This window comes from Panthera pardus, unplaced genomic scaffold (assembly GCF_024362965.1).
Source record: "Panthera pardus isolate Hobbes unplaced genomic scaffold, ASM2436296v1 HiC_scaffold_21, whole genome shotgun sequence".
In the NCBI taxonomy this organism is placed as follows: Eukaryota; Metazoa; Chordata; class Mammalia; order Carnivora; family Felidae; genus Panthera; species Panthera pardus.
In genome coordinates, this window is record NW_026526777.1 from 69,242,455 (window position 1) to 69,495,786 (window position 253,332).

The 253,332-nt window shown below is 49.6% G+C and overlaps 4 protein-coding genes and 2 long non-coding RNA genes across 12 annotated transcripts; 3 read left to right on the plus strand and 3 right to left on the minus strand.

Moving 5' to 3' along the window:
• Positions 1–415: 415 nt before the first annotated feature.
• Positions 416–15,102, minus strand: CNIH4 (cornichon family AMPA receptor auxiliary protein 4). Its single transcript, XM_019436133.2, has 5 exons — positions 14,970–15,102; positions 11,482–11,550; positions 8,302–8,414; positions 2,727–2,867; positions 416–612 (listed from the first exon to the last, which is right to left on the minus strand). Exons 1-5 carry the CDS (start codon positions 15,036–15,038, stop codon positions 585–587), a joined length of 420 nt encoding a protein of 139 aa, XP_019291678.1. The 5' UTR covers positions 15,039–15,102; the 3' UTR covers positions 416–584.
• A 14,995-nt stretch (positions 15,103–30,097) lies between these two features.
• Positions 30,098–119,627, plus strand: NVL (nuclear VCP like). 6 transcript variants are annotated; one of them, XR_002076480.2, is made up of 25 exons: positions 30,098–30,408; positions 34,651–34,724; positions 36,462–36,514; positions 36,596–36,695; positions 39,736–39,793; positions 41,200–41,457; positions 44,442–44,571; positions 44,773–44,849; positions 45,414–45,548; positions 47,313–47,414; positions 49,221–49,338; positions 51,883–52,027; positions 59,746–60,049; positions 61,301–61,519; positions 62,276–62,380; positions 66,543–66,605; positions 72,332–72,451; positions 76,510–76,609; positions 89,208–89,314; positions 106,524–106,600; positions 108,033–108,121; positions 110,698–110,768; positions 111,286–112,377; positions 119,380–119,464; positions 119,499–119,627. XR_002076480.2 is itself a non-coding variant. In XM_053909461.1 (24 exons), the coding sequence occupies exons 1-23, from the start codon at positions 30,352–30,354 to the stop codon at positions 119,422–119,424; spliced, it is 2,607 nt and encodes an 868-aa protein (XP_053765436.1). In that variant the 5' UTR covers positions 30,100–30,351; the 3' UTR covers positions 119,425–119,464; positions 119,499–119,627. The 6 variants fall into 6 exon arrangements, 5 of the variants coding, with proteins under 5 accessions (XP_053765437.1, XP_053765438.1, XP_053765436.1 ...); XM_053909461.1 differs by lacking the exon at positions 111,286–112,377 and having other exon boundaries at positions 30,100–30,408; XM_053909462.1 differs by lacking the exons at positions 62,276–62,380; positions 111,286–112,377 and having other exon boundaries at positions 30,099–30,408.
• Positions 119,628–137,031: 17,404 nt separating this feature from the next.
• Positions 137,032–145,717, minus strand: DEGS1 (delta 4-desaturase, sphingolipid 1). Its single transcript, XM_019436136.2, has 3 exons — positions 145,520–145,717; positions 140,091–140,833; positions 137,032–137,537 (listed from the first exon to the last, which is right to left on the minus strand). The coding sequence occupies exons 1-3, from the start codon at positions 145,599–145,601 to the stop codon at positions 137,391–137,393; spliced, it is 972 nt and encodes a 323-aa protein (XP_019291681.1). The 5' UTR covers positions 145,602–145,717; the 3' UTR covers positions 137,032–137,390.
• An 11,176-nt stretch (positions 145,718–156,893) lies between these two features.
• Positions 156,894–186,346, minus strand: FBXO28 (F-box protein 28). Of its 2 annotated transcripts, none has more exons than XM_053909467.1 (5): positions 186,053–186,346; positions 174,832–174,941; positions 171,294–171,432; positions 163,769–163,964; positions 156,894–161,515 (listed from the first exon to the last, which is right to left on the minus strand). In XM_053909467.1, the coding sequence occupies exons 1-5, from the start codon at positions 186,317–186,319 to the stop codon at positions 161,121–161,123; spliced, it is 1,107 nt and encodes a 368-aa protein (XP_053765442.1). In that variant the 5' UTR covers positions 186,320–186,346; the 3' UTR covers positions 156,894–161,120. The 2 variants fall into 2 exon arrangements, with proteins under 2 accessions (XP_053765442.1, XP_053765443.1); XM_053909468.1 differs by lacking the exon at positions 156,894–161,515 and adding an exon at positions 161,522–162,993.
• On the plus strand, positions 182,289–184,582 carry LOC109258907 (uncharacterized). The gene is made up of 3 exons (XR_008424728.1): positions 182,289–182,480; positions 182,854–182,944; positions 183,340–184,582. It is a non-coding gene; the product is annotated as an uncharacterized LOC109258907 (long non-coding RNA).
• Positions 186,347–205,280: 18,934 nt separating the features above from the next.
• On the plus strand, positions 205,281–205,853 carry LOC109258919 (uncharacterized). Its single transcript, XR_002076510.2, has 2 exons — positions 205,281–205,661; positions 205,780–205,853. It is a non-coding gene; the product is annotated as an uncharacterized LOC109258919 (long non-coding RNA).
• Positions 205,854–253,332: the final 47,479 nt, after the last annotated feature.

Genomic DNA, 253,332 nt, shown 5'->3' on the forward strand with positions numbered 1-253,332 from the left:
TTTATTTTCCTTTCTAGAAGCGGGAATTACACCGTACCTGGGCAAATGGCTTATAAGGTTTCACAGATTCTGCAAAGAAATACGTATTTTTTGAAATGTCACTTTCTGTTAACGTTCTTGTGAGAAAACTCAGCCAACAGTCCCATAAACCTTTAAACCATACTGAACGTAGCGAAGCTGCCTCGACAGAGGCCAAAGGGCAACGCTTTCCTCCTCTGCCTAGGTGGCCAGCGGCGCTCTGCACTCTGCCTTTTCTGCTGTCCACAGGCTTCCCTGTGTTTCTGCAGCGGGCAAGGCTGGGGCGGCCGTGCCGTCACTACGTACAAATGCCAGTCCTCGACATACAGACGATGAAAACCACACGTCGGGGTTCAGGCTGACGTGGAGAACCAGAAATCTACAAAAACTCAATTCGTGTTTTTTAAATACTTTATATGGTAAAAATACAGCAAAAATATTTTATTTTGTTCAAAGAGGAAAAAATATACTGCTATGGTCACGGTTCTCAGGATGATCCACGTGGTCTCTGGCTCCCCGACGACGCGCGGTGGCGTGGGCCGGCTCCGGACGCGGCGCCCGCAGCCTCAGTCGTTTATCAGAGCCAAGATCATACTGCGGGGAGAAGAGATCGGTGTTACCGACGTCTCCTCAGCGGTGTTCCTGCACAGCCCGGCCCGGCCACGCTGCTGTCTGGGGCTCAGCAAGGAACAGACCATCGTTTACACGTAAAAGAAAGAATGTCCGGGGGCGCCTGGGGAGCTCAGTCAGCCGAGCGTCTGACTCTTGATTTCTGCTCAGGTCGTGAGGTCACGGTCGTGAGATCGAGCCCCGAGTGGGGCTCTGTGCCGACAGTGCGAGCCTGCTTAGGATTCTCTCTCTCCCTCTCTCCCCTCCCCTGCCCGTGCTTGCTCTCTCTCTGAATAAACTTTTAAAAAATGTGTAATTAGGGCCTCTCAAAGCCTTAATTTTTTTCACTTAGAAAACAAATAACTGGGGTGGGGGTGGGAGTACAACCTAAAACCAACGTTGGGCTACAGTTTGGAGCAAACACAGAAAACCAAACAAGACTTTAATTCTCTGCACATGCAAACTGCAGCCCGGCAGTGCACCGGGCAGGACCCTCGCTTCCACGCGGGATTCCGGGCTGTTCCTGGGTGCCGCCCGCGCGGCCCGACGGCGTCTGACACTCAGCGGTCGCTCAGTAAACACTCTGCTAAAACCACCACAGTTAACAGCAGCAACGAAACTACCATCATTTTCTTTCCCTGCTTAGATGACCAAACTTCACAGAAACCCTCTTACACGTTACTAATGCAGTGATTCGTTGCCCAAATTTAACCAAACCAGGTGTAGCCCACGTGCAGCACAGATTCACGGGAGCGGCTGATCCCCGTGAAAGATTCTGAGAGTTTACCGCCAGTCAGCACAAACCTACATGCTTTACATGCATTATCTCATTTAGTCCAGATCATAACATTTTCAGACAAAGAAACTGAGGCATAGAGAGGTTAAGAAGCAGCCCTGGGTCACACGGTAAGCGGTCGCCACCAGACCGCACGAGCCCAGCACCCAAGCAGAACACCAAGAGCATCGACCCCATCACTATCTGAAGAATACAGGCATTTCTCCCTTTCACTCTGTGTAAGAAACACGGACGGATGTGAGTGTCCGCCACGCGGCAGGCGATTCCAGACAGAAGCTGCGTGAAATCCCCGCATTAGAAACCTGACAAGGGGCACGTCGGGCTCTGTGCTGTCGGCCTCCGTCCCCCCTCTCTGCCCCTCCCTTGCTCACACGCTCGCTCTCTCTCTCAAAAATAAGTAAACATTAAAAACAAATTATTAAAGGGGCGCCTGGGTGGCTCAGTCTATTAAGCATCTGAGTCTTAATTCTGGCTCATGTCATGATCTCCTGGTTCACGGGTTCGAGCCCCACGTTGGGCTCTGTGCCGGCAGCATGGACCCTGCTTGGGATTCTCTCTACCCCTCCCCTGCTCACCCTCAGTCTCTGAAAATAAACTTAAAGAAAAAAACCTGCCATCTCTATGCAGTTTCTAAATATCGGAACCCTTTGAGTGACGAAAATTTAGGCCAACACAAGTTCTTTCTAACAGTCCTCATGCTTGTGTGAAAAATTAAAATTTACCTGGGAAGAGAAATAGGAATGATCTCGTTAAGGCTGCATAAAAAAGGTTAAGCCTGACTTCTAGTCTCCTAAAGGTTTAATCGAATCATACACACAATTTTTTTCTCTTCTTTGCTCGACTCCTTGGCCTGGGGACAGATAAGGGAAAAGGTGGCATGTTTCTCCCTAAAACACAATTTAAGGTTCAGACAGGACCGCACGAGGCTTCCCGCGTCTGGGGGCCAGTCCTTGCTGGTAGCCCTCACTCCCCATCCGCTACGACTGGAAGGCAGACGCGGTTTTACGGGGACGGGCTGCCCGGCACGTGGCGAGGCGGCGCACACCTACGTCCTCACCACATCCTCCGGAGACCCGAGGCGGCCGGTCCCTGGGAGCCGGGGACAGCCTCCGCAGCCACGGAGCAACTAACATCCCGAGTACCTACGGCAGGTCACGCAGATCGCCGATCCGATGACACAGAAGTCTAGGCCGGGAGAATTCCACAGGGTCCCCCAAGGCTCCGCAGCGTTGCCGCAGAACCCACAGCCCCCCACCGCGAGCAGGCGTCCGTGCAGGACAACGCCAGGGGGCCGTGAACTCACCTGTAAAGATACATGAAGAAACAGAGCAAGTGGAAACCAAGCTTGATCATGGCTTCCTTCATGTGCGACTTCAGCTGACCCCGATTGTGGATCTCTGTCGGGTCGAACACTCCCATGTTACCACTCGGCACCATAATGAACCTGAGGCACACGCGATAAAAGGAAATCCAGTCATCAGCACAAACATTCAAAGTAAGCACCCAACAACAACCAGCCTTTATTTTTATTTTTTTTAATTTTTTTTTTCAACGTTTTTTATTTATTTTTGGGACAGAGAGAGACAGAGCATGAACGGGGGAGGGGCAGAGAGAGAGGGAGACACAGAATCGGAAACAGGCTCCAGGCTCCGAGCCATCAGCCCAGAGCCCGACGCGGGGCTCGAACTCACGGACCGCGAGATTGTGACCTGGCTGAAGTCAGACGCTTAACCGACTGCGCCACCCAGGCGCCCCAACAACCAGCCTTTAAAAGTGACCAATCACAGGGGCGCCTGGGTGGCTCACTCGGTTAAGCTTCAGCTCAGGCCATGATCTCGCAGTTCACGAGTTCAAGCCCCACGTCAGGCCCTGTGCTGACAGCTCAGAGCCCAGAACCTGCTTTGAATTCTGTGTCTCCCTCTCTCTCCCTGCCTCTCCCATGCTCGTGCATGCTCGCTCTCTCTCGCGCTCTCTCTCAAAAACATAAAAAAATAAAAGTGACCAATCACAGCAACCTACAATTCAGACCAGACACGGACGGACTGAGTCTGATGTCGTCATTGGCCACCATGTGGTTTTCCTCTGAAAGATACAACGCTTGTTAATTTTCTGCCCTCTAAACAAATCTGGTAACACTCTAGAGAAGGGTATTTTATGCTTTGAGACCCTTTTACCCACCTGTAGAAAACTTCTAAATCGGTCATACCTACGGCCGTTTTCCAGCAGACACAGCCAAGGGGACTCCAAAACCAAACCAATTTTATCAAGTTCTTAGAAACTTCTTTATCTAGAAAGTTCTGAAATAATTAATACAATTCGTCCCACAACACCTTTACGGGGAGGAGCAGTCTCAGTTATTCCCATGTCACAAAGGAGGGAGGCTCCTGACCCGAGGATGACACTCCTCCATCCGCACGGTCTGTGAATGGTGCCGGTTTACAGACCCAATTTGGAGGAGACAGAAGGGAAATGATCTAGAGTAAGCGCTACCCCGATAAAACAAAACCCCTCTTCGGTTCAGACAGTAGACAGTTCAGACACGGCACGTAACGTCTAACTTTACGGAACTGTTAAAAACGCAGGCTGAGTGCACGGTATTATTAAGCGATCATACCCCGACGAGTCAGAGATGCCCTCTGCGGAGCGGTGGAGGCGCAGCAGTCGTGGGGACGGGAGCAAGGGCCACAAGGCAAAGCAAGGGAGGGCACAGCGAGCCCGCGCCGCGTTCTGACGCCAGACCAGTTCGACCCAATGTTCCCAGACTCGGGAGGGACTCCCAACTTTTTAAAAAAGTCTGAAGACCCCGGTTTAACACGCCGGGGAAGCCCTCAGGCTTTCCCGCTTCCTTCCCATCGCTGCACGTGCACCAGGTGCTCCCCCACACGACCCCCTTTACGGCCGAGGAGCCGGCTCACTCGGGAAGCGTCCACCCGCTTCGACACCTCTCGGGACTACATGTGCAAGGACGTGCCCTAACCTCGCACGGGCCGGTCCCTTCCTACCATGCGCAGTTCTCACATGGACGTCTGTGAGATGCAAATGCCCCCGAGTTCCACAAACTTAACCCCCCCCCCCGCTCCCCCAATCCTGCCGCCCCCGAGTAACCGAGAGCCGAGCGACTCCGCTCCGTCTCAGAGCCCTCTCCCGCGGGTCCTGACCGCCCCGGCCCTCATCTGTCACCGACAGGCGGTCAGACTCCAGCTCCGTCCGCCCTCCCCTCCGAGTCCCGCTCACACGGGGGTGTCCTCTGCACGCCCGCGTCACAGCCCTGCCCCGGCCCTCCGGTCCCACCCCTGCCTCCTGGCTCTTCCCCACCAGCCGGTCCTTACCACCCGATGTTCCCAGGAAATCTTCCCAAAAACCGCTTCCTTCATCAGCTCAGCTGCTCAAAAGCATACAGAGCGAACAAGATGCACAAATGGCTGCGAAGCACATTCGAAGGCACCCAGGTCGTTAGTCCCCAGAGAAATGGGGTCAGAACCACAGCGAAACACGACGCCCAATGGGATGGCTCAAACGAAAGGTCACAGGGGCGCCGGGTGGGCTCAGTCGGAAGGGCGTGCGGTTCATGATCCGCTGGTCACGACCGCGGGGGGAGACGCTACTTAAATTAAAAAAAAGAAAGACACACAACAAGAGGTGTTGGCGAGGATGTGGAGAAACGGGAACCCACACACACAGCTGATGGGAACACAAAATGGTGCGGCTGCTTTCGAAGCCCAGGCGGCTCCTCAAAAAGTTCAGTGTAAAGTTACCACATGAGCCAGCAAATCCACTCCTAGGAAAAGAAAACGTGTGTCCGCACAAAAACACGCACGTGAATGTTCACAGGGCAATTGTTCGTAACGGCCGGAAAGTACAAACAACGGAAATGCCCATCCGCTGCATAAACAAAATGCAGGCCGTCCACACGGTGGAACGGGATTCGGCAACTAAAGGGAATGAACACGGTACCCGCCACACGGATGAGCCTGGAAAACGTGCCGAGTGACAAAACCAGTCACGAAAGAGCACATATTGATCGCTCCTGTCTGACAGGTCTGCACAGAATAGGTTATCTTATGAGAGACAGAAGGTAAACTCATTGCTCGGGGCCAGGGGAGGGGAGGGGAGGGGAGGGGAGGGGAGGGGAGGGGAGAGGAGGGGAGGGGAGCGGAGGGGAGAAGAGGGAAGGGAAAGGAGAGGCAAGGGGGAGGAAAGTGGAGGGGAGAGGAGAGGAGGAGAGGGGAGGGGGAGGGGAAGGGGAGGGGAAGGGTAGCGGAGGGGAGGGGAGGGGAGGAGAGACTGCTAATGGGTATAGGGCTTCCTTCTGGGGTGAGGAGCATGTTCTAGAACAGACTGGTGCCGGCTGCTTACACGTATGAACATACTAGAAAGATCCTGAACAGAGAACCCGCAGTGGGTGAACGTCCTGCCACCAGGGCGCGTGCCGACACACGGGCTCCGTGGGCCGGTGCGCGCGGTTCTGGGTGGCATGTCCTGACCGCATCAGCAGCTGTTCCGGCTCCCTCGTCGGCGCCTGCAGCCTGCCGGCCCTCACGCCTGGTGCGTCTGCCTCCAGCCCCCCAGCGCTCCCTTGTCCGCACACCCTGGAGAAGTCCTTCCCCCTCCCGTCTGTCAGACCTTCCCCTTCCCCGTGTAGGCTCTGCGCAGACACCCCTCCTGGGAAGGTCCCAGCGCGAGGCCTCCCCGCCACCCGTCGGGTGCCCCAGCCAGCCTCGTACTGAAGCCAGCTGCCTATAGAGCCCGTCTCACACAGGTGCGCGCCCCCAAAAGCAGGAAGTGCAGATGTCTGAAAAGAGGAAAGGGTCCGTCTGTTGACTTTTTTTTTAAACCTTTTTAAGTAGCAGGTAAATCTGGGAACAGCCAGCCAATCTGTCACTGGGGGAATAAATTATCAGGGCAATAAACCCACGTGATCTTTGTGATGGCGGGAAACAGAATCTATAGAACTTTTCTGTCCCCCCCAGTAAACCCGCTAGAACCATCCATCATACTTGGTACCACGCACGAAGAAGCCGCATGGAGCTAGCCTCCCTTCCTCTGGCACACTCTGCTGTCACAGACGAATGACGGTGAGGGCTCGGGGAGTCACTGAGATACAGTCTCAGGATTCCCGCTCTCCCTCCCAAATTCCCGTTCCTGATCACAGGGATACTGAGCCATGCTCAAAGTCTGCGTGGGACGGCACCTTGCCAACTGGGGCAGGGGCCCGTGCTCTGGCTGAGCTCAGGTCAGGGTGCTGGTCTCCGGGATGACCATGCAAGGACACTGAGAAACTTAAAAAGTAATGGTTTCCCTCTGGAAAAGGGGTCCAGAGATTTAAAATCCCTTCCGTGGCTCAGGTCGTAGTCTCACGATCTTTTTAAATTCATCCCCCAAATCTGCTCACTTCCTCCTCCTCACAGGAGGAGTGTGCTTCTGTGTGCTATCACCTCCTCCCACCCTCCCTTATTCTTTTCTTTATCCTTCTTCTTTTTTTTTGGGTCTTATTTATTTAAGTAATCTCTATACCCAACACAGGACTCGAACTAAGGACCTTAAGAGTCACATGCGCTTCTGAGCTGGCGGTACCCCATCCTTCTGATTCTAACTACACTTTATTTTTCATATTTATTTATTTACTGTTTTTAATGTTTATTTTTGAGAGAGAGAGAGAGAGACAGAATGTGAGCAGGAGAGGAGCAGAGAGAGACAGGAGACACAGAATCCAAAGCAGGCTCCAGGCTCCAAGCTGTCAGGACAGAGCCCAGTGTGGGGCTCGAACCCATAAACCTCGAGATCATGACCTGAGCTGAAGTCAGACGCCCAACCCACTGAACCACCCAAGCGCCTCTCTAACTGCACTTTAAAATCACATTTATGGGACTCCTGGCGGCCTCTATCAGAAAAGCACGTGACTCATGATCTCGAGGTCCTGAGTTCGAGCCTCACATTGGGTATGGAGATTACTAAAAATAAATAAACTTTTAAAAAATTAATCAACTTTAAAAAATAAAAATAAAAACTCGCATGTAAAAATATGATGAATGATTACACCTCAAAAAACTAGATAAAAATAAAACCAAAACCTAAAAATTTAGCAGAGCAGCAAGGCACAATGAAAGCAATCCCATCCCCCCCCAGACCTTCACAAGAAAATGCGTCCCGTATAACTGCCCCACTGCAGTAACAGCACATCCAGTGTGTGTCCGCTGAGCGGGGCCTGAAACACTTCCCGAATGCGTTAAGTTAGAGTTCTGACGTGATCTACTCTGCAGGCTTTAAAGTGAAATCCTCGGGGCGCCTGAGCAGCTCAGCTGAGCGCGTCTGACTCTTGATTTCAGCTCAGGTCCTGATCTCACAGTTGGTGAGATCGAGCCCCATGTGGGGCTCTGCACTGACAGAGTGGAGCCTGCTTGGTATTCCCTCCCTCCCTCCCTCTCTCTCTCTCTTTCTCCCTCTCTCTCTCTCAAAATAAATAAACTTAAAACAAAATTAGAGTACAAAGATAAATTAAAAACTAAAGTGAAATTCTCTCTGAAGCATTCCCAGTATATTCTAATTAAAATCTATAATATAAGTAACAAGAATCTTATATTCTTAGACTAGTGACCACTCTTATGGAAAACACACGTCCTTAGACATCGCAACCGAACATTACAAATTGTTAAAATTTATGCGTGTAAATTCGTGTTCTGACTCTAAGGCTGGACGATGCAAACTGCTATTGCCAAAGTAAACAGGAATTTATGCTGACTCCACGTGGCATTCAGCTATCAGTTATTTCGTGACTGGCACGTATTTTATTGCAGAAAAAAAGCATTAAAACATTTTTTTAAATTTTCCTTTAAATGCCAGGACACGAAGCATCAGTAAACAAACTAAACTATACTCACCGATATATATTCCAAGTGGCAACGGGCAGGTTGAGAAGGAAGATGAACCAGTGCAATGAGATGAGCATTAACACGGTGACGACGGTGTGGCCGATCAGTTCGGGAATGACCCACTGCAAGGGAAGAACACGGCGTTACGTCGCCCTGCTGTGTTCTTCCCGGACGTCCGTGTTATCTGAAGCTAAGTCAGTGGATACGCAGCGTTTACAAGCTAGTGTTCCAAGATTTATTTTTACACTCGGATGACCCAGATGTGCATACGCTGCCAATGCTCACGCCGTGCAAACACGTCACACACAGCTTAAACATAATGCACTTAAATTGCAATTAAGTTTTATCCTCAGCAAAGGTTCAGATTCATTCACTAAGCGGGTATGAGTGACAACTGGGGAAGAAACGGAGCATCGTTTACCTGCTATTCCGAGGTCTGTGCCAAAGCCCCTCGCTCTAACCGGGGTGGTTTATATCCAAATATACACTGCCTTGCAAATCAGAATATCAATCTTAAACATTCTCCAATCTCCCAAACCATGAGGGAAATCCTTTCTCTCTCTCTCTCTCTCTCTCACACACACACACACACACACACACACACGTACTTTAACAGCTCACAGTAACAGCGAGGAGCTGACCAAATATGACAACGGACCCGGATCCGGGAATCCCAGCCTGCTGGCCCCACGGCACCCGGGCCCTTACCTACGCGTGCTGCCAACTGCGGGGTACTCTACTGCTCATGTGCCAACAGCTGTGGCAGCAGGCCCTCCTTCCACCAGTAATCCTCCTCCCCTGCGAACAGAGACTTTCCTTTCCGTGAAGTTAACAGTAACAGGCAGACACAAACTGCCTCTTGCAGAAAGGAGAAAGGCAAAACTCAGAGAGGTTAAGTAATTTGCCCAAGGTCACAAAGCTACTTAGTTGGCAGAATAAAATAGTCTAAGTCCAAACACACTGGGCCCAGGTCTCTCGCATTTCCATTTTAGATACTTTATTTTTGGAAACAAAGAAGGGATTTGCTAGGCCTTAAACCTAATTGGCAATCAACAAACTTTTAAAGACGCAAAAAGGAGTTTCTGAAGTGTAACCAATTGAGCACAACGCTTACAAGGGTAAGCTGCAGAAGTCAAACAAACCTGGAGCTGGATCCCTGCTCTCCCCTACTGATTGGCACCACAGGCTCAGGAAAGGTGGCTCTCCCTCTCGGAGCCATGGTTTTCGCATCTGTAAACCGTGGCTGAGGATGCCCGCACCTGCACCTCGCACCTCAGGACGCCGCTGCCCGGAAGGAGACCAGGCGTGGCCCCGCAGAGCTGGAAACGCTTTTACTGCTACCACCGGCCGCACCCTCGGCCCCCAGCCCCCAGCGTAGCTTCCAAACTGGATTTCTTACCTTGGGCGGCAGTCACTTTGTTTTACAGCCACAAACGAGAGGCAAGAGTCTTAGGAAGCGACACTTCGCTTTCCTCTGCTCGCTTTCCTTCCTTTCAGCCAAGCCCTGTGTTTTCGTGGTCGTCCCTCCTCAGCGAGGTGTCCTCCCCCTAACTTGCTCTCTGAAAGTCCTCCCGTGGAGTAACTGAACAGCACGCGACAGAACACGTGCGAACAGCTGCCCTTTCGGGTGCCCCAGCAAGAGTTCAGGGGGACGCCGATGACCCCGCGGTGAGGCGGCCTGTCTACGCGTCGGCCCACGGCCTGGCGCCTCCGTGAGTGCGTGCCTAGCCCTAAGCACGGATAGACGGCCGTGTACCAGAAATTGAGGAAGCCCCCCCGAGGGGAAAACAAAGGGAAAGGAGCTTGGAGGAAGCAGATATAATGTAGGAAGCAGACGGCAATTTCAAAACTATTCTAATCGAGATTCTCAGAGAGCCAGGACACTCACACCTGAGCAAGGGAACAAGGTCTCAGAAATGCAAACCTTGCCGTAAATGGCGTGTCTGTAGGAAATCAGAAGATGAAGCAGAAGGAATCTTAAGACCAAAAGGCAGAAAAAAAACCCAAAGGGACAAAAATTTTAAAAAAGAACGGGCAGAGAATCCAGCAGATGAATTATCCAGTGCGTGAAAGTTGGTGAGAGAGAAGAGAGAAAAAGAGGGGAGGGGCGCCCGGGTGGCTCAGTCCGTTGGGCGCCCCACTCTTGATTTCGGCTCAGGTCACGATCTCACAGCTTGTGAGATGGACCCCCGTGTCGGGCTCTGTGCTGAGCATGGACCTGCCTGGGATTCTCTCTCTCCCTGCCCCTCCCCCATGTGCACATGCACAGGCTCTTTCCCTCAAAATAAATAATCATTTAAAAAAAAATACAACCCAGCTGGTAAAATAACCATTCTCCTAAAGATGAGAAGGCTGAAAGTAATATAATGCTGATTACGCCTCGATTTTTTTAAAAAGTCTTGCAGTTTGGCAGATAAATACACACAAAATCTTTTATTTCGAAGACTAGGTCTATCACTGTATGAAACCACATTCTGGAAAATTCAAAATAAAGAAAAAAGAAGAGGAGGAATATAGTTTGCCAGAAATTTTAATTGTCCGAATGTCACGTTTCTCCCCCATGGACCAAAGAAATAGAAGCAGATGCAGAAGAGAAAAAACACACGGGAATGACTTCCGGGTGAAGCCGAGAGCACCTCGCAGGATTTAGTGAGCTGTGGCGTGAACTTTTATCCAGAAAGTCTTCTGTCTGCTCAGCTCGTAAAATGAATCAGGACTAACTGGTTTCCCTACATCCAGACGAACCCTGCGGTTCAGAGCATCCTTGCCAACACAGAGTTCTGACCATGCACTAAAGGTAAAATGGTCTCGAGACAAATCAACTAATTTATTCCATTTCTCAGCAAACCACGAAAAGAAGGTCATCTTTTATGCAACAAAACAGACTGGGCTTTTTAGTCACGAGCAGGGAGGACACAGAAGACACAGAAGACAAAAACGATTATCTTCATAACAAGCCTTTTCGTCCCAAAGTACCTACGGACACAGGGACAAGGTAGAAGCCGAGTAAAGCAACAAATTTCAAGTGGGGTCTCCCAGTAGTTTCACGATCTAAAATACTGCAGAAACACAGTAGCTCTACAAACATTCCAACGAGTAGGAAACAACATACACTTCAAAACCAAATATACATATGTTGGTTATCTATAATAACCTCAAACACAAAAAACGAGTAAGGAAATGTCTTACCTTGTTTAATTTGGAGCAACATGATCTAGCATTAATGTAATCACATTCTAAATCGGACAATGTAATTATCTGAGGATCAAGATAAGGAATTACAAGACTTTTTTTTTTTTAACTTTTTGTTTTATTTATTGTTTTTGAGAGAGAGCGTGCACGTGAGAGCATAGGCAGGGGAGGGACAGAGACAGAGAGGGAGACACAGACTCCTTAGCAGGCTCCAGGCTCCGAGCTGTCAGCACAGAGCCCGATGTGGGGCTCGAACTCGTGAACCGTGAGATCATGACCTGAGCCACCCTGGTGCCCCTACAAGACTTTTTTCTTTGTTATAGCTAAATGTTTTCAAGTTTCGGAAAAAAAACCCAACTGTAGTGCAGAATTAGATTTGCCTTGAAAAAATTTTAGTTATTTCCTTAAAGTTCACTCATTAGACAACTCAATTTTCTCATTTATGTTCCTTCAACAAATTATTTTCACAAAAGAATCTTAGTATGCTCAATTCTCAAGTGACCCATACCAGAACATCCAATCTGACTTCCTCAAAAGTGAAAATGACCATAAGAATCGGAAAATAAGACCTATAAAAACAACTTAAATGTGAAAAACCTGAATAGACCCCACTATCGATACAGTGGGGTCACAGGTGAGCAGTGGTTATGGCTCCCTCATGGAGGATTTGTTTTCCTCGTATTTTTCTCTCTTTCCCAAACTTTGCACAGTAAGCACACATTCTAGTAGAATTAAGCAAAAAACGAGTTTTAGCATAGAATATAAACTCACAAAAATGTGAGGACAGACACAGAAGGAAACGGCCTCAACTGAATGATACAAGGCCTGAAAACTACTGTCAAATAAATTCTCCACCCCCCACCCCCTGCCCCCCAATAGCTGGGACAAAGCAGAAAGGAAACAGCAAAATGCTGAAGATCACTGTCGGCAGGCGACAGAAACACGGGGTTTATTACACGACACTCTCTACTGTAATGTTTGGAAATGTCCAATAGCACAAGTGAAAGTAGGTGTTCTCACCCAAATCCTAAACATTTCTGTACGGATATTCCCCTATCACCTCAACACAATGAAAGTCAAACTCGTCACCGTCTCCACAAATTGTTCCACGTCCACGCGGGTTTCGTTTCTGTCGCCGACACAAGCATCACCTGTCCAGGCTCAAACCCCAGGGGGGGGGTCATCGCTGCCTTCGTGTTCACACCCCACAAGCAGCCTTCACCGGCCTGCTCTGCCCAAGAATCCTGCCTTCCGCCGGCCCACGGTTCGAACCCTATTTCAAACCCACACAGGCCCATTCCCCAATGGTTTCTTACCTTCCAGTCTTTCCTCTTTCCAACCCACTCTACAGACTCATCTTCCTAACACACCATTTGTTAATGTCAAGAACATTCCATGGCTCCCTACTGCCTCGAGGATAGAAGTGAAAGCTCAAGTTGTCCCCACCTTCACAGGCAAACCTTTCAAAGTCTGATCTCATCCAGCCTTTCCAACCTTGACCTTCTCCGGCCAAAATCAACCGTGTGCTCCAGATGCTCTATGCCTTGACCCCATCACCCAGGAATGCCATAAACATGCCTGTCTCTGCACCTTTGCTCTTGTCTGATTCTGAACACCCACCCCTCCCCTTCGGCACAGGCTTTCTTCGGGGTTCGAAGTCCAGGAAAACTCCCATCCCTACAGAACTTCTACCCTGACCGTTTCTACCTCCAGAAGGAAGCTCAGGCAACTATCCAAAATGACAGTAACGTGCTGAATCCCAGCGAAACACACCCTACACGCACCTTAATGTCTACCTAACACTTTCCTTTGTACACAATTTGCTATAAGCCAAGGCTATTTTAAATCGAGCCTAGCTTTCCAAACATCAAAACCAGAAACCCAGGTTTTATTTCTCTGTTAAGTCCCAGTTCTTTATGTCACAAGAGGGACATAGGTCACCAAAATTTAGGCCAGTAATTCTGCTTTTTCAGTCACTTCACCAAGCCTAATAAAACTGAAGGTTCTTGGGTGCCTGGCTGGCTCAGTCGGTGGAGCCTGCGACTCTCGATCCCGGGGTCATGAATTTGAGCCCCCTGTTGGGTGTAGAGATTACTTAAAAATAAAATCTTGAGGGCTGCTGGGGTGGCTCAGTCCGTTAAGCACCTGACTCCGGCTCAGTTTGTGTGTTCGAGCCTCGTGTCAGGCTCTGTGCTGACAGCTTGAGACTGGAGCCTGCTTTGGATTCTGTGTCTCCCTCTCCCTGCCCACCCCCCTCCGCACCACTTATGTTGTCTGAATAAACATTAAAAAAAATTTTTTTTTAATAAAAAATAAAAATCTTTAAAGCAAAAAACAAAACAACCTGAAGTTCTCGTTAGAATTCATCTGTTAAAGAAAAAACTGCAGCTGAACTGGGCTGGGGTGGGGCAGAGCCCAGGGGCCACGGGGCGGGCACTGTGCTGGGTGCCGAACGTGTGTTCTCACTACACACACACACACACACACACACACACACACACACACGCGCGCGCGCGCCCCTTCCTGGGAAGTAAACACTTCCCATTTCACCCAGAACAGAGGCAGGTGCAACACTGCGCACAGCGAGCCTCTGGCTGAGCACTGGGGTCCTCACTGCAAACTGTGTCCATTCCCTGCAGATCAGGCTGCCTGTCCCTAACAAAGTTCGAGGTCACACCGAAAACCCACGCCACGCCTATCCCCAAGCCAGGGTGCTCTGGAGAAAAGAAAGTTTGATTCGCTCAGAAAGCAACCCGAGGGGGCTTCCGACTCTCGATGGTGGCTCAGGCCACGATCTCACGGGTTGTGTGGGGTGGAGGCCCCGTAGGGCTCTGCGCTGACAGCAAGGAGCCTGCTTGGGGTCCTCTCTCTCCCTCTCTGCCCCTCCCCCCGCTCGCTCTCTCAAGAAATAAACATTAAAACAAAAAGCAAAAGGAAAACATGACAAAGGAAGCAGCCCCCGTGATCCCCGAGGAAGGACAAGGGGCAGCCTGGCACGGATTCTTCCCCGCTGTTTAAGGACCTCTGACTGGCCCGGGGCTGGACGCTCCCTGCGGGCGGGTGCGGGTCCCCCATCCACGCAGGGGCCCCGAAAACCGCGTGACGACAGCACACGACCACAAAGTGCGGGCGCGGCCGGGCACCGACGCCAAGGCGGCCGCCGCAGGGGCCCCGCAAGCCCGGACCGCACGACGCCCGCTTGCCGCCACGGCCCCCGCAGGGCTCCGCGGCGACCCGAGGGGACGCCCGCCGGCCCGCGCGCCCCCGGCAAGGGCGGGTGGAGAGGGGAAGGGCTCAGCGGCAGCGGCGAGGGGGACGGCGGGGGGGAAGGAGGGAGTGCGCGAGCGGCAGCGGGGCCGGCCTCCCGCCCGGCTCCGCGCTCGGGGCCCGGGCCCCCCACTCCCGCGCACCTGCCCGGCCCCGCCTCAGCCCCGTCCCTCGGGCGCCGGGCCCGGCCGGCCTGCGCCCGCCTCAGCCAAGGATACGAAGTACACCGAGAGGAAGATGAGCGCGCAACAGTCGAGGAGAGAGAAGACGAACACCACCGCCTCCATCCTCCTCCGCCGCCGCTCCTTCCGTCAAACCGGCCCCGGCGCCCGGCGCGCCCGCCCGCCCCTGATAGGCCCTCGCCGGGGCCGCTGGGGCGCGTAGTCCCGGCGCCGCGGCATGCCGGGACTTGTAGTCCGCCGCCGCCGTCCCGACGCAGGCTGGGAAGTGTAGTTCGCGAGCCCCGACGTGGACGCGAGGCGAGGGCCGAGTTCCACCTTCATCCTGACCGGTCCGGAAACGGTGACCAGAAGTAATCAGCGAGCATTCACAGAACGCTTGCGTCCCCCGGGCACCCGACTTGGCCACAGGAAGGGGTTCTCCTCGCAAAGCGCAAGTCCGACAGCGACAGCCCTGCTGGAGATTCACCCTCCTGATGCCGCGTTGTCAGCGGGCCTCACCGTTCCCTGCCTCAGCTGTTGCAGCGCCCACTCGCTCCGCTGCAGACGTTAGGATTTTTGAAGACGCAGTGTGTTGTCTTGTTCACTTAAGCAAGTATTCACGCACCCGCCCCCACTGCAGGCCGAGACCTGCTCTGACCCCAGGCACAAAAACCAGCCAGGCAGGCCGGGAGTCACAGGGAAAAGGCCATTTATTTCAAAGGCAAAGTCCATCAAACTCACACATCTGTTCAACCAATACTTTATTTTTATTTCATTTTTAAGTAGGCTGCACACGCAACCTGGGGCTTAAACTCACGATCTTGGGATCAAGAGTCACAAGCCCAAGCAACTCCCAGCCAGGTATCCCCCCACCAGTATTTTCTGGTGCCAGCTAATATGTGCCAGCTCCTGGGCCCTACGGATACATGAAGAATGACGGGGAAGGTCCTTACGTTCCGGTAGCTTCCATTACAATGGGGGAGACCGAGGGCAACAACAAAAATCTATTACTGACAGGCAGTTGTAAGTAACTGGAAGAAGACAGGGAGGTGAAACGTTGCAGACTGAACAAAGCCAGGCTGACCAGCTAACAACTAATTTGAACTCTGAACAAAAGCGTGTTTCAGAAGATGGGAATCAGGATTGCAAACGCCCCATTGCTCATAGAAACTTGACGTCTTTAAGGAACAGGAAAAAAGGACCATGTGGCCGTACTACAATGAACAAGGGGGTAGAATTTTGACCTGCCGCCAGAGGTGGCACGGAAAGGTCACACAGGCCTTGTGGACCCACCCCTCCCCCCCCAAGTTTCACCTTTATTCTCATATGATGATAAACCACAGGGCAGTTTTAAGTATAAAAGTACCTTGGTCTGATTTACAGTCTAAAAACATCCTTCCACGGGTGCCTGGGTGGCTCAGTCGGTTGAGCGTCCGACTTCAGCTCAGGTCATGATCTCACGGTCTGTGGGTTCGAATCCTGAGTCGGGCTCTGTGCTGACAGCTCGGAGCCTGCAGCCCACTTCAGATTCTGTGCCTCCCTCTCTCTCTGCCCCAACCCACTCACATTCTGTCTCTGTCTCTCTCAAAAATAAAAAAACATCAAAAAAAAATTTTTTTTAATAAAAAATAAATAAATAAATAAATAAAAACATCCTTCTGTGTGGTGCACTATAGGTATGGAAGGGGTCAGGTTTGTCTGCAAGGAAACCACGTAGTAGAGGATGAATAAGGGGACCCATGTGACCGCAAACCAACAGGATTTCCTGGACGGGGCATAAATCCACAAGATCACCAATGGTTCGTAGGTTAATGCCAGACAGGGAACAGATGACAGACCAGCTAGGACTATACTCCCCCACACCTTGCACACACCACTGTCAGAGCGTTCATCACATCAACTGCTCCACGTGCCCAGCCAGCCATGCCCTAGATTACACTGAAAGTAACAGATGTTATTAGTTTTTGTACACCCCCGTAGCTTCCATCCTGTGAATAGCTGGCGTTTAATAAATGTTTGCTAAATGAATGACCTATACGGACTCTAAGGAGAAATTTCATTAAAATTATTCCAGATTTTATTAAAAACGTAAACCTAATCTCACGTTCCTCTCAAGTTGGAGCAGAAAACAACAGGCTATCCCACATTCTTTATGTGCTGTTTAATTCTGAGTAAAAAAAAAAAAAAAAAATCCGGGACCAGAATCAAGAGTGAGAGTTGCAAGTTCTAATCAAGACAGTCTCTGCCTCATTCTACTTGAAAATTCAAAACATGGTTGCAATGGCAAAATTTGAGAGAACAATGTTGATCAGGATTCAAAAACAGTGTGTATGTGTGCGACATAGAGAGAGAAAGAGAGAGAGAGAGAGAAACAGAGAGATCAAGACTTTGGGTTTAAAATATAGCTTGGGGCACCTGGGTGGCTCAGTCGATCTCAGGTCATGACTTCAGCGTTCATGGGTCCAAGCCTCACAGTGGGTTCTGCACGGACAGTGCCAAGCCTGCTTGGGATTCTCTCTCTCAACCTCTCTCTCTGTCCCTCCCCTGCTCCTGCTCTCTCTCTCACTCGAAATAAACTTAAAAAAACTTTTTTAAATAAAATATGGGTTATGCTTTTAAAAGTACAAATTGAGGGGCCCCTGGGTGGCTTAATTGATTAAGCGTCTGACCCTTGATTTCGGCTCAGGTCATGATAACACAGTTAGTTCGAGCCCTGTGTCGGGCTCCACACCATCAGCCTGCTTGGGATTCTCTCTCTCTCTCTCTCTCTCTCTCTCTCTCTCTCTCTCTCTCTCTGTCCCTCTCCTGCTTGAGCACTCATGCTCTCTTACAAAATAAATAAATGACCTTAAAAAAAGTTAAAAGGATAAACTGAACTGTTAAAGTTTCCAGTCTGGCTTGTAAGGAGCTAGCAAATTACCCCTAGGTCCTAACAAATAAAAAGCCAAATAAACTGAAAAATCAACATTTCTTACATCTATCAGAGGAGTGAGGTCACTGCTTCAAATACACGAGAGAGAGACAGGCTGTCGCAATCATGACTTGTCGGGGCAGAAATCTCCACTGGGGCAGGAAACCCTCAACAGTGACACAAAGTCGGAGGCTCAGTGGGACAAGGCTGAATAGAAAACTCGAGCAGCCACACTAGCGTGAATCTTACATCCCGGAGTTCTCTCAGGTTTTCCTAGTGAAGACTGAAGAAAAATCTCCCAACAGGGGAAGGCAAAAGTGGCCATTTGTAAATGCCAGAGCGGGATCATATTATTTAAACGCAGACGTGGAGTCATCATAAATACGTATTGCAAACTCTAGGGCAACCACACACACACACACACAAAAGTGATATTGATATGCTAAGAAAGAAGAGAAAAAGGAATCATGTAACATGCTCTATTAAAATCCCAAACGGCAGAAAAGGAATAGAAGACAGAAACGCCAAGGCAATGAATAGAAAACAGTAACAAATAATGGTAGATGTGAATACAACTGTACCAATAATCACTCTAAATGTTAATGGTCTAAACGTACAAATTATGTGACAGAGATTATCATAGTGAATCAAAAAACAAGACCCAACTACATGCTGTCTAGAAGAAACTTTAAATATAAAGACACGTATAAATTAAATGTAAAGGGACGGTTGCTATGAGAGTAAAACTTTAATATTCTCGCCAGAACAACAAAATGGTAATTACGTGAGGCAAAGGAAGTATTCATTAATCTTACTTACATGCAGCGAATAATTATGCTGTACACCTTCAACTTAGGCAATGTTATACGCAATTAGATCTCAATAAAGCTGGAGGGAAAAAAAAGTAAAGGGATGCAGAAAGATATCCCATGCTAACACTAGTCAGAAGAAGGTGGGATAGGGGCACCTGGGGGGCTCAGTCGGCTAGACATCTGACTCTCAATTTCAGCTCAGGTCACGATCTCACCGTTTTTGAGTCCGAGCTCAGCATAGGGCTCCATGCTGACAGTGCAGAGTCTGCTCGGGATTCTCGGTCTCTTCCTCACTCTCTGCCCTTCCCCTGCTGGCACACTCTCTCTCAAAATAATAAACATTAAAAATAGAAAGTAGGAGAAGTTATATTAATTTCAGACCAAGCACACTTCAAAGTGAGAGAGATTATCAGGGATAGGAGGAGCACTGCATAATGATAAAAGGCCAAGCCTCCGAGAAGACACAACGATCCTTAATGTGTATGCGCCTAACAGCAGAGCATCAAAATATGTGAGGCAGAAATTGGCAGAACTACGAGGAGAAATAAATGAATCCGCCATTAGACTTGGCGACCTCAACAACTCTGTGACAGAAATGGACACACACAGCAGATGGAAGATCAGTAAGGACACAGCTGAACTCAACAACACCATCAATCATCGCTTCTCGGCCTTTTGGCTGAGATCAAGTGCAGCAACACCATCAATCAACAGGATGTAATTCACATCTATGGATGAATCAATGGATGACTCCACCCAACAGAATACATACTCTTCTCAAACTGAATGGATTCCTCACTTGCTGGGTGAGGATTCCAGATAAAAGATACATGGATATAAATCTTTGACACCTAGCATGTCTGGGGTTAGCTTTGTTCTAGTCCTATCTTGATCGGTAGTTTGAATTAGTGTAGAATTACAGGTTGGAAATTTTCTGGAATAATTTTCGCAGCATTGCTCCCTTGTCTTCTAGCTTGTATTAATGCCTAAGTTGAAATTTTTGTGCGTTCTAAAGTTCCTGATCCTACGGATGTATTCTGTCCGTTCTTCCGGGAAGACTTAGGACCTTCCCTTTTCTCTGATGTTCTGAAGTGTCATGACGACATGTCTTCTTCACTGTGTTAGGCACTCAGTGGACTTGTGGATGTGAAACACATGCCTTCCAGTTCTCATACGTTTGCAGGGTTGCTAAGGTTTTGTAAAACTTCTGTTTTGTACCTTGTTGCTTCATAAAACAACTTTTATTAATACACTGGGACTTCCTAGACACAGGATTGTTCCTCTATTTCCATCCCTGTATATTTTGTTTGTTTTACTTTCTGTGGGAATTCCTCAACTCTACCTGACAAACCTTCTGATGAAGCTTATTTACTGTTTTCTCTTTAATTTATAAGAGATCCCTTTTGTCTTGTTTTTTTTTTATACTATCCTCTTCTTGTTTCAGTGATACAGTATCTTCTCATATCCATGAGGATATAAATTTTGGTGTATCGGACATATTCTGCTCTGAGCATTACCTCTGTTACCTCTAATTTCTGTTTCCACTAATTTATTTTGGTCTGTGTTTCAATGTTGGAGATTAACTTTAATCCTTGATGGTCTGTCTGTTCATATGTTAAATTTAACAATGCAAACAAGGGGCACCTGGGCGGCTCAGTAGGTTAAGCCTCTGACTTAGGCTCAGGTCATGATCTCCCGTTCGTGAGTTCGAGCCCCACACTGGGCTCTGTGCTGACAGCTTGGAGCCCGGAGACTGTTTCAGATTCTGTGTCTTCCTCTCTCTCTGTCCCTCCCCAACTTGTGCTCTCTCTCTCAAAAATAAATAAACATTAAAAAATTTTTAAAAATAAGATAAAAAATAAAAATGCAAAAAAGGTGGTTGGGAGCTCAGTGTGGATGGGCAGGGCTGGTTGACTAGTAGGTTTCACTGTGTGTCGATCAGTGGTCAGCTACTCGGTAAGTGGTTGACCCTCGCCTCCTCAAATGTGTATCTGTTCCCTAGAGCCCTTCAGTTAGTCCAGAAAAGAATCCAAACTCTTGCTTGGAAGAGTATAAGCCAAACTTGCCAGATTTCTGAGAAGGAAAAATGGGGAAATGGAGCTGGGGTTTCATGTGAGGACACTCGCCTAATCTTGCTGTGTTCAGTTGTACATCTCTGCTGTCTGCTTAGCACAAAAGAAGAAAAAAATACATATGGACTAGAAAAGAGGAAATCAATTCAGTCCATATAGATTGTCTTTATAACCAGGTTGGAGGACACAAAATCAATACACAAAAATCAACTGCATTTTTCTATTATCTACTTAACAGAAATCAAAATTTTAAAATAGTACTACTTACAGTATCACCAAAAGGCATGAAATATTTAGGGATAAATCTGATCAAATATCTCCAGTATCTGTACGTGATAACTATTAAACACTGATGAAATATATCAAAGAAGACCTAAAATAGATATACCATGTTCATGGCTTAGAAGAGTCGAAGTTGTTAAAATGTCAGTTCTTCCAAAATGGATCTACAGATTCGATACAAAACCAATCAAGATCACAGTAGGATTTCTTCAAAGGAAATGTCAAGCTTATTATAAAAATTATATGGTAAGACAAAGAACTTATAATAGCTAAGATAATTCTGAAAGAAAAAAATCAAAGTTGAAGGACACACACTGATTTCAACAGAAGGAACCCAATAGAATTTAAGTAAGGAGTTAGAATGAAAAATTCACTAGAAGGTGTGATCAGGCAGAAAAACAATCAGCAAACTTAAAGATATATTAACTGAAATTACATAGCCTAAGAGGAAGAAAGGAAAAATAAAGAACAATCGTCAGACCACATGAAATCTGCAGGACACTATCAAAGTACCAGTATGTGTGCAATGAGAGTGCCAGAAAAGGACAGAGAGAAAGGAATAGGAAGAACATTTGAAAACATAATGACCAATATGTACATGAACCTACACATCCAAGGAGTTCAATGAATCCTGAGTATGATAAACTCAAAGAGGTCCACACCAAGACACATTATAATCAAACTATCTAAAGTCAAAGATGGAATTCTGAAAGCGGCAAGAGAGATTACTCACATATCTTGGTAAGATTAAAGCTGATTTCTTATCAGAAATCCTGGAGAACAGAAAACAATGAGATAACATAATCGAAGTGCTGAAAAAAGAAAACAAATAAAAATTCTAAACCGAGAATTCTATATGCAGAAAATTGTCCTTAAAATTAAAGGAAAATGTAGGGGCACCTAGTGGTTCAGTCGGTTAAGCATCTGACTCTTGATTTCAGCTCAGGTCATGATCTCATGGTTCCTGGGAAGGAACCCCTCCTTGGGCCCTATGCTGACAGCAAGGTGCCTGCGTGGGATTCTCTCTTTTCTCCTCCCCCGTACCTCCCCCACCTGCACTTTCTCTCTCTCTCTCTGGCTCTGCTCCTCCCCCACTCATGAACGCACTCTCTCAAAATAAACATTTTTTTTAAAAAGTAAAACAGGGGCGCCTGGGTGGTTCAGTTGGTTGAGCGTCTGACTTCAGCTCAGGTCACGATCTCATGGTTCATGGGTCTGAGCACCGCATTGGGCTCTGTGCTGACAGCTCAGAGCCTGGAGCCTGCTTCAGATTCTGTGGCTCCCTCTCTCTCTGCCCCACCCTACTCACACTCTGTCTGTCTCTCTCTCAAAAATAAATAAACATTAAAAAAAAATTTTTTTAAGTAAAAATAAATTATGTTAAAAAAAAGAAAAAAAGTAAAATGTAAAACTCCCAGAAGAAAACATACGGGGAAGCTTCATGACATTGGATTTGACAATGACTTCTTGTATATAACACCAAAAGCACAGACAACAAAAGCAAAAATGGATAGAACTACATCAAACTTAAAAAACTTCTGTGCATCATAAATTTAAAAAAAAAAAAAAAAACCACAAAAACTGTGCATCCATGGAAACTGCTGAGAGAGCAAAAAGGCAATCTACAGAGTGGGAGAATATTTGAAATCATGTATCTGATAAGGAGTTAACAAGAATAAAGAATTCCTACAACTCAACAACAACAAAAATAACCCCATTACAAAATTGGCAAGGATACAAACATATTTTTCCAAATATATACAAACAGCTAACAAACAGATGAAAAGTGTGCTCAACATCATTAATTATCAGACTCAGGAAATCAAAACCATAATGAGATATCACCTCATACCCCTAAGGTTGGCCACTATCAAAAAAACAGAAACAAAAACAAAAACAAAAAAAACACCCCACCAAAACCCAGAAAATAACAACTGTTGGTGACGATGTGAAGAAATTGGAACCCTTGTGTGTTGTTGATAGGAATTTAAATTGGTGCAGCCTCTATGAAAAACAGTATGGAGGTTCCTCAAAAACTTAAAAGTAGAATTACCATGTGATCCAGCAATCCCACTTCTGGGTATATATTCAAAAGAACTGAAAGCCAAGATCTTAAAGAAATATTTGCACACCCATGTTCACTGCAGTGTTGTTCACGATAGCAGAGAAGAGGAAACAATCCAAATGTCCACTGGTGGATTAATGGATTTACAACATGGTATGGGGCGTCTGGGTGGCTCAGTTGGTTAGGCATCTGACTTTGGCTCCGGTCATGATCTCACGGTTCGTAGTTCAAGCCCCGCGTCGGGCTCTGTGCTGACAGCTCGGAGCCTGGAGCCTGCTTCGGATTCTGTGTCTCCCTCTCTCTCTGCCCCTCCCCTGCTTGTGCTCTGTCTCTCTCAAAAATAAATAAACATTAAAAAATAATTTTTTTAATCACAATGAAATATCGTTTCATAAATGGCTCTCACTAAAAAACAAAAAAGACAGAAAACAAGTTTTGGGGAGGATTCAGAGAAACCAGAACCTCATGCAGTGCTGGTGGGAATGTAAAACAGTGCAGCTACCGTGGAGAACGGTTGTGTCACTGTTCAAAAAGGTACACATCGAATCAACAATGACCCACCAATCCCCATCAGGTATGTACCCGAAAGCACTAAAACGAGGTATTCACAGAAAAACCTGTACAGAAACGATCCAGCACATTATTCTTAAGAGCTAAAGAGAGGAACTAAACCTAATGTCAATCAACTGATGAACTGCTAAATCAAACGTGATCTGTCCACTCGGTGGGATATTATTCAACCGTAAGGAGCGAAGGACCAACATTCACTGCAACCCGGATAAGCCTTGGAAACACTGCTAAGTGGAAGAAGCCAGACACAAAAGGTCACGTATCGTGCGGCTCCGTTGAAATGAACGTCCAGGACAGGGAAATCCATAGAGACAGAGAGAAGCTCGGTGCTTTCCAGGGAGGGGAAAGGGAGGAATTGGGAGGGACACGGCGCGGGGCTTCTTTTGGGGTCGACGAAACCGTTCTTGAGCTACGTGGTGGTAATGTTGCACATCACTGCAAATGCCCTAAAGCCACTGAATCTCACAGTGTAAGATAGTTACAACGGAGAATTTTAGGTTATATAAATTTTACCTCCATTTTGAAAATAACGGAATTATGCACTTAAAACAGATGCATTCATCATACGTGACCCCTCCATAGAGTTTTTTAAAAAACAGCAGGCGGGGGTGCCTGGGGGGGCTCAGTCGGTTGAGTGCCCGACTTCGGCTCAGGTCATGATCTCACGGTTTGTGGGTTTGAGCCCCGCGTGGGGCTCGGTGCTGACAGCTCGGAGCCCGGAGCCTGCTTGGGATTCTGTGTCTCCCCCTCTCTGTGCCCCTCCCCCGCTCATGCTCTCTGTCTCTCTCTCAAAAATGAATAAACATTTTTTAAAAAATTAAAAAAAAAAAAAGAGAGAGCAGGTGCTGAGTTCTCCTTCAGGAAATGGGCTCTTCCTGGCCATTTGTCCCTCCATATTCATCTTGGACTCAACTTCGGAAACTCCTCCGAATAACCTACATTGGCTCAAATTCATGTTGATTCTGACAGAAACTTCAAGTAACGGTGCTTTAAGCAAGAAGTCAGTCTACTTTTTCTCTCCGTTCCTGGAACAGACAGAGGCGTTAGGACCTACGCTCACTCTCTCGACCAGAAACTTCCAACACAACCAGTCTCTGCCCTCCCAGAGGTCCTTAACTGTAACGTTCTCACAGTTTTCCCCTGGCCGCTTGGACAGAAGCAGGTTCCCTCTTACTGTGGACACCCGAGTACACTGTTAATTACTTCAGCCTGTTCATTCACTTTCCCGACAATCACCCATCCAACACCTTCTTCCAAAGGGACCATTCCAGGGGCTGTGAAAGCCTTGCTAGTTCTCATTATTTTTTTTTTTAATGTTTATTTCTTGAGAGAGAGAGAGAGCGAGCTTTTGCGTGAGCGTGAGCAGGGAAAGGGCAGAGAGACAGAGAGAGAATCCCAAGCAGGCTCCACGCTGTCAGCACAGAGCCCGACGTGGGGCTCGAACCCACGAACCGTGAGATCATGACCTGAGCCGAAATCAAGAATTAGACGCTTAACTGGCTGAGCCACCCAGGCGCCCCTATTTCTTATCGTTCTAACTATACATTTATTGTTTGCCAGTCTGGGGCCTGCCCCTCTCCCTGGAACATTAAGCTTCAGGACCATAATCTGTTTGACAGTCACTGTAGCCTCACTATAGCACAGACCCAGCAGAGAGTAGATGACAAACATTTGTGGATTTAATACATAAAATGTCAGCTCAAATTATTTTCATTTTACTTAAAATTAGGGACATGAAGGGTGCGTGGGTGGCTCAGTCGGTTGAGTGCCCAACTTTAGCTCAAGGCATGATATCTCAGTTCGTGGTTTCAAGCCCCACATCGGGCTCTGTGCTGACAGAGCCTGCTTCGGATTCTGTGTCTCCCTCTCATGCTCTGTCTCTCAAAAATAAATAAGTGTTAAAAAAATTAATTTTAAAAAACTTTTAAAATTAGAGTTAGATGATTAAAATTAAATGAAGTTAAAAAGTTTAAAGGTTAAAATTAGATGATGAGGCAATCATCTCAAAGGAGGGAAAATTTTATAAGTTAAAAGAATTACTAGCTTTTATCAGATAAAAGAAATCAAGGTTTTTTTCCTTTCGTTTTTATTTTTTTAAGTCTATTTATTTTGAGAAACAAAGCACACGAGCAGGAGAGAACAGAGGGAGAGGGAGAGATTGAGAATCCCAAGCAGGCTCTGTGCTGTCAGCTCAGAGCCTGATGCAGGGCTCCAACTCATGAACCATGAGATCATGACCTGAGCTGAAGACGTGACGCTCAGCAGACTGAGCCCCCCAGGGACCTCCAAAGTTTTTTCCTTAACCTGAGAAAGCAAGGATACAGACTCAGTCTCTAGCTTCCAGCAAGCAGGCAACATCCCTTGGGAACCTGGGTGAGAATCCAATGCCATGCATACTCTTGCCTTTTCTCCTTGTTCCTATCATACATGGGGTGACCACGTAATTTTCTGTACAAGCTGGAACTTTCTGAGATATAAGGTGAGCAACCCAATATACAAATGAACAATAGCCAGGCTATACATAAAAGCAAAACTCTGGGGGCACCTGGGTGGCTCAGACAGTTAAGCATCCACCTCTTGGTCATGATTTCAGTTTGTGAGTTTGAGCCCCACATCAAGCTCTGTGCTGACAGCGTGGAGTCTTCTTGGGACTCTCTTTCTTCTTCTCTGTCTGCCCTTCTCTCACTTGCACTCTCTAAATAAATATAAATCATCTCTAAATAAATATAAATCAATCAATCAATGAATCAATCAAACAGAACTCTGCCTTACAACCTGCAGCATCCAACCCAGGAAGCCAGTAGTCTGGCTGATCGAATGCCAGACCATTAATCTAACAAATAATCCAGGAGGCCAAACAATAAATCCTATTAACAACTGGCCCCAAATGGCCAGGACTCCATTAATAACTGACAGTTTCCCTGGTTTTCGTCCCCACTCCCAACTTTAGGACCAACCAGAAAAAGCCGAGTCCACTCCCCTAATCACATAGGATGCCCTGCTTCTATACACCCTCCTACAGCTTCCCCAGGCCAACAGCCTCCAACCAGGGCACCCCGGAAGCCGTCCCTGTTTCAGCCACAAAGCTTCCCCACTCCTCCGCGTCCCTTTGAGTCTCTGCCAGAATACAAGTGATGGTGATGGCCTCCCCTGCTATTGCCAAGTTCTGAATAGTCTTTGCCTGTTCTCATTTGGGAGATTTTCATGTATTTCCACCAATTGCTACACTATTAATAACCATGCTGGATCAAGAGGTAAAAATCGGGACTATCCTAAGTCAGGATATAGATCACCCAAATTATAAAGCACAATTAGGCTGCCAGTGAGATACAAAGTTTGGGAGGGCCAACGCGTGGAGCACAGAAGGTGAAATGTGCCAGTACCACTAGGTGGGGTTGGAGGACATTCCAATTACTGCAGGAAGTTCTTGAGATCGTATGCACTCAGGTTACTAGTCAGTCATCTTTTTGGTTTAGATGTATGATACTATTTAATCTGAACACTAGAATTGATGGAAGTTGTCTTCAGAGAAATAATTACTAGCAGAAAATCCACTGGAAAATGTTCAAGCATACCGTTATCAATACCTAGTATTAACTTATTTTCAATTACTGCCTGCTGCGCCTGATGTAGTAAAATGGTGAAAAACATAATGCTTGCCCTTAAGAAGTAGGCATTGTGGAAAAGTACTTCAGGTCTGTAGGGGTCACATAATTTGCAAATTTTCCCAGTGCAATATTTTTTTTTAATTTTTTAAATGTTTATTTATATTTGAGAAAGACAGAGCATGAGTGGGGGAAGGGCACAGAGAAAGGGAGACACAGAATCCGAAGCAGGCCCCAGGCACTGAGCTTTCAGCACAGAGCCCGATGCGGGGTTCAAACTCACAAACTGTTAGATCATGACCTGAGCCGTCGGATTCTTAGCCGACTGAGCCACCCAGGCACCCCTTTCCCAGTGCAATATTAAAATAAGGGGCTACTGGGGCGCCTGGGCGGCTTGGTCGGTTAAGCCTCCGACTTCGGCTCAGGTCATGATCTCACAGTCCGTGGGTTCGAGCCCCGCGTCGGGCTCTGTGCTGACAGCTCAGAGCCTGGAGCCTGTTTCAGATTCTATGTCTCCCTCTCTCTGTGACCCTCCCCCGTTCATGCTCTGTCTCTCTCTGTCTCAAAAATAAATAAACGTTAAAAAAAATAAAATAAAAAAATAAAATAAAATAAAATAAGGGGCTACTTGTTCAAAAAGTTTTAAGAATTCCAAGGTGGAAACACTGTGTATCAATTGTATTTCCAAGAAAAGAAGAAAGAAATCCTTTGATTAGGAACAATGAGAAATACTATATTTCTTAAAAGTAATACCTTCCTTTGACAGCCATACAAAAATTTTTAAAAAGCCTAAAATTCTAGTGTTTAGGGTATTAAATTTCTTAATTAAATTAGGGTTGACAAAAAGACGGTCAAAAAAATAATTATCAAAGATGGTGCATTTCATATCATATATTTTAAATGTTTAATGCTTTTAACAATGAAATACTGTGAATACTATTACATTAAGCAAAATACATTTTTTAAGTTCATTTATTTTTATTATTTTTTTTAATATGAACTTTATTGTCAAATTGGTTTCCACACAGCTTATTTATTTTGAGAGAGAGAGCGAGCAGGGAAGGGGCAGAGAGAGGGGGAGAGAGAGAATCCCAAGCAGGCTCCACACTGTCAACGCAGAGCCTGAACCGTGAGATCATGACCTAAACTGAAATCAAGAGTCAGACACTTAACCGACAGAGCCACCCAGGCACCCCTAAGCAAAATAGTTTTTTTAAATGTTTATTTATTTTTGAGAGAGACAGAGCACGAGGAGGGAAGGGGCGGAGAGAGAAGGAGACACAGACCCCGAAGCAGGCTCCAGGCTCTAACTTATCAGCACAGAGCCGGATGCAGGGCTCGAACCCATGAGCTGTGAGATCATAACCTGAGCTGAAGTCGGACACTTAACCGACTGGGCCACCCAGGCACCCCTAAGCAAAACATTAAAAAAAAAACACACACACACATATAGGGGCACCTGTGCATGCACAGGTCATGCACCCATGAAGCCAGCCCTAAATGTAGAATAGTATTCTATGACAAATTACAGACTACAAACCACGCTTCTTTGTATGCAGTGTGATGCTGCTGGGCCCTTTAGCCTGCTTTTTTCTGTGTGATACATTTCACATGCACAGAATTAAATTACGTTTAAAAAGTTACTGGGCGTTGACTGTATTTGTGTTATTTACTGTATGAAATCTTCCCTAAAGCTTAATATAATCAAGTACATAAGTAACCTAATCATAAAAAAAGATATTGTAAAAAGGTATAATCGTAATTCTTTTGCTTTTCCCCACAAGACTCAAGGGCAGGGCAGGGACCGGAACTGGGAGACACTCTAAATTTTTGTTCAGTGAGAGGAGGGTTCCCTGGGTGGAGATTGTAACGAAGGGAAGTATCTGGAAAGGCTGAAAGGGAGATGGTTAGTTAGGAATCTACAAGTCATAGACTGGCCAGGAATGGCATGATAGACCAGCGGAAATGTCGGTGAGAGCAAAGAGCTGCGTGTGATCAACGTGTCTATTGGCATTACCTTCCAGGACAACCGGAAGCCTCGGAGCAGCAGGAATCTCTTGTTTCTTCGTAGCTGAACCCAGTGCCTGGGACATTGCAGGTGCTCAGTACCGACGCGTAAACGCAGGCAATGCTGCTTAGCTGCAAGCAGGGTGCACACACAGTGAAGAAGTGAGGAATGAAGGCGGAGCCAAGTCAACCAAAGTTTTGAATACCGGCGTGAGCATCTATATGGATAAGGACCACCGAAAAGGGCAGCCACGTGATCTGCACTTCCGAGGGAAAAATTACCCTGGGTACCTTGAGTAAGAAGAGTCATGTGTTCACATCTCACAGCCTTCTGATTCCATCTCCCCCCGACCCCAGCCTCAACACGCGATTAAGCAAGCGAGCAAACGGAAACGAAAGCCGGTAACTGCGCGTGCGTGTGTGTGAACGCTAACTGTCCGTTTGTGTCTCCTTAAAACTTTACGGGCAAATACGGACGTTTACCAAAATTCTGGGCAGCTTCTAGGTCAAGCTGTAGTCCTGCACTGGACGTGCTGGACAAACCGGAGGCGGAAAATCGGGCAAGGCAGCCAGGTTTCCGAAGGCGGCGGACGCCGCCCACCCCCTCCCCCGCGCACACCCGCCGGGCCCGCAGGGGCCTCCCTGCGGGTTCATCCCGCCTTCACCGTCCCAGGCGCCCCAGGTTCGGGGTTTGCTAAGGTTGCAGCCAGGACCAAGGCGGCCTCGCGCAAGCTGCGGTCCGACCCCGACGAGCGAGCGGGAAGACGCAAGACGCTCGCCGGAAGCCCCAGCAGCCGCCACGCGCCCGTGTCCGCGCAGCGGGGAACAATAAAGTTGAGCGTGTTCAAAAGGGGTCCTTGGCATCCAGGGCCCGCCGGACAAGCCTGCAGGATAGGCCGCCCGGAAAGTCCCGGGTGTGGGCAGGTCTCCTCTCCTCGGTGGCGTTCTCCTCACTCGCGGTGGGACAGCGAAGGTACAGCGCCGGGGACACGGCCCGGGCGGCGGGCGGGCGGGAGAAGGCGGAGCGGCCTGCCCGGCGATCGCCGAGGGCAGCCCGGTGAGGATCCCGGTGCCCGTGGAGCCCAGCGTCCTGGCTGCGGCCTCCCGGACCCGCGATGAAGCCCCGGCCCGCGAGGTTCGTGGACAACAGGCTGAAGCAGCGAGTCGTGCAGGTGGGTATCGTGCGCGGCCCCTTCTCGGCGGCTCCCGGGCCAGCCTGGGCCAGCCGTCCGCCGCGGCCCGGGTCCTGGACGGGGTGCGGGCAGCCCTCCCGCCGCGGCGGGGCTGCAGGGGAACGGGGACGGGGCGGACCCTGAGGAGCCGGGGACCGGGCGGGTGTAGACCCCGAGGAGCCGGGGACCGGACGGGTGTAGACCCTGAGGAGCCGGGGACCAGGCGGGTGCGGACCCTGAGGAGCCAGGACAGGGGCGGGTGTTTGGAGTGGGTTTGCATCTGGTTTTCTTGTTTTAAGTTTGAATTCACCTATTTTGAGAGAGAGCGGGAGAGGGAGAGAATCCCACCAGGCTCTGCACTGTCAGCGCAGGGCCTAATGCGAGGCTGGATCCCACGAACCGTGAGATCGTGACCCCAGCCAAAGTCAGTCGCTTAGCGGCCTGAGCCCCCCAGGTGCCCTGCCTAGGGTTTGTCACTTTTGTAGCCCTGGGTAGACAGTCTGTGTGCTGAATGCCTTGCAGACGCACAGTCTGCAGACACTTTTTTAGGAGGAGAGGGCCCGTTCCTTCACTTTGCACTTGGGGGGGAGGGGGGATGTATACTTTGTTTTTCTTTAATTTCTGAGCGCTGCCTCCTCCTTTGCGGATCAGTTTCTTCCACTAAATTCTAAATGTTGGAAGTGGCTTGAGTCCCTGTGCTGTTTCTCTGTCCTCTTAAGAACCTACTTCCTGGGGGATTTCATCCAATCTAAAACCCAAAAACACTACCTATTCACTAAAAATACTATAAACACGAAGTCCAATACAAACGCAGTTATAAATTAAATGAAGACATATTCACTTCATTATTTTATTTATTATTGAGAGACAGCACGAGCATGGGAGGGGCAGAGAGGGAGACACAGAATCCGAAGCAGCTCCAGGTTCTGAGCTGTGAGCACAGAGCCCCACGCAGGGCTCGAACTCACGAACCGTGAGATCATGCTCTGAGCTGAAGTCGAGGCTCAACCGACTGAGCCCCCCAGGCGCCCCAAGACATTCATTTTAAATACTACCTATAGAGGTGCCTGGGGGGCTCAGTCGGTTGAGCCTCGACTTCAGCTCAGAGCATGATCTCACGGTTCGTGAGTTCGAGCCCTGCGTGGGGCTCTGTGCTCACAGCTCAGCTTGGGATCTGTGTCTCCCTCTCTTGCTGCCCCTCCCGCGTATGTGCACTCTCTCGCTCTCTGTCAAAGATAAATAACCATTAAATTTTTTTTTTTTTTTTAGAAAATACTATCTATATATTCCTAGAGTTATGTCTCCAGTGTGGATTTTATCTTGAACACCCAGCTGCCCACTAAACATTTCCTCCTGTCTGAGCAGTGCCTCCACCAACATATCCACACTGAATTTTTTTGTGTTCTCTCCAAACCTGTCCTTTCTTAATGTTCTCTATATCAGTAAATGACACATTGTCGGGGCCAAAAATCTTAACAACCATTATTACTCCTTTGTTTCACGTTCTTTTTTTTTTTTTTTTTTTTTTTTATTTTAGAAGGAGAGAAAAGAGTGCGTGAGCAGGGGGCAGGATGCAAAGAAGGAGAGAGAGAGAATATTAAGCAGGCTCCGTGCTCAGCCCCAGCCTGACCTGGGACTCCATCCCATGACCCTGGGATCATGACCTGAGCCGAAATCAAGAGTTGGACAGTCAACAGACTGAGCCACTCAGGTGTCCCTGTTTAGCTTCTATAACCAATTAATTAGCAATTTATTTGTATACTCCAAACCCAGCCACTCCTTTCCATCTCCACCTCCAACCATCTGTGCCCAAACCACCATCTCTCTTTCTGTCTCTCTTCTTTTTTTAGCATTTATTTTATTTAGTCTGAGAGGGAGAGAGCAGAAGAGGGGCAGAGAGAGGGAGAGAGAGAGAATCCCGTGCAGGTTCCACCGTCCACACAGAGCCTGACGTGGGGCTCGAGCTCACAGTTCCATGAGATCACGACGTGAGCCGAGATCAGGAGTCAGAGGCTTGGCCAACTGAGCCACCCAGGTGCCCCAAAACTGCCATCTCTTCATTAGACTATGACAGTAGCCCCCTAGGTGAGCTCTGTGATTCTGGTTTTATATAAGGTCTGTCCTTCATTAGGGCCTCCAGGGAGGTCCCTTTAAAGAGAGCTTGCAGGGCCGCACTCACAGAGCTCCGGTGGGCTCCCAGAGTGGCTGAAGAAAACCCCTCCTACAGAGCCTGCCACGTTCTGGCCCCCGTCTCCTCCTTGCCCTTGTGTCCCTTGCTGTCCTGCCCGCTTCCACTGTCCTGACCACACTGACCTTCGCTCTGGGAGCTCTCCTCCTTGCCCTTGTGTCCCTTGCTGTCCTGCCCGCTTCCACTGTCCTGACCACACTGACCTTCGCTCTGGGAGCTCTCAGCTGGCTTTGGATGTTCCACCACCTGCTGCATCACTTTATTCAGGAGGTGTCTCAGCGGTGACTCCTGATGGCTGGATCCAGTGGCCCTTCTCAGTCTTCACCACTTCACATTCTCAGTTTTCGCCTATTGTTATTACTTGGGTTCGTTATAAAAACACTAGGTTCTTGGGGCGCCTGGGTGGCTCGGTCGGTTAAGCGTCCGACTTCGGCTCAGGTCATGATCTCACGGTCCGTGAGTTCGAGCCCCGCATCGGGCTCTGTGCTGACAGCTCAGAGCCTGGAGCCTGCTTCAGATTCTGTGTCTCCCTCTCTCTCTGCCCCTCCCCTGTTCATGCTCTGTCTCTCTGTGTCTCAAAAATAAATAAACGTTAAAAAAAATTAAAAAAAAAAACAACACTAGGTTCTTGCGGTTTAAAATAGAAGGGACAGAGGGTGTAAAAGAAAATGACTTGCTTTCATCTTCATGTGTGTAGAGGTCAGCATGGAGAGTTTATACATACGCCTAGATTTTATTCACACGGACGGGCTCATCCGCGTTGGTTCTGCTTGCTCTGTTCACTTAGCGGTAGACTGTAGTCCTCTCCCCACACGTAGTACGTTTGTCTCCTATTAACAAGGGTGTTAGTTACATGTTGCTGCATAACCACCCCCAAAGTTAGCTGTTATTTCTGTTGCCGTCAAGGAACCGTTTGCTTGTGGAGATGAGATGTACACAAATATGTGTAATCCAACATTAATTGTAGCAAGTGACTACACGCGGTAGGAGTCCAGAGAAGGGGAAGGTTCGCGGGAACGGTCCTGCTTTGTGTGTCTAGTCTCTCGTCACTGGAGGCATTTGTGCCAAGACCATTAGGGGTTCTTGGGAAGAAGCTGCGGTATGAAGGCAGGCATCCCTTGACGGGATAACCAGCAAGCCTGGACACGAGGAAGCTGACACACATTCTGGTTTGAAATCTGGCCCTGTAATTTACGCGCTCCCAAGTAATTAGCCTTTTAAAGTCTCTTAAACTTTCCCATCTATAAACTGGGAAGACGAACATCCACCTCATAGGATTGTGAGTGCTGCCGAAAGACTGTGTGATGCAGCAGGTGCACGGCGCACCAAGTTTCTTGGGAGTTTTTCGTGGTGCCTCCAGGCCAAAAGTAACACCTGCTAGGTCTGCTTATTAGGTAGTTACATTCAAGCCACTTAGTGACTATATAGTCCAAATAAGTTAGTAGCTTTTTGAAAAAATAACATGTAAAAATGGAAGGAAAATTAACATAGTTGTGTTTCATTCTTAACTGATCACACGAATGGGATTTGTATGCCTATTGGATCAGATTGACCCTGCCATTCTCATTTCCTGTTCCACATTCATTTTTGCATGGGATTTACTTACAGCAACGGCTAAAAACCCAGTTTTGTAAAAATATGACACCATCAAAAAGTGATTTAATATTGAAACCATGAATTTTCTCGGGCTGGAAGTCCCTGCAGTATTGGACAGGTGGCAAATGTTATATGTTCCCTTAAATTCAAAATAGCCTTTGATGCCCTTGTGAGTTTAGTGCTTTGTTCTGTGGTATTTGGGAATTTAGGATACAGTAGGCACTCACTGCCTTACAGCTATTCTAATTGTTGCTGTTGTGTCATCATAGAGATTAATAATGTTAATTAAATTCTCTGGTTCCAGACTTGACAATTATTTAGTAATTTTTATTTATGTTTTTGATACGCTTAATAATGAATTTACATTATAGCATAACATGTTTGAGTAGCTCAATCTCTGATTAAAATCTGAGTTTGAAAGATTGAGTGTTGAATATTTGTTGTATTTTCTGTTTCAGTACCTCACCAGTAACAGATGTGGCAAATATGTGGACACTGGAGTTTTAGCATCTGATTTACAAAGAATGTACAGGTAAAGAGGTGTCGTCTCCAGATTCTTGCCTTTCTTTCCTACCATTTTGAGTTTCCGTCTCGCCCAAATTTTCAGTTGATATTATCGCTGCTGGCATTAGTTCACCAGTCCATAGGTTCAGAATTCAATTATACAAAGATTTATCAGGTACCTGTTACGTGCAACGCGCTGTCCTCGTTACTAAGGGCAATGGCTGCTGCTTCTCTTTCAGTACCTTCCAGACTGGTCAGCAGTATGGCCTCTTCTCGTATCTCATTAAAGGATTAAAACCAGTAGGCATGGTCTGCCTGAGCTTCCTGGCTACTTTGAAACATCTCTAGGCTTCCTACTAAAGATTCAGTTTTTCTCTCGTGTCTCTAATCCCACCCCTCCTGATAGGTCACTCCGTTAATTATTACCACTTTGTATATTTCAAAGTCTCCTGTTTTTTCTTCTCAGTATATTAGTTCACTAGGATTGCCATAAAAAAGTATCAGAGGCTGGGGAGCTTAAACAACAGAAGTTTAAGTCCTCACAGTTGTGAATGCTAGAAGTTAATGGTCACTGTCTCTCCTTGCATTGCAGATGGCTATCTTCTCCCTGTGTCCTAACATGGTCTTTCCTTTGTGTGTCTGTCTGTATTCTAATCTCTTCTTGTGTTATTATTTTTTTAAGATTTTATTTTTAGGGGCGCCTGGGTGGCTCAGTCGGTTAAATGTCCGACTTCGGCCCAGGTCATGATCTCACACTTTGTGAGTTCGAGCCCCGCGTCGGGCTCTGCACTGCCAGCTAGAAGCCTGGAGCCTGCTTCGGATTCTGTGTCTCCCTCTCTCTCTGTCCCTCCCCAGCTCATGCTCACAGTTTGTCTCTGTCAAAAATAAATAAACTTAAAAAAATAAAAATTTTAAAAACAAAAGGAAAAAAAAATATTTTTAAGTAATCTCCATACCCAAAGTGGGGTTCAGACTCACAACCCTGAGATCCAGAGTTAGGCGCCCCTCTTATTCTGGGGTGCCTGGGTGGCTCAGTCAGTTAAGTGTCCAACTCTTGATTTTGGCTCAGATCATGATCTCCTGGTTCATGGGATTGAGCCCCGCGTCAGTCTCTGTGCTGGTACTTTGGGGCCTGCTCGGGATTCTTTCTCCTCTTCTCTCTCTTCCCCTCTCCAGCTTGCACTTACTCTCTAAAAATAGAATAGAATAGGATAGAATAAGATAAAAGTCATGTACCCCTCTTATCCTGATTACAATACCAGTCGTATTGGATTAATTTGCTTCAGTGCTCTGTCCTGTGGGCCCACTAGGATGGCTGCCCTGCCCTGCCCTTTGGAACCGAGGAGACCGTGCAGCTCCCCGGGCCCGTGCCCCCTGGGCCGATGGTGGTGGTGGAAACCCTGCCAACCTCTGAGCTTCCTTCTGAGGCGTTCATCCCTTCTCTTGAAGGATAACACATGTCTACAGCTGGATGGCCCCTCTCCTGTAGAATCCCAGAAGTCCAGCCACCTTCCTTCATTTCATCCTCCCTATCTCCTCCAGTACAAGCTACCACGGTTTCTGATGCTGTAACCCTGTCTCTAACCAAAAAAAATTACAGTAGGAAAAATGTAAACTCAGAAGTTACTCAAAAATAAGCTTATGGTCGGTGTGAATTCAGTGACAGTTATATATTCATGCAAATTAATGGGATCAATTTAGATTGGTTTTAATGGGAAAATGTTGGTGGAGACCATTGTACTAAGCTTCTTGTTCTGTTTTTCAGTATAGACTATGGTCGAAGAAAAAGAAATGCTTTTAGGATTCAGGTAGAAAAAGGTGAGTCTTTTAGTACTAGAGCTGAATTATTAATGAAGTTAAAGAATTGTTTTAGCTCACAACTGTTTCTTTTTGTTTCAGTATTTAGCGTAATTACTAGTGAGAAAGAACCTAAGGATCTAACAGAATTAGAAGATGAGCATCTGGCCAAAAGAGCAAGACAAGGTGAAGAGGAAAACGAGTAAGGATTACAGAAAAGGGGGTGACTGAAAACCATGAACCTGATCACATACATTGCCAGTTGTGAAATTTTCCGTGGCTTTTCCTTGCCAGCGAGGCTGTGCAGAATACCTGATCTCTCCAGACCTTTGCTTTGGGCACACTGAGTGCTCACTATTGCCCAGAGAGGTTGGATTCTTTCTTTGTGCCTTTGTATGAGTGGTTTTCTGTAGCTGGAGGGTTCATTCCCATTAGGAACTACCACTCAGCTTTCAAGAGGCCACATTAGTGCCTTTGTGGGGCCTTGGCTTCCTGAGTATTTCCTTAGCTCCTGGTTACAGATGTTTGTTATGATGCTTATCATACGACTTGAGGTTGTTTGTATTGAGAGTTTTTATCATGGATCGATTTTACATTTGTTAAATACTTTTTATGCACTTAATGAAAGATTCTGTTATGGTTGTCTCCCTTTGTTCTGTTGGTGAATTACATTAATTTTTGAGTGCTAAGCCAGTCTTGTATCCTGGGATACACCCAACTTGGTCCAGGTATATTATCCTTTTTTATATATTATTAAATCATTTTGCTAATCATTTTTGGAGATGGTTATGTTTGTATTCATAATGATCTGAATTTTTTTTCTTTTTTGCAGTGTCTGTCAGGTTTTGGTGTTAGGGTTATGCTGGCTTCATATTGTTTGGAAAATGTTTTTTGTCTCTATTTGACAAAAAAATTAGTATAATGTTACTGTTACTTTTTTCTTAAATAGTTTGTTAGAATTCATCTCAGCCTGGAGGCTTCTTTTTGGAAAGGATTTAGATAACAGTTTTGTTAGACAAAGAACTCTTCCTATTTTTCTTCTTCTATCAGCATTGGTAAGTTGTACTTTTAAAGAAAGTTGCCCATTTCGTCTGAAGTGTGGAATTTGTTGGCTTAAAGTTTTCAAGATACCCTCTCGTTTTTCCTTTTTTTTAAATTTTTTTTTCAATGTTTATTTATTTTTGAGAGACAGAGCGTGAGTATGGAAGGGACAGAGAGAGGGAGACACAGAATCTGAAGCAGACTCCAGGCTCTGAGCTGTCAGCGCAGAGCCCGATGCGGGGCTCGAACCCGCGAACCATGAGATCATAACCTGAGCCGAAGTCAGACTCTTAACCGACTGAGCCACCCAGGCGCCCCTCGTTTTTCTTTTAATGTTTATAGGATCTGTGGGATCGCTCCTTTTCATCTTATAGCCGCATTGCTGCCTTTTCGTTTGGATTTACCATTATTTTCTTAACTAGTTCCACACTCGTGGACAGTTGGTTGTTTCCAGTTTTGCACTATCGTACACACAGCAAATAATCCTGCAGCACATATATCTTTGTATATATATATATATTTTTAATGTTAAATTCTTGAAGTGGTATTGCTGGGGTCAAAGATGTCTTTTTCAGATTTCTGGTACATTTGGAGTTCTTTTCCCAAAAAAGTTGCCTCAGTTTATATTCCCAGCAACTTTGTATAAAGAGTGTAAAGAGTTTATATTCCCAGCAACTTTGTATAAAGACTTCAGGGTGCCTGGGTGACTCTGTTGGTTGAGCGTCTGACTCTTGATTTAGGCTCAGGTCATGATCTCGCGGTTTGTGGGTTCAAGTCCTGCTGACAGTGTGGAGCCTGCTTGGGATTTTCTCTTCCTCCCTGTCTGCACTTCCCTTTGCTGTCTTTCTCTCTAAATAAATAAATAAATAAACTTTAAAAAAAAAATGGAGTGCGTTTCTCTGCACCTTTGCAATCCTAGTTACACTGTTATGTAATCTTTGCCGGCTTCCTAGGCAAAAATTGATGTTTTTATTTGTAGTTTTTTGATAACTAGTGAGATTAAAACTATTTGACTGTTTCATGTTTCCTTTGTTAGTTGCTTGCTTATGGGTTTTGTCTGTCATATGAGAGCCGACTCTTGGTTTGGGCTCAGGTCATGATCTTGCGGTTCTGAGTTCGAGTCCCGCTTTGGACTCTGCTCTGGTACTTGGGATTCTGTGTGTGTGTGCGTGTGTATGTCTCAAAAATAAATAAACAAACTTTAAAAAATAAAAAAGTGTCTTTTGGTTAGAGAAGTTCTGGATCTTTACCTAGTCAGATATGTCAGTCTTTTCCTGTATGGTTTGTGCTGAAATACTCAGAAAGACGTCTCACAACAATATGTGGAATCCTTGTTTCTTTACAGCATTCCATTTAACTCTTTAATCCACTTTGTAGGGTATAAATTGTAAGGCAAAATTATTTCTTTTCCAAATAGTTGAATAATCCACCTTCTTTACATTGATTAGAAACGCCCAAAAGTATATTAATAGAATTTAATGAATAGCAAAAGAATTCATGTCTTAATTATAAAGATGGTTCATGTCATGCATGTAAACCTTTTTACTTAGGAAGAGTCCTTTTTTTATTAATTATTTTCTAAAGAAACACCATTGAACAGTAGCAGGGTCCATCAACTCTGGGTTATAATGAGCTGAGCCTGCACTACAGTTTGTAGTTAATAGGATTTATCCCTGTTTCTCATGCATCATATGAAAATCTCTCCTACCTTCATTTCTCATGGGCAGACTTGGGAAAGCTACCCTGGTCACACAGATGGGTCATGTTGAATTTGTGAATTTGTTACTCGATTACTTACTGATGGCTTGCTGGAATATTTCCTTTTGTTGGCATCTGATGTTCCTAATGAGACCTTTGGGTCTGATAGGACTCTGCACTTCACTTTTATTTATTGCGTGCATTAAAATAACCACAGTTTTTAAGCATTTATGTGTATTCTAAGGACTTTGTCAGCTTGTTTAATCCTCTAATGACTCAGACGTGAACGTTACATGTTATCTTCTCTTTATAGATAAGGAAGCTGATGCTCAGAGAGGTTAAGTAGAAGCTAGTAACCAGTAACCAGAATTCTCAGATCGCAAAGCCTGGGCTCTTAAGCACCATAATACTTTGCCTTAGTAAATTTTTTGTTTGGGGTAGTAATTTTTTTTAGGATGTGGGAGCAAAGCCTTTAAAATGTTTCTTTTCCTCTTCTTACTGAGGTATACTGAAAGCTCTTCAGATCATGATTCAGATATGGAAGATTACCCAGATCCACAGGTAAGCCAAACATTTAATGGACCCACTTTTATTTTTTTTAGTCATTATGAACCCTCCTTAAAAAAAAAAAAAAAAAAAGTGTGGAATAGAATAAGAGATTTAAACATCATCATCAAGGGGCGCCTGGTAGATCAGTCCGTTAAGCGTCCCTAATTCAGCTCAGGTCATGATCTTGCGGTTTGTGAGTTTGAGCCCCGTATCGGGCTCTGTGCTGACAGCTTGGAGCCTGGAGCCTGCTTTAGATTCTGTGTCTCCCTCTCTGCTCCTCCCCTGCTCACCCTCTGTCTCTCTCTCTCTCTCTCAAAAATAAATAAAACATTTAAAAAAAAATTTTAAACATCTTCATCAATACTTCTGTGGACAGTGTTGAGGAATCCTTGGGAAGGCCATCCTTTCAGTATTTGTGTTTATGGCCTGTTTTATAGGAAGAAGAAGGGAAGAGAATGGCCTGAAATAAGGGTACACAGGAATAGAAAGGGGAATTAATAGTAAAAATTGAGAAAAGGGTACATTTTCTGCTAAAGGGCTGCGGTTGCCAATAAGTAAGGTTGCATTTAAGAGACATATTTAAGTGATGCCAGATAATTTATAACTTACTCTCTTTTGTTCCCATTGGTAATTCCATTTTTTTGATATATTGACAAAATCAGGATGATAATGACATGTGATCTGGTTTTGAGTTGATGAGATAATAGTGGCTCTTCTTGGCCAGCTCATTGTCAAGCCCAGTTCTGTTATATATTTTAATAGTTCATTATTTATTTTGAGAGAGAGAGAGTGAGCAGGGCAGGGGTGGAGAAAGAAAATCCCAAGCAGGTTCCACGCTCAGCGAGGAGCCAGATGCAGGGCACAAGCTCACAACCGCGAGATCATGACTTGAGCCAATATCATGTGTCAGAGGCTGAATCGACTGAACCACCCAGGGGCCCCCAATTCTGTTATATTTTTAATTTTTTTTTTTAACGTTTATTTATTTTTGAGACAGAGACAGAGCATGAGCAGGGGAGGGGCAGAGAGAGAGGGAGACTCAGAATCTGCAACAGGCTCCAGGCTCTGAGCTGGAGAGCTCTCAGCACAGAGCCCGACGCAGGGCCTGAACTCACGGACCGTGAGATCATGACCTGAGCCGAAGTCGGACGCTCAACCGACCAAGCCACCCAGGCGCCCCTATGTTATATTTTTAAAAAGCGAGCACGCTTCCTCGGTTTTCTTTAACTTTCATTTATTAAGTGGCGGTGAAGCGGGGGCACATCTGTTTGAACAGGAAATGTTGGTGAAGCATCTGTCAGCACCCGTGTTTTTTGACTGGAAGTGCTGTGAGGGAAGCTGCTGGTGGCTGCTCGTGCGGGTAGCCCGTGTCCGTGAGCGCCAGCGCGGTGACGTAGGCGATGTCGTGTTTCTGCCAGGCGGCAAATCACATGAACAGCTCCCTGCTCTCCTTATATCGGAAAGGACATCCTGACTCTGCTTCACGGACTCCCGAGATGGATCACAGAGAAGCCACCGTCTCGGCCCCACGGACACCTTCCGGAACAGACTCCATTCCTTCGAAGACCCCTGCCAGGGGTTCAGAGGGAGGGTGGTTTATTGATAGAACTCCCGGTGGAAGGATGGACCTGGCAGACGAGAAGAGCAATCACAAGAAGCCAGGATCCGAGAGAGAGGTATTTTTGTAGTGATGTGTTCACGGCCCCATTACCGCCACCGCTTCTTTCCAAGTGCCGGCCTTGTGACGGAGGTGACCTTCCTCCAGATCAGTCTCCACACGCAGATGTCTTTTTACGAGTTAAGTCGGGTGGTTCTTTCGCGTATTAAGAACGACTCCACTCAGTCTAGAATCAGAGTCCTCAACAAGTAATGGCCGGGAAAGCCCTGTGTGCGTGGCTGTCCTGCTGGCACTTCAGTCATCTGCTGCCCGCCTCAGCCACCGTGGCCTGGCGCTGTTTGCAGAACACCCACTCGCTCTCACCTGGGGCGTTTGCACTCATGCTTCTGTCTGAAACTCCCCCAGATTCCTGTGACTCACACCATCTTGCTTCCCTGTAATCTTCGCAGAGTCACATACTGACGTGTTCAATAGCACGTCGTGGGATGCTCTTTCCTGCCTCCTCTCCTTTTGGTCAAGCCCTTGTGACCACTTAGAACTCACTGTAGAATTGTTTAGTTGGGTTTCTTCTTTGTCTTCTGTCTTCAGCTTCGGAGAACAGGACCTTTGTTTTGCTTCATGGTGTCTCCCTGGCTAAAATGCACCCAGCACGTCGTTGTCAGGTGGTTGGTCGAATTCGTGCCTGATGAGCTTTCCGAGGTGCATTTACCAGCGCGAGTTAAAGAATAGGTACCTCGTGTGCGTGTTATGTTTGGAAGGCTGGTTGTTGTCAGAGGAAGGGAAGTCAGCTCGTGAAACAGCTGTGTGGTTCGTGTGGAGCCTCGGGTAATGCCTTCAGGGAGCCTGTACAAACGGGCACACCGTGAAAATGTACTGAATAAGGGACACCCTTTTTTTTTAACCTTTGTAAGTTGCAGTATACTGTACATAAAAGTGAAGCTGGATGAATTATCACAAAGTGAACACACTGGGCACCATCCTTAACTGATTTTTTTTTTTTTTTTTTTTGAGAGAGAGAGCGAGAGAGGCACGCGAACGAGTGCAAGAGGGGCAGAGAGAGACAGAGAGACAGAATCCCATGCAGGTTTCCATTGTCAGCACGGAGCCCAACGTGGGGCTCCCATCTCACCAACTGTGAGATCATGTCCTGAACCAAGATCAAGGGTGGGACATTTAACCCACTGAGCCATCCAGGTGCCCCCTTAACTGCTTCTAATGCCTGGCATTAGATCCCCTAGGAGATCCCCTAGGAGATCCCCTAGGAGAGGGGATTTACGGTGATCCGTCCCACGATAGGCCCTGAGTATGCCCCCGGGGCTCACTGTCCAGTGTGGTAAGTGCTAGCCACCCATGGCTCTTGAGCACTTGAAATGTGGCTAGTGAAAATGAGGAACTGAATTGTTCATTTAAATTTGTAAAATAATACTTCAGTTATTAGAAAACTTCTAATACGGGGCGCCTAGGTGGCTCAGTCTGTTAAGTGTCCGACTTCAGCTCAGGTCATGATCTCACAGTTCGTGAGTTCGAGCCCCACATCGGGCTCTGTGTTGACAGCTCGGAGCCTGGAGCCTGCTTCAGATTCTTGTCTCCCTCTCTCTCTCTGCCCCTCCCCCCCTCATGCTCTATCTCTGTCTCTCACAGGTAAATAAACATTTTTAAAAAATTAAAAAACAAAAAAACTTCTAAGTATGTTTGGAACAACTTGGGCATGTGAATGTACTCTTTCAGCTGTAAGTTTTATGAAGTCTAAATGCAAATTAAATATTTCCCACTAAAATTTAGTGTACGAGTTGAGATGTGCTATTAGCATAAAATACATGTTAGACTTTGGAGACTTACTATGAAAGATAATGTAAGACCTCTCAATTTTTTATACTGACTGTATGTTGAAACGATAATATTTTGAGTATATTTTCTTAAGTCAGGTACTAAATTTCACTTGTTGATTTCCCTCTTTTTTAAACGTGGCTACTAGAACATATTTAAAATTTTGTATGTGGCATTGTGTTTCTCTTGGACGACACAACTGTAAGTGGTTTTCGAGAACCACTTACTTGATGTGGCAAAACCGTTCTCCTTTTGAATTTTCACTAGACCTTTTTCAAACCTCTTTGTGTTAATCATGTTTTTAGAGGACATTATTGCAAGGTTAAGGAAATAGCTTGAGTCTTAAGTTGAATTATACTTTTTTATGGCTTTCGAAGCAGCTCTGTAGTCATATTTAATTCAGCTGTTCATCAGGCATCACATGAAGACCAACTGGTGAAAAGCTCAGTGAGAAATTAAAGGTGAACATGAGCATCTCACCTCCCGTGAAAGCAACAAGGAGAGTTGCTCAAACACAGGGCAGATTATGGCAGGCTATAATACAGTTGCAAATTCAGCGTTCTGGGAATATGGGCATGAGATTAACTCTAACGAGAAGAATCGTGTGTCAGGGCATAAACTGAGCTTTACAGCTGTGGAAGAGAAGGATGCTCTCCAGCAGCTACCATCCTGGAGCAGAGAGGTTGGGAATAGCCAAGGTAGGTGCAAGTGCCAGGGCAGAAATGGGGTATTTTAGGGCCACCTGGGTGGCTCAGTCGGTTAAGCATCCAACCATTGATTTCAGCTCACATCATGATCTCTCTGTTCATGAGTTCAAGCCCTGCGTCAAGCTCTGTGCTGACATCGCGGAGCCTGCTTGAGATTCTCTGTCTCCCTTTCCCTCTGCCCCTCCCTTACTTATACACACATTCTCTCTCTCTCTCTCTCTCTCAAAATAAATAAGAATACACTTAAAAGAAATGGGGTATTTTAAATAATGACCATCTTTTTGTTTTTGTTTAAAAAAAAAAAAAACCCAGGCGTCCCTGGTTTTTGTTTTTTTATTTACTTTTATTTACTTAAGTAATTTCTCCACCCAAACTCATGACCCCTAGATCAAGAGTTGAATGTTCTTCCGAATGAGCCAGCCAGGTGCGCCTAAATAACAGCCCTCTTTAAGAAAACCTTGCCATTGTGATTTCAAGCATGGCATATTTAAATTTGTTTTCTTTCCAGGATTCCAAAGACGCTTCTCTGCTGGAGAGTAATGAAAAAAGGAAAGGCAGGCTGAAGCGCAAGGGAAACAAGAGGAAGAAAGACCTTCAGGAAGTAGACGGAGAAATACAAGCCGTCCTGCAGAGGAAAGGTGAGCCACGGGTCTGGGGGGCTGAGCATGCTGTGAAAGAGGCTTCGCTAGTCCCAGCTGTCGTTCTGGGGGGCCTGCTGTGTGCGGTTCATGAGAAAACACTTCGGTGTCTCGTAGTCTCAGTTTACTTAAACATTATTAAATGCAGCGCTGAGTTACTACTGAATCACTAATCTTTTCGTCTCCTCGTTTGATTGCCAGCTAAAGCCAAGGGGCTGGAATTACAGATCTCCAAGGTGAAATTTGAAGATGTTGGAGGCAGCGATACGACATTAAAAGTTAGTTCACATTCAGAATTTTACTCAGATGGTATATTGCCAATCAGTTATTCACGGAAAGCAGCCTGGAAGGGGGGGGTGGTGGTGAAACTTGGCCTGTACCCCGCAGGGTGCTGAGGGATAAAAGAAACAGTACCTTCCGCTTTTCCACCACTAATTTTGGTGTACGTAAGGTTCGTGCTTTGTAAGTAATATTGTTGTACGTGAAAAATTCTAAGAGAATACTGTGCAAAATTATATGCCAACAAACTGGGCAATCTGGAAGAAATGGAGATTCCTAGAAACTCAAATGCACTACCCAAACTGTAAGTAACCCTGTTAGTTATTGTCCAGTGTCTACTCTGCCAGTTACCGTGGTGGTTACTTTCCATCATCAGTGCGAGGTAGCTGTTACCACAGCTGAGGACACGGAGGCTTAGGCAGGTTCCTGTGGAGTCCCACCGTGGGTCCCAGAGCCAGGGCTCAAACTCATGAGTCTGCTGCTTTGCAGAACAGGTTTCCTTCCACTTGGATTCCTTCTCTCTCGGGCCGCGAAAGACCTCTTTCCTGTTTATTCCCTGCTAGGAAGTCTGCAAGATGCTCATCCACATGCGTCACCCGGAGGTGTACCGCCACCTGGGCGCCACCCCGCCGCGTGGGGTTCTCCTTCACGGGCCGCCGGGCTGCGGGAAGACCTTGCTCGCGCACGCCATTGCAGGGGTGAGCTCTGCTGACACGCATTTGCTTCTGTTGCTTTTGTTCTGTTTGTCTTTATTTTCCTCTTTGGTCAGCTTGAACCAGACTTGACGTATTCCCAGGAGGACTGATCCTCTCTTCATTTTTCACCTCTTTCACGCAGCTCTTTGTGAGATGCTATTTTTTTAATACATCCAATTATTTATATGGCAAAGGTTGGGTGGGAAGCAAAATAATATGGCTGTAAATAACCTTTTTTTAACACAGTGTATATTTTAGTTCCCTTTTCCCCTTTAAGCCAGTGATTCTCAAAAGCAGTAAATAAGGAAACCAAGGACTATATTGTTTTTCACAGCTAAATATACTGAAAATCTCCATTCAGAGTCACGTTCTTATACTTTTTAGTGTTAAAATAACGTTTCTGAAATGGTAATAATACTTAGTTGGCAAAATAAAGTTAGCAATCTTATTTTCATCCCATGAGTTGTTTTTGGAAACTGTTGGGTGGTAAATGCAAAATGTCCCAGTGACTTCAGTTTGAAGAATAGCGTGTCATAGTAGCTACTAATAGGTTAGGATCTGCGGGATCGGTGCTCTTACGGGACAACAGGTTTACCTCACTTGCTCCTCTGTTGAACAAAGTGTCCTGTGACAGGTGCGTGCCAGATGCTGGAAAACAGCGATAAGTACAGAAAATCCAGGTTTACGTTCAAGGAGCTTTTCTAATAGGAGAGGCCGACATTAAGCAGCTATCATACAAGTAAACGCTGTGCACGGTCACAGCGGAAATGAGTGGGAGACAGGAAGTGTGGGATGCTAGCTGGTCCCAGGTTGCCCGTGGTTGAGGAAGTGATTTTCAGAATAGCCTGAGGATGAGTAGGGCTTAGGCAGGCTTGTTGCCCTCCGTGCTGGTGGGCCGCAGCGGCTGCTCCTCCTTTATGACAGGAACCTGTCCTCTGCCGACTAACTGGCTCCTCCTCTGGATGCAGGGGTGAGAAGTGCCTGTAGCGTGAGCAGGAAGGACTGTCACAACCCCTGCCCTTTCCTATTAAATTGTTCTGGCTCGGGGTGTCTGGGTGACTCGGTCAGTTGAGCGTCCAACTTCAGCTCAGGTCATGCGTCGGTCTCTGTGCTGACAGCTCAGAGCCTGGAGCCTGCTTCGGGTTCTGTGTGTCCTTCTCTCTCTGCACCTCCCCTGCTCACACTCTGTCTCTCTCTCAAAAATAAACATTAAAAAAAAGTTTTTTAAGGAAAAAAAATTGTTCTGGCTCAGCTATAAGTCGGGGGTAAACATGTCTCTGCAGATTCAAGACCCTTTATTCAGAAGATGTAACGACAATTTCATGGTGACTCCTATGAAGTAAAAACAGGTGGAAGTATCTAGTCGCTGTGTTTGAATTAAACTGTAGATTTTAAATAATGGTTTTCATCGGACCAACACAAAAGATGATGTTCCTCAGAAAAGAAGTCATTTTAAAAATTAAATTTTGAGGGGCGCCTAGGTAGGGCTCAGTCAGTTGAGCGTCCGACTTCAGCTCAGGTCATGATCTCACAGTTCGAGTTCTAACCCCCCGTCGGGCTCTGTGCTGATGGTGCAGAGACTGTTTGGGATTCTCTCTCTCTTTCTCCCTTTCTCTGTCCACCCCCTCCCCCATGCCCTTTCTCTCTCTCTCAAAAATAAATAAACTTTAAAAAAAATTCACTTTTGAGAGAGGGACTGAATAAGGAAAAGGGAGGGGGAAGATAAATTTTCAAAATGTGGTCATTCTTTCCTGTGTTTGTCCCCAGGAACTGGACCTCCCAATTCTGAAAGTAGCTGCCACGGAGATTGTATCCGGAGTGTCTGGGGAGTCTGAGCAGAAGCTGAGAGAATTGTTTGAGCAGGCAGTGGTGAGTCAGCTGGTGACCCACGTCGGGCCGTCTGCTCGTGCGGCGTTACCACGGAGAGCCTGTCCATCCAGGGCCAGTGTCTGTCAGCCTGGTCGCCTGCCATCCTCTTGTAAACTTGGTGATTTGTTATCCGTGATGACTAAATATTTAAAATAGATCCACTGATACAGACTGTTGGATAACATCGTCTGTTCAGTCTGAAATCAAGCGTAACTGTAATTGGTGAGAAGTTCTGGGCTGTCACACCCAGTGGGTGTTTGCTGAAAATAGATACCCTGGGGCACCTGGGTGGCTCACTAGGTTAAGCTTCAGTCGTTTAAGCTTCTGACTTCGGCTCAGGTCATGATCTCCCAGTTCATGGGTTCCAGCCCTACGTCAGGATCTCTGCTATCAGCTCAGAGCCTGCTTGGATCCTCTGCCCCTCCGCCACTAGCGTGTGTGCATGCGATCTCTCTCAAAAAGAAATATTTTTTAAAAAATTCTTTTATGTTATTTACTTTTGAGAGAAACAGAGAATGTGAGCGGAGAATGGGCAGAGAGAGATAGAAAGAGAATCCCAAGCAGGCTCTGCACTGTCAGCATAGAACCTGATGTGGGGCTCAAACTCATGAATCTTGAGTTCAAGACCTGAGCTGAAATCAAGAGTCAGACACTTAACCAACTGAGCCACCCAGACACCCCACAAAAATAAACAAACATTAAAAAAAAAAAAAGAAAATACATTATCCTTGTGAGATTTTCTGTCACTTTCACTTTGTACAAATTAAGTTACCAAACAACTTGTAAGTGGTATGAAAATTTTTAACATTTAGGATTATCACATTCTAAAAACAACCATAGAAATGCCAGGATAAACTCTTCTCCTTTTGCCTAATTGAACTTGTACAAAGAAAATCTTGTTAACCAGAGAAATTACGAGCCTGGATTTTATCCTAATTGTAATTCATTTCTGAATTACTATTAAATTCACTATTTAATTACTATTAAATTACTATTAATTACTATTAAATACTATTTAATGCACTATTAAAATGTGGGTGTTTAGGAACATCTGGGGAAGACGTTTACATTCTATTAGAACTTTATCCTGAGGATACGTGATAGTTACAGGCCTGTGCTTGCCAGTCAGAGTCATGGTCTCCAGTCATCGTGCCTCCATGCACTGACCGCCTGGTCGTGGACGGAAGAGGTTTAACCACTGTAACCCTTAGTTTCCTTGCCAGGAAGCTGGGTTAATAACATTAATCAAGGGGTGCCTGGCTGGCACAGTCAGCTAAGCGTCCAACTCTTGATTTTGGCTCAGGTCACAAAGTCATGGACTCATGGTCTTGGGATCGAGCTCCTCCTCGGGCTCTGCAGTGACTCTTTGAGGTTCTGTCTCTCTTAGCCCCTCTCCTGCTTGCACTTGCACTCCTCTCTCTTTCTCAAAATAAATACGCTTTAAAGAAAATAATAATGCTCAAATCTCATGGCAGTTTGGGGCATATTAAATGGGAGGATCCTTACAAACCCTCAGTGGCCTGCCCAGCTCATGGCAGATGCCTGGTAGATGCTGTGACATTGTGCACACTTGAGAGTCACTAGTTGTCACTGTAGTTAAAACTAAGAAAAAGTGAAAAGATCAATTTTATGTCATTATTTGCACCCAGAATATGTAAGGGTTGTTGAACGTGGCCAGTGTAGAAGCTGGTAAGAAATTAGAAGAGAACTTGTATTTTAGCAATAATTGAGAAAATATTTTTTTCTTTCTAAGTTTTTATTTAAATTCCAGTTTATGATGGCCTTTTGTGGTATTTTTATTTCCAGTCAAATGCACCCTGTGTCCTCTTTATTGATGAAATTGATGCCATTACCCCCAAAAGAGACGTTGCTTCAAAAGATATGGAACGAAGGATTGTGGCCCAGCTCCTAACCTGCATGGACGGTCAGTTTAAAAAATTACATTCATTTTAAGATGATAAATTGTGTTTCTTTTACCAGTGTAAGTAACGTGTGAGGACATGAGCCATTCAGGTAGAGTAAAGCTGAGAGTAAAAAATCCTTTTCATAAAGAATTAGATCATTAATTTTTTGGAGTGCATCTGACGGTTATTTTAATGCATTTATACACAGACAGAAATATACTGACATTGTTTTGCTTCTTACAATGCTGAGATTGCACCATACACCTTGTTATATATAACCTGTTGTTTGCATCTTTTTTGTTTATTTGTTTATTTTGAGAGAGAGAGAGCATGCAGGCGCATGAGTGGGGGAGGGGCAGACGGGGGGGGTGGGGGGGTGGGGGAGAGAATCCCCAGCAGGTTCACGAGCCGTGAGATCATGACCTGAGCTGAAATCAAGAGTTGGACACTCAACCGACTGAGCCCCCCAGGCGCCCCTGGTTGTTTGTATGTTAACAGTACATGTGGGAAATGTTGCTGTTTCAATGCCTTTGTGTTTGCTGCTTGACTGCTGCAGGGTTCTCTTCAGGACAGAGTTCTCCTGCTGCTCGTCCTCTTGGCTGCGGGCGTTAAAACCCACATGCCTCAGCAGTGGGATCAGCTTTGCTCCCATCCCGGTCGCAGCCCAGGGGCGTTCAGCGTGTGCAGAGCGTCATCACGTGAACATGCGTGTGCAGCTCATGATGCTGCCTGAAGTATTAGGTGCCACCTCCTGTACTTTCTTTTGCTTGTGCAGTAGTGACCTCGTAGCATGAACCTCTTCCTTGAGCTTTTATGCAGTTTTCATCAAGTATGTAAGAGCCTTCCTGTGTCACTGAAACCTCCCACCTTGTGTCTCTCGTCTCACCCTGAGGTTTGCCAAAGGCATAGTTGCTGTCAAGTAAACACGTTTGTATTCTGTTCTACCCTGCACCTCACCCATAACTCCACGTCCACCTCTGCCATTGTACTGAGGCGCATCGTGGAATGATCGTGGGGCATCCCAGCGCTGACCTCTCCAAACCTTTGTTCTTTAGTTTCCTCGTCTACAGACCTACCTCTTGCAGGTGTGGTGGGGCCTGGCCAAGGGCCACTGTGCCCTGGTGCCTGGCAGGCAGTGAGTGCCAGGTCAGCTCGGTAGTTCTCAACAGTGTTCGATGTGGCCAACCCCCTCGTCCTGGTTGTCGTAGGCACAGGTGGCTGGAGCATGACCGTTGTCTTTCTGGCGGCCCCCTGGCTCTCCGGCCCGTCCTCACCGGTCCTCTTCCATGCCTGCCTGCTTCCCCCCATCCTCTATACAGAGGTGCTCTGTAAGGTTTCCCACTCGGTCTTCTCCTTGCCTTCTGCCCATCTCCCAGCCGTCTCCTGTGTCTCTTCATGAGACACAAATTTCATCTGTAACCTCGGTATCTCAGAAGCCTCCAACACCTGTTCCCGGCTGCCTGCGAGATCCGTCACAGTTTGTGTGTCCCAGGCCGGACCCTCTCCCCCCATCACCCCTCTGCCTTTCCCTCCCATTTCTGTCCTCACCCAGCAGTACCCCCTCCATCCTTATGGTCCAGAGGAGGCCCTCGTGTCTCTCCCTTCTCCGTGCCCTCCACTGTGTCTGCAGCTGCCCTGCAATTGGGTGTTTCCTGTTTCTTCCCAACCTTCTCTCCTCTCGCCTGATGGCCGTGATCAGACCGCAATAAGCTCTTCCCTGTATTCCTCTTTACTCTGTTCAAATTACCATTAGAATTGTCTTCCTGAAACACAAACCTTATCAGAAAAACCCTTTCCTGGCTTCCTGTTGGCTAAGGGATATTCTACAAGTTTCTCGTGTCTTGGATGTCAGAGTACCTACTTAGCGTCTTACTCCCTTGTTACCCATGAGGAGTGTGACCTCAGACTCCCCGCCGGCCCACCTGGGTTCAGTTGAAGACAGTAATCCGAAGGAAGGGTACACGTGGGGCCGTGTGGTCCATCATTCCTAGAACTGTCTAGATTGGGCCAGAGCAGCGCAGACGGTAGCACACCCCGTCTCCACGCCACACGTCTGCTGTGAGACCGCCACCCCTCATTCCCGCCAGACCCGGCTGCTGGGCTGCTCCCCAGGCTGAGCACGCCACACGTGTTCGTGCCTCCGTGCTGTCGCTCACACCGTGTCGTCATGTGGATTTCGTCAACGTGTGTCCGCTTATTAGCGTCCTTCCTCATCCTTCAAGGCTTTCCCCAAACATTACCTCCTCTGTGAATCTCCCTCGGTCCTCCATCAGAATCCGTGCTCTCTTCCGTCGGATTCCTGCGTTGCTTTGTTTATACCTGTTACTGTGTCACGGAATTTGTCCCGTGGCTTTCTCCGTAGGTTGTGAACTTCTTGAGGACAAAGTGTGTCTGTTTTCTTTACAGCTTTCGCGTATTAGACAATTAGTAAATGATAGCTTTATGTCCATACTGCTGGCAAAATGTGAACTACTCTGTAGCCACTTAAACCACTTCTGTAAACGTGATCGTCCTCCGTCCCTGGGGCCTTATCCACCATTCATCCTGTGTCTGCTTCTTACTAGATCTGAATACCATGGCTGCCACCGCTCAGGTCCTAGTCATTGGAGCCACTAACCGCCCGGACTCATTAGACCCTGCTTTGAGACGTGCAGGAAGGTTCGACCGAGAAATATGCCTGGGTATCCCAGATGAAGCATCCAGGGAAAGGTACACTCTTCGTATGTCACGGGTCATCTGAACTGAATGTTTTGAAAACAAGAGGTGACAAAAACCACGTAGCCTTTTTTTTTCTCTTTGTTCTTGTCCCAGTAACCTTGACCTGGACAGGAAAAGGCCCTCTTTAAATTAGTACTTAAGAAACTGACATGCTCGTCAATAACAGGGCCATTGTTTCAGGCTGTTTTCCCAGTAGTGATGGTGGATGTATGTGTGTATACCCCTTGGTCTGGTCCTCCTGACGGTGGCTGGTGTCATGGAGTCTGCAGATCAACGTAGGGACAGTGTGGGCAGCTGGGGAACAGAGCGTGCTCACTGGCCCACTTGTCAGTTGCATTGACCACTAACCTGCCTAAGACCACAGGTTTCCTGACAAGGCAGCTGGAGAGTTGTAAGTGAAAGCTGTCTCTGTATTTTGCAGGACCAGCCTTTCCTAGTAATGGGGGTTGAATGTCCGGAGAGCAAAGAAATCGCTGCCAGTGTCTCAATAAGCAAGGAAGGTGTGGGAGGCACCATTGAGGCAGCGCATAGAGGTCTGATAAAGGGTTTTTCTGTGACGCCGTGTCTGTCGTGGCTTTGGGCTTAAGTTTGTGACGCTAAAATTGGTGTATGTGGTTCGAGGAGTAGGTGGCATGTAGTGAGAAGAAACAGTCACAGGACGGTGACGGAGGGAAGGGGTGACAGGCAGGAGGCTTCGTGGAAGTAAACGTGGTTGTAAGGCACGTGGTGGGAGAGAAGGTTAGAGAGAGTGAGACAGGAGCGCATCGACCTTCCTTCTTCCCCGTATGTGATGTGCTTCAGCTTCTGATTGTTTGGCAGTTCCTTCCTCGGTTACCGTATTCGGTCCGGCTCATGTGCTCCTTGTACTGCCACACGTATGATGTTTAAACAGTCATGCAGCTACTCAGGCTTGTTTAGTGTGTTTAACCTGCCGCAAAATGATAGTTAATGTCTGAGTTGTTCCTATTTACGCCACAAACATGTATTGAGTGTATGGGGTGTGCTGGTACGTTCTGGAAGGCGTTGTGAGGAATACGAAGAGTGACGAGTCCTTGCTTTGCAGAGGCCTGTGTCCTTTATCGAGCCTTTTTCATCCTGTGCCCACCTTCTGTAGAGAGAGGGGCACGTGGGGCCCGTCTTCGCTGCTAGACAGGACCCTTCGTTCATCCACCCAGCATTCCCTCATCGACAGAGTCAAAGGGCTTCTGCTGAGGGCCACGGTTTGAAAAATATAAGCCTACAGAAAAGTTAAAAGAATAGTACGATGAGTATGTGCACACCCTTCAGCTGGGGGCACCACTCACTCGCACATCCACACTCCCTTCCAGTCTCTGCAGAAAACCTACATATGTTTGTGTGCGTGTGTGTGTGTGTACCTTTTTTTTTTTCCCAAGCCATTTGAAGACGGAGGACAACAGGATGACGCTTCAGCCATAAGTACTTCCCCGGGTGACTGTCACTCCATTTCACACCATTTCAGGAAATTTAACACTGATGCGATAATACTGACATACGGTCTGTTCTGATTTTCCCGGTTGCCCCTAAAATGTCCATTTTAATTGCTTTCTTCTTGATCTTGTGTAGTTTTGTGTTTCGTGTGGCATCCATTCTGGGATCAAACCTGCTGTTTAGTCAATGTGACCCTTTAACCTTAACCTGCCTCTTCAGGGAGGAAGTGCTTTCATGACATTGACATTTCCCAGGTGCCTCATAGTTTAAACTTGCCTGACCGTCTCTTCCTGATGGGACTCAGCGTCGGCATTTTGGGCATAATACCGCCTGGGTGGTGAGGTGTCCTCAGCGTCCTCTCGGGAGGCTCCGAGTGTTCCTTTGTGTCATTATCGGTCCTGTTAAGTCCGGTCACTCAGTTGGGAAGTTTGTCAAGAGTTTTCTCCTCTAAAGGTACCTTTTTCCTTTATTCTTAACGCAATCCAGACATTTCTGGCACGAAAGGGTGTTTATGGCCGCCTGTTGTCAGTTTGTCCAAATTCCACGTGAGACTCCGCGTGAGGTCTGTTGGCGTTCACGTCGGTGTTTCATGCAGGCTGGGTGGCCTGGCTCGGTCACGGCGGCCAGCGCGGGGATTGTGTCTCAGAACGAAGGGGGTGTTAGGTGTTCGCTGTGTTTAAGGCCAGGTGGGTAGAATGGGGTCAAAGCCTGAAAGATGATAGCTCTTGAATATAATCATGAGTGAGAATTTTTTAAGTGAGTATATTTTTTAAAAAATTTTATTCTGGTAAAAATAAACACATAAAATTTACCACGCTGACCATTTTTAACAGTATGGTTTAGGAATATTAATTTTTATTTACTTTGGAACAAATTTCTAGTACTTTTCCATTTTGCAATTGAATCTTGCAAAATTAACATTTGGTACAGCGGTTGGCATTTCAGTCACTTGTGAGTGATCAGAAGAACGATGAATACAAAAAGAAACGGGGTCTTAGGGAGGATATATCAGGCAAAGCAGGCCTGGTCTGGGGGGTTCTTAAAGGATTCTCTGAGGAAGCTGAGACTTTAAGAACAATAGCAATTAACTGATCACGTGACGCTGAGAGTGTCCCTGGTAGGAGTAGCATGTGCAGAGAGGCCCTGAGGTGACTGAGCTCAGTGAGTCCAGGAACCTAGAAGAAGAAGACTATGGCTGTAGAAGAGATAAAGCGTGGAAAGGCTGGCAAGGGATGCAGAAGGCAGTTCACACACAGTTGGTAGATTCTGGACCTCTTTGTGAGTGGTGGGAAGGAATGAAAGCAATTACTGTAAGCAAGACAGTGATGGAAACAGACTTTTTATTTGGAAAGAGATCATTGTAGCTGCAGCATGAAGAATGAAGGGAAAAAGAGCAAGAGTAGGTTCTGGTGAACCCGCGATGGGGCTGTTACGATGTCTGGACGAGATGGTGATGGGCTTAAGGAGATGGGCAATAGGTGGAGATAAGCGGAGCGGTGCCCGGTGGGAGCACACAGGTAGGGCGCATCTGGAGTGATCAGTCGTTTAGCCAGTAGACCCAGTGGGTTGCGTTTCTTGGCAGAAGGTACATGTGGAAAGTGGGAGCTGTGATTGAGCAGGAAGGAATAGTCCCATTTCTATCTGTTTTTGTTTTTTGAGAGAGGGTGCAAATGAGCAAGGGGCCAGGAGAGAGGGAATCTCACAAGGGGCAGAGAGAGAGAGAGAAGCAGGGCTCACCCAGGGCAGGGCCTGTGCTCACGAACCGTGAGATCATGACCTGAGCTGAAGTCCAAAGCTTAACCAACTGAGCCACCTGGGCGCCCTTCAGGTTTCTGATTTGAGCCTCTGTGCTGCTGGTTTTCTCTGAGGGGACCTGGGGAGGGACGGAGGAAGTAGCGGCGGGTGCCCCACGTCCCTCTGCCTTTTCCCAGATTCCTAACTCATCCTAGCTTTTGTTTGGTTGCTCGTAACAAAGAAATAATAGTAACGTGCCTCGTTTTATCTTTACGATGGGAACAGTACCCCCGCTTTAAAAGGCTCCTCGTAAGGATCGCGTCAATACACCCAGCACAGCTTCTGACTCGTAGAAATTTTAAGGTTGCTCTTGGTGTTTTCCTGGACTTCGAAAGTATCTTGTTACGGAACGTTCCAACGTACACAAAAGCAGTCTGATATAATTCTTCTAGTTTCTGTTACTGCAGAACAAGCCACTGCAAAATGTAGTGGCTTTCGGCAACAGTCATTTTATTGTCTCTCACAAGCCCTGTGGGTAGAGAATTTCGAAAGGCCTCAGCTGGTCGGTTCTGTGCCCGGCCCGGCTCCCGTGTGGTTGTAGAGGTGGCGGCTGCAGCTTGGGGCAGCCAGGCCGTGCGCGTCTGCACACCTGCCTGTCTCACCTGGCTCGGCTGCGTCTCCGCATGTCTGTCCCCCTCCTCCCCTCTCCCTGTGGCTCCCTTCACGGGACAGTTTGGGCTTCTCAGGGCTGGGCGGTCTCATAGCGTCTGTCCCACTGCTCTGTGCTGTTGACCAGCCGCTGAGGTCAGCCCAGACTCCGGAAGAGGAGAGCCGAGAGCGTACAGACATGCCTTTCAAACCCTCACGATGGTGAAGCCCGGGTCTTATGACCCAGCCACAAACAGTCCTCACCGTTTCAGTCCTGTTCTGTCTGTCCCCCATGCTTTTTCCTGGAGTGTCTAAAGCAAAATTCGGGCACCATATTGTTTCCACAATAATACTTCAGAATCTAACGGGTGAAGACTTTTTATTTAACCTACGTGCTCACTAATAATTCTTTGATACATCCGATGTCCGAACCACATCCATAGGTTTGCGGTATAAAACCATTACGGATTTTCAGTATAACCACATGTAGCGTTTTCCTGTCTCATCTGCACAGGGATTGTTCGCTGCCAGCCCAAGTCACCTGTTAGGATCACCCATCTTTACCTTTCTTTACCTTTGTAACTTTTCTGGAATCCACGATTGCCACGTTTTTGTCATTTACTAACCTTCTTGCAACTTTTTTCACATTCTGTGTTTCCTCCAAGTGCCTGCGCGCGGGTGTGGGTCTGTCCCTTACCTTATGTGACGGTGAGAGGCAGTAGGAGATAGCGGATGTGAAGTCGGAACAGCAGTGTCTGGTGTGAATTCTGTTGTGTCCTGTTGCTGCTGTCCTCAAATGGGAGTCCTCTCTGAGGTTCTGTTCTAACAGCACGGCTGATAGGACATCTGCAACGTAAGCTGTTTTGTTGAAGCTCGGCCCCCCTGTAAAGCAGATGACCAGCTAACTTTTTACTCAGGAACCTCCAAGGGGCAATTGCTGAAGACGCGTCTTGTTGAGTCGATTCAGATCTTTCAGGAGAAGGTGTTGAGACCGTACCATGGGCTGTGGGTCTAGCTGCCGGTCTTCCAACACAGGCAGGTCGGAAGGATGCTGAGGAACCGTATACCCTGTTTTCCTGGTGGAGCGCGTGCCCGGATCTTCCCTCTCCTGCTGGCAGGCGGCATGGGGAGGATGTGGGGTCTTAGCACGTCTCACGCACGACTCCCAGCACTTGGGTTTTGGGCTCTGCTGTGGCCCAGTTTCCATGGTCCAGCACTTTGAGGCCTCCCGTTCCTGGTCTTTGGAGTTCGCCAGACAGATCCGCTTCCTTCCCGTTAGCGCGCCTCTCTGAAAAAGGTTGATTTTGACTCTGTGCCCTCTCCTGGACATTTACCATTCTCTACTTCTGTCCTTGATAAACGTGGTTGGAGAGTACAGGCAGTCAGATATCTCTTGGCCTGTGCTGGTATGGATAAATGATTGACTAAACGGGTGAGAAGAGGCAAGTCTCTGGTGCAGAAGAATTCCAAATAATATGTGTGTGGACGCACCGCCCTGAAGGAGGTGGACTCCCACTGCCTACCCCTAAAATGCGAGCTGGGCACGTTGACTTCTTTGCAGAGTGCGGTACGGAAAAGGGCGAAGGATTAAAACCCCACGGTGGAAACCCTTCCAGACACGGCGTAAGGCCTGGTGGTCGGTGTTCGCATCCCGGTGGTAAGGGGGCCGACAGTGTGTACCCTTGATGGGACCAGTGGGGCCAATGCTTCACCTCTGTCGTCTTCTTCCCCCAGATACATTGACTTAGTCTAATCACCATAAAAATATCAGACTAGTCCCCCATTGAGGGGTAATCTACAAAGTTCTGGGTCACTAATTCTCAAAACTGTCCTAATAGGAGAGGGGTGTGTGGTACATAGAACTCCCTGTACTGTCTTTGCAGTAAGTCTGTAAATCTTAAACTTCCAAAATAAAAGGTGTATTTTTTAAAGAATTTGTTAAAACTCATCCTATTTATAGCCAAATATAGCATTAATCTGGATCATTTATTCTGGGAACCCTTAACAGAATCTTTTTAAGGATTTACCGACCTTAGAGCATCAGCTAGAGCTGACACAGAGCCCCGTGTTGAGAGGCCTTTCTCTTCTTTGCTAGGAAGACGTGTAAACCTCAGAACCCCCCAAACACCTGTTCTTTCAGTATCCGAGCAGCATAAGTACCTCTCCCTGTGTAATTTTTTTTTTAACATTTATTTATTTTTGAGACAGAGACAGAGCATGAGCAGGGGAGGGGCAGAGAGAGAGGGAGACACAGAATCCAAAGCAGGCTCCAGGCACCGAGCTGTCAGCACAGAGCCCGACGTGGGGCTCAAACCCACAGACCGTGAGATCATGACCTGAGCGCAAGTCGGACGCTCAACCGACCGAGCCACCCAGGCGCCCCTACCTCTCTGTATAGAGCAGCACTCAAGCCTGTAGCCTAAGCCCAGTGCTGACAGCTGGTTAAAGTCCTTGTAAGAATACAGGCGGATCATGGGGGCGCCTGGGTGGCTCAGTCGGTAAGCGTCTGACTTCAGCTCAGGTCCTGATCTCGCGGTTTGTGGGTTCGAGCCCCACGTCGGGCTCTGTGCTGACAGTTCAGAGCCTGGAGCCTGCTTCAGATTCTGTCTCCCTGTCTCTCTGCTCCTCCCCCACTCACGCTCTGTCTCTCTCTCTCTCAAAAATAAATAAACATTGAAAAAAATTAAAAAAAAAAAAAAAGGCAGATCCTTGTATTGCAAGTTCCCTGCAGTTCCCTCCCAGAACGGGGGCAGGGGTGGGGGTGTCCAGGCAGCCTCCTAGTTACGTTCACTGTGGAGTTTGTGCCTCTTGGTGTGTTTTTTTTCCGGCAGAGGAAACGTTGCTGAAACATCTACCATCTTGAAACTGGAGCTCTCTCACTGGTTATTTTCTCCTCCTCTGGAGTTTCCAGAGTACGATGAATGGAAGTGTCCACACTTTTTCAGAAATACAAGTTGTAACTGGGAAACGGGTGACACTTACTTTGTGTGAGCTATTTTTCATAACATTGGAAGTTGCTTAGTATCCTTGTACAATGCGGTGAATAAGGTCTGAGTCTTCAGGAAATGGTTCTGTCATGGAGCCTTTTGTGGGTTGCTGGTGTGTAAAGTACCTGAGTAATTTTTCATTGGTCGGTAATGTTCACCTGCTTCCCTCTGGTTCACTGACATGATCTCAGATGCCTTTTCTGTAACTCACTGTCCATTGGCTTGGCACTTGAAAATACTCCTCTCTGCTACAAATTTGAAAATTGCAAAACATATTTCCTTGTCTGAGTTAATTTGGAATATCACAGTGTGTGAATGGTAATAATAATGAACACTTGGGCCCTCGCCGTAGGTCGGCCACTGTTCTGAAGGCCGTGTGTGTGTGTGTGTGTGTGTGTGCGTGCGTGTGTGTTCACCCTGCCTGCGGAGCGCTCCTGTAGCTCGCGCGTGAGGAAACTGAGGCGCGCAAGGACAGTCACTGTGTGGTAGAGCTGGCTTCAGAGCCTCCGCCCTAACCATTGTTCCCGTTTTCACACTTTCTTCACCGGGTCTTACACAGATTGTTAAGGGACTCCTTCATGATAATGACCTGGAGGCCCACGGGTCACTGGCCCGTGCCACGTTGTGGTTCAGGCGAGTGGACTCTGCATACGCACGATCCCGTGAAGTTGAAGAAGTAACCGTCCTAATATAAAATTGGATGCAAGGGGTGTATCACCACAGCTTTTTGTGATGGATGGAATTCATGGTTTACTCGGAGTCTGGTGGCTTTTATTTCCGGCAGGTGTCCATTTCATCTTTTCTAAAAGCAGACTTGACCTCAGATGTGTTCGGTGACTTGTTTTTCCTGGTGGGTAAGGAGGCTGAAGTTCTTCCCTGTCTTTCCTACAGAATACTTCGAACTTTGTGCAGAAAACTAAGACTTCCGGAAACTTTTCATTTCCACCACTTGGCACACCTCACTCCAGGCTTTGTTGGCGCTGACCTGATGGCGCTCTGCCGAGAGGCAGCCATGTGTGCGGTCAGTAGGGTCCTGATGAAGCTGCCCGAGCCGCGGGCCGACCCTGAGATGGAAGCTTTGCTCTCCAGAGGAGGCCGGGGAGACGGGATCGGAACGAAGCCCGCTTCCGAAGCACAGGAGCTTTCCCCGCAGGTGCCGAACCTGTCCTTCGTGTCGGCCGCCCAGCAAGCGTCGGTATGGTTGAGGTTTATGATTTATGTTTTATTGGCATTTTATCCACAGAATAATTATCAGTTACACCCAGAATGTCTGTAGCTTGAAAAGTACAAGTTGTTTTACTTTTTTAGCTGATCCCGAATAAATTCCTTTTACAATATTATGAGGCTCTGGACCAGGGGTTGGCAAGCTGTGGCCTCCCCGCCGCCTGCCTATCTTGTAAACTGAAGTCATAGCCGCACTCCTGTATTTACATGTGGCCTCCCTGCCACCACACTTCGTAGCGGTGCCCCCACAGGGGTCCCTGGCGTGAGACTGTGCGGCCCACAGGCCTGCGGTGCACACCCTCCAGACCTGGCCAGAGAGAGCTGGTCGGCTGCCGTAGGAGCGCCGGGCACTCGGTTGTATTTCCTGGTCACCTTCTGGTCAGGTGCGCCGGGACGATCCTCTGGCGCCCTGTGTCCGTGAGCCGGCGCCGCGCGGCTCTGGAGGACAGTACGTGCTTGAGGGGGACTCGTGTGTCCAAGGTCAATGCTGCAGCTGTGAGTTCTAGGAGTTCATACTTCGTGCGCGGGCTTCATACGGCCCTGTCATCGAAGGAACAAAGCGTAAGCGACCATGGCCTGCCGGGGCCACACAGCTGCTTCCCAGAGCAGGTCCCGGTCCGTGGTTGTCAGATGTCTTTTTCCTCCTCACTCACTTGGAGCCACAGTCCATCTGTTAAAAAGAATAGTAAGCATATTCCTGATATGAGACACACAGAAGTTAGGACTTGACAGACTGACTCCGGGTTACTTTTCTCCCACCTTTATAGTCTCCTCAGAACAAGGAGTCTGTTTGCCTCCGAAGCTCAAGGCTCCACGTAGTGCCCTTCGAGGAACCTTGTTTTGAATTCTACTGCCACCAGAGTAACTTTGTTTGAATTTCATCAAGATTCAGCTGCTTCGTGATTATTTGTAAATGAAAACTGGAAGAAATAGTTGCAGAAATGACTGTTACCAGCTGCCCATGTTTGCCACAGCTGGCCCTCGTTAGCACACGGACGTCCTTGTCCTGCATTTGGTTCTAGTCGGTGGACCTTTCCTCGGCCAAATCTTCATCCACACAGAGTAAAAGAAACGGCTTCTGTCAGTGGAGAAAATTATTAAAATCCACAGTAGTTCATTATAGCTTAAAGAAATATTGCGGTAATAATTTTTAAAAGCACAAAAATAAGTTTTCCAATCTATATGCAGTTTTTCACTTTTCCCTTCGATCGCTCCCTTTAAGGATGAATTGCAAAGGCTGCTGGTGTTGCTGCGAAACCAGGACCCCCTCTCAGAGGAGCGGCTGCAAGGGCTGCGCATTGAACTGAATGACTTCATTGTTGCTCTGTCCTCCGTCCAGCCCTCGGCCAAAAGGGAGGGCTTTGTCACTGTCCCCAATGTGACTTGGGCAGACATCGGTGCCCTGGAAGATGTCCGAGAGGAGCTCACCATGGCCATCCTGGTAGGTGTGTCCGCCGTGGAACGGCGCTGGCCCGTGTGACAGGTGCAGGTGGGCTGGACTGTACGTTTTCTCTCATGTGTTCTGCTCTACTATCGTTCAGCCTCCGGCAACCTGTTTTGTTCTTTCGAAGTCTGTTTTAGGCTCATTCTATGGTTGTGCTTGAATTCTGTGGCAGTGAATTAAAAAAAAAAAAAAAGTTGGGTTTCAACCAAGAGCCGACCATTTGAGAAATATTCTCTCAACTCGCTCCCACTCCTGTGGGTCAGAGAAGTTTCATAAAAGTCTGGATCGATTTTCGTTCACTCTTACTTTTCCACTTTACTGATCTTTAATGAGGAACGATCTACGTAGAGATGTGTAGCTGCTGGGAGAGGAGCAGGTGCAGGGGCTGGGCGTGCCTGGCTCCTGACCACGGACAGCACGGCCTCTCCTCCATCTCTAGGACACCTTCTGAAAGCTTCATAACCTGGAAGTTTAGGTAGTTTTTTTAAAAACGTTGATTTTAAGATGCTGAAGGTGTTGTGTCTTTATGTCTGAAGTGCTTTCAGAACTTACGTTTAGGTGTGATTTCCTCATGAGCAGGGACTTGATTTATCACCACGTACCCCATGCTTGGCGCGGAGGTAAGCGCCCTGCCGGCACTGTTCTTACCTCTGGACCCCGTGGTCACGGTGGCAGCTTGCATCTGGAGAGAACGTGGACGCGCGGTGTGAATGGACATTCGTAATGGATCAACTTTGGCGTTGTTCTTTACAGGCACCGGTACGTAACCCCGATCAGTTCAGAGCCCTCGGATTGGTGACCCCAGCTGGAGTCCTCCTGGCGGGCCCGCCCGGCTGCGGGAAAACGCTGCTGGCCAAGGTGCGCTGAGTGCAGCTGCGGGTTTTCTCCCCTGCTGTCTCGTCGGGTCCTGGGAATTTAGCCTACGTGTTAGAGTGGGCTAGTTTTACATAATTTCTCTCACAAGGTCATTTTAGTAAGACTGACAGTTTTCAGGAATGTGTCCCGCTTTTATTTTAATTACAGAAGGTACATCATTGGACATTTGTGAAATGAAAAAATTTTTTAATTTTTATTTAATGTTTATTTATGAGAGAGAGAGAGAGAGAGTGCAAACAGGGGAGGGGCTGAGAGGGAGGGAGACACAGAATCCCAAGCAGGATCCAGGCTCTGAGCTATCGGCACAGAGCCCGACTTGGGGCTCAAACCCACAAACCGCGAGATCATGACCTGAACCGAAGTCAGACGCTTAACCGACTGAACCACCCAGACACCCCCATGAAAGAAAAAATTTTTTACATGAGCCATGGCCCCATCAATTTTAATATAGCAAGTATCATATTCCTTGTAACTCTGGCATTTTAATGAGTACTATCGCATAGTTGTAGTAGCTGACCTTGTTTCCTGCTTTGCTGTAGTTATTTATAACCTAAGTATTTTCTTCGCTGTTCCCTACAATTGTTATTTTAAAAAATTGTTTTTTTCGGGTCACCTGGGTGGCTCAGTTGGTTGAGTGTCTGATTCTTGGGTTTAGCTCAGGTCATGATCTCACAGCTTTGTGAGATCGAGCCCCACATCAGGCTCTGCACTGTCAATGCAGAGCCTGCTTGGGATTCTGTCTCTCCCTGTCTCTGCTTCTCCCCTTCCTGGGTTGTCTCTCAAAATACATAAACTTTAAAAGAAAGAAAGTGAAAGCCAATAAGTATAGTTTTTAAAGCCCACTGGTAATTTTTAAAATGCCACTTAAGAAGCGTAAGAAACCATTTTTGCCTCCCAGACCGTCAAAGGTTAAAAGCAATGTTAATGGCTGTCACTCCTTCAGCGTGTACAAGATAGACACTGAGGCGACAGGGTAGAATCCGCACAGACGGTCTAGAAGGCACTTTGGTAAGGAAGCAGATGTGATCTGGTAAGGGGTCATTTTGATCCAGTGGAACAGGTCGAAAGCTTTAAAAACATTCCTTTTATTGAAAAATTACTTAGAAGTGCGTTCTAATAAAATGGTTGAGATACAAAAATTTAAGTACAGGACTATTCAATGTAGTGTTGTTTCAGTGGGGGTCATCTCCGTAAAGTACAGAATACCTTTACGATAGAATTCTACACAGACATTGAAAATACAGACGTGTGCATATATTGATATGGGAAGATGTTTAATATTGCTGTGTGAGAAAAGCACTTTTAAAAAGCTCGTATTTGTCAGAATTCATGTAAAAGTTATGGTACACGTTATCTTGACATCCGCGTCACGGAAGAACATCGAGAAGAGCTGACAACAAAATGAAGCAGTGGCTCGTAGTAGGTGGAGGGGAGAGGATTTAATGTGTCTCCCTTTTGCTTCAACAATTTTCTAAAAGTTTGTTTTGAGAGAGAGCGTGAATGGGGGAGGGGCAGAAAGAGAGGGGGAGAGAGAGAATCCCAAGCAGGCTCCATGCCACCAATGCTGAGCCCGTCATGGGGCTCGATCCCACGAATTGTGAGATCACGACCTGAGCCAAAATCAAGAGTCAGCGCTCAACCGACTGAGCCCCCCAGGCGCCCTGTGTTAGCTGTCGTTTTTAACATCTGTATGATGTTCCACCTATAACTTACTTAGCCTTTGTCAACTTTTTAAATTATTTGAATTACTCTTAAATTAGGAAATTAAAAGTAAAGACTTTTTAGGAAGTACTACAACAGCCAAATAATTTGTGAGTGCTCCGTAAATAATCAGATACCCACAGTGCCATTTGCTCACATATGTATTCATGTGGACATGTGTAATACATACATGAAGTTTTGCTAACTTATTTGTACTGATATTACTGAGTTTCCTTGCTTAACGCTTCCAGTACTCTTGCGAGGCATTGCTGTGAGGGGGGTGGGAACACCAGCAGAGGTAGTTCTCTGTTTTCTTGACAGCAGTTTGGAAAGAATGTAGCCCAAAAGAAGGTCCTGCACGTGAACATGTCAGTTCACCAGGTGGACGCAGTTCCCTGGCCCCGGTGCCTTGTATCGTTTGTTTTTTAATGAGTTACATTTGCCTTTGAGTAGCCCTGCTCCTGGCAGAAAGGAGACGGGTTATTTGAAATCCATGGATATCGTTAGATCCCAGAGCAGATTATCCTCCTGCCCCTGCTCCTGCCTCCCCTCACTGTCAGCAATTTGGCACCTGTCTGTGCAGTCAGCTTTCTGGCACCTTGCTCGTCCGGAGCAGGGAGTCTTACCCGGGACTCCAGGGGTGGGCCTCAAGCCCACTGGATGCGGGCGGTGTTTTTTCCAGGGAGAGGGCTCACCACTTTCTTCAGATGCTCCAAGAGGTTCATGCCCGGAAGAATAGAATAGTAGAAATAGTAGAAAATGCCCTCGAATGGCAGAAGCGAGATGTTACCTTGGGAAAGTTGTGGATCCGCGTGCTGGACAGAACCTGGTTAGAAGATGAGGGTTTGGGCTGGTCTTCCTGCTTTGGTTCACTCACCATCGCAGTGAGTTTCCTAAGCGCGAGGACATAGGACGTCCGTGACCAGCAGAAAGTGCAGGTGTGTGATTCCCGGAGCCAGCACGCTGTGGGTTGATGACTAATAAACGTCATCTGTCACCTGGGACGCTGGCGCGGACGCAGGCAGCTGCTGACGCCGCAGGTGAGGCTCATGGTGACGTCCGGGAAGAAAATGTACGGTAGGGTCACCGTGTCCCACGTAGGAGACGGGGAAGATCTCCGGCAATTTCAGGAAATGCCGACGGTCACGGTGGGTTAAATCTCACTTACGTGGCACGTGGAAGCCTGGAAGCTGATGCGGAGGAGTCAGACTTGAGTCGATGTGCCCTGACTCTCCGTCACGCGCGGTGTCGGGTGGCCGGGAGGAGGAAGCTGAGCGGTGCGGGCAGCCCACGCGCGTCCCTCTGCCAGCGGTGGCCGTGGTGCTTGGCGCCAGCCGCGTAGCGGCCTTGACCGCCTGTTTGTCCCTGAAGCGGGGAGGGACCCCGAGAAAGCCAGTGGCTGGACTAGGGGAACTGTCGTGTCCCAGACTACAGGCTGGTGAGCTGTGGTGAATATTTCAAGTTGTACTCAGGAATAAAGGCGAGTCCTAGGGAGACGATGTGATTGGCGTTCTTACAAGGGGACTCTGGTGAGTGGTAGAGGAGAGCGAGAGTGGAAGGGGACCCGTGAGGGTCGTCTCGTCCAGTCTCGGTTTGGTTTCTTTGCACATCCAGGTGGTCTGCGTGAGGGGTGGGTGGCGGAGGAGCAGAAAGCGTCGGACGCGGACATTTTGGCCTCAGGCTGACGGGACTTGGAGACGGATTGGATGATGTGACAAGGGTCAAGGGGGCCACCAGGGTCTGGGGCTAAAAGCTGTCGGAGTTGGGGACGTGGGGTGCAGAGGGAGCTGGGACAGAACCAGGCGTCCTGCTTTGGAAATGACGGATTTGAGACATCAGGTCCGGAAGGAGATGCCGAGCTTCCTGTCGGGTGTGGCTCTGGAGCTCCGAGGCCAGGCTCCGGGGAGAGAAGGGACTCTGTTCCCTGATCCTTGGTGACTTATTCACATTTCTTCTCGGCACTCAGGTGACCTCTCTCGGGTTCTTTTACACGTACGACCGTGTTGGCTTTGAGCCGTGCAGTTTAATCGTTACTAAAAGTAATCTGTAAGCGCTGACCCGTGGCCAAGACTAATACTGAGGTTTTTGAATTTTGGTTTATGAGTGAACGACTGCTTTCATTGGGCAAGGCACGCTTTGCTGCACAGACTGGGATTTCACTGGCACTGCAAGCCGGGCTACAGACACATGTGTGTGTAAGCGTGTTTGTGTAAGCAAGACCTTCACACAGATGGTCCACATCACCCTGTCTGGTTTCTCGTCTGAGTGATTCTTAGAAAGTTGTAGATGTTTCTTTGATTTTTTTTAACCCATTTCTCCTTTTCCTTTTCATCTCCTTCCTCCGATGAGAGAAACAGTATAAACTGCAAAAAGTCCTGTGTTGTCACAAATTACTGTTTACTGTAAATTTTTCTGATTTGTATCTTGGTTTTTTTCTCACTAGGCGGTTGCAAATGAGTCCGGACTGAACTTTATATCTGTCAAGGGCCCCGAATTGCTAAATATGGTAAGTTGTGGCGTTAGCCTTGGTCGTAGATGAGAAGTAACGGCTGCTCCAGTTATGAGCAGAGCGTCCCTGCGTCCTGGAAACACGGGACGTTTTGGTGAAGTCTCCACCGCAGGAGTGAAGACGTTGCTTTGCTCTGTTGTACGAAGTGTGTTAAGTGCTCTCTTAACTAAGTCTCTTCAGCTCTGAGCCTCCATTTTCCCTCCTGCAAAATGGAAATAATCAAAAAGTCGACATTTTAGGGGCTCCTGGATGGCTCATTCAGTCAAGCATCTGACTTCGGCTCAGGTTATGATCTCACGGTTTGTGGGTTTGAGCCCCGAGTCAGGCTCTGTGCTGACAGCGTGGAGCCTGCTTCTCTCTCTGCCCTGCCTGCCCGCCCTCCAACCCCCCAAATAAACTTTTTTTAAAAGTTGGCATTTTATTTTATTTTTAAAAATTTTTTAAAGATCATTTATTTATTTATTTTGAGAGAGAGCACAGGGAGGGGCAGAGAGAGAATCCTGACAGGATTCGCACTATCACAGCGTGGGCCTTGAATTCATGAACCACAAGATCATGACCTGAGCCAAAATCGAGTCAGTTGCTTAACTGACTCAGCCACCCAGGTGACATTTTAAAGTGTGTACTCTGAAAAAATAAATAAATAAATAAATAAATAAAGCGTATACTCTGTGCCGTGTATTCGTCAAGCACTCTACATATACAGCCGACCCTTGAACGACACGGGCTTGAGCTGCGCAGGCCCACCTATGTACGGAGACTTCTCAATAAGTACAGTCCTGTAAGTGTATTTTCCTTATGATTTTCCTACTGATATTTTCTTCTCTTTAGCTGACCTGACGCGGTAAGAATTCACAGTTTGATACATAGAACACACAGCCGACAAAAGTCAGTTGACTTCGTGTCGTAAGGCTTCCCAAGGTCAACAGCAGGCTATCACAAGTCGAGTTTCAGGGGAGTAAAAAGTTACAGGTGGATCTTCAACAGCAGGGTGGGTGGTCAGCCCCCAACCCCTGCCTCGTTCACGGTGACAGTCCCGTGAGATGCGGGTTATTGTTTCCTCTGATTCCTGATTTGCAAACGAGGAAACTCAAGTCTGGAGGTGTCACACACCTTGGCCAAAGTCCAGTGGCCCTGGGGGAGGAGAGCTGAGGTTTGAGCCTGGGCTACGTGACTCCCAGCGTGCTTGCCTCATCCTGATGTCGGGCAGCTCACACGACTTGTCTCAAAAAGTAAAAGTGCTCTGGGGGGAGATGCTACAATACTATACAGTAACTCCTCTCTGCCTTCAGTTTATATGATATCTCAGACTTCAGAGATTTTGAATATTGTATTATCCCTTCGTCCTTATGAGAAGTAAAAACACCGTTCCGTTCTGTAATGCGTTCAAAGAAGTAAAAGTAGTAGCGTTTGGGGGCTCCTGGCTGATTCAGTCAGTAGAAAATGTGACTCATCTCAAGGTTGTGAGTTCGAGCCCCACATTGAGTGCGGAACATACTTAAAAAAAAAAAAAAAGTATTGTTTGTTTCACAAGGCTTTTTAAATGTATCCCCCTTACCAGTTTGTATATGTTCCTATTGTATGTGTTAGTTTCCTCCTAAAATAAGGATTTATATTTAAGCATTTCCTGCGGGCTTTCTCCGTACGTCTTTACTTTCCCTGTGCTCCTTTTGCCTTCCTGGCAGAGGAGGTGTTAGAAAGGAACCTTGAAGGGAGAGGATTGTTGCGGGTGGAAGCCGGGAAGGACAGTTCTGCCTGACAGTGAGGGGCTCTCATCCCCAGCCAGAGCTGGGTGTTGTCTCCGGAATACCAGAGCCGACAGAGGCTGTAAGCAAGGGCACAACCTTGCTTCACATTCTGAGGATCTGTTCCAGGCACGTGAGAAATTAGGAAGAGTAACGTATCTGTCACCCAGCGAAGCCCCTGCAGATCTTCCCTAACCACGTCCCCTGTTCTCTCTCCCACAGAATTTACCGTAATCCTGAATTTGGTCTTTGTTCTGTGTACTTTCTGCTTTTATTACATATGTATATGTATCCCTAAACGACATGTAACATTACTGTCCGTGTTTCAAAAATGTTTAATGAGGCAGTTGGAAATTTGAACACTCCCTGGATACTCGATGTTAAGACAGTAATTTTTTTTTTTTTTAGTTTTTTTTTTTTAACGTTTATTTATTTTTGAGACAGAGAGAGAGAGAGCGTGAACAGGAGAGGGGCAGAGAGAGAGGGAGACACAGAATCTGAAACAGGCTCCAGGCTCTGAGCTGTCAGCACAGAGCCCGACGCGGGGCTCGAACTCACAGACCGTGAGATCATGACCTGAGCCGAAGTCGGACGCTGAACCGACTGAGCCACCCAGGCGCCCCAAGACAGTAATTTTTAAGGGACCGGTGAAACAGGTGACGGGGATGGGAGCACACTTACCTGGAGGAGCACAGACTAACTTGTGGAAGTACGTGGTCACCAGACCTCGAGCAGTCTGGACACCAGCAGGGTGTCTGAGAACCGACTCAGCTCAGCTCAGTTCTGATGCTACCAGGACACGACATCCGATTCCGCAGGCTGAGGACTCGGTCCTACAGGAGTGTCCCCCACCCCCCATGGCAGACACCAGTCACAGGCCCCAGGCTGTCACCTGTGCTTCTGACACACCGACTACAGATCAGAGGCTCCAACCAACTCCTCCTCAGTTTTGATTAATTTGCCAGAGCAGCTGGCAGAACTCCGAGAAACACTCGTGTTTACCAGGTTGTTGAAGGACATGATAAAGAAGAAGAATCAAGAGCAAAATGAAGAGGTACATAGGGCACAGTCCCAACCTGGAGTCTCATGGGCCTTGGGGCCTGGCTCCATGGTTCCCCAGGTCTGGAAGGACCAAAAACTGCCCTTGAGTTTCTGTGGAGCCATGATTGGCTGAGTCATTGACCTTTGTCTATTCAGTCTCCGGCCCCCTCCCCTGCCTGGAGGTGTGGGGGGGGGGGGGGGGACACTGAAAGTTCCACCCTGTAACCATGGGGTTGGCCCTCCTGGCAGCCAGCCCCACCCTCTAGTGGACCTCCATGCGCTTTTGTGGCTCTGACAGTTTTCAGAAACTTTTGGGGAAAACCAGATATGTCTGAGAAGTACATTTAGTCATCTGAGTGATCAAATGTATATTTCTTGTAAATCATTAGATCGCAGTAATACTTATCTCTGTTGATGTGTTTACCTCTAGTTCATCAGTTTTCCGTGTGGCATGCTGCTGAATGAACAGAACCACACTTCTAAAAAAAATCAGTTTCTTTCTTTCTTGATGTTCAGATCGAACATTACATACATACATCCTTACTTTCATCAGTGAGCTATTTCCCGTGAGGGTATGTTCTCCGAAGGAGAATTGCTGTATCTTCACTCCTGAAAGAGAAAGTTTTGCCAGCTTTTCCCCAAGATGGTCGTTGCTGTTACGCCTCCACCAGCGGTGAGTGGGGGTTCCCGCTGTCCCACATCTGCACCATTCCTGCCAATCTGAGGACTGAGCCTTGTTCTCATTGTGTTCTGACTTTTTTCCTAGGGAAAGGTGGGGAGGAGGTCTGTGGCAGAGTCTGGAATGACCGGGAGAGATGAGGTGATCTAATGAGGAAGATAAACTTCTTGGGATTAGATAATGAGTTTGCTGTAGGACGATTCAGAATCAAGGAGTCCAGAGACTTCCAGCAGACACAGGATGTGAGCCCGGAGTTCAGGAGATTCGGGGTGGCACTGGAAACCCTGGGGACAAACAGTGGGGTCCCTGACCCCAGTAAAACACTGCTGGGGATAGGGAAGGAGGAGACTGGTCTTGTAAGGGTGGAGGACGCCCAAGACTTTCTGAGCCTGAACATCCAGGAGGCTGTTTCTTCAACCTTGTCAGTAACCACAGCGTACGAGAAACCGAAAGTAGGGCTTTGGGTTTGGCAATTAGAAGGTCATTGGTGACTTCAGGGAGGGTGTTTTCAATAAGGGTGTTTGCAAAAGCCAGGTTATCACGGTTGAAAACTGAAAGGCAAATAAGAAGTTAGAAATGATAGCTATAGGATCCTTATTTGAAATATTTCGTAAAGGCCAAGATAGTGGGATTTTCTTCTGTTTGCTTATTTTTAATCACTGTCACCTTCGTTAAGATTGATTTTTAATCTGTCCTTTTGAAATTGTAGGTTTATCTTCCCCTAAATTAAGTTTCCCTTTGGCCATTTGGTTTGCTCTAGCCACAGTGCATTTTGCCAGCTGTGTTGATCGTTCCATCGACCCCTGTCTGATACTTGACCTCTCCCAGCTCACTGTTACTTTTTCTTTTAAAATATCTACTATTTTGGTCCAGCATTTCAAATATAATTTTTGCTGACTTGGATTCTTTAGGAAATTGAGCCAGTCTGCTGTATTTATATACCACACAAGATGTTATGATCAAGGCCACGACTTCTGCTTCCCAAGGACTATCTAGACCAGCCGGGAGTCTCAGTAGCAGGAGACTCTGTGAGGGCAGAGTGGGGAGAGCAATAGGAAGAAAGTCGGGGACCTTCTCGAATACCGGGAGGAGTGGAGGCAGGTTGGAAGACAGATCAAGTAAGGGAAGCACCTTGAGCAAAAGTACCAAGAAAAGACAGGACAGATGAGAAGACAGAAAACCCTCCCGTCACTGTCGTCCATGGCGTGTGCTTTCTGCCTGCATTACTTTATCACGGCCGTGTGGTCACGAGAGCGTAACAAACACTGGCGGTGGGGTCGGCACTGGAAACAGTTTGCAGACTCTGTCCTGTTTAGCAGTTTTATTAGGAGAAAACATGCTTGGTTCACTAGTTTGAAATTTTACGAGAACAGTCTCTTAGGCCTCATGAACAGTGAGACCATATTCTTACACGTAGCTCTCTGCATTAACTTGTCCTAATGTTATAGGACGTTATGAATTACTGTGTTTCTTGACTGATCTTACTGTTTCATGTTTTGACTTAGATTTTACGGTATGGTATGTCCAGTGAAACCTGTTGAAGGCCTCACTGGCTCACTTCGCCTTCTCTGATGCCAAGTGACCAAGTAGATCTTTCATTAGCAACTTGACCCACATGGAAATGATGGTCGAGCAGGAAATGGCAGTAAAGTAGTGTTGGATTAATGACAATTACTGCTGGGTGTTTTATATGCATACAGAGTAGGAGATCAGTTCTTTTTTTTTTTTTTAATGTTTATTGATTTATTTTGAAAGAGAGCAAGCAGGGGAGGGGAAGAGAGAGAGAGAGAGAGAGAGAGAGAGAGAGAATCCCAAGCAGACTCCGTGCTGTCAGCACAGAGCCTGACGTGGATCTCGACCTCACAGACCTTGAGATCATGACCTGAGCCGAGATCAACAGTTGGTCACTCAAACCTCCTGAGCCACCCAGGTGCCCCTCAGGAGATTAGTTCCAAAATCACAGTGTAGAATTATGGGATTGTGTCTGACCTAGAGAAGACCTCACATTTACTTTGTCTTTGTTTTAGAAACGAGGTAATCTATAGGCTTCAATAATAGCTGATTTTATTAAGTTGAACCATACACACTTGGCTGTGTTTCTGCATCAAAAATGGTTATATATCAGCAGCTCCATGCGGATCAGCCTAGTACTTTGTGGACTCTGATATTTAAATGTCTTTTAAAACTAGTTTTACTGTAATTTGGCCCAAAGCCCCAAAGTTGAACAGTCTCTGCATTTTATTTCTGTGCGTGTTCAGTACGTTGGTGAGAGTGAGCGTGCAGTACGACAGGTGTTCCAGCGAGCCAAGAACTCCGCGCCCTGTGTCATATTCTTCGACGAAGTGGACGCCCTGTGCCCTCGAAGGTCAGACCGAGAGGTAGGCGTATGCACCGTAAGCCTTTTGTAAGTTCTTATGAAGTCATTTCCTGAGAACACTGAGGTTCTTTAAGTGAAGAAACCTGGTAATTTGGAGTGAGGGCCTAGGCGTAACAGTTGTGTTGTTATCAGCCCTCGTATCCGTTTGTCTGTGTCATTTTGGTGGCACGCTTGTGACTCACAGGGGTGAGCAGCTGGGGGTTGCAGTGATGGTGGCTGTGAATAGCCCGCCTCGTAATCTTGATCCTCATCAGGTGAATGGGCTCTTGAGGCCCAAGAAAATGTGCCTCGCGGTTCCACGCACCCAGGATGGAGTCAGGCGGTGCGCTTTCTGACGCGGTACAGTTCGTGCCTGGGGAGGACGGGAAGTGGGCCTGCACCGCATTCCGCCTGCACGAGTCTGCAGCGTCGCTGGTCACGGGAACGTCAGCACAGCCGGGGCCTGGAAGCAGTCGTTATCAGAAGGACCTTGTCCCAGAGTCCACTGCTGTAAAGAGCACGTGGCCTTCTGGAAACCAGTATGAAGACTGTCTAGTGGGTACATTTGTGACACGATGACTAAGGAAGTGATTATGTTTCTCTTGTGATTCATCTTCAGATAGTTATCTTGTGTGTGCCCTTAGGCTGTAAAACATTTATTAAATTCATTTCACTTAGAATCTCCAGAAACATTCCAAAGTCTCAAGAACAAAACTTGACTAATGTGAGTGTGAGTCATGTCTCAGTGATTCTGTTTCCTCATCCAGTAGTCATCAGTAGCATCCCAGAAAATCCTTCTGGTCTTATCTCTGGGGGTGAGGTCAGTGGCCACGCAGAGGTCCTTCCCAGGTCACCCCGCCGGCTGGCAGATCCTGGAATCTGGTGGGGGATCCAGAGCAAAGCACTGCCCTTTCTGTCCGGCTGGTCAAGGCATGTTGTGCTCTGGAGTTGACTCCTATTTATCTCCTTGTCTTTGGTTCCGAATAAACCCTTCATTTGTCAACAGCCCCTATGTTGGTTTGCAGCCGCCTGTTAACGGCTGGTGATTTTGACTTTGGACAGGTGCAGTGAGTGGGTCGAGGCTGGTCGGCCATTGCCACAGAGAGGTCTGTGGCCACACGAACCGTGCTCTGATGTCTGGGTTCTCGCTCGTTCTTGGATGTTTACTAACACGTGTTTCCATTTTCCAGTACCTGTGTTCTTCTCTTTGGACATTTTCACCTGAAGGGGATTCTGAAGGAGAGAAATAGGGAGAAAAATGGGAATACATATTTCTTTTTTTAGCGCGTGAGTTATGCATGGACACACGCTTGTGACAAAACTCAAATTTAGTACACGTGTTAGTAGATCAAGAGTCCTTCTTCCCATTTCCCTCTGTTACTCTCCTTGGAGGTTTTCACTCAGTTTCGTATGTAGTATTTGTTATTCTACAACTTTCTCCATAAACTTAAAAACATGTATGGTTTAGAGTTTTATATGAATGTGGTCATGCATCTTGATGATTTTCCCATGTGCTTAATGACTTAATTTTTAAACGATTGCATAAATGTTCTACATTCTGGAAACAGAAGGATTTCTTTAATAATTCTGTTTTAGACATTCACATTGTTTCTAATTGTTTTTCTTACAAACAGAACTGAAATAACACTCTAATCACATGCTTTTGTGCACATGTATGTGGACCTATACATACTATGTTTTGGAGCTGACATTAAATCATCCTTCACAAAAAAATACCGGATACATATGCCTGCCAACAGTATTGTCAGCAATGGCTAATACCCATCTTTTAATCTTTCGTCAGTTTTATTGTCAAACGTGACATTAAATCTTAGTATTCACGTCCCTGATTATCAGTGAGGTTGCTTGTCTTCAGTGAATTTGTATTTCATCTTCTAGAAATTGCCTGATCGGATACTTTGATCCTTTTGCTATTAAAACTTCTTTTTTATCTATAGGAGCTTTTACGTGTGCTAGAAATTAATCCATTGTCTGATTGTGTGTGTTGGCACGTTTTTCCCAGTCTTCTCACTTACCTTTAATTTTTTTTATTACGTACAATGTTATAATTTTGTTATAGTAAAACGTGCCTTTCACATTCCTGTGCTGATTCTGAGGATTTTGTCTGGTTTAGGTAGGACCGTGTTTGGTTGGTGTCTGGGGCTGCTTTACTGTTCTGAGTCAGGATTGTCACTATGTGCATCTCCTGACATATTAGCTTTGTGTCCTCAAGGAGTGGTGACATGCACCGTTTCTTTTCTGGAGAAATTGTTACCGCCTCTGTGTTGAAGAAACGCAGTAATCCCACCGCCCCCCCTCCCCCCGCCACACATACACAGCACTACTTTTCTCATTTCTTCCATTGGGCACTTAAAACCTTTCTGTGTCAGAGTGAGTTCCCCTGTGTCCACCACCGCCCTGGACCTTTCCCTTAGGTATTGCCGTAGATCTGCTTGTGTGCCTCTGGGAAGAAGCCTCGTGGCCCAGTCCAAAGATCTGGAACATCTCACATCCCAGGGGCTCTCGTGAGGCTGAGTCTACATTTGCCCAGTAGGAAATCTGTTGCGACTCTGGATGTAGAGTTCTCTCTTGTCCAGCAAGAGACGGGGACACGGGATTGAAAATGCGAGAGAGGGGGCGCCTGGGTGGCGCAGTCGGTTAAGTGTCCGACTTCAGCCAGGTCACGATCTCGCGGTCCGTGAATTCGAGCCCCGCGTCAGGCTCTGGGCTGATGGCTCGGAGCCTGGAGCCTGTTTCCGATTCTGTGTCTCCCTCTCTCTCTGCCCCTCCCCCGTTCATGCTGTGTCTCTCTCTGTCCCAAAAATAAAATAAAAAACGTTGAAAAAAAAAATTTAAAAAAAAAAAGAAAATGCGAGAGAGGCTAATGTCCTGGAAGAGAGGAGAGCCCCGAGTAAGGGTCCTTGCTCCATCTTTGTTTGGATCAGAAGGCTTACAAGCGTGATGGACTGGACGTGCACAAAGAGACAGTGGAGTCTTGAACATTAACTCATGGGCGTGGGGGAAAGGGGTTTTGGAGATATGCTGTGTTAGGGTTCGTGTCAATACAAAACAAAATCCTGGCTGTGTGGAAGGTTGTTTACAGCAGACAGGAGGCCCCACCTCTGTTTACCTAAACTGGCCTAGGGGACTGAAAGGAGAAAGGAGCATGCTACCTCAGGGTCAGCAAGGCACCTTTGTTTTGCTAATTAGCTCCACTCTGGGCAACTTCACCCTGCGGTGGTCTTAAGTCCTGTTTACCCGTTTACCTATTTTATGGTTCCTCCTTCCTGTGAAAGCAGCTTTCTGCTATTGTACTAAGTTGGGGGGCATTTCCGCCCTGAATACCTAATCTTGTTTACCTCATCTTGGATGTTTTCATCTTGAGATTTCCTATTCCTATACCTTTGTCCTATACTGGGGGCCTTTGCCCCGTTTACCTAATCTCGTTTACCCAAACTTGGGTGTGTTCACCCTCTGACTTTCTAATTCTTTATGCCTTGTTAACCCATGGTGCAAGCTCAGGGAATTCCTAAACTTATTCCCCACAGCCATTAGATCTTTTCTTTTTTTTTTTTTTAAGTTTATTTATTTTGAGAGAGAATGCATGTGTGCTCGAGGAGGGGGGCAGAGAGGGAGGGAGAGAGAATCCCAAGCAACCTCTATGCTGTCAGTGCAGAGCCCAATGTAGGGCTCCATCCCACAACCATGAGATCATGACTTGAGCCGAAACCAACAGACGCTCAACTGACTGAGCCCCCCAGGTGCCCCGTAGCCATTGGATCTTTGAATAACTTGGAGGCACGAGATTTAGATCAGCCAGGCCTGCCCTTGTCTGGCTGTGAGGCCTGGACACGTGGCCTCTCCGAGCCTCAGCTTCCTCGTGGATAACATGATTCCGGGGACTTCCTGCCCCTGCGTTGCACAGTGCCGGGATGTAGCGACCACTCAGAAAATAATGGCCGTTACCTCTCGACAGAAGCTTTCTTGAAGTTAGCTGGTACGTTACTTTGTATGGAAAAGAATGACGATGCGGTTTTCTTTTTATCGGAAACTGATGGAGGTGTGTTCATTCCCTTTCAGACGGGGGCGAGCGTGCGCGTGGTGAACCAGCTGCTCACCGAGATGGACGGGCTGGAAGCGCGGCAGCAAGTTTTTATCATGGCGGCCACCAACCGGCCAGGTAGGGGGTGCTCCCCATGACTGTCAGCGCTCCACGACACCGGGATTTACATTCATGCCACTAGAGGAGGGTTAAGTTTAGGAAATCCCTTGTTGGCTCGTAAGTTGAAATAAAACCTTAGGAAGCTTTTATGCAAGTGATAGTAAAAAAGAGTTTTATTGCTTAGATTTGGGGGATTTTTCTGTGTTGGTCCTCGGAAGGTTGTCTTGTCAGAAAACCCAGTGTCCGCTTTTGACCACACAGATGTTATCAGAATTTGTGTCCTGCGGTTTCTCCCAAGCTTATAGGAAACAAGGACCAGGCTCTTCACTTCATGTGAAGGTTGAAGATAGAGTCACGAGGTTTTATACCGGGACCACGTCACCATCCCTGCAGTAACTGTTACTTAAAGTTGTTACGAGCTTCAGCGGAGCCGAGGGGCTTAGAAAAGGCCCATAATGTCAGCACCCGGCTCTTACTGAGGGTCCCAGAGTCTCTTCCTGTTGCTAACTACTCTGCCGTCCTCGTGAGCCGCTGTGTCGTAGCCACCCCGCGTGGACACTGGTGTTAACTGTCTGCCACCGTCAAGCTCACAGAATTTGTCTTTCGGGTCTTGTAAGTTACTTTGAAAGGTAAAACCTCCGTGAAATATATACGATTTCATTTTAAAATGGAAAACGGAAACATATGAAGGTTTGTACTTTGACGGCAGTAAAGTACCGTCTCTGGAATCCGGCGGACCTGGGTTTGAGTCCTGGCTACAACTCTTGTTCTCTTACCGGTTCTGTTTCCACCCCCACCCGTGTGACACCGGCCGAGCACCTGTGTCACCCGTGTGACACTGATCACACGGAGCTGGTGTCAGAGCCGGCGAGGCTGCCACCAGGACCCTCGCGCTGCTGACCGGCCAGCTACAGGTGAACCCTCAGGTTCAGTAATTCGCCACGACAGTTAAAGGAATGCAGGAAAGCACCGTACAGTTGACCCTTAAACAACACAGGTTTGAATTACGTGGGTCCACTTACACGCGGCTTTTTCTCGTGAACACGGTGCAGTCCTATAAACGTATTTTCCTTATGGCCTCCGTAATGTTTTTGTTCTCTGCTGTACTTTATGGTAAGAATACAGCATATAACACAGAGAACGTGCACACCGTGTGTTAATTTTTACGTTACCGGTAAGGCTTCCAGTCAACAGTAGCCACTAGTAGTGTTTTGGGGAATCAGAAGTTACACAAGACTTTTGAGCGTGCGGGGCTGGGGAGAGGGAGCAGTCGGTGCCCCTAACGCCCACGCTGTTCAAGGCTCACTGTACTTGAGTTAGTTGCTGTTTGTTGTGAAGGATGCACACAAGGCCAGGTGTGGGGGGCAGTGCAGACGTCGGGGGCCCTCTCCCCTTGGAGCCAGGGCACACGCCAGCCTGGGAGACCGGTGTGCTCGTCAGCAGGACGCTCCCAAACTCTGCCGCCCAGAGCTTCCCTTGGGGTTTTATGCCTTAGTCACTGTTGGTCGATGGCCGCGCGATTGAACCGTCTCCCCAGAGATGTGTCTCCCACTTCTACCCTCTAACCACGGGCTTGGTCTTTCTGACAACTGGCCCATCCTGAAGTTACTATCTTGGGCCGACCTTGAGTTGGTCATTAGCGTAGCAAAGACTCCCATCCCTGGGGAATGGCGAGGCTATTTGAAGCTTTCTGACAGGAACCGAGGACAAAGAGCAGAAGCCTTCTTGGTTACACCACCTCCGCTCTGGGCACACGTTACTTCCAGGATAATGACGCCAGTTGGCAGGATGGTCGTAAAGGGCAGTGTGTCTCCCACGGCGTGTGGCAAGGAGCTGTTCAGTAACTACTGCCTCTTGCCAAGAGCACGTTTGGTGACAGCCAGGGTGGCGGTCCCGCGGTCCTACACTCACAGCTGTCCCCAGGGGAATCTGGAAAACCTCACATATCTCTGTGCAGAATCACACCCTGCGTTTTCTGGTAGACGCAGAGTTTTTCTGAGAGATTTCGAGAAGACACCGTAGTCTGCGATAAGCCATCCTGTCTTCACCTGGCACTCGCCGTTTTCGTGTTTGGTGATCGTAAACACATATCTTTAGCTTAGTCTCTGTGGACTAGAACGTAACAGGTCCCTCCGTGTCCCTGGGTTTTACATGAATCCTCGCCTCAAACAGTGCAGGTGCGTGTCCTTTCCCGGTCTCTGTTCACCTCTGAATTCTCTGAATTCTCGACAGCTCTCCGGATTCTTAGCTGTGAAAGCCCGGGCTGAGTACAGTAGCCTGTGCTGACTTTAGCCATGGTGAGGGAGACAGGAACACGGTGGGCACCTGTGTCTTGTCCCTTCCGGTGTCCCTGAACCTGTTTCCTCCGCTCTGCCCCTCCCCCGTCCCCTTACCCGCGGAAGAGATCCTGCTGCCTTGCTGCCTACAGAAATCCAAGAACGGCCCCGTGGGTCATCCGTGTCACCCGTGCGCGTGCCTGTGGCGGTTCTCTTCCCTAGTGCGCTGTCCTGCAACATTCTGTTTGTGACTTGTTTTCTCCCCGCTTCCAGAAATCTCTTCCCACCTGATGGCTTTGGCCACATGACAAACTACCACCATACTCAGCGGCTTCAAATCACCATTTTTGCTCTGACCCACAATTTTGTGGGTCGGGGACTCCGGAAGGGCTTGTCCAGAGGTTCCTCTCCGATCCCGGTGCCATCAGCTGGAGTGGCAGGGCCAGAGGACCGTCTCCGTGGTGACGCTTCGGCATCTCCGTCCCCTCCTCACGGAGCGTCCCCTCTCCAGGCCTCTCCTGGTGGCGTGGGCTCCCGCTGGCGGGATCCCGCATCCTCGTTCTCACGTGACCGCAGGGTTCCAGGAGCCGAGGGTGGAGGCTGCCATTCCTGCTAGAGGCGGCGCCCAGGGGACAGCAGTGGGGAGGCTAAGGTTCCGGGGCAGGGACGCAGGGCACGAACACCTGCGGCCGCTCTGACTCTTCGCACACAGGCTTCTTTCCTGACACGCTCTGTGATCGCACAAGGTGTAGCTCCACCTTTCCGTTTGGTGTTGAAGACCCACCGGTCAGCGTAAGACTCTTTAATTTCTCAGCACGTCTTCTCTTCTCATCAAGTATTTATGGAGTTTTTACCGTGTGCCTGGTCCTGCTTGGCTTTGGGAATTCAAAGGCTAAGAGTTTGGAAAAATGCTTTGTGTGTACTGTGATTTGGGGCTGGGGAACTTGGGTACGTAAGAGACAGACTGGCTAAGAGGGTAGAGAATGACTTGGCGGGGGCGAGGGCGGGGGGGGGGGGGTGCGGGCTGACTTAGAGATGATGGTCCAGGAAGGCTGTTGCAGAGGTGCTATGTGAGCACATGTACCCAGGGCGTAAGGGGCGAGAGCACCTGGCTGCTGGGGCCCAGACACACCAGCTGCTGCCGCTGGCAACGCACAAAATCGAAGGCAGAGAAGGGAGTCCTGCTGACAGAGGAAAGGAATTTATTTCCGCGAGGCCAACGCCAGGGATGAGGAGGGAGCACGGGGCAGGCCGACTCCCCCAAGCCGCCCGCCCGGGTGGGATGTGTGTGACGTTCCTCAGGCCCTCCTGGCTGCCCAAGGACTGGGGACAGGATAAAAGACACACGGTTGACTGATAGAGTCTCCATCAGTTTATAAATATCTCAGTAACGTTACAAGGAAAAGGCAATTTTATCAATAGCCTAATCTCCAGGGACTCCCTACTGTCTTAGTGATAATACTCTGCTGGAGGGAAAAACAATCTTAGCTTGACAAGAGCTAGGTCTCCAGTATCCTTGAGTCTTCCTTAGCATATGGAAGTCCCACTGGAAACTTCCCCTGGGCTGCCCCCAACTCCACAGTAGAGAAGCTGTCACCTGCACTACCCCAGTGCAGCTCTTCCTCCCCATGGGTCCTGTCCCCATGCTTTACTAAAATCACCCTTTTGGTACCAAAGACGTCTTCAAGAATTCTTACTTGGCCATCAGCTCGGAACCCCCACCACCACTCCAAAACCCCATCAGGGAGATGGGAGGCTGGCATCCCAAAAGACTGTCTCCAAAGTGCTGAGCAAAGGTCCAGGTTCAGAAAGGAAAGCGTGGGACAAAGTTGGTGGGCACTGAAAGGTTGGTCATCGTCTTGGGGTCAGTCGTGGGTGGGGTCTTGCTGGGACAGGACAGTCCCCGTTGCTTCAAGGGGTAGTTTCGGTTCCCTCTGGGGATGCTTTGCCTGCTGGGTGTTTCCCTGAATTCAGAAATTTGGAAATAAGTACTTAATCAGAAAGTACAGACTGAGGGGCGTCTGGGTGGCTCAGTCAGTTGAGGGTCCGACTCTTGATTTTGGCTCGCGTCATGATCCTGGAGTCATGGGATCGAGGAGCCCGCTTGGGATTCTCTCTCTCTTTGCCCCTCCTCTGCTGACATGCACGTGCTTTTCCTCTCTGTCTCTGTCTCTCTCTCTCTCTCTCTCTCTCTCTCTCTCTCTCTCTGCCTTCCTGTGGGTCACTTGAACATTTCTTAGAATTTCATTTTGATTTACCTGTTATTTTTGAGTGTATCTCTTTGTAGAGTGTTTTTTGTGGATGAGGCGGTTGTAGAACTGCATACACGTAGCTTCTCACTGTTTACTGATGTCAGCATTTCTTTTGCCAGTTCCAGCAAGGAGTGCATGCACGGCCTGCCTTGGAGTTCCTGCGCCAGCCCCATTCGGGACTGTCCTCCGTGTCCCTTCTCCACTGTCTCAGAACCTCCTCAGCGTTCTTATTTTTGCCTCAGCTGTGGAATGAAATTTTTTTGAAGTTTGTTTGTTTGTTTGTTTGTTTGTTTATTTTGAGAGAGAGAGACAGTGTGAGTGGGGGGAGGGGCAGAGAGAGAGCGGGAGAGAGAGAATCCCAAGCAGGCTCCGAGCTGTTAATGCAGAGCCCGATGTAGGGCTGGAATTGATGACCCGTGAGGTCGTGACCTGAGCCGAAACCAAAGTCAGACGCTTAACTGACTGAGCCCCCCAGGCGCCCCCTGTCAAATAAAATTTTAAAACTTAAGTGGAAAAGGAGGCTTTGTTGTATTTCCAAATTTTTGCTCTTCCCATCGATTTTTCTTTTCTGATGTTCCTAATTTTTTTCCGACATTCCTTTTTGTTTCAGAAACTCCCTTTAGTTGTTCTTTTAGGTGTGTTTAGCTTGCGGCGAATTTTCTTGGTTTTCATTTATCCAAGAATGCCTTGATTTCCGGTTCTTTCTTTCTTGAAGCCTATATGGAGTTCTGGGTTGACAGAACTCTTTTCTTTCAATACCTGTAAATTGGGCCACTTCATGCCAGCCCTCGTGGTTTCTCCCTTCCTTCCTTCCTTCCCTCCTTCCTTCCTTCTTTCTTTCTCTCTTTCTCTCTCTCTCTTTCTTTCTTATTTCTTTTTTTAATGTTTATTTTTGAGAGAGAGTGGGAGACACAGAATCCAAAGCAGGCTCCAGGCTCCAAGCTGTCAGGACAGAGCCCGACGCAGGGCTCGAACTGACAAACCGTGAGATCAAGACTTAAGCCAAAGTCAGACGCTTAACTGATTGAGCCACCCAGGCACCCCCACCCTCATGGTTTCTGGACACAAACCTGCTTTCGTGTGAATGCCCTAACAGTACAGGTAGGGCGTCAGTTCCCTCTGCTTGGAAGACTTTTTCTCTCTTTTTTTAAGGTTATTCATTTAGAGAGGGAAAGCATGAGCGGGCAAGGGGCGGAGAGAATCCCAAGCAGGCTTCATGCCTGTCAGCACGGAACCTGATGAGGGGCTCGATCACACAGATGGTGGGATCATGACCTGAGCCGAAATGAAGAGTTGGATGGCTAAGCCAGCTGAGCCCCCCCAGACGCCCCTCTCCTATTTTCCATTTCTGTCATCACTTTTTCCCCTAACTTGTGAGGTGCTGCTTTCTACAAAACAAGGGAAAGAATTGTTCTGTCCCCATCCCCCCCACCTCGCTGCTCTCAAGACCTGTGATGTCCCTTGTGTGATGTGTGGCACACCAGAGTCCACCCCCTGTCCCGGAAATACTCCGCTTCCCTGTGCTCAGCCCCAGGAGATGAAGGTCCCTGGACAAAGTCCACTAAGACCACCGATGCCCTGATTGTCATCTCCTGTAAAGGACATTCTCAGAGAGGAACTGTCTGTCCCCACTGAATCCTCTGTGCCGCTGGTTAAAAACACTCCTGCAGACAGGTATACCCAGATAGCCACACCAACCGGGTAGGGTCTCTACTGCTCAGCGGGGGTCTGTTTCCTACAGTAGCAACACGGTATTCAGAAAGTTTCTGCTCTCCGCGCAGCTCTGTTGAAAAATCTGTAAATTATGACACAAAGAAGTGTAAACTTCTGGACAAGGATTAGGTCTGCGGTTTTATGTTTGAGAGAAAGTTCCTAGTTCAGAGTCTCTATCCATCGTGATAAGCCCTTAGTAGTTTTTTGTCAGGCGACTCGATGGCTGGCAACAAAGAAGAGATTTATTCCATTACACACAGTAAGATATTCAGCCACTTAAAGTTCCAAGTAAAACCTTCCCTTTTGTGTCCAGTCTGAATGGCCCTGGATCGTTGTTAAATTCTCCTTGAGTTGGTGCCGTGTTCCGACCTGTGTATCTCGCCCTTTGGCACAAGGCTTCCCTTGTAAAAGTAACCTAGGCCCTGGCATCATTTCTGCTGATTCTCAGGAACCCGCAAATAATAAAACTCAGTATTTGTTTTGTGAATTGTAAGAAGAGACCTGCTCCTGTTCCGTGAAGGTCGTCTGATCTTGCGGTAATTTTCATAGACATAGTATTGATGGTCTTGTTAGTCCGGTTTCTAAGTCTCGAAGAAAATGGCTTTATTGAGATCTATAATATGCCATAAATTTTACCCATTTTAAGTACACGATTCAGTGGTTTTGAGGATATTAACAGACTTGTACAGCCATCCCGACAGCCTGATCTGAGAACATTTCTGTCACCCTCAAGAGGATCTGTGCGTGTTAGCTGCCCCTCCCCATCCGTCCCCACCTGCAGCACTGTCTCCCGAGGCCTCCGCTTCCGTGTGTAAGTGGAGTCACACATGTGGGCTGCGGGGTGTGCCCTCTCCCGCTCGACGTCCTGTGTTCAAGGCACATCCGTGTGGCGGTGTCAGTACTCCGTTCCTCGTACTGCCGGATGACGTTCTGTCGTGTGGACGTAAACGTTCCACCCGTTCTCCGGCCGGTGGACATTTGGGTCGTGTCCACTTTAGGGCTGTTGTGAACCTCCGCATACAAGGTTTCGTGTGGCCGTATGTCATGATTTCTCAGGAGGTAGATACCTAGGAGTGGGGCCTGTGGGCCACATGGCGACTCTGTGTGTAACACTTCAGGAAGCAGCCAGACTTTTCCAGAGAGGCCCAGCGTTTTCTGTTCCTGCCGATAATTATAACAAAGCCAAGTGTGGGAGTTCGGATGTCTCCACACCCTCAACGCTTGTTACAACCTTTCTAGTTGGTTACAGCCATTCCAGTGGGTGTGAGGTAGTATCTTACTGTAGTGTCTTCTTTCGAGAAATACCTGTTTGAATCCTTCACCCATTTTTTTTAGTTGGGTCATGCCTTGTCATTGAGCAGTAAGAATGATTAATTCTAGGGGCGCCAGCGTGGCTCGGTCGGTTAAGTGGCCGACTCCGGCTCAGGTCATGATCTCACGGTTTGTGAGTTCCAGCCCCGAGTTGGGCTCTGCGCTGACAGCTCAGAGCCTGGAGCCTGCTTCCGATTCTGTGTGTGTGTCTCTCTCTCTCTGCCCCTTCCCCACTCGTGCTCGGTCTCTCTCTCCCTCAACAATAAACAAATACTAAAAAAAAATTTTTTTTTTAAAGAATGACTAATTCCAGATACAAATCCACAGCCAGGTGTATGATTTGCGTGTATTTTCTCCCAGCCTGTGGCTGTCTTTTCACTTTCTCGATGGTGTAATTTGAAGAACAAAAGTTTGAAATTTTGGTGAAGTCCAATTTATAGATTTTTAATCACATGCAATTTGTGTCCTGTCTCAAAAACTCATTGCCTGATTCAGGGTCACAAAGATTAACCCCCGTGTGTGGTGACGGTTTTACGCTTCCAGTGCTCACACTTCGATCTTAGACTCATTTTGAGTTAATGTTTGTGTGCTCTGAGGAAGGGGTCCCGATTCACCCTTTCGCACGTGGACGTCCACCGGCCTCGGCACATTTGTGGCATCTTCTCCCCATTGAATTGTTGGGGCACCTCTTGAAAATCGGGGGTCCGTCTGCAGCAAGGTGGAGTTTTTCCTGAAGTTGGAAGTCACTACCTTTAGCTCTTAAACGTCAGCTTTTTTTGGTACTCGGTGGGAGAGCGGTGCTTCCTCACCGGCGGATGGAAGGGAGGGCTCTTCACGCATCCTCCTTGTTTGCGAGTGAGCGGATTTTGTCTTTGCAGCGGTGGGATTTGGGCTGACTTCTTCGCTGCGGACGTGAGAATTATCTTGACTCTGAAGACTCCCATCTGTGCCACATCGAGGTGGGGAGCCACTTAGCAAGCTGTAGCAGTACTCCCAGGGCAAGAAGTTAGTGTTCTCAGCAGCTGATGGCTGGGGTGTGGAAGTGTCATCAGTTGACGGGACCTGTTAATGGATTGGCTGTGGACGTGAGTGAGTGGAGCCCGGCCGCGCCTCCAGGTCTCGGCCGGAAAGACTGGAAGGATGAGCTGGCCTCAACCAAGGCAGGAGAGAGCATGGTTGCCCCGTTCGGGGAGGACATGGGAGAAGATCGGGGCGTCTGTGAAGTGTGTCACGTCCCAGATGGCTCTCTGTCACAGGGAGGTGCCGGTGTGCGCCTGCTTCTCACTTTCTACAACGCCCATTCCTTGCCCTCTTTCCCTTTAGAGGACGCTAAGAGTGCTTTTCCCTTTATCGTCCTCTAAAGTGTAAGAAGCTGATTGGTACCTACGAGCTCTAGACACACAGCACTGGATTTTCTTTGAGAGATGGTGTAATGCATCGAATTTTGGAAAAGTTTTTGATAGAGCATAGTTTGCCATCCCATAGTAAGATCTGTATAAAGTGCTTGGTGGGGGTCCTGGCTGGCTCAGTCTGAGGGCCTGCGACTCGATCTCGAGGTCATGAGTTCAAGCCCCATATTGGGTATAGAGATTACTTAAAAAATAATAAAATCTTTAAAAAAATAATAAAGTGCTCAGGGTGCTTTTTACTCGAAATGAAGTAAGTAATTCCTTAAAATAAACTAATAAATAAATTTGTAATAAACTAAATATGGTGCTTGTCAGTTAGAGATATTAAATGATTATAAAATTCCTAAACTAAGTGCCTTCTAATTATGATTGGGATTGTTTACATCAGGCTTCATTTTTGAGCATGCAGCTCTGACTTTTAATATCTACTTGTATATTCAAGTTAAAAGATGTTTCCACCATTTGGTATTGGCATAGACACAGACTTACAGATCATTGAAACATGATAGGACCTACCTATAAAATACCTATAAAAATATTCCCCCACGTATCTGGATGATTAGTTTTTTGGGGTTTGTTGTTGTTGTTGTTGTTGTTTCCTGCTGCAAAAAGCTTTCCTGTTTCCATTTGGTCTGTGGCTTGGGAGCAGGCTCCAGGGTGTTGCAAAGCTGCCTGGTGGCCACAGAGAGAGGCTCGGGCACCAGCCCTGGCATCCGGGGGCTGCCGGAGAGGCCCCTCACGGGCTGCTGGGCTCCAGAGACCCCGAGTCATGCTGGGGGGTGAGCCTTTCCAAGAGATGCCGGCCTCGCCCAGCCTGGGGAGGGGGGCAGCCGGCCTGCGGAGGTGAGTCAGGGGGTCGCCCATCTTCCTGATGAGTTTCACCTCCGTCTAGGAAGTGCTTCTCCTGGAAGTCACGGCGCTGGGGGTCTGCGCGGGCCAGACCCAGGGCGTGTAGATCCAAACGGGCCTGGTCCAGACCAGGGCGGCTTCCGTGGCATCCAGGCTCTCACCCCCCCATCCTGGCACCTCTTCTGCACGTCTCAGAAGAGGGCGCGGCTGCTGTGCTGGTTTTGCACCTTCAAGAGACGCTCAGCACCCTCCCGCTTCTCCTTAGCCAACTCGTGGGAGAAGCGGTCCACACCCTCCAGAGCCACATCCTCCCGGTGGAAATAGGAGCCCAGAGAGAGGGAGGGGTAGGAGGCCCACGGGTGCTCGTGGACCAGGACGTTGACGGCGGCCTCCACCTCAGTGGGATAATTCTGACGAACCTGGGAGCTCATGGTTGATCGGTAATGAGGAGCTGAGTTCAGAATAGGGTGTCGTCCGGTCCCGGAGGCAGAAGGTCTGGATAATTGGGTTTTTATAGAACACGAAGGCCATGCAGTAGAGAAAGAATAACGTTTTAAACAAATAGTGCTGGGACAGTGAGATATGTGGGAAAAATAACCTTTAACCTGTTAGAAGCCACATGAAAAATTAACCCAAAATGAATCAAAGACCAATGAAAAGTCACATCTGTAAAACTCCTGGAAGGAGGCAGAGGAGAAGTGTTTTCTACCTTGGACTAAGCAAAGATCTTTTAGGTATGACATCAGAAGCACAGTGTTTTAGAGCAAAAGGATAAATTGAGCTGCTCTTCACAAGGACAAGCCGCGCAGACATGGAGGCAACATTTACAGAATGTGTCTCTGATGAAGGATCTATATCTGCAGCATGCGATGGATTCTCAAAACTTAGCAAAAGAAAAACATGAAAAATTGGCTAAGGACCGCACAGACGTTCACTGCAGTAGGGATCCCGGTGGCAGATAAATATGGGAATGTGCTCGGCATCTGGTCGTCAGGGAGATGCAGGTGAAGGCCGCCGTGAGAGACTACTACAAACCCTACGTTAACCAGGGCACCGGGGCGGGGGGGTGGGAGGGTGCTCGGTGTGTTGAGCATCTGACTCTTCATTTTGGCTCAAGTCGTGATCTCACGGTCATGGGGACTGAGCCCCACATCGGGCTCTGTGCTGGGCAGGAGCCTGCTCGGGAATATCTTCCTCTGTCCCTGCCCCACTCGTGCTCGCTCTCTGAAATAAAAAAAAGAACTAAAATTAGAAAGATTGTACAAGCAACTGTAGGGGATGTAACATGGCACAGCTAGTTTGGAAAACGCTCTGTCGGATTCTTTAAGACCAGCACATCCTACAGTGTGATGTTGCCACACACGGAGGGACTCACCGGAGAGAAAGAGAAACTCACGCAAACACATGTCCACGTGTGCTTCTGGTGGGCCAGAACTGGAAACCACATGTTCATCAACTGAAGAATGAATACTTCTTTCTGTCCTGAAATCGAGGCGTATCCATACAGTGGGATACTGCCCGCAACACAGGATAAGTACTGACACACACAGGAACTTAGGTGAATGTGGATAATTGTGTTAAGTAGAAGAAAGCAGAGCACACAGAACGTGCTTGCACTTTCTTGGGGTCAGGGAAGAGCAGGAGAGAAAGGTCACAGTGGGGTCCCGTGTAAGTTTTTAAACTGCAGAGGTCTCCTGGCCCCTGAATGTGTGGGGCCCTTTGCCCTGTAGAGTAAGATGGCGCCCAGGCGCGCGGGGCAGCGCTCCATCACGATGCCGCGAGTGTTGTGCAGTAATCGTTCTTTCCCCATTTCCGAGTAGTTTATCCTCGCATCTTGCAAGTCCAGTAGCTTGTTGAACATTGAAAAATCACTGAATGAAGTATTTAGCTTCCCCAAGGTAACTGAAGAACAAAACTAAACAAAATCAGAATTTCGGCTCTAAAGAACTCTGCTTCTTTATGGAAGAATAAATTAATGGTTAGGTCTCAATACGTGCATTAGAAAACACGAGTCCCATCATTTCTAGGTGTGTCTGTACACGAACAAAGGTCTTCTTATTGTGAGCTTTGGGAAGCTTCTCTGGAATGATTGAGGGACCATTAGAAGCGATTAGGCTTAAGAAATGGGCTCTTTGTTCCTAATGAACTTCAGTGTCAGGCAGTTTGGGGTTTGCTCTTTGCTACCGTTACCAAGAATATGGTGGCCACAAAGGAGGGTGGAACTTTCTTCTGGGGGACTCAGGGAAGGCTTCCTGGAGGAGACCTTGTTTGAAAATTCCAGTAGTGTAAATGAGGAAGAAAGTGTTTCAGAGGAAGGAACCACTGAGAGCAAAGAGGAGGAGGCTTGAGGCTTCAGGTTGTCTCAGGAACAGCAAGAGGTCTGGTCAGTGGGGTGTGGGAGTCAAGGAGAATATGAGAGAGGGCACCAGAAAGGGCGCGGTCAGGTCTTGAGGGCCTGCCTGCCATGGTGACAGATGTGGGCTAGTTCTGCAGGCACCACACAGGGTCCCAGAGCGGGGAAGTGGACACACGGGACCAGTGAGGAGCCCCCCTCAGCCCTGACTGAGGGCAGGGTCAGGAGAAGGCGCCCATTCAGAGGGGAGAGAGAGGCCTGGAGCCAAGCGGGTTCGGCCAGGAAGGTGGGTGGGCTTTTCTTAAGGATATACTTTGATGAGCAGGAGTTTTTAATAAGTCTAGTTTATCAGTTTTTTCTTTTCAAAAAAAGTGCTCTTTCCACCTCTCACGTTAATTGTATTATTTAAAAAGATTCTGTTTTATGAAGTCTTGACTCTCCGTTCTTCTCCAGATATCATTGACCCTGCAATCCTGCGCCCAGGACGCCTGGACAAAACACTTTTTGTGGGTTTGCCGCCCCCAGCGGATCGCCTGGCCATCCTGAAAACCATCACCCAAGTGAGTACAGGAAATGGCGTATTTTGGGTGTGTTTGTCTCGTTGCAGATACAGACTAGCATCTGTCGCTTTCAATATTTGCTCGGCTGTGTCTCCCAAAGACAGATTTTGATCATTGAAGAGACTGTGCATTCTTTGTTATTTGCTTAAAATGACAGGGATATTTGTTAAGTTTTGAGTTAAATGCTCAACTGATATAATTGAGATTTTACTCTGATCATATTGTTTTGTTCTTTTATTTTTTTAATTTTTTTATATAAAATTGTTTTTAATGTTTTTTTTTAAATTTTTTTTAAATGTTTATTCTTGAGAGAGAGACAAAGACAGAGTGTGAGTGGGGGAGCGTCAGAGAGAGAGGGAGACCCAGAATCCAAAGCAGGCTCCAGGTTCTGAGTTGTCAGCACAGAGCCCGACGCGGGGCTCGAACTCACAAACTGTGAGATCATGACCTGAGCCGAGGTCAGATGCTTAACTGACTGAACCACCCAGGCGCCCCCACCTTTTTTTTTTTGGTATTTTGTTTTGTTCTTTGAGATCTTTGATTGTTACTTTACAGAAATTTTCTTTAGAGGGATTTGAAATGGAATAGAAACTTTTGGACAATAAATACAGGCCCATTATAAATATCCAGAGAAAAACTGAGTTTTGAAACCACAGTGTTGAGTCTGTCCTCCATGCTGATGTGTACCGTCTTTTTTTTCTTCTTTTTTTTTTTTTAACGTTTATTTATTTTTGAGAGAGAGATAGAGTGTGAGCGGGAGAGGGGCAAAGGGAGAGGGAGACACAGAATCCGAGCTGTCAGCACAGAGCCTGACTCAAGGCTCAAACTCACAAACCATGAGATCATGACATGAGCCGAATTTGGACGCTTAACTGACTGAGCCACCCAGGTGTCCCTCTTTTCTTCTTTTTAAGTAAACTCTACATCTACAGTTAAGCGACCGACATCAGCTCAGGTCATGATCTCTCAGTTCATGAGTTCGAGCCCCGCATGTGCTGGGGCTCAGAGCCTGGACCCTGCTTCCGAATCTTTGTCTTCCTCTCTCTGTGCCCCTCCTCACTCACGCGATCTCTCTCTCTGTCTCTCTCTCTCTCAAATATAAACATTAAAAAAAATTTTTTTAATAGTTTATTCATTCTGCTATGTTCCTTGAGTTCTTTCTTTGATTAAGAATGCCTGGGGGCGCCTGGGTGGCGCAGTCGGTTAAGCGTCCGACTTCAGCCAGGTCACGATCTCGCGGTCCGTGAGTTCGAGCCCCCCGTCGGGCTCTGGGCTGATGGCTCGGAGCCTGGAGCCTGTTTCCGATTCTGTGTCTCCCTCTCTCTCTGCCCCTCCCCCCGTTCATGCTCTGTCTCTCTCTGTCCCAGAAATAAATAAAAAAGGTTGAAAAAAATAAAAAAAATAAAAAATAAAAAAAAAAAAGAATGCCTGCTGGTTGTTGGGGCACCTGGGTGGCTCAGTCGGTTAAGTGGCCGACTTCGGCTCAGGTCATGATCTCATGGTTCACGAGTTCAAGCCCCACATCGGGCTCTGTGCTGACAGCTCAGAACCTGGAGCCTGCTTCAGATTCTGTGTCTCCCTCTGTCTCTGCCTCTTCCCTGGTCACACTCTGTGTCTCTCTCTCAAAAATAAATAGACATTAAAAAAGTTTTTTTAAGTCTTTTAAAGAACGTCTGCTGGTTGTTACTATACTTATGACATAGTAGCCGGAATTGAGTTTTTCTTGGTCACACAGTCTTTCTTCCTGGTCCTTGTAGAAATTGCAAAATTATTTTTTGACTTTTATTTATACGCATATATATTTTTTATGTAATCTCCATGCCCAACGTGGGACTCAAATTTATGACCCAAGATTGAGAGTCACATGCTCCACCGACTGGGCCAGTGGGGCGCCCGTGTTATTTATCTATTTTTAACGGAGTTATAGTCGACACGCAATATTATTTTAGTTTCAGGTGTGTAGCATAGTGATTTGACATTTTAAATGTTTATTTATTTTGAGAGAGAGAGAGAAACGTGTGAGCAGGGGAGGGGCAGAGAGGAGGGAGAGAATCCCAAGCAGGCTCCGCACCGTCAGCACAGAGCCTGATGCAGGGCCGGAACCCACGAACGCTGAGATGAGGACCTGACCAGAAATCCAGAGTCGGACACTCGACCGACTGAGCCACCAGGCGCGTCCGTTTCTGCAAAATGCCTTTGGGACGTTGAATCTGTAAAGATGTCTGAGGCCGCTGTGCGCTTTCTCTTCCCCGCTGGGGGATGATCTGCTTTTTCTGCCTGGTCTGCATTTGGGAAGCTGGGTAAGGGCGGCGGGTGCCTCACTGCCGCTGGTGGTCTGCCGGCTGTGGGCGCACATTCTGGGTGTGGGGTGCCAAAGCTGCTGCAGGCAGGGGGCTGTGTGTCGGACGTCTGGATACCTCTGATTCCTGCGCTGGGCTTTCCTTCTCTCAGGCGCCCGATTTCTGCTCTGTCTCTCTTACCGTTGGTCCCGCGCTTTGGCTTCTGCCTTTTTCTCCGTGGTCACTGTGCCGGGTGGACACTGGGAGCGCTAGGAACACTGCGCCCGTGCTCCCGAACTCTCTCCGTCGTCCCTTCTCCCGTCCCTTCTCCCCGCCGTGCTTCCCTCCCTCTCTCCGCCCGCCACCCCCAGCCCTGCTGCCTCCTTGTCCCAGTGGGGAGGCCCGCTCCCGCCTCCGTCCCTTCCCGCTCTGCCGGGAGCCAGGTGCTGCTGCTGCCTTGCAGTCGTGTCCTTGATGCCTGGCGTGGGAGAGGGAGCCCAGCTGGCACAGGTTCACCCTCACGGGGACGCCCGAGTGGGCTCCGTCCTGGAGGACGCCCCGTGTGGTGACCTGGACCTGCCCTATCCACCCAGAGCGCGGCCCGTCCCCACGGCCGTGCCCCCGGTGCCGCAGGGCCGCCTGGGGGAAGGACGCCCCCCTTCTGTACTGGCAGAGGGAGACTCTGGGCCGTTGCTTCCAACTGCAGGGAGCAGCGTGTGCGGCCGCCTCCCGACAGAGGAGCGAGGGCCCGCTTTGTGGGCCGAGGCCCCCACTGACAGCAGTCTGGAAGACCGCTCGGAGGAAGGGGAGGCAGAGGTGGTGCGGTGAGGCTCACCGGAACCCGGGCCGTGTCGGGCGCAGCAAAGAGGACGTGGGTGTGAGCACCGTGTCCGGTTTTCGTAGGATGCTGGACTGACCGTAGAGTCGAGGGGCAGACACCGAGGAGGGTGAACTCTCTGCTCAGACCGCTGAATAGATGAGGGTCCGGGGACGAGGAGGCGATGCTGCTGGAGGTTCTGGTTCCCCGGGGGTTTTCCAGGCTGGAGTCGGCTCGGAGCTTGCGAGTTCTCGGGAGCCCTCTGGCTGCCACCAGCACGTGGCTGCAGGTCAGAGACATGAAGACGTGCCGCTTCGTCCCGGGGGCTCTCCGTCTACCCGGCCACCCCTGGGCAGCGTCTGGGGACATTTATGTAGGGCGGAGGCCAGGGGTGATGGTGCTGCCGGACCACCTACGGGGCACGACACGAGTTATCCGACCCAAAGCGTCAGTGACACCAGGGGACCCTGCCGCGGTTGTGTGTCCAGTGAGTATGGTGACGAGCGTGTGGCCTTTCTCCCCCGCCCCCGGCTCTGTCTGGGAGCCGCGTTCCCGAGGTTTTGTTTGCTTTGGTCAAAGCCTCTGTGTACGGATGTAAGCACCCCCGAGCATGTGCGTGCGCTCGCTGTTTGTGCCCACAGGTCCCTGCAGTGGCCATGATGTGATAACTCACACTGGCCCCTGGGATATCACTCATTAAGGGCGGAGACCGGAGTGCGTGTGCCAGACAAGACGCAGGTGGCGTTCAGGGCCTCGATCGACGGTGGTTTCAGGTGTGTTTCGTCCTCTGTGTGGCGCTTGGCACCGGGGGACAACTGGACACTTCTTCATCTAGAATTTTCAGTGCTGTTTGCCAAAATGATTAGTCCTCAGACTGAGGAGCGCATGCTCAAAGCCCCCCACTTTAAAGGTAAAATTACTAAGAAAGTAAGACAGTAGAGGATTAGCCTGCGTTATCGTAAACTACCTATATTCCCGATGGCGTGTGAACTCTGAGAACCCTAAAACCTAAGACGTAGGCCTCACCGCTGAGGGGCTTGTCTTCCAGACCAAAGGATAATATGATGTTTATAAAACAACAAGCATATTCATTCATTCCCGAGGAGGGAGGAAAACGAAGGGAAGATAGCCCGGCCGCGTCCGCGTATGAATGCAGAGGGCGCACCCCCAGGGGGCTTTGTCGGCGTCTCCCAGTGTGACCTCCGGCCGCACGCACACTGCCCGCCACGTGCACACCGTGACCGCCAGCCGCCCGCTGTCGCTGGACCAGCCACGTACTTTGACCGCCAGCAGCCGGGAGGGCTGTGAGCGGCTCACCTCAGTGAGGTCAGCGCTCTGCCTCGGCGGTAGGTTTGCAGAGATGGGAAGGGGCTTTGCCCCGAGTCACCTTGAAAAGGTGACATGTGAGGGGTTGTCTTCAGATGTCCCTGCAAGGGAGGGTGGACCGCGGGGACACTGAGGTCGGTAACAGAGCCACCGTCACGTGTTAGCCAGGACGGGGGAGTCTGACCATTTTGTGGCTTGGACCCTGTGTGCGCGTGTCTGCGTTCAGACACGGTGATGTCAGGGCTTGTTTGTGTCATTTTTGTCTTGGTCCGTCCTGGTCACGGGGCGGCCTTGTGTGATGTCCACGTTCTGTGACGTTCTGTCCAGCAGGAGAACAGCACCGGCTGGCCGTGAGTGTGGACATTGCCAGGCAGCAGTGAGGCCCGCCTGACGGTGTTGGGAGCCGCCCGGCGTCCAGGACTGCTTCTCTCCTCTGCCTTGTGTTTCCACACGTTCTGTCGTGAGCGTGTAGTATATTTGTGGCGGGGGGGGGGGGGGGGGGGGCGTGGTTTAAAGAATGGTTTTCTGGCATAAATGTAGAGGTTTAGGAGGAAGAGCGGAGAATCAGGCAGATGTCCTTTGGGCAACTTTCACGCACAAGGTTGTGAATGTGGAAAGGAAAAAAACAAAAAGACATTCGGATAGAAAAATGAGTTTGACTTTAAAAAGCAGCATTTTGTAGCATTGTGGTTTGAACTGTTACGTGCTCGGTCCTCAGCCTGTGTCAGCGGTGCAGGCAGAGGAGGCGTTCGTTCCGTGACTTCCTCTCTGACCTCAGTAGGTAGTTCCGCTCGAGTTAAGGGGGTGCTCTGCTCTCCCTCGGGAGCCTGGGCGCCCACCCTGCAGAGAGGTGCCCACACTGCAGTGTGCTCCACCCCTCCTGTCCCCCTCCGCCTCCCCCTCCTCTTCCCCCCTCCCCTCCCCTCCTCTCCTGTTCCCACCCTCTCCTTCCCTCCTGGCCCCTTCCTCCCTTCCTGCTCCCCTCCCCCTCCTCCTCCCCTGTCCCTCCTCCCCCCTCCGTTCCCCTCCTCCCCTTCCCCTTCTCCCTCTTCTCCCCTTTCCCCTCCCTACTCCCCCTTCTCCCCCCCCCCATCTCCCTCCTGGAATGTTCTTGTTCATAAAGAGCCAGAGTGGGCAGAGGGATAGGACTCAGGCCTCTGATTTCAGGGGAGAGTCCAGTCAGACACCCTGGCTGCACACACTGTATAAATCAGTCCCACCTGAGAAAAAGTGGCATTTTCAATGTTTACCCTTCCGGTTTCAAAGTTTGCTGGCATCTTACTTGAATCCCCCAGATTGTTATATATGCTGTTTCTTCTTATTAATGCATGAAATAATATGGAGAGATTACAATAAAATTCTTTCATCTTGGTCCTAAAAGTCTGAAAAGATCTGTAGGTCAGAGCAACTTCTCCGTATCTTTTAGAGTCTTTTAGAGTTTTCTCTTTAAGAGAAAAATTAGTGATGACAAACTACTTTTCTTTGGTGTTTCTGGTAATGATGTGGTAACTAGAGGCTTATCAGTAAAAACCCCCTTCGGCAAGGGGGATTTCTTCTTTTAACTTCCATTTCTTCCTTAAATAAACATCATTAGAACTTGCCCTCTATCAAAAAGCCAAAATGATCATTTGATAACTGCCAAGGGCTTCAAGATAATAATCTTTTCTTATATAATGCTTTTTAAAAAATGTTTATTTATTTTGAGAGAGAGAGTTAGAGAGTGGGCAGGGGAGGGGCAGAGAGAGAAGGGGAGAGAATACCAAGCAGGCTCCACACTGTCAGCCTAGAGCCCAACGTAGGGCTCAGACTCACCAACCATGAGATCATGACCTGAGCCGAAATCAAGAGGCCCTGCTTAACCGACTGAGCCACCTAGGCACCCCAGATAATGTGTGGTTTTTAAAGTTACAATAAAAATCCCACTAAAAGACCCCAAATTCCCCATTCATTTTTTAGATTGTGTCCCATGAAACTAAAATATATGTTAATATCTCACCTGGAAATGTTATCTGTCCAGTTTTCATGAGCCAAGAATATCAGATATAACAACAGGTAATATTTTTGAAGGTCATAACTGTGCATGTATGGATATGCTTAATCCTTCCAACTGCTTTTTGAACTGTTTGAAATGAGATATTTAAATATTCAACTATCGTTTCCATTTTAGTGATGAGCAAACCGTAGCTCACAAAAGTGGGGTATAGACATGTATATTTCTATACGTATATGTTTAGAGACTGGCAAGAAATTGTAAATTAATGGTGCTAAGATTATGTTAATTTTCTTTATTTTTTTCAATCAACTATATAAATAGATGTCATTCTGATTCCAGACGCTGTTATATGACAAAGAATAGATTTCTCTGACTAAAGGTAGATTAAGTTCTTGAAATAAAAGTAATAGTACGTCATGAGATATTTTTGAACCTGAGCTTTCCATACATCTAGTATTTAATCAGAATTCTAGGAAAAGTAGTGTAAATGGGTCATAACTTCCTTTTTTTTCTCTACTGTTCCAATTTTAGTATATGTGCTGCCGAAAGGAGCACATAACTTCCTTTCTCTTAATCGTGGTAATATGTTTAACTTAAATTTATCATTTTAACCGTCATTTTTTCATTTTTATTAGTTTCGGGTGTACAATACAGTGATCCAACGCCTCATACAACATGCTCGTCACAAGTGCGCCCCTTAATCCCCATCCCCGCCCCCCCACCTCCCCTCTGGTGATCAGCCGTATGTTGTCTAGAGTTAAGAGTCCGTTTCTTGGTTTCTCTCTTCCTCTTTGTTCATTAGTTTTCTCAAGTTGCACATATGAGTGAAATCATGTGATATTTGTCTTTCTCTGACTTCACTTAGCATAATGCTCTCCAGTTCCATCCACGATGTTGCAAATGCAAGATTTCATTCTATTTTATGGCTAAGTACTACTCCATTATGTATATATACCACATCTTCTTTATCCATTCATCAGTCGGTGGACACTTAGGTTCTTTCCATCGACTATCGCCGATAGTGCTGCTATAAACACTGGGGTACATGTGCCCCTTTGGATTAGTGTTTTTGCATTCTTTGGGTAAATACCTAGTAGTGCAATTGCTGGGTCGTAGGGTAAGTTCTATTTTTAACTTTTTGAGGAACCTCCACCCTGTTTTCCAGAGTGGCCTCACCAGTTTGCATTCCCATCAGCAGCGCAAGAGGGTCCCCTTTCTCCGCGTCCTTGCCAACATCTGTTGTTTCTTGTCTTTTTGATTTGAGCCATTCTGACAGGTGTGAGGTGATACCTCACTGTGGTTTTGATTTGTATTTCCCTGATATTTGGCGATGTTGAGCATCTTTTCTTGTGTCTATTAGCCTTTTGTTTGTCTTCCTCAGAATAATGTCTATTCAGGTTCTCTGTCCATTTTAATAGGGTTATTTGGGGCGGGGGGGGGGGTTGATGTTGAGTTCTTTATAGATTTTGGATACTAACCCTTTATTGGATATGTCGTCTGCGAATATCTTCTCCTGTTCCATAGGCTGCCTTTTAGTTTTGCTGATTATTTCCTCCACTGTGCAGAAGATTTTTATTTTGACGTAGTCCAAACAGTTTAATTTCACTTTGGTTTTCCCTTGCCCGAGGGGACCTATCTGGAAAAATGTTTCTATGGCCAAGGTCAGGGAAAATCACTGCCTACATTTTAACCATTGTTAAGTGTACCATTCTTTGGCATTGGTACATTGACGTTGTCAGACAACACACTTGAATTGAGTAATTTAAAGATCAAATTGGCTTTATTCAACAATTCATGAATGTGGGAACATTTCATTTCGTCCAGCAGGTAGAAGGAACTCCGAAGAGCTGTAGAAAAAGAAAGGCTTTTAAAGGCAGAAAGGAGGTGGGACAAGGAAGTGTGTTAGCAAGAAGTGTGTCGTTTCAGACCAGGACACCTTCCTGAGGGGTTGGAAGGGCCTTTTGCGGGGATTGTCTCACTAGTGCTGACCACTCTCCCTGGTGTCAGGAGGTCCCCTGGCTGGTGTGGACCGGGGGTTCCAAGCTGATGGCTGACGGTCCCCTCCCCGTGTCAGGAGGTCCCCTGGCTTGTGCGGACCGGGGGTTCCAAGCCGACGGCTGACGGTCCCCTCCCCGTGTCAGATGGTCCCCTCCCCGTGCCAGGTGGTCCCTTGGCTGGTGGGGATGGGGGCCCCAGGTCGACCGGCTGAAGGTCACCTTCTGGGAGAGGCCGAGACCGCAGTTGGGTTGGGTGTTAACGTCTCGGTTTGCCGACTGGGACTCGGCCCGAGTGAGTCCGTTTGGGGCCTTGTCTCCTTCCGAACAACTGCCCCCTCTTCTGACCCGCCCCTCGGCCTGCCTCAGGACGCCAGAAATGGGAGGCCTGGGCGCCACTCCCCGCTTGCGCTCTGCAGGCCCGGCAGCGTGTGCTGACGCCCCGCGGTCGCGACTTGAGGCTCACGCCTTTTAAGTGGCTCCTCGTCTTCGCTCCTCTCCTGGCGTTCCAGTCGCGGGGGGCCGATTCGCCCGGTGGTCAGCGCTGCGCACAGGCCTCCGCAGCTTCTGAGAGAGTCCAGCCGGCCGGCGAGACCGCGGTGGTCCCGCTCAGGGTGGCCCCGGCGTCGGGAGTGCGCTTCAGAGCCACGGCCCCCGAGACCCGAACCAACCGAAATCGAGCCGGAGAAAGACCGTGTTGAGGGAGTGACCTTTCTACGTGAAGTGGCTCGTTCGGTGATTTCAGGAGGCTGTTTCAGCTTCGGCAGAAACGTTAATACTGTGGTGGTGGCCGCAGCACGGACGCCTCCTTGTGCGACCAAGACACGATCAAGGCCTGTCCTGCCATTGGAAACAAGTTGGGCCAGAGTCTAAGGATTTTCATTAGATGAAATCTGCTTTAGTGGCAGATTTTCAAGAGTTAAGGAGAGGTTCCTCATCTTGGCTTCATTTACATTTATTCCTAACCAAATTCACGGAAGCTGGGACCTGCCAGAAGGAGCTAATTTTGAATCACGAGGGCCTTCTGGTACAGCCAGGGAGTCCAGCAAAGTTTAAGGGTCTGAGGACCACGCGGATGGTTTTATTCTGGTTACCTGTGCCTTGTGTCTTCTTTGTATAGAGCCTGGACGCGAGGTTCCCTGGGTTTGGGTTTGTTAGAGACAGGGAAATGGACCGTAGGCGCAGAGAGACAGGGGTGATGGAGAGGGGCTGAGTTTGTTCGAGAGAAACCGAGGCAGGAGGCTCGTGGCAAGTACAGCGGTCACGTGGAGGTTGGATTACCCCCTTGGTCTTGGCCTGGGCGATACGGATGATGACATTATCTTTTCAGGCCGATGCCAGGGGGCGGGGTTTGTGTTTAGTGACCGTGAGGAGGCCTCGTCTGGCGTGCTGGGAGGAAGCAGGCCACCTCGATGGTGATCGCTTCTCCCCCCAACTCGGGTCCCGCTGGCGCAGGCGGAACCTCTTGTGCCGTGTGACGTGTACCCAGAGGTGAAGCCCGAAGTTTGCTGCCCTCTGGGCAGTGAGGACCACCGGGCGTGGCCCCTTCAGAGATCCTCATCCACGAAGGGGGCCGAGGAAGTGGAATGTTATTTTGGAGAGTTGTAGCCAGATGTTTGAGGAAACTGGAATTCAGGACCGGTCTCGTGATAGGTGGGTAACAAAGCCTCAGAGGCACCTAACAGGATTAGAAGGGAGGATGACGGAGGTGCAGAGAAGTTTGTCTCCACAGTTACCTTCATTTTTCGGATGTTAGGGGATCAGGTAGGGAGATAGTACATGTTTCATCTTTGTTTCCGAAGGTGTACTTTACCCGACTGTTGTAGGTCACGTCTGGTTCCTCAAATCTGGAAAAATAAAACGTAAAGAACCAGTGCCTCAAGCAAGAGTGGTAAAATCTGTAACCTCAGTTCGTTCAGTCCCACGTTACTAATTCTTGTTCTGTTCGAATCAGGTTTTGCCATGAGTTCTGGAAATTCTTACCCAGTTCGTTTTTATGATCTTGAAGTCACCAGAAACCTGTGTTTGCCAGGGCGTTGCTGTGAACCTCCTTGATGACCCACTTTGGCAGGAACATTATTGCAAAAGCATCTGAGTAAAACAGTAACTCTCTATAAATGACAAACACCTTCAAACAAGGCCCATTGTTAAAGATCTGATTAGAGTGCATTGTGATAGAGTTGATGGGAGATTTGATTGGTTCTGTGACGCAGCATTTTTAAATGAAAACTGGTTTTATGATGATAACGTTATTCCAGGACGTGTCAGACTCTCTCTGCGATAGTTCTGTAACTGCACAAACACCACCCTGGTTGTACTTCTTACTTGATATGCTGGTTTTACATATCACGTGAGCCTTGCTTCAACATGTCCCTCTAGAAGGAGAGAAAAAAATCTTTTGAGATGTTTTAGGGGCCCTCTGGTCAATTTCAAGATTAATTCTAAGATACAAAAACAAAACAAAACATTTAGGATTTGAAATTGGGAAGTAATCCAAGGAAACTTGTCCTTGCTGCAGATGAGATCAAGTTCAGATTCAGTTGTGCATAAGCACACTTGGCATTAAAGCTTTTTTTTTTTTAACCCTTAAAATTCAATCTTACCGTGACCATGCATAAAATTATTTCTCAACTTTTAAAAACCTTAATTTATAATGAAAATTAAGAAGTGAACAATCGTGAACTGTCCCTTCACTAGCCTTCTGTGCCTTTGCAAATTTATAAATACTTCTTTTTTTTAATTTTTTTTTTTTTATGCCCAGCATGGAGCCCAGCGTAGGGCTTGAACTCACAATCGTGAGATCATGACCTGAGCTGAGATCAAGAGTCAGATGCTTCACCGACTAAGCCACCAGGCGCCCCTGTAAATACTTATAATTGCTAGAACTGTATGCTTTCCTCACAGTAAATGCTTTGGCAACACAAAACATGTTTCCTCCCAGACCCAAGGATCTCGTGTTCCTCTGCAAAGCCAAATGTAGAAGAACCTGGTTTTAGTAGTGTTTGGGTATTTCATTTGGGGATGGCCTAGGTATGCAGTGAATTTCATTTAACTCATCATTTAGCAAACCTTAGCTTTAAGGTTTTGAGTAACCAAAAGATTTTGGAAACTATTTGCTGAAAATTCCACCTAGAAATTGTTCCCATTTACATCTGTGTAAATCATTTGTTCTTAACAGGTATGTTTAGATTACTTTTTTTTTTTTTTTTTTTTTTTTTTTGGAAGACAGAGAACGAGCAGGGGAGGGGCAGAGTGAGAGAGAGAATCCCAAGCGGGCTCTGCAGCGTCAGCCCAGAACCGCACTCAAGTCTTGAACTCTCAAACCGTGAGATGATGGCCTGAAGTCGAGTCGGGTACTCAGTGAACTGAGCCACCCCAGTGCCTCTGGATTACTTACGAAAACTTCATTGACCTGGGACACGTAGTTTTCTGACCAGCCAGTTTTGTAACTGGTAACAGGAATGTATCTGGTTAGCAAGCCAGGTAGAATAACAGTTGCCTTATATTCAATGTTAGTTCAAAGACGTGTCTATTCTAATTACACCAACAAACCGAAAGTAGCGTTTAGTCACCAAAGATTATCCTAGATCATGTGAACTTGGGGGAAAGAAAGCTCCAAACGCCTGGGTTGGGTTTTGTATTTTTAAGAGTCTTAGGAATCCTTCCACAAAGCCTATGGAAGGCTTTTCTTTCCGTCTGGGTACATAGTTTAGGGGACAAGGCCGGGAAAAAGTTCCTAAGCAGGCTCTGAATATCAGCTTCTACTTTAGCCAAGTACTAAACAAATCTTTTTAAATATGCTGTCTGTTTTAGCTGGGACAAACAGCAAATGTTTCTGGCAATATCGAACCAGTCCTTGGACTTAAAGAGTCGTCACCAAATAGGGTGCAGAAAAATTTTTCTCTTTCTTTTTCTGCTGGATACACAGAGGTCTGGGAGGGCTGATTTGGGGGGAGCACGTTCACCCCCGGGTGGCTCTTGTTTGTTTCCAGGATCCCACGTGTAGTTTCCACGCAGGTGTGAGGACAGGGAGAGGCCCTGCACCTGCCAGACTTTGACAAGGTTTCCCGCTAAGTATCATCTCCGTTTGCCCCGGCTGTTCTGGGGGTGAGGCCGCGCCAGCCAGCGGGTCCCCCACAGCCTCAACCAGCTCGGGGATGGCCCGTGGGGCCCTCCTTACTGGGGAGATGGGGTGTCTCTGCTGGAGCCACTTAGGCCGATTTTGTTCACTCTTGTTCCAGAGTTCGTCCTTCAGAATCGGATCCGTGGCCTGTCATCCTGTTTCCTGCCTTCTATCAACCCATTAGTCTTTGGAGTGAACGCAAGTGTAGAAACCTTCAAGGATCCTCCTTGGGTTTAGGAAATTATTTAGCTGGGACCTTGAATTTGGCAGTTGGCCAAGGATTGAAAGCTGCCCCAAGAGGATTGCCGTGGCTGTGGCCTTGGGTAGTCTTATTTGGAAAGGCACCTATTTGATAGTCTCCTCAGAGTGAAAGGGGTTGAGGCTGAGGAGAACTAGAAGGAGGCGGGGAGCCAGTGATGTCTCACAGCCTCTCATTTCTCATTTCGCTTTAGCATTTGCCATAGATCTTTCTTTGTAGCAGTTTTGGAGTTTTGGAGCATTTTGGAGGCGTCTTCATGCCAATTTAGATAAGTATCCCATTCTCTTTGGTTTCGGAACCCTTTTTTTTTTTTATTATTATTTTTTTAACGTTTATTTATTTTTGAGAGAGAGAAACACAGAGTGTGAACAGGGGAGGGGCAGAGAGAGAGGGAGACACAGAATCCGAAGCAGGCTGCAGGCTCCGAGCTGTCAGCACAGAGCCCGACATGGGGCTGGAACTCATGAACCGTAAGATCATGACCTGAGCCGAAGCCGGACGCTTAACCGACTGAGCCACCCAGGCACCCCTGGAACCCTTGTTTTTAAGTGTATTTTTAAAATTATCAGGGACGGGGCACCTGGGTGGCTCACTCGGTTAAGTGGCCGACTTCGGCTCATGTCATGATCTCATGGTTCCTGAGTTCCAGCCCCTTGTCGGCCTCTGTGCTGACAGCTCGGGGACTGGAGCCTGCTTCGGATTCTGTCTCTCCCTCTCTCTCTGCCCCTCCCCTGTTCACACTCTGTTTCTCTTTCTTTCTCAAAAATAAATAAACATTAAAAAAAAAATTTTTTTTTTTTTTTAAATGATCTATCAGGGGCGCTTGGCTGGCTCAGTCAGTGGAGCAGGCGACTCTTGATCTTGAGGTCATGAGTTCAAGCCCCACATTGGGCATAGTGCCTACCTTTAAAAAAAAAAGTAATCGTATCTACTTGTAAGACTCCTCATGGTGGCCACTGTAATTTCCCAAAGGGCTGGCAGCAGTTGGTGGGATCCAAGCTGCAAGTGGAGTTTAACCCACATTTCTGTGTGGCCGTAGTTTTGAGCCTCCAACCTGACATTTCCAGACTCAGTTCTCAGGACATAAAAAGGCCTAGTAAGATTTTGCCATTTTTGCAGATATGTGCAGCTTCTGGGACTGTAGTTCTTAGACGTAAACTAAAAGCAAGTGTGCTGGATGGAGGTGGCCTACACCTGAGGGTTGGACGCTTAACCAACTGAGCCACCCAGGCGCCCCATCTCCAGTTTCTTCCATCGGCGTTTTACAGTTTTCAGAGTACTCGTCTCTCATCTCTTCGGTGAGGTTTATTCCTAGGTATTTTATTGTTTTTGGTGCAATTATAAATAGTGGTGTTTTCCTAATTTCTGTTTCTGCTACCTCATTATTGGTGTATAGAAATGCAACAGATTTCCGCACATTAATTTTGTATCCTGTGACTTTTACTGAATCCAGGTATCAGTTTTAGCAATTCTTTGGTGGAGTCTTTCAGATTTTCTATAGACTATAATGTGGTCTACAAATAGTGAAAGTTTGATTTCTTCCTTGCTGGTTTGGATGCCTTTGATTTGTTTCTTGTCTGATTCTGAAGCTGAGACTTCCAGTACTCTGGTAAATAACAGTGGTGAGAGTGGACACCCCTTGTCTTGTTCCTGACCATAAGGGGAAAAAAGTCTGTCAGTTTTTCCCCATCGAGGATGATGTTGGCTGTGAGTGTTTTATATACAGCATTTATGATATTGAGGTATGTTCCCTCTGTCCCTAGTTGTTGAGGGTTCTTATCGTGAACGGATGTTGTGCTTCGTCAAATGCTTTTTCGGTATCTATTGAAAGGATCATATGGTTTTATCCTTTTTATCCATTGCTGATGTAATGTATCATATTGATCTACAAAACCTTTTTAAAGTTTGTGTGTTTATTTTGAGAGAGAGAGAGAGAGAGCAGGGGAGGGGAAGAGAGAGGGGGAGACACAGAATCCCAAGCAGGCTCCAGGCTCTGAGCTGTCAGCGCAGAGCCTGTCACGGGGCTCATACTCAGGAACCACGAGATCATGACCTGAAGCGAAATGGAGAGTCGGATGCTTCACCCACTGAGCCACCCAGGCACCCCGGTTTGCGAGTGTTTTATTGAGAATTTTTGCGTCTATATTCATCAGGATATTGGCCTGTAGTTCTCTTTTGAGAACTTTATCTTTATCTGGCTTTTGAGAACTTTTGAGAACTTTATCTTTATCTGTCTTTGGTATCAGGATAATGCTGGCCTCATAGAATGAATTTGGAAGTTTTCCATCCTTTTCTGGTTTTTAGAATACATAGATACTAGTTTTTTTATTACCAAAATAAATAACAAAGATTTAGGAACTTCCAAAGCTTCATTCAGTTGCAGACTTGACCTGCAGAACTCAGATTTCTTAATTCCTGGTCCAAAGTTATTTCTTCTTCTTAGACCTTTTTAATGAAGTACAGTACACGTACAGAAAAGTGGACGTATCGTTTATATGCCCGCCGTAAGAGTCTTTGCAAACAAAACCTCCAGATCAAGAAAGAGAACGTTTAGGGACACCTGGCCGGTTCAGTCAGTGGAACATGTGGCACTTGATCTCAAGGTTGTGGGTTCACCTCCCACGGGTGTAGGGACTTCTTAAAAGTGAAGTCTTGGGGCACCTGGGTGGCTCCATCTGTTCATAATCTGACTTGATTTTAGCTCAGGTCATGGTCTCAAGGTTCATGCGATCGATCGCCACATTGGGCTCTGTGCTGACAGTGCAAAGCCTACTTGGGATTCTCTCTCCCCCTCTCTCTCTGCTCCTGCCCTGCTTGTGCGCTTTCTCTCCCTCCCCCTGCCTCTCAAAATAAATAAACATTAAAAAAAATTTTTTTTTAGAAAAAAATAATCTTATTTTCAGAGGTATAAGCAAGACATTACCCAGGTCAAGTTAGCCTTGCAAATTAACATTTGTATGATGAGACTGGTTTTGTCTGCTCAGAGAATTTTTTAAAAATTAAATACAATCTTTTTTTAAAAGTACATGAACATTAGCAGTTACATCCATAGAGTGGTGTTGCCGGGGCCGGAGAGGGGGTACGGGAGGGTCAGTGGTTAGTGCGTCCGACGTTTCATTTGGGGACGATGAAGAAAGCTGTAGGCACGGATGGCTGCACAGCACCACAGACGTACTCCCTACACTAAAAATGGTTAAAATGATCAATTTTGTTAAGTACATTTTACCACAGTGAGAGAAGAGGTGACCACCAGAGCCACAGAAGCTGTGCTCCCCCTGCTGCCACCACCTGTGCCCACCGTTAACCGACTAAATGGAAAACCTGTGCAATAGAAGAGATCTTGCCGTCTGGCCGTCTAGTTTACACACAACTGGAGGGAAAACAGAAAAAAGCACCAAGATTGTTTGCCTGAGGTCCCCTGGAGTTTATTCCCCGTGAGGACTTCCCGGATCAGAGTGCATCGAGCGGGAAACACAACTGTTTCTTGAACCTAGATGAGCATCTGTGTTTTATCAAACAATAGCAGCTCGCAGTTGTATAGTTTGTGAAATCCTTACGCAGGCCGAGCTGGGAAGAAGTGATAAGACACCGGACGTCTGCGTGCAGAGCCCGGCCGTCTGGCGGCAACCTCTGCTCTGGGCGCCTGCCGCGTCGATACCTAATACTCACCTTGAGGCTGAGTAGCGTGTTTACTCACTTATTTCCTGTGCGTTCTAACATAGCGTTTGCCACAACGGGAAGACCGCCTGCAGTGCATGTAAGTTGTGAATCAGAATAGTAAAGCAGATATCTACCCTCTGACCGGGTCATACATCTTAACTCACTAGAAACTGTTTCGTTTGCCTCTGCGGTTTCAGTCACTGAAATGTCACTAAATCCGCAGTGTGCGCACGCAAGGTGCCGTGGGGCGTATTCTGACGCTCGTCCTCTCCGGCTTCCCTCGGTGTGTGAGCCGGAGGGGCCTTGGCACCAAAGTCTGGATCGAGGTTCGGATAAGGCCTCCGAAAGCACACGCGGAGCCCAAAGGGCTGTGTCGTCGTCCCTGGTCAAGTTCTGAGCCGCTCCGCCTTCCCGGCCGGTCCCGCGTCACAGCGGAGCACTGCCCAAGTGTCCGCCACGTGTAACCTGCCAAGGGGAGGTGTTCCTCCCCTCTGGACAGCTTCGGGGGGCGGGTTTTGTCCCTGCTGTGGCTGCACGCTTTCTTTGGACGTCACAGGCATCAGTCGTTTGCTTTCGCTTCGTCAGTGTTGGCATCTGCTTCTTAACCTTCTTCTCGAAACTGAAATTTTTAAAATTCTTCCCATACTGGTCAGTGATACTCATTTAGTCAAGCGGCCGTTACTATTTACTAAGAGCCTAGAATGTGGAAAAGTACTGCTCTTGAAAGCCTCACTGGAAGCTGGTGTTTTCTCTCTTAGAACGGCACCAAACCCCCACTGGCCGCAGATGTCAGTTTGGAAGCCCTTGCTGGGGACCTTCGCTGTGACTGCTATTCGTGAGTACCCGGGTCTCGGGCCCGTTATGTCTCTCAGGCTCCACTTCCTCAGGGGCGCAATGAGGCAGAGTGGTCTTGCGGGGAGCACTGAGTCAGGGGTGAAACCCCTCTGTCGGCCTCTTCCTTCTTAGTGAAGGGACCACCCATTTTGAGGCCCCGAGGAACCCCGAGGTGCAGGGGTTGTCCGGACGACAGGACGTGATCAGAGCACTGTGGTGACAGCGTGTGAACGCCCCTCCCACCCTGTAAGGAGAGTGTCTCCACCTCACCCCGGCCCTCTTGGGAAGTTACTGTTAACGGGGCAAAGGCTTAAGTGAGTAGTTTACAGCTTCAGGTGCTAAAATCTGAAAAGATGTCCCGTTCACAACAAAGGCCGTGTCACGGCAGAGCTAAGCCCGGGCCACATCCTTGGGTTACACGGCGTAGGGTGTGCATTATAAAGGGTCAGGGTTAACGTTGAACGGTGTGTGCTTAGGGTTTATGCTCCTGTAATCACTTTGAGAGACCGATAATTGTAGGCTTCAGCTACTCGTTTGTGATAAAGACGCCTCCACACCTGTGTAAGGGGTTTCAGTGTTAAGGAGAGCAGTGAACACCCAAGCGTGTGTGTAATTATTAAATAGCATTGTAAACCAGCACCTAACCGCAGAAACATTGGATTCACTTCACAATGTAAGCTCTGTGGGCATTTAAATTTTATATATTATCGGGGTTATCAACTTCAGACATTAAATAGGTTTAATGGCTAGAAATGAGGTGTTTCCCCCAGATTCAAACTCTTTCCCGAAGGGCTGCAGGAATTCTGTTTAAGATGTAATGTGGTGAAGCACCAGTCAGCACCAGCATTTTCCGCTGAACTCAGGAACCATGTTGACACGGCATATTATTGCCCAGAGTAATTATGTGAAGGCTTGCTGGTTTTCCTGTTTTAGCTCATTTATGGTAGGTCCACTCAGCTCAGGCTTGAATCAAGGGTATTAAAGACTTTCTAGCCTTTGTGTTTCCCTGTTTTGAACTAGGTGCCATAAATGACTTCTTATCTGAGCTTACTCGAGATGTCAGGTAGCGTGTGGGCGGTCAGCTTGTCGGCAGCCTAGGCCTTGTGAATGAAGATTTTACGACAAATGTGTCAGTTTCTTTCTCTTGACTTGGCGATTCACTTTTTGCATTAACAGTATCTATTGCTATTAGCATTGGAGTAGTTACGATTCATTGCTTTATTTGCATCGTAATTACCCTTCTTCTAAAAATTAGAAATATTTTAAGTAAAAGTGAGAAGCTCTTTCCTACTGACCGTCATCTGTTTACCCCACCTTTATCGGTTGGTTTCTTTCCTAATTGTGTAATATGTGACTGAAAATTGCTGTCAGACTTCTTTCTGTTCTTTTCAGTGTCTAAGAATAAATCAGTGAGGATGGTTATGTTTTTGCAGGGGTGCGGACCTCTCTGCTTTGGTACGAGAAGCTTCTGTCTGTGCTCTGAGACAGGAAATGGCGGAACCAAAGAGTGGGAGCAAGAAAGGTACCGTTCTTCCCAGAATTTCTCGGTTCCACTTACTTAGCACTCCGTATCGCTAAGGCCACTACTGACCCGGAAAGTGACCCTGTCATAGCAGCTCTTATCTGTGATGTTAGCACTGATGTTCTGCTGGGGCCCGTCCAGGAGCCCGCACCTCGCCTGGTTTCTGCCACATTTGCCTGGTCGCCTGCAATTCGTGGCCGCGCTCTCCCGAGTCCCACGGACCCTCACACGCACCTCCCTGTCCTCTCAGCCTGCACTTCATCTGCAGGTCAAGTCCATGTTGATCTTCTGTTCCGTGCATTTCCAAAACTTGTCTTTTTTTATTCCTACTGATTTTCTCTTTCTTCTCCTCCCTTCTTTCCTCTGGCTACCGAGAGTCTCCGAACTAACTTTTGTTCCTCGTCACCCAGCATCTGTGTGGGTTACGTTCATCAGCACCCACCACCCACGCCATAATTTTTGTTGTTTAATTGTCGGATTCAGGCACCTGAACTTCTTTTATCATAAGCTGTTTCAGATTCCTCTCGGAAGTAGGTGATGTAACTTGCAAAATTAGGGTATCTTGAGAGGAACGACATGTGAGCGTGCTGCCTGAGAGCCGAGTCTGACCGCGTTTAAGGATTTCTCGCTGGAAACTTACAGGCCTCCCTTCACATATTGGCCGCTACTACTAATAATGCTGTTTGGACGTGACTTGGTGATTGTTCAGCACATTCTGATGCCCCTGCCCTGCTGCACTTAGCCTTTCTAGTTCCCTGTCCTCCAGGGACTCTGAACGGGTCTCTTGCCGACCGATGCCTTCGACTACACATTTTGTTTTCGGCTCAGGTCACAATCTCGTGGTCGTGGGATTGAGCCCTGCATTGGGCTCTGCACTGGACATGGAACCTGCTTGGGATTTTCTGTCTGCCTCTGCCCCTCTCCCCCGCTTACTCATCTCTCTCTAAAATAAAATTTTTTTAATTATTTTTTTTTTAAGTTTGTTTATTTTGAGAGAGAGAGAGAGACGGTGTGAGCAGGGGAGAGGCAGAAGGGGAGAGAGAAAGAATCCCAAGCAGACTCCACATTGCCAGCGCAGAACCAAACATGGGGCTCAAACTCATGAAACCATGAGACCATGACGTGAGCCAAAACCAAGAGTTGGACATTCAATTGCCTGAGCCACCCAGGCGCCCCCTAAAATAAAATTGTAAAAAAATTTTTAAAAAGAATTGGAGCTCCTTGTAATCCATTGTTGTGTTATTATCTTTGTACATTATATATATATATGTTATAATTCCATAACATCTAATTACATGTATGGACTCTTTTTGTTTGTTTTGAGATAGAGAGCTGGAGTTGGGGACGGGGAGAGAGAGAGAGAATCCCAAATAGACTCTGCACTATGAGTGCAGAACCCAGCGCAGGGCTTGAATTCACAAACTATGAGATCATGACCTAAGCCAGAGTCAGATGCTTAACTGACTGAGACACCCAGGTGCTCCATGGACTCGTAACTACTATGGAATAATACTGTGTGTTCCTAGTTAAATTATTGGAATTTATCTTAAAAAAGAACAGTTCCGGGGGTGCCTGGGTGGCTCAGTTGGTTAAGCATCCGACTTCGGCTCAGGTCATGATCTCACGGTTCATGAGTTCAAGCCCCACATCGGGTTCTGTGCTGACAGCTCAGAGCCTGGAGCCTGTTTCAGATTCTGTGTCTCCCTCACTCTCTGCCCCTCCCCCACTCGCACGCTGTCTCTCTCAAAAAATGAATAAACACCAAGAAAAAAAATTTTTTTAAAGAACGGTTCTAGTTGTTCTTCATTAAATATCACCATTAAAGGGTAAACAATGTTAAAGGAGGGCCCCCCAGAGGGTATGTGATGTCTCTTTGGGGTATCCTGCAGTAAAATCCGATGAGCACAAGGTAGGAGAAATGGTGAGACGTTGGCCAAAGGGTACAGACTTCCCGCTGGAAGATGAGCAGGCTCTGGGGAGCAGATGTATTGCGTGATGACTACAATTAGCAATATGGATTATGTATTTGAAAGATGTTAAGACAGTAGATCTTCGAAGTTATTACCACACATACGAAAAGTGATTATGTGAGGGGAGGGAGGTGTTAAGTAACCTTGTGGTGGCGGTCACTTTACCACATGCAGGCGCGTGTATCGGACCATCACACGGCACACCTTAGACTTACGTACGTTAGATGTTAATAATAGCTCGGTCAACAGTGGGGGGCCGGTAATGAAAACATGGACTTGTTTTGTTTTTTTCAAAGTGTAAGAATCTCTAAAGATGAACAAAGTACTTTTTTATATAATTTGTCCCAAAATAAACTGTTTTGATTGCCTCGATAGACACCGATATAAAACTTAAGCACTTGTGTGTAAGATTAAATATGGTCAGGTGTGTGCAAATTAAATGAAAATGAGAAAATGTCCAGAAAATGTGATAAGCAGACTGTTTGAGGCTTGAATCATTCTGAAAAAAAGCAGAAGCAATGTGATCACTCATTTCCCCACATTCCCTCGACCGATGGGAAGTGAGCACACTGTACCCACCCGTGTGTCTGTGCGTCTGCCCCACAGGTGAGCTCAAGGTCCATCAGAAGCACTTTGAAGAAGCTTTCAAGAAAGTGAAACCATCTATATCAAAAAAGGTAAGAAATGCTCTCAAAATGTGCACAGAAAAGAGACTGGAATCAAGACCGGTAGCTCATGACAACAAGGAGAATAATTGCCTTTGTGAGAACATTCTTGAGAGATTGTAGTTTTTTGTATTTCTTGGAAGACTGAAGCCAGAAGGGAATGACCCCTCGTGTCTGTCTCCACCCTCTTGGGATTTCTGATCCGTCTGGTTCACCAGTTATCTGAGCTTCTCCACCCTTGCAGGCAGCCTTTTATCTGCCTGGAGCCAGACTCGCCCTGGTGTCCAGGCCAGTGCAAATGTCCTTGCGGAAGGTTGGCGAAGGGCTAAAGGAAATGGCTGACATTTCTTTACATAAAACACCAGATGTTGTGTGTTTGCCTCTTACTGTGCCAAGGTGACCCGTCTGTAGTAACTCGGGTGGCTGCGGTGACACAGGGCCACTGGGGGACGTGTCCAACCCTAGGAAGCCTCTATCTCGGGTTCTGTCATCGTTGGTCTGATTCACTTTCATGTCTTTTATGTCCTAGGAGTGCTGTATGCCTTAGCCATGAGACCTGCTTATTGCTGGACTCAAACTTCCTTTAAATCATTAGCCATTTATTACCTTAGGCCTGGTGTTTCCCACTGTAACTACTGATCGAAAATGGGGAGTCAAAGTCCTAGCGGTGACAGGTGATGGGCTGCCCTGTCGCAGAGCCTCCGGGCTTGTTCTGAACATTCTCGGTGAGGTGGCCACCTTCCCACGTGTAGTTATTCTGTAAAGATTTCATTGTTAAGTGATGGCTGCACCCATCGTGGAGCTCAGACTCACGACCCCGAGACCGAGAGTCGCACGTCCTAACGACTGAGCCCGCCGGGAGCCCCAGCCTTACCACTGTTAACTTCAACACCCGGTTCATTGGTGTGGGCCGGTGGGATCTTTTAGGCATGTGACCGACTGCTTTTCTGGCTGCAGTCGAGCGAGAGTCCGCTGCACCGGGACGGAGTCCTCCCCGTCTGTGGAGAAACAACCGTCTGCCTTCCCCTCCCGGGCATATTGTCGACCACAGGGATGTGTGCTCGTTCCCCTGAGCATCTTCTTGTAAAACACGGTCTTCTCGATTAAAACTGGGGACAGTTTGACAGTTCATAGTCCTGGGGCTCTTCCTGCTAATCAACAAGAGACTGGTGATGTAAGCCCCCGAAGATTCCGTCAGCAAAAGATTGTTTCGGCCGAAATGATTTCTCACCTGCGGCGGGAGTCTGGGGCCTTTCCAGCAGTTAGATGTGGACGCGGCCCCGCGTTTGCCGTTCCTTCTAGCCTCCCTGTTTTCAGTTGAAACGTAGTTGACGCGCAGTGGAGCAGAGCACAGTCCTGCCACATGCGACAGCTGTGGCCAGCGCCAGGACCCTCCGTTCCCGCAGGAGGTCCTGGGCCGTCCGTGGAGGCCGGTGTTCCGGGCGACCCCAGGCCTGACCCGTCTTCCCGCTCTGACTTCTTCCGTCTGACGACTTGGCACACGTGGAGCTGTGTGGCGCACTCGGCGCGTCCGGCTTCTTTGCTCGGCGTGATGTCTCTGAGGTGCACGGTGTTGTGCGTCTGGAGTTTGGTCCTTCCTGCTGCAGAGCGGTTTCCCAGGGTAAGAACGTACCACAGCGTCTCGTCCTTGCTCCTGCTGGGGGACGCTCGGCCGTTTCCGGGGCCTGGCTTTTGTGAATAAAGGTCCCTTGAACGTGTGTGAGATAGAGCAAGGGAGAGAGGGGGGACGTGTCTTCACTTCTCGTGGTCAGCACCCAGACGGGCCTGGCTGGGTCTCGCACGCGGGCTGCTCCACCCGGGCTTGGTGAGGGCTTCTGCTTCTCCACGGGCTCACGAACACCAGAGTGTCACTGTCCTTTAATGTCAGCCGTCCGAGGGATGTGAACCAGTGTCCCATGTAGTTTAAGGGGGCGTTTCCCGAACAACCGGGAAGGTGAGCATATTTTCACATGCTTGCCGGTCAGTTGGATTTCTTGTTTCCTGGCCTTGTGCTTTGCCCCTAAAAACTCAAGTTGTTTCTCTCCTTATTATAAATGTTTGTACAAATTCTTAGCGTAGTCTGGATTGAAGGCTTTTATCAGATGTGCACACAGAGGATAACTTTCTAAAGAGCAGGAGCTTTTATTATTTTTTATTTTATTTTATTTTATTTTTTTTTTACATTTATTTATTTTTGAGACAGAGAGAGACAGAGCATGAACAGGGGAGGGGCAGAGAGAGAGGGAGACACAGAATCGGAAGCAGGCTCCAGGCTCCGAGCCGTCAACCCAGAGCCCGACGCGGGGCTGGAACTCACGGACCGTGAGATCGTGACCTCCTGAGCTGAAGTCAGACGCTCAACCGACTGAGCCACCCAGGCGCCCCTATTATTTTTTTATATAAAATTTTGTTTAACATTTATTTATTTTTGGAAGACAGAGCAGGAGCAGGGAAGGGGCAGAGAGAAGGAGACACAGAATCCGAAGCAGGCTCCGGGCTCTGAGCTGTCAGCACAGAGCCCGACGCGGGGCTTGAAGCACGGAATGAGAGATCGTGACCTGAGCCGAAATCGTGCAGGAGCCTTTTGACGTATTACGTGTTCTGTCATAAGAAGTCTGGGCTATTTCAAGTTTGCAAAGATTCTCTCCTTTGTTTTTTTCTAGACGCATAATAGTTTTAGCCTTTACGTTTAGGCCTGTGATCCATTTCAAATTACTGTTTTAGTTTGATGCGACTTAGGGGTCACGGTTATGTTTTTCCATGCAGCTGCCTACTGACTCTGACCCGACTGTGGAAAAAACTTTCCTACTGAATTACCACACCATCTGTTTGAAAACCGATTGACCGTAAATGCAAGAATCTCTTTCTGTGCTGTTCCATTGGTCTTTACATCTGACTTTATGCTGCTGTATCTTTCTTACCACAGTCTTGACTATTATAGATATATAAGTCTCAAAATCGGGTAGTATAAGTTCTCCAAATCTGTCCCTTTTCCCCCCCAAAATTGTTTTGTTTATTTTAGGCCCTTTGCGTTTCCATATAAAGTTTATAATCAGCTGATCGCTTCCTGAAAAAGAAGCTTGTTGGGATTTTGAATGAGACTGAATCTGTATATCAGCTGTGAGAGCAGAAGTTAAAAATTCATAAACTTAGTACATCTGTCCATTTGTTTAGATTCATTTAATTTCTCAGAGTTTATTCATTTTTTAATTCATTTCACTTATTAGATCCACCTGATTTATTCAGTAATGTTGTGAGTTTTGGTGTAAATATCTTACACATCTTTCATCAACTGCATTCCCAAATAATTTATACTTTTTTATGTTGTTTGTCAATGGTTTTCATTTTGTTTTCTAATCGTTTTTATATATTGACCTTGGCTGGTTCATTTGTCATTCTCTTACTTGTTTTGCCTCCAAAAAGATCAATTTTCTAGATTAAATTTCTGCTGTAATTTTGAAGTTTCCATGTTTGTTGCTCAAGCGATTTTATCACTAATAGCCACAAATGTGTGATCCAAAGCTCGATAGTTGCTTGACCTGATTCCTAAATTTGCCCATGTTTTTTGTGATAATTAAGGATTAAGTCTGCTTTACCACCTTTGTATAATACTTTTGCTGGTGAATTTGAAACCAGTGTATATTATGTTTATTGGAGGGGTCTCCGTTCCTTCTTTTTTCTCGGTCTTCTCAGTTCTGGGTGGTGGCAAAGAACGTCTTCCTTCTGGTTAAGGACAGTTCCATTGAAATTCGAGGCATAGGCAGAGTCAAACGATCCATTTCAGAAGCCAAACCGAAAGGAAATAAAATCAAACCAAAAGAAAGGTTTGGCATTTGTGGTGATGCTTTTCTGGATGTGAAACTGAGTGGCCCGTTTATAAGCCACCTCTTTCTGCTTTTAATATTAGGGCTCTTTTGGTTGTAAATGATGGAAACCCAATCCAGCTAAGATAAGTGGGGGAAACAGAACTCGTCCACATAGCAAGGGTCGTGAGAACACGGTTGGCATTGGGCACGCTGGCTGTGGAACCTCGTCACGGGTTTCCTGGGGGAAGCTGGTTGCCTGCAACCCCAGACACCCCCCAGCAAGAGAATTCCCTGCCGGCCCTGGTGGGAGAGTGTCAGGGGAGTCTGCGGTCGGCCCAGCCCAGTTTAGGACCCCACGCCAGAACCAGCCAGTGTGGCCAGTTAGGAAATTAGATACTCTGGCCAGGCTGGGTTGTGAGGGCCACAGAGTTTTTATAAAGGTCATGACTTTAAGACCTAGAATGAAAATCTCTAGATAGGATTCTGGTACTCAAGTTAATTGACTTGTTAGTGGCCGGGTTGGGATTTTGAGTCATCTTTTCATGCTGAAAAAGAATCACTAGATTTTGTTAAATGCAAAAGGAACACATCACGTTTTAGCCTGAAGACGTACTTACAGAAGTGGCAATTGCTTCGAGACGCGTTAACACTGCATAAATGGTCAGGAGACATCCAGGAAGAAAGGTGTGCCCGTACTGTCCCCAAATCTGCAGGGCCGGTCATTCTAGTCCTGAAATATCCAGCACGTTCTTAAGCCAGGTGCACCTGCCTGCCAGCTGGCGCCGTTTCTTACCTTAGAGCGCTTTCCTCCCTGGCACCACATGATTCATTTGGAGTTGGGCAGTGGCAGCACGTCAGGTGGACTCCGTGTCCGCACTTAATTGGCGGACATAGTTCAGAGGCCAAATGTAGCAATGTGTCACCCGACCCAGGAAACCCTCGGTAACTGGTTGAGGGTGAGTGGTGACGGCAGTGAGCAGACCTTCCTTTTCTCCATCCCTGCTTGTCCTCGCTCCCTCCTCCAAAGATCCCTGCCCGGGCTACCAGGTCCTGTTTGGTGCTGAGAGGACCGAATGGGTCGTCACCCTATTAGGACAGACACCCGACAAATAAGACGGCCGTCCGCCAGCCGCGTCTCAGAATTCAGAGTCCTGTGTCTAGGCTGTGTCGCTTCATGGGCCAGCACAGCACAACCACTGTGCCGGTTTCTCTGCTCACCAGAGACCTGAGACCCAGTTAGCCATTGATAAATGTTGAGGCCTTGAGGTTATTTCCCCAGATATTTATTACCTCAGATGATAGTCTTTTTACTCTGCTTACTCTGGCGCTGTTCCGCTATCAGGAAGGAAACCTCACTCAAACATACGGTCTGATTTTTTTTCTTTCCTCTATGAAAGCCACACCACGAAACTGTTTATTAGCTCATCGAAGTCGTGGCCGTGGCTCTTTGATTCTCCTCTTCACACTCAGGAGTACGTGGGTCACTCGTTTCCCCGATTATTTCTACCCCACTGACACTTGAGAGAAAAACGTTTCAAGTCAGAGTCCCTTCTCCCCTAGCTGTGTTTTAACAGCTTGCCTGAGATCCAGATTTCAACCTTGATCGCGAAGCTCTGCACGTGCGCAGGCCCTGTGCGGGGCTCGCAGATGCAGAAGTTGCAGGAGACGGGGCCCCTGTGCACAGAACACGGACTAACCTGGCCCCTGAGTTCCATCCATGTCGCAGGTGCTTCGCGTGCAGCGTTTGCTTAAGGGGTCTCGGCCGCATGACAAAGGCGGTGTGACTGATTTTATTAAAAACACTTCTGAACCTATCATTCCAGACCTTGTAGAATTTTTTTATTCTCTTAGGAACATCCGTGGAAGGCTACATGTATGGGCTGGTGAGACTCCGTACCGTTTTATTCTGTTTAATATTTGTGGTGATCATAAATCTTTAAACTTTAAATATTTGATTTCTGGAAAACTTGGTGAATAAGAAGCTACAGCTTCTCTTTTGGAGGTAGGCATAGTATGAATTTTGAATAAATACTAAATAAAGCAGATGACCAAACTGATTTTTAATTTGTTTGATCTTTTAAAAATGAGGCATACCATCAGGGTGAAGGCAGCCCCCTCCTTGTTTGGCAGATTGACTGGCCCTCGTGAGACAGTTACTTAGGAAACGGGTGACGGCTCCTGGTAGGGAGAGACTGGCGGGGGTGGGGGAGGGGGACAAGGGGTGTAAAAGTTCACCTTTTCTCCTCTTTGAACTTTGAACCTTGAGAATGCATCACCTATTCAAAAGAATTCAAAATTGGCAAAATAGTAATTTAAAAGTTCTGGAAGACCAAAATAATAATAGTTATCTCTGGAAATGAGAATTTTTTTTTTTTTTTTTTTTTTTTTTTTTGCTGATCTATATTTTCTAATATTTCTCCAATAAATCATGTTTTAGAATTTTAAAAAGTTATTTTACTGCAGAAAAAGGAATTGTTTTAACCTGGTTATAAACAAAGCATGCTTAAAATATCTTTACTGTTTATGATTTAGCAGTGATATTGGTAATACAAGGACCCTTTCTTTATCCTATTTCAAAGTTAATTGGGCATTTCACTAATACCTACTCTATGTTTACCTTTGAAACCGTTTGAGAGGTACTTGGAAAAATGAGTGAAATAAGTACATAGACTTTTTTTCAAATCCGTCTCTCAAACCGGGGTAAACACTGAGTACAGTCCAGGAAATGGGTTTCCTTCTTGAGTGGAAAATCTGCCCTGCCCTCTGTTTCAGGGCTCTGAGTCGTTGCCTAGAGAGAACATCCGTTCTGCCTTTATCTGACTCAGGGCTGTCCTCAGAAAAAGATAATGGTTGTAAACTCACTCGTAAAAGGTCAGAAACCTCGTACGTGCTGAAGAGCCTGCCGTGCGTGGCCGCTTCTGTGAGCGTAGCTGCATTTCTGCGCACCTCTCAACGGCCCTGTCCTCGTGCCTGCCCGAAGCCGGGACGTCCATGTCCCTTTGGCAGAAGTTCCCCAAGCAGGCCGGCAAACACGTCAGCGCTAAGGCCATTTGTTACCGTTTGAAACCATTTCAGTGGCCCTACTCTTTGGTCTTTGTTTTCATTTTTGCTCGTTTTGTTTTGGGGACCAAACCAGAACGATTCAAAGAGCATGTGGAAAACCAAGCAAACTGGAACAGTTGGGGAAACTGCAGAAGGGACCAGCTGGGGGCGGGGCCTAAAAAACACAAGCCTCAGTGAGTAGAACATTGTGATAATGGCACAGGAACTGGTCGTAATATACAGTACATAATAGTGTCCCCCACACCAGTGATGGAGACATGGTGATCGATGTCGGGGCAGCTGGGAAGCCGTCTCCAGAAGTTCAAGTCGGACTCACATGTCACACTGCAGGTGGGGGACGGGGGTGGGGGGCGGCGGGAGAGTTTAAAAGGAAAATCTGAAACCATCAAAGTAGGAGGAGACCAGAGATTTGTCTGGAAGTTCAAGTGGGGCGTGCCTTGTTTCCTCTCAGCGCAAAACCCGGCAACATAAATGAAAGACTCAGAATCTGACACACGAGGATAAAAATTTCTGCGCTAAAAAACTCGTCAAAAGACAAGTGACCAAATAAGGAAAATGTTTGCAGTTAATGTCACAAAGGTGAATCAGAACGACCAGAAACTGATGAGGAAGAGACCGACACAGAAAATGTTGGAAAAGAGGCGCTAGGTGAAGGACAGGGACAGACCCTTCACGGAAAAGCCAACGGGCTCGTTAAACGGAAAACTCCTCACCTTACTGATAATGGAAGAAAAGCAACTAAGATACTACTCTTTGCCTGGCAGTAGGCAAAGATCTCCGGACTTGATGATGCCTGTTGGCCGGGATACGAGGAGGTGGGGGGGCACAGCCCTTTCCCGGGACTGAACCGGATTCCCGCCGCGGCTGGCCGGGCGGCTCCGGGAACTTCCCCCGGAAGCGCTCACGACAGCGGAGCGGACCCGACGGTGGCTCCGCTGTGAGGCTCTGACAGATCAACTCGGAAGAGAGGAGTGTCTTCTAAACGTGCCGTCGGGAAGCAGGGGTCCTGTTTCAGTCAAACACGAGGGAAACGCAGCGGCGTCAGTGCTCGTGCCACAGGAGGAAGACCTGACAGCGTCGACGGGAGGGGCTTCGTTCACTCTGCGACTGCGTCGGGTCCTCGAACCTTGCGAGCACCTCGCGCATCCGAAAGAAGAACGACATTGGATTTTAAAACAGGTGTTCGAGGGCTCGAAACACAAGCACGTCCTCCCTCGGCCTAAACAAGCAGCAGTCGAGCCGCTTCCCCAGACCTTAGATGCGTGTGTGGCCCCGGCGAGACCCCACGGGGCATCCCCCTGAAGGCAGCCTCCCCCCCCCCCCCCCGCCGCTGTCCCCTTCCCGTCCACGCTCAGAACACTTAAAATCCTGCTTTCTTTGCTGCGTGCATAGAGCCGTAAGCAGCTCGTCACCCGACTTTTACGGCAAACCTCAGTCCCCGTGGAAGGGGGGGCACGTGGAGCGGGCCGCGCACCGAGCAGGCGGCTCCTTCCTCGGCCCGGAGACTGGGCGTCCTCACACGGTGTCCCCGCACCTGTCTGGGCTTCGCCCCTCTTCTTGCAGCGACACCGGTCGTGCTGGCTTAGAGCCCGTCCCGGGGGCTTCGATTGAACGTAATCGCCTCCCTAAAGATCTTTTCTCCAGTCACAGTCACGTGAGGTCCTGGGGGGCTGGGATATCCGCATACGCGTTTCGGGGGCACGGTTCGGCCCACCGCACACTCACCAGCTCTGTGTCTTGTCCCCTGTTCTCAGGACCAGGTGATGTACGAAGCCCTGCAGCGGTCCCTCGGCCGGTGACCCCCCTTCCGACGGGCCGCGGATGGCGGCCCGTGTACGCGTGTTCTTCTCAGAGCGACGCGGCCCGTTCCGAGCTGAAGACGCTTCCCATCCACCAGCCGCGCGTGGGAACACCCTCCCCTCTCTTTAAGTAAATCACGTTTAACTGTTGAAATAAAATCACTGATAACTTTTTTTAAATAAAACGTTTATTTTGAACCGTTCTCAACTGTGCTGCGGAGAAGTTGCAATCACAGCAAAAAGAGCTTTTCTCCCCTGAGCCGTCTGAGGTACGTTGCCAACCTGAGGCCGCGTCACCCCCAGACACTTTGTTTCCTGCCGCCAGGACACCCCCACAACCGAGAAAGCAGCCGTGGGACCCGCTGTCCTGTGGCCTCAGGCCCCTTGCAGATCTCCAGCTGCCCCAGCTGTGCCCTCCCGTGGAAGGTGCTGGAAACCAGGTAAGTGTCTCCTTCCTCATCAGACTCCGCTGTGTCCCTGTGGTGTCCAGATTGTCCTCCTTCCACAGCCCCTCTGAGGCTTCCACCGGTCACTGCTCCGTCCTGAAAGCCCCACTTTGTGCTGTGTTTCTGCTACACCTCGTTTACCGCGCTCCCCACGGTGGGGTCCGCGGCTGTAGCCCCTCCCAGAGTCTCTCCTTCATGCTCCAGAAGTGTTGATGCTACTTTTAAGAATGGACTTGACGAAGTGGAGGAAATACGAAGAGATGAAAGCACCCCAGGCAGATAAAACACCGTCCTTTTTACTGAGGAGCCCGCAGGAGCACAGCGACCTCTGACGTGACCCCTCCCACAGTTGCCGCAGGTGCTGTTGCGTGGGGCAGGGCGCTGGGAGGACAGCGCTCTGGGACCCTAGGGGACGGGACACGGGGGCAATGGAACGGCATCCTGTGCTAGAGATGGCGAAGGAGGAAGGGCAGTTATTAGAGGCCGGAAGGTTTGGGGCCCTAAATTTGAGTAGTAGGTTCGACTGTTTTTGCAGCCAAATAGAAGGAGAAAGCCAGCTGGCAAATCACGTGGCAAATCATGAGAAAAGGCTAAGGTTTTCGTGGCACTTGAACGTTAGGTCTGAGCACCCTTCCTTTCAGTAGTTGAGCTCAGCCTGAGCGTGAGCGACCGGACAGGCCGCGTGTCCTTGAGCCTCACCGACAGCTGGGCCTGGCTGGACGGCAGGCGCTTACTAGGCGGGAGACCAACCCTCTAGGGTCACAGTGCGTGCTGCCAGTGCTTCTCCGGAAGGAAGGAGAGGTGCCACCACGTAAGCACGATGTGCAGGCTGCACATGGTCATGAGTTCTTGGTCCCCAGCTCGCGCCGGGGGGCAGATGCCGCCCCCATTTCATCAGACAGAAGTGAGGTCCAGAGCTGGTTCACGAATATGGCTCTCTAGTTAAACCTGCCCAGCTTTTAGTCCGCTTGTGAGAAAGACCCGGTCCTGTGTTCAGAAACACCTGGAATTCTGTCCATATGTGGAAACGCTCCGTGGTCTCCCTGAACACTTGGTGCTGACGACCTCAACTCCTCACCCAGGCTGGTGTGTGTGGCACAAACAGCGATGGCCCCCCACGATCTGTTCACCCTTCTTCCTCTGGTGACAGGGTGTGCTGAGAACAGTGACCTGACCTGACCCGGCCTGGCCTGCGTGGCCTGTCCCACCTGGGGCAGCCTGCGTGGAAACCTTGGATCTGAGGCCGTAAGCAGAGCCTCTGGGATCGTCCCCAAAGACCACAACTGGTGTTGGAAGAAGAAAATTCTGTGTGGCTTTTTAACGCCACCCTTGCCCTTTGCGGGGCTGTGCTCTGGGATCACAAACCCCTTCCGCCAGGTACCTGGTGACACTCTGGGAGGCAGTGGGGCCACAAGGGGTAAGAAGCCAAGGCCTCTGGGCACCTGTGAGCAGTTTTCTCAGACTCAGATGAACTGGACCTTTGTCTGGCTTAAGCCATTTATATTTTGGTCTCCGTTAAAGCAGCCAGGCTAATAATGGCCTAGTTAACACAGTGTTCGGACCAGGAAAGAGGCAGTTGTGAACCAGCGCGAGCAGAGCTCTGACGCGGTAAGAGGAGGGCTGGGGCCGGGCAGCCAGGCAGCCAGGCCACAGCGGGGCCAGGGAAGTTCTGAGAAAGTGAGGTCTCAGCTGAGCCCTGGAGGCCAGGATGGAAATGCCGGAAGGGAAGGAGCAACTTGAGCTGAGAACAGACCTGGGGCCGGTGTCCCTGGGGAGCAGGTGGGCGTTCCCTTTCTTTCGAAGGTTATCGCCACAACCGCGCGAAGTCGTGTCCGCAGGAGGGTCTTATTTCCAAAAGCTCAGAGTAACCTAATTACCCGATTAGTTACCTAATCACCCTGTGCGTTTTTGACACACGCGTCCGCATGGCACATGTCTCGCCGCCCAGGCTCTGCTGCCTGAACTCGGGGATTGGACACAGTGGACGAGACCCTCACTCGGAAACTGTCCTGTTCGTGTTCCAAAGCTGAGAAGCCACGGATCCAGCCTAAGTTGGCGCCCTCCTCACTCAGACGCTGTCCGTGGTCCCATTGCTCTAGATGTGTAAGAACCGTGCCAATCACTAGGATCAGCATTTGCCTGTTATCTTCAACTTACTTGTATAAAAGGTCAAAACACGCAGCTAAACATTCAAGCCTTGCAGTCGTCTGACGCCCACCCCGGCTCAGCCGCTTCGTTCCCTGCCGAAGCAGGGTCTCCTCACCCAGCCAGGGCCTGGTGTCGGGGCGCGTCCAATGAAAGTGAATTCTCCGGTCTTACAAGGCCATCGCGAGGAGACTGCTGCCCGGCACGTGGCCCTTCCACGTGCGGACGTGACGTGGATTCATCGGGTCATAGAAATCTGACTTTGTCGTCCGGAAACCGAGGCCGGGACACGTGAAGAGCCTATAACCCGGCAACTCACTCCTGCACATCTACCCGACGGAAACGTGTGCACGTGTTCACCAAACAGCGGCAGAGTCCATCCCAGACCAGAACCAGGGACAGCCCCAACATCTGTCAGCAGTGGAGCGGCCGCTCGAGGTGTCCCAGTCACTGGGATGCGACCCTGCAACCGCACAGGCGATGCTCTCGGATGCCATTAGCAGTCGGGCTGATGGTTACTCCTGGGCTGGTGGTGCCTGGAAGGGGTCTGGACCCAGTGCCCAGCACACGGGCGCGTGGTCTCTGTGGCAAGTCCTCACTCCCTGTGCTGGGCTCTTTCCTGTGTCTTCACCTCAGTCAAAGAATTTAAACCCAACTTCCCAATTTTCCCTATAATTCACAATCCTTTATCTGATGTGATTCACAGTAAACATTTTGAGGGCACCTGGGTGGCTCAGTCGGTTGAGCGTCCGACTTCGGCTCAGGTCATGATCTCACGGTTTGTGAGTTCGAGCCCCACATCGGGCTCTGTGCTGACAGCCCAGAGCCTGGAGCCTGCTTCGGATTCTGTCTCCTTCTCTCTCTGCCCCTCCCCCCACTCATGTTCTGTCTCTCAAAATAAAAACATTTAAAAATTTTTTCTTAATTAAAACTTTCAATAGTAGAAAACATTGAAGATTAAGAACAGAGCATCAGTACTGAAAGTGGGGGTTACTTAGCTGTGAACAGCCACATGGGCCCAAGGCTGAGTTGACCTTCCTTTCCTCCGTTTTCCTTGAGACCCCTGGTGCTTTGCGCACTCTGTCCCCCCATCCCATGGCTGGTGAGAAACTGAGGTAAAGAGGGAGGGAGCGTTATTTCAGTTGGCCTGACGCCAGTGCTGTTCTTTGCTCCCAGGAGCAGAGGGTGAGCCGTTGAGGGCGGGTGGACGGAAGTTGCCTCCTGGACCGTTTCCCCTCTTGGGTGTTGATATGACCGTGCAGCCGAGTGAGTCTTGCCCGGGGGCAGGAGGGAGGCTTGACAGGTTGGGGCTCTCGGCCACGGAGGCCAGTAGTGCACGTTCTGTCACGGCCCCGAATATTCCGTCTCCCAAGACCACGGCCAGACAGAGCAACTGGAACGTGGGTCGGTCCCTCCGTCCCAGCAGCACCTGCTGGGACACCTGCCGTCCTGCCCTCCCGCGCTCCGAGTCTTGAAGGCGGCTTCTGGTCTCTGGGTGGCGGTGAGGCCCTGCTTCCGTAGGAGCGTTTCTGAGAGTTCCCCAGACGCGGCCCTGGCGGTGGTGCCTTGTCCCGTTCCAGCCCCGCACACTGTCACACAGGGTCGCCCTTCCAGATCTCTAATTCTTCCTGTTGACACAGAGCAGGGCCAGCCCCTGGGTCCCCTCAGCCCCAGCCGCCAGATCCAGTGCATGACCTGGATCCTCCGTGAGGAAGAGGGAAAAACGTAAAAACCCGGTGCCTGCGAAGCCCATGTGGCAGGAAGGAAGCCGAGCAGGGACTGGCGACCCCATCTGTGCCTCGATGGACCCCGGCGCCGACCTCTCCCCCCGCGCTCCCTCATCACCACCCTAAAACCCATGCCCGGGGCGGAGGTTTAACGTGTCAGCAGACTCACAGCCCAAGAAGAAGCAGGACCTTTAAAGTCCCATCTCTACGTGCTTACCTGTCCCTGCCTTCCCTCTTGACCCTCCCTGACCTCTCCTCGGGGACATGCTGACCTGTCCCTGCCTTCCCCCCCGCCCCCCAAACCCCCCTGACTCCTCGGGGCCCCAGTAAATCCCTGCCTGGAACAGCCATCAGCCTCTCGTCACTTCTGCACTGTTGGGTCACAGAGTCACTTCTCAGGTTAACACAGGGACCTTTGTGATACGACACCAGCTTTGGCCCCTGTCCCGCCCCCTCCCCTGACCACGTTTATTGTCACTCCAGTGAGGCGCATTGTTCTTTCACATGGAACCACTGCTGGGATGTCCCTGCTCCCTGGAACAGCCCCCCGCCCCCCCCCCCCCACCCAGGGCCGAAAGTGCCTCTTCCCGAGCAGCCCCGCCCAATCCCTCCCTCTGGGTTCTGCACAAACTGCTTTGTGCCCACCTGGACTGTGGCGCCCACACCAGATCAGCCCTAGGTGCCGGATGCGAGTTCTCGTGTTAATTCAACACACGCTTCGTGAGCCCTGCCTCACGTCTGCTGGCTTTCGGGTGCCTCCTTGATTCTTAGCTCACGAAGAACTTCGATGCCGAAGTCACGAGCAGACCTTTCAACCCTTGCTTCCAGCTTAGATTTGCTTCTTAAACATGGACTCACTTGCTTCCACTACCATCATACGCTCTGCAGGGCACAGGTTTGGAGTATCTGTGCTTTAACACAAAACGTCACGGCTTTGCCATTCTGCCCGGTGGCCTGGGTTGGGCATGCAGAGGAAGGTGAACTATAGACATTATCTTACTAAAACATCGAAACTGAGGAATAGAGTATCTTCCTTTTATATTTGAGAAAACTGAGGCCCAGAGAGGTTAAGCAACTTGCCCTTGGTCACACAGCTAACAAGTGACATCTGGGGATTCGAACCAAGACTGGCTTAAGTCTAAAGCCTCTGTCCTCCTACATCCTACCGGCTGCTTTGTTAGGAAGTGGAATTCTGTGTCGTGTCTCCTGGGTCTGTAAGAGGTTCTGCCTCCGTTAGCTAGTCTGACTCGAAACAACGATAATCTTTTTAAAATAATGGACAACGTTTCTTCGAATTCAAGCAACTAGCATCAGAAGCCTCTAGGCGCTAGCCACTTGTGAACTCTCCAGTTGTGAAAAACAACCGCCTGTTGAAATGACTGTCGGGTTGCAGGTCAAGGTCTGTGGAGCAAGATGTAGCCACAGAGGTAAAAACAAATGCGTGATTTAGCGATTTCCTACGGAAACTTTTGAATACATATGGAAGAACAGTACTTGGTTAAACCATAAGCAGCTGCTGTTTTGCAGATCAAACACAGCAACGTCCCGTCACCTGGTCCAAACACAGCAATGTCACCTGGTCCAGACAGGGTGACTCCCCACACACCCCCACCCAGCTTCTCCGCCGATGAGCTCGTGGCCAGTCTCATTCCATCTGTCCGTCCCTCAAGACTGCCCGCCACGGATTACTGGGAAATGAACCTGAGACGGTGTATCATTTAATCCATATGTATTTCAGTTCAGTGATTTTTAAATGGATACCGTGGGGGCGAAGAAATAGCTACCCTGTTGTCCAGCCTCACGAGTCAAAGATTTAAGGAAATGGGTGAATGTTTAACCCCAGGGACAGTCAGGAATGTGCCCACCTATCCTCCGCAGAAGCAGAAGTGGTTTCTAGATTCCGGAGAACAGTGGACATGTCTTTTGGGGCTGCCCACCGAGGGGCTGAGCTCACGCGGCACGCTGCCGTTTGCACCATTTGGATTTCGTTTGGGAAAATACTACCTGCAGTTGGTTTTCAGAACTTCTGGGTTGTGAGTAGCCTGTCGGTGTGTCCCCTCCATGATACGTGTTGACTCGGGGTCCCCGGGTAGGGCGTGGGGGGCCCCGCTCACTCGGTCTCCCCCGGGAGGACCCGTAAAACCCCACCTTGCAGTTAAAGGTGGGGAACCCAGGAACGAACTGCCCAAAAACACCGTCAGTGGGGCCCAGGGGTGGGGCCCAGGTGCTTGTCCTACGACCGCAAACGCTAGCCAGCCTTGAGATGGGGAGATGATGGCATGGACTGATCTGAGACCGCCTTCCCCCCCCCCCCCCACCCCTGCAGCACATGGGCAGGGGCAGAGCAGACCGCGGGCGGGGCCCCTCCTCCTGGGCAGAGCCGGCTGGCCTATCCTCTGATAATGGGAACAAAGGCAGAAGGAAATGGCAGAAAAAATTAAGTTTCCTTATGACCTGCAGCCCATTGAGGGACATCTGAAGCTGGCAGAGGAAAACATTTCTCCAGGAACTCCCTACCTTAACGCCTTAACGTCTTAACATTAATGCTTTGTTAGAGAAAAACAACCTTGACAATAGCCAGGCCTCCAGGATCCTGGGAGTTTCACATAGGAAAGTCCTTTTGGAAACCTCTGTCCTTACCTCCCCCAACTCTATAACCAGTCATTCCCCACGACCCCAGGGCGGCCCTTTCTACCCCCGGATCCTGTCCCCGTCCTTTAATGAAACCACCTTTTTGCACTGAAGACCTCTCAAGAATTCTTTCTTGGCGGCCGGGTCTGAACCCCAACCCTTCAGACCCCACGTGCCCCATGGAGGGTGCCCGGCGGCGCCCAGGCCTCGCGTCCAGGCTCCGGGCAGTAAGAGCGGCTACACCAGCGTGGGACGCACCCCCATCTGAGCCTACACGGAGGGCCCGGGGTTTCCATTCACCGCTTCCTGAAGGGTTCCCACCGGCGGGCCAGGTCTCACGGAAGTTCTTCCGGGCTGGGACTTGCCCCTCCTAGGTCTTCTGCGACCCCATCGACCCCGAAGGCTCTGATAGTTTCTCCTGAGCCCAGTGGCAAGCCCTCTTCCGGGACCCCCCCCCCCAACCTCCAGGGAGGCGAGGTGGGTCCCGGGAAGCAGGGGGTGTCTTGTCTACTTCCGCCCCTTCCAGCCTTCAGGAGGGTGTCCGGATGCGCCCCACCAGAGTGAGGAGGAACCCCAAGAACAGAAGACGGGGGACAGAGGGAGGGGGCCGGGGGCCCTCGGGGAGGCCGCCTGCCCAGCCTGCAGCCGCTGACAACACGGAGCCGCCACGGGGTGTAACCACGGCGCGAATGCCCGCCTCCCACGGTCCTTTGAACATGAAGACTGCCTGGCCCACTTCCCTCAGCACGTGTTCTTCTGTCCCTTCCCCGGAGAGCTGGTCACCTCGCTTCCCGAGCACCGGAGCGCGCGGGTTCCGCCGTCCGGCAGCCAGCGAGTCTGGAGGCAGGAGGCCCAGAGCGGCGCACTCCCTGCGAGCTTCTGATCAGGTTCCTGCCGGACAGGTGGCACCTCGTTCACACCGCGCCTGCCGCCTGCCTCGGCGTCCCCAGGGAGCCCCAGGGAGGGCGAGGGGGATCCAGAGCAGAACCTTGCAGCTACAAAGAAGTAAGTCACGGGGATGTGACGTGCGACATGGGGAATGCCGTCGATACTCCTGTCACGGCATCGTGTGATGGCAGAGGGTGACCACACTGTCGTGCGCCTGAAATATGGATAGAACATCGCATGCCGATTATGCTTTAATGAAAAAATGTTTTCTCGGGGGCGCCTGGGTGGCTCAGTCGGTTGAGCGTCCGACTTCAGCTCAGGTCACGATCTCACGGACCATGAGTTTGAGCCCCGCGTCGGGCTCTGGGCTGACGGCTCGGAGCCTGGAGCCTGCTTCCGATTCTGTGTCTCCCTCTCTCTCTGCCCCTCCCCCGTTCATGCTCTGTCTCTGTCTCAAAAATAAAAAAACGTTAAAAAAAAATTTTTTTTTTTAAAATGTTTTCTCGTTAAAAAAAAAATTTTGTGGCAGTAATTTGAAGAAATTCCATGAACGAATAGATGAGAAACGTTTTGCAGCAATTGAGAAGGTAGTGTGTTCACAATGCTTTTGATCTCCGCTTCCTCGAAAAGCTCAAGAACACTTTTTCGTGGAGAACTTCACAAAAAGAGAAGAAATACAAGGAAGGGATTGGCACAAAAGGCACGTAATGGTCTCCTCTGGGGGGACGGGGTGGGGTGGGGCGGGCGCCCGGGGTCCCCTCTGGTGCGCGTGTCCTGCTTCGTTCCTGTTGACCCACATTATTGAAGTACAACTGTGTACAAAACGCCGTGCCCACTGAATACGGCTGGAGGAGACTGGAGATAAGCGGCCACCTGTGAAGTCGTTATGACATTCCGTGGCATAAACCTGTCACCTCCTCCCGCCCTCATTAATTTTCCTGCTCGTGATAAGAACATGTGACCTTAGATCTACCCGCTTTCTGAGTTTGTAGGCAGACGGCGCGGCGTTGTCAAGCACGGCTCAGGGCACAACACACACACGGTTCATCTCCTGCGACACGCTTTGTACCCTTGACTGGTGACCCCATCCTTGCTCTGTTGTGACCCTTCAAGTGCCAGGCGGACATTTTACGCTCCTTCCTGTATCTGTGGCATCTTTCACAAAGGAAGCATTTTTAGAGTCGGGGCTGCTTTCGGGAAACACGGCACGACTGAGAGAGTCGCTGAGGGAGACGCGATCTCAGGTTCAAGGTCACAGGGACAGTTACACGGGCCGGGAACCCTCAGCCTCCCTCCAGCCCTGACTCACCACCCAGATGTGCCCGCCTCCGGGGCTGCAGGTTCGCGGGGTGAAGCCCGTAGGAGCACCTTCCGACCCAGCAGACTGGTGCCTCGGCACCTGCTCCTGCCCTTGCCCTCCCCGGGCGCCAAGCCGGCAGGTGTTTGCTGAGGTGAAAGGGCGCCTCTGCTTGAGAGTCTGCGGGGTGGCCCGGGCCACCAAGGGCCCAAGGGCAGACAAAGATTTCGTGAATTGGTTCAACAAAAAATGGTCCCTGGCCGCTCCGCTCTGAGCACACCCAGAGTCCCCGTGGGGCTCTCCTGGGGGTGGGGGTCTGGTCAGTGAGCCGGACACACGGGTGCTCACGTGCACACGGGGCACACGGGGCTCAGGGGCTGAGCGTGCCGTTGTGTGCCGACGCGTCGGGAATAGCAGACAGGCGGCCGGCAAGGCCCGCGGGGCTCCCCTGCGTGGGATCATGGTGTGGGCCCTGTGGGCCCCTCGCGGCCGCAGCCTTGCAGCCGGGCAGTCCTGTGTCCGTGCGTCTGTCCTGCCCCCTCCGCGAAGACGCTCCGGGACAGTCCTGGCAGCCCGCCGGGTCAGCAGGTGAGGAAAGTGACCCCCGACGGCTCGAGGAGCCGGCCACAGCCAGAGGAGCAGCCGGCCGGCCTCGCGGCTGAAAATCCCTTCCTTTACAGACACAAAGGACGGTCGGGGGCAGTTGGTCGGGGGTTGGGCCGCTGCTCCGCGAGCCGTCCCAAGGCAGAGCGGTGACTCATCCAGGGAGAGAAGACTCGAGTCCTGGAAGCCTGGCCTCAGGTCCACACGATGAGGGGGCGCCCGGCGCCGGGTCCGCTGACCAGCTCGTGATTCGCTCGCGATGCTGATGCTGACCTTCCTGCCGCTACAGGAATCCCTAGAAACTTACAGAAAGGTGGCCGAATCCCACTTCTCCGAGACCAGCACTGTTCACGTGTTTCAAACGTTGTGCCTAAGTTTTCCTCCCGTCAGACGTGCCGGGTGGTTTTGTCCCTGATCAACACTTCCATCAAATAGGTCTCGCGTCCCTGACCGGTCACCTGCCTCTGTCCCTACGCTCCCTCCGGGACGCGGGGCCTTTGGGGGACAGATCCCGCAGCTCTGCGGGCCTCTCCACCATCGGGACGTTTCCCTGACGCCCGCCTGGTGCTTCACAGGGCGCGCCGGGCCGGCGCCCAAGTCGCGCTTTCTTTTTCGTCTCCGTGTTTAATTCCCCTCCTCTGCCGTCGGTGAAAACACGCAGGACTTTCCCACACGCACTGTCCATCCAGCCGTGACAGAGGCACGCGCACCAGACGACTGGACGGCAGAAACCGCTGGCCGCGGTGCCGACCACCCGAAAGCCCAAGGCCAAGGAGCAGGCACGGTGGGCTTCACGTCGAGGCTGGAGGCGGCCACCACATCACACCTCACTCCCTGCACCCAGAGCCCCTCGGAAGTTCGAGGGACGGGGGCGGAGGCTTGACCCGGCTGGTTTTTCGGCAGAAGGGTGGCGAGCCCCGCCGGGCTCCCTGGGGAGCGAGTGCCCCGGGCAGGGGAGGCGGCCCCCGCGGCCAAGCGATGGGCTGGTACCTGCAGGGAGCAGGCCCCTGAGCACGACGCTGTGCGCCTGCAGCAGATGAATCAGACCCGAGTTGCATGGGACACGTGTGAGCACGTGCAAACACGGGGAGTTCGCTGCCCAGGGTGGCCATCACAAGGACACCGGCATGACCACGTGGGAAGTGATTGCATCCACCGTGGCCCCGCGTCTGATAAGGCCCCATTCTGAGGTCTGGGGGCTCGGCTTCAGCACGTCTTTCGGGGGAGACAGTTCAACGCACAGCACACGGCCAGGCTCCTCCTGGGACCTTGGACAAGGTGGGGGGGGTGGGGGGGGCCGCCAGCGAGTCGGGGAGCCGAGGCCGCGTCACACGGGGCCTCCAGGTCCCGCGGGCACACGTGTGTGTGCGCGTGTGCTCGCTCACACGTGTGTGAGTCCCGGGGGAGGCGGGAAGAAGGCGCGAGGCCCGCCCGCTCCTCCCGTTTCGCCGCCCACCCCGCCCAGCTGCACCCGCGCGTCCACATTCAGGCGCACGTTCACGGCGAACTGAGTTTTGAAAAGCCGACGTCACGCGGCCATTCCAGTCCCGGGACAAGAATCTACTCAAATCAGGCGGTTAGAAAAGCAGGTCATGTCGGTAACGCGGGACGTGCGGGTCCCCAGGCCCAGAGGCCCCGGTGGCAGGCAGACTTTCCGCGGGCCGGGGTCGTGCCAGTGGACCCCAGCCGCCGGCTGGACCAGGGGCCGGCCGCCGCCCCGACCCGAGCGGTGTGGGCGCGGCTGCCCCTACACAGGCCTCCCGCGGAGTGACTGCTGTGGGTGCCTGTGCGTGGTTAAGACTTGCGCTTCTTTTCAAACAGGAACACCCGCGTCGCGATCACAGGCACGGAAGGCGGAGTGGTGGCCTCGGGGGCAGGAGGAGCGTCTGGCCAGTCGTTCCGTGGGTGTAGACGCGCCCGTTCCGTAGCGGGGGCCCGTTCCGGAGCTAGCCGTGCGGCAGACGGCTGGTGACCAGTTTCAACACCGCGGCGTTCCCAGGGGCAGGAGGAGCTAAGGCCAGGCAGTGACCGTGCCTTCAATACAGGGTCCCCCAGCGCGTCCCCCACTCCCCCGCCCTGGGAGGTGGACGGAAGGACAGGGAAGCGGCACAGAGGGCTTTGCTGCGGTTTCTCTTCCCTGTTGTCTCCAAGGTGTCGAGAGGTGACGCGGTGTCCTTCAAGCGCCACGGAACAGCGGTGGCCCGGCCGGGCTCCCTTCCCAGAGCCCCACTCACAGGCCGGGGCTGGGCCCTGGGCCCTGGAGCTGGGTCTGCAGCGGCTGCCCCCACCCCCCCGATTCCCGTCCTCCCAGGCAGGGGCGCTCACTGCGTCCCGTGCCCACCTCCTTTCTTGCTGGCTAACTGGGCCCAGGTCCTGCCTGCTTTTCCAAGAACAGGGGCGGGATGGTCTCTACAGAGCTGCGTCCTTTGCAAACCGTATGATTCTGAGCCAGCTCTCTTTTTTTTTTTTTTTGAACTGTTTTTTGTTTTATTATTTTTTTTAATGTTTATTTACTTTTGAGAGAGACAGAGTGTGAGTGGGGAGGGGCAGAGAGAGAGGGAGACAGAATCCGAAGCAGGTTCCCGGCTCCATGCTGTCAGCACAGAGCCCGACGCGGGGCTCGAACTCACCGACCTACCGTGAGATCGTGCCCTGAGCCGAAGTTGGATGCTTAACTGACTGAGCCACCCAGGTGCCCCCTGAGCCAGCTCTTAAAAGCGTTCGGTTTGGGGCGCCTGGGTGGCTCAGGCAGCTGAGCATCCGACTTGGGCTCAGGGCATGATCTCGCGGTTCGTGGGTTCGAGCCCCGCGTCGGGCTCTGTGCTGACAGCTGGGAGCCCGGAGCCTGATTCCGATTTTGTGTCTCCCTCTCTTTCTGCTCCTCCCCTGCTCACACACTCTCTCTTTCTCTCAAAAATAAACATTAAAAAAAAAAAAAAATGCTAGGTTAGATGTGCGCTCCGGGCCTCGGGAGCACTTGGAGGAGACAGCTTGAAGAGCAGCAGTCACACCCGCCCGGCCACATGGCCAGGAGGTGGGGGAGGAGGGCCACATTCCTGGGAGTGACAGACCTGATCCCGTCTTTGACACTTCAGTTTTCACACTAATTAGGAAGTGGGCCCTGGATTCAAGAACAATGTCACAGACTCTGAATTTGTTTCCTTAGCTGCACCATGAGGATGATGGGACTGACGGCACACGGGCAGACCCCGCCCCCAGGAGCCCCCGCGGCACCGCGAGCCCCCCACCCCCCACCCCCGGGGAAGGACTCTGTGCACATGTAGCCCACGTGCATCCGCTGGCTTCTCCTCCTCAGAAAATTCGTTTGCCCTCGTAACATGTAACTCTGCAAAGCGGCAGAGATGGCCCCGTGCAAACCTGTGCAGAGCTAGGGCAGCGTCAGAGCGGCCGGGTCCCCCGGGGCCCGGAGCCGTGCCAGGTGGCCCCTAGAGGTGCAGAGACAGAGACGGCTGGTCCTTCTCCCTGGGAGGCGGGGAGATGTTGGGGCCCAGCCCTCAGCGCAGAAGAACATCCCCCCCAGTCAGACCCAGGGCCCCTCGCACGTGGCCCGGCGCCCTCGGTCCACATGGGGAACCGAGAGGGGCGGGTGCTGGGAGGCAGGTGGCCTGGCGCCACGGGCTCCTGCTCAGAGGGATCTAGTTGAAGCTTGTGGTTCTGCGGCTCCTCGGAGAGCGGGCGGCCCGCCTGACCTTGTCTCTGTCCTGCTCCTTTAACCGAGTCGTCCGATTTGAAAGGAGAGAACGTGGCTACATTCTCGTAGGGCGGAGATCTTCCTAGGGCGTCGTCACGCGTCTCTGGTCCGCGGAGAAAGGAGCCAACACAGGGATGGGTGGACCGCGTGGGGCCCGGGGCTCGGGAGCCGTTAGCCGGGCGCCGCCCCCGCTCCCGAGGGGCCACGGGAGTTTGGGTTTTGCTTGGGTCCGTCCTGCGGTCCGGGCCCCCGGTGGGTGGCGGGGGAAGCCCAGAGCGCGGCCTGGGGTCCGCGGGTCACATGCGCTCAAGGGGGAGAAAGAAACTGTCAAGAGTGTGTGGAGTTTGTCACTCCGTCTTGATTGTCGCTGAGCCCCCTCGCTTGTATTTGTCTGTTTTTGAGACGGTAGCCGGAGATTAAGAGTCGCTTTTACAAAACTGAGGAGGCAGCGTGTGAACTGGAGTCTGCAAGTGGGGCGCAGCGGGGAGCCCCTCCGCGTGTTGCCCTCCCCCCTCGGCTGAGGAGAAGCACCGGGCTCCCGACCGGGGAGCCTGGCCGTGGGCGGCCCAGAGCCGATGCCCCTGGAGCGCCAGGGCGCCGGGGGGGCCGCAAGGGGCACGGGGCTGGGGGCCCTTTTCCCGTCAGCGCTCTGACAGCCCCGGCTGGCGAGGGGACATGACGTGCCGGTCAAGACAACAGCCACCGCAGAGGAAGGCGGACGGTGGGTGTGCGCTTGGGGCTGGGACACCTCCGCTAAGTGGGAGGGAAACTCGGGGCCTAAACCACCCCCCCCCCCACCCCGGGCTCCTGCCGGCCCTGTTCCCGTTTTGACAAGTGGCTGTTCACTCAGGGTCGCTCCCGGCCACCCCCGCCCCCGACGGCCCGTCCAGCGGCCTTGGAGGGTAGATTAGAGGCCGTCCTGGATCAGCAAACTGCTGGTCTGCAAGGATCCGGAGCCCCACGTGGAGGGCACTGCAATTCCTCCAGGCCTTTCCCACAAAGCCCCCATTCTCTTCCTTTCGCCGGGGCCACCGATAAAAGGACGTGGGCTGTGAACACGCTCTTTGTGTGTCTGCGCATCCTGCCTTTTGGGAGAAAATGCCAGGTGTGTGTCCCAGGCCAAGAAGGGGTGTGTCGCACCCCCACGCAGCCCCATGACAGACGACACGTCTCGGACAGGGTCCCAAACCCTTGCTGAGCCACGCCCGCCTGAGCTGCCTTCCCAACCGCCCCGAGGCTTGCGTGTGTCGGTGTGGGGAGAGCTTCCCTCCGCTGGGCCCTCCTGGGCCGTCGGCCACGGCGGGCCGGACCCGGCGACCACAAAGCCACGAAGCCGCCCTCTTCCCCCCTGCTCCCCATTCTGTGTTCTCAACCGCGTCAACGACTTTCCAGCCAAAGTGCACCCGCCCGATGCAACCTGCACGGCCTGCCCTTCTCCCACTTGGGGCTGCCCGGGAGGTGGCACTCGCCTCCGCCCCGCGTGGCTCCCGCCCTCTGTCTCCTCCCCCCGGCCTCCCCACCAGCTGCTGCCGCTCCAGGGTCTCAGGCTCCTGGGGTGGCGTTTCCGGGCCCGCCGGCCCATCCTTCTTCATTCCACATGACTAAGGCTCCTGGAAGACGCTCCGGCAAGACAAGAGAGAACACATTGCCTCATCCGACGTGCAGCCTCCCAGCCGGCAGGGCGAGTGCAACAGACGCCGCGGCCGTGGCCCGGCCGCTCCGCACACACCCTCGGGCCAGTCTCTCGGGCCCCACGTTTCTTCCCGAGAAAGTGTGGGCTCCCTCCGTGCTAGCCCAGTACGAGTTACGCAGTGGCCTGCAGGCGGCTGTGTGCCCCCCCTCGGCCGTAGCCGCACGGGACCCCCCTGTTTTGGGGGGATCTCTGCACACGCAGTCCTTGCCCCAGAGCATCAGCTCTTTAATTTGGGACCGGGTTCTGGCCGCGTCCTCACTGCCTGACGCAGTGCCTGTAGACTGAATAAGGAAATGCATTTTTGCTCTGAGTTTACACGCGGATGTTCCAGAGTGGCATTTTAGGCCGGACCTTTCCTCAGCTTCTGCGTAGGTGCTCGGGGGCGTCGGGGTAAGGCCCTCGCCTCACCTGGCGCTCACCACGCCCGGCAGCCGTGTGCACGCCGCCCGCGTCTCCTTGGTCCCCTTCCTGTGCACGACGGGCACGTCACTTAGGGGAGAGCGATGCTGGCGTAAATACTGAACCTCTCCGGCAGGCTCGTCTGCAGAGGCGTCGGCCGGCATCCACATCGGGGGCCTCACGGGCAGCGGAGGGGCTGGGGGAGCTGCCCTGCCCTCCCCCCGGTGCCACCTCCCACCCAGCGCCACCCTCCCCCCAGGAGAAAGTGGACACAAGAGGAAGAATCTGAGGAGTCCGGCGGCAGCTTGGGCTTTGGGCTTTTTGGCTAACCCCTGCTGCGACACGTTCGATAAAAAGCCAAACTCTAAAACGCCAGAGTTTGGATGGTTAAAAGTTTAAACCCCAGAGATACAGCCTGACCACAAGCACGTAGGAAGTGCTCGCCCAGGCCCTGGAAGGAACTCGTTCTTGCGTGTTCCTGAGCCGGGCTCAGCAGATAAGCCGCCCCTGCCACTCGCCCAGGGCGGCCTCGGGCCACTTTCGGCGCTGCCAAGCCGTCTTCTGTGTGCGTCGCGGAAGGATGAACCCAAGGAGGCCGGATGCAGGCTCCGCGAGCGGTAGGGTCGCTGTCTTCGGAACCCCACACGCCCTCCACCTTTGGCTTTGTTCGAGGACCATCTCCGTAAGTTGCTCTCCATCTACTACGAGCCCACCTCAGAGCCAAGCGTGGACCCTGCTAGGTCTGGCAGATGACAGTAAAGATCTTTCCTGCCCCCGGGAGCTACCGCCTCACGGGGACACAAACCACACATGTATAAGCAGAACGCGGGGCCGTGAATCATTCGGGGAGTCCAAGAGCGGCGCCGGACTGCTGGGGAGTGGGGACAGGCCGCGAGGGCTGGCATGAGTTCTGAGGTGAGCCAAGCAGACCGGAAGGGGAAAGGAAATGTGGGCAGAAGGGAGTTGTGCAAAGCCACGGGAGGATTTCACACGCCCCGCCCTGGAGCTCCCCGGGTGCCGGGCCAGAGGCCTCTCTTGGGAAAAGTCACTGCTGGGGACAGAAAAGGGGCTGCTGGGTTAGGAGACCCACCACCCAGGTGAGGACAGGTGACGGGACCGCCAGCCGCAGGCCTGGGGAAGGGTTAAGCGTGTGCACCAAGTATATTGAGGGTAACCAACTGGGCGTGTACTTGTGCAGTGACGGGGCTCGGAGAAGGCAGAGCCGCCTGACGGGGGGGATTCGGGGGCCGTCAGCCTGCGTGGCTGCGTCCCGCAGGCAAGGACAGCAGGAGAGGACACAGCAGACTCAACGCATCGAGTCCGGGGCGCGCTGCACAGATGGTGTCGTCTGTCATTGCGTCAGTGCTCTGAACGCTGCTCACTGTTCACGCGATGGTTCTGTAAGCAGTAGTTCGGGGACCGGGGATTTTCCCAGGCGGGAGGGCCAGGAGGGGAAAGCAAAGTCCTGTGGGGGTGAGACGAGGTCTGTCAAGCAGGTTTGCTGGCCCTTCGAAGGCCAAGGCTTCTGTTTTCACCCTGAGCGGGGCGGTCATGACGTTAGAGGAATTTTGTCACATCTCACAGCACGGCTACCTGAGGGCTGTGTTGGAGACCTCCTTGACTTTTTGATCCCGCGTATCATCTTTAAATACTGTACCGCATTACACTAAATTCACCCACGTGACCGTCCGGGGACGCAGGGCTGCGAGCCTGACACCCGGGATGCCGGCTGCCGGAAGCCGCTCCCTGCCACCAGATCGCAGCCCGCTTCCGCTGCAGTGAGACGACACGAAACCTCAGCTCAGCTGCTCCTAATTTGAGTCTGTGCGTCTGAAAAAGGAAGTGAAATGTTGGATGTGATTAAACGCAGCAACTTCTTTGGGAACAGGCTACGAGTTTCAGCAGTGTGATGTAAGTTCCGTGTACAATAGGAGAAATTAAAAATTCAGCTTACAGGGAAAGAGGTGTCCGGATCGTTCTTTTTGGAGGGCAGTGACATTCTGAAGTAGACTCACCCCAGCACCGTATTAGATGAGGACAGTCAAGTATGAAAATGTCACAAACGCTACCGTGATTAATAGCTCAGTTTATTAGCTGTTTTAATAAAGTACAACTTGATAGTGAAAATAACATACTAGAAAGAGCTTTTTTTAAAGCTTTTTTATGATATGCTTACAAAACCTCAGACACCAGGGAAAACTTCCCCCACGATGACGCAGCACACACGTCTCCTGTGAGCGCAGCTGAAGGCGGCCAGGCGGGCCGGCTGTTGACAGCCAGGTAAGCTCCTGGTGGCGCGGGGGTCACGTGCAGACACCGTAAGAGGGGCTTCTCAACATCGCGGTCCTGGATGAATAATGCAGAAACGCCACTTTTCAGCTGTGGTGAAGTTTCACAGAGGACCTTCCTTCGGCCGTAGCGACACTTACTCCAGTGCTGCCTGGCCTTTCTGGTGCCTCTTCATTCTCGAGTAGGGACTCACTGTATCATCCATCACAAAGTCGTACAGGACTTTGACCCAGGAGGTGTAGTGAGGGAGGCTGTCGTAGTACTCAGCCGCTATCTTCCTCACCTACGAGAGCAAACACACAGCAACGGGGGTAGTGAGCGCTGCGAGTGCGATCGAACGGGACAGACGGAGGCCCGACACAGACACGGAGAAACCACCAGACCTTCCGCCCTCCGGAAAGCCAACACTTCGGGAAAGGCAGCAGCTTCGGGAATTCTAACACAAGGCAGTTTGCATTTCAACACCAAAATATACTTGACCCTCGAGGACTATGGACTCTTTCCCATCACGCTCTGAACTGTGTATTTTCAATAGGTGAGCTGCGTACGTGAGTTACAGCTCAATAAAATGTTCAAAAGAAACCTCGTCACGCACACTGGTTAACAACGTGCTAGTTACATGCATTGTCACTACTTGGTAAGTACCAGCTATTCGCGGAGGAAGCAGAATGCTCCCTGATACGCACTGGACAGGAAGGGCAGGAGAGGGAAGGCGACCACAGCACCGAGGACGCGGACATGTGTAAGGAGCTAAGGACTAAGACCGCACGCACCGAGCGGGAACCAAGAGGACACTACAGAGCCTTACGTCAAGTGAACCTGAACCGAGCCCAGTGTGCTGGGGGCTATTCAGGAAACTTGTGAGTTCAAGTACCACTGACCCTCGAACAACACGGTGTGAACCGTGCAGGTCCACTTAACACACAGACGTGTTTTCCAGATACACGGTGCAGTCCTGTAAGGTGTGTCTTCTCTTCCTTATGATTTTCTTAACATTTTCCTTTCTCCAGCTTACCTTACTGCAAGGACACAGTACGCAACACTGTAACATACAAAACATGTGTTGACCGACTGTTTACGACTGTTTACGTCATCCGTAAGGCTTCCGGTCAACAGGAGGGCTATTCGCAGTTACATCTGGGAGGAGTCAAAAGTCACATGTGGATTTTCAGCCATGCGGGGAGTTGGCACCCCAACCCCGGTGTTGTTCAAGGATCAACTCTATGGTTAATGTTGAAAAAATGACTTTGTCCAAAGGGCAACCACCTTTATAGCCTCTTTAAAAAGTAAGTAAAGGGGCGCCTGGGTGGCTCCGTCAGTTAAGCGTCCGACTTCGGCTCAGGTCGTGATCTCACAGTTCCTGAGTTCGAGCCCCACCTCGGGCTCTGTGCTGACAGCTCAGAGCCTGGAGCCTGCTTCGGATTCTGTGTCTCCCTCTCTCTCTGTTTCACCACTGCTCACGCTCTCTTTCTCTCTCAAAAATAAATAAACATTAAAAAAAATTTTTTAAAGTAAGTAAAAAGTCCCCTTCCTCAGGGCAGAAGTGAACACAGGCCGCACACTGTCTTCAGGCCTGTACTCGGCCAGAAAGACACAAAGTAGCTGTGCCAGTGTCACATTAAGATGCTTTCAAAGTTGTCTTCAGCTGTGTGGTTTCCATTTTATTTTGAAAAACGTGAAGCTTAGAGAAAAGTTGAGAGAAGAGTAAAACAGACACATGCCCTTTCCCCAGGTCCCCCAAGGGAAACCGTGAGTCTCTCTCTCTGCACAGATTCATACCACGTGATTTGCTTTCTTTGCTGAGCCTTTTGAGAGTAAGTTGCAGACATTCTGTGACAACCTACGCTCACGTTCCACCTCAGTATTCCCCAAGAACAAAGACCTTCTCCCACAAAGCCATGGGAGCCATGTTCACACTCAAGAAAGTGAGTATCCGCACGGTATTAGCTATTACACAGTATAGGTTGAAAGCCTCCCCACGGACCCAAAGTCCTCTGTCTCGATTTTTCCTTCCTCAAGCACAAATCCAGTCCACAATGATTTGTCCCCATTTAGTGTTCATGTGATGTGTGTCTGTCATCAGTCAGCATTTAAAAACCTACAGGGAAATCCAAGCGTGTTCCTTCATGTGCTCCACAAACAACACACGCAAGTCTGACGGGCAGGGAGACAGACAGTCCCTGCCCGCGGGACGTTTGCAGCTCTGGAATGGATCGTTCACAGACCGTGCAGGCCAATTCCATAGGACGTGTGTATTTCCCAACAAGCCAGCACATAAATCTTAGCCGAGCCCATCGATCTGACAGTGATAAAGCAACGTCAGCTCCGGCTCCTTTTACATAGGCAATGCTCGATCTCGGATATACTTTGCAAGCTGGCAGACCCTTAGCTCCTAACCCCCAAGGGCCACCCCCAGACTTAGGGATTCGGAGAGTAAACCCTGTAACACTGGGGGGGCGGACTCGGGATCTCTACTTGTCGTCTGCTTTGATGAGCAACTCAGGTGGACAAAATACATTAGATTCCTTTTAAAACGGGCAAGTTACAGGCACCTGCGTGGCTCAGTCAGTTAAGTGTCTGATTTCGCCTCAAGTCACAATCTCACCATTTGAGTTCGAGCCCTGCGTTGGGCTCTGTGCTGACAGTTCGCAGCCTGGAGCCTGCTTGGGGTTCCGTGTCTCCCTCTCTCTCTGCCCCTCCCCTGCTCATTCTCTCTCTCTTTCTTATAAACATTAAAAAATAATAATAATAATTAAAAAAAATAAAATGGGCAAGGTACAACTGATTTTGGTCATATGACCATCAGAAATTAGAATGTTTCAAATCCTTTACTTACCAGTGGGAGGTTTTTCCCGGGAACGTTGGGGAAGTCATGGTGTTCGTTGTGGTAACCCACGTTGAAGGTGAGTAGATTCAGAGGCCCATAATACGAGTAAGTTTCATGTCCCTTTAAGAACATGTAATGTTCGGCTATAAAATGTCCAGAAATCGGATGCAAACCTAGACCGAGTAAGGATGCTGCCAACATGTAGACTAAAGATCTAATTCCAAAAACGTAGTAAACTATAATGTCGAAAGTGATCTGGATCACAGTATTAATCACTTCCAGGTAAGAAATCGGTTTGGGGTTGATGAACAGAGGTCGAAAAGCATAAAAGAGAGGCTGAAGGATGACCCACACGAACTTTCTGAAAGTGGTACAGAAAAACCAGCCTTCGAAATCGGTGGGAATGTCCACATCGATGCCGTCACCCCCAAGGTAGCGATGATGGTCCATGTGATACCTCTTGAAGGAAACTGAGTATGGAACACCAATGGGAAGATTAGCAAATATTCCGAACCAACGATTCCACAGAGCTCGGTTGTTGCCGAAGGCGCTATTGTGGGAGACCTCATGGATGGCCAGGGTCATGGAGTGGTTAATGCAGCTGCCGAAGGCGTACGCCCAGAACAGGACCCACTTCCAATCCAGGTCCTTCACCAAGTAAAACGCAACCAGCTGAGTGAGAACCATCAGCACTATAATCCAGATCAAGTTGGGATCGGGTTTCATCAAGGACTTTATCTCTGGATACTTCGCTGTGAAGAAAAAACAAACAATCAGGAACTGAGCAGAGTACATAATAGTTCTGTGATTCTAATTAAGCCAACACCGTTAACTTAACCCATGAATTAATTTTTTTCTCCAAATCATTAAATGCCCTCTATTAGAGGGAGGGGTATGTTCTCATAGTAAAGGTACTAAGTACCATGTCGCCACAAATTGAGAATGTATGCAGTAAAAATTAGCCTCAAAATCTAGAGTCTCCATACTAACAGAAAGAAAGTCACACGAGTAAAGATTTCATGGTATCCGATTCCCTTTTCACCCCTAGTAATTCTTTGTATATAAAATTTATAAGTTTTACAAAGTTGTGATCATAGTCTGAGAAATCTATCCTAGTGTCTGACAGAATGTATTATGTACTTATGACAATGCATGTATATACTTATATATAAAATGCATATGCAATCTATTTGCACATATAAATACTATATTACAGACAGTATGTACTGAGATTTCATAATTTCCTTTACAGTGACTAAATCACTTCTGGTTGCCAGTTTTAACTTCTACCCACTTCCCTATTTGTAGACATTTAGATTTCTAATATTTTTGCCAGCGTAGGCTTCTTACAGTCATCAGGATAATACAGAAAGGACTCTGCTGATTTACAATGCCACTTTCCTAAGGGCTCATTTCTGTGTTATAACTGCTAATTTGTTGGGTTCTTATTCTCTCTGTTGAGCACATGCACAAATATCCAAGCAGGAGGAAAAAGACCAATAGCAAAAACTCTGCATCTCAGCACGTGTCCCCCAAGGGCAAATGCTGACTCTTCTCTGGTCTCACGGCCTGCCTGTGGAGGGAAGCCCAGGCATGATGAACCTTTGGTTTTATGTGCTGCTGAGTAGGTTTGACCCAGGACGGCATAAGAACAAAAGACCTTTTACTTTTTTTTTTTTTCTTAATATTTATTTTTGAGAGAGAGAGAGAGAGAGAGAGACGGAGCATGAGCGGGGGAGGTGCAGAGAGAGAGAGAGAGAGAGGGAGACACAGAATCCGAAGCAGGCTCCAGGCTCCAAGCTGTCAGCACAGAGCCAGACGTGGGGCTCGAACCCACGAACCATAAGATTGTGACCTGAGCCGAAGTCGGGACGCTTAACCGACAGAGCCCTCCAGGCGCCCCAAAGGCCCTTTCTCTGGAGACGGGTCACTCAGAATATTTTTGAAAAGATACGGAAGGGAAAAGTGCAGCTTCACCCTCTTTTCCCTACATGTGACATGACGAACTCAACCAAAGCTTAAACTACAAGGCAGGAAGCAATTTCATCCAGTTTTATATATGAGACATGGGGGTGGCGCTAACCCCCGGTGAGTAACTCCCACTTCTCTCTCTCCACTCCCTCTAATCTTTGTTGATTTAGTTCATTTCATCAAATGTTAATCAGGTTGTAGGCAAGAGACCAAAAAAAGTAACCCTACAGGCCTAGACGTGAATTAGTTTAAAACCAATTTTCCTCATATGAATGAAGAGTTGTTCAGTCATTCGTTAAAATAGGAGCATTTGGGGAGCAATTTCCACCACAGGAGAACAACTGTTCAGTTAATTGGTGGATAAGCAGTAACTCACTGGTAGCAAAATATGTACTTCTGTCTAGACAGAGCTCCAGTATTTTCACCTTATATAAGGATTCAATGGACACGTCTGCCACAGCATAGAAGGCGATACGCATTTTATAGTATTCTAAAATCAGGAGGGGCACGTGGGGGGCTCAGTCATTTAGGCCTCTGACTCTTGATTTCAGCTCAGGTCATGACCTCCTGACAACACCCCACCCCACCCCACGTCCCCAGTCCCATGTCCCTGCTCTGCGCTGACAGGGCAGAGCCTGCTTGGAATTCTCCCTCTCTTCCTGCCCCTCCCCTGCTCACGCTCTCTAACCGAACATTTAAAATAAAAGATAAAATGATGAAACTCCTATGCATTGTTCTCCAGGACAAATCAAGTTGTCCCAAGCGATTCTGTACCAAATTCTTGAAAAGCTTATTTTAGTCTGTAAAGTCTATGCTATGATGGTACCAATATGAGTAAACAGGGAAAGAGCTTTCTCAACAAATGGTGCTGCGACAGCTGATTATCCACATGCAAAAGGATGGAGTTGGACCCCTTCCTCACACCATACACAAAAATTACCTCAAAACAGATCACAGACCTCAATATAGGAAAACTATAAAATTCTTACAAGAACACAGAAGGAAATCTTCATAACCTTAGATGGCTTAGATACTATAACCAAAAACATAAGCAACAAAAGTAAAAAACTGATAAACTGCACTAGCATCCAAAAACGTTGGTGTTGCAAAGGATACCATCAAGAAAGCGAACCCACAGAATGGGAGGAAATGTTTGCAAATCACCTACCTCATAAGTGACTTGAACCTAGAATGCAGGATGAACTCTTAAAGCTCTTACCATTCGTTACCCAATTTAAAATGGGCAGAGAGTCCGAACAGAGTTTTCCCCAAAGCAGATATACAAATGGCCAACAAGCACACAAAAGGTGCTGAACATTATTAGTCACTATGAAGCCAAAATGAGCTACCATTTCACATGTGCTAGAAGGGCTATGTCGAAAGTCAGGCAATGACAAGGATGTGAAGAAACTGGAACCCACGCGCGTTGCTGGGGACCATGTCAAATAGCACAGCTGGTTTGGAAGGGTCTGGCCCTCTCCTCGAAATGCTAAACACAGAGCTACCAATGACCTGGCAATTCCACTCCTGGCTAGCTACCCAAGAGGAATGAAAACACATCCATCTGATAACTTGCCTGTGAGTGTTCACCGCAGCATTATTCGTCGGTGTCAAAAGGTGAAAACAGCCCCACAGTCTACCAGCTGGGGAACGCACAAGCGAAACGTGGACCATCCATCCATACAATGGAGTACTACTTGGCCGCTAAAAGGAATAAAATGCTGACATGCTACAATATGGATGAACGTTAGGCTAAGGGAAAGAGGCCAGCCACAAGAGACCAAGGACTGCATGAATTCGCTTATAAGAAATGTCCAGAAGAGGTAAATCTGGAGAGACAGAAAGTAGATCAGGGGTTGCCCAGAGCTGAGGAGTGAGGGAGACTGATGAACACAGGCGCTGCTTTTCTCCGCCCAAAACACAACACTTTCACACACATGTCTTGTCATTTAAGTGTTACCTTTCCTGAGGTTATTCCCATCTCCGCTCCTGAAATGGGACATTGAGCAGTATTTGCACCTATGCTGAAGATTATATTTTCATGGAGACACTTATCAATGACATTTGTCACTCTCCAAGTGAAATGGTTCAGTGATGTTAAGTATGTGGGAAAAGGCTCATTGCCGAGATAAGCATCAGTAAGCACCTTTCCACTTCCTTGATTTTCTGAATATTAAATAGATGGCTAACTTCCAGTATTGAGGCGTTGGGTTTTTACAAGGTGGATACCAGCTTATTCTTGTGTAGCACGTTGATAAGTCATCAGTAAAAAGTATCATTATGCTATCTCTTCGTCTAAGTGATTTGCATCATATTTGCTTTAATTAAAAAGCACACATCCAAGGGCACCCGGTGGCTCAGTCGGCTAAGCATCAGACTCTTGGTTGCCGCTCAGGTCACGATCTCAGTTCGTTAAGCTGGAGTCCCAAGTCCAGTCCCCAGCGGGGCTCTGCCTGGACAGCCTGGATCCTACTTGGGAGTCTCTCCTTCCCTCTCTGCCCCTCCCCCACTCGTGCTCGCTCTCTCTTTCATAATAAATAAAAAAAAAAAAAAGAAAGAAAACACGCAACCGTATAGGTTCAAGCTACCACTTTACTGATTCGATCTTTTTTAATGCATTTTAAGTGGACCTACTAACTCTTGTTTGCAAACAAGCGTGAAACTTCTAACTTTAGACACCCCAGCAAAAAAAGCTTGCTCTCCCTTTTCACTGGGCAAATTGGTGCTGAGACAAAAAATAAAAACCAGTTAAGTACTACTCCTATTGCACTCAGCACCCATCAGTTTTCTGATTTTTTCCAAGAAGTTAAAAGCACCCGCCTTGGAGGCAACGTGACCGCGATCAGAACTCCCCCTGGAACGGCTCACTCGCCCTTTACCTACTCCTCATCTTTAACATGGGGTAACAGCCACCTCGTTATTGCGAGGCCCTACCCCGGGGCACGTCTGTGGCCCACGCAGCACGCTGCCCGGGCCCAGCATCTGGGGCCTCCGGGGAGGGGGGCCCTGCAGACCGCGAGAAGCCTCCATCCGCGGGGCCGAGCGGGGCCTAGCTCGCCGGCGGGGAAGGGCCCCGAGTCTGCGGCGGGGACCAGCTGGCCCTCCTCCGAGCGTCCGTCCTCCCCGCGCCCCCGCTCCGGACTACGCCCTGCTCCGCGCACGCCCGCGGCAGCGCCCCGGGGGCCGTGGGGGAGGGTCTCCGAGCCGCCGAACCGCCCGCCGGGGCCGCTCCACGCCCGTGCCGCCACCGGGGCCGCAGCCGGGCCTCCCCGCGCCGACCGCCGGGACCCCTCCCTCCCCGCCCCCCGCCGCCGGGGCCGCTCCACATCGGAACCCCCTCCCCCGCAGGGACCCCTCCCTCCGGGCCCTTAACGGGCCACGGGCGCCGGGGAGCGCAGGCCGAGCGCAGAGCGCGCCCCGGCGGCGGGAGGCCGCGCGCACATAACGGGGCGCGGGCCGGGCCTCACCCAGGATCTCCTGGCGCCGGCTGGCGTGGGGCTGGTCAGTGTAGACCCACTCGAAATCCTCTCGCGCGACGCGGTTCCCCATGGCGGCGGCTGGCGGGCCCCGCTCCGGCTCTCGCTTCCGGCCCGGCTCCCGTGAGGCGGCTGCGGCGGCGGCTCCCGGCTCTTGTCAGCCGGCGGCGGGCGGAGCGGCGGAGACAGAGGCCGGGGCGGGGCCCCGCGGTCCTCCCTCTGGCCCCGCCCCCGTCGGCCTCGCCCCGTCGGCCCCATTGGTCCCGCCCTTTTGGCTCCGCCCCAACGGCCCCGCCTGCTCCGTTGGCCCCGCCCCGCCGCCTCCCGGCTGCCTACGCGGAAGGCGGGCTCTCCCGCCGCCCGGTGGCGCCACGGCGCGAGACCTCGGGTGAGCTGTGCCGCGCGGGCGCTCGGCGGCGCCTGTCGGCCCCTGCGGGAAGCGGGGCCCGCAGGAGAACGCGGGTGCGCGGCCGCTGGGGGCCGACGAGACGAGAAGCCGCCGCCGGCAAGGAGAGGGAAGGGACGAGGACCTGCCTGCCCCCGCCGTCCAGCCTCCGCCGTCGGGGCCGGTCGCCGCCACGGCCTGTCCTGGGAGGGACGGCGGTCACACAGCCCGTTCCCACCTCTCCTGTCGAGAAGAAACTTGGGCTGAAACTGCAGAAAGGAAGATGACGTTCAAAAAAAAACACGATTTAACCCCGCGTCCCGTCTGTCAGAGAGGAGCTCAGAGCTGCGCGGCCTGCAGCCTCGGCGAGGAGTGGGCGGGCTTGGGGTGAGGGTCCCCTCCCCGTGCCAGGTGGTCCCCTCCCCGTGTCAGGAGGTCCCCTGGCTGGTGGGGACCGGGGGTTCCAAGCCGACGGCTGACGGTCCCCTCCCCATGTCAGATGGTCCCCTGGCTGGTGGGGATGGGGGGTTCCAAGCTGACAGCTGACAGTCCCCTCCCCATGTCAGATGGTCCTCTGGCTGGTGGGGACCGGGGGTTCCAAGCTGACGGCTGACGGTCCCCTCCCCATGTCAGATGGTCCCCTGGCTGGTGGGGATGGGGGGTTCCAAGCCGACGGCTGACGGTCCCCTCCCCGTGTCAGATGGTCCCCTCCCTGTGCCAGGAGGTCCCCTCCCCATGTCAGGAGGTCCCCTGGCTGGTGGGGACCGGGGGTTCCAAGCCGACGGCTGACGGTCCCCTCCCTGTGCCAGGTGGTCCCCTCCCTGTGTCCGGTGGTCCCCTCCCCGTGTCAGGAGGTCCCCTGGCTGGTGGGGATGGGGGGTTCCAAGCTGACGGCTGACGGTCCCCTCCCGGTGTCAGATGGTCCCTTCCCTGTGCCAGGAGGTCCCCTCCCCGTGTCAGGAGGTCCCCTGGCTGGTGGGGACCAGGGGTTCCAAGCCGACGGCTGACGGTCCCCTCCCTGTACCAGGTGGTCCCCTCCCCATGTCAGATGGTCCCCTGGCTGGTGGGGACCAGGGGTTCCAAGCTGACGGCTGACGGTCCCCTCTCCATGTCAGATGGTCCCCTCCCTATGCCAGGAGGTCCCCTCCCCATGTCAGATGGTCCCCTCCCCATGCCAGGTGGTCCCCTGGCTGGTGGGGATGGGGGTCCCAGGTCGACGGGCTGAAGGTCACCTTCTGGGAGAGGCCGAGACCGCAGTTGGGTTGGGTGTTAACGTCTCGGTTTGCCGACTGGGACTCGGCCCGAGTGAGTCCGTTTGGGGCCTTGTCTCCTTCCGAACAACTGCCCCCTCTTCTGACCCGCCCCTCGGCCTGCCTCAGGACGCCAGAAATGGGAGGCCTGGGCGCCACTCCCCGCTTGCGCTCTGCAGGCCCGGCAGCGTGTGCTGACGCCCCGCGGTCGCGACTTGAGGCTCACGCCTTTTAAGTGGCTCCTCGTCTTCGCTCCTCTCCTGGCGTTCCAGTCGCGGGGGGCCGATTCGCCCGGTGGTCAGCGCTGCGCACAGGCCTCCCCGCAGCTTCTGAGAGAGTCCAGCCGGCTGGCGAGACCGCGGTGGTCCCGCTCAGGGTGGCCCCGGCGTCTGGAGTGCGCTTCAGAGCCACGGCCCCCGAGACCCGAACCAACCGAAATCGAGCCGGAGAAAGACCGTGTTGAGAGAGTGACCTTTCTACGTGAAGTGGCTCGTTCGGTGATTTCAGGAGGCTGAGTTTCAGCTTCGGCAGAAACGTTAATACGGTGGTGGTGGCCGCAGCACGGACGCCCCCTTGTGCAACCAAGATAGGATCAAGGCCTGTCCTGCCATCGGAAACAACTCTGTCCTTGCAGAGATGCCTGCCACTGGTAAGATCTGGTTTAGATAATCATGAGAACGTGGGGGTGCGAACGTGCTGTGACTTGTGTAGGTGTTTGTGTCTAACTGGGCGAGTGCAGTTATCATTGGAGAAAGGTAAAAGCAAGGCACTGGGTGCTGTGGCCATGAAGATCGGACTCTACGAGTGAGTTCTAAGAGGGAGGGGGAATGCGTTGGAAATAGAAGAGAAATTGGTCACGGGGAGGACCAGCCATCTCTAGCATCGTGGACAGACTGGAGTTTTTGATGGCAAAGCCAGCAGTCTGAAAGGTCGCCCCACTGAGCAATGGCCTGGGAGACACAGACGTAGGTGTTACCTTTCCGGGCCATGCCAGAATAAAGGACAAGAGACACGAGAGAGGGTTTTATGTTTAAGTATGACGTCTTGATCTGGCATCTGGGGAAGAAGCAGTCTCCATCGATGACGTCAGCGGCTTCCCTTCCTTGCCGGTTTGTTTCAGAGGTCTCCAGTGTCTGCACAGGACCAGATGGCAGGTGGAGCCTTCTTTTGCGGTGGGATGTGTGCCCAAGGTTCAGGTCCCTGCAGTGTGGCTGAGGACCGGTCCCTTACAAGGAGGTTCAAGCGCAGTCTTTGTCCCTAGTGATCGCAAATCAGAAGGGTGGGAGAGAATTGGAAACATTAATTTGGACAGTCACAGCCAGATATTTGAGCTAGAAACATTCAGGAACCGGTCCAGTTTACAGGCATATAACACATCCTCTACGACAGCAAGACTAGAATCTAATGTCTACACAGGTGCAAACATAGTTTTCCTGTCTAGAATCACCCCCGCTTTTTTTTTTCCTACCAAGATAACCACAGTAAACAAATGGTTTGGTTTTTTTTTTTTATGAAATTTGGTCTGATTATCTGCCTAGTGCAGCAAGAATAGCAATTGACCATATAAACTCTTTTATTTATTCTCCTTCAGCTAAGGCAGCAGAAGAGATGGTTTATCATACACGTGTTACGTTCAGCCACAAATGAAAACAGATTTAGTGCTTTAAGTCACAGGCCCAGGGAGTCTCTCAAAGGTGGTGGTTGCGATCAGATGGTGATGGATGTTCTAGATCCATTGAATCAAGCTCTGGAAAGTAGGCTTGCAGTCCAACCACTGGTAGCAGTGTCTCTGGCCTCTGGCTTTCCTTCTTTCCGGGTGCACACGCTACTGGTCTACGTGGACCTCTGCCTCATCTTTCTTCTCTTACGCTTCAGCCTGCGCATTTGCTTCTTCCTCCACTTAGCCTTCATGGCGCAGAGTTTTCCAAGAAGATGGCGCTAAGGCTGAGCCATATAAACTCTTTTTAAGGCTTGAACTTCTCATAAGGGATCTCAGACTGAACTTTTAAAAGCCTCTGAGGGGGCGCCTGGGTGGCTCAGTCGGTTAAGCGTCCGACTTCGGCTCAGGTCATGATCTCACGGTCCGTGGGCCCGAGCCCCGCGTCGGGCTCTGTGCTGACAGCTCAGAGCCTGGAGCCTGTTTCAGATTCTGTGTCTCCTTCTCTCTGTGACCCTCCCCCGTTCATGCTCTGTCTCTCTCTGTCTCAAAAATAAATAAACGTTAAAAAAAATTTTTTTTAAATAAAATCATAAAACTAAACTGGGTACAGATTTCCAGAAGAGAAAAACTAGATTCAAGCAGAACAAGAACTAATTATATTGGATTGAATAAACTCATGGAGATAATTGTAATTTTTCTGTGACTTTTTGTTTTAAACACTGCTGCTTCCTTAATGTTTTGTTTTTCTAGACTTAAGGGAAATGTATTCTCTTAAACTATTTGTGAATTAACAGCAATTTGGTAAAGTATACCTTTGTAAATAAAGATGAAATATTTACCTTTTCTCCATACCTGATGCCTCCAGAATTCAGAAACCCTTGAGTATTGATTTCACATGCCATATAGTTCATTAGTTGCATAAGCTCAGTAAGAATCTGTTCTCTTCGTAACAGGAAACAACTGGAAACACTGGCTATTTACCAAGGGTTTGACTGGAATGTCATATTTGAGCGAGAGGTGCATAAACTCAGATATGACCACACAGCTTTCGGGAACTGCTTGGATAAGTCGGTCTGGAGCCTTGTCCATAGGGTTCTTGGCGGCCTTACCAGGTAAGTTAGGAATGTCACTTCCTGGTAGAACCAGGAACCTCGGCATTTTGGGGGGGGGGGGGGGGGGGGTCTCAAGAAGACAGGAATTCACCCAAACTGTAAGTATTGCAGGTAACATGTGATGAAAATCCTCGGCTTGGCTTCCTGGCCTCAGAGGCTTTTATTTTTTTTTTAATGTTTTATTTTTGAGACAGAGACACAGCATGAGCAGGGAAGGGGCAGAGAGAGAAGAAGACACAGAATTCGAAGCAGGCTCCAGGTTCTGAGCTGTCAGCACAGAGTCCGACGCGGGGCTCGAACTCACGGACCGTGAGATCATGACCTGAGCCAAAGTCGGACGCTTAACCGACCGAGCCACGCAGGCGCCCCAGTTTTATGATTTTAAAGTTATCAGAAACTTGTACTTTTCAGAGTCCTTTCCATGAATCTCTTTGGAGATGAAGCATTTTGCAGGAATGCTTTTGCAAAAGTATCAAAATAAAACAAGAAAACAGCTTTTTAAATAATAGCCATTCTGACAGGTGTAAGGTGTTATTCCATTGTAGATTTGATTTGCATTTTGCTGATGGTGAGTGATGTTGAGCATCTTTGTGTGTGTGTGTGTGTTTGGTTTTATTTCTTTCTTTCTTTGTTTATTTATTTATTTTGAGAGACACAGAGACAGTGTGGGTGGGGCAGGGAGAGAGGGAGAGAGAGAATCCCAAGCAGGCTCCACACTGTCAGCACAGAGCCCGATGTGGAGCTCAAACCCACAAACCGTGACCTGAGCTGAAACCAAGAGTTGGACGCTTAACCTACTGAGCCACCCAGGCGCCCCTGTTGAACATCTTTTCATGTGCCTATCGGCATGAATGTATGTCTTCTTTGTCCTATCAGGTTCTGAATATCAAATTTCAATTTGGACAGTTTCCAACCACAGAGTTACTCAAAAAATCCTTTTGAATGAAATTCATCACCATTCTCATCCCCACCTGGCTTATATTTTTCTATTTTTTCCCCAGGCAGTAATTTTCTTCAAATGATATATTTAAGCTAAATAGTTGCTCCCAACCCCACCCCCCCCACAACTTCTTGAAAGCCTGATAAAAAGGGAGCTGCTGTGGTTAAAGTATAAAAGTTGGCCAGACATAGACAAAGAAAAAATAATAGACATTAACAAAGGCTGGAGGAAGAAGGGAAAGGGGAGCTATCATTTAATGGATTCAGAGTTTCTGTTTGGGGTGATAAAAAAAAAAGTTCTGGAAATGGATAGTGGCGATGGTTGTACCACATTGTGAATATACTTAATGCCACTTAATTATACACTTAAAGATGGTTAAATGGTAAATTATGTACATTTTAACACACACATATACATAAAGAATAGAGACTTAAGAGAAGTGTGAGACAACAACATTAAGATAATCTATACACATGTAATGGGAATGTAGGAAAATTTTTCAAGTAAAGAATAGTTGAAAACTACACACATTTGATGAAAAACATTATTACATCCAAGAAGCACAATGGACTCCAAGCTCACGAGCTCAATGGACAAAACAGGAGATCAACACCCAGACACATCGTGGTAAATGCCGAAAGACAAGGAGAAAATCTGGAAAGAGCAAGAGAGAAGTGGCTCAATACATTCAGGGAGACTCCACAGCATTAACAGCTGACTCTTCATCGGAAACAGTGGAGACCAGAAGGCAGTGGGATGGCATATTCAAAGTACTGGGGGAAAACACCCTGGCAACTAAGAATCTTACATCTGGCGAAACTATCTTTCCAATATGAAGGTAAAATACATTTCCAGATAAACACAAACTGAGAGAATTTGTTGCTCAAAGAGTCATTTGATAAGAAATACTAAAAGAAGTTCTTCAGGCTGAGAGTAAGTGACCCCAGAATGTAACTTGAGTCCACGTGAAAAAATAAAGACCATCAGAAAAGCTAAGTAATATAAAAGACGGCATAAACACTTTTTTTCTTCTACTTTCTTCTCTTAACTGACTTAAAAAGCAGTTGTGTAGAAGCACCTGGGTGGCTCAGTTGGTTAAGCGTCTGGCCCTTGGTTTTGGCTCAGGTCTTGATCTCACAGTCCCTGAGTTCTAGCCCCACATCAGGATCCACACTAACGGTGTGTACTTGGAATTCTCTCTCCTTCTCTTTGCTCCTCCCCCGCTTGCATGCTTGCTCTCTCTTTCTCTCTCTCTCAAAATAAATAAATAAACTTTAAAAAAGTAAAATAAAAATGTTTTTTAAAAAGCAATCCTATAAAGCAATATGTATATTATTGTATTGTTGGCCCTATAGCATATAGAAATATAAAATATTTAACAATAACAGCACAAAAGATGTGATGGGAGCAAAGCTCCCTGGGATCAAGGAAGTGACACCAGATGGTAACTCAAATCCACAGAAACCAATGAAGAGAAATGAAAAAGGTAAGTAAGAAGGCTAGTATAACAAACTCTATATACAGTTTCTCTCCTCTCAGTTTCTTTCTGAGGCATAAAATCATATAAACTAACAACTATAATGGTGTATTTGGGACCTGTAACATACACAGATGTAATATGTTTAACGATAATAGCACAAAGTGGAGGAAAAAGCAATGGAACTATATAGGAGTAACATTTATATGTCACTGGAATTAGGTTACAGTAAACTTGAAATATTCTGATAAGTAAGTTGTATATGGTAAGCCCCAGAACAACCACCATGAACATAACCAAAACATGTAGTGAAAAAAAATCATTAAAGGAATTAAAACTTTACACAAGAAAATATTCACTACATACAAAAGAAAGTAGTGAGGAGGAATAGAGGGCGGAAAAGACATGAGACATATAAGAAACAAAAAGTAAAAATAGTAAAGATAAATCTAGCTATCTCAGTAACAAGATTAAGTGTGAATGTATTAAAGAATAAAATCAAAAGGCAGAGATTGACAGACTAGATAAAAAAATAAGCTCCAGCCACAGATCTTCCTTGACTTTCAATAGGGTTGTGTCCTGATAAACCCACGGTAAGTTAAAAATATGAACTCTAAGTCAAAACACATTTTTGTAGGTTACACCTAACCTACAGAACATCATAGCTTAGCTTTGCATACTTTAAATGTGCTCAGAACACTTACACTGGCCTACAGTTGGGCAAAACCACCTAACACAAAACCTATTTTATAATAAAGTGTTGAATATCTCACATAACTTATTGAATATACTGTACTGAAAGTGAAAAGCAGAATGGTTAAGTGTATCAGTCGTTTACCCTCACGATCACGTGGCTGCCTGGATGCTGTGGCTCACTGCTGCCTCCAAGCGTCACCAAACAGTGTTGCCTCACACAGGAAAAAATAAAAATTCAAGGGGCGCCTGGGTGGCTGAGTTGGTTAAACGTCTTGCCTCTCCGTTTTGGCTCAGGTCACGATCTCACAGTGTCATGGATTTGAGTACCACGTCCAGTTGTGCTGACGGCTATCGTGCTGACGGTGGGGAGCCTGCATGGGATTCTCTCTCTCCCTCTCTTTCTACCCCTCCCCCACTCACTCTGTCTCTGTATCTCTCAAAATAAACTTAAAAAATAAATAAAAAAATAAAAATTCAAAATTCAAAGCACTACTGAATGCATATTGCTTTCACACCATCATAACATTGAAAAATCGTGAGCCGAACCATCTTAAGTTGGGGACTATCTGTATATAGTGACTACAAGAGACGCACCTATCTGATTCAGAGATACAAATAACTTGAAAATAAAATAATGGGAAAAGATATATCATGCAAACAGCAACCACAAGAAAGCTGGAGTGGTTTTGCAAATATCAGACATAACAGACTTGAAACATAAAGGACATTTTATAATGCTAGCAAAACTGATAGAAGTGAGGGGACAAGTAGTTCAATAGTAATAGCTGGAGACTTGAATAATGGAGAGAACAACTAGACGTGATCCACACGGGAATAGAAGACTTGAAAACTCCATGAACCCACTAGACCTAAAAAGTATCTGTAGAGCACTCTATACAAAAATAGCAGAATATGTATTCTTTTCAGATGCACATGGAACATCCTCTTGGATACACCACATCTTAGGTCATAAACTAAGCTTTGGAAAGTAAAAAGGATTGCAATGATACAATGTTTCTGAGCAATGGAATGAAAGTCAAAATAGAAAGAAATTTGGGGAATTCACATATATGTGGGAATTAAACAACACAGTCCTAAATAACCCTTGGGTCAAAGACACAGTCGCAAGGAGAATTAGAAAAAAACTTTGAACTGAATGAAAATTAAGACACAGTGGGGCGCCTGGGTGGCGCAGTCGGTTAAGCGTCCGACTTCAGCCAGGTCACGATCTCGCGGTCCGTGAGTTCGAGCCCCGCGTCAGGCTCTGGGCTGATGGCTCGGAGCCTGGAGCCTGTTTCCGATTCTGTGTCTCCCTCTCTCTCTGCCCCTCCCCCGTTCATGCTCTGTCTCTCTCTGTCCCAAAAATAAATAAAAAACGTTGAAAAAAAAATTTAAAAAAAGAAAAAAAAAAGACACAGAACACCAAACGTGATGAGGCGCAGCAACTCAGTACTTAGAGGGAGATCTATAGCTGTCAATGCTTTTTTTATTCCCAACATTTCATTTTTTTTTTTACTGTGGTAAAATACACACAACATAAATTTCCTACCTTAACCATGGTTTATGTGTACAGTTCAGTGATATTAAGTCCATTCGTGTTGTGCAACCATCACCACCTGCCAAACTTCAGGACTGTTTCTTTCCATCTTGCAAAACTGGAACTCCCTCCCCGGCTTCTGGCAGCCATCATTCTATTTTCTGTGTCTGATTTTGACTCATCCGAGTACCTTGCGTAAGTGGAATCACAGTATTTGTCCTATGTCACTGGCTATTTCACTCAGCACGATGCCCTCGAGGTTCATCCGTGTTGCAGCCGGTGTCAGAGTCTCCTTCCTTTTGAAGGCTGAATAGTATTCCATTGTGTGCATGCACCACGTTTTGCTTAGGCATCCGTCAGCGGCCACTTGGGTTGCTTCCACATTTTTGCTATTGTGAATTGCTTCCATGAACACGGTGTGCTAATCTCTTTTCAAGCCCCTGCTTTCCGATTCTTTTATATGCCCAGAATTGGAATCGCTGGATCCCGTGGTAATTCTATTTTTAATTTTTTAATGTTTGCCAACTTATTAAAGGATGCGACGAAGGATATGAACCGAGAGCCAGATGGAATTGATGCACAGGGTGAGGTATGGGTCAAGGGCTTGGAATTCTGTGCCCCCTCCGGGCACATGACCCTCTCCACATCTCCACATGGTCACCAATCCAGAAGTTCCTATTTTTTATTTTTTTGCAGGTTCACCACACTGTTTTCCACAGCAGCTGTGTCATTTTACATTACTGCCAACAAAACAGGATAGTTCCAATTTCTCTACATCCTTGCCAATACTTTGTTTTTAATTTTTTTAAATGTTTGTTTTTGAGAGAAATGGGGGGGGGGGGAGGGGCAGAGAAAGGGGGAAACAAAGAATCCGAAGCTGGCTCCAGGCTCTGAGCTGCCAGCACAGAGCCCGATGTGGGGCTCGAACCCACCAGCAGTGAGATCATATCCTGAGCTGAAGTCAGACACTTAATTGACTGAGCCACCCAGACATCCTTCATTTATTTTATTTTTTTTATGTTTATTTTTGAGAGAGAGAGAGAGCCAGAGAGGATGAGTGGGGGAGGGGCAGAGATGGAGGAAGACACAGAATCCCAAGCAGGCTCCAGGCTCCAAGCTGTCAGCACAGAGCCCAACACAGGGCTCGAACCCATGAACCATGAGATCATGACCTGAGCCAAGTCGGACGCTCAACCGACTGAGCCCCCCAGGTGCCCCAGATTTTTGTTTTTTAAATATAGTAACCATCATAGTGGATGTGAGGTGGTATCTCATTGTTTTGATTTGTATTTTCCTAATGGGTGGCGATAAGCATCTTTACATGTGCTTCTTGGCCATTTGTACGTATTCTTTGGAGACCTGCCTATTCAAGTCCTTACAGGGTTTTAATTTTGTTTTTTATCACTGGGGTTTAGGAGTTCTTTATATATTGTGGATATTAACCACTTATGACTTGCAAGTATTTTGTCCCATTTTGTGGATTGTCTTTTAATTCTGTCGATAGGGTCTTTGGATGTACAAAACTTGTAAATTTTCATGAAATCCAATTTGTGAAAGTGATTTGTATATGTTCATTTCATTGAAATTCTGAGTAGTTTTAGAGCTGGAGGGAGTTTTGAAAAGAGGACGAATATTCTTCCCTGGCAGGGCAAATGAACTGGTGGTGATCACTCTTTTGAATTGTTTGGCAACATGTAGTAAGGCAACTACGGACTTGTGTTAGTGGCCTCAGACCCCATCTACTGTTAGGACTGCCTCTTAGGACTAGAGGTTCTAGAAGCCTTAAAAATGTTTCGCCTGTATATCTAGGGTGAACCCATTACCAAAAAACTTTAGGACAAAAGTTGTCTTCTCCAAGCCCAGCTGTTTTGAGATAGTAAGTTCCGTAGGTTACTCTTAACATTAGTGATTTTGCCACTGGCTGCTTCTAGTAGCCGTATAGAATGTTCATCTATATATACTTATTATTAAACTTAAGAGTTAACATACTCTAGGGTCTCAGAGCTCCCAGCTGCTTCAGAATGTAGTATAGTGTAGCAGGAAGTATCTGAGCTTTGGAGGCAGGCAGGTCTGTGTTCAAATCCCACTCAGGCACTTGCTCGTATAATCCCGGAGACATGCTGCCTACCCTGTGTTTAGCTTCTGCAGCTAGAGTAAACCCTGCTTTCAAAGGCAGTTGTGAAGCCTGTAGGAACATACGGAAAACATACACACAGCAGTCCTTCTGGACGCGACAGCTAGGAATATAGCTTGTTGGAAGCAGAGCTCCACGACCTTTTGTGCATGAAATACAAAGAAAACAAGTAGCACTGGTTACAACACATTTATTTACGTACCCTGTTGTGTGACCGGGAGGTGCTTTTCACTTCCAATAATTGAATTCGGTTATAACAATTAAAATTCCAGAAGGTAAACTAGTAATTTATTGTTGCTCATGAGCATAAGTAAACAGACATGGTACCACATAAAGGAATTTTAAACACTTCTCAACTTTTGGTAATAGCTTTGAATATGGACCGTATACTTTGGCAGTGGACCTAATCACCAGTAAGCGTGTAAATCTCATCATTCTCTTCAGACACAACAGGAAAAATTTGGATTTAACTTTTGAATTTTAGGAATTTAACAGATTCTTAGGAAGCTGGAAAAGGCCGGCATTACTTAAGCCTATCATACTTACCACGAATACAACGGACTGCTATTAAAAATAAAACGGTAAGCAGCAGTCAACTAATTGCTAGTTTCATTTTTTATGTTAGTATTTTTTGAAAAGATTCGACCTCAGACGGCAGGCTACAGATGTTTGTTATTTCAGAGGAGTTTTAACCTACTAATTAACCTTTCATGGACTAAAGGGACTCTGATCTCAAGAACTTGGATGGCATTATCGAATTGGGACTTTATATTATAGATTAGAAATAGTCATTCCCAAGAGACTGCATCATAGAGGACGTTCCTTTCAGAATGCCTTTATTCTTGGCTTCAAATCGTACTTGCATGGTATTTTTAGAGGGTTTGGTACATACTAACAAATGAGTACTCACTGCTAGGGCAGGACGTAAGAGTGTGCTGATCACCAAGTATGAGATTTTACATCACATTAAATTAAAATTATATACTGTTGGAAATAGACGAGATAGGGAGTTCCTAGATCCTAGAAAATATTATGGCTAAGGAAATAGAGAACTCAAGAAAAGAATCCACCTCCAAGAAACTATTTCAGGAAAATAGAGTTAAGTGCCCTGTCTTAGGAAAAAGGTTATTAGTAATAAGGAACAACTGGGACATCATACATCGTTTCTTTGGAGATTAAAGTGCGGGCTATGACGTGGCATACAAAATAATGCATAAAATAGTGCAATCTTCAGGTGCCATAATTTTTGTTTATTACACATAACCTATGTTCATGTGTCCATTTCTTCTAAAAAAAATTCAGCTGTAGTGACACCTTTAGCTTATTTATTTAGGCATTACTTATACTGTTTTACCCACCTTCGGGGCTACATAGAACATTTTAACATTTTAACAAGTAGAATAACAGCGCATACATCTTGAAACTACTAGAGATTAAGGCAAGCCCCTGTAAAGTTCAGTACTCCAAAAAACACGTTTTACCCAAAAAAAAAAAAAAAAAAAAAAAAAAAGCTGCTTCCAAAACCAGTGGCTTTAGACCAGATGGCACCCAATAGTTTTTAAAACAGTGTGATTAATTACTCTGACCACAACTGTGTTTGCCTCATTATTTCCGGGCTCTGAACGTAAAAGAGGAACTGAAAAGCAGCAGGTTCTGTAACCTCGGGTTCTGAAATAATCCGTCTTTCAGATTATGGCTCCGTTAGGGTGAGGCAGGGGCAAGTCCCCGTCATTTCCTTCTTACGCCTTTCCACACGTGTCTATGTCTATGGCGCTCACCTTACCCAGTTTACGAGTGGGCGCGACCCATTATGATAGAGAAGCCTCCCCTGAAAAGCAGCCGAGGGGGATTCGTGAAGGGCGGTCCCAGGACAACACAACTCACACGCGGCACCGAAGCGCCTGCCGTCTGACACGGGGCGAGGCAGCTCCAGCGCGGGAGGATCATCTACACCTTTCCTGCCGCCACGTGCCAGTTTTAGCCGATGCCAATAATTTGTCATCTGCTGAACCTTAAATACCGCTATCCACAAGCAAGCACAACAGCCACCAAATTGGTCAAGGCGCTATCCTAACGTGCTTTTCAGCGAGAGATCTTCGGCCAGATTTAAGCCTTAAACAAACCGCTGATGAACGTGTTGTGCTTCATCCCCGACCGCTACGGGCACTGACCTCGTGACACGTGATTATAAGCGTGTCCTCTGGAAATGTGGATTTTGAAACAGAAAAATCTACCTTCTGATAGTGTGAATGCCTGTTATGGAAGCCACACACTCATGTTAACTAATGGAAGACCACACATACATTTAGGGGATCTAGATGTGGTTTACAAAGGAACCTGGAAAAGTTGAAACAATTAACAACTGTTGATCATCTGAGGTTCTATCCTTTGATGCATCAGGGTCCGACTTTGTAAACCTGTAAACATGTTACTTTAAAGAGTCTTCCTATTACCAGGAAAGCAGACTAGTAAAGGCCATGAGTATTCCGGTGGGCCTGCTCCAAAGTTAGGACAATATGGCTAAATCCTAGGATTACAAAAACGAGACCTGCTGAGAAAATGAGTTCCAGACGGGGACTTTTATGGATGACCTTGGCTGACAAATGTTTTTTGGAAATTGTTTTATTTTAAAATTACCTTCCCAACAAACCATGTAACACTTGGATGTTATGGTGTTTCATTGCAAACACACAACATTGTCAATGGAGTTTCCAAGTCAGACATAGAATGGACCAAAATCTAAGGACAGTATTATGTAAGGACAATATTAAAAATGGGTAAGAAAAAGTTCCATTTGGTGAGGTTAAAGGATGCATAACCATGTCGTGTTGGACGGATAAAAAGGGTGGTAACCTTGTGCTTTTATTCAACTAAGGGACTTACCAAATCCTTAGGTTTTATGCAGGTGTCAGACTCCCACCTGGAAAGGGACAGTTTTCTATATTACACCTAAACTTATTTTAAATAACTGAAGCCCACGGCAACAGTTGTTTAAAAGAACTCACCAGTCAAATAATAACTACATAATTTAGTACATTAAAATAAATCTAGGACAGTAAGAGGTGAATGTCTCAAAAATATACAACTGGGGGAAATAACCACCGCACACAATCTGGAGGTTGTTAAAGTGACCGCTTAGAAGGGTGAACAGTGCAAGACATGCTTTTCCAGTTACACGCTCAAAACAGGAGTGCAAACGAAAATTAAAGCTTTTGTTTAAAGTTGTAGGATAAGGAAAGCTTGAAATTAATATTTAGAAGCTTCCCTCGGGTCATCCCCCAGAAACGAAATGATCAAAATGCTTTCTCGCTGTACGATTTTCTTCAATGAGCTTCCTTTCAATGGCAAAACTGCATCCCACAGCTAGGTCCCCTACTCACCGCCGTGGTGATCGCCACACGGCTCCGTGAGCACACACGGTGGTGAGTAAGGGATACCTGTAGTCACCAGAGTCCGACATCAATAGAGTCTTGGAGTTTGGGCTTCTGCCTTGGCCAGTGTACCTGAACCCTACAGAGAACAGACAAAGCGATGGGCTTCAGAGCCCTCTCGTTCCTGTAAGACCGGAGGGCAAATGGACTAACAGATTCCTCCCTAGAGGCGAGCTGCCGGGGTGGAGGGCGTGAAGCGCTGAAAGAAACCGCTGCTGCTCTAAAAAGTGGAGAAGTACAGAGGTTCCAGATCAATACCAGTGCAAGAGCTGTTTAAGTGAGCTGACTAGGCGATGCATGCATCCATCCATGCAAATGTAGGACATGGCCCCCAAAGAGAACTGAAAACATGTATCTAACAACTGGAGAAGTCCCTTGCCAGTAGTTTATAAAAATAGATAGTCAATACTGTAGAGGCCCCTTCTACAGTCAACGCTATGGAAGTCCGTCTTAGTTACCCATTACTTCAATACCAAAAAGCATTTACTACTTTTCAGACATTCCAGACAAAGGTCACTTATAACAAAAGGTCAGCTTTTTTTTTTTTTTTAAACAAGATACTGTCCATTTAAAAAGTAGGTCTCTTCTTTCAAGTGAAACAGGACGTTTTCTGTATTTGACTTAACTTCTAGTCTGTCCAGACTTTGTTTCAGGTCCTTCTGTAATGTGCATATACGCAGGACAAATAAACCGACTTTAAACACCATCCGCACAGAAAAAAGTGAACTCCTCAACATGATAGAGCAGGTCTGGTTAGTACAAATCTATTGCAAAGTAAAAAGAATCTGTGCGTCGGTCCCACCGGGAGGCGGGGACGCGGCGTCCCAGCCCGGAGGGTTCCGGCGGAAGGTGTCCCGAAAGCCCGAGAAGCCAACTGGGCGTCTGGGTCCGCGTCACCGTTCCCGCCACCGTCGTCACCGCCAACGCTGCCGGGCCTGGTCCCCCTCTGTAGCTCCAGGCACGCCCCGCCTCACTTCCGGTTCCGGAGCCGCTTAGATTTCCTAAGAGAGTCCGTGGCCTCCGCAGCCTTTTTCCGCTTCCGGGGGGCCTCCTCGCCGTGCCCCGACGCCGCAGCGTCCCCGACGGCGCTCTCCATGACCTCCCGCAGCTTGTGCTCCAGCTCGGCCAGCCGCGCGCTCTGCTCGCCGATGATCTGCGTCTGTTCCAGCAGCTTCTGGTCCTGGTCCTGAAGCTGCTTCTGCTGCTCCTGCACTTTAGTGCGCAGCTCCGACACCTCCCGCCTGAGCACAGTCACCCCCGCGCCGTTGGTCTTCACCTGCTGCTGGAGCTTGGTGACCTCCTGTCGCGACGGGTTTTGCTTGGAGAAGAGCTGCATGGTCGTGAGGGCCGCAGAAGGTCCCGGAACTGTGGAGGGAGAGTTTCAAGCGGTCAGTCAATCACTTCAAACGTCTCACTCCTGGCAACACTTCAGTAACGAGGCTTATTTTGAAGCGGGGTATCATCGTAGCAGGGCTCCCGCCATTGCCTCTTGAAAGCCCACTCGGTTTACTGCGTTAACTTAACAATACCGGAATCTGACTTCTGATCCTCCTGTTCCTGCCACACGATGCACACCGCCAGCACGTGGAGAAGGGCACTTACTGACATAAACCTGTCCTAAGTATTATAAAACGTTTTAAGACCTACTAAGAAAACAAAAGTAGTAAAATTAGAATACGATTATTTTCTGTCTTATTTCTCACGTGCAAATACAAACGTTAGACTTCGAAGTACAGGCCTATCATGTTCTTTAAAAACATTTTTTAAAAATCTTTATTTTTGAGAGAGACAGTATGAGCAGGGGAGGAACAGAGAGAGAGGGAGACACAGAATCTGATGCAAGCTCCAGGCTCTGAGCTGTCAGCACAGAGCCTGACGCGGGGCTCGAACTCATGAGTCATGAGACCGTGACCTGAGCTGAAGTCGGACACGTAACCGACTGAACCACCCAGGCACCCGCCCCAAGGCCTATCATGTTCGTAAGTCCTCTGTGCACTTAGATGTAAAAGCTTCAACTTTAGCCAAACAGAGATGCCATTAAAAAAGGGGCGCTACATCACACGTGATGATCATGAAGAATTTCTGACATGCAGGAAGGATCCGGAATCACTCTGTTTTAGGAATAGAATGTAACATCGGCATAAAAAGCACTATCCTCGGGGCACCTGGATGGCTCAGTTGTTAACCATGTGACTCTTGGTTTCCGCTCAGGTCATGATCTCAGTTCAGTAGTTTGAGCCCAGCATAGATAGGGTTCTACACTGACAGGAGCCTGCCTAGGATTCTCTCCCCTCTCTCTGGCTCTCCTTCTGTCTCTTTCTCCCTCTCTCTTGGCCCCATCCCTGCTCACACTCTCTGTCCCTCTCTCTCAAAATAAACAAATAAACTTAAAAAAAAAACAACAACCCACTATTATAATCTACCTTTAAAAAAAGTTACCTCTTGTTTTCTACAAGAATGGTGGATCTATTCATACCCTGCATTCATCTCACTTTCTCCCGTATACACACATAAGCAGGATATTTTCCTCGACTGACACATCCCTCCTCCTCCTCTCTCTGCTTACCTTTATCTGATTTCCACGAACCACATCGAGGCTTCGATCAATCCTCACCTCTTGTGAACTCTCAATCAGACCAGTCAACAACGACTCTATCTTCCTTAAGATTCTGTCTGTCCTAATTGTTTGGCATTTAAATGGACACTTCTTTAAAATATTTCTCTTGCCGGCGATAATTTCATTTTGAGTCTGCATATATCTTACCTGGGGACACAGTAAGATCCTCGAGAGCAGACACCACGTATTACACTTCCTTTTAGTCTCCACAGGACACAGTACAGTGCTGTGCGCATAACAGGTACTCAATAAATAACTGACGTACTAACGCTGAGATGCTGTAGGCTTTATTATTAAATTACAGAGAGCCACTCGATTACCCCACTGAGTACTCCAGGGAGCTAACTAATCCAAACAAAACAAAATGTCTTACTGAAAGTTTTTTCTTGATTTGAAGTATTTGCAAGGGTTGAAGATATTCTGAACAATTTGGTCTTTCAGTAAAGGCACAAATCTCTAGGCTATGATGTACTTTTGCAAAATAGCTACCACAGAAGAAGTGACAGTGTTTAAAATAGCTTTATGCACCTTGTCTTTTAAAGTAGCAGCCAGACAGCCTGGGGACTGAAATAATTACCTGAATATTCCATGAAGAATTTGGGGTTTTTTTCCTCGTATGTTTAATTCTGTTTTAGCATAATGGATATTAACTAGTCAGAAACAAACAAAAAAACAAAAAACTCCCTATATCTATAGCTCTTCACCCAGAAATTCTAACAAATGTATTGTGAGTCAGTAGCTATGGATATGTACAAAGATTTAGCCACGAGACTGTTCTTCAAAGTGTAGTTTAAATACTGAAAAACTAGAGACAAATGTACTTAACGGTAGTGGATCAGTTATACAAGTTACGGTCTCTAATCAATCTATCATTAATGATCGTGTTACAGATACACATTTACACACAGAAAAGGTCAAGACATATGATTAAATGGGGGGAAAAAGTGAGTTACAAAACTCCGCGTGTTACTTTAAACCGAACATATACTAAACAAGGATACCTGGAGGAGAGCCCATGAGTCTTCCAGAGACGTCTGATCCTGGTAATTTCCTCTTTAGAATTGGGACGATCTTTTCATCGAAGTACTCCATTGCCATGGAGGAAATATCCCTTAACTCTTGAAGCACTTCGTGGGCTCGCTGAGGGGCTCTGGTAGAATTGACGTATCTCAACACACGATAAATCTCGTCGATCACCTAAAGTAAAGAGTTCTCCTTAGCACTTTCAAGTTTGCTTTTAAAAGGCAATGGCCGAGTAAGGAGAGAAGGGCCGGCCCCTCCTCCGGTCCCCACAGAGACCAGAGGGCTGGGCTTGCTTTAACGCTCCCCGCGTTTCATTCGCACACGTTTCTACAGATCCTCCGTATCAGGCGCTGGGGCCGAGCGAGCATGAATAAAATACAGTTCCTGTTCTGAAGGAGACCGCAGTGAAACCGGGCGACACACGGGTGGGGCACGAGCCTCGGGACCCACCGGAGGACCGGAGAGGGACGGCGCGTCCCATGCGTGACCAGGGTGGAGGCATTTCCCCCGAGCCCCTTCGCTCCAGCCCCAGACCACCCCCCACCCCGGCCCCAGTGCCTCCCATAGTCCTTTCCTCTCGCTGTCGGCAGGGGCTCGATCCTCTGGGTTCTGTTTCTGTAAGACCGGCTGTGGACCGGAATGAGGTGTCCCCAGACCCCACTTTCCCGCGATCCCAAAGGGTAGCAAGAGACTCCTCCCTTCACGGGGAATTGCCAGTGGGGGAAACACAGGCCTGGCAAACACGGAGGAGAAACCGTTCCGACCACCCTGGCTCCCAATTCTCTTACTGGAACCGTAGCTGAACCTGCATTTCCACCCTCAGCTTTCATCCCTAGAATGAACTGATAAATCACACCTGTCAACTCATTCGTACCATATTCTCTTTAGTGTATCTGGGCTTTTAAATATATTGTGAACACGAGCTATCTCTTTCAATTTGCTCAAGTCTTCCATTAGGGAAAGTAAACTCTGGGGGTGCCTGAGGGGCTCAGTCGGTTAAGCATCTGACTTCGGCTCAGGTCATGATCTCACAAGTGAGTTCGACCCGACGTCAGGCTCTGTGCCGACAGTGTGGAGCCTGCTTCGGATTCTCTTTCTTTCTCCCTGCCCCTCCCCCACTCGTTCTCTCTCAAAAATAAATATTAAAAAATTAAAAAAAATAAGTGAATAAAAATACATTAAAAAAGGTAACATTTCTAACTTTTACTACATACAGATTATTTTAGTCGAGTGGGATAATTCATGTTTTCAGTAAAATTAAGAACATTCTCTTTCCAAAAATTATATGCAAAGGACAAGATGAAGGAGGAATGACCATGGCACGCTGGCCCCACAACGCTTCTCCCATTCGGTTACCAGTGGCTGCAATGGCACTTATTAAGAAAACACGGTATTTACCCAATTTTCACAATATTTCACTTTCTAATTGGGTTTAATTACTTTAGCAGCAAGAATGTAGTGGCGGAATGAGTCTTGAGGTCTCCTGGAGAGATCACAGGCCACAGGTTGGTCACTTAAACTCTCTTATTTTAGTAACTTTTGATTTTCTACTTCTCAGCAGATCATTCCTTCAATCTTCTTTTTCTTTTTTTAGTAATCTCTACACCCAACGTGGGGCTCAAATTCACGACCCTGAAGTTAAGAGTCATGTGCTCCACTGACCGAGCCAGCCAGGCGCCCCTGGTCGCTTAAACTCTTACTAGCTGTTTCTACAGCTTTCAGATGTGCCACATGCTGAGTCCTACCTGAGCGTGAGATGATAAAAATAATGAAAATGTTTTAAAAGTAGGATACATACCAGATATGGTGAGGGACCACCATATCTTTAGAACATGCAGCTCACTGTGTCGTGCTGTTTACTTCATTTCATTTGTTTTCAAATTTTTATTTAAATTCTAGTTAACATATAGCGCAATACTGGTTTGGGGAGAATCCAGTCATGCTCATGTTTACACCGGCACAGCAGTAAATGACATATTATGGATACGATTTAAGTCTTCAGACTCTTGTGAGGGAGGGAGAATTTCTATCTTGTTTAATCCACTGTTCAGCAAAGTTCCTATCAGAAAACTGAACCTCCTGTGTCCTCATTTTTTCTCACTTTCCATCTTTTTGTACTTGAGATCTTTTTCCCTTCTACCCCTTTAATCAAACATTTTTGTTCATAGTTTAAAATCTGAAGTGCATTTAAAATTTTCTGAAGATTTGTACGTGGCATGTGTTTGACTGTATCCTTTTAAAATTTCTCTTAGAATACTAGTCAGTTTCAGAGGCACCTGGGGGGCTCAGTCGGTTAAGCGTCCGACTTTGGCTCAGGTCGTGGGTTTGAGCCCCGCATCAGGCTCTGTGGTGACAGCTCAGAGCCTGGAGCCTGCTTCGGATTCTGTGTCTCCCTCTCTCTCTCTGCCCGTTCCTCACTTGTGCTCTGTCCCTCTCTCTCAAAAATAAACATTAAAAAAAAGTATTAGTCACAATTTCTTTAAGTTTTATATTCTTGTATGGTTTCCTCAAAGGTGTTTTCCCTGTTTTATTGTGTTTTGTATCAGTTTGGTGATTCTTTACTCTCTGTTCCCATTTAAGACCGGAGCACACAGACGGCTCATAGGAACCCCTTGGTTAGCGAAGACAGCGGGTGGGGCGGCCACAAAAGTCAACGTGAGAACAGACTGATTCTTCTTTTTTTCTTTCTTTCTTTTTTAAAGTTTATTTATTTTGAGAGAGCATGAGCAGGGGAGGGGCAGAGAGAGAGGGAGAGACAGAATCCCAAATAGGCTCCGCACTGACAGCGTAAAGCCTGACACAGGGCTTGAACTCACGAACCGGGAGATCGTGACCTGAGCCAAAATCAAGAGTCAGACCTTAACCGACTGAGCCCACCAGGCACCCCCTCTTCTTTTTTCAATGTAAAGGCTCGGGGACTGTTTATATTTATTTTGGGACAAGTACAGTAAAGGGAAGAAATGCTCCTAAATAACACTGATTTTTAAGAGTGTCCTCATGTTAAAATCAATTATAAAAGAAACAAAAAAACAACATTCTGGAAACATTCGATAAACTCAAATTAAAGGCTATTTCTCAAAATAAGGGACCCGTGTTCTTAAAAAAGGTGAAGATCGAGACAACACAAAAGCAGCACAGGGGACTACTCCCATGGGGGGGCGGACGCTACTGTCCCAGGGGGGACATTAAGGAGGTAAAGTCTACGCGTGACCCCAGGCTGGGTTCTGGATGGAGAAAAAGCAGCAGGGAGGGTTATCGCTGGATCAGGGATGAAATCTGAACGTGGGCTGTCGGGGAAGTGTTACCTTATCAAAGTTACATTTCCTGATTTTGATGACTGTGCTGCTCAGTAAGAGAGATGTGCTTTCTCAGGAAATACATGGAAATATTTCAGAATAAAGGATCACAATATCTCCACTATTTTCAGAAAAAAAAGCCAGATTCAGAGAGAGAGTGAAACAAACGGGACGGACAAACAGTAAACAATTGCTGGATGTGGAAAAGAGACACACAGAGCTCAGTGTGCGATTCCTGCAATTTCTGTGTGAATGTGAAACTGCATCGAGACAAGAAGTTGCCAAAATGAGAAGAGATTAAAAAATGCTACCCCACCGGTCCCCCGCCGCCTCTCCGGCCAAAACACTAAACACAAACCAACAAAACCTAATGCATAGATTTGAAGTTTGTTCGAGGGAAATCTAGACTCATGACCTCGCATCATCACTTACACTGAAAATCCTGACTTTGGGGAACCAGCATGTTTCAGCAGAAGTGTTTCCGGGGCCCCTAGTAATGCTTAAGAACAGGGACTTGTCCCTGTCTTTCTCCTTCCATGTCCCAGAACGGTTAGCTGGCCTCTGCTCACTTGTGTGCCTCAGCATGTGTGAACTGCCAACACGGACCATGAACTTACTGTAAGAAGTGGGACCTCCAGGTCAGAAGGCTTGAAAACCGTACGCGGGGGGAAGCCCGGTATCTGCAAGCTCTCAGTTCTGAGAGACGATGAACGGAGGACCAACAGAGCGGTTGGGGTCGGCAGCTGCGGCCCTGGTGGACCCGCAGCGGTCTCACGGGAACACAAGCACACACGTGTCCTCCCCGAGTGTCGTACACGGCTGTTCCCCAGACAGGAGGAGCTGTGACAGACCATGTGGCCTGCAAAGCCAGAAACAAGTACCGCCTGGCCTTTTACAGGAAAACTTTGGGGATCTCTCCCCAGGGAGGACAGTGGCAAACTCCCAACTGCTCTGAACTCTTTAGAGATTTTCTCCTAACGCCGTCACCAGTATCGCCCCCGTCCAGAGACGCCATCTTAACCCCTTCCGTCAGACCTGGTTTTTCGCTCAGTAGAAAGGCAATGACCTAGCTGTGAGGAGTTGGAGAAGGGACCTGTAGGCTGCAATCATTTTTATTTTTATCTTCTATTTTTTAGAGAGAGAGAGCAAGAGTGTGCGAGCGGGGGAGGGGCAGAGAGGGAGAGAGAGAATCCCAAGCTGGTTCCATGCTGTCAGCTCAGAGACCGACTGGGGCTTAATTTGAGCTCGTGACCTGAGCCGAGATCAAGAGTCAGACACTTAACCGACTGAGGCCCCCCAGCAGCCCCTAAATCATTTTTAAATATAGACTTGCAACTCAGCCTCCTGTGTCAGCCCCACTGTCGCCGGTGCCTGGAGCTTTCCAGAGGCTGGCTGTGCAGACGGCGCTGCCTCCCAGCTCCCCACTGCCCAGCTAGGGTTTAAACTCCTCCGCTCTGCCAGGCCTGCTGCCACTGGTTCGTGTACTTTCCAGCTCCCAGACTTCTGGTGCTCCGCTCTCCTGACCTCGCTCTCACGGGTCTCGGTCTTTTTTTCCTCTTTAAAATTAGCTCCTTCGCTATCTGAGCAAGCTTTGGGACGGGTCAGAGGTAAACATGTATTCAGTCTGCCATCCTGAACCTACCATCTGACGTAAAGAGTAAATTTGCTCTTTCGAGAATAATTTTAACAAAGCTTTTTTTCCAGCCGTTAGTGTAAAATCCCAAAATTCTGATATAAATCAAGTGTTCTCATTTAAACTACAACGTTGATATGACCCAGATTCACTTAAGTAGCTCATGAAAGAGTAATTTGCGAATGAACTGCTTACTACAGACCTGAATTCTAACAAAGTGCATATGTTCTATACAAACCAGAGAAATGAGTTCCCTTATAGAGTATGAAAACTCCTGAACTTTTTTTTAAATTTTTAATTTTTGAGAGAGAAAGTGCAAGTGGGGGAAGGGCAGAGAGGGAGAGAATCCCAAGCAGGGGGGATCAAACCCACAAACCGTGAGATCATGACCTGAGCTGAGGTCAAGAGTCGGACGCTGAACCGACAGAGTCACCCAGGCGCCCCAAGACGGCACTTTTAAGAAACAAAATAACCCGAGATGAGTTAAGCGCGATAATAACAAAACTCGTTTCTGTTTTCTGGTGGGGTTGTCTGTCAGGTTTACAGGAGGAGTAGTAGTCAGGGTGAGTTTCTGTGAGGACACGGGCACTACTAAGAAAAAATGGGAGAAAATGGTAAAGAACACAACCGGGAAATCAGAAAGCTCGAGTGTAGCTTTTGTCAAACCCTGCACACTCCCTGCACGCTCGCCAGGCCGTGGTTCTCTTCCCACCGGAACACGAGTCCGGGCACAGACGAGCGCTCTGCGAATCCCAAGTGGTTCGCGAATGTAAGAGGAGGGCAACGGCTGGGGACAGGGCCGGGCGGACAGCTGGACCCCAGGGGAAGCCGGGCACCGGGCTCCTTCGCACCTGCTCTCCAGCGGGGGGCGCAGAAAGGCGCCCAGGGCCTACTGCGCCTGAAAACCGCACACTTTCTCGGCCGTGGCTGCCTCGGCTGCTGTTCTGCTACAGAAACGGAGCGAAAAGTCAACAAAAACTTGCAAAAACCAGCAGGACTCATCTGGATCCGACCTTATTCATTCAGATAGCGAAGACCAGCATTCCAATTCTGTGATCCTGGTCACTCAGAACCAAGACTGGAGACATCGGTAAAGGCCAGACACCGACCAGCTTCGGCTCTGCAGGCCACGTGCACTTAGCACAAACTACTCCCCTCTGCCTGGTGACGATTGGCTGAATCGGTTTTGAGGTTATGAAAACTGTAAGATGTTTCTTAAATATCCATATTCTTAACATTGAGACATGCAAAAAAACCCAGGAGACTGTAGGGGACAACCTATGCTAGTTCAATGGACTTCCCAGAACACTTCAGTGTTAAGGCCTATAAAGCAGATCTGGACAAGATCTGGCGTAAGAATCAGAATCTGATGTTTCCGACTGGTCACCTTCTACAGTTAAGTACCCCACAAAAGAATCTGTAGCTAGTACGTGGGAAGTGAGATATACTGAAGAATATTCCAGGGGTGCCTGGATGGTTCAGTCGGCGAAGCATCCGACTCTCGAGTTTGGCTCAGGTCACCTCATGGTTCGTGAGATTGAGCCCCACGTCAGGCTCTGTGCAGGTGGCGTGGAACCTGCCCGGGATTCTCTCTCTCTGCTGCTCCCCCCCCACTTACTCAGTCTCTCTCTCAAAATAAATAAACATTAAAAAAAAAAGACTATTTCAAATAAAATAAGAAATGGAATCCCTCCCATAAACTCACAGAAAATTGAAACCGAAGAAAGTATATAGAAAATATTACCAGTGTTCATGACCCATGGAGATGACAGAAAAAAAAATTTTTTTTTTTAAATTTTACTAGGTTCCAACCACAGTAAGGGCATCTTTTGCTACTCTCATTCACTCTCCACGCCTTCCACACACGACAGATACAGACCGCGCCTGAATTTACTCTCCACTCCAGCAACGAGAGGCTACGCCGGAGTTATATATGCTGCGGTACTCGTCCGCAGCGGCAGGAGTGGCACGTGGAGGGCTGGAGTCGCAGCTACCTTGGGGACAGTAAATATGCCAGAGGAGACTTATACCTGTTAAACAACTCTCTCCCTCAGCCCTGTGTGTGCCGCTATCCAGTGACCATCTCTTCTTACCAAACCTGCAAGTTTCTGAGTCGTCTTCAGGAAGCACTTCTCAAACACGACCACATCAGCCTGTCCCTCCCCCTCCCCCGACCCCCAAACTAGAACAGTTGAAGGCGGGGAAGGCACCTATCTTGTTCTCTGCTGTTCTTAACAAGGAGTACAAAGCTCACAGATGTGTTCTTCAGCACGAACTCTTTTTTTCCTTCATATTTACGGAAACAGCGTATTAACTGGGGTGCAGTGTAAACTTCCTAACAAGCTTCGAGAGCACAGCAGGGCTTCTGCTGTTCGCTTCCTAACGTGAATCTTGAACATGAAGATCACATACGGGACGTATTTATATCAGTTACGGCACCGAAGCTAAACAAATCCATTCACAGAAACTCAGTCCAGAGAGGCAGGAACAACTCGGACGCCTCAACAATCGCTTTCTAGTAATTTCAGCTTAAGCAGAGCGACCAGCTGTCCTACGTAAGCAATCCTAGTTTACCTTTCCTGGGATGAAGCAACAGAGATTGGAATCCACATACTTCATGAAAGTCATATTTAACAGTGAGAGCCTTGTTTCGACGGCGGCAAGAATGTCTGCGTGGCGAGCTAACGAGTGGTTTCTTCTTTCTGACTCCCTCCTGTAATAAAGGAAAGCATCGTGAACGAAGTACCGTGGACCAAAATGTTAAGCAATGAAAATGCCTTGGGGCGCCTGGGGGGCTCAGTCGGTTGAGCATCAGACTCTTGATTTCGGTTCAGGTCCTGATCCCAGGGTTGTGGGACTGAGCCCTGTGCTCGGCTCTGCAATGAGTGTGGAGCCTGCTTAGGATTCTCTCACTCGAGTTAAAAAAAAAAAAAAAAAAAAAAAAAAAAGCCTTACTGAAATAGTCTGAACATTTACATGTTACTTCAGATCTCTACAGTCGGGTCACCATTTAACTGTAACCAACGATCAATGAATCGCTATATCCAGAAATCCCTGCCGAAGACCGGTACGCACTGGTGAAATACTTGAAAAAAAATGTTAGTTTCTTTGTGTTTTGGCTATATCGAGCCGAATGGCCATTTGAATCAGAAAAATCAGATAAAGGAAAGAATTACAAAGGGACACAGAGACAAGTGAGCTGTATGTTTTTACCCGTAAAATCAGCTCACTTAAATTTTTAAACAGCTTCACTGGGAAGTAATTCACATGTAAAATTCGCTTTTAATGTGTATAATTTAATGCCTTTTAGTCTATTCACAGAGCTGTGCCCCCATTAGCACGATTTAACTTCTCCACGTTCTCACACCACAGAAAGAGGGCCCATAACCGTCATCAGTCTCTCCTACTCCCCAGCCCTTGGCAACCGCTGGTCTCCTTTCTGTCTCTCTGGATCCGCCTATTCTGGACACTTCAGGTATCCGGAGGGGTAGCGCCTGCAGCATCTTGTGTGCGTCTTCCTTCACGCAGCACGCTTCCCCCAGCTCGGCCGCGTCGTAGCGTGTACCCGGGCTTCGTTCCTTTCTGTGGCCGACTAATATTCTATCATATAGACACGCCACCACTTTGATTATCCGGTCATCGGCTGATGACTTTTGGGTTGTTTCCACTTTCTGACTACTATGAATGATGCTGCACTGAATGCTCGTGTCCCAATTTTTTTGTGTGGTTATGCTTCCATTTCTTTTAACTATATACCTAGGAGTGAAATCGTTGGGTCACATGGTAATTCTATGTTTAACCTTTTGAGGAACGAAGTGTTTTCGCAAGTGGCAGAACCAGTGTACGATCTCACCAGCAGTTTGTGAAGGTTCCGGTTTGTCCACATCCTTCCCAAGACGTTTTGTCTTTTTTGTTTCAGCCGTCCCAGTGGGTGTTCAGCGGTATGTCAGCGCTCCGCTGGGCAATGCCCTGCTGACCGATGATGCTGAGCCCCCGTACGTGTGTGCCGGCCTTCAGTTTATCGTCTCCGGAGAAATACCCACTAAAGCCCTTCGCCCACATTTAAATTGGGTTATGTGTCAGTGGATTAACTCAATTATGTTTCTTGTTGAGCTCTAAGAGTTCCTCGCGCAATCTGGACACAAGTCCCTCATCAGATGTATGAGCTGCAAATATTTTCTCCCCTCGTGTGGGTAGTTTTTTCACTTTTTGATGTTGTCCTTTGCAGCACAGTTTAAAATTTTGATGAAGTCCAGACTTTTTTCTTCTGTTACTTGTGCTTTTGGTGTCCTAGCAAAGAAACCACTGCCTAATCTAAGTTTATGGAGGTCAGGACTCTGTTTCCATCTAAGGGTTTATCGTCCAGCCCTGACGCTCACACTTAGATCTGTAATCTATTTGGAGTTCATTTTCGTAGACGGTGTGGGGAAGGGGTCCAAGTTCATTCCTTGGCGCACAGACACCCAAGTGTCCCGGTGTCATCTGTGGAAAACATCACTTTCCCCACTGAGTGGTCTTGCGTCCTTGTTGAAAATCAACGGACTAAACGTATCAGGATCTATTTTCCATACTCTCAGTTCTGCTCCGTTGGTCCATATGTCTGTCTTTGTGTCGGCAACACACTGGTTCGATTACTGTGGCTTTGCAGTCAGTTTTGATACTGGGAAGAGGTAGCACTCTACCAACTTTGTTCCTCCTTTTCAAGATTGCTTTGGTTATTCGGAGTAAGAATTGCAAGACGAACCGGTCATTTTCTGCAAAACAAGACAACTTGGATTTTGACGGGATTTGCAGTGAATGTGCAGACCAGCTTGGGGAGAACTGCTGTCTTCACGGTATGAAGTCTTCCCGTCTGTGACCGTGAAATGTCTCTTTCAAGTCTCTTCAAATCCCCTTTACCAATGTCTTCTCATTTTCAGGGGACAAGTCATCTTTTGTTACAGTCATTACATACATCTTATGCTTTCTGATGGTACTGTAAATGGAACTGCCTTTTTAAAAATATATTTATTTCTGAGAGAGACAGAGACCGAGCACGAGAGGGGGAGGGGCGGAGAAAGAGAGAGGGAGACCCAGAATCCGAAGCAGGACCCAGGCTCCGAGCTGTCAGCACAGAGCCCAACGGGGGGCTCAAACCCACAAACCGCGAGATCACGACGTGAGCCAGAGGTGGATGCTTAACCGACTGAGTCACCCAGGTGCCCCTGGGATTGGTCCTTTCTTTAAAGTGAGCTCTCGCGCGATGTGGGGCTGGAACTCAACCCCAAGACCAAGAGTCACATGTTCTACCAACTGAGCCCACCGGGAGCCACCCCCCTTTCTGAGTCTAGCTGACACACAGTGCTACATTCGCTTCAGGCGCACAGTGTAGTGATTCAACGTCTCTGTACCTTATGCCACGCTCGCGGCAAGTGGAGCTGCCGTCTGGCACCACACAGCGCCGTGACAGTACCCTTGACTAGAGTCCCTGTGCTGTGCTTTTCATCCCCATGACTTACTCATTCCGTAACCAGAAGTCTGTCTCCCCCACTCCTGTTCATCCACTCTGTCCATCCCTGCACCCTGGAACGGTTTTACTTTGGTTTTTGGATCATCTATTGCTAGTACATACAATTACACAACTCCTTTTTGTGTATCAATCTCACATCTTGTGGCCCTGCTGAACGTGTTTATTAGCTCTAACCATCAGTGGACTCCTTATGTACGCGATCACATACGTGTCAGATCATGTCACCTATGAAAAGAGAATATCAATTCTTCCCTTCCAACCTGGACGCCTCTTATTTCATCTTCTGGCCTGACGGCCCTGGCTACAACCCCCAATAAAATGTTGAACAGAAATGGTGGACAAATGAGGGTCAAAATCACTTACTGTGACCTGGGTACCCTTCCCTACAAAAATCTGGAAACCGTGTAACACGTCAACTTACCCAGATTAAAAAACAAAACCCCAAATAAACAGGAGTGCCTGGCTGTGACTCCCGATCACAGGATCATGCATTTGAGCCCCATGTTGGGTGTAGAGATGACATAAATTCCAAAAACATAAACAACCAAGAAACGAACAAAAATCCCCACTTGTAAATTACTGCCGTCACTAGCCACAGCGTACCTTGGAAGTTGTGCTTTAACTTGTTTCTGACATAGATTGTGGTATCTCTCCACTTTTAGAAATCCCTGATTCAACATTCTCTGGCAGACCAAGTCCATTCTTTTACAAACCTACAGGAAGGAAGAAGGAGAAAGAATTTTAAAAAGTAAAAACCAAATAAATAACAATTAACCTAGACTCCTGTCAGCTGCAAGTGCTCTGTGCCGATGCTGCCCCCTCGTTTGCCGTCTGAATCTTTGAATCAGTATATACGGGCGAATGCCTCATAGTTTCTAACTCTTGCAACATTACGTTAAGAAATTAATATTAGTGTAGACAAGGAATATTTCACCTTTAGCTATTTGTTGAATGTTCTGAATGTATCCCCACCACTATGGTCAGAACTATAGTCATGAAGATCAACGTATTCAAAAGGTTTTTAAACTTTTTTTTTTTTTTAAGTTTTTGAGAGAGCGCGCAAGAGGGGCAAGGGGTAGAGAGAGAGGGAGACACAGAATCCGAAGCAGGCTCCAGGCTCCGAGCTGTCAGCACAGAGCCCGACGAGGGGCTCGAACCCACAAGCTGTGAGATCGTGACTTGAGCCGAGGCTGGATACTGAACTGACCGAGCCACCCAGGCGCCTCTCAAAAGGTTTTTCCAAGTTTGAAAAAAGAAAATTCTCCTTTAGCTAAAAATGTGTATTCAAACTTAAGTCCAACCTCTCATAAAGTTTATATCACCTATAATCAGAATGAGAATTCTTATTTATTTCTACCAGTCAGGGTTAACTACAGAGAGTTAGTCTCTGCTAGACTACCATAGTCTCCATGACATATTTTAACATATGTAGCAGAATCCTGAATATTTTGAATCTTTGAGGAATACTGTGCTTTTTATAGAGTAAAAGCACAAAATCATAGTCAGAACATCTAAAGTGGACCCTGACTTCTACACATTCTTGAGCAAGTCAGCTACCGTGTGTAAAAGGTGGGCAGCATCTAACTCCCAGGGAGATCATTAGGATTAAATGAAACAATAGACGCTAAAATCACTTGGTAAACTCTAAAGTACTATGTAAAGATTGCATTAAATAAACTTTGTTGAACTTAGTACTAATTTGAAAACTTTGTTCCATAGATGCTAGATTTCTGCGACATCCCGGCACCTTTGTTATCCTAACACAACCTGCTACACAAAATCCATTTCTTCTTTGATCCCTGAGAATTTGGCAGTGACTCAGCGCCATCAACTTGAACACCAGCTCTCACCGCATAGTGTGGACACTGAGAGTGCACGACACAGGTAAATCTGTACCAAGGCCAAGTCAAGCAGGTGGGCTTGTCATGTGCTTCTTCCCATCTCTCGTGGTGCCCAAGCACAAACGCTGGACAAACCCTTGTTGAAACGGAAATGCTGATGAAATCCTTGGTGTCTGTTTTCCCCTGAGAATACAGACACACAAATTCTGGCAACCTGGACAATGAAGGCTTTACTGCTCTAGTACTAAATACTATGGGCTTCCTAATTCACAACACGCCAGATGAAATGTGTTAAGAAACACTGCTTTTCAATTTGAAAACAAGAACAGTAAATTTTAAGTACTGAGTAATTCTTAATAAATGGGATTTTAAAATATGGTGGGATTCTACCCCCCCCCCTTCCTTTTTGGTAGAAAGAGGGCACAAGTGAGCGAAGGGCATAGAGAGAAGGAAGAGAGAAGCGGGGCTCATGCTCACCTGATGTGGGGCTCGAACTCACAAACCACAAGATCATGACCTGAGCTGAAGTCTAATGCTTGACCCACTGAGCCACCCAGCTGCCCTGGAGGGATCTGTTTCTAACTAAAATAAACCAACTGTCAACATACCTTCAATGTCTATTAAAGAAAATGACAGTAATAAAAACAATATGTATCAAGATAACTTTTAACGTTTATTTTTTGTAATCTCTACACCCAACGTGGGGCTTGAACCCACAATCCCGAGATCAAGAGTCCCATGCTCCCCCGACTGAGCGAGCCAGGTGCCCCAACATAAATAACTTTTAAAGGAAAAATAACTCTTCTAAAAGTATCTAGTGAGTTCCATTTTTGCAAATCTCTTTGATATGTGGCTTTAGAGGAAGTAAAATATCATATCTGCTTCTGTATTCAATCTACTGAGATATTACCTTGGAAAATTCTAGAAATCATAATATACAAGGATACATTTCATGAACTCTCGGTTTGCTGACATCATCTAATGTCGCAACAGCTACTGGAAAGCTCTGTCCACTTGTGAAAGAAGGCGAGTGAAAAATGGGCAAGAACAGCTTAGTAGTATAATGAAAATATTTTAGATCTTACAGACTCCTTCAAAGGGTCTTGGGAACCGCTTTGGGATCCCAGGACTAAACCTGAAGAACCAGTGCTCCATTCAAGAGGACAAAGGGCCTAAGATAGAGGTGTGGCCCGTGCGAAGGCACAGGGTCTGGAGTGAATACGCCACTGAGCAAATAGTGACGACAGAGCAGATGTGCAGGCAAAGCTGAGTGAAATACTTGGAGCAGAGAAATCAGTAATGAGAAAGAACTTTAAAAAGACTGCCCATTTTGGGAAAGATCTTGTATGGAGAATGGTCATTTTCTGTAAGCAGAAAATCTATTAGGACCAAAGATGTGGGTCCAGAAAATCCATGAAGATGAACCCCCAAAGGAAGAAATGGAAGATAAGAAAATAAAGGCTTATATACAGAGTCTCAACATTTTAAAAAAGTGTTTATTTTAGAGAGAGAGAGAGCATGAGCAGGGGAGGGGCAGAGAGAGAGAAGGGGACAGAGGATACGAAGTGGGCTCTGCTCTAACAGCAGAGATCCCAACACAGGGCATGAACTCACAAACCGGGAGATCATGACCTGGGCAGAAGTCAGATGCTTAACGGACTGAGCCACCCAGGTGCCCCTCAAGTAATATTTAATGTTAAAAGCTGGTAAAAAGATGGGGCATCTGGGTAGCTCAATCGGTTGAGCGTCTTGCCTCTTGGTTTCGGCTCAGGTCATGATCTCATGCTTTGTGAGTTTGAGCCCCGCATTGGGCTCCATGCTGACAGTGTGGAGCCTGCTTGGGATTCATTCTCTCTCTCTCTCTCTCTCTCTCTCTCTCTCTCTCTTTCTCCCTTCCTCCCTCTTCCCCTCCAGGGTGTTCCTATCAAAATAAATAAACTTGAAAAAAAAAAAAGCTGGTAAAAAGAGAAAACAGGAGGTCACAAAGACAGACAAATTGGAACAGCACCGAAAAAGCTGAAGTCAAAAATATTTTAAGCATTAGTCAATACTGTAGGAAAAGATCAGCCTTTAAAGTGGTATTCTTTCTTTCCTGGATGTTTGATAAGCATGGACTGACCAGTAGCACAAAAACAAAGATACAACGGATCATATATCTTTGTGGAGAATTCAGAAAGAAGCAAAGTGGCCTCTGAACAGTTGGGCCCCGAACAACACAGATTTGAAGTGCACGGGGCCACCTATACATGCGTTTTTCTTTTTTCTTTTTGTGGATAAATTCAGTACAGCTCTGTAAATGTATGTTCTCTTCCTTATGATTTTTTTTAAAGATTATTTAACTGTAAATAATTTCTTTTCTCTAGCTTACTTTATCATAAGAATAAGGCATATGATATGTGCAACACCTGAAACATGTGTTAATGGACTGCTTATGTCACCGGTGAGGCTCCTGATCAGCAGTAAGCTTTTAGTAGTTGAGCTTTTCCGGGGGGGGGGGGGGGGGTGTCAAAAGTTCTATGTGGATTTTCAAATCCATCGTGGTTGGTGCCCCTAACCCTTGTGTTGTTCAAAGGTCAACTGTATGCTAATTTCCCCTGCGATACCTGATTACGTATGCTAGCTTGCAATGCAAAAATTATCTCATTTAAAATATAGCTTTATACATATGGGTAGTTTAAGAATTTCCCAAAGCTAAAGGGAAGAGTATTTATTTCCCTGGTTTATTAAAACAAAACAAAAATCCTAGCAATTCAGCCATTTGCCCAAGACAGTAAAATACAATTCTGAAGTCTAATATACAAAGATGATGACTCTGTCAAAAACTACCATGACATTTATAGGTCAGCCAAAACCTACACTATCAATATAGAAGGGAGCTGATGGAATATCAGCCTCTAATGGGGACATTTGGTTTGGATCCCTCTTGCTGTCCCGCTTTGAGAGAACAGATGTGGTTTTTCCTTGTTAAGTACTTCAAGATTTAAAATGCCGTGTGTATCTTTTTCATCATTTTCTAACATAAGTAGTAATGAAAATTTTTCTTCACTCTGTTTAGAAATCTTTTCTGACATGTTGTGCCACCACGGTCCTTGACGATGCAAGACACGTACGCCGTCAATGTGTGCGACCCACAATTTCCCTGTTAAACCTGATCTTAATATCAAAATCTTGGCTGATTCTAAGATGCACATTTTTGCATATTTTAACATTTGACATTGGAAATGGTCCTAGAATTATAACTGGCAGCATTTCTTCTTCAGATGTCTTAGAATGCCTTGGAATACAAAATGGTGGACTTTGATTTTGTTTAAGATGTTATAGAGACTTTAAGATGCTACCAATTTAACAAAAGCTCTTCTGGGGGGGGGGGGGGGACATAAGCACTGCTACACAAATCTACATATAAGTTGATCAAGACACATTCTGATTTCAAAAATGTTAAAATCTGAAGCTGTATCTTAGAATCAAGGAAATATTGTAATGGAACCACATTTTTCATGTACTTATTTCATGGTCTACATTCTCAAGTGAACTGAATACTTGATGTTTTTCTCCAATGAATCCAGAAGCTATTACCAAAGATTAGGCTGCTTACTAATAACCCTCAAACTGGAAGGAACTTAAGACACCAGAACCTTCAGTGAGGACATGGAGACATTAAGAAATTATGTAATTTGCACAAAGTCACCACACCATTCAGTGGCAAAAGGAAAATTAAGAATTCAGGCTTCTAATTAGTATCTTCTTAAATTTAGCAATCGGCAGCATAGAGATGGAAATAATCACCCTAATTACTCTCAACTGATTGCGGTCTCACTAACACTGTCCTGCGGCAGGGACTGTCAGCAGCGGCCTCAAGTAGGACTTCTCGAGCAGGCAACATGAGGTCTCAAGGACATCGGTGGGCGTTCTCCCCACAGTGCTGAAGTTAGAGAGATGGCGCTAGACCAAAATCTTTCTAGAATTCTTCCAAAGTTCAAAAACCAGAAAACAATGAGACAAATCTGCACTGTAAAACATTTTATAAGCCATCTGTCCTGATTCTTCAAAATGCCAACTGCGTGGAAGAATGAAAAAAGGAGGGAGAATGTTCTAAAGAGACAAATGTTTTATTAGATTCAAAGCACTTATCATCCACCAAAAAAAACAAAAAACCAAAAAAACACTATAGGGACATTTTGGGGACAATTGAGAAATTAAAATGTAAAATGTAATTTTAAATCCCTGGAAAGTGATAATAGTGTGATCACAGAAAGGACAAAAATGTCATTTTATTTGCATTTTACTTTCAAATGGTTTAGTGAAATAAATAATCTGTGTGTAGATTTAGAGAGGGAGAGAATGATCAGACAACTGAAAGAGATAAAGCAAATGTGGCAAAAAGTTAATGATGGGTAACAAATCACTTAAAAATTGTGCTTCCATGGCATGGATTATCTAATATACAATACCATATAAAGAGACACAGAGTTAATTATGTACTAGAATCACAACTTTTACATTTTTTGGGTATCCCCCGTAGATGTTCACTTGGAAAGAAAATATAAATTTACTATTAGACTGAGCAAAACAATCAGGAAGAAAAGCCTGTTCCCAGGATTTCTATAATGCCTCCTAAAAGCCAAAGAGAAAAGCTCTTCTGGGGCGCCTGGGTGGCTCAGTCAGTTCAGCAATCAATTGTTGATTTTGGCTCAGGTCATGACCTCGAGGTCTGTGGGATCGAGCCCCGAGTCGGGTTTGTGCTGACAGTGCAGAGCCTGCTTGGGATTCTGTCTCTCCCTCCCTCTCTGCCCTTCTGCCGCTCACTCTGTCTCTGTCTTGCTCTCTTGTTCTCCTGCAGACAGCTACTCACTAACTATACACTAGCTTCATATCATCTTATCAATGTTTGTTATCATTAAGAGTATTTTTCTGGGCGCCTGGGGGGCTCAGCGGGTTAAGTGTCCGGCTTTTGCTCAGGTCATGATCTCACAGTTTGTGGGTTCGAGCCCCGCATCGGGCTCTGTGTGGACAGCTCGGAGCCTGGAGCCTGCTTCAGATTCTGCGTCTCCCTCCCTCTCTGCCCTCCCCTGCTTACGCACTCTCTCTCTTTAAAAAATAAATAAATGTTAAAAAAAAAAAAAAAAAAAGACAATTTTCACTCAAGCTTCTTAAAATGCTCCTAAATTAAAACATTTTCTCATCTTGTCTGTTGGAGGTAAATACGAAGCAGCTCACGTTTCAGCTCTGCTATAATTTGTACAGAAAATACATTCTCCTCACAACAACATTTATGTTGTGTTCATCACACAGGGCAGCGAAGCGCTTTTTAGAACGATTCAGGGGCGCCTGCGTGGCTCAGCTGGTTAAGCGTCTGACTCTTGGTTTTGGCCCAGGTCATGATCTCACAGTTTGTGAGGCCGAGCCCTGCATTGGGCCCTTTGCTGACAGTGCAGAGCCTGCTTGGGATTCTCTCCCTCCCTCTCTCTCAAAGTAAGTAAAAAACTTCAAAGAGAGAGAGAGAGAGAAAACGATTTCATTTATTCAACAAATACTGAATACTGATACAGAATCACAGACTATGAAGGATCCCCGATGAAAGGGTATAAGGAGCCTAAATTCAGTGCCCGACCGGCCCTTCCGGAGACAATTCCAACACAACACGCAAGAGCAGCAGTGTTGTAGGGGGAACTCCGAGGAACAGGAGGGGGTCAAGTTCAGGCAAGAATCCCAGAGGCTTTCCCGAGGTGCTAACAGGACGGTGTACCCCGAAGACAGGCAGGAGCGGCTGCGGACAGAAGAGGCGTGCTTGCAGGACCGGGGTATCTGGGAAACCCAACAGCTCGACGATGCTGGTTTCAATCAACCTTCGTGCCAGACGCTGGAAGGAGGTGCCCGGGAGAAACCTCTTGCAAAGGTGATCTTTTGCTCCTAGTCTCAAACGTCAAGAGATTGGACCGTACGCACAGGCCATCCTTTGAAGCTAGCACCTTCTCCCACCTCGCGAGAACCCGCACACCCTGCATGCGGGGCGCGCAGGTGCCTCTGGCCCCGGTCAGGAAATGATGACACGAAGGGGTGCGGGTTGTTTCCTGATGTCTTCACCTGACCACCCCCCCTCCCAAAAGTTGTCCACGCTGGAGCTTCTCAAAACAGCTTCTTAAATCTGGCCGGTCTGTGACATGAAAAAGGGCAAAGGGAGGGGGAGCCTGACCACTGCCGTAGGTCATATGACACGCCACACAATCCTCTCGCTGCTCTGATTAGTCACCCTGCTCCAAGCACTTCGTCACACCGTATGTCATTTTTGTTTCCGCCAGGAACGTTCTTTCACTGTTACTAACTGGACAAAAACTCATCTTGAGGGAGCCTCTCCTGAATAACGTCAACATTCTTGTATTTATCATCTTTGCACTTGTTATCTGCCGCCTTGTAAGTATGCTCCTTCTGTTTTCATGATCCTGCGGGCAGGCTTACTGACTGAAACCCTCTTTCAGACTAGAATCTTCAGGAATAATGAAGTGTCCCCCACATGTTATAATCATGTACCTGTACTTAAGTACCTGGCAATAAAAATAACCTAATGATGAGATGGGGAGGGGGGAGCCACAAATCAGCAATACAAAGAATATATTCTCTGTAACACCGCAACAAAGAGCAGTGCTTCTCCAAGTGTGCTCTAGGGACCCCTGGGATCCCCAAGATCCTTTTGAGAGTCTGTGAGGACAAACTATCTTCCTAATACCAAGATGTAACTTGCCACTTTTACTCTCGTTCTTTTATAACATATAGTGGACTTTTCCAGAGGCAACAGGACACGTGATAACATTTTTTGACAGCTGATGAAGTATGTACTGTCTATTCCTGTGTTCCTGTGTCTTCTAGAATTTTCTAAGGTAAGCTCTTAGGTTCTCAATAACTTTTAAGAGTGTAAAGATGTCCCGGATTTAAAAAAAAAAAAATGTTACAGAACAACAGAGATGAGGAAAACAGCTTGGCTATTAAAAAATAAAGAATAACTGTTTCTCATTATCCTTTGTATTTTCTACCAATCAACCTTCTCTGTGACTACAGTTTTCTAGCATATTTGAACACAAGCTGGAAAAGGAACTATAAACGGGGAACAGATTTAAGTAGCTAGAGTGTCTAAGGCAATACCTTGGGATAAAGTATGTCTGCATTTGGTTACCTACCGAAAGATTTCCTTCTAGATAACGAGCAAGCCTTCTGAATTTAACCTTTAGTCGTACTTATGACCTGAACCGCTAATAGGGTTCCATTAAATTTACAGGAGCTACGCTCAAACCGCACAGGAAGAAACTCCTAGGATCTCGCTAAAACATCTTTGAAAATGCCTGCCGCATTCATGATTCAGTGAGTGAGAACACCGTGCTCACCAGTCGGAGCTCTGCGCTCAAGCCTGGCTTAGACATGCTCCCTAACAGGGCAGGAACTCACTTCTTAACCTTTGCTACTTGTTTCAAAAACTCTCAAACTTGTCAAGGGGGCCTAGGTGACGGTCTAAAGCTGCATCAGCACAAATCTGTCTGATCTACTGGAAAAACAACTCAAAGTACAAGTTTTGTCATTTCAAAAGTTCTATTTGGCCAAATAATTTTAAGTATGTTGGAAGAGTTAAATATTTAAAGAACTATTTCTGTGTAACCAGGATTTCCAGGCTCTGGGCATATTTTTGGAGTAACAGTCAATGGCAGGGAAACCCCAACAATTCAACAGGCTATTTGCACAATCCCTTGGAAGTAGCCAGACTGCGGAGTCAAATTTAAATTATTCGTGGTCACAGGAAGCAAAGACTACACCAACCAAAGTGCACAGAGAATTCGAGAATGTTATTTTAGCAATTTCAACGTTTTGAGAGCAAATCTTTTGTGCCTGTTGGGCACCTAGTTTAGGTGCTAACAGTTACAGTTGAGGTCCTAGTAAGGCAAGTAACCTGGGAAGGAAGAAAAACCCCAAATATCCCAACATCAACTGCTGGGTAGTTGACATTTAGCTTTACGGAAGCTAATTCTGTTCTTAATTAATATCGCTCTCTTCAAAGCATATCCAGCCTTAATTCCACCAAACAAACAAACAAACAAACAAGCCCCACACACTTAGAAATGAAAGGAGCTAAGAAACTGATGCTCCAGATAGCAGCACCCACACTGAAGTTCCTGGAGTTTCTGGCCAACAGTTCTTTAGGTACAAACGGCCACTTGGCCGGAAAGGGCACGGCAGGCACCCCCTGCACCCGCCACACAGCTTCTAGACTGCCAGTTTCATAAAGACCACAACTAAATTAATGCTGACATCTAGTGGCAAGAAAGAACATCTTTCTTTCATAATGCTACCTGAATTGTGCCTTAGGACACCAAACCAATGACTCTGAAACCAAAGACGTTTCCAAATCCCCACAAAAGATTACCCACTTAATCTAAGAATCATCTACCGATCTTAAGTAAGCAAAGGAATTTCCTCATTCCGAAACCAGAGGGAAAAAGCACCCCTCTTTGAGACATACAATTGGCTGCAGAACCTTTTGGGCTGGGGGTGGGGGGGTGATGGTGGGGCAGGGGATGGTAAGGGACTCCCTATGAAAAATCCTTGTTTGAGACCACAAATCGTATCCTTAAAAGCTTGGGACAGGTGACCGCTTAAGAATGCAGCTCAGTATTTCACTGGAAAGATGTCATTTATCAATAAACTGGGGTGCATTTTAACTCTGTCCCGAAAGAAGCCAGCTCCCCCCCCTTAAAAATGCTTTTAATTTCTGAAAAAGCGAACGACTGAGAAAGGAACCGTGTCCTCCACACCTACAGAAGTGTGACCGCGCCAAGCTCTCCAGAGCCATTGTCTGGCTCAGAGGCTCGACCCGCAGACGCAAGACAGGACGGCAGGAAGCCCGATCGGACACCGTGCTTTACCAACCCGAGGGAACGCTGGAGATTCCACAGGGACTTCCAGGGTGCCATGCTCTGGGAACTCGGGGACACCCAGTTTTGAAACGGCACTTTCCGGCGGAAGAATTCCCCGCCCTGCAGCCCGGGATGGCGAGAAAGAACAGCGGCCGTCGGTCTGAATCACAATTCGTCCACTTTCCTTTCGGAAGCCTGGTCTCCCTCCCACAGCGCGGTCATGGCCAAGCCGGAGCTGCAGGTGTGAACGCGGCCGGTCGACGGGAAGCTGCCGCGCACAGCGCATCCAGAAGTCCGTCTTTGTCCTCTCAGAAGCCACCCCGAGCCCGGATTTCGCTTCGACACAGAACCGGCCTGCAGTCCCTTCAAAATGTCCACCTCCTTCAACCTCCTTCCCACTTGGAGACAAACCCACCGACAGGAAGCACAACCTCTCCCTCAGCTGAGCCGTTCGTCAAGCCCTCGGCCGAAGCTCGGCGCGCGGTAGGGTCCTGACGGCACAGATCGCGGAACCTCCGCGGCTCCGGGGGGGGGGGGGTGGGGGGAGGGGGCACGGCGTCCCCCAGAGCCGGCGGCCGGGGGCCCGGGGTCACTAGTTAGGAAACGGCCGGGAGACCCGGCGCGGCCCGGGGGTGGGGAGGGTCGGGGCGAGGCCCAGCCGGGCTCCGTCACCGGCCAGCCGGGTCGCGTTCCCGCCCCTCCGGGCGCCCACCGGGGTGGGGGAGGCCTGACCAGCAGGGAGACCTAGGGGGCGGAGGGGGGCACAGTGCGTGATCCCCACGGACGAGCCGAACCTGGCGCGGCCCGGCCGGGGGGCTGGAAGGTGGGGCACAAAAGGCGGCGACCGGAGCCGCGAGGTCGGCGCTCGGGCGCGGCGGCGGCGGGACGCCCAACTCCCGCCCCGCTTCCCGGGCCCCGCCGTCCCGACCCCGCGGCGGGAAGGGGGGGCGACCCCGCTGACCGGCGCCCGGACTCCGCGTCCCGGAGCCGGCTGCGCCTCCCTCCCCGGGGACGCGCTCGCCTCTCCGCCCCCTCCCCGGACCGCGGCCGGCGGAGGGGGCGGCGGGGGTCCCGCGGGGGCCTCACCAGGCGGAGCTGGCTAATTTCGTCGTAGGACATAAAGCTGAGGATGTTCTCGATGGCTACGATGGGCAGCGCCACCAGCGTGTTGTTCTGAGGCAGCTGGTCGGGAGCCAGCGGCGGGGCCGGGGGCGCCTGGGAGCCCGGCTGCGGGGCCGGGGCCGGGGGCGGGGGCGGCAGGCGCTGGGCAGAGCCGGCGGCCGCACAGGGGCCGCCGTCGCCGTGGCCGCCGCCTCCTTCCTCAGCCATCCGCTCCTCCGACGCCGCCGCCATCTTGGGGGTTTGATGCCTTCCCCCCACTGCAAGGGGCCCAGGGGCGCTTCCGGTGCGTCACTTCCGCCTGGGCGCGGGGCGGGGCGGGGCGCCGGAGGGGCGGAGCCTGCGCGGGGACGCGCGGAGGGAGCCGCGGAGGTCGCCGCGGAGGTCGCAGGTCTTCGCGGCGGGGAGGCGGGGTCGGGCCGTGTCCGCCCCGGGAAGGCGACCCGAAGCCGCCCAGGGCCGGAGCGCGAGGGAGCCCGGCCGGTTGAAGTGCTGTCCGCCGGAGCGCGTTTCTTGGCGCGCCCCCTGACGCGGGACGGTGGCCACAGTGTCGCCTGAGTGCAGGTGGGACGCGGCTCAGAGTCGTGGTTTCCGCGGACCCAGGAGTGATTCGTTTAGGCAGGTAACAGGAGTGAGGTACTGATTGCAATAAGCAAGTGGAAGAACCTTGACGACATCAAGCTAAATGACAGAAACCAGGTCCAAGGGACAACACTCTTCTGGAAGTCTGCAGCCTAGTCCGTGGCGCGGAGGGGGCGGGGAAGGGGGAAGCGGGAGGGGATGCAGGAGAGGGAGCTGCTTCCTGCTGTGGGGCTGGGGTGCTGCTGGGTGATGTGGGGGGGGAGGGGGTGCGGGGCCGGGGTGCTGCTGGGTGACGGCGGGTGCGGGGCCGTCCTGTTGGGTGATGGGGGCTATGGGGCCGGGGTACTGCTGGGTGATGGAGGGTGCGGGGCCGGGGTGCTGCTGGGTGATGGGGGGGTGCGGGGCCAAGGTGCTGCTGGGTGATGGCGGGTACGGGGCCGTCCTGCTGGGTGATGGGGGGTGTGGGGCCGGGTTGCTGCTAAGTGATGGCGGGGTGCGGGGCCGGGGTGCTGCTGGGTGATGGGGGGGTGCGGGGCCAAGGTGCTGCTGGGTGATGGCGGGTACGGGGCCGTCCTGCTGGGTGATGGGGGGTGTGGGGCCGGGTTGCTGCTAGGTGATGGCGGGTGCAGGGCCGGCCTGTTGGGTGATTGGGGGTGTGGGGCCGGGTTACTGCTGGGTGATGGCGGGGTGCGGGGCCGGGGTGCTGCTGGGTGATGGGGAGTGCGGGGCCGTCCTGCTGGGTGATGGCGGGGTGCGAGGCCGGGGTGCTGCTGGCTGCTGGCGGGGTGCAAGGCCGGGGTGCTGCTGGGTGATGGTGGGGTGCGGGGCCGCCCTGCTGGGTAATGGGCTGGGGGAGATGTGTGCAGGGCTGGGGGGGGGGGATGCGGGGGAGGGAGCTGCTTCCTGCTGCGGCCAGGGTCCTGCTGGGGTGAGGAAGAAGGAGCGGGGCCGGAGGAGCGGGGACTTGGGGGGCAGAGGGGAGGAAGATGCGTTCTGTGGGGCCTGGGATGAAGGCGCTTCAGAGTCTGGGATAGAGGGAGCACAACCTTGTGAGTACCCTGAAATGTTAAAGTGATTTTTAGAATATATGAATTATATCTCAATTAAAAACTTGATTTAGGGGGGCTTGAGTGGCTCAATCCGTTAAGCCTCTGACTCAGGTCATGGTCTCAGGGTGGTGGGATGGAGCCCTGGGTTGGTGGAGGCTGCTTGGGACGCATTCTCTTGCTCTCTGTCTCTGAAAATAAATAAATAAACATTTTAAGTTGATTTAGGCAGGAATCATCAAAAAAATACTAAGCTGAGAAAGTAAAGGTGTGATGTGGAATCTAATATTTAGGTAGTCTCAAAATAATTGCCCACAAGTTACATGTTCATCGCAAAGATAAAAAAGAAGTTTACAATAGAGAAATTCGGTGGCCACTATCGTATCCAAATCATCAGTATTAATATCAGGAGTTATGGGAGGAATGGACATCATGTACCTCCTGAGGATGTGACACAACATAACATTCCTGCAAAAAAGAAAAAAAAGGCATAACCTTTATTTGAGGTAGGCAAATCTGGATAATTGATCAGTGCTCTGTAAAAACAGTATTGTCATGAAAGACAAAGACTAAGGATTTGTGCCAGATTAAAAGGGACTAAGGAGATAAAATAACTAAATTAACGGGTGATCCTGGATTAGGAAAAATAGCTCTAAAGAACATTATTGTGACAGTTGGCAAAATTTGAATATGGGCTATGTATTAGATAATGTAATCATATTTCATTTTTTGATTTGGATAATTGTGATCTCGTAAGAAAATGTTCTTCTTAGGAAATACACATTGAAGTTTTAGGGGTAGAGGGCCATATCTCAACTTGCTCTCAAATGGTTCAATAGATAGAGGAGATTAACAAAGCAAATACCATAAATGTTAACAAGTGGCGAATCTGGATGAAGAGTTTACAAGAGTTCCTTGTACTACCTTGCAATTATTTCAAAATAAAAAAAAATTTAAAGGTTGTGTGTGTGTGTGTGTGTGTGTGAAAATTAATAAAGGGAAACGTCCCTAAAGCGGATTCTGGATGCAGAAGGGGAGGCTGGAAGGGGGAGCTGTACCGCTCAAGGTCAATCACAGGAAGAACTGTCAATTACAGACCCAACAGGAAAGCATCCTGAATTCCAGGCGCCACGGGGAAGATGTGGGGGGAAGACGTGCGGGGAAGATGTGAGGGCATCTCGGAGAAGAGACCCCCACCCCCACACACACACACAGCTCAGCCACTGAGAAACCACCACCACCCTCAACCCCGATGCTTCTCCAGTGGACTTTGGTTCAAAACAACCCCTCCCAGCTTCCTCCTTCTTGTCCATAAAATAACGTTCCTCTCCTCTTTGTTGGACTTGCCTATGGTTTTTGCCAAAGCGGGCCTGTCCCCAACCGCAATTCTCTGTTATTCCCAAATAACAACAGTCAGTTACTTTACTGGTAGTAACAATCAGTTACTTTCACTGGTAAAGTAACTGACTCCTATTTTTAAGGTTAGCACTTAATATTTCCATACTTTTGTATCCTCATCCTATAACAAAGATAAGGGTGCATAAATGACGAATTTTTGAAGCTTTCTGATCTTAGTTCTGGGTCTCAAAAGTCTCCAGTATGTTCTTTGTTTTGCAGCTCTGGTTTGGAATCTAACTATTGCGTAGTAGATGCGGAAACTGCAGGAAAAGCTAAGTGAGTAAACAGGCTTTGGAAAAGGGGGGTCAACTAAAGCAAGGAGATTAACGGGAGGGGGTGGTGGTTGGCCTGGCCGACTTGAAGCACTTTCCCCGTTCTGGGCACCTATCTTGTTGCAGATTGTGAAATCCTTTGTAGTTCTTTCTTTCTTTCTGCCCCACCCCGCCCCACCTCCAGGGCACGGTGGCGCCAGTGAATGCTTTATGCCAAAATGTTTCTGATACATTTACAAATTTATGATGTTTGTTTCATCTCCCCTAATAGATTATAATTTCACTTTCTGCCTAGCGTATTGCTCTCCATAGAACCAATTACAAATTGGTCTGAAATTTATTTTCTACCCTGTTTTAGTAAAATTTGATACTTTGTTAATAGGTTGGCTTGGGGGGCACCTGGTTAAGTGTCTGACTTGGCTCGGGTCATGATCTCCCAGTTCATGGAATTGGCCCCGAGGCGGGCTCTGCACTGACAGCACAGGGTCTGCTTGGGATTCTCTCTCTCCGTCTCTCTCTGCCACTCCCCTGCTCGCTCGCGTGTGTGCTCTCTCTCTCTCTCTCTCAAAAATAAGTAAACATTAAAAAAATAGATTGGATTGAAATTGGACCCCTATAAATAGAATTATGCTTTAAATACATTGTGGGAACTCTCATTATAAAGGAAACGCATAGAAAATCCTTTAAAAAGTGAATTATCACTTCCTAATTTAATTTGTCTGTTTTTTAAATTCACTAGCTGCATGCAGTTTTGTTTTGCTTGAAAGGGGTGTGCGAAAACATTCTATTGCCTTTCCACCTGTGGCCAACTGGTTAACCTGGGGCAGGTGATCACGGATGAGCACAACAGAATAAAACTTTGCAAACAATTTAACACTTTCTGCCAGTAAGCTCATTCAAACTGTCCTCTGTTTATGTATATTGCATCTGGTGGCCTTATATTCCCTATACATTTTTTTAAGTTAATTTATTTTTAGAGAGAGAGAGAGAGAGAGAGTGTGAACGGGGAAGGGGCAGAGAGAGACAGAGACAGAATCCCAAGCAGGCTTCACACCGTCGGCATGGAGTCCGACTCGGGGCTCAAACTCACGAACCCTGAGATGGTGACCTGAGCGGAAACCGATAGACTGAACCACCCACATTTTTTTTAATAGAGAAAATTTCAAAACATATGGTTTTTTTGTGTCAATTATTGAAATCAATGCTCGCTTTGAAGATCCTCTCCAATCAAAACAAATAACTTGTAACTAAAACAAATATTTGAACTTGTAGGAGTTAGGGGTTCTAAATGAGGTTTTATGCCAGCAAAGTACTGGAGGACCTTTGCAAGACGGTGGTCTCAGGTATGAGGATGAGCAGATACAGCAAATGGGTGGAGTTTCGAATTCCTCAGATTAAAGATGGTCGAGTCAATTTACTGTAATGCAGACAGCGGGCGTTTTCTTGGCCTCCCTTTTCCGTCTGCCTTCCTGCTCAGGGTGTGTTGGGTCCGGTGCAGTGGGTCTTGGTGACGGGTGAGGTAAGCGATGGCCCCTCCACAGGGAGAAGGGCTTTATATGTGAAAAAGAGGAAACTAAAACCAGATGTTGTTTTTCCTATGTTTGAGCAGGTTTATAATGTGGAGAAAGAAGGGTGAGCCCATAGACTAACTTGAAAGAGGTTTGAGTGTTTCTGTAGATTGTAATTAACTATTTTTTCTCCTTTTAAAAACGTTTTTTTTAATGTTTATTCATTTTTTGAGAGTGACAGAGGGTGAGCGGGGGAGGGGCAAAGAGAGAGATGGGGAGACACGGAATCTGGAATCCGAAGCAGGCCCCAGGCTCCGATCTGTCAGCACAGAACCCGACGCGGGGCTCGAACTCACCAACCACGAGATCATGACCTGAGCCGAAGTCCGATGCTTACTGGACTGAGCCACCCAGGCGCCCCTCTCCTTTTTAATTATAGTAAAAGGTCACATAACACAATTTACCATCGTTACCATTTATCTTTTTATAATTTTCTAAAGTATATTTATTTATTTTGAGAGAGACAGGGACAGCACGCGTGGGGGAGGGGCACAGAGAGAGAGGATCCCAGGCAGGCTCCGCACGGTCAGCGCAGAGCTCAACTGAGCCACCCAGACACCCCTCGGATACACTATTTTAATTTCACTTTCCCACCAACAGTGCACAAGTTTCCAGTATCTCTCCATCCTTGCCAACGCTTGTAATTTTCTGGACAGTAGCCATTTTAGTCAGCGTGAGGTAATACCTCCTTGTGGTTTTGATGTGCATTTCCTGAACTGTTTGTGTTGGTGAGCGTCTTCTCAGATGTTTATTGGCCGTTTGTATATCATCTCTGGAACTTTGTCCAGTTTTTAATTGGTCTGTGTATTTCACGGTTGTTGTTGAGTTGTGTGACTTCTTTATATATTCTGGATCTTAGCCCCTCATCAGGTACGTGATTTGCGAATCTTTTCTCCCATTCTGTGGGTTACCTTGTCACCCTGTTGACTGTCCTTAGATGCACAGAAGTTTGACAGTTTGATGTTGTCCCATTTATCTAGTTTTCCCTTATGTTTCCTGTGCTCTTGGTGTCGTAGGCAAGAGATCATTGCCACATCCAATGTCACGAAGCTTTCCTCCATGATTTTCTCTCAGGAGTTATAGTTTTAGATCTTTCATTTAGGTGTTTGATCTGTTTTGAGTTAATGTTTGTAAGCAAAGCGAGGTGGGGGTCCAGGGTCGTTCTCGTGTTTGTGTTTGTCCGGTTTTCCCAGAACCATTTGCTGAAGACCCTGCCCTCCGTCCAGTGGTTAGTCTTGGTGCCCTTGGCAGAGATCATTTGACCATATATGTGAGGGTTAATTTCTGGGCTGTCTCTGTTTCTTCGGTCTGTATGTCTGTCTTTATGTGAATACCATACCCTGCAGTGTCACGGTTAGTATAGTTTTGTAATACGTTTTGAAATCAAGAATTGCGAAGCCTCCAACTTTGTTCTTCTTTAAGTATCTTTTTTAAGACCCACTATGTGATGACGTGGGAAGTTTCCTGCCGTGGCTAACGCTCAGGATTCTGTCATTAGACGCACTCTTTTTAATTTAAAGCTTTGCCGCTGTGGAAAGATAGCCCACCCAAGTTCAAATCAGCAAGTGGATATTGGTTACTAAATGGATAAGGCCCTGGGGAGACACCAAGATAGGGTCCCCCCCCGTCCGCCTTCAGGAGGAAGTGACCTGGTTGCGGAGGTGATGGTCCCATGGATCCGCTGAACCGGCCCCACTGACCCGGCAGGCCGGAAGGGGGGCTCCTCACACACCGTCTTCCCAACATCGCACGTTCGGAAAGACAGGTTGAGTCTCCCAGACTGTTCTCTGTTCTTGAGACCCAGTGATTCAGCTAGCTGCGCCCTCCAGCCACTAGTGAAGTGTGCAGACAAAACCCGACGACAACGTGTGAGTAGCGGTCGTCAGTTCTGAGCCGAAGCGTCAGGGAGAGCTTCACGGAAGCGGTGGCGGATGAGCTGGGCCTCGAAGGATGACGGCGTCGGGGAACTCGCAGGGGTTTGTTAGTGAAAAAGCGAAGGAGGATGTGAGGACGTTTCCAAGAAAAAGGGACAGTAGGAGCAAAGGGCATGAACTGTGTAAGCGGCTGGAAGATGAGGGAGGTACCTGCGCGTGTGCCCAGGATTTGGGGCTTTAATTCCCTAGACCAGTGGCGATTGCTTTAGTTCTTAATTCTTTTAAAATCCTTGTGCCAGTTTTCAATTTATTGCCTCTGAGCTCCAAAATCACTTTTTTTTTTTTCACCTGCTTTGTGAAGACAGATTCAGGCCCTTTTTTTTTTTTTTTTTTTTTTAACGTTTATTTATTTTTGAGACAGAGAGAGACAGAGCATGAACAGGGGAGGGTCAGAGAGAGGGAGACACAGAATCCGAAACAGGCTCCAGGCTCTGAGCTGTCAGCACAGAGCCTGACGCGGGGCTCGAACTCACAGACCGCGAGATCATGACCTGAGCCGAAGTCGGCCGCCCAACTGACTGAGCCACCCAGGCGCCCCAGATTCAGGCCCTTTAAATACCCTTCCTTTCTGGAGAGCCATTGGAACACGCAATGGAGCCATATCGACTCCAGGGCCCGGTCCGTCAGCGGCCTCCCCTGCACCCCTGCTCCCATGAATGGTCTGTAGGGAAGTAGCTGGGGACAGGGGGCTCCCCAAGAGCAGCCTTCCCTGGCATCCTGGAGAGCGAGGCGGATTTCTAGCAAGTCCTGTCCACCCGTCAGCACAGCCCCCAGGCGATGCCCTGCGACCCCTGAGCCACAGCTGTGCCCTCCAGCAAGCTCTGGGCGCAGCCCTGAGGGAGCCCCTTCCTCGGAGGCTGTGTCTTAGCTCAGGGGCTGTGCCCGCTCCTTACATTTGTGTTCCTGCATTCTTTAGAGTTCTCTTTCCTGCTTGCTAGCCAGTCTCTTCTTGTTCCGATCTGCCGCCGTGGTGTTTGTGTAAGCCGGACTAACGCCACCTCGAACAAATCCCCTCTGGTGATGGCGACCATCCAGAGCACCGGCCCCTGCCCCCACTCTTTCCTTTTGTTCACCCGCACCCCTACGTCTACCCTCGAGGCCTGGAGATCTGACTGTGACCGTCTCCCCCCGACCCCTTCCCGTGGCCCCCCGGCGTCCTCCCAGCCTCCAGCTCTAAAAGCAGGTCCTGAGGGAGGTGGGGTACGGAGACCTACTCACTGGTGACTGCCCAAAACTTAAGTCCCCTTAATAAACCATTTCTCCAGGGGCGCCTGGGTGGTTCAGCCGGTTAAGCGTCCGACTTCAGCTCAAGTCATGAGGTCGTGGTTGGTGGGTTCGAGCCCCACATCAGGCTCTGTGCTGACAGCTCGGAGCCTGGAGCCTGCTTCGGATTCGGTGTCTCCCTCTCTCTCTGCCCTTCCCCTGCTTGCACTCTGTCTCTCTCTCAAAAATAAATAAATGTTCACAAGCTGGATTTATCGGCCTTTTCATTCTGTCTTATGGCTCCTCCTGCCTTTGGAGACCATTTTGTACACACCTTCCCTCCATGGAGGGGTATTAGACTCTCCCTGTTCAAGTTACTGTTGGCTTCTGTCTCTTTGTTGGACTCAGACTGATACAGTAGGGAAATCCTGTTTTTACAGTGAAGATCTTTCAGGAACCTGAATACAGCCTAACAGATCTTTCCCGGCAAAGCAGGGGGAAGGCCCAAGACTTGCCCCCCACAGCCCCCACAGCCCCCCACGGCCCCCACAGCCCCCTCTTGTTCCCTGAGGCAGCCTGTCTCTGACCACCAGTCCGCAAACACTTGAGGGCGATCGCTGTGGGCCGTCGGGAGCCCGTAGAGGTAGAGGAATGACTCAGTTGTGTGTCTGGGGCAGTAATTCTGGGGACAGATTGGAAGGCAGAGGGTTGGTATGGAAAGGATGCCAGTTAGGAGGACGGCATCATGGTCAGGGAAAAATAAGATTTTGGATGTGAATTAGAACAATGATTTTCAAGGTGGAAAAGAGAAATCGTTCAAGTTGACCGGACTGAAACAAACTGGCCGTACTTAACGATTGGGTGCTGGAAATAAGGTACCCGAGAAGTTAAAGATAATACTGTCACACACCCTCAGCAACGGGACGACGGATACGTCATTGAGGGAGGCGAGGGTTATGGGGAGAGGCTCAGGTTGGGGATGGGAGAAGAGAAAATGAGTCTGATTTGAGGCATCCTGAGAATTGTAACAATAGCTCTAATTTATGGAATGGTCACCACGGGCCGATGACTTTTCCAGATGCCCTAATTCCCTCTGCATCCTGTTTTTAAATGTGCCCAGGATTTTGTGTTCATCAGGTAGAGTAGGACAACAGACACAGAGACAAACCCTGGGAGGAAGGCTCCACACCTGCAGGAAGGGGTGCGCCAGGTAGAGGCAGGGCAGGAGGAGTGGGGGGCAGGGGGAGTCGGGGGCAGGGGAGCAGAGAGTCTGGCCCAGAGCCTTCACGGGGAGGAACAGGTGAAGCAGGATGGGCTGGTTGTAGGATTGGACAGTTTGAACAGTCTCAGCGGCCCTGGGTCACAGGACGGACTAATCATCTAGGACCGGCTCTGGGGTGATTCGGGGCGTGGGGACAGTCTACCGAACTGCGGGGGGGGGCTGACGAAAGTGTGCAGATGCAGTCTGGATGGGCTGGTCTGCGTCCCAAAGTCCTCTCTAGGACTGTGCTGACCCTGCGAGGGGAAGCCCCTCCCCCAGATTGGAGAAGTCCCCCCCCCCCAAGCTTCATAAGACACAGAAACAAAGGACAGGACCTCACGTCGCTTCGCTCTCAACGAGCCTCCCTTGGGTCTTAGCTGCTCGCGGGCACTCGCTTTCTCTGCCTGCAACTCTTTGTGTTTCAAACATGTCCCAAGCGTGTCTCTGGCCTCCTCTTTCCGTCTTTGCGGTTTGCTGTGTCTCTTACCTGGATGCTGACAATCTTCTGACCCCAGGACCCTCCCCCCCCAAGTCCTGCTCTGGAAGCCTCCTGCCTCACCCCCCCACCCCGCTTCTCCCGGCAGCCCATCTCCACTCTCAGGCTTTGTGGAGCTTCTCGCTAAAACGTGGTTAACACATAGCGCCAACGCCCTGCTTCCCTCGCCCCGCGTTACAGGGCCAGCCTGGCTGCCAGCAACTGTGCTGACTGGTCTCGCTTTGTTTTTAAGTTTTATTTATTTAAGTCCTCTCTACCCCCAACGTGGGGCTCAAACCCACGCCCGCCCCACCGGCTGAGCCGGCCGGGCGCCCCCTGACCGTTCCCACATCTCGTTCTCGATGCCCTGCACCTGCAGTCATCGTGCGTCCCCAGGTTCCTCCCTCTTCTGTCTTCCTGGGTGATTACTTCATACCCTCCCTTCTGTTCCCAGACCTTCAACGCCCCCGTCCCAGCCCCTCCCCAATCGGTGGTGCCCCGGCCTCTGAGCAGCTCCTGTCCTCTCTGTGCTGACCGGCACCTGCCCTCTTTTGCTCCTTGGCCGAGCGTGGCGGGCTCCCAGCGTGGCCGACCTCGCACCTGCTCTGCCCGCCTTGTCTCCGGTGCCCAAGCACTCGCTCGGCAAGCGTCCTGTCTCACGTTCACAATTTCTCTCTTCGCCCGGTGTGTCGGACACACTCATGCACCGTTCTTCCCGCCCTAGAAGACGACTCTGGGCCTCACCTACCCTGCCAGCCACTGCCCCCTCCCGCCACCCCCTCCCGGCAAAACGTCTCCAAAGGGCCTGTGGCTGTGCTTCTCGTGCTCTCTCTCGATCCTGCCCCAATCGGGATTTCACTCCAGCCTTATTGAGGTTCTTCGGGGCCTACGCATCACCGAACCCAACCGCCAATTTTCAGTCCTCATCTTACCTGACTCGTCAGCAGCATTTGAGGCTGCTGATTGCTCTGCTCTCTTGAGGACACTCTGTGCACCGGCCTTCAGGTCACCTGCCGTCCGGGTTTCCGCTGACCCACCAGTCTCTCTTTGTCCCCCGATTCCTTAACATTGGCTTCCTCGGGCTCAGTCCTTGGACTTCCTCTCTTTATGGTCTATACTTGCTGATCTTACCCAGTGCCTTTAAAACGAGTGTATCTCCAGCCCAGTCCACTCTTGTGAATCTGAGAGTCAAATATCCAACAGCCTGAGGAACGTCTCCATCTCATCTAACAGGCACCTGAGCCCCAAACTGCCGTGTCCCCCGCTGAGCCCCACCAGACCTTTCCACAGACGTCCTCATCTGCATTAATGAGGTCTCACCCTTCCGTCACTCAGGCCCCCGAACTTGAAGTCATCCTTTCAAAAAACAAAAACAATTTTATTACGATACAGTTTGAATTTCATATGATTCCCCCACATAAAGTGGCTTTCAGGGTATTTGCAGAGTGGGGCAACCGTCACCAGTCAAACTCGGAGCACTTCTGACACCCGAGAAAGAGACCCCACACCCTTGGTTGAAGTCATTCCCGACTCCTCTCTCTCACGGCCCACGTCGAATCTGTCAGCGAGCCCCATAGGCCCTACCTGCAGGCCCCTTCCGAAGATCCTGCCTCCCTGCCCCATCGCCTCCTGCCTTGTTGAGACAGCCTCCCAGCTGGGGGTCCCCCCACGCTCCCCGGCGTCCTTTCTGGGTGTCCTAACCAGCAGCCACAGTGCCGTCGCCAGCCTGAGGCCGACCACGGCCCTCCGCTTGTGTCCACCCACTCAGGGAAAACCCAGGTCCTTGCAAAGGCAAATGTGGGCCCTGAACAGCTGTCACCTCACCGTTGACAGTCTCCTCCTGACTCCTGGACGCCGTCACCCTGGCCTCTTGTACCCCTGCGACCCTGTCCCTCTCATGGTCGTTTTCCCCGTAGGGAAAACTGAAGCGTGCGCCTCGGGGTCCCCCGCTCGCTGCTCTCCCTTGGACAGAAGCTTTCGGTGCAGGGCGGTGAGAGCTGACGTGCAAGACAGCAAGACGGGTTGCTATTTGAAGGTTCCGAGTGAGTCCTGGCAAAGCTACCCACAGCCTGCCCTGCTGCCTGTTGCCCTGGCTCAGCGCGTCCCCAAGCTGGTCAGGATCCTGGATCAGAACCATCTGGAACATTGGTTAATAACGAAGATTCCCACCCGAGAGCCACCAAATCGGAAGCTCTGAGGGTCTTTATCGTAAATAAGTTCTACACCTATTTCTTTTTGTTTGTTTGGGTTTTTGTTTTTTTGAGTGTTTTATTTTAATTCCAGTATAGCGAACACAGTGTTCGCTATGTTAGTTTCAGGTGCACAGTCTAGTGATTCAGCACTTCCCTGCCTCACCCTGTGCTCATCACAGCAAGCGCCCTCCTCAATCCCCACCCCCCACCACCTCCCCTCTGGGGACCAGCATTGTGTCTCCTGCAGTCCATGAGCATGAGACGTCTTCCATTTCTTTGTGTTGCCTTCAATTTCTTCCATCCGTGTTTTACAGTTCTCAGAATACAGGTCTTTTCACCTCTTTGTAGGTTTATTCCTAGGTGTCTTTTTTTTTTTTAATTTTTTTAGTGTTTATTCATTTCTGAGACAGAGAGAGACAGAGCATGAATGGGGGAAGGTCAGAGAGAGAGGGAAACACAGAATCTGATACAGGCTACAGGCTCTGAGCTGTCAGCACAGAGCCCAACGCGAGGCTCGAACTCACGGACCGCGAGATCATGACCCGAGCCGAAGTCAGACGCCCAACCGACTGAGCCACCCAGGCGCCACCCCTAGGTGTCTTATTATTAACCCTATTATCAACCCTTATTAACCCTAACCCTAGCCCTAACCCTTTGTAGGTTTATTCCTAGGCGTCTTATTATTTGTGTCCACACCCATTTCTCGGGAACGGGGTTGGATCGTCTGTATTTATCCCACTCTCCCACCCCCCTAATCTGTGAGGAGCTGGGCTTTCAGATTGCGTGATCGTGACTCAAGTTCATAGTGCTTCTGGAACTCGGACTTTCTGGTCAGTTAACCAAGAACGCTTTTTCTTTATTTTCCCCTGACTTTGGGGCGCTGGCCCCTACTTTAGTGATTCTCATAAAGCTTTGAGGGGAATGGGTTACCCAGCTTTTGGGGGATAAATACTTCCACTTTTATTTTCTTCCTAAATTTGCGTCTGCGATTCTTTTCGAGACAAAACCTGTCTCCTAGATCCCCGGACGCCTTGAGTCCTCGCACGGCACATTGACAGCTGTCCGAGGGACTAGATTATGTAATAATGATGCAGAGCGAGGGGTGTTTGTTTATTAGTCATTGGATGGGCGCGGGCAGCTCATCAACTGTGGAGGGCTCAGCATCACCGCTCCGTCCGCAGGGCAGGCAGCAAGCAGTGCCTAGTGGAGCCGTCAGCAGCGTGAGCCATGGCAGGTCTGGGGGGGAGGTCATCCCCCGAATCAATCCCGATCTCCATATTCTAGGGACAAAAGTGGTTCTGACTCCAGACTAACCAGAGACTCCTGCCTTAGGGTCTTTGGCGGAAATACTGGTTCTGCGGATGATGGGGCTCATTAATAACCGCTTCCTGTTTCTCTAGCCTTCATCTAATGTGATAACCTGGCTTGGAGTCCCAAGCCATACACAAACAACGAGCCGGAATGGTTCCGCAGCTTTCAAAAGAAGAAACGCCCGCAAACTTTGTATAGACGCACGACACGCAGCGTTTTGGATGTCTTTGTTGTTCCCTGGTCATGGTCCCGTCTCCACAGAAGGGGGCATGTTTTAGGGCACTGGTAGTGGAAGCAGGTGTCAGGTTAGGCAGCGAGGGGGGTCAGGGCGCAAAGCCAAGTGATCACGTGCCGAAACAGAAGATCCCAGCAGCTGAGGCTGGACCGCAGGACCGGAGGCGCGGAGTGGGGGCCAAGACGAGGCGGTGAGAGCTGCAGGCTCGGGGTGCCCGGGGATCCTTCCGAACTAGCAGTTGCGATGCAGACCCCCGCCCCCCACTAGGTTCAAATGCATCTCAGGACATGGGGGGCAGAGAGAAGGGCTTCTGAAGAGCGAGATGCCTGTCCTGTTCAGGTGCTGAGCCTCTGGAGGAAATCAGAAACTGTCACCTCTTTGAAGGTGCCTTGATCTTTGGCCGTGTTACAAAATGCCAGGTGAGTGTGGTAGCTCCCGTCCTTGAGCATCGTTTGGATTCCCTGTCCTGAGATGCTGGGACGAAGGACACGAGGTTGGACCAGAGGTAAAGAAACCGTCCCCTCGGACGGGGCCGCCAGCGGCCCGTTATCCCAAAGGGGCTTGGCAAACCGTGACATTCTTATCCGAGGACGTTTTTGTCCCATGGGTTGGGGCAGGATGTGGCAGAACGGTGGTTCTAAGAAATCCTCTCAGCACAGGAGGCGGGCGGGGAGGGCTCGTGTGAGGCGGTCCTGTGTTGGACCCTGTGGCTGAGCTAGTAACCTTCTGGGCCGGACTCTGACGCAGTGTGCACTTGCAGAGTTCAAGGCGAAGCAAGCAGGCAAGGACCTTTTCTTCCGGGCTGGGTGGACACGATGAGCGGAGGACGAGGTGGGGTCCAGTGCGGATGGGGCGTTGAGGAACCCTGCCGCCCTCACCGTCTGGTGAGGCTGTTGCCCGGAAAAGAGAGTACGTTGCATTCGAGGACCTGGCCTCGAGCCATCACCCCTGGTTTGTCTTTTGTTCTTTCTCTTGACTCCCCTGCTGTATAGATCCTCATTGTTGACCTGACAGGCTCTTGTGGTCACACATCGGGCATGAATACACGAACACCACCTCCCCTGGGACCTTACTCCCGGCACCGAGCCTAGCACAACTTGGGCCGCGTCCCTGGATAGGGGCCTACGCGGGGCTCTTGCCCTTACCTCGGGCTTAGGGTGGGCAGGGACCGAAGACTCAGGGTGCCTTCCCCTCCAACCGTAGGAGGCTCTGTGTTCCTATCCAGTTCCTTCTTCCATCACCTCCCCCTCCCCCTACACTGCCATCCCGCTCACCTTAATGCTCCTGAAGACCATAGCTTCCCCACCCCGATGTTTCCTGTAGCACTATCGGCAACAGCCCAAGTGTCCTCGGACCGATGACCGGATAAAGAAGCAGCGTATGTATACCCAGGGGAACACTGCTCAGCCATCAGACAGAATGAAATCTTGCCATTTGCAACAACGTGTATAAAGATAAAGATAAAGAGTATGATGCTAAGTGAAATAAGTCAACCAGAGAAAGACAAATATCGTATGATGTCGCAGATGCGCGGAATGTAAGACACGAGAAAGCAGCAAAGGATAAAAGGGAGACGAACCAAGAAACAGACTCTTAACTGCAGAGGACACACTGTCGGGCCCCAGAGGGGAGGTGGTGGGGGACGGGGATTAAGGAGGGCGCTGGCTTGTGAGGAGCACAGGGTGATGTATGGAAGGAAGCATTGAATCGCAGATTGTGCATCTGAAACTCATAATACACTGTAGGCCAACTAACGAGTTAAAACAGAAACTGACAAACAACACACATATGGAAAAACAGAATAAAGCAAGAAAACCCCCTCAAAACACAAAACACACAACTTCCTTTTCTCTGTCTCCAGATCGCATAAACAAGGTCTGGTCTACTCTCCACCTATAATTTGCTGGGTGACCCAAGTCAGGCTCCCTTTCTTTCCTGTTACCACTTATTGCCTGAGAAAGTTGCTGCCTCATGAGCTCATAGAACGAGTAGCTTGGGGGGGGGGGAGGGGCGCCTGGCTGGCTCGGCGGGTTGTCTGACTTCGGCTCGGGTCATGATCTTGCGGTTTGGGAGATCAAGCCCTGCGTCCGGTTCTCGGTCAGCATGGAGCCCGCTTTGGACCCCTCGTCCCCTCTCTCTCTGCCCCTCCCCCACTTGCTCACGCGCGCGCTCTCTCTCTGTCTCAAAAATAACAAACATTAAAAAATTTTAAAAAAAGAACAAGCAGTGGGGCTCCTGGGTGGCTCAGTCAGTCACGCGGCCGACTTCGGCTCGGGTCATGATCTCTTGGTCCGTGACTTCGAGCCCCGCGTCGGGCTCTGTGCTGACCGCTCAGAGCCTAGAGCCTGTTTCGGATTCTGTGTCTCCCTCTCTCTGCCCCTCCCCCGTTCATGCTCTGTCTCTCTCTGTCTCAAAAATAAATAAGACGTTTAAAAAAAAAATTAAAAAAAGAAAAAAGAACAAGTAGCTTGGGAGGCTTGTTGAGACGGTTCTCTGAGGCTGTTGAACGAGAGGGGCTGAGGAAAAGTGAGCCACATATACGTACAGATGGGAAGAAAGCAGTTAGTGGCCGGGAAAGTACCCTGGGATCTTGTATGTCACGAGGATGCCGTCTCTGCCCTGCTCTAGTGGCTACCTCGTCATCGGTGCTGGTTAAAAAGACGGCTCCCCGGGCACGTCCTCTGGAGGTGCGGATCCGGGGACCTGGCACAGGGCACCTTCACGAACAAGAACTTGGCAGATTTCTCGGGTCCCCCGGTCTGGAATCCTCTGTCTTCAGGAATGTGCTGCCACGGGCGTTCGCGGGACCCGAGCGTGGGTACCTCATTCTGCTTTTATAAAAATGTTCTTGTAAAACCGTACTGAATCAACATTAAAGAGAAGTTTGAAAACCCGAACTCTATTTCTGCTGTTGGAATACAGCGGGTCCACCTCGCTGCAGGTTGTCAGATGCTGTAAGCACGGGTTACGTGCTTGTACGCGTAAAAACACGGGAAGTTTTATTCTGCTTCTTTTGCGTGTAGAAAACCTATCAGAAACATCTTTTCCTTGATGTTGTATAAGGTTGGTGATTATAATGTTAAGTGTCTGTAATTTACCTATTTACAAAGTATTGGATGTTTTGGTTGTTGCTAGTTTTTTGTTTACAGTACACACGACATGATAAACACTTTGGGTGTGTAGGTTTTACCCTTAAAATTTTTGAAAATGGTGGGGCACCTGGGTGGGTCAGTCGGTTGAGCATCCGGCTTTGGCTCAGGTCACGATCTGGTAGTTTGGGAGTTCGAGCCCCGTGTCGGGCTCTGGGCCGACAGCTCGGAGCCTGGAGCCTGCTTCGGATTCTGTGTCTCCCACTCTCTCTCTGCCCCTCCCCTGCTCACGCTCTGTCTCTTTCTCTCTCAAAATAAACTAAACATTAAAAAAATTAAAATTTCTGAAAATAGTTTTTCAGGAATGATATTGGTGAATTAACAAGTTTGAGTATTTTGAAGTCAAAGGGATTAAGATTGGAACATAAAATATTTCCTCATTGGTAGAAATTGGTTAACTACTTTTTTTTTTAAGTTTATGTATTTATTTGTTTCGAGAGACAGAGACAGAGCAGGGAGAGGGGCAGAGAGAGGAGAGAGAGAGAATCCCAAGCAGCGTCCTCACTGTCAGCACAGAGCCAGACACAGGGCTTGATTCCACGGCCCTGAGATCATGACTTGAGCCGAAATCAAAAGTTGGACATGCTTGCATGTTAAAATGCAAGTTAAAATGCTTGCAAACCTGTGGGGCACCTGGGGGGCTCAGTCGGTTGAGCATCCGACCTCAGCTCAGGCCGTGATCTCACAGTTTGTGGGTTCGAGCTCCGCGTCGGGCTCTGTGCCGACAGCTCAGGGCCTGGAGCCTGCTTCCGATTCTGTGTCTCCCTCTCTCTCTGCCCCTTCCCTGCTCGTGCTCTGTCTGTCTGTCTCTCTCTCTCTCTCTCTCTCAAAAATAAACATTAGAAAAAGATTTTAAAAATGCTTGCAAACCTGTAATGTATTTTCTCCAAGTCTTTAGATTTAAAAGTCCATCTCCCTTTATTTGTATCATAATTGTTTGGTGGGAATGCTGTTTATATAAGGATGGCCCCTCTGGTGAGGCCCTGGGATATCTGGGGCAAAACCCATGTCACTGAAAGCAAAGGAACAACAAGTCAAATGTCCTGAGGCAGAATATGTGAGTGTGGGGGGGCGGGTAGGGGCAGATCTGGGGGGTCCTATAGGCCATACAAGCACTTTGGGGTATACACTGTGTGAGAAAGGGAACAGTAGGGAGTTTTGAGCAGAGACGTCACATGTATGTCTCAGGTCACTGGACATAACAGTTAGAGGAGCAGCGAGGACGGAAGCAGGGAGGCCAGCCGGAGGCTCCCGAGTCAGGCAAGAGAGGAAGGTGGCCAGAGGAGTGGAAGGCGGTGGGAGAGACCAGAGTTTGGGCACCCTTCACACGTAGATGAAAATAAAATACAGATGCCATATGGAGAGGAGTCCGTGACTGCAGGATCTGAGCAAACGAGGAAGGGAGCAGACATTTCCCGAGATGGGGAAGATTTACAGGAGCAGGTCTGAAGGAGGGGACCAAGAGCTTCGCTTTGAAGGTGTTAGATTTCCTTTTAAAATCGGCTTTATGGGGGCGCCCGGCTGGCTCGGTCAGCGGAGCGCGTGGCCCTTGATCTGGGAGCTGTGAGTCTGAGCCTCACGTTGGGTGTAGAGATGACTTCAATAAATAAACTTCAAGGGGGACAAGACAGAAGAGCCTCTTAAATACAGAGAACAAACTGAGGGTTGCTGGAGCGGTTGTGGGGGGGTGGGCTAAATGGGTGATGGGGCGTTAAGGAGGGCACTTGTTGGGACAAGCACTGGGTGTTGTAGGTAGGGGATGAATCCCTGGAATCTACTCCTGAAGTCATGATTGCACTAGATGCTAACTAACTTGGATGGAAATTACAAAGTACAAATAGTCATTTCCTTTTTCCCGACGTACAACCACATCATCACATTATAGTGCGATTTTGGCTTATATTGTTTACGTCTCCAGGGTCCGAGAGGTCCTGGGGATGGTCCTTGCCCCTGAGAGTCACTTGCCTACAGGAGCGATCGCAGGACCTCGGATGCTAGCCATCGGCACTGACCCAGGACAGTGGCACATCCCCCCCACCTGGGAGCCTGGCCTACCGTGGATCCCGAGCATGGAGCAGTCACGACCCGGGCAATTACTGATGTCTTTGTTTTACAGCCCTTGGCTTCCTGACATTATTTTTAATAGCTCTGCCACAATCATGTAACAGCGTCATGTATGAGGTCATTGGGGTCCAGGACACCAGAGGGGTTGGGCAGAGACTTGAAAGAGCCGCGTGAGGCAGCACATCCCCGGGGGGCCCACTGAGGGCCGCGTCGTGGAGCTGAGATCGCATGGCAGAGAAACGGAAACGCATCGCCTGGTCGCTGCAGCAGGAGAAGACAACGGTGTTGGGATCGACATGTCCTGACGGCGTTTGCATTTGACCAGCGGGATGGCAGAAGGTGGGCTCATGTCTGCAGAGGAGGGTCGGTTTGTCAACGGGAAGGAAGCGGTTGATATACTCAGGGGGTGACAGCCTCCTTTTCGCCCCTCCCCCTCTTTGTGACAGCGGGGACGGTCATAGTGATGTCACACTTGGTCTTCGTTTTCAGCCCAAGACACCACAGCTTCTCCACTAATGCTCAAAACACCAGAGAGCAGGTGTCAGAGGGCCGGAGAAATCTTTAAAATGCTGAGAAGGGAACACGTTGAGAGAGAAAGAGAGCAGCTGGGTGCTGGGTCCATCTGTCTGGTTCGTCTGGGATCCGTGCGTGCGTTGGGCCCGAGCAGGAAGCTGAACCCCCTCATTTGGGCCCCTGCAGATGTTTTGGGGACTGTCGCTGACTACGCTGATTACGTGACACAGGATTTCCTTCCTGAGGGCCTGTGGACGAAGGCGTTCTCTGGTCTCAACAAGGAAGAGCTTCGTCAGTCTCCCAAGAGCACGCCGTGCGTCCTGGGCTCGAACCCGCATCCCTCTGCCCTGGAACCTTCCACTCTCAGTTCAGGGTCCGTAGCTCCCGTCTCTACCCGGGGAATAAGCCCGCCCAGCTTCCTTCAGTTCTTCTTACCTGTATTCTTTTCATGCCGATGGCCTCACTTGATTTCCCTTTAATTTCCATTACAGTGTTTTCTGGAATTGTTGAGACACTTGATATCCTCTTTGGAAACAGTGGCACGTGAATAAACAGTTAAAAACTCCAGGGGCGAAGTCTTTGGCAGTGGCTGACCTTGGGCAAGTGTCCTGTGGCTTCGCGGCCCGGTTTTCGCCAGCGGCCGTGTCGTGCAGCGTGTAGGCTCTGGACTCTGGCCACTGGGGGTCACGTCTTCAGTCTATCACTCACCTCCCATTTGAGCTAAGACGCGTCACCTGATCTCCCTGCTGGTCGTTTGCTGCTCGATGACCCATCCCATTTCTTCGCCTGCTTCACGTAACTACAGGAAACGCATTTGCCTTCGCCACCGAATTTTAGTGCCGAGAGAGTCCGTGCGTTTGTTACACGTATTGCTGTGTAACCAATTATCCCCCAATCCAGCAAATCAAAGAGTGCACATACATCATTTCATAGTTGACTATTCCCTGGAAGTCAGGAAGCCGCAAGGGCCCCGCCGGGTCGTCTTGTTCGGGCTGCCGGCAACGGTGTCATCCGAAGGCTCCACCGGGGAAAACAGGCTCCAGCCTTGTGTGGTTGATGCCATTCCGTGCTGCAAGGGCTGTTGGACACACCGTGCTGTTTGCTCCCTTGAAACCGGCAAGAGAGATGCTCCTCAAGCATCACAAAGGCCGCGATCTCTCGTGCCCGATGCGGCACAGTAGAGATTCCGGTCCTTTCTCCTGCTCCTGGGAGATGACCTCTGAATCTTTGAAACCCCTTCAAAACCCCGTAGAAGCGAAACTTCTTCGAGTTTCTGCCGATGAGGTGACCCAGGGCACACAGTCTGGCCGGGGCAGGGAGGGGCAACTTTGGCTTGAACTTGAACTCCTGTGAGAACAGCCTGGAGAGGGAGTCCAGTCACACCAGACACTGATGGAAGGAAGCTCCGGCAAGATCTCTGGATGCTACAGTTCAGGTGAGCTCTCTGGCTGGGGAGCCCAGCAACATGTCCTTCCTCCACGGGGACAGGACGCGGGGAGTCCGCACTGGGACCTGCTCCAGCTTTGCCCTGTCCCGACGTGTATGTACCCTTACAACGGTAATTAAAGGTACAGTACTTCTGAGTTGTGTGAGTCACTCTAGTGAACCACTGACCCTGACATAGTGAGAGCCCCCTGGGTATGAAGTGCAAGCTGGTGGCTCGGGGCCCCCAGACCTGGGGCTGCAGCTGAGGTGCGGGGGAGGGGGTGCTGGTGGGTTGTGGCCTTAGGTGTGCACAGCCCGCGCCCACGGCAGGTGGCAGCGTGGCATCACGCCTCAACCCGCAGTGACGTTCCCACCCATGCTCTGTGCGGGGTTAGAAGCGAGTCCCAAGGCTTGGCCCACACCGCAAGGGCGTGGGCGCCAGGAGGCAGAGAATGCCGCAGCCGTGTCGGAAGCTTTTGGTCACAGTCGGGGCGGCTCACGAGGATGGCGATTTGTCTTCCAACATCTTCACTGGGGGCACCTGCGTGGCTCCGTACATTCAGCATCGGACTCTGGATATGGGCTCAGGCTGTGGTCTCACGGTTCATCAGTTCAAGCCCAACGTCCGGCCCTGTGCTTGGGATCCGCTCCCTCCCTCCCCTGCTCGTTCTCTCTCTCTCTCTCTCTCTCTCTCTTTCTCTCTCTCTCAAGAATAAATAAACATTAAAAACAATTTTTTAAAAAAGAACATCCTCGTTGATTAGGTACCCACGAGATCATAGACCGTGGAGTTTTGACAGGTTTTGTGTCATCTAGTCTCACCGACTTATGTTACAGACGAGGACAGTCAGCTTTCGTGGGCGTAGGTGTCCCGTTTGAGGGCGTGCAACGAGCTCCTGCGAAGGTCAGGCCGGGAAGGCGCTGGTCTCTCCCGACACCAGGCTCTCGAAAGATCCGACCTCGCCGCTGAGTGAGCCGTAGCTGCTACGATAAATAGCTGACCCTCAAGGCGCGTCCGTGAAGCTCGTGGGGTCCTTCACAGAGACAGAAAAACACCGAGGATGGGAAGGGTCCGGTAGGCTCAAAGATTCTGGAAGGCAAAGATCTTAACTGGCAGAACATTGTAAAAGCTCTTTGTTTCCTACACGTGATGCGTTGGTTTTTTCTGCTTTGTTTTTTGTGTTTGTTTTTTTTTTTTATTAGAAAATCAAATTAAGGAGGAAGCACAGAATGTCAAGAGGCTAGAAAACAAAGTACGGAAGCAAGGGCACGGAGCTTCAGACTAATTGTTTACGGACCTTTGGCAGTAAGTGGATTCAGCTTCTTGATCGGCGCCATGGTCAGTGGCCCGAGCCCTGGAACCTGTCCTGAGGGTCACGCAGCCCAGAACACGCTGGCAGTCTGCACCGTGAGCTGCGGGGGTCTGACCGCACGTGAGGTCAGCAGGGAAACTGCTTTCAGGACACAGTAAGGACGCGACGTGCGGCCCGTCTGATGGGTTTGCAGGACATCTCCGGTCGAGACCTCTGAGCAGATGGCCAGGAAACCACAGCCACGGGCGTCGTGGGGCCGGGCGGCCGGGCAGGAAGCGGTGGTGAGTTCCGCTCTCGGCAAAGGCGGCAGGCAGCTTGCAGAGCAAAGTCAAACTTCAAACCGCGATTTGGGGTCGAACGGGCTCCCCTGCCAAAGGTGTTGGTGGAAGAAATTGTTCTTACGGCGTGGTTCATCCCGTTAATAATAATATCTACCTCACAGAATTGTTTTTAGAGATTAAACAAGTTAAAATAAACATTAAATTTTTTTTTTTAAAAAAGGGGGGCACCTGGGTGGCCCAGGCGGGTAAGCGTCCGACTTCAGCTCAGGTCATGATCTCACGGTCGGCGGGTTCGAGCCCCGCATCGGGCTCTGTGCTGCCAGCTCGGAGCCTGGAGCCTGCTTCGGGTTCTGTGTCTCCCTCTCTCTCTGCCCCTCCCCTGCTCGCCCTCAAAATAAATAAATAAATAAACATTTATGTCTCTCAAAAATAAACATTTAAAAAATTTAAAGATCAAAAGAGTTAACGTACACAAAGCTCTTAGAACGATGCCTCGAATGCGAAGAGCTCTGTAGGTGCTTGCGTCATCAACTTCTTCCAATCAAAGGGCTGCAGAAATCACAAGCTTTTACTAAACTGCTATCAGAAGACAGAGCAGACGCAGCATCCGGGACTCAGCGCGTAAAGTCTGTTCATTCTGCAAACATTTCGCTGAATATTGACCATGTGTCTACTGGGCGCTGAGCACGGAGGTGAGGTGGCAGGTGTTCTGAGGACACTGTTAATTCTCCCCGTATTTGGGGATGGCCACGCGGAGCGTCCAGTCCCTTTGGCCACGGGGCCTCGGGCCTGGCCACGGTGCTCTGGTCTTCGTTCAAGACTGGCATTCACCCAGGCAAGGAGAACCAGAGTGTTTCCGGGACTTTCCTCGGGAGCCCGCAGACAAGACCGCCTACCTAATTTGGATCCCAAAGTTGGAAGGAGTGAGCTGGTAGGAAAGTCTGTCTGCACTGGGAGAGAGCAAGACCGGCCGACAGACTGTAAGAGGGGGAAGGAACAGAGCCCAGGACTCCAGCGACGTTTGCGATCTGTCTCCCCTGCAGACACACGCCAGCCTATAAGTTCCCATTTGCATTTGCTGGTTGGAGCTGGAGGGCGGTCATTGTCACCAGTGGATCAAGGCTAAGAGGGGCTCAAGACAGAGCTCGGCTCAGCTCTGGTAGAGCTCGTTGGCTGGTGGGAGCAGTCCAGAAACAGGGATGAGCTGCGGGCCCCGGGGAGGGGGTGGTCATGGGGGCTCGCGGAAGGGAACCATCCAGGTTTAGGAGGTCAGGGGACGCCCGGCAGTGTCCCTCCAGGATGTGCGGGAATGAGGCAGGTGACAAGGGCAGGAGTGCAGGGGCTCAGCGGCAGGAGAGCGGGGCGGCCCGGACGAAGGCCCTGTTTCCATACTGTTAGGTGGACGCAAATGGGAGTGGAGAGGCCGATCAAACACGCAGAGTCCAGTCATGGTACCTGGTCTCGTGCTGGGAGCAGCCAAAGCCATTACAGCATTTTGTCAGGGGGGTGATACGATCAGACTTCGTTCTAGAATGGGCCGGGTGGCTGGGGTGTGGGGCGTGGGGTGCAGGGGCCCAGGCTGGAGGCGGGGAGGCCGATGTGCCCCAGAGCACAATGCCAGCCCCTAGCCGGGAAGTGGGAGTGCTCGGGGACCCCGCCACCAAGTCAGCACATGTCTGGGGGCCCTGGTCACTGACCACGGCTCCTCTTTCCCACAGACCCTTGTTCCTTTGCTCCATTTCTACTAACTTTCCACCTGCTTTGAGATGTCGGATGCCTTCTGTCCTCTCTTCACGCACCATCAGCAGATTTTTTTTTTTTTTTTTTTTTTTGAGAGAGAGACAGAGTGTGAGCAGGGGAAGGGCAGAGAGAGAAAGAGGGAGACACAGAATCCGAAGCAGGCTCCAGGCTCTGAGCTGTCGACACAGAGTCCGACACCGGGCTCGAACCCACAAACTGTGAGATCATGACCTGAGCCGAAGTCGGGTGCTCAACTGCCTGAGCCACCCAGGCGCCCCTCAGCAGATTTTCTTAGCAAAGCCGGATGGCTTTCTCACCTCCTTTGTTCGCCTGTGTTTCACATTGGTTTTCATTTTTATTGCAGTTTTCATGCCCCTAGTTTAAAGAGTCATTATGCTGCAAGGCTTGTTAGAAAATGTTTGCTCTTCCCTGCTTTCTATTTCTTTCCTCAGAGGCGACAGCTTTTATTTTTTATTTTTTAAATAAAATCCTGACCTTAATTCTTTTTATTTTAATTTTTTGAGAGAGAGAATGAGAGAGAGTGTCAGCAGGGGGAGGGGCGGAGGGAGAGAGAGAATCTCAAGCAGGCTGCACACTCAGACCAGAGCCCAACGAGGGACTCGATCTCACCACCCTGAGATCATGGCCTGAGCTGAAATCAAGAGCCAGACGCTCAACCGACTGAGCCACCCAGGCGCCCCTAGACCACATCTTCTTTATCCATTCAGTAGTTGATGAACAGTTGGGCTGTTTCCATATCTTGTCCATTGTAAATAGTGCTGTGGTAAACACCGGGGGGCAGGTAACCCTTTGAACCAGTATTTGTATATGGTTTGGGTAAATACCCAGTAGTGAAATTACTGGATTGTAGGGTATTCCTATTTTTAACTTTTTGAGGAAACTCCGTACTGTTTTCCACAGTGGCTGTACCAGTTTGCATTCCCACCAACAGTGCATGAGTTTCCTTTTTCTCCGCAGCCTCTCCAACACCTATTGTTTCTTGTGTTTTTGATTTGAGCCATTCTGACAGGTGTGAGGTGGTGTCTCATCGTGGTTTTGATTTGCATTTTCCTGATGATGGTGACGTTGAGCATCTTTTCATGTGTCTGTTGGCCATCTGGATGTCTTCTTTGGGAAAATGTCTGTTCATGTTTTCTGCCCATTTTTAAATTGGATTATTTGGTTTGGGGGTGTTGAGTTGTAGATGTTCTTTATTTTTTATTCTTATTTATTTATTTATTTATTTTAATTTTAGAGGGAGAGGGGGCATGAATGCATGAGCAGGGGAGGGGCAGAGAGAGAGAGAGAGAGAGAGAGAATCTTAAGCAGACTCCATGCTTAATGTGCAGCCCAATGTGGGGCTTGATTCCACAACCCTGGGAGCATGATCTGACCCAAAAGCAAGGCCAGACACTCAACTGACTTAACCACCAGGCGCCCCTGTATAAGTTCTTTGCAGATTTTGGATACTATCCCTTTATCAGATTTGTCATTTGTAAATATCTTCTCCCAATTCTGTAGGTTGTCTTTTAGTTTTGTTGATTGTTTCCTTCAATGTGCAGAAGCTTTTTGTTTTGATGAGGTCCCAATAGTTCATTTTTACTTTTGTTTCTCTTGCCCCAGGAGACAGATCTAGGAAGAAGTTACTCCGGCCAATGTCAAAGAAGTTCCTGCCTGTGTGCTGTTCAATGTTAGCCATTCTTGAACGATCTTTTTCTTTTCTTTTCTCCACAGTCTTATTTCCACCTTTTGTCATTTTGCTCTACTTCCTGGGAAATTTCTTCAACTCTGTCTTCCAAACCTTTTACTTCTGGGTTTTATTTCTGCTAATGGTCTCTAAATATTCTTCATGAATGCAGTATCTTCTTACCTTTCTGAGATTATTAATTGTAGTTTTGTGATGTCTTACTATCTCTGCAGTCTCCGTGTCCTCCAAGTCGGGTTTTTTTTTTTTTTCTTTCTTTTTTCTGTGTGTTTGTTGTGATCTGTTTTTCATGCTGGAGATTTTCCCCAGCTGCTTGGTGAGCCTTCGATGTCTACTTATATTGAAAGAGGGTCACCCTTGCAGGCTCTCTGGAAAGTCTGAGGTCTGGACAAGGCTCGTTTGTTGGCTTTCTCAGATGATGGAGGTGGAGCCATTTCACCGAGGAACCATACAGTCTAGATTGTTGGGTCTTTCCTCTTTGCACTGGTTGGAGTCTGTACAGAAGGATCCGGTAATATTTTCCCAGTAGGAAAGAGGTTGAGTGGAAATATTTCCTTCTGTCCCCTGAGAACAGTATGCCAAGCCTCCACAGAGCCCTGCTGTCCGGACGATGTACCTCCTCCTGGCGGGGTGGGGGTGGGGCTCGGGGATCTGCTGGCTCCTCACAGCAACCTTCATGCCCTCAATCTGATCTTTGCCCTGCTCTCCGCTGCCCACAGAACCCAAGCCGTCAATTCTGAGCCTTTTAGGACTCGGGGCCGCACGTCAAACTGTTCCTTGGTTTTCCCCACTGCTGGTTAGAAACCTGCTTTCTCAGATGGGCTAAGTCCGTAACCACTTGTCCATCAGCTTTCCAGATTCCAAAATTTCATTGCTGCTATGGCCTCCCCTTCCTCTTGATCTTTGTAAGTTGATGACTAAAAAAAAAAAAAAAAAAAAAAAATCCCCATCATGTTGATTTCCTGAGGCTTGAGGAAGAGCAAAAGTAAACGCAGAGTTCGGTCCGCCCTCTTCATTTCACATCCCGAGCCAGGCTTCCGAGTGTGTCTCTGCTTCTCCATGCCTAGTTCTTATTCCCTCTTCCTTGAAGGTCCAGTCCCGATCCCCTTTAGCCTTGGGCTTTGCTTATGGGCTCTTCCAACATCGGCAAGATGAAATCCAACAGGGACAAATGCTAACGTCCTATACTTGAAATGAAAACTCCAATCAGGGGTGCCCAGGGGACTCAGCTGGTTGAGCGTCTGACTCTTGATCTCAGCTCTGGTCTCCATCTCAGGGTCATGATTTCAAGCCCCATGTTGGGCTCTGCACTGGGTGTGGAGCCTACTTAAAAAAAGAAAAGAAAATTCGAATTAAACAACACAGAATGTAAAAGGTGTTGAATAATGCCCACGTATGTGGAAAGGCTGAGATCTGAGGTCGAAGCAATTGGACGATGTGATGTGACTGTCCTTCAGATGCTCCCTCTCTCCTCCATGTCCCTCCCTGCCCTGTCACCTGCCCCTACACCTTAAGGCTGGTGACAGCACAGAACAGAACCAGACAACAGTGAACGGAGCAGACAGGACTTGAGACCCCAGGTTTAAAAAAAAATTTTTTTTTAATGTTTATTTATTTTTGAGACAGACAGAGATAGAATGTGAGTGGGTTAGGGGCAGAGAGAGAGGGAGACACAGAATTGGAAGCAGGCTCCAGGCTCTGAGCATTCAGCACAGAGCCCGACACGGGGCTCGAACTCACCAGCCATGAGATCATGGCTGAGCCGAAGTCAGACGCTCAACCGACTGAGCCACCCAGGTGCCCCTGAGACCCCAGATTTGAGGAACATGTGAAGTAACCAACCAAGTTCTGCCCGAGACAGAGGACGGGGCATGGGAGAAGGAAAGAGCAGCCACGTGGGTGACGGAGTCATTTGGACATGTTGTCCAGGAGCTTGGGATGTGCACCGATGGTGGAAAGTAGAGAGGAGGCTGGCAGTTCAGATCAAGACCCTTCTCCCACACGAGCTGCACAGAGAAGGCGTGGGCCGTCTGGGACAGACTGTCCTCTGAACCCCTGAAGGGTCAGTGCTTGAATTAAGTAACTTTTTTTTTTTTTAAGGTTTATTTATTTCTTTTGAAAGACAGTGTGTGAGCGGGGGAGCGTCCTCCTGGCCCTCCGCGCCAGCCTCTCATCCACACGCTTGTCACCTCAAGTTCCCTGACAGATTTGAACATTTAAAATGACAACTTCTCTGTGAAACAGAAGGGATTTTACATCCTCTGCCTTTGTGTTTGCAAACGACAAAGACCTTCCCAGAATGAACACGCCCTGTGTGGCCTCTCGGTACAGGGTCTGAGATGACACCCAGCTCGTGGTCCTCAGGCGGGAGAGGCTGTTCTGGGCCCGCGTATCTCTGGCCGCTTGCTCCAGTGAGCATTTTGAGGGCTAGGCTGGCTGTGCTGTGACCTAGGTTTGACAAGTCTGTCCCTCGTTAGTGTCCTGAAGGGGCACGAACCGTGTACGTCATATGTGAAATCTAAGGCCTTACGGCAAGTCACGTCTGGACATTTGAACGGACCCTGAGTCCTTGCCTGGTCTATCCTCCTTGATCTTGAACCCGGGCGTGGGCCTTTCCATCCAAGAGGGCTCCACCCTCCGCAGGCGAGGATTGGCCTGGCCCAGGAGCCCAGCAGTCCGAATCGCTAATCGGGTGGTAGTACAGTGTGAGGGGGCACGTGATGCCAGAGGTCGGGGATGGGTCAGGAATCCAGGGGCACGTCAGCGGCGAAGGGCCAGGCAAGTCCCCAACCCCAGGCAGACAGAGAACTCAGCACTCACAACACTGTCTAGTGACCCTCCTTTGGGGGGTGAATCAGCAATCTGAGAGCGCGTGGGGTGGGCGTAAGCTTGAAAGCCACTTGTCCCTGTGATTATACCTGGTCGGAGAGGGCATCGGACTCCAGAGAGGGGGGTGGGTTCTGCTAACCTAACTAGGGAGAGCTTCCAGAAGATCGCGCTTCCTCCTACCTGACCGTGTGGGGGAAACACGGTGTGGTGATACACAATACTTTGCTTTTACAGAGAACGCGGCCGAGGACACCAATGCATTCCTTCCCTTAAAATCCAACCAGAGACAATTTCGTTCTCGGGGGACAGCCAAGAGGCAGCTATGATTATCAATCCCCAGGCGACGCTTTTAGGAACTGATGGGGCAGGATTCCCGGCAGCTTCCCGCGTCCGACCACCGGCCGTCAGCCTCCTGGCGAGGTCCTGTGGCAGCTCTCGGTGGTCTTTCTCTGTAGGGAAGTCATCGCACTCGGGCGAGGGTCAGGACGCCGCAGGGAGAGTAATACTCGGGGCATGGCGAGCCTCCACCACATGTCAGCGTCTGCTCGGGCAGGATGGGCGACCGCAGATGACATGCTCTGTCGCCCACGGCCAGGCCACGGAGCCACGGGGCCACCGCTGTTCAAGCAAATCGCTCGGTGACGAAGGACACAGAAAGGAACTGCTGACCGTGCTCCCTAATAACCTTCTTATTCTCTTCACTCAGACTCGGTGTATTTTTAGGAAGATTCCTCCTTTGATCCAACCAAACAGGAGTCCTTTTCTTACGTTTTCTGGGAAGACTTGAATGTAATAACCTTACCCTGGGAGCCTCTCCTATTGTCTTTGGAGGCAGCAGGGAGCGGGGAAGCCCAAGAGAATTAAAAAACAAAAAAACCCCAAAAAACCCCAACAAAACGCAATTGGAAAAACCTTTCAGAGGTTATTTAACTCCTGAGTAACAGCTTCACTTAGAGCCTATTTCGGGAACGGACTTCTTGTCTTGAAGAGTCCCCGGGGAAGAACGTCTCGTGACCGTGTTAAACCATGTTAGACACTCAGACAAGGGCTTCGGGACCCCTCAGGGTCAAGGGTGAGGCCCAGTGGTGACCCGTGGAGCCCTTTCAGTCGGAGATGATCCACAGGGATGTTCATTCCTGGGGGGGCAGGGGCGGGCTGTGCCCCTCAAGCTCCAGTCATGTTCTCACTCGGATATGGTCGCAGCATATTCGCGGGACGCTTCCAAGACTGGCTCCAGGACATCCGCACCGCCCGGACGGCGGGTGCGGACGAGGGAGCCAAGGCACAGAGCACTCCGGCTCACCACCAAGGATGGGGGCCTCCCTGGGTGACCATTCGTCTAGGTCGTGGCTTTTGCAGGTGGAAAGTGAGTCGAGGGCAGCCCTCAGCCGCCGTCTGTCCACAGGGTCAGAAGGTAAGATGTGGGGCTGGTGGGGACTAGGGAGGCTGGGCGTGTGCTGTGGCCTGGAAAACGTGTACATTGCAGGGAGTTTTTCAGGAGAAAGGTTTGTAACTGATTTTGAACAAATTAGGTAAAAAAAAAAAAAAAGGTGGGGGGGGCTCAGTCTGTTAAGTGTCTGACTCTTGATTTCAGCTCAGGTCATGATCTCATGGTTCGTGAGATCAAACCCCACGTTGGGCTCTTTTGCTGACAGAGCAGAGCCTGCTTGGGATTCTCTCTCTCTCTCTCTCTCTCTCTCACCCCCTCTCTGCTCCTCCCCTGTTCACACACACTCACTCTCTCTTAAAATAAATAAACGAATAAACATTTAAAATAAAATAAAATGAGGTACATATTATATTAAAAAATGATCAAGTAGCGGGGCGTCTGGCTGGCTCAGTCAGTAGAGCAGACAGCTCTTGATCTCAGGTACGTGAGTTCGAGCCCACGTTGCGTAGAGAGTTTACTTAATAAACAAAGAAATGAAACAATTAAAAAAAAGGATCGACTAGCAGTGGAGTTGTCCCATACCAACTGCCCGAGTTTGGGTGGTTTGGGAACTGCTTCGCCCATAACCTCCCGTTCCTCCGCCTACCTCTTCAATGCCCTCCTGAAAAGACGGCGGCGGGCTCTCTGGGGAGCGAGAACGTCCCCGCTGTCTGTGTGGCAGCCTCTCACGGACGGCCCCCAGGTTCCCTTTCAGATCTGAAGTAGCCGCCACACATTACCTTTTTATATCTTAGCCCGTGGGTCTCTGCTTGACCGGTATAATTTTGTACGAGTCAAAACCTTGAAAAGCAGATGTCCGGAAATGTCTCCCTCCTTCGTGTCTCAGTCCACATTCTGCATAGCACGTTATTGGAGGTAAAAAAAAAAAAAAAAAAAATCATGATCAAAAAGTCTTGTCCTTAAAGTAAGAATAACAACGCGAGGTTGACTTTCTAGTCACTGTTCAAAGACACTGCTCGGCGCACATTTCAGACGGAAAGCCCCGGGAGCCGCTCTTGTTGTCTCGGTAGATTGACTATCAGACGCTCTGTGCTGGAATGAGGTTTAAACCCCAGGCCGCCTCACTCTGCGTCTCGTCCTTCCCAAGCCTCCTGCCTCCGAGCTTCCTGGAAAACAGAGCTGGCTTCGAAAGCCTTCAGGACTCTCTTCCCTTGGTACGAGCGTCCGAATGATTCCCTATAATTCTTCTTGCCGAAACGAAATTGGATTAAAAAGCAAAACTCCCTTTTTCAAAAACAAAAGATTGAAATCCAGATGGCTCACAGTGGAGAAACCTACATGAGCTGTGGAAAAAATTACGTAACAGACCATGAAAGTTAGCGGACGTAAGTGCACTGACTAGATGCACTAGATTCCCGGTGAACGTCAGCGAATTTGTCTCTTGAGTCACGTACCTACCACCTTGGATTAGAGTGTTTGAAAAAAAGAAGGCCTCTGTCTACACAGCACAGAACGGCCCTCCCTCCTCTCCACCTCGGGCTGTGAGAGCCGGGTTCCCAGGAGGGACCCCCAGACGTGCCCCATGCCCTCCAAGGCAAACCGATGCCTTCTTTCTCAGAAGAGACGGGCCTCACCAGGTCCACGGACACAGATGATGGAACCCAGATGGCCGCACGACCATGGCTCACGCACGAGACGCAGGTGAACGTCCTCCTCTCTCACTCATGTGAAAACATAGAAGGGGGAGACCTGATACTTTTTGTTTTTAATGTTTATTTTTTAATGTTTATTTTTGAGAGAGAGAGAGAGAGAGAGACAGAGTGTGAATGGGAAGAAGAAGAGGGAGACACAGACTCCGAAGCAGGCTCCAGGCTCCGATCTGTCAGCACAGAGCCCAATGCAGGGCTCGAACTTACAAACCTTGGGATCATGACCTGAGCCAAAGTCGGACACTTAACCGACTGAGCCTCCCTGACGCCCTTGTATTTAAAAATGACTTAGGGGTGCCTGGAGGACTCAGTCGGTTAAGTATCTGACTCTTGATCTTGGCTCAGGTCACGACCTCGTGGTTTGCAGGTTCGAGCCCCGCGTCAGACTCTGTGCCGACAGCTCAGAATCTGGAGCCTGCTTTGGATTCTGTGTCTCCCTCTCTCTCTGCCCCTCCTCCAGTTGTGCTCTGTTTCTCTCTCTCTCAAAACATTAAAAAAAATTTTTTTAAACTAGCAAAAATTGTCTGAGATTAAATTATGTGAATTGCCCCAACTGTCCCAAAGGATAACCAAGAGTTGACTGAATGATGGAATGAACAAGACATTTATGTGTTTTATTTTTTTAAAAAGCCAATAACTCTATTTATTTATTTATTTATTTATTTTTGAGAAAGAGAGAGAGAGAGAGAGAAAGAGAGAGAGAGAGAGAGAGAGGGAATCCCAAGCAGGCTCCGTGCTCAGTGAGGTGCCCAAGTTGGGGCTCAATCTCTTTGGGGCTCGATCCCATACCCCGGGATCACAACCTGAGCCAAAATCAAGAGTCAGATGCTCAACTGACTGAGCCCCCCAAGGGGCCCCTGAACAAGACATTAAAAAAAAGAGAGAGACAGTGAAACATAATATGTATTTATCTGTGTAAATCAAGCACCACTTTTTTATTGCTTAACAATGAAATACATGGCTGTGTTCCCAGACAAGAGGAGGGGTGTGCTAAGGCACAGCGATGGTCTTCCTGCCGGGAGGGGAGTGGGGACATACCCAGCACGTGGCATTCGGGGGAAAGACGGGGAAGAAGGACGTTCTCTTGACTGGGACCGAGAGAAGGCATGACCGAGAACCTCGGCAAAGACGGAGAGGAAGTCACAGGACGTGCGGGGACTGGTGATGACGAACCGGGAGCCCGTTAAGATGCTTCCGTGTGCGTGACCCATGGTAAGTGGCGGTCAGGGCGTGCACCTGACCCCCGGACTCAGGGCTGTGCTTCTCTAATGTAGCCACCAGGTGGCCTTCAACCCTCCTGCGTGTGGCACACAGTCCCCGCCGTGGGCCGGCCGGCCGCCTGGGTGCGAAGGTGGGACACCGGTGATCCTATCCTCTGCGTTCCTTCCTCGGCCAGGGCCGACCTGCTCCCGTGTCGTCAGCTCTGCCTCGTGCTGTCACACAGCGCCTGCCGGACGGACAGGCTCGTTTCTGAGGACGGAAGCAGCCGTTCGCCCCAAACCTAGCGCACACCCCGTTAGAAGCCGTTTCCATATATTTTAGAAAAAGCAAAATGAAGTTTCAACCTATTTCTCATGTTTCCATTTTTTTTTTAATTTTTTTTTAACGTTAATTTATTTTTGAGACAGAGAGAGACAGAGCATGAACAGGGGAGGAGCAGAGAGAGAGGGAGACAGAGAATCTGAAACAGGCTCCAGGCTCTGAGCTGTCAGCACAGAGCCCGACGCGGGGCTCGAACCCACGAACCGTGAGATCATGACCTGAGCCGAAGTCGGACGCTTAACCGACTGAGCCACCCAGGCGCCCCTCATGTTTCCATTTTTATGAATAGCATTGATACGAACATGGAGGTTTTTGACACCAAAGTACAAATAAAGGATTAAAGAACAGTTTTAAATTCTCGTTATATATTCCCAGGTAGTTTTACAGGGGGGAAAAAACCCCACATTTTTTTTTTCCAATTGCCACTTTCCCTAAAGCTCCAACTCCCAACAAAAAATAAATTGCTGGTGCTGGCTCCTGATGAGCTGCAAACCGTCCCTCCTCCCCCCTCTCCCCTCACCAGGTGCCCCTCGCTCCCTCCTTTGTTGGCAGCTGGCAGGCGACCTTGCTGCTTCTGAAACAGCAGGTGGGGTGGGACCCTCGGTGCCTTTCAGCAGGTGCACATCGATGATGTTTGCAGGAAAGGGCTCAGACAGCATCTGAACGCGTAGAACCATTTCATAAACTCCTGTTTTATCTGTTTTTCATCTTTGGTGTTGCCTGAACCTGCATTTCTTCCATTAGCGACGGGTCGGTCTCCCCTACAACCATCACCTGTCTGTGTTTATGTGTCTCCGTCCGTCTTCACCAGCAACCGTGACCGCCCGTGGAGGGGGAAATGAGCGCCAACCTTATCCATTTTCAATGTTTTGTTGCTAGGTTATGTTTTTCACACTTACGTTCCCAATTTTTAATCTTCCCTTAAAAATTTTACGTTGCGTTGTTCTTGGGAAGAAGCTGTTTTGAAATTAAATACTCTTAAATAGGTTAATAAAATCCAAAAAGCTCAACAGAACATAAGAAGTCTCCGCCTCCATCAAGTCTCCTAACTTCCTTTCCCAGAAGCAACTAGTTGTTTTTTATTATTCCCCGGATTTGTTCATCGTATAAACAACGTGTGCGTGTTTTTGTATTTATATATTTGCTTTAAAGCACTGAGAATAACTACATATACACCATTGTAATACCTTGCCTGCTTTTTTTTAATTAAAAATTTTTTTAATGTTTATTTTTGAGAGAGAGAGAGAGAGAGAGAGAGCGGGCAGGGGAGGGGCAGAGAGAGAGGGAGACACAGAATCCGAAGCAGGCTCCGGGCTCCGAGCTGTGAGCACAGAGCACGACACGGGACTCGAACCCACGAACCGCGAGATCATGACCTGAGCGGAAACCAAGAGTTGGTGGCTTAACCGACTGAGCCCCCCAGGGGCCCCAGGAAAGTTTTTTTTTTTAAGTGTTCTGGGGCAAAACCATTTTTTACTCTGGTTTAGAGCTTAGGGCCTTCCTTGCTCACTTTTTGTTAATTGATTTAGGCCACCAGAGGAGCCTCCTGTTTCCGGGCCCGGCTTTATGGAATTCTGGCCTGGGTTTAACATCAGATCTCGTCTCCCCAGCACCCACCCACCCCCCTCCTGCCCCCGCCAGGCCACAGGGATTCGCTTTTTCTGTTTATGGGTCCCGCGAAGGCCTAAGTAGCAATTCCAATCAAGCTGCCACATAAACAAAAAACGATGAATGATTTTCAACTAAAAGGATGCCTGTCACAAGCAGCCAGCACGTCAAGCAGAGGGAGGGACAGCCCAGCCATCCCTGGCCACCCCGGCACGGCTGCAAGACAGGCTCAGCCTGGGGCCTCTGGGCGGCCGGGCGGCTGGGAGATGCTGTTTGCCCGTCCATTCCTTGCCCTTTGCACACAAACCTTATTTTAGACATTAGCTGTAGTGGCTCTTTGCGGACCGGGGTGGAAACCCCTGAGACGGGCCCTCGGCCGCTGGCTCCTGAGTTCGTGTCTGTCCTGTGGGGTGTATAAAATGTGTGTATTTATGCGAACAACGCATTTCAGTGGGTCGTGTCTTGCTACTGACGACTGACACCTGTTAAAAGCGAGGGTCTGCGTTACCATTCTGGTCGCAAAATCCCAAGCAAGACTGCTAACCGCGTTCTAACGTGCTCACCTCACAGAAATAGCCTTGTGTTTCGGGGGCTAAAATTGGAGCTGAGCAACTGGCCGAAAGCCTGAAAGGCTGGGACGCCGGGCTCTGACCGGCAAGAATCGGCTCCAGAGCGAGAAGATCATTCCTCGATGGAACAAAAGACTTAGCGTTTGTTGTGGCCGGTGTCCTAGGCTTCCGGGCTGGGAGGGAAACGCAGATAAATTAAAAATAAAACCCAGGTTTATCAAACTTGGATTCTCCTCCCTAGAAAGGAGTTCAGCCAAGTCCCAGAAACGTGCAGAGTTACGGTGACGAGTGTCTCAGTGGGGGGATGAATGTGGTGTGCAGGGTCCCGATGGGGCGGCTTCTTCCCGCCTGAAGGACTCGGAAAGGACTCATGGAGGAAGTCTGGGCCGGCCCGGGAAGGCTGGGGAGGGCTCACACGCGCAGGATTGAGGGGACGGGGCTCCTGTCACGGCTCCTGGTTCCAGAGGCGGCTGAAAGGGTCTGTCGCCGAAAGGCAGAGGCGCCGAGGGGAAGGCAAACGACAGAGGTGGCCCGAGCTGTGAGAATCGAAGCTTTCGGAGAGCGGTGTCGTGAGGGCTCATGGGTAGGAGCCCGGAGACAGTCGGTATGTGTGTCGAAGGGTGATGAGGTCACACTGGCCCCAGATGCTGGACAACAGGGCTGTTGGGACTTTTGTGACTGCTGTCCTCTGCTGCCCTTTGGTGCAGGCAGATTCTAGAAGGGGTTCAGGTGCAAAAGGCTGTCTGACTGCTTGAGGGAGGGAACGTGTGAGCCAAGCAAGGGTCACGTGAGCGGGGGTTGCCCGGGACCCATTTAGGGATCAGCCAGTGGCTCTGTCCGGGTGACAGTGACACGGAGGGAACAGAGAGGCGTGGCGCATGGGTGTTGCAGGACCTTGATCGCCAGGCCTGGTGCTTTGGACACTTTTTTCTGAAGGCAGTGAGATTCCTCTAAGGGCAGATCTGGGCCGTATAGGCGTGTACGTACGTGCCAACATGTGTCCTGTACTCGGTCCCTTGTGGATGGAAGGGAAGCAATCAGATACTTTTGCGGGCAACCAAATACCTAAAAATTATTTCCTAGCAAGATGTTTACAAATGATTCCTCATTTTTTTAATTAAAAAAAAATCTTTTTTTTTTTTTTTTTGAGAGAGAGTGTGTGTGTGCATGCGTGCTAGTGGGGCAGGGCCAGAGGGAGAGAGAGAGAGAGAGAGAGAGAGACAGACAGACAGACAGACAGAGGATCTGAAGGCAGCTCCAAGCTGTCAGCACAGAGCCCGATGCGGGGCTCGAACTCATGAACTGTGAGATCATGAAATGAGCCAAAGTCAGACGCTGAACTGACTGCGCCCCACAAATGGTTCCTTATGACTCCGGTGTGACTTTTAAGCATCCTGACGAGTAAAGGGCGTTTTTTAGGGGAGGGCGAGGGTTTCACCGATGGGAATCCAGTGGGGCCCAAGACTCACCTTGAAGGGGTCCCGGAGCTCAGGGCTCAGCTCAGTCCTTGGATTTTTAGGTCCAGCACCTGGATTTTCTTCGTCCACCCAGCGACAGGCTCATGATCATTATAATCCCAGCAAGAAGATTTGCAAGAGGGGTTTCCCCGCCCAGTGACCAGAACGCCTGGGTCTCTGATCCACGCCCGCAGGAGGAGAGCAGCCCTCACCTGTGGTAGAAGGGCTCCCAGTGGCTGCGTCGTGGGTCAGACGGTGGTTTCCGAAGCATAGAACATAGACGAGAAAACACAGCTGTGGCGAGTGCCTGACCCACTCTCCTGGTGACAAGCCTCTTCTCATCAGAGGATACTTCTCCACTGACGGGGGGACACGCAGGGTCCTGGACAGAGAGAGATGCCTCTGGCCTCTTTTGTCCCCCTGGACCCATGTTTTCTCCCGCACTCACCTCCTTTCTGACACTTGGGTCTTTCGAGGGCTTTGGTTTCGCTGACTCAGGCCACGATCAGGGTCTATTTCTGCTGGCAGATGACGCGGGTCGGACGTCCCAGAATTTGAGGAAAGGACTACGATCTCATCTAATAGGAGTTTGGGAAGGAGTTCAGCTTCTCTGAATTTTCTGCACGTTGACTAACGTGTTATTTGTGTCGGGAGATCAACACAAGCAATTGTGTTGTCGACGATTCCCGTCTACAGCTCCGGTAAGAGGGGGTTAGCCGGACACATGGAACATTCTAGAAGCTGCACAAACTCCTACCACACATCCCGTACCCCCCGCACTGATGTGCAATCCCTTCGTGCACGGAGGGAGGAGGTAGCTCTGGTAGGAAGAGTGGGCCGGGACGCCGCTCTGGAGGCTGCTTCTGGCGCTCTGCGATGTTGTGGGCTTGGGTATGTGTGACTGTCGCCCCCCAAGAGGATGTTAGACGATCACACGGTGGGGATCCCATTTCTGTCCTGCTGGGGATGCCTCCTCGGCAGTGGTGGGTACTGAGGAGCCCCACCTCCAGGGGGAAACCCTGGAGGGTGGAGGGAGGCTCAGCTCAGAGAGAACCAGTGTCTTCAGGGTCGTTGGCCGGTCCACGTGTGGGCGAGGGCCACAGGGTGAGTCATCTCAGGAAACGTAACACCTCGAGCACTCATTTGGGGCTGACTTATCAGTATTGATCCGCAGGGCCTTAGCAAACTGCTGGCCTCTATTCTTCTGGAAAAAAAACATGGGAAACCCCATGTGATCACAAGGATGAGGTTAAGGGTTGTTGACCCAGAGGAAGTAGTGCCCAGCCTGTCCCATCCTGGGTGGCAGGTCACTCTTCAGCCACCTCCCCACCTCCCTCCCCCTCCCCCCGTGGGGCAGCCCTGCTTGGGAAGCTCTCTCTCTCTCTCTGCCCCTCCTCCACTTGTGCTCTCTCTGCCTCTCTCAAAATAAATAAATGAACTTTTTTAAAAAATGGGAGAAACCTACGGTTTTGCTGGAAGCTCAGAAAATACACACTTTCTGTCATTGTTTGCAGATGAAAGGAAGACAAAATCGTGCATCTTTCCACCCAGGGAGGTAAGCTGTTCGTGGGTTCTAGAAGGTTGTGAACGGCCAGGTGCTGGGAACATCGGTCGGGCAGGATCCCAAGGGGCCAGGGCCTGGGAGGTGACGTGACCACCACAGGCAAAGCCACCAGCAGGCCCATGCGGGTGTTTGCTATTTTAAGGACTGGTGGTCCCATCGGGGGCTTGCGTCGGTCCCCCCACCCCTTTACACAAATAACATTCAGCATTTCTGACTCAGCGGTTTATGCCAAAGGATGTAGAATGTGAAACCGACGAGGGTGCGTGTTGTTGACGTTGGTGTAAAGGTGGGTTCCGGGACCTCACACCGCGTGCGTTTCTGCCCCACGTGGGCCGTTTCCTGCCCGGAGCCACAGGTGTAAGGCCTCGGCCTGGTCTCTGGCTCCCCCGCATCCCAGAGGTGGGTCTCCAGCCCGCCTTGCCACGCGGTGTGCGTGTCTCCTTCTTGACCAGCCTGGGCTGGACGCTCTTGGCCCGGCTGCCTCAGCGTGGACTGTCCCCCAGCAGAGCCTCATCTGAGGTGCAGGGAGGGGAGAGGGACAGGGAAGGAGGAAAATCATAACCGAGGGTCCACGTTGCTTTGAGCAACAGAGATGGGTCTCCACGGGGACCTCCGAGGGAGCGGAAAGATGCCTCCAGAAGACAGACATTTATCCAGTGCTTCTGTCCCCGTCACTGAGGGGACCCGGCACTTGCTGGGCCTGGCGGACCCAGAAGGACCACGGCCTGTCCCCCACAATCTCGGGGGCGGGGCTCGGAGCACAGGACGTGGTGCCATGGTGTCTGGTGAGCGGGGCGGTTGTGACAGGTTCCTAACAGTCCTCCCGCCTCTGCTTCCCGCCCACCGTCCACATAAAGGAACAGCTCTTCTCAGGGACTCCTGTGCTCGAAAGACTCCGGTATGTGGTCACGACATCCCGGAGAAGGGGCTAGCAGCTTGGGCTGATGTCAAACCCCTTGCAAGGAGTCTGCCCCGGCCAGGGCCCCGACGGCTCCCTGAGTGGCCCAGACCTTCCCACGCCCACGCGTGGCCACACTCTCCCTCCTCTCTTCTCTCCACCCAAAGTCCTGCCTGTCCCTCAGGGCACAGCTCCCAGGTCACCTGTATTAATCCTCCGTTGCTGCGTGCAAATCCATACACTTGGCCGCTCCCCCCCCACAGCCCTTTCCGACCTCACGCACCGCACCGCAGTGAGCCCGCTGAGCAGGCGGGGGTCAGGGGGGCCTCTGGGGGCCTTTCCCGGCTTTCCCCCTGAGGCTCTGGGGTCCACTCTGCTCCCCAGCTCGTCCAGGCGGCCGGCCGACCTCAGTTCCTTGCAGTCGTAGGAAGGAGGTCCCTGTTCTCAGTGGGGGAGCTGAGACAGGGAAACAGAGGGGCCCCTCGGCTGAGACGCCCCCACACCTCACGTCTCCTCCTTCTGCCACAGAAGACTCGGGGGTTCGACGGGGCCACACGGACAAGCTCCCTTGTGCAGGAAGGCAAGACCGTCCTGTTCCACCCACGCTCAAAGGACGTGAGGTTACGAAGGGTGGGGGCCACTGGGGTCACTCCTAGAAATCGGCCACCGCACCCGTCCTCCAGGAGTTTTTCTACGGCCCCTCTCAGCGAGAGCTGTCTCCTTCCTCTGAGCCTCGATGTCGCGATAGTGAAGCCACTGTGTCCCCCCCTGAGCCACCGTGATGCTCTCCTCCCCACGGAGAATAAGGGCACTGGCCTCAGTGACCCACCGCTCCTCTTCCCCAGTGCTGGTTCCTCGTCGTCTCTGAGTACTTTTGTGCCACAATGTATTTTGGTTTTGTACTAGATTTAAGTACGGAAAGGCTCATAAAGGGCACATCTTAAAAAGTTAAAGAAAAGGTGCAGAGCCAGGACAGGAATGAAGTCCCGTGGGAGAGGAGGTGAGTGCCAACACTCCAGGACGGCGACCGAGGGGCACGCGCTACGCCCTAGGACGCCATCCTTCGGAGACTCGCACACACCCGGGCAGTTTCACGTGTGTTCCTAAAGTGGACATGAAGATTGGAACCTCTAGATCTACATGATTTTGTGGGGGTTTCTGGGTCCAGGGGACAGCAATCCATTTTCAGAGTTCACTTCAGGCCCGTATGGGAAGGGGACCAGTCACTTACTCTTAAGTGACAGTTTGGTTGAGCATATGACCTTTTTTCTGGGAAATGATTCCCGTAGAAAGACCTTTTTTTAAAAAAAAACACCAGGGGCGGGGCGCCTGGGTGGCTCAGTCGGTTGGGCCTCTGACTTCAGCTCAGGTCGTGATCTCATGGTCTGTGGGTTCCAGCCCTGCATCTGGCTCTGTGCTGACAGCTCGGAGCCTGGAGCCTGCTTCTGATTCTGTGTCTCCCTCTCTCTCTGCCTCTCCCCTGCTCATGCTCTGTCTCTGTCTCAAAAATTAAAAAAAAAAAACACACCACAAAAACCACACACCAGGGGGCACCTGGGTGGCTCAGTTGGTTGAGCGTCTGACTCTTGGTTTTGGCTCAGGTCATGATCTCACAGTTTGTGGGATTGAGCCCCGTGTCAGACGCTGTGCTGACAGCGTGGAGCCTGCATGGGATTTTCTCTCTCTCCCTCCCTCTCTTCCCCCCCTGCTCTCACACTCTCTCTCTCAAAATAAATAAATAAACTTAAAAAAAACTCAAACACTCAGAAGATGGGAATATAGCCATAAGTTGCCCACGGGACACGTCTTGTACGTACGGTGACTGTGAACGAGGCTCAGATGAAGGTGTTTTGACCCACGGTAGAAACTTTATTCAGACTCACCCCAACAATGACGTTAAAATTTAAATCCAGCCCCTGTACAGAGTTCACAATTACACGAGAATGTGTCATTTTTAATCCAATGAGAGTTTATTTTTGCAAACGTTTTGAGTTATAACTTGTTAATTCCACTTCTTATAGTCTGAACTATTCGTACGATCAGACCGTTTGCAAAGCGTTTTTACAACTGCAAGCCGTTCCCTGGGCCCTTCAGCCCCTGGAGGCACCCGGACTGTGAGCAGAAGTCTGCTAGTCCCTGGGGCCATCGTAGAAACCGCCAAGGGGCGCACCTGAACTGCCTCTTTGCTGCCGGGTCCCGGTGCGGTGCCCCATGGGCCCGGATTAGGTCCATGTAGCGTCATGACCAGTACGTAACCTGAGAGCTAAGTGTCGTTTGCCATTTTACAGATGAGGACACTGAGGTTTCCAGAGACTGAAATCAAACGGTCCAACGCCATACGGTTATTTAAGTGGCCGATGCGGCTTCCCACCGGGTCCTGTGTGACTCCTAGTCTGTGATTTTAGACACCCTGGTTTATAACTTTTCAGAGACTGAAGTCCTTTTGTTTAATGTTTACTATTTGAGAGAGAGACAGAGAGAGACAGAGAGACAGAGAGCAAGCAGGGGAGGGGCAGAGAGAGAGGGAGACACAGAATCCGAAGCAGGCTCCAGGCTCCGAGCAGTCAGCGCAGAGCCAGACGCGGGGCTCGAACCCATGGACCATGAGATCATGACCCGAGCTGAAGTCGGCCGCCCAACTGACTGAGGGCCACCCAGGCGCCCCTCAAAGACTGAAGTTCTTAAACTCCAAATAGGCTTTATTTTAGAGGCAGGCTTCGGCCGGTGAAGTCAGGCTTGTTGAAAATTCCCTCGATTTTTTATTGCCCTGTATCTTTTCAAAAAGACTTATTCTCAGACGGGCTGAAGATTCCTGACTTAGGTTGCTGGCGTTACCCGATCGCGTCCACCAGGATCTGTGCACGCCTCTCGCCGTCCTGAGGCCCGGCCGGTGTTGGGGGCACAGACTGACCGACCGCCCCATCTACTGGTCACATTCGGTCCACGTCCCCAGCATCACAGGCTGCTTCTCCAAAGACACACGTCCTAGAGGTGATGGAGTCACGGTGCGTGTGGCTTCTGAGAGCAGCTGTGTGGCTCAGCTCTGGGTCCCCTGCGCCCCGGGGAACAGCCAGGCTGTCATGTGGTTCAGCGAGTCTGTTAGCCCCCCCAGAGAGGCTCCCCCCAGATGCGCATGTGTCCCTGCCGGGACTGTTGAGGCCCTGCCGAGGGACACTGTGGCTTGTAACCCTCTCGTGGGCGCCTGGGAGTTCTGGTAGACCTCAACCGGGGTGGAGAATCTGCTCGTTAGTGGACACCTGTGCATTTGTGTCCACACAGAGAGCCAGATAAGCGGATTCCAGTCCTCACATGCTTCTAGGGGATGATGAAACCCTTCTTGGGGGTTTTTAGGGCATCAACCCCCCCCCAAGGGTGCACTCGAGCGACCAGCAAAAGTGATTGCGATCCTGTGGGGACCCACAGAGTTACCGTTGTTGCTGTCTCTGCTCAGGCGTTCCCCACCCCCAGGCCTCCCCTCGCTCCAAGAGACCCACTCACTTCTGGCCAGAAGCATGAATTTCACGTCTTGTACTTCTGGCCGAGTGATCGGGACCCGAGCTGCCTTCCTGCCAGAAACAAGTATTTCTATTTCAGACACTTTAACAACGCACAGTCCAGGGCTGTGGTCCCTGAGGAAAAAGAAGCTCGTGAGGTCAGCCCCATTTGCCCTGAGTCTGTCTGGGGATTCCTTTTGGACTTGGTGTCATCAGGCTCTGAGCTGGGGAGGCAGAGGTCAGAGTTTTAGGCTGTTGGTGTGGCTTGAGTCCAAGGCTGAGCAGGGGCCCGGAGAGGAGGCAGTGGGGGGCCATGGATGCTGTGGGACATAGAGGTCAAGGGGACAGCATGGACGGCTCAAAAGTAACCCCACGTGTATGTGGTTAATTGATTTTTGACAAAGGGGCAGAGATAATTAAACGGGGAGAGTATGGCCTACTTCACTAGAATAAACCGGAGATCCATACGGGGAAAAAAAAAAAAGCTTATGACCTTATTTCATAATACACACACAAAGTAACCCAAAATAGCTTGCGGGTTTAAATGTAAAAGGTAAAATCATAAAATTTACATAAAAAATATGGAAGAAAAACTTCTGAAACCTTGCATTAAGCAAAAAGCACAGAAAGCACAAAACAAAGAAAAAAGTGATGAATTGAATTTTGAATTAGAATTTCACTTTTTGAGAGACGCCATTAAGGTCCTCTGTCCCCCCTCTCTCTGCGCCGCCCCCCGCCCCTGCTCATGCTCCCTCTTAATCCAATGTAATATGACAAGCAACACAATTAAAATGGGCTGAAGACTTGGTTCGATGCTTCACAAAAGAAAATATACAAATGGCCCAAAAGCACACGAAAAGAAGCTCCTCATTAGTCATGAGACGATGCAGGCGTTCCCAGGTATGCAGCACCTGGGGCTCCTGTACGTGGCTGGCAGGAACGTGAAACGGTATAACCACTTTGGAGAATGGTTTGGCAATTTTTTAGAAACGTAAACAGACATGAACCAAATGACCCAGCAGTTCTGTTTCTAGATATTTACCAAAGAGAATGAAAATCCATACTCGGAAAAAGACTTCACTGCGTGAATGGTCACAGTGGGCTCGTTGGTAGGAGTGGGGCCAGGGAACAAGCCAGATGTCTGTGAGGGGAAGGTTTGGACAACGAGTGGTGCTCGGCAGCAAGAAAGTGTCACCAATAGAAGCAGGAACGTGAATTTCAGCAACATCACGCTGAGCAAAAGAAGTTTGCAGACATGGAAGACACAGCAGCGTTCATGCTGTTGGGTTTCATGTCTCTGACACTAGAGCCTGTTAGTATAGGAAGTGGATCGGTGGTTGGCAGATGCTGGGCTGACCGGTGTGTGGGGGTAGGATGTGGCTGTGGTGGACCTGCCGGTGTTTATGAGAGTTTATGCATTTGTCAAAACCCAAACAACTTCCTGCTTAAGATGTGCGACGCCCTGAACGGCGCTGATTAAACGGGTAAAGTGTGCACAGCGGGGACAGCTTCTCACCTGCACGAGATACTCGCGTCTCTGAGTCCCCGTCTCTCTGTCTGCAAACTGGGACGATCACTGCATCGATTTCACAGGGGTGTTGGCACGGTTTAGTAAGATGCAACGTGCTGTCCTCTCAGGATCTGGCACGGAACTTATCATTAGTGGGGTTTTCCCAATGACATCATGCAGGGATGTGGTTCCTGGCTCATTCACTGACCAAGAGGTGCCTCTGCAGACCTGGGGGTGGACAGGCACATCCGCCCACCAGCCATGGGTCACACACATCACACCCTGGACAAGCTCCTCCTTTTATGCCCGCTCTCAGCAGGGGAGTGACATCACCTTCCTGCCCCAGCTGCGCTGTGACATCTGCATACCTCGATCCAGAGAAGGTACCCAGCCCTGTGGGAAGAAGCGAACTTTCTTTGGGACGGTGGCTGCCCCGGTGAGACCCAGGCTGATGTGATTGCAGTGGACTCATCGGACCCAGCGACGTATCGGCACAACACGTGTCTCCGGGATCTGTGCGTGCTGTCCTATGTCACTGAGCGTTGCTGCCCTCCTTGTCTGTGACTCCTGCCCGCCGTCTGCCCTGACACTCGCCTCAGGATTCCTACCCCATGACAACGCCCGTGTCACTGGCCCCCGCCTCCCCTGTGCACTCCCGCTACGTCACTCCTGAGCCATCTGCCCTGCCCCACTCTCCTGGAGTTGCCTCCAGACTCTAGTTCTCTGCCCACACCTGCGAGGAGCTGGACGGGTTTTGTTTTGTCTGTCTGTTTGTTTCTTTATTTTTGAGGGGGGAGGGGCAGAGAGAGTGAGACAGAGGATCCGAAGAGAGCTCTGCACTGACAGCGTCCCCCCCACCCCCACGCAGGACTCGAACTCACGAACCCGTGAGATCATGACCTGAGTGGAAGTCAGACGCTTAACTGGCTGAGCCCCCAGGCGGTCCTGGACGGGCCGTTGACCTCAAGCCAAGCTGAACTCCTGACCTCAGGCATCCGAGCTGCCTCCCCTGCGGCCCACACGGGGTTTCATCTAAGATGAGCGTGGAGGGCGTGTCACAGGGTGAGGGTGAGGCCCGGGGCGCGAAGCCGGGTCTGGCATTTCGTTTGTCTTTGTGTCTCCTGTCCGAGGGAAGCCCTTCCGCGTGCGGCTTTCCTCTATATTGACTCTTAATTCCCCTCCTGGGGTTCTGCCCAAGTTAACTTAAAAACACAGCAGGCCATGACAGCAGACGGAATGTCGTGCTCATTCCTTTGGGCAGTTTGCTGAGGCGCAGAGTGTGGCCTCAGGCAGGCATGGATCCGACCATCAGCTCGGCTGGATATCAGCTACACGACCTGGGGTGACATCTTCCACCAGCCGCCAGCCGCCCTGGGCTTTCTGCACCCAGGGCGCTGGGCTCACTTCCGCCCCAGGGTTTAGCATTTGCTGTTCCCTCTGCCCGGCCCGGCCCATTCATCCCAGTCTGCTGAGGGCGGTTCCTTATTCAGATCTCACTTTAAATGCCATGCCTTCAGATGGAACTTTCTGGACCTCCATTTCTAAAACACTTACCTCATCTGATCTCGACGGCGTCGTCTTAATTCCTTCGCAGCACATGTCCTACTTACTGGTTTATCATCTGTCACCCTCGGTGAGAGCGAGAGCATCCAGAGGTCAGGGCAGGGTGGCATCCACCTGTCTCACCGCGATTTCCCCAGGGCCTAGGGTTGTCCTGGCATGTGTGGTTCTTAGTAGTTACTGAGTGGATCAGAGAGTCTGCGCCTCAAAGCTTTAGCTTCTCTGTCTGTACGATGGACGTAATCGTACATCCCTGTAAAGTTGGCGAAAATTATATGAGAAAACGTGCACCTGAGTGGAGGTACAGAAGGGGTGAAGGGCAGCAGGGCAGTGAAGGGTCAGCGGCGTAGTGATTAAGAACACAGACTCTAGGGGCGCCTGGGTGGCTCAGTCGGTTGAGTGTCTGACCTCGGCTCAGGTCATGATCTTGTGGTTCATGAGTCCAAGCCCCGCATCGGGCTCTGTGCTGACAGTTCAGAGCCTCATCTGCCTGCTTCAGATTCTGTGTCCCCCTCTCTCTCCGTCCCACCCCTGCTTGTGCTCTGTCTCTCTCTGTCTTTCAAAAATGAATAAATGTAAAAAAAAATTTAAAAAAACAACACACACAGACTCTAGGCTCAAATCCCAGCTTCTGCCACTCATCAGCTGGGACACTCCAGGCCAGTCACTTAACCTCTCTGGGCCTCAGCTTCCTCATTCATAAAATGAGGATAATACAAGCACAGCCTCATGGCTGCCGTGGCGATGAAAAGACTCCCAGCACACGGGGTTCTTAAAGTCACGCCTTCGCCTCAGTAAGCGGACCTCATTCCACACAGATGCGCCCGAGGAAGGTCTCGGCTCATATCAGACATTCGGTAGTGTCTACTGAGTTAACCCGAAAAGCTGTATGTAAATTTTTTTTTTTTTTGATAAATAAAAGCATATATTTTTTTAAGTTTTCTTTATTTCCTTAAGTAATCTCCGCACCCAATATGAGTCTCAAACTCACGACCCCGAGATTAAGCGTCGCGTGGTTCCCTGATGGAGCTGGCCAGGGGCCCCAGAAGAAGCATATTTAAAAAAATTTTTTATTTCTGTTTATTTATTTTTGAGAGACAGAGAGAGACAGAGCATGAGCAAGGGAGGGGCAGAGAGAGAGGGAGACACAGAATCCGAAGCAGGCTCCGGGCTCTGAGCTGTCAGCACAGAGCCCGACGCAGGGCTTGAACTCTTGAACCACAAAATCATGACCTGAGCCGAAGTCGGACATCTAACCGACAGAAGCCGCCCCGGTGCCCCGCCAGTATTCCAATATTCTAAGAGAGACCAGGAAGAAATGCATGTACACTTCTCACTGTGGAATAAGGGCTCCTTTGCGCCGGGGCCACAGAGGCCACGGCAGCCTCTGCAGATGGCCACGGGCTTCGTGGCGCCTTCTCAGTGGAAGCGTCTATTGTCTGCACATTAGAGCTAGATGTCTCTTGCCCGTCCACAGTGAAGCCTCAACTTAACCTTCTGAAATGTATCTCATCAAGGAGATTTTCTTTATTTTCAAGCCCTGTTAGAATTATAGATACAGTTCTTCACGGACGCTGCCCCACGGGCAAGTGGCGTTCCAGCAGTGGGCTCGGTTCCGTGGATCTTCTGTCCCCTTCAACCCGAACCTCCTGTGGCCACGGGATTGGGAAAACGTACAAAACATTGGCTGCTTAGGGGACTGAGCCACCCAGGCGCCCCAGAACATTGGCTGCTATGGACTAGTTGTGTCCCCTCAAAACTCACGTGTTGAAGCCTTAACCCGCAGCGTGATGGCATTTGGAGGAGGGGCCTTTGGAAGATAATTACGCTTATGTGAGTCACGGGGGGCGGGGCCCCCGTACTGGGAACACCGTTGGTGGGCACGTTGGTCTTACACTTCCTGGCCTCCAGAACTGTGAAAAAATAAGTCCCTGTAGTTTCTGCCACCTGGTCCGTGATTTTCCGTTACGGAAGCAAGCTGACTACTGCGGTGGCTTTGACCACACGAGCTACAGACAGACCAAATCATTCATCGTCCACTCTTTTGTTCGCACGCTAACCCTGCACTAGTGTGTCCTGGGCCCCGTGTTAGGTAGTGAAGGGCCAGTAGTAAACAGGGATGCGTCCCTGCTCTACCGTTGGCGGTCCTGTGGGAGAGACACATTAACTGAATGACACTGGTGATGCAAACCAGTCTGAAGCGGCAGTGGTGACAGGCGAGGTCCTTGGGGCTATGCTGCAGCCTGTACTGGGGGCACCAGGGGGGCAAAGACGCTGTAGCTGAGTCTCAGAGTGGGAGGGGCCTGGGGAGGGGGGACAGACACTCAGGGCCTGGACGAGGCGTTAAGGAGGGGCTGGAAGCGGCCCGTCCCCCAGCCCACGTGGTAGCATGAAGGATGGCGGTTGGTGGTGTCCCTGGGGACACGGCGAGTGGACAGAGCTCGCGGCCAGAATGCGTGTCGGAGGCGAGGACAAGAACGTCGAGCGTGGCTTGGGCGTGTCTGGCCTGAGAAAACGGATGAACACTCGTGCAGATACCGTAGAAGCCCGGGACTGCGGAGAGGGGCCATGGATTGGGTTTTAGACAAGTCGCACTTGCAATGCTTTGAGATGGCCAAGAGGACCGTCCAGCGGGAGCTGGACATGACTGGACGGGGTCCCCAGCCCGTTCAGTGCAACTTTCTGTGGCGGTGGACGTATTCCGTACCTACGCGGTCTAGCATCGTAGCCACGACCCACACGGGGCCACGTACATTAAACTAATTAAAATTAGCAGTTTACACCTAAAACTAATCTAACGCTGTATGTTAAGCACACTGGCATTAGAACGTAAAAAGTTAGGATCTTAGCTTGTCGGCTGCGCCGGCACATTCCATGGCTGTATGCAGTTTGGGACGTCGCGCTCGGCAGCGCATTTCTGGAGCCCAGAGAAACCTTCCAGGAAGAACACACAAAACTTCAATCCATGGGGAGGCAAGGTCAAGGCTGGTGAGGAAGAACGCCCTTCAGAGACAAAGAGAAGGAGCAGTCAGGGGAGGAGGAAGAAACCACCGGAGCGCTGTCCCAAAGTCAAGGGAAAAGTGTGTATCGCGAGGAGGGGACAGGCAACATCTCCGTGCTTCTGGAAGGCCAAGGAAGACGGAGACTGAACGTGTTTACTGCACCCATGAGATGAAGGTCCCTGGTGACCTTGGCTGTTTCAGGGGAGGCCTGGGGCCGACAGGCCAGCTGCACAAGGGGAGGCGAGGTGCTGGAGAGAGAACTGAACGGAGCGTAAGACGTCGCGAGCTCCTTGCTCCATAAGTCGTCAGTCAGGCAGGGAATTATTTAAACAAATCAAGGGACGGCCAATGGCACAGACAGATGTCTTCGAAGCCCCGAGAGTGTCCTACAAAGTTACCAAGCTTGAGTCTTTTGTCAGGAACACAGGGAGGTGCACAACGTGGCTGGTCCTGCGGACCCTAACTCTCGGAGGCCAGGCACGAGCTAGCTCAGGCAGGGCCTCGGAGGCCACGTCAACAGCATGCTGTCCCAACAGCACTGGACAGCAACTGAAGGCTTTCATTCTTCTGTTTTGAAAACATCGTATTATCTTGGGGCGCCAGGGAGGCTCAGTCGCTTGAGCGTCTGACTCTTGATTTCGGCTCAGGTCGTGATCTCACTGTTGGTGAGTTCGAGCTCCTCATCAGGCTCCATGCTGGGCCAGGAGCCTGCTTTGGATTCTCTCTCTCCCTCTCTCTCTGCCCCTCCCCCTTGAACAGATAATAAAAACATTGTATTATCTAGAAGTTAGAGCAAACACAAGAAGACAGAAAAGTATAATAAACATCCGAGCACGACCCCAGTGCCCTTCGACCCTCTATCCTGCCCATCACAGGCCCACCTGCCTCACTGAAGACTGTTAATCGTGGCAGTGACACCCTTCCACTTCTGTTAAAAAGGTCATTGTTGCTGCTAGAGCAGGGGTGGGGGGGGGGCTTCCTCTTTAAGGAGCCAGATGGTACATATTTTAGGCTTTGCAGCCCACACAACTGCCATCACGACTACTCAGTCCTGCTTGCCGCAGTAGATGATATGGAAACAAGTAAGAGCGGCTGTGTTCCAATAAAACTTTACTTAAGGACCCTGAAGTTTGAACCTGATTTTCGCTTGTCACAACATCTCCTTTCTTTGCTTCCTCCCCGCGACCCCGACGGTTGAAAAGTGTGGAAGCCATCTTTGCTCACAGGCAATACAAACACGGGCGGAGGGGCCGGATTTGGCCTAGAAGTTGCCAACCGCTCGGGTGAGACGACACACCCAGGAAGACGCTCCCCAGGCTCCTGCGGGAGCTGGGGACAAAACTGAACCAAATCCGCAGAGAGAAGCGAGAAGGTAAGCTTACGATGGTGCTATTTAGGTACCATCAATTCCACATTTATTGATGACCTACTATGCCCTAAGCGCAATGTTAGGGCTGAAGATAGACAAATAAATGAATAGCAAATGGTTTTTGCCATCGAGTCAATTTGGGGCGACAGGTGGCTTGTTTTCTATATCATGTTTTCTATATCATGTGGTAAGTCCCATGATAAATAAAAAAGCAAACTGTATACACGTGTACATATTCATATATCCATGCATATATATAAATGGCCACGGAATATGATGAGATCTGGATTAATTCTGCTTGAGAAACATCAAACATGACCTCCAGAGAAGGAAGGGCCTTCGGTTTAGGTAGGCACTTAAAGATGAGTCAAGGTACGGCAAGGGGGAAGGTATTTAAGGCAAGGGAAAAACATGGATAGATGTCAGGAGGCTTCGGACGGAAGCCTGGGCCCCATCTCACTCTTGAATCATGGTCGTCTCGAGGGGACTTCAGGACTAAGTCTGGAGGTGAGGCACCTGGAAAAATGGAGACTCTGACGCTTCAGGAGGGAGGGCATTTGGTGGAACCTTAAATGGTGTTACGTGGTCCAGGCCGGCTGCTTTCTCCACCTCCGATCTGACAACTCCCCTCCTCGGTCGCTCGGCTCCAGCCCCGCTGACCTTTTTGATGCTTAGGATGCCGCACACCCCTCCTCAGGCCCTTTGCCCTTGCTGTTCCCACCACCTGAAGTCTGAATCCCCCCTCCTTTGTCCTCAGATGCCCTCTCTGACCACCCTGTCTTAAACAGATAATGTTCTCTTAGGTTTACCGGTCGCTTTCCCCCCCCCCTTCTTTTACCGTCTAGCTCCCCGCTAGAACACGAGCTTCATGACGTCAGAGTGTGTGTGCCCTTTGCCGTTGTATCTCTAGAGTGCAGACCAGTGCCTCGCAAAATACAGACATAAGAATGTCAGTGGGAAGAAAGTCTCGAAGGACACAGGAGGGTGGCCAGGAGTGCCAGGCCCGGGAGCTGGCCTTGCAGGGGCTAAGGAGGACCCTCACCTTCCGAGACAGGGCAGCAGTGCAAGGCTTGGACCTGCTGAGGGTGTTGGGCGCTCAGGCCCAGAAGGTAATTAGTCGCACTGGGGGTGAGGTGAGCTTGTGCTACACCACCCAGCCTGGGCTGATCTCTGGAGGCTGCGGACGGAATCCCAGAGCGGGGAGAAGCGGGGAGAGGCCCCGGACTGAGCAGGCAGGCGCGGGCGGGAGTAAACAAAGTGAAACTTGGAAGGGACAAAGCAACCCATCCGAGAGCCAGACACGAACTGCACGGCATTCGAGAGAATGAAACCAAAGCGGAGACGAGATTTATTTGGTTTCACGCTTCTATGATTAAAAAAAACAAAAAAAGGAAAACAAACAAACAAAACCAAACCCTCAACACAGGCAGCAGGGAGTTCTCATCCCTGGGAGTTGAGTTTCGGGACGAGGTGCCAGCTGCTGGCCCCGCCCCTGTGTCCTTCCCTCTGCGCCCTTGGCAAGGGCTTTTGTGACAACAGACAGTGGTAGGACCGCGCCTTCTTATTACAGATTTCCTTTCCTTGCTTCTATTTCCATTTTGGTCATTTAATTAATAAGTCAGGACGGTCCATGCTCGTGCTAAATATAAGGTACTGTAGCATGTGACCTGCTGCCAGGGGATAGAGACAGCTTTTCCATTGTTGAGGACTGGAGGTTTAGGGACCAACGCCCAGAATTCTCTTTCTAGAAGACTGTGGATCCTGGTATCTTAGGCTGTTTCTGAGATTTCTTTGTGTGCAAGAAAATAACGAAAACCAGTGTAATAGGAGGTTGGTTTTTTTTTGTGTTTTATTTAGTGCTAAATGGTCCCTTTATGAGCTGCGGGCTGCCAGAAAAGACTCCCTGTGCGCAATCGTGCTGGCCCTCAGGGTGTGATGCCCCACTCATGGGCTTCATCCCCCAAGATGAACACTTTGGACTTCTCCCTGCCTTCTTTCTCTCATATTCCGTGTCTAACCTGTCAGGAAATTCTATGGGGCTGGCCTTCAAAACACACCCCAACCTGACCCCCTTCAGCACGGCCAGGGGGTCCTGCCCCAGCCACTTCCCAAGAGCTTTGCGCAGGTTCGGAGACAGGAGTCAGGTCATCTGCTCCACACCTCCCCAGATCTCTCCATTTGGGCGGGAGCGAGGCCAAAGCCCTCAGGCTGGCCCACCGGTGCGAACGCCCACGGCCCTTGGGTCACCCTGCTGTCCCCCTGTGGTCCCTGCAGCTGTCCCAGAACAGCCAGGTGGGCTCCCCGAGAGGCCTTCATGCTTGCCGGTCCCTCCTCCCGGAAGCCTTCCCTCCACTGCCAGGCTCAGGTGGCTCAGGTGGGGCTCAGGTGGCTCAGGCAGCCTGCCTGGTCACCATCTGCCAAACGGCAGCTGCTGGCTCCTCCCCCGACCCCCTTAATTCTGTCCTTATAATCGAACTGGTAATTCATGTAATCGTTGGCTATTGATCTACTTCGCTATTGGTTTTCCCGTCCATCCGAGTTCTGTTTGATGCGTCGGTGGCACTCGGGACATCTGCACTCAGAACACGTGGCCAAAGTTTCATAAATTCGTGCTGAAATGAACCACGCGGTGGAGTCTCTTTGCTGAACTCAGGACCATGAACCTCGGGTTTGGAGAAGTCTGCTTTCTAATGGCATTAGCACACTTCGCTACTGCCAGGTGTGGAGACCGGGTGTACGGCGTGGGGGAGGGGGGGTGTGTGTGGTCCTGGAGGCCAGGCGCCGGCAGGTGCTCTCCGCACCCCACTTCTCAGGCTCTTGGAAGAGGCCGGGCTCCGCGGGAGCGCCCCGCACCGGGGTTACGCCATCCCCCACTCCGGGCTGCGCCCTCCCCCCCCAGGAGGTGACCCCACCGGGACGGCACCCCCCTGGGGGCTGCACCATCCCCCACTCAGGGTTGCTCCCCCCAGGAGGTGCCCCCACCCACAGGGCTGCGCCCCCCCTCCAATCCGGGACTGCCCCCTATCCACGGAGCGTGACCCCCCCCACCGGGGTTACGCTATCCCCCACTCCGGGCTGCGCCCCCCGAGGAGGTGACCCCACCGGGACTGCACCACCCTTCCGGACATCGCGCCTCCCCCCGGGGCTGCCCCCACCTTAGCATCCGTGAGCCCTACAGCCCCCCACGGCCCGCCATCGGGGGCTGGGGTAGCGAGCCGAGTCCCCGACCCGCGTGAGCGGCAAAGAAGCGGCCCCTCCGAAGTCGCTCCACACACTTTTAGGCGTTTTGGAGGCTTGTTTATTGTGACTGCGATAAGAATACGCAGTCTCCACCCTGGGAGTCACTTTTAAGTGTATTCGTGTCTAACCTAAAGCCACGCAGACCTGAGTCCTACACTGGACGACGGGCGATGACCAGGGTGAAGGCGGGCAGCCGCGAGCCACCGCGGTGGGACGCGGAACCCCGCCGCTCTTGCGCAGGCGCGTCCTCCGCGCCCGGTCCCTCCCCGCCCTCACAAGACGTGCGGAGGTGGGTGGGGCGGGGGAGCGCGGGGGGCGGAGCGTGGAGGGCGCGCGGGGGGCGGGGCGGAGGGCGCGCGGGGTGGGGGGAGCGCGCGCGCTGGGCGCGGGGGGCGGAGCGCGGGCCGTCGTGGGCTCTGAGGAGACAAAGCCGCGTCGGGGCCGCGGGGGGTGGGCCCTGGGCTCGGTGGCGCCCCCGCCCGCGGGGAGGGCTGCGCCGACCGCCGACGCCGCGGCCGCCTCGCCTCGCAACAGGTCGGCCGCCTTCCGGGAGCCTCGCCCTGCGCCGCCGCCCCCCGCTCCCGAGACCCGGGCGCCCCGCTCGGCTCGGGCCGCGGCTCCCATGAGGTTCGGGTCCAACATGATGCCGGTAAGCGCGCGGGCCGGCGGCCAGTCCCCAGGCCGCGGCCCCCTCTCCCATCCCCCACCCGCCCCCTCCCCCCCATCCCCCCGACCCCTGCGGGCAGGGAGCCGCCGACGCGCCACCGCCCAAACTTTCCTGGCGCGTCCGCCTGCGTCCTCACCCCGTGCGGGTCTCGCGCGTCGAGACTTGGGGCCCCCGGCTGTCGGGTGCTTTGTCTTTTTAAAAACTTTTTGTTGGGAGTGAAGCGGAGCCTGCTGAGGTCCGATTGCCTGTCGCTCCTGGTGTGCGAGGGCGCCCGCGCGGGGTTGGGGGGCTCGTCAGGTCGCTGGAGACCCGAGTGCCCGCGGCGCGTTCGGCCCTCGGCCCCCACCCACCCCGGAGGCCCCCCCCCACCCCCCCCGGAGGCCCCCAACCCCCCCCCCCCCACCAGCCCCCGGCTCCTCGAGCTTCTGAGCCCCCCGAGCCCCAGGCCCCCCGCCCCCAGCCCCTTGCTCCCCCTCCTCTGAGCCTCGAACCGGCGGGTTCCCTGATCCCGACCCTCCCCCTCTCCCAGACCCTGGAGGCCCCCGGCGGCCGCAGGGCTGACGCAGGAGCGCCGAGGCGCTTCCCTTCGGCGCCCGCGGGTTGGGTGGGGGGGGGGGGGGCTGGGCTGCGGGCTCGTGCACGCGCCCCCCACCCCCACCCCCAGGAGGTTGTGCTCGCGCCTCTCCCAGGGTCCAGGGGTGCTTTTGCGGTCCGCGGTGTTTTCCTAGGGCTTCCCGTGTTCAGACAAAGGAGCGGGCAACTTTCCACCGTCTGCGGAACGGAGCGACGGCGCGTTTCGGTCGTTCGCAGTTACGGGTGCAGAGTAGAAAATTCTGTGCCCCGGCTGCCCACCTGGGTCCTCACTTTCGCTGCCTCGGCCGACTTAGTTCATTGCGCTTGGTAATTGACTTTCGACGGCTTTGGGATGCTGTTTTGGCCCGCGAGGATTCAAGGAATTAGAGTGTGCGCGGTGTCCTGCACCCTATTTTAGTTTAGTACCGGCTTATGAAGTCAGGTTTGTGATGTGAATGGACCATGGGGGAGGGTGAAGGAATTTGCAATTAAAATTTGTATCCTGGGATTTACGTTTTCCTTTCTTTGGAAGTGACTTCTGCAGTTGTCTCTGAATTTTCCTACAAATTAAGGAGCAAGACCAGTACTGGTTGTTGCAAGGTGATTTCTTAAGGATGGTTTCACGGTATTCTTTGGGCTTTCTTAAAACTTGGGAGAGTTTTGGGGCGTCTGGGGGGCCCAGTGGGGTACGCCTCCGACTCTTGATCTCAGCTCAGGTCTTGATCTAGGGTGGTGAGTTCGAGCCCCGTGCTGGGCATGAAGCCTGCTTAAAAACAAAACAGGAGACTTTTCCTTGTCGCAGCCGGACACCGGCTGACCAGTTTGTAAAGAGCTGCTGGCCCTGGAGGCTGGTACGGTTCTTCCCATCCATGCACACCAGCCTGGAGCCAGAGCCTCGGTGTTTGCTCAGCCCCCTTTGTGACCAGAACTACCTTCTTGTTTTGAAAAGTGATTCGTCTCCCGGTCTCACCATCTGTAAAATGGGGACGATGGTAACACCAGCTCTCAGGGTGGTTGTGAGGAGCGGGGTCCCTGTTTCTGAAGCCCCAGCTTGGGGTAGGTGCTAGATAAGAGCTCGTGCAGGATTTGCAGGACTGGCCACCTCAGACGTTTGTGGCCTGTGTGTCACGTAACCACGTGAAGCAGGTGTTCATTCAGTAACACCACTCTCTCTGTGTCTTTATCCTGTAATAGTTGGGGTGCCTGAAAATGAGCCTATTTTCTTAAATATATTTCTCCTCTCTGGCTTTTAATATACAGCACTTGGATTTTAATTTTAGCATTGAGCGAAGTTTTGCATTTTATCACTTAACCAGTTATTAAAAATCTTAACCCAATTTATTAGGACAAGCGTTGGGATTCATATGAACAGATGGATCGGCGCAGGATGTAGACCGTTGTCTTGATGTGCTTTTTTTGGTTGTGGTTAAATGTACATAACAAAAATTGCCCTTTTAACCATTTTTAAGTGTGTAGCTCTGTGGCGTTAAGAACACATTCCATGCGTTGCCCTTAAAGATATTCTGAAGATAACAGCTGGCTACTTAGACAGTGTTATATTAAAAGTGTACAGATAAATGTGTTTGTGTATTTTCTCACCAAATGGTAGAGAATCAAGTGACTTTCATGTGGGACATGAAGTGATAATTGGACCCAAAACCAGAAGGGGTAGGCTAACTAAAAATAAGTAGGCAAACGCTGAGAGGGTAGGGGTAATGATAGGGTACAGCAGAGCAGGCGAGATCATTAACACTCATTTCCAGATACCCACCACAGTGTCTCTGATTCTCTGATAATTTCTACAACTTGGTAAGAAGAAACGGATTAATGTTTCATCCTTGACACTTTATTTTCCCTCATTGAAGAACGAATTGTTCGCAGGTTGAGTGTCACTTTTTTTAAGTGAGCCATCCTCGTTGTATTTGGTTATCAGATAAAGATAATTTAAAAGCAAAATTTCTCAGCTATTTAAAATTATATCGGATATCTTTTTTCATACTTTCATTTTGGAAAGCATTACATTCAAAGAAAGCATATATTCAGAAATATTTTTATGAGAGAGGTTAGCTAACTGTGAAAGCATTCAGATATGACTTGATAAACATTTGTACCTGCTACCAAAATGGTAGATTAAAAAGAGCAAAAACCGGGGTGCCTGGGTGGCTCCGTCGGTTAAGGGGCCGGCTTCGGCTCAGGTCATGATCTCGCGGTCCATGAGTTCAAGCCCCGCGTCGGGCTCTGTGCTGACAGCTCAGAGCCTGGAGCCTGTTTCAGATTCTGTGTCTCCCTCTCTCTGACCCTCCCCCGTTCATGCTCTGTCTCTCTCTGTCTGAAAAATAAATAAATATTTAAAAAAAATTAAAAAAAAAAAAGAGCAAAAACCAAAACTACACACAGAACCGCACACAGTATTCTGCAGAACCACATGGAGGGCCGGAGGACTCGAATGTGTCTCTGGTAGATATCCTCTCTCGGGCATGGATGTCCCGTGTCCCTGTGGCCAGCATGGGGGCCACCAGCCACCTGCAGCTTCAGCACTTGGCATGTGACTAATGGGACTGAAATTTTAAAAAGATTATTTAGTTTAAATATATCTAGATAGCTGATGTGCCTGGTGGCCACTGTGTGGGCAGGGCAGTCTGACAAGGTAGCACAGAGAAGAACTTCACCCTTGAGTGATGTATTTGCAGCTTCATGTTCCCGTTAATGCTTTAAAACCAAATAGTGATGGCCTGTTTACCCCTAATGACTTGGAAAATGTGTTTTCCAACTATTTGGTGTTCTCTTTGAACAAATCTCATCATACAGCCCTGCTGCAGATAATGTTTTCAAGAAAATGATTGCTTATTTTAAAAAGCTCAATTGACCTGATCATGGTTTAAGTCTTTTTTTTTTTTTAAGTTTATTTATTTATTTTGAGAGAGAGAGAGCGCGCACAGGTGTACGGGTGTGAGTCGGGGAGGGGCAGAGAGAGGGAGTGAAAACCTGAGTAGGCTCCACGCTGTCAGCACAGAGCCCTATGCGGGACTCAAACTCCCGAACCGAGATCGTGACTTGAGCGGACATCAAGAGTCGGAGGCTTCACTGAAAGCTACCCAGACGCCCTGATCATGATTTAAATTTGTGACATTTTACCTTCCAGTGCTGCAGAGGTGTCCTAATTATTTCTAGTTGTTCCATGATGCTGCTGTAAGATAATATCTGATGGTCTGAGCTTCTAGTTTGGGGAGTCTAGCAAAAAAAAAAAAAAAAAAAAATGGGCATGGGGCACCTGGGCGGCTCAGTTGGTTAAGCGTCCAACTCATGATTTCAGTTCAGGTCGTGATCACACGCGGTTTTGGGATCCAGCTCTGCATGGGGCTCTATGCTGACATTGTGGAACCTGCTTGAGATTTTCTCTTTCTCTCTCTCAAGGTAAATTAAAAAAAAAAAGTGAGCGAACTTCAGAGTTAAAATAAAAATGGGTTCTTACAGTATCTCCTTTAGGAGTCTGACACCTGCTCAGTAGGATTTCTGTATTTCTATAGGAGACTGCACCTGGGGCACCTCACAGACCAAAGGCATGACTTCTGCTCAAATGCTTGTATTATTTTCATGTAAAAAAAGTCTTATTTGCACATATTTCCAAACTGAAATTAGGTGTTGAGATTAGAAAGGTTTCAAGTTCTAGCTTTAGAACGTTGTATATGATTATACCTTGTGGTGAAAGAATTTCTTGTTGTTGGGTAAGCAAGCTTAGGTTTTATTCCAGAGTAAAGTTTAAGGTAGGTTCTCTGTCTTTATAGGATTGTAATTCTCAAAGGCTCTTAAACACATCCTCTGTTTTAAAAAATGTGGCAAAAGCCTCACATTTTATGTGCTATAGTGAGATTTGTTGCCTTATGACTTCTGCTGTATTAATTAAAAGCTCAAAAGCATTAACATTTTTTTTTTTTTTTTTGTATTTTTATGTTTCAGGGGAACATTTTAGACTTTACAAAGAAACTGAGCACGAGCATACACCTGCTTGTATTTTAACAGCTGCAGAGAATTTATTTATCTGGAAGGGACATTTATCTGCAGGACCCAAAAACAGAGGGTCATTTAGTCATGCACTGCTTCCAGGAAGAGCTGTTTTCTCTCCCTCTTTGTGTCACCGTCCCCCAAAGGTAGAAAGTAGCAGCAGTAAAACACGATCTCTCTCTTCTGAAGCCTGTAAGGAATGCCGAGACTTTTATCGTCCGGTGACCTGTCAGGGTGTGTGGCAGGCATTCCCTGAGTCTGTCCAAAGCCGACCTCACGCATCCTCGGCCCTGCCGGTGGGGGGGTGCCATCCTGGGCTGTGAACCTCTCACCAACCCCCACTACGTTATCAAAGGATAAGGAGAGTGGGAGAGAGAGTTTAGGAATCCAGAGTGTTCTTTTCAGCTCATGCCACTTAGTCAAGTCAAATATTATTTAAATACTTGCTTTTTGATGGTGTGCTATGGACTGAAGAGAGCATTTTTCTTTAATGAGTTGTAATTGAGAAAAGAAAACACAGGTGATAGATTCTGAAATATTTACTTACTTTGGAGTGCCGAGTGAGACATTAAAATTTTACATTCTGTTGGGGAGAGCCAAGGAGAGGTTGTGGTCAGGAGGGGATCCCCGCAGAAGTACTGGGCCACACGGAGGCATAACTCCAAAAACTTTCTGTGTAAGGTCTCAGCAAAAGAAAGTTATTTCAGCGGAGAAACGCAAATTGTAAACATAGATCATCTGTAGGAAAAGTAGCTTTCCACAACTTGTGGTCATTTTGATTTTTTTCTACATAAAATATATCCAAAATCGAGTGATTTATTGGGATGCTAATAGGACTAGACATTCGTTGAAAATATTTATTGAGCCAGTAAATACTGAACTTTTACTTCTGAAATGCCTACCTCACTGGTTTCTCTAGAAACAGGTTTTTAACTTAGTACTACTTTAAGTTTCCAACATTTCAAATAAAAGCGTGTAAGATGCAAGTTGAGAAAAGCAGTAGAAAACCATAATGCATGAATTGTTGCAGGATTCCAGTTTAAAGTGCTCTCCAGTCGGAGCTGGGTGGGACAGCAGCGGAGAGGACACTTCCTGAGTGACGTGTGTCCTGGGCTCCTGCTTTTTCCCCCGGGACGGGAAGCAGCCTCTCCTGAGACTGCACAGTGCCCGCTGGTGTAGGCTGGCAATCCTGTCTGGTTTCTGTGCGACCATGGGGGGTCACTTTCTCTTCAGGGTTCTGTAGACAGGGCTCCAAGGCGATGATGCCGATGATGCGGGGAAGGAAGGAAGGGTCGGGAGTGGCAGGCGGAGGGACGGGGACCTCCCAGCGCCTGCGAGAGAAGGGTCCCGGATGGCACAGCAGTGACCTGCCCGGCACGGTGTCACCAGGAAGCCGAGATGGGTGCCGAGTGAGCAAGGAAGAGCGATTCAGTCCAGTGATGTGAGTTTATCGGAAGTAAACAAGGGACTGAATTTAGATGGAATCCCCTTAAATCATGGTGCTTCATTCTTCCCCATTTACCCATTGGTTGTATTTGGATGGCCACTCTGGGCCAGCTCCTGGTGAGAAAATACTTAGTAACCGTCTGCTGTGTGTGTGGGGCACTGGTGGGTGCAGGAAAGGGTACCCCACTTGCTGGGAGCTCCCCTTCCCTGAGCTAGTTTCGGGGTGGAAAATACGGAAGAGAAGGTGAGGCTGGGATTTCAGCAGGATAAGGTGGCCGGGATGGTCACTCTAGACTGGACGCGGGTTGGGCCGGGCCTGCTGAGACGGAGTGGAACCTGTCACCTAGTCAGAACCGCAGGCCTATGGAGCCTGTCACCTAGTCAGAACTGTGGGCCGCGTGCATAGGCCGAGTGGCCTGCAGGGAATGCAGTGCCCCTGAGGGGGGACAGCAGGGAGGGGCCGGCATCTCCTCGATGAGCACAGACCCCTGCGCTGCTGTGTGGAGAGTAGGTTGTGGAGGTGCGGGGAGGGGGGAAGGGGAGGAGTGGGGGGTGGAAGGTCCATGGACAGCTACCTGGAATGGGGAAGAGCCCCACCTTGTCACCCCAAGGGCCCAGCACATAGTGTGAACTGGGCGTGAACTTGTCAACCTTAGGTAAAACTGGCAGGAATGTGTTTATTTGGAAATAACAACAGAGAATTGCAGGTTGGGGACAGGCTGGCTTTGGGACAACCATAGGCAAGTCCAACAAAGAGGAGAGGAACGTTATTTTATGGACAAAAAGGAAGTTGGGAGGGGTTGTTTTGAACCAAAGTCCACTGGAGAAGCAGTGGGGTTGAGGGTGATGGTGGTTTCTCAGTGGCTGAGCTGTGGGGGGGCGGGGGGATGCCCACACATCTTCCCCATGGGGCCTGAATTCAGGATGCTTTCCTGTTGGGTCTGTAATTGACAGTTCTTCCTGTGATTGACCTTGAGCGGTACAGCTCCCCCTTCCAGCCTCCCCTTCTGCATCCAGAATCTGCTTTAGGGATGTTTCTCTGTATTAATCTTCACAACACTCAATTGACACATGTTGTCGCCTGCTTGAATAACTTGCTCGGGTGGTACAGATGCGGAGAAGTGTCAAGGTGAGAGTGGAGACAGGACGGCCTGCCTGGGGTTGGGAACAGGGCCGGATGTAGTAAGGGGAGACCTCTCCGAACCCACAGGCTCCTCCCTGCGGGACCGAGGGGAAACCAGACTTCGTAGAAGAAGAAAGTTCTAAAGAGCTCAAGACGAGCCTACGTCTCTGTGGTTCTGTGAAACCGAGCGGGGCCAATCCGGTTTCCTGAGGAAGCCCTAACCTTGAAAACGTTTGACCACGGGACCACACCACCTGGATGGCTTCTGATGGTTTCACCTAAAAGTTCCTTTACCAGTTGTTTTTAATTCCACGATGCTTCGTTTTATTGCCAGAGATACGTGTAGCCTGACATCTGGGAGATTACAGTCCGAGTTGCCGTAGTTCTACAGGGTGTCCTGCCATTGCTTCTCTGAACCACAGCAAGATGTGGAGGGTTTGTGATACGTGGGTAATTGTTAGTAACTTGCTGATTTCCAGAAAAGGGGCACTATTTTGGGTCACTTTCATTTTAAAGGCAGAAAAGTCTTTCCCCGGTACCTGTGGCTTGCTGCTCTCAGCAGCTGGAGACCTGGGTGTTGTGGCCAGTTCTTTCTGCTTTTCCTGTTTTTTAATGTTTATTTTTGAGAGAGAGAGAGAGAGAGAGAGGCAGCGTGAGCAGGGGAGGGGCAGAGAGAGGGAGAGACAGAATCCGAAGCAGGCTCCAGGGTCAGAGCTGTCAGCACAGAGTGCAATGCAGGGCTCGAACTCCTCAACTCGCTGAAGTTGGATGCCTAACTGACTGAGGCACCCAGGCGCCCCTTCTGCTTTTCCATCCGCGCCCCCCCCCCCCCGCCGCGCCACCTGTGTCATGGGCCCTCTCCTGCGCTGTCACTCCGCTGCCTAGGCCCTCTCCTTGCCATCTTCGTCCCCGCCCTGCTCTCTGCCCCTTTAGTCTGTTCCACGCACTTCCTCCGTGTGGTTTTCCTGAACCGAAGTCTGCGTCTTCCTTCTCCAGCATGCTCCAAGACTGATTTCTGTTACGGCATATGGGAGAAGCTCCCTCTGCAGAGACGGAGTGTCCGTCATCCAGCCCAGTGGGTTTCGGCCCTTTGGTGTCATCCGGACACTTCGTTCCAGGGTGTCAGGCCTCGCAGAGGAGGTGGTAGAGTCAGAACACCGAACAAGGCCGTGTCGGTCGGGCCGCCACTCGCTGGCCTGCCTTCGGAATTGTGTTGTCCTCCTAAGAGCCGCTCACACCTGGGGTGTGCTCCCCGGGGGGTCTGCGTGAGGACCGTGGGCAGGGCCGAGGCCAGCGTTCCTCTTGTCACAGCAGGCATACGCCGTCGTACGTTTCTGCCCATGACGCTCTGCTCCCCGTGACCGTGACCGTGCTGTAGCTGTGTGCGCGTGTGAGATGAGGCCCGTGCGCCGGGGCGTCCGCAGCATGCCTGTGCCTCACAGGCCGAGCGGTGACCCGTCCCTGCCTGTCCGTCCAGTCTCACTCCGCCTGCACGGCCCAGCAGCCCCGGAGTGCAGTCGTCACCGCACGCCGCTGTGCTTGTGTGCTGTCTCTGCCCGGATGTTCCTCTTCCTGCTCGGCTCACTCCTGTCGGTTCCGGTTCAGCGGCACGGTGACAGGGTGGCCTGTCTCTGTCCCAGGACGCTGTGCGCACCCGGCGGGCGGTTCTCCCGTGCGTCCACCTGTCGGCTCTGCGTACACCTGTGCGTTTTGGCACCCGGAGCGTGCTGGACTCTTGTGGGGACTTGGTGCACATCGTTCCGGCGATTGTCCTTGGGGACGCTAGTTCTCGCCCGCTTCGTATATGTCCATCGTTGGCTTGGCTTTGAGCTTCCTCAGGGTTCCCAGAGCTGACGTCTCGGAGGACAGAGCCGGAGGCGCTGGGGGGAGAACTGGAAGCAGTGGGTTGCTCGTGCTCCCGGTGTCCTGGTGGATCAGGAAGATCGTGTGCTCGGTGCGGAAGAGCAAAGAACAGGACGAGGAAGTGCCTTGACGTGCAGTGGCTGCGGTGCCCAGTTTAGAGGAGAGCATTGGCAGCGGCAGGGAAGGAGGGGTTGCAGGTGCGGAATGACGCAGTTCAGAGTTTAGTCCTCTTACTTTATTTGTTGTTTATGACGGATGGTGAGTACAGAGCGGCCTGGAGCGAGTGTACTTGGGGTTTGAAGTCTGTCTAAGTCTGGCGTCGGGCACGGTTGAAAAGGAGGGAACAGATTTTCTTTCTTTATCATTTTTGTTTTTAACTTTAGAGACCACAAATGGGGAAGGGGTAGAGGGGGAGGGAGAGAGAGAGAGAATCTTAGGCAGGCTCCATGCTCAATGTGGAGCCCGATGCGGGCCTTGAACTCGTGAATGATGAGATCATGACCTGAGTCGAAGTCAAGAATTCAACACTCAACAGACTGAGCCACCTAGGCGCCCCTGGAACAGATTCCTCAAGTTACCCTCAAATAAGCAGAGTGCTCTGTTTCTTCTTAGAGACGGCGTCTGGCTTTGAGAAAGCTCACAGAAGTTGCACCGTGTGTTCGGGTAGTAGCTCACTCTTTTTTTTTCTTTTAAATGTTTCTTTCTTTATTTTGACAGAGAACCCCAAGCAGGCTCTGCTCTCTTAGTGCACAGCCCAAAGCGGGTCTGCATCTCATGACCATGAGATCATGACCTGAGCTGAAATCGAGAGTCGGATACTTGACCGGCTGAGCCCCCCCAGGCGCCCCGGAGCTCACTCTGGGTCGTGTTTTGCTCGCCTGCTGACTCCCGTGTGCCATGGAGCTTCGCCTCTCTGACCCACAGTGTCCGTGCAGCTCAGCGAGCATGTTTGCGGTTTGTGATACTAAGATAGCAAGGTAGTTCGGGGGTGGAGGAAACCTTAGGGCCAAAGCCTCCGGTCCTAAAGGAATGTGTAGACCAGTGAGGCAGATAAGACAGGGTACAAACAAGTGCAGTGTGAGTAGATGTTGGACAAAGAGAGTTTTCTTCTGGCTGGAGGGTGTGTGTGTGCGTGCGTGTGAGTGTGTGTGCGCGTGGAGGAGGAGGAGGAGCTGGAGGCACTTTTAAGGTCTCTGAATTATCCTAGAAGAATGGGGTGGCTTAGACGGTAGGGAACAGGGTGTAGGGAACAGCTGAGCTAATCTAGGGAGGTGAGTGAGGAAAATTGTGGGTGTTTAGATTTCTCATTTGATGATTTGAGGCTGTCACTTAAACTACGTTCCGTGAAATTTGGACTGTGCAGAGGTAAATGCCAGGGCACATGGAGGTGGTGTGTCCATAGTGTTATCAGGTTAGCTCCTGGCGCCGTGATCGTTCCCGACTCAGCCCTCGTGTGCGGCGTCTTCCCCTGGAGCGTCCTCGCCCCTGCTGGCTGTGACAGAGGTCATTCAGCAGTTGGGACTGGGAGGGCTCAGAACCAGGAGCTTCTCCAGAGGGACTCACGTTGGGAGGAGGACCAAGTCCCGGAGGTGACTGCTCTGTCGCTGCGGGTACGAAGTGGGGGTGTGATCTAACACCCGAGACCAGCGTGCAGCGTTCTGAGACCCTCTTTCTGTATGTAGAGAACATTTCTCCACAATAAAGTAGCCACTTCTACTTGTTTTACCGTTTTTTTCTGGCAGGGTGATCATCTCAGACAGTGACGGCGCTCTGGATGACACTCAGTGGGTCCTGAGTGTTCAGTGATTGGTATCGAGACTTCATGTGTTGTTGATTTCTAGATTCTATTCACTGGCTGTAGTGACCAAAAGAGTAAAAAAAAGACACCCAGTGATGATTTTATGATTTTGCTTTAAATAAGTCAGATTTGGCCTTAGAAACTGATGGACTGATTTTGAAACACACCATAAGAAAAAGCAGTGCGCTTAGCGTAGGTCTCAGTGTCGCCGGCCCTTGGTGGAGCCTGGGACATGTAGCTCCTGGAAATTGGGAGGTTTTAAAAAGCAGCTTTAGGGCCTTGAGGGTAAACTGCAGGCAGGAGTCCTCGCGGCTTTCACGGCAGCGGTGCTGACTCTGAACACGCAGGATGGTGGCCGGTCCGGGGTGGCCAGCCTGGGAGGGGGCGGGGCAGAAAACCCCAGGAGCCAGGGAGGCCCTGAGTCTCATTTCTGCCTGGGCCCGGTGTCTGGGTGCGTTTGAGAGGTTGAAGAAGCTTTGGCTGATGTTCCTTGTCTTAATCGAGTCCCCTCTCTAAGTGATCGTGTGGAGGGAGGTGTTTGTCTTGACCAGGTTACGGGAGGCCTGGTGGCAGTCTCTTCTGGAGGGTACTCGGGGGTCCTCCTCCAGGAGGGGTAGCGCACAGTGTAGAAGTGAGGTGACGGTTTCCGTTTCTCTCTGCACAGCTGAATATTAAAGCCCAAGCCATGCAGACCCTTCCCTGATCTTCCAGCTGGGAAGTCCTTAGCTGGCTGTCCTTCCGGCGAGTTTCCTGTGCGTTGTAAGGTCTGGGGAGGATTCATATCACCCCTTTTATAGGTCGTTCATTTTTCTCGAAAGGACATTTTTTTTCCGCTCGTATTCTTTTTTTTCTTCGGTAGACCTGAGGGATCTCAGTTTTGAGAAGTCAAAACTCGAAGGTGTTGTTGCAAAGCTTTGTTGCCTTTCGGTGACCAGGAGCATCTTCCGCTGCTGGTTCCTTTTTCTTTCTGTGGAACTTGACGTCGCTCTTTAAATCCCAGGAATAAACTTTAGCCTCTGGCACAAAGTTAATTTCTTGTAAATGCCGTAGCCAGTTTTTTTGTATTTCCTCTTGGGAAAGTCTTCCAAATTTTAATCGGAGATAATGCCTCCTTGGAGATGAATCATTCTTATGTAAATAGCAGAACATTATAGTCACAGCGAATACAAGTCCTCTAAAAAGGGAGCTCTTAAAAATAAGTCTGTGACCCATTCTTTTTAAATGAAAATTGTCTGGGACTTTGGATTTTTGGAAGGGCAAGTCTCCTTCAGACGTGACTTGGGCACGAATGGCTGTGCAGAGTGTGGAGGGCTGGGCGCCACTTAGTGTGAGGAGTGCGTGTCTTCTCCGGAACCTTCTTTCCTTTCAGATGGAGCACCTGACGAAGTAGATGCAAATAATGGTCACGGTTGCATTTTTAATGAAGTGTTTTCACATTCTTTCATCACAGTGTATGTTAAGGGTACTTTTCAACTGAAATTACCGTGAAAATATATTAACGTTGAGATTGTAAAAATATTAAAGTGACATCTATCCCTTTTCTCCTAATCAGTGATTTTGTTTATTCCATACAAGCCAGTTTGTATGTATGTATAATTTAAGTGCTTATAATCCACAACTTGACGTGATTCTATTTGGTAACTTTATTTTCACCGCTGACCCCGTATTCATAGTAGTTGGTCGCTGGATCATAATCCTTCCAGCAAAGGTATTTAAACTTACTTTCTATGTCGCTGGATGTTTAGTTTTCCAAATTACTGTTCATGGATCTCACACCGTAGGGAAAATCTTCGGGCATTTAGAACTTTTCTTCGTTTCAGTTATTTCTTTGGGATGCATTACCGGATGTAAGGTCGTGAGGTATACATAATTCTATGGCTTTTGACACATGACCATTTTACTTTCCAAAAGGGTTTTGACAGTGTATGTACAGTGCCGTCATCATGTCAGGGGTGAACCACTGTCCTACAGTCTCATCTCTGTTGGATCTTTTAATCAAATTATGAATTTAATAGTCGTAAGTGGTACTTCATTGTTGTAATTTATTTAAAACCATTATGTTCTCCCAGGGATTGCCATTCGTGTTACCTCATGTCCTCCGTCTGTTGTGTCCTCTGCTCTGATAGAGTTTATTGTTCATTGAATAATCTCTTTGTGGCTCATCTGATGAAAAGTGAAGTTCCTGATTGACGGGTTGGGCAGGTTGGGCAGGTTGGAAAGAAGTCAGCATGTCTCTGCCCCTGAGAGGGGCTGGTCTGGGGTTGGCTTCTCCCGTCTCCCACGTTGTCCACCGCGGCGGTTCACGGCCCTGGTGCTGTAAGGTGCATCTGCGAGGGCTCACGGGCCTCCTTGACCTGGTTGGTGCTG

Coding starts and splice junctions, on each gene's coding strand:
- CNIH4 (XM_019436133.2), bottom strand. CDS start 15,038: ATGGAGGCGGTGGTGTTCGTCTTCTCTCTCCTCGACTGTTGCGCGCTC. Junction 11,551..14,969: donor TCTTCCTCTCGGTGTACTTC/GTATCCTTGGCT, acceptor CTTGATCCTCAG/ATAATTACATTGTCCGATTT. Junction 2,868..8,301: donor GCCACTTGGAATATATATCG/GTGAGTATAGTT, acceptor CGTGTGCCTCAG/GTTCATTATGGTGCCGAGTG.
- NVL (XM_053909461.1), top strand. CDS start 30,352: ATGAAGCCCCGGCCCGCGAGGTTCGTGGACAACAGGCTGAAGCAGCGA. Junction 45,549..47,312: donor TCGCGCACGCCATTGCAGGG/GTGAGCTCTGCT, acceptor GTTTGTCCCCAG/GAACTGGACCTCCCAATTCT. Junction 60,050..61,300: donor CGGCCGCCCAGCAAGCGTCG/GTATGGTTGAGG, acceptor GCTCCCTTTAAG/GATGAATTGCAAAGGCTGCT.
- DEGS1 (XM_019436136.2), bottom strand. CDS start 145,601: ATGGGGAACCGCGTCGCGCGAGAGGATTTCGAGTGGGTCTACACTGAC. Junction 140,834..145,519: donor CCGGCGCCAGGAGATCCTGG/GTGAGGCCCGGC, acceptor TTTTCTTCACAG/CGAAGTATCCAGAGATAAAG. Junction 137,538..140,090: donor CCGGGAAAAACCTCCCACTG/GTAAGTAAAGGA, acceptor TTGCTCTCGTAG/GTGAGGAAGATAGCGGCTGA.
- FBXO28 (XM_053909467.1), bottom strand. CDS start 186,319: ATGGCGGCGGCGTCGGAGGAGCGGATGGCTGAGGAAGGAGGCGGCGGC. Junction 163,965..171,293: donor GTTGCTTCATCCCAGGAAAG/GTAAACTAGGAT, acceptor TCTTTACTTTAG/GTGATCGACGAGATTTATCG. Junction 161,516..163,768: donor ACTCATGGGCTCTCCTCCAG/GTATCCTTGTTT, acceptor CTCCCTCCACAG/TTCCGGGACCTTCTGCGGCC.